The following is a 212,853-nucleotide window of genomic DNA, read 5'->3' on the forward strand; positions in this document are numbered from 1 at the left end:
TGGGCGGGGCCCTTCGCCTCAGTCTAAAAGGTTAAGTATTTAGTGTCACTTGGTTTGCCAAGTCTTAACACAAGCTAATCTAATTTCCTATATGGCGTTTATGATATATTTCTGGGGCTCTGACCCTTTACCTTTCAATTCCATGAACACTTACCGGGCCACGAATGTACTCCGTCTGTACACCCAAGATGGCGGCCTCTTTGTTCCTGCTGACGTCATTCGATGCGTCAGTCGCGCGTAAAGTTGTGTTGACAGAGGCGACCGCATTTGTCGCGGAACAGCCGCAGTCGGTTCTCTGGGTGCCGAATGGAGTAACCTCGCCGCGATAATTCAGCCAACGCCTTCCAAACAGAGCGGACGCGCTATTTAAACGTCCTCACAACGACATTATGGCTGAAGACCAGTCCTCACAATCCTGGTCAATCGACAAGGATGACTACGTTCTCAACGAGGTGATCGGTTAGTAGCCTAGCTTGCTAATGTTTGCCTGCTAGCCCGTGCCTGTTTAAACAGCGCGAAGCTAATTGCGCTAGCCGAGTAGTGCTGCGTGGACCTCGCACACAGGGCCAGTAACGACACGTTGTTTTATGGAGCCATGTTATAAAAATATGTCTAGGCTGCTTGCGAATAGACTAGCTAGAGTCTGACGAGGTGATTTCAGACAGTTTAATAGCAATTCACCATATGAAGCTAAACGGCTTGTTCACGTAGCCCGTCAGTATTTGAAGTCACGTCAGATGCAGGAGTGGGTGGTGCCCTCAAGTAGACGATCTTTCACCGACAACACTGGTGATTTTGACAAGTAACGTTAAATATATGTAATTCCAGGACAATATTGTCATCAAATTCAAAATTGCTACATCGTATTTGACAAAAAAATTACATACAATCACTGATATGTACAGACACAATTGAGCAATCGTATTTGATCGTTTACCTTTACAAATATAATAAGTCAGAGCAATGAATCTTAACAGTATTGTAGTTGTGTGTTTTTTTATTTATCCAAAGCTGCATTGCATCGTACTGAGAGGCGTTTCCAGCGACTTTTAAGGGGTGAAATGCCTCTCAGGTTGACGCAATCCAATTCTGCACCGCAGTCAAAAAAAGATACTATAAGCAACCCCACCGTGCGCCTCATTAAAAGCAGCATCATTATCTTTTTAATGGCATTTTTTAATTTTTTGCAGACATCACCCGTTATTTCTCCAATTGCACTCAGTGGTGTGGTCATTGAGTTCAAAGTGACGTCATCATGTGATTTGCATAATAGGCAATGACGCATTCAATTTAATACACAGTGGGTTAAAACAAAACAATACATTTCTGCTTTTGCTTCTTTTTATCTGTGTTAAAAAAACGACCAGACCAGAAAAAGTTTGTATATTTGTAGGGGGCATAACATCTAGAGGAGCCTTAATACGGTACGAGGTACATTATTTAAAAAAAAAAAACAACAAAAAAAACCTTAAACTATATTAGGAAAGCAGGAAGTGAACAAAGGTAACAGTTACTGATTGTAAAAGTACCAGATGGAGGGGTAGGATTTAATAAGCTTTGCTTCTTCCTACTCCTTTTGGACATGTGGAACTGTGAACTGATTATGTGATGCATTCAATTGTAATCTGATGCATGTTCAAATGAAATGAAACCATTACCATTAATTTCGGATCGGTATTGAATCGGTATTGGCTGATACGCGTGTGGGTTTGCCGATGATTCCACCGCATGATTTACAGACAGTCATCCGCTGGGCAGCTTTGTGTTGTCGGAGGACCGTGCAACACACGCAGTCGCGGTATCCTGCCCCCCCCCCCTCTCCCTGGTGAATCATAACAAGGGTGCGTTTTTAACTTTTAATTAGCTGCTAACATTCATTCATTCATTTGTTTTCTACCGCTTATCCTCACGAGGGTCGCGTGGGTTGCTGGAGCCTATCCCAGCTCTCTTCGGGTGAGAAGCGGGGTACACCCTGGACTGGTGGCCAGCCAATCACAGGGCACATATAGACAAACAACCATTCACACTCACATTCATACCTATGGACAATTTGGAGTCGTTAATTAACCTAGCATGTTTTTGGAATGTGGGAGGAAACCGGAGTACCCGGAGAAAACCCACGCATGCACAGGGAGAACATGCAAACTCCACATCGAGATGGCCGAGGGTGGAATTGAACCCTGGTCTCCTAGCTGTGAGGTCTGCATAGCCTCTAACAGTTAAACTTAATTTAACATACAATTACATACAATCACTGGTATGTACAGTATCGTATTTGATCGTTTACCTTTACCAATATAATAATACCAAGTCAGAGCAAAAAAAAAACCTTAAACTATATTAGGAAAGCAGGAAGTGAACAAATATAACCGTTACTGATTGTAAAAGTACCAGATGGAGGGGTAGGATTTAATAAGCCTTGCTTCTTCCGACTCCTTTTGGACATGTAGAACTGTGACCTGATTATGTGATGCATTCAATGGTAATCTGATGCATGTTCAAATGAAATAAAACCATTACCATTAATTGAAATATTGCCACCTGCTTTGAAATAGGTAAGTGCATGAGAATATTGTGGCGCTTTTACGGCAGATAACAATTTTTATTGGTGGATCCCTAGCCTTAATATTAGCTAAATATCGTGCTCCTGCTACGTCTTCTCATTGTTTTGGCTATTTGAGGTGCGTACATTTGTATACTTGCACCTATTGGACGGTCCCAGTGGGAAACACTGGACTAAAAACACAGCAACATCGATCTCATTACAATCTTGTACTATTGAACCCGAAACAATTATTGTTATATGCAACAGTGAGATAGACGGATGGCTTTGCTTCAAACCTTTTTATTATGTTTCCCCCAGGCAGTGGAGCCACGGCAGTGGTCCAAGCAGCCTACTGCAAGCCCAGAAAGGAGAAGGTGGCCATAAAACGCATCAACCTTGAAAAATGTCAAACCAGCATGGATGAGCTCCTGGTAAGAAGAAACCGAAGTGCGAGACCTTTTCGCATCTGCAGTGTGTGTGTCTGTTTGACCGCATGAAACGCATCTTCATCACGTTCTTCAGAAGGATGGTCTCACACATTTGATGTGTCACAACATCAGATAGCTCCATTAATCCAAAACATGAAATCTGCTTGTTTAGGAATTGATCTAATTGAATATACACAGTGTGAAATAGTATTTGAAATACGACAAAGCGTTTCGTGTAACGTTGCAGAAGGAGATCCAAGCCATGAGCCAGTGCCATCACCCTAACATCGTGTCCTACTACACCTCCTTTGTGGTCAAGGATGAACTGTGGCTGGTCATGAAGCTCCTCAGCGGCGGTGAGTACCCAAAATAAAACAGCACCTCCATGTCACCTCCGACTGGTTTGTCTGTGAACTGCAACTGCAACGGAAGTGCTTAAAGATGTCAGCCGGCTACGTGGTATATGATGTTGCAGTGGGCGTCCATTTTGATTGACGACTCTTAATACCACGCCGCAGCATCTCCACGTCGCCAGTTGATGCCACTGCACAGTCTGAAATACCGTAATTCAGTTTTAAATGAATTAACGGGACCGCATTAGTTACCATGAAACGTCCTAACACAAAAGTATTGGAACACTGCTGTTCAGCTGTGTCCTATTGCTTTGTTTATTGGCTGCATTTAGAGGTGAAAACAACATGAAAACTAGAGAACTGTCTATGGGTGATAAAACAAGCAATTGTGGATCTGGGACAAAATAGAAAATCAAATCACAAACAACTCATAGCCGCTAAATCCACTCGGAATGTCCCGAAGAAGAAAGAAACCACTGGAAGCTAACATATGCCAAACAGGTCGACCAAGGAAAACAAGTTGATGACAGAAACGGAGATATACGTGTTAAGAAGTTAGCTATATATGAAGGACCTTGGTGATATAGGTGAAATGCTCCTTAAATTATTATATTATATTCATATTGTTTATTCTCAAAAAATTTCAACTCCTTCTAATTCCATTATGACTTTTTTCTCTTAATAATTTGCAATTTGCTAAGAAATAAAATCTCACCTTTTGTGATATAAATTTAAAAAAGCATCTTATCATGTTATTATTATTTCAACTTTCTACTTGAATAATCTTCATACATTCTCATTTCAGAGTATTATGTCTCCAGTCCCATAATATTTTGACTTTATTTCCATAATATGATGACTTTTTCACCCAGTTAGTTTTCCAAACATTTCTAACCTAAAAAATTTTTTTTTTCTTTAATATTTCAACTCTGTGCTACTGAAATGACATTTTCTCATCCTCATAATATCACGTTATTTAAAAAAAAAAATAGAAATATTTAACATTTAAAATTTTGAAAAAAAATTGCTCATTAGATAACAACAATATTTTATTTGTAAAATTTTTGCTTTATTTATTAATTTTCCAACACTTTCAACTTTCTTATCGTAAATTTCCTTCTCGTAATGATAACTCTATTCCTAAAATATTTTGACTTTATTGTTGTAATATTCTTTAACTTTTTCCACTCCCTAACTTTATTTATTGTTTTGTTTGGACACAAACACACGGTAATACAGAACAACTAATAACTACGGCACACATATTTAGAGTAGTTATTGAGGAAGTAATGAGCAACTAATAAAGAATTCATGAGAAAAAAACAAGACTAAGGCACATATGTTTAGAATAGTTACTGCTGGGGAACTAATGAACTACTGGGGAACTAACAAAGGTACTGATCTGCTTTCATCCCTTTGCCAAAAGGTGGTTGTCACAAGATCAGCATATCTTGTGACAACCACCCCCTCACTCTCTTGTCTTTTTCTTTCTCAGGTTCGGTCTTGGACATCATCAAACACATCATCTCGCGCGGCGAGCACAAGACCGGTGTATTGGACGAGGCTTGCATCGCCACCATATTGAAGGAAGTATTAGAGGGGCTGGAGTACCTTCACAAAAACGGACAAATTCATCGGTGAGACGTCAGTATGGTTATCGCCTCACACGTGTCATTACAGTATTCTTTCCTCTATACGTGACCGTGCTGGTTGAACTGGACCTCAGTCCGTAAATCATTAATAAATGAAGATAAATAATTGAGAAGGCTTGTTTCAAACAAGACTTGTCGTTTTTTGCTCTCCAGCTCACGTGAATCAGCACACCTTTTTCTGAATAATTCTCCTCTTCACTCACAGTGATCTAAAGGCTGGAAATATCCTTCTTGGGGATGACGGCTCAGTTCAAATTGCTGGTACGGTGTTTGAACTTTCTCCCTGCACTGGGAAATCATGGTGTTTCACTCGTATAATAATACAGTAATCCCTCGTTTATCACGGTCACCGTAATTTACTTTTCCTTGTAAACTTTGAAGCCTGCGGCTCTTTCTTTGACAGGAGCCAATCATGAGCTAAAAGTGAACACGCAATGAGTTTTGTTCATTCAAGGTCATTAATCAATATCACACTCTTAACTCATTGTGTCATCTTACAAAAATACTAAAATCACCACACAGCAACTTAACACTCAAAAGGTAGCTGAGAAATATGTGATACAAGTACCAAAATAAGAAAACAACTATTTTTGTTAAAAGTCAACTCACAATGAGTTTGTCCACTCAAGGTCATTAATCAATATAACACTCTTAACTCATCGTGTCATCTTACAAAAACACTAAAATCACCACACAGCAACTTAACACTCAAAGGGTAGCTGAGAAATATATGAGTTCAAAATAAAACAACTATTTTTGCTAAAAGTGAACTCACAAGGAGTTTGTCCACTCAAGGTCATTAATCAATATAACACTCTTAATTAATTGTGTCATCTTACAAAAACACTAAAATCACCACACAGCAACTTAACACTCAAAAAGTAGCTGAGAAATATGTGATACAAGTACCAATATGAGTTCAAGATAAGAAAACAACTCTTTTTGCTAAAAGTGAACTCACAATGAGTTTGTCCGCTCAAGGTCATTAATGAATATAACACTCTTAACTCATTGTGTCATCTTACAAAAATAGTAAAATCACCACACAGCAACTTAACACTCAAAAGGTAGCTGAGAAATATGTGATACAAGTACCAATATGAGTTCAAGATAAGAAAACAGCTATTTTTGCTAAAAGTGAACTCACAAGGAGTTTGTCCACTCAAGGTCATTAATCAATGTAACACTCTTAACTCATCGTGTCATCTTACAAAACACTAAAATCACCACACAGCAACTTAACACTCAAAAAGTAGCTGAGAAATATGTGATACGAGTACCAATATGAGTTCAAGATAAGAAAACAACTATTTTTGCTAAAAGTGAACTCACAATGACTTTGTCCGCTCAAGGTCATTAATCAATATAACACTCTTAACTCATTGTGTCATCTTACAAAAATACTAAAATCACCACACAGCAACTCAACACTCAAAAGGTAGCTGAGAAATATGTGATAGAAGTACCAATATGAGTTCAAAATAAGAAAACAACTATTTTTGCTAAAAGTGAACTCACAATTATTTTGTCCACTCAAGGTCATTACTCAGTATAACACTCTTAACTTACCGTGTCATCTTGCAAAAACACTAAAATCAACACACAGCAACTTAACACTCAAAAGGTAGCTGAGAAATATGTGATACAAGTACCAATATGAGTTCAAGATAAGAAAACAACTATTTTTGCTAAAAGTGAACTCACAATGAGTTTGTCCGCTCAAGGTCATTAATCAATATAACACTCTTAATTTGCCGTGTCATCTTACAAAACACTAAAATCACCACACAGCAACTTAACACTCAAAAGGTAGCTGAGAAATATGTGATACAAGTACCAATATGAGTTCAAAATAAGAAAACTACTTTTGCTAAAAGTGAACTCACAATGAGTTTGTCCGCTCAAGGTCATTAATCAATATAACACTCTTAATTTGCCGTGTCATCTTACAAAACACTAAAATCACCACACAGCAACTTAACACTCAAAAGGTAGCTGAGAAATATGTGATACAAGTACCAATATGAGTTCAAAATAAGAAAACTACTTTTGCTAAAAGTGAACTCACAATGAGTTTGTCCACTCAAGGTCATTAATCAATATAACCCTCTTAACTCATCGTGTCATCTTGCAAAAACACTAAAATCAACACACAGCAACTTAACACTCAAAAGGTAGCTGAGAAATATGTGATACAAGTACCAATATGAGTTCAAAATAAGAACTATTTTTGCAATAATGAATTTTGTCCAAGCAAAGAATTTCATTGGTTATGGCTGGCTGGGAGGCTGAAATGATGTCAGCCTCCTTTGGCACACTCTGGTGGACAGAGGCAGCATTGCCATAACCAATGCAATACTGTGCTTTTATTTTAAATTTGTATTAGTACTAGTGTTGCTTAGCTACGTTTTGGTTGTTAAGTTGCTGTGTGATGATTTTATTGTTCTTTGTAACAAGACACTGTAATTTCCAAGGGCTTGACAAGCTCATTGTGACTTTATTCATAGCTTATGATTGGTTCCTATCAAATAAAAATCCACCGGTCCTCACAGAGTTGTGTGTGTCACAATGTGCCATTTTATGACGTGATAATAATGAAATAATAATAATAATCAAAACCTGTAATAATTGCTGCTGACTGCTATCAAGTCTATTAGTGACACCTAGATAAAATAAATAAAAGCTTTTTATAATTTATAATTTCATTAATCAATATAACACTCTTAACTCATTGTGTCATCTTACAAAAATACTAAAATCACCACACAGCAACTTGACACTCAAAAAGTAGCTGAGAAATATGTGATACAAGTACCAATATGAGTTCAAGATAAGAAAACAACTATTTTTGCTAAAAGTGAACTCACAATGAGTTTGTCCGCTCAAGGTCATTAATCAATATAACACTCTTAACTCATTGTGTCATCTTACAAAAATACTAAAATCACCACACAGCAACTTAACACTCAAAAGGTAGCTGAGAAATATGTGATAGAAGTACCAATATGAGTTCAAAATAAGAAAACAACTATTTTTGCTAAAAGTGAACTCACAATGAGTTTGTCCACTCAAGGTCATTAATCAATATAACACTCTTAACTCACCCTGTCATCTTACAAAAACACTAAAATCACCACACAGCAACTTAACACTCAAAAGGTAGCTGAGAAATATGTGATACAAGTACCAATATGAGTTCAAGATAAGAAAACAACTATTTTTGCTAAAAGTGAACTCACAAGGAGTTTGTCCACTCAAGGTCATTAATCAATATAACACTCTTAACTCATCGTGTCATCTTACAAAAACACTAAAATCACCACACAGCAACTTAACACTCAAAAAGTAGCTGAGAAATATGTGGAAAATATCCAAAAATAAATAAAAGCTTTTTATAATTTATAATTTTTTTTATAATTTATTTATTCATTCATTTTCGAAAATCAGCAATCTAGTGAGGGCGCCATGTCGGAACCGCGAAGTGACGAGGGACGACTGTATCAACTTTCAATTAAAGCATGAAATGGAAACTGTTTTTACTTACCCCCCCCCCCCACTCGTGACCCCTAGATTTTGGCGTGAGTGCCTTTCTAGCGGCAGGTGGGGATATGACACGGAACAAAGTTCGGAAGACGTTTGTTGGGACGCCGTGCTGGATGGCTCCTGAGGTCATGGAGCAGGTAGGTGACATATTTAACCAACAATATCCTCTTTTTGTTTTTTTTTTAAATCCACCTTGGGTGCAACTTTTGTTTCTTTCCACAGGTCCGTGGTTATGACTTTAAAGCTGACATTTGGAGTTTTGGCATCACTGCCATTGAGCTCGCTACCGGAGCCGCACCGTATCACAAATATCCACCTATGAAGGTAACCGTGTATATGTTTGTCGTTTTTTAATTAAGGCTGTGGACGCCTGCTCTGATGATTGGTCCAGTTTGGGGGCTTCAAACCTCGCAAGATGAGATAGCATACCTGTACTTTCAAGACTCTCGCTGCATCCTGAGGTTGCATTTTTTTTTTTTTTGTAATTTTGCATCAGTCCTTAGAAAAGAGAGTGTTCATGTCTCATAAGGATTGTGGGTGATTCCTTTAACCCTCCTCTTAAGGTGTTAGGGTCGGCACCGACCCGTTTTACATTTTAATGCATAAAAAGAATCACATAATATTTGTTTAATTCATCAAGGCTTTTTGACTTTGTCAGGAAACTCTATTTCAACAAAATAAAACCAAAAAAAATATTTTTACTACATTTTAAAATGGTCTGGTTGAAATTATGACAACTGTATTGTTAGGGTCTGTTATAATAATATGACTATAAAGCAATATTTTGAGCCAAAACTGAAATCATAAGTGTACAATTAGCCAACACAATGACAACCAGCTCCTCTTCTCATCATGTATACTTCAGGGAATTCAGATTTTCTGGTTTTCCAGTATACCAGCAGAAAAACAAGGTGCAGACATGTGAGGGGAATTCACTCATTTGATTGGCTGATTTCACATTTACAATTTGGATCATGGAAAGAATGGCAAGAAGTACAGTGAACCAAGATCTGGACCTGTTCTGCTTTTTGATTTCGGTTTATACTAAAGTTCTGTTGCTTGACATTAATATATATGGGTCAAAATTCACCCCAACACCATAGATGTTTCTTTAGTGATTAATACTAAAATGAAAAAATAAATAAAACTAATTGATTTAAGAGATTAAGAGACTATTAATGATTCTTTTGAGGTTCATTTTACCATTTTTAGAAATTGAAATGGAGGAGTATAGTGACAAAAAAAAGGCCTACATGCCCACACCAAAAGCACATACAAGGAAAGCGATGAAAATAGAACAAACACGATAAGAAAAATCAATAACTCATTGAGATAAAATTCACACAATTATTAAATAATAACAAATTCACACATTTAGAAAATAAATAATAAAGTGCATTTTTTTAAAACTCCGTTACATTAACCCTTAGATGCATTAGTGGGTCAAAAATGACCCGGTCAGGTTGTTTTCTTGAAATATCTTCGTAATGAAAAATTGTTATCATTTCATATTTTTGATATCATGTCATTCACATTTTTAGCTTACCTTTTATATATTTTAAGAAATTTTTGTTTGTTAACTTTTTCTACCTTTTCTTGACATTAATATATATGGGTCAAAATTCACCCCAACACCATAGATGTTTCTTTAGTGATTAATACTAAAATGAGAAAATAAATTAATTGATTTAAGAGATATGTTCTATAGCTCTCAGTAATAGCCAGGTAACAAAATAATTAAATTTATTAATATGATTATTTTGAGGTTAATTTTACCATTTTTAGAAATTGAAATGGAGGAGTATAGTGACTAAAAAAGGCCTACATTCCCACAACAAAAGTATTAAAATCAACATTTTCATGGATGAGGAAGCCTAAGAAGGTAAAAAATTTGATGGTAACTTATTGTTTTTAGTGTATTTTATAGCTGATTTAATACATGGGTCAAAACCGACTTGTTAACATAAGAGATGATACCAGAAATGTAACACAATGTATTGTGTTTAGCATACAACACACGTGTATGCAGCCCAGTCAAAGCTGATACCAGAGACGATGTTTCTAGGTGCTGATGCTGACTCTGCAGAACGACCCTCCCTGTCTGGAGACGGGCATCACGGACAAGGAGATGGTGAAGAAGTATGGCAAGTCCTTCAGGAAGATGATCACACTGTGTTTACAAAAGGACCCAGAAAAAAGGTATGTTCCTTAAATTTATATCAGTGCCTTCCATTTGCTTTTATTCCATTTAATTCCTCTTTATTTGTTCCCATTTAGGCCAACTGCAGCCGAGTTACTGAAGCACAAATTCTTCACAAAAGCTAAGGCAAGCCTCCAGTGTTTTAAAGTACACTTTACATTTTTTTTTTTAATATCTAAAACACTGGTTCCCTCTCTAACAGAACAATGAGCACCTGCAGGAGAGGCTTTTACACAAAGGCCCATCAATATCGGAGCGTTCAAAGAAGGTTTGCCAACCTTGAATTACCTACCCGTCATGTACTGAAGAACTGAAGATTAACCAGGAATTATTTATTTATTTTTTTTCTCTCCCGCTTTTACTTTGAAGGTGAGACGCGTGCCAGGGTCCAGCGGCCGCCTCCACAAGACGGAGGATGGCGGTTGGGAGTGGAGTGACGATGAGCTGGATGAGGAGAGCGAGGAAGGCAAAGCTGCTGTGGCGGCTCTGCGGGTGAGATGTCCCAACAAAAAATGTATTGCGCATTTATTTATTATGTATTATGCCAAATTTAAAACAGGAACAACATCAAATTAAAAGCACAAAATGAATACACACCCAATATCCACAGAACAAATTTACAAATATCAGCATATGAGGTGAAAGAGAATGGCCCATATTTTCAAAATTTGTATCTTTTCAAACAGGAGTAAATAAAATATGAATTAGCAATACCTTGCTTTTCCTCCGACGACTTTATAGGGGACCTATTATGCTCATTTTCAGCCCTTTGTATTGAGTTCTGGACTCCTGTAGAGCAGCCACACATAATAACATGCACAGAAAGCTTTCTAGATCTTCTAGAGTGTGAACCTATTCCAGCAGTAGTTCTTTGGATTCGGATTGGAACGGTCTCATTCAATCATTTTGTACCGCTTTTCTCACGAGGGTCACGGGGTGGGTGCTGGAGCCTATCCCAGCTGTCTTTGGGCGAGTGGCGGTGTACACCCTGGACTGGTGGCCAGCCAATCACAGGGCACATATAGACAAACAACCATTCACACTCACATTCATACCTATGGACAATTTGGAGTCGCTAATTAACCTAGCATGTTTTTGGAATGTGGGAGGAAACCGGAGTACCCGGAGAAAACCCACGCATGCACGGGGAGAACATGCAAACTCCACACAGAGATGGCCGAGGGTGGAATTGAACTTGGGTCTCCTAGCTGTGAGTTCTGCGCGCTAACCACTTGACCGCCGTGGCCCCCCCAGAAGGGTCTGTTTTAATTTATTTATTCCACCCACAACCCACCTGCCTCCGGGCACGCCCACACCGCTGTGACGAGTCACACTCACTTGTACCAGGGCACGCCCATATAAGGAAGTCCAGCTCACTGTGACTTCTTTCAGGGATCACGACCAAACTAACAACATTTGTAAGTCAGAAAAGTGGGAAAAAGCATCATAATTCCTCTTTTAAAACTAAAAGCACAGTTTTATTTCTTTTAAAAAAGAACAAAAAGTGAAGTGAAGTGAAGAAAGTGAAGAGTGGTTAGCGCGCAGACCTCACAGCTAGGAGACCAGGGTTCAATTCCACCCTCGGCCATCTCTGTGTGGAGTTTACATGTTCTCCCCGTGCATGCGTGGGTTTTCTCCGGGTACTCCGGTTTCCTCCCACATTCCAAAAACATGCTAGGTTAATTAGCGACTCCAAATTGTCCATAGGTATGAATGTGAGTGTGAATGGTTGTTTGTCTATATGTGCCCTGTGATTGGCTGGCCACCAGTCCAGGGTGTACCCCGCCTCTCGCCCTCAGAAGACAGCTGGGATAGGCTCCAGCACCCCCTGCAACCCTTGTGAGGAAAAGCGGTAGAAAATGAATGAATGAATAAGACCGTTTTGGAAATCCAAAGAACTACTGCTGGAATAGGTTCAGACTCTAGAAGATATAGAAAGCTTTCTGTGCAGGTTATTATGTGTAACTGCTCTACAGGTGTCCACAACTCAATACAGTCGTCGGAGGAAAAGCAAGGTACTGCTAATTCATATTTTAGTTACTCTGTTTGAAAAGATATGAATTTTGAAAATATGGGCCACAGTGCAAAAAGGCACAATATGATGAAAAAAAAACTAAATATTGATACTAATAATTAATATTACTAATAATTTGGCTTTAAATATATGTAAATGTTTTTTTGGAATAGAAAATATACATAATAAAGTGTAAGTCCGGATACCCGTTTTCTAATGTGTCTAGATGTGGGGTTCAATCTCCTGTTGTCTTGTTCATGTGATGTTTTTAATGTTTTGGAATACTGTTTTATGTGGGAATCTTTCAATTCCATCCATGGGGATCAATGTTGGCTTAATAAAAGACATGCATGGTTTTAATCCTGACGATCTGTCATGTCCATTCTGCAGTCGCCCAGAGTGAGGGATGGATCCCAGACAATGGAGGTGAGTCCCATGATAGTGGACACGACCCGCAGACTTTCATTAATTTCTTACAATGTCTTGATAAAGTGATCTGCATGAGCGTCTCGGCTGTTTGTCGTCCTCTTTTACCCCCCCCCCACCCGACCCATCTCATGTATCACCGCAAAACGCCTCAACTTACTTGAGTTTGTTTTCGCTTTAGATTTTCCAGCCACCAGATGGCTCCACTGGACACCTTCAGCCTCCTGCTACAGCCAATGAGAACTTTTCACCCGTGGGACAAAGCGGGGAATGCCCTCCACCTCAAGCTCCAGCTCCCGCTCCAGCACAGATGGTGAGCCCGTCACATCCACCCCCAACTCAGGTAAGAAACCCACATATGGAGTATGGACCTTTTTATATACGTTTAGTACTGTATACACTACGTGATAACTGTTGCAGGATCCCAATGTATCTGATGCCAGCGTTCCCATCAGCCTGGTCCTCCGGCTGAGGAATCCCAAGAAGGAACTCAATGACATTAGGTTTGAGTTCATGTCTGGCAGAGGTATGACGCATCATGGAAGTCGCTCCTTGCTAAAGCTTTCTGCTAATGCTTCTCCTTGTATGTCCTCAGACTCTGCAGACGGAGTGTCTCAGGAGTTAGTTTCAGCCGGTCTGGTTGATGGGAGAGACTTAGTCATTGGTAAGTCTAATCAGATGCATTATCAGATATTTCCGCATTTGTGTTGTGATCAGAGTTTTACATCGCAGTTCAAACATCACATTGAATCTCAGCTTGCATCAGGCTAAAAATAACCAATTAGCTAAAAATGTCATCCAGTACTTCTAAACAAGAGAGGAAAATATGATCTCAGGGAAGAAGTACATTGAAATAAAACACTTATATGCTAGGACTACGTTAAAAAGCCATAGCATTTCAGTATGTGGAATCAAACTATGGAATGGATTGAGTAAGACCCTCAAACAATGCACAACGATGAGCCAATTCAAGAAACAATACAAGCAGTTGATGTTTGCTAAATACAAGGATGAAGAGTCTTGAACCAGTCATGATGTGCTATACATATCACTATATTGACACTTACTATGGTACCCATTATGTCATTGGATGGTCATATCACCTTGTACTTCGGTACGTGACAAGAAAATAAAATAAAATTATTTTTTTTAAACTGAAACTACATTAGGAAAGCAGGAAGTGAACAAATGTAACAGTTACTGATTGTAAAAGTTAAATTAAATAAAAAAAAAACTATCTAGGAAAGCAGGAAGTGAACAAATGTAACAGTTACTGATTGTAAAAGTTTAATTAAATAAAAAAACCTATATCGGAAAGCAGGAAGTGAACAAATGTAACAGTTACTGATTGTAAAAGTTAAATTAAATTAAATAATTAAAAAAAACTATATCAAAAAGCAGGAAGTGAACAAATGTAACAGTTACTGATTGTAAAAGTACCAGATGGAGGGGTAGGATTTAATAAGCTTTGCTTCTTCCTACTCCTTTTGGACATGTGGAACTGTGAACTGATTATGGGATGCATTCAATTGTTATCTGATGCATGTTCAAATCAAATAAAACCATTACTAGCTTGGGCATCTTGGGCTTGGCGACTCGAAATGTTCCATAGGTATGAATGTGAGTGTGAATGGTGGTTTGTATAAGAATAAGCGGCATAGAAAATGATGAATGGATGGACTATATCTACTATGTTGGGTGATAAAAGTGACCCAACATATATATATTGTCTCCCCCTCACAGCAGTCCTTGTCCCCTGCACTCCCACCTCCATGAGTAGCTTGGAAAAGACTTAAAATCAGAATAGCCGCTGATATTAGTAATCACACGACTCGCCTTAACTCCTGATTTCTTCTTCATCTTCATTGTAGTTGCTGCCAATCTACAAAAGATTGTGGATGATCCTCACAATAACAAAAATGTCACTTTTAAGCTGGTAAGTCATGATTGAGTGTTTATGGGGGGGGGGTATGAATACATTTCTAATTTGAATGAAATATTTTCTCCAGAAAACAAAGTGATTGTCTAATTTGCATATTTGACCATGATGCAAAGAAAGAATGCCAATTTTCAATAACTCCCACTCACATGTTTGTGCGTGGACGTGTAAAACTGAGCTTTTTTGGTTTGCATCATTAAAAATATGATTAAACAGTTATTGACCACGGTAGACATGTGCACTAAAAACACTAATGATGTTTCGTGGGCTCCATGTAAGTGTGCAGCTATTTAAAATAATAATGATAATAATAATGATAAATTAGGTAAACATTATTGTACATGTGATGTATTGATAAACTATATTATAATCCTGTACAGAGTTGGATCAACAAGTTACACACACACACAAGGCAGGAAGTGGCAAATTTGATCAAATTTATTTGTGGCGATCCACATTGATTCGTGGCGGGCCACAAATAATTCCATGGGCAAAAAACACTCAGACTCCCATTTGTGGGAATATGAAGTCTCGTGGTTAGCGCGCAGACCTCACAGCTAGGAGACCAGGGTTCAATTCCACCCTCGGCCATGTTCTCCCCGTGCATGCGTGGGTTTTCTCCGGGTACTCCGGTTTCCTCCCACATTCCAAAAACATGCTAGGTTAATTAGCGACTCCAAATTGTCCATAGGTATGAATGTGATTGTGAATGGTTGTTTGTCTATATGTGCCCTGTGATTGGCTGGCCACCAGTGCAGGGTGTACCCCGCCTCTCGCCGAAAGACTGCTGGGATAGGCTCCAGCAACCCGGCGACCGAATTGGATCAACAAGTTACACACACAAGACAGGAAGCGGCAAATTTTATCAAATTTATTTGTGGCGATCCACATTGATTGGTGGCGGGCCACAAATAATTCCATGGAAACACTCAGACTCCATTTGTGGGAATATGAAGTATGCCTCTCCTCCAACCGACGTCTTATGCATTTGTTTCCCAGGCATCCGGTGATAAAAAAAATCAGAATTATGAGAAGTCAAAATTACGAGATAGGAAAGTGAATTATGAGATTAAAATGTAAAAATTATTAGATAAATAAGATAGAACATCAGAATTTAAAGATTAGAAGTTGTGATTATCAGATCGGAAAGTCAATTATGAGATTAAAATGTCAGAATTATGAGATAAAAAATAAAATAAGAAAAAAATTATTAGGTAAATAAGATAAAATCAGGTTTATGAAATAAAAAGTTGTGATTATGAGATCAGAAAGTCAATTATGAGATTAAAAAGTCCAAATTATGAGATAAAAAAAATCAGAATTACGAGATAGGAAAGTCAATTGTGAGATTAAAATGTCAGAATTATAAGATTAAAAAAAATCAGAATTATGACATTGGAAAGTCAATTATGACAAATCAAAATTATGAGATTAAAATGTCAGAAGAAAAAAGTCAAAATTATGAGATGAATAAAATAAAATATCAGAATTATGAGATTGGAACGTCAATTATGAGAAGTTACAAAATTATGTGATGGGAAACGTTAATTATGAGATAAAAATTTGAAATGAGGTACAGACTCATGCATTTTGTTTCACCAGGCATCCGGCGTGGAAGAGTCTGAAATTCCCGACGACATCAAACTCATCGGCTTCGCACAGCTCAGCATCAGCTAAGCGAAGAAGAGCGCGCAGCAAAAGACAGCATCCACTGGTAAACGCGCAGCTGCATTCTAGTAAATTCTACGACGACGACGCCGCTGCCGCCAAAGAGAGGGAGGACGAGACGTGAAGCTGGCAGGGAACGTGACACTTCAGCAGGATTGCCCCCCCCCCCCCCCCCCCCCCCGAGGACCACACACGGAGCAGAGGGAGTAGGAGGGGCGCAGTACATCACATGAACACACTTGAAATGTTTACAGTGCGCTTATTCACGGGAGAGGACATCAACTATATCAAGTCATTTTTCTTTTTTTTCCCGCCCCCCCCTTCTTTATTCATAAGTACAACCCAAACCGTCTCCTGCCAGTACTGGAAAATGATGCCTTCCCCCGCCAGTTTTTTTTTTTTTTTTCCCTAACACTGTGCCACAAGAGTCAAGACGAAGTCGTGCCACCTGAAAAAGGCACTTTATACAACACTGAATTTGACCAGTGAAAATAATGAAGCCTTAGTTAATACGCTTTTTTCCCTCTTCCTAATACTTATTATTGGCTGAAATACACGCATGCGTTTTTTTTTAACACCTCCTCTTAAAGAGAAAGGGAATAACACAATCAGTCAAAACACAACCAAAGAGAACCAGGCTCCGACCGCAGCACTAAAAACACGTATAAATCCTCCTCACTGGATCTACTCCGGCGTTACATTTAGTCGTTTCGACACTCAACTTTATCCGAAATGTTCAACTCGTCCGGCCTGATGTTCTTATCCTATGCAATATAGTTTTAACTGGATGTCACGCACTTATTCACGGCTGAATTCAATGTACTACTGTACCTCAACATTTCAAGCCGCAAAGGTAGCGCCGCCACATTGACGTCCGCACGTGAATGATTGACACTTTTTTTTTTTTTTTTGTGAAGTAGTAATATTGCATGTTTGTTTCATTCGCTTTAACTGTTTTCTTTTTTTGGGAAACCCGAATACAATTGAGGAGTGTTGATTCCTCGCCGGTTTGGTTTCTAAAGTGCTGAAAGGTGTGTGTATTCCCACGTCGGACATGTTTCACCAAAGTAAAAAAAAAACAAAAAAACCCAAATACAAAACCGATTTTCTACAAATTAGCCCAGTTTGATAGTGGACTCCACCTGCATATTCTAGTAATAGTGTGCAGTACATGGCTGCAGCCAGCAGGGGCCGCTGATTCTTCCAACTGCTACTGCTAGAGCAGCCACTACTTTATTATGCTCAATACAACACTGATTATATGATTTGATGGTATTTTATGAGTTGATATGCTCTGCTTAATGAATTGTAGAAAAAAGTCTTAATTTTACCAATTAATCCATGAAATTTGGGCTAATGCCCATTCAAACACAGCACACAAGGAATGAATGGTGGTGCTATTATAATTTTCTTCTCTGTAATTGAAGACACACATTACATATGTATGTGTACACGTGTGTGTGTGTGTGTGTGTTATATTTCGAAAGAGAAGACCCTTTGCTGTTCATATCAGCATGATATAGAAGCCCGTTTCAGCCACTGAAAGAAAAAATATCCCTTTGGTAAATCATAAGTCTAAATGACAAGATAAAGTCATAATAACGAGATTAAAATGTTATAATTTGGAGAATTTGGTCAATTTTTTATGAGATTAAAAGAGAAAATTTTGACTTATGAGAAAAGTCAAAATTACGAGATAGGAAAGTCAATTATGTTGACTTGACTAATGTTCTAAAAAAATAAAGTCAAACTTATATGAAAATAATAATAAAATAATATAAATAAAATAATAAAATGAAACATCCATATTATGAGATTGGAACGTCAATTATGAGAAGTCAAAATTACGAGATGGGAAAGTCAATTATGAGATTAAAATGTTATAAGAAAAAAATCTAAATTATTAGGTAAATAAGATAAAATCAGGTTTATGAGATAAAAAGTTGTGATTATGAGATCGGAAAGTCAATTATGAGATAAAAAAATCTGAATTATGAGAAGTCAAAATTACGAGATAGGAAAGTCAATTATGAGATTAAAATGTTATCAGAAAAAAGTCAAAATTATTAGATAAATAAGATAAAACATTAGAATTTAGAGATAAAAAGTTGTGATTATCAGATCGGAAAGTCAATTATGAGATTAAAATGTCAGAATTATGAGATAAAAAAAATCTGAATTATGAGATTGGAAAGTCAATTATGAGATGTCAAAATTACGAGATAGGAAAGTCAATTATGAGATTAAAAAGTCAAAATTATGAGATAAAAAAATCGGAATTATGAGGTTGGAAAGTCAATTACAAGATTAAAATGTTATAAGAAAAAAGTCAAAATTATGAGATAAATAAGATAAAACATCAGAATTTAGAGATAAAAAGTTGTGATTATAAGATCGGAAAGTCAATTATGAGATTAAAATGTCGGAATTATGAGAAGTCAAAATTACAAGATAGGAAAGTTAATTATGAAATTAAAATGTTATGAGAAAAAAAATCTAAATTATTAGGTAAATAAGATAAAATCAGGTTTATGAGATAAAAAGTTGTGATTATGAGATCGGAAAGTCAATTATGAGATAAAAAAAAATCTGAATTATGAGAAAAGTCAATTATGAGATAAAAAATTGTAATTATGAGAAAAGTCAAAATTACGAGATAGGAAAGTCAATTATGAGATTAAAATGTCAGAATTACGAGATTAAAAAAATTATGAGATTGGAAAGTCAATTATGAGAATTTACAGAATTTAGAGGTAAAAAGTTGTGATTATGAGAACGGAAAGTCAATCATGAGATTAAAAAGTCCAAATTATGAGATAAAAAAAATCAGAATTATGAGATTGGAAAGTCAATTATGAGAAGTCAAAATTACGAGATAGGAAAGTCAATTATGACATGAAAATGTTATAAGAAAAAAAGTCAAAATTATGAGATGAATAAAATAAAACCTCAGAATTATGACCTTGGAACGGCAATTATGAGAAGTTACAAATTATGTGATGGGAACGTTAATTATGAGATTAAAAAAAAAATTGAAATGAGATACAGTGTGCATGTGGCGCCTTGGTTACATGCCACTCTGCACGTATCCTCATTCCGATTTAGCGTTGGGATATTTTTGTTCTTTAAGTAGTAAAAACGGGCATGATATTTTCAGTCGCCCGTCATGTTGCAATATGGTTGGCCATATTTTTGTGTCCTTGCTGTCCAAACATCCAACCCCCCCCCCAGCCCCCTGCACTCTTTCAGGCCACTTCTCTCACTCAGCTTTCTGCTTGGTTTGTACGACGGCGTGAAAAAGGGCTGCCTTTGACGCTCCTCTCGAGTAAGCGGCCGCGTGAAGCCGTCGTAAAAATGTACGTTACAGGTATGTTGCAACGCCGAGCACCGTTGCATACATTTTACATGTGTAACAACGCCCGCTGCATTTTGACTGTTAAAAAACAAACACGTGTACATGCCCGCATAAAAGGACTAAATGATGATGATTATGAAAAACAGGATGATTGTTGACTCAGCTTGATCGGGGTCACGCCTTTGTCATTAGCTTCCAGTTATTTTGATTGGCACCTTATTGATATGTTGCACCTGTTTTTTTCCATGCAAATCTCTGCTGGTTGGCTTTCACTTTTGGCTAGGGTTCAGTTTTGGGTTGCGTTCAGGATTTTAGTTGGTTCAGAGGTACATGAGACCATGAGAAGTTATGTGTGTGTGTGAGACATCTTTTTTTGTTGTTCCCCCGACTACCTTTCTGCTTGTCATAATCATAATAAGGAAGTTAACGTCCAAAATTAAAAAAAAAAAATCTCCTTATTCAATTGTACACATGGGTAAATCCTAATTTGTGATTTCCCAACAAATTGTATCCATTGTTGTCGCCACTTGCGGAATGATTTTTGGTCGCTTGAATAAAGTCACAGTGGAGTTAAAGGAAAGGGGTTTTAATTTTGCATGTCTATGTCATTCATTCATTTTGTACCGCTTATCCTCACAGGGGGGGGTGCTGGAGCCTATCCCAGCTGTCTTCTGAGGGTGAGAGGCGGGGTACACCCTGGACTGGTGGCCAGCCAGCTAATCACAGGGCACATATAGACAAACAACCATTCACACTCACATTCATACCTATGGACAATTTGGAGGCGCTAATTAACCTAGCATGTTTTTGGAATGTGGGAGGAAACCCACGCAGGGTGAGAACATGTAAACTCCACACAGACATTCATGAGACGGGAATCGAACCCGGGTCTCCTTGCTGCAGCCCTGAATATGTTATATTCATTCATTCATTTTCTAACGCTTAACCTCACGACAGTCGCGGGGGTGCTGGAGCCTATTCCAGCTGTCTTCTGAGGGCGAGAGGCGGTGTACACCCTGGACTGGTGGCCAGCCAATCACAGGGCACATATAGACAAACAACCATTCACACTCACATTCATACCTATGGACAATTTGGAGTTGCTAATTAACCTAGCATGTTTTTGGAATGTGGGAGGAAACCGGAGTACCCGGAGAAAACCCACACATGCACGGGGAGAACATGCAAACTCCACACAGAGATGGCCGAGGGTAGAATTGAACGCGGGGTCTCCGAGCTGTGAGACCTCCGTGCTCTCCACTCAACCGTCGTGCATTTTTTTTTTTTTTAACACATATAGATTGCAAGGTCCGGTGATGTTGCCATATAGTGAAAAATGAAAGGATGCAAGGGCCACTTTAATATTTTTTCAAGAAGAAAAACTGCCTTTCAATTTTATGATGTAGGTGAAATGCTAGTAAAATAATTTTTTGTTTATTTTTTTAAATTCTGACTTTTTACCATTTGATTATGCCTTTTTTTTCTCTTAAAGGGGACCTATTGCGCTCATTATCGGCCTGTTGTATAGATTTGTTTACTCCTATAGAGCAGCTACACACAATAACCCACACAGAAAGCTTCCTAGAACTTCCAGAAACTGCACCTATTCCAGCTGTATTTCCTTGGATTTCCAAAAACGATCTGTTTTTAATTTATTCCACCCACGCCCCGCCTTTGACCACGCCCACTCCGCTTTTATTAGTTACTTTCCCAAATGCTCTGCCCGGAGTACTGCCGAAGCTCACGTTCTAATACCGTCGGTATAGGAGTTGATAATAAATTCTATGTTTGGAGAAGTACTACAAAAGTGTTTATGAGTTACTGGCAGCTTTATTTAGCTTCTATCTCTCCTGCCGAGGGGCTCATTAGGTGCGCTACACTTCATGGCAGCCATAGGCGCTCTAGCAGTCTCTCTACGCACAGCACACGTTTGAGTCCTGATTAGGATTATTGGAATATCAGCCTGTTAGATGCAATTTTCTTATTTCAACACCAACATGTTGATCTAACATTAACTGTGCCGAGTTAGTTAAAGGTCTTCGTGATCTTTTACTTTGCGGACTACTACGTCGTCTTCACGCATTGAAACATGAGTTTTGACAAGATCTTACACACCATTGGGGAATTTGGAATTTTCCAGAAGCTTATTCTTTTTGCGTTGACTTTTCCACATGCCGTTTTGATCAGTTCTATGTGTACTTTCCTTCTCATTGAAGCTGACCCCAAGCGACATTGCAACACAGACTGGATTCTAAAGTCTGCTCCAAACCTGACTTTAGACGAGCAGTTGAACCTGACTGTTCCTCTGAAGCGGGACGGTTCTTTCAGCAGGTGCCGCATGTTTGTACCAGTGGATTGGGACATCCAAACCATCCGGGAGAACGGACTCAATGAGACCACGGTGTGTCAGAACGGATGGGTGTACTTTGATAAAACGTACGAGTCCACCATTGTCACCGATGTAAGTGATTGTGAGTTAAATTGTCACTTTACGTCGCCATGCGTGCTTATTTCGTGTTGTGTCGCTTTGCAGTTTAATCTCGTCTGTGACCAGTCCAACATGCCGACGGTTGTGAAGACGATTTTCTTGGCTGGTATAGTCGCTGGTTCGATCATCTTTGGGCCTCTTATGGAATCGTAAGTAACTTCGTATAGGATATTAAAGCTGCAAGCAGCGTTGAATGGCCCCCCTAAAGAGGGCATTCAATTTCCTGTTTTTCTATTTTCTTTCTCAAAAGAAAAAAATAATTCTAAAGCCAAAAAAAATGTCACAATTTTACAAGAATAAATGTTTTTTAAAAAGTAATTTTAGTAATACGGAGTTGAAATATTAAAGTGTAATAAATAAAAAAAAATCAAAAGACGAATTTTCCAATAATTAATAATAATAATAACAATAATAATAATAATACATTTTATTTGTATAGCGCTTTTCAAAATACTCAGACACTTTACAGAAGAATGAAGTTGAATAAATCAAGTAAACAGAATAGAAGACACACCAAAATACAACATTCATTGGTTAATACACAGTTAAAACATGAGTAAAAGCGAGGGCGGGGCAAAGCAATTAATTACCCTTAGAATTATTGATTGTTTTGTTAAAATTGGCCACCATTTCATCAAAACAGTATGATATAGATTTGCATATATTAACAGCTCCAAATGAATCAAGATTAAAGATACCATTCTAGTCTAAAAAAACACTTTCAAAGCAGATTACTGCAGTTTCAGCTAATCAACATGCGTTATTTTATTTAATTTTTTAAATTAACTATGTCAGCAAATTTTAGTACTTGTGTTTGAATTTTGCTTTGTTCAATATTAAAATATTTTGTACTAATATTGACAAAGTAGTTTAACTTGTTGAACATTCATATTATCATTATAGGTGTTTCCTACCATGAAATAATGAGGGTAGTTTCAGTCTTCTTGTTACCTTTCCTTATAATACTGTTTAAAATGGCTTGTCTAATAGTTGACTGTAATATTCCTTTTTACACAGTCTTAAGATTGTGGTCAACTTATTTTTTTAAGTCTTATGTATAATGTTCTTTCTGCTTCTTTAGTCTGTTGAATAATGGGTTTTTCTGTATAATGTGTTATTCTTCTTACAAGCATTGTTAAGTCCTTTTGTCATCCATGGCTGATTGTTTTTTATTTTGCTTCTCATTACATTACTCTCCAGGGTACAGTTCTTATGGTACAGGTCTTGACTCTTGTCCTCTGAACGTAGTCTTTGTAGTCTCCATCGGTCTTTTCTTATAATGATGGTTATAAATAGTGAACACTGGTAGATGATCACTGATGTCATTAATTAGCAGGCCACTAGTGGGATTGTTATCATAATCATTGGTTAATATGTTGTCCATTGAGGTGGCACAGTGGTATGTTTTGGTAATCAAACTCTTCATTGTGTCTATAAAGTCATCAGTTTTGGACGCGATCCAAATCGGTTGAGAAATGAGAGACTTATGGAACTTTGAAAAACTCCCCATTCATTGTCAATGGGGGAAAATGTCCCGGAAAATGCGGATTTGTGCAAAAAATCTGGGCATTTTCAGATTTTTTTTTTAGGTGGCACCACTTTCTCAAATGAGCCGGACGTTTTCATATCAATAGTTAAAGTTGGTTGAAAACTGCGGAATTAGTTAGCTGTCAAAAAAGGGTGGAAAAATAATAATGATAATAATAAATATATGACCAGGGCGGCACAGCGGGTCGAGTGGTTAGCGCGCAGACCTCACAGCTAGGAGACCAGGGTTCAGTTCCACCCTCGGCCATCTCTGTGTGGAGTTTGCATGTTCTCCTCGTGCATGCGCGGGTTTTCTCCGGGTACTCCGGTTTCCTCCCACATTCCAAAAACATGCTAGGTTATTTGTCCATCGGTATGAATGTGAGTGTGAATGGTTGTTTGTCTATATGTGGTCTGTTTTAAAAAAAAACCCTCAAGCTCTTCATTGTATCTATAAAGTCATAATTTACCTTGTTCCCTATAAGCATCCTGTTTTGGACGCGATCCAAATCGGTTGAGAAATGAGAGACTTATGGAACTTTGAAAAACTCCCCATTCATTGTCAATGGGGGAAAATGTCCCGGAAAATGCGGAATTGTGCAAAAATCTGAGCATTTTTTTTATTTTTTTTTATAGGTGGCTCCACTTTCTCAAATGAGCCGGACGTTTTCATATCAATGGTTAAAGTCGGTTGAAAACTGCGGAATTAGTTAGCTGTCAAAAAAGGGTGGAAAAATAATAATGATAATAATAAATATATGACCAGGGCGGCACAGCGGGTCGAGTGGTTAGCGCGCAGACCTCACAGCTAGGAGACCAGGGTTCAGTTCCACCCTCGGCCATCTCTGTGTGGAGTTTGCATGTTCTCCTCGTGCATGCGCGGGTTTTCTCCGGGTACTCCGGTTTCTTCCCACATTCCAAAAACATGCTAGGTTATTTGTCCATCGGTATGAATGTGAGTGTGAATGGTTGTTTGTCTATATGTGGTCTGTTTTAAAAAAAAACCCTCAAGCTCTTCATTGTATCTATAAAGTCATAATTTACCTTGTTCCCTATAAGCATCCTGTTTTGGACGCGATCCAAATCGGTTGAGAAATGAGAGACTTATGGAACTTTGAAAAACTCCCCATTCATTGTCAATGGGGGAAAATGTCCCGGCGGTCGAGTGGTTAGCGCGCAGACCTCACAGACCTCCTTCTCTATGTGGAGTTTGCATGTTCTCCTCGTGCTTGCATGGGTTTCCTCCCACATTCCAAAAACATGCTAGGTTAATTAGCGACTCCAAATTGTCCATAGGTATGAATGTGAGTGTGAATGGTTGTTTGTCTATATGTGCCCTGTGATTGGCTGGCCACCAGTCCAGGGTGTACCCCGCCTCTCGCCCGAAGACAACTGGGATAGGCTCCAGCATGCCTGCTACCCTCGTGAAAATAAGCGGTATAGAAAATGGATGAATGTACAACACAAGTTCATTCATTCATTTTCTACCGCTTAGAGATGGCCGAGGGTCGAATTGAACTCGGGTCTTCTAGCTGTGAGGCCTGTGTGCTAACCCCATTTTCCACCGTGCAGCCCACAACTTGAGTTTTCAATGAAAAGTTTTGCTAAACCTTACTCCCGTTTTTCATTCATTGTTTCATTTTTTACCGCTTATCCTCAGGTAAGAGGCGGGGTACACCCTGGACTGGTGGCCAGCCAATCACAAGGGAGTATAGAACGGGAAGTAAGGTTTAGCAAAGGTTTAGCAAAGGTTTAGCAAAAATTTTCATTTAAAATGAAAGTTGTGGGCTACACGGTGACAAAAGTGGTTTCGGGCGCAGGCCTCACAGCTAGGAGACCCGAGTTCAATTCCACCCTCGGCCATCTCTGTGTTGAGGGTTTTCTCCGGTTGTACTCCGGTTTCCTCCCACATTCCAAAAACATGCTAGGTTAATTAGCGACTCCAAATTGTCCATAGGTATGAATGTGAGTGTGAATGGTTGTTTGTCTATATGTGCCCTGTGATTGGCTGGCCACCAGTCCAGGGTGTACCCTGCCTCTCGCCCGAAGGCAGCTGGGATAGGCTCCAGCACCCCTTGTGAGGATAAGCGTTAGAAAATGAATGAATGAATGCTTACCAGCAAGAGTAAGGAAGTTGGTGGGAGAACATAGAGTTGGAGATATGTCCAATATATGTTCTTGGTATTGTACTGATGTGTTCAGGTCACGATGAGGTTAGACAGGAGCGTCAGACTCTGTGTCTCCCAAAACGCCCGGAGGTGTTACATTCATGTTTGACCGCGTTTGTGGCTCACCGCCATTGTCAACACGCTGCTGTTTATGCTAGTTTATGTGTGACTGTGGTTGATAATTCTCATTCTTTCTTCCATTTGCACTTGTGAACTTATCAAACGATATCAAACCACATGAATAAACAAATGTACCACTTAAAAGAAGTATTTACGACTATAAAATCAATGAAATAGTCACATGACACAATCGAGTGTCACTCACTGACATTGTAGTTTGCCCACTAACAACTTTAAATCAAATCAACTTTATTTGTAGAACACTTTTCCTGCAAAGACATGCAACACAAAGTGCTTTACAGAATTAAAAACAATTACCACAATTAAAAGGAAAAACAATTACTACAATTACGGGCGGACCCCCACATCAAAGGGAGGAACCCCCAGCCGGCCGGGTCGAAGGGACCCAAGGACGGCACCCCCTCAGCAAACCCGACACAGCCCCCAGTGTGGAGGACCCTCACCTGAGGAAATACTGGAGTTAAAAGCTAAAGACTAAGAGCATAAAATACGACTAAAAAGATAAAAACGTAAGAAAAGTAAAAAAATATTAGTTAAAAGCCTGATTAAAAAGGTGTGTCTTTAATCTTTTTTTTTTAAAATATCAACAGTCTCGCATTACATCCTAATGTAACTACTCTACTATTCTACTCCACTCACACTATTTTATCACATCACTCAAATCTTAGCTATAATCACAGTAAAACCGATGGAAGCTAGCTTGTTAGGTCCGATGCCTTCAACTCCAAATGTCATTCATTCATTCATTTTCTACCGCTTTTTCCTCACAAGGGTCGCGGGGGTGCTGGAGCTGCAGTTACACATAATAACCTGCACAGAAAGCTTTCTATAGCTTCTAGAGCAGGGGTGGGCAAACTTTTTGACTCGCGGGCCGCATTGATATGACAAAATTTACGGGGGAGGGGGGGGGGGCAGACTATATATTTTACACGTAACAGTCCACCTGGTATTATTGTATCTGTAAAATTGTCATGCAATCTGCTATTATTATTTATTATTTTATATTCATATTTAAATATTTTGAAAATAATAAAATATTATAATAATTACAATAAAATGTAAATAATAATTATTATATTATTATTATGTAAAATATGTAAAATTCCCTTTTTTCAGGAGCACTTTGTAAACAACAGACCATGTCAAAAAACGAAATTGATAAAACCATCAAAAGGTTGGCTCAGGCCATGATGCCAGGTTGCATGTTGAGTTTAAATGAAATACTTTGGAAAGATTGAGCGGGCCGTATTCAAACACTTGGCGGGCCGGATGTGGCCCCCGGGCCATAATTTGCCCACCCCTGTTCTAGAGTCTGAACCTATTCCAGCAGTAGTTCTTTGGATTTCCAAAACGGTCTCATTCATTCATTCATTCATTTTCTACCGCTTTTCCTCACGAGAGTCGCAGGGGGTGCTGGAGCCTATCCCAGCTGTCTTCGGGCGAGAGGCGGGGTACACCCTGGACTGGTGGCCAGCCAATCACAGTGCACATATAGACAAACAACCATTCACACTCACATTCATACCTATGGACAATTTGGAGTCGCTAATTAACCTAGCATGTTTTTGGAATGTGGGAGGACACCGGAGTACCCGGAGAAAACCCACGCATGCACGGGGAGAACATGCAAACTCCACACAGAGATGGCCGAGGGTGGAATTGAACTCGGGTCTCCTAGTTGTGAGGTCTAGGTGGCAAATGTGTAAATGTGCAAATATACAAGTGTACAGTGACAGTTATGATGTCATCACTACCAACAGCACTAAATTCATCACATAGCAACTTAACACCCAAAAGGTGTACCTGATACAAACCTGATACCAGACTAGTGGCTAGCCAATCACAGGGCACATATAGACAAACAACCATTCACACTCACATTCATACCTATGGACAATTTGGAGTCGCTAATTAACCTAGCATGTTTTTGGAATGTGGGAGGAAACCGGAGTACCCGGAGAAAACCCACGCATGCACGGAGAGAACATGCAAACTCCACACAGAGATGGCCGAGGGTGGAATTGAACCCTGGTCTCCTAGCTGTGAGGTCTGCGCGCTAATCACTCGACCACCGTGCCGCCCATTATTCATTTTGTATGTTAAAACATATTGGTAACACTTTACAATAAGGCACACAACATTACAGTACTTTAGTTCTTGAGCAACTACTCATTAGTTCTGCAATGGTTTCTCAGTAACTACTCTAAACGTATGTGCATTTGTCATTAGTTCCTCATCAGATGATTAATTCCTTAATAATTACTTGAAATGTACTGTATGTTCCTTAGTTACCTCGTCATTAGTAACTACTGTAAACTGATGGGCCTTAGTCATTAGGTCTTCATTACATCACTCAAATCTTAGCTATAATCACTGTAAAAATCACTGCTCGTTATGTCTGGTGCCTTCAACCCCAAATGTCATTTTTGCGAATTTTACCATAATTATGCATAATATAATTACAAACAATACGTAACATCTAAGAAACGTTGACGATTAAAATGTGATTAATCGTGCAGCCCTTTCATTTGAGTGTCACTTTTAGATTCGGTCGTCTGAGAACCACACAGGTATCCGCAGTCCTTCTCATCATATGCAGCTTTGTGTCCGGTGCGTCGCCGAATCTCTCCACCTACATCGTGACACAGTTCCTTCTGGGAGCGACCGTAGCGGGTTTCCGAACAAACTCCACTCTATTAGGTTTGTCTTTGAACAAATGCGGGGTTGTCCTGTTCTTAAAATACATGACACTAATTTTATCTTGCTGTCTTTTTAGCCACAGAGTGGTTGCAGGTCACCAAAAGGTCTTTTGCTTCCTGTTTTTGCCAAATGTTTGTTGCACTGGGACAATGTGGGATGGCTGCACTGGTCTATGTTCTTCCTACCTGGAGACTAACGCAATATGTCTTGGGAGCAGCTTATTGTCTCATCACTCTCTACATGTGGTAACGAAAAAAAAATAAATAAATCACTGCATTTCCTCTTTGTCGATCAACTTTAACTTTTTCTTTTTAAATTAAAGGTGGATCCCTGAATCTGCAAGGTGGTTGGTGAGTCAAGGTCGAATTGAGGAAGCAAAGAGACTGATCAAAAAAGTTGCGGCAATAAATAAACTGGAAATCTCTGAGAATATGCTGGACTGCATGGTAAGCTTTGATAACACAACAAAATGGTCTTTATACCAGAGATAAATACGTTGTTTTTCTGTCTGAATTATATAGTTAAAGGATCATGAAAAAAAGGAAATTGAAAAAGGAGCAATGAAAATAGTTTTTACCACACCAGTGCTGCTGAAACATTTGTTGATCATCTCGTTTGTCTGGTAAGTAAAGTATATTTATATACTATTATATATCACATTCATGCATTTTTTTGGTTTTGTTTTATATTGAAGTCCGGGGTAATTCCTAAGCTAGCTGTAAGACTCGGTCTGTCTTGAGGCCTGCTCTAAGTTTTACAAGCCCAAAACACCTTGGGTGGCTGGAAGAGAACTGTACCAGACAAGTATATATAGTTTATTGATTAAGGAATAAAAGCCAAACCTACATGGTCCTGTGTGGAAAAAGTGATTCCCCCCTCTGTTGCCCGCAACCAGAAAGAAAGTAATTCCGATCTATCAGTCTGGAAAATGTTATAAAGCCATTTCTAAAGCTTTGGGACACCAGGAAACCCCAGTGAGAACATGGAAAAGTGGTAAACCTTCCCAGGAGTGCCAAAATCACCCCAAAAGTGCAGCAACGACTCGGGAAGTCACAAGTCACAAAAGACCCCACAACATCCAAAGAACAGCCCTCGCTTGCCCCTGTTAAGATCAGCGTTCATAACTCCCCCATAAGAAAGACACTGGGCAAAAAAAGGGCCTGCTTGGCAGAGTTCAAAGACCAAAACCAGTACTAAACACGTCTTGATGATCCCCAAGACCTTTGGCAAAAAGTTTTCCCCATTATATGTGTCGTAAAAGAAATGCCACATTTCAGAAAAAGAACATCAAAGCAACAGTAAAATATGGTGGAGGTAGTGTGATGGTCTGGGCCTATTTTGCTGCTTCAGGATCTGGAAGACTGGAACCAAAAAAATCCTGAAAGAGAATGTCCGGTCATCTGTTGGTGACCTCACTTGGGCCCTGTTAAGGTCAGTGTTCAAAGACACTGGGCAAAAAAGGGCCTGCTTGGCAGAGTTCAAAGACCAAAACCACTACTAAACTTGTCTCAGTTTTGCCAGAAAACATCTTGATGATCCCCAAGACCTTTGGGAAAATACTCTGTGGTCTGACCAAGACAAAAGTTTTCCCCATTTTATCTGGCGTAAAAGGAACGCCACATTTCAGAAAAAGAACATCATAGCAACAGTAAAACATGGTGGCGGTAGTGTGATGGTCTGGGCCTGTTTTGCTGTTTCAGCATCTAGAGCTTTGGGACACCAGGAAACCACAGTGAGAACATGGAAAAGTAGTAAACCTTCCCAGGAGTGGCCAGCCAACCAAAATCACCCCAAAAGTGTAGCAACGACTCATGCAGGAAGTCACAAAAGGACCCCACAACATCCAAAGAACTACAGCCCTCACTTGCCCATGTTAAGATCAGTGTTCAAAGACACTGGGGAAAAAAGGGGTCTGCTTGGCAGAGTTCAAAGACCAAAACCAGTACTAAACATCTTGATGATCTCCAAGACCTTTGGGAAAATACTCTGTGGTCTGACCAAGACAAAAGTTTTGTATCTTGCGTAAAAGGAACGCCACATTTCAGGAAAAAGAACATCATAGCAACAGTAAAATATGGTGGAGGTAGTGTGATGTTTTGCTGCTTCAGGATCTGGAAGACTGGAACCAAAAAAAAAAATACTCAAATAGAATGTCCAGCCATCTTTTGGTGACCTCTCTGATCTTTGGAGATGATTGGGTCCTGCTGGCTTCATTGGGCCATGATATTCAGATCTCACTGGATCCATTTGCAGTTGAGTGTTAAGTGGTCCGTGATGCGAATCGGCACCTCCAAGTCCGAATCCATGGTTCCTGCTCAGTTTCGGTCATGGTAAAAAAGGTTGAAAGGTCTCAATTCTCAACCAATCGATCTGTGTTCCTACCATCACCTATTGTCATGATCTTCAGGTAGTGACTGAAAGTAGGACACCATCCTGATGTTCAGGGTATATCTAACCCATAGGAGGACTCGGTGAAGACCCAAACTCCATTGGGCAAAATTCGTTGGACAAAGGAGCTGGTTAGGGTCAAGCCATCTGGACTTAGGCTCCTGCCCTCATGACAAGCAGGAACGAAGATAAGATGGACTTTTATTCCCTGCCTCCTCACCTCCACCCCGGTCCCTAAAAACCTCCACTGGCTTCCAGTCCCCCAAAGTATCCATTTCAAAGTCCTTCTCATCACCTACAAAGTTCTCACAACCTGAAACCTCCATACCTCACAGACCTCCTTCATCCACACAATCCCCCTAGTCCACTTCGCTTCTCAGACTCAAACCTCAAACCTGGGGGAGACAGAGCTGTGCCCCACCCGATTTTAGCTCTGAATGAATGTTTGGATATTGTATTTTAAGTTATTATTATTATTATTTTTCATTCATTTGTTTTTCCCTTGTAGGTTTTCAGTGGATATAGGGTACTTCTGTCTCATTTTCAACGTGGGTGGGTACGGCATGAACATATTCCTGAATCAATTCCTGTTTGGTGTCTCGGAAATTCCCGCACACCTCCTCTGCATCTGGGTTTTGGAATTTATGGGGAGAAAATTGTCCCTGGTTTTAACCCTTTTAGCAGGTGGGGTTTTTTGCCTCATAACACTGGCTTTCTCACAAGGTGACATCCTCTTTTTTTGAACTCATTTTTTTTTTTGCTTTGTGTTGTTAATTGACTCTTAATTAATTTTTACAATGTACTCTCATTCCAGACAATGCTGTGGTTGTTACAGCTCTTGTAACCACAGGGAAGTTCTTCTTGACCTGGGCTAGTTCCGTGTGTATGGTCTACTCTCAGGAACTGTTCCCCACCACAGTCAGGTCAGCAATTAGAGCATCTCATTTGACTTTGGGACAGGGGCATGGTGTCCCTGTTATCATAATTAATCATTCATTCAAGGGGTTACACTATACGTCATAGTTTTTAATTCTTCATTTAACCAAGACAAGGAAAAAAACTTGTAATGGTAATGGTTTTATTTCATTTGAACATGCATCAGATTACAATTGAATGCATCCCATAATCAGTTCACAGTTCCACATGTCCAAAAGGAGTAGGAAGAAGCAAAGCTTATTAAATCCTACCCCTCCATCTGGTACTTTTACAATCAGTAACTGTTACATTTGTTCACTTCCTGCTTTCCATAATACAGTTTAAGGTTTTTGTTTGTTTGTTTTTTTTAAAATAATGCACGGAGGAGGAATAAATAGATGAAAATGGCCGAGTACAATAACACATGAAGCATTCACACAATTATACATTTTTTATACATTTGTTCACTTCCTGCTTTCCTAATATAGTTTAAGTATTTTATTTACTTTACTTTACTTTACTTTACTTTACTTTACTTTACTTTACTTTACTTTACTTTACTTTACTTTACTTTACTTTACTTTACTTTACTTTACTTTACTTTACTTTACTTTATCAGTTCACAGTTTCACATGTCCAAAAGGAGTAGGAAGAAGCAACGTTTATTAAATCATACCCCTCCATCTGGTACTTTTACAATCAGTAACTGTTACGTTTGTTCACTTCCTGCTTTCCTAATATAGTTCAAGTATTTTCAATTACTTTACTTTACTTTACTTTACTTTACTTTACTTTACTTTACTTTACTTTACTTTACTTTACTTTACTTTACTTTACTTTACTTTACTTTACTTTACTTTACTTTACTTTACTTTACTTTACTTTACTTTACTTTACTTTACTTTAAGCTTATTAAATCCTACCCCTCCATCTGGTACTTTTACAATCAGTAACTGTTACATTTGTTCACTTCCTGCTTTCCTTATATAGTTTCAGTTAAAAAAAAAATTTTATTTAATTTTATTTAATTTAAATTTTTAAGTAGGAGGTGATATGAGCATCCAATGACATAATGGGTACCATAGTAAGTGTCCATATAGTGATATGTATAGCACATCATGACTGGTTCAAGACTCTTCATCCTTGTATTTAGCAAACATCAACTGCTTGTATTGTTTCTTGAATTGGCTCATCGTTGTGCATTGTTTGAGGGTCTTACTCAATCCATTCCATAGTTTGATTCCACATACTGAAATGCTATGGCTATGGCTTATCCTTACTGACCTTTTTTTGCAGTACATTTAGCGAGTGAAGATTGCTTTTATAGTTATTAGCCCATATTTCCACACAATAAGTAAGATATGGTAGAACCAGAGAGCAATAAAGAGTGATTTTCTGATTGAGAACAAATTTTGCTTTGTTCAATACTGAAATATTTCTGGCCACCTTATGTTGTATATTTGTAATATGAGGTTTCCAGCTCATATTTTCATCTATTTTCATCTTACATTTCACCTCAGGCAAACAGCTGTCGGTTTGGTGTCTCTTGCTATGAGAGCAGGCGCTCTGCTCGCTCCGCCAATAAACTTGTTGGCCGTTCATCACTGGTCCATACCCATCGTTGTCTTCAGCACCCTTGCGGTGATTAGCGGCGTTTTGGTTTTCTTCCTTCCTGAAACCAGAAGCAAAGAACTGCCTGATTCTACCAGTGAGGTCAATGGCAACAGGTAATATAACTGTAATTCTACTTCCTGTTTAGCAACCACAATTCCCAGACTATTTTATATTCAATTTGGAATTTTGAACACCACAAAGGATTGTTGAAGAGACTGTGACGTTATGTCTTTACAGAAACATGATCAACACCAAAAACAGGAAGTAACTCCAGACAGCCTGAACTCAATGGCAGAAAATTCACCAAACCTGGTCTCGGTCTTGGAATTACAATCCCTCGTTTATTACGTTTCATTGGTGCCACACCTGACCGGGATAAGTGAATTAACGCCATTTAGGATTTTTGTAATTAGACCATAGAAGACTTGTTTAAGACCATCTAAATGTGTATTTTAGCATAGCATAAAACACCTCTAAAATCAGATACTCTTATTCCCCAATATAGTCGACTTAATAATATAAATATAAACATTAATAAGATGTATTAAACATACAGTCAATAAGAACTTACAGTACATAGACTCGTATTTTGAATATTTAGAATACTACTGCAGTAGCTAGCTGCTAGCTAGCTGTTAAAATGCTTAATTTGGGCCAAGAAAACATACAATTTGTTTACAGATATGTATGTTTTGACTAATAATAGGTAGTATTCTACCACAAAACTGTACAGGATAGATTCATATTGTATAAGTACAAGTTTTAACATGTTAACATAAATAGCATAATATTATAAAATACAGTGGAACCTTGATTAGCGTCAATTTCTTCCGCTTCCGGTTGCCATTTTGTAGCTTAGCAAGCTAGCTTTCTGTATTGTGCCCTAATCGGAAACAAAGCTACATTTGCGTACATTTGCAACGTTGACTGAAAAACATGCTAACCGAGGTTCCACCGTAAATGGTAAATGTCATCATTTAGTAGTATAATAATGTCATGTTTGTTGTTCTGCTTTTGTTTTACACACCTGAGTTCCCGGTTCTGAGTGGAGCCACAATACACACCCTGAGCCACTTAAGTTAATCCCCACAGCTGATGCTAGGCTCACATACCAGCTGCCAAGTCCACGGCTTGGACTTCCTTTTTGGATGTCGTGGTAACACTTTACAACAAGGTACACAAAATTACAGTAGTTAATGAGGAACGAACCTACCTGACCCTAACCACTACTCATTAGTTCCTCATTAGTACTTCAGCAGTTCCTCGGTAACTACTCTAAATGCCTTAGTCATTAGTTCCTCATAGGTCCTCAATAGCTACTCCAAATGTATATGTTTTAGTTCATCAGGAACTACTATACTCATTAGTTCCTCCTTACTTCCTCATTAACATCTCAATAACCACTCTAAATATATGCGCCCTAGTCATAAGTTCGTTAGTTCTTCATTATTTTCTCAGCAAATACTCTAAATTTATATGTGCTTAGTCCTTAGTTAATTATTAGTTCCTCAATAACTACTCTAAAAATATATTACCTTAGTCATTAGTTCCGCAATAACTACTCTAAATATATGTGCCTTAATCATTAGTTCATCAATAACTAGTATACATTTATGTGTCTTAGTCATTAGTTCATTAGTTCTTCATTAGTTCCTCAGGAACTACTCTAAATGCATGTGCCTTAGTCAATAGTTTGTTATTAGTTCCTCAATAACTACTCTAAAAATATGTGCCTTAATCATTAGTTCCTCAATAGCTACTCTACATTTATGTGCCTTAGTCATTAGTTCATTAGTTCTTCATTAGTTCCTTAGTAACTACTCTAAATGTATATGCCTTAGTCATTAGTTCCTTATTAGTTCCTCAATAACTACTCTAAAAATATGTGCCTTAATCATTAGTTCCTGATCAGCTACTCTGCATTTATGCGCCTTAGTCTTTAGTTTGTTCGTTTTTCATTAGTTCCTCAGTAACTACTCTAAATGTATGACTTTGTCATTAGTTCCTTATTAGTTCCTCAATAACTACTCTAAAAATATGTGCCTAAATCATTAGTTCCTGATCAGCTACTCTGCATTTATGCGCCTTAGTCATTAGTTTGTTAGTTTTTCATTAGTTCCTCAGTAACTACTCTAAATGTATGTGACTTAGTCATTAGTGCCATATTAGTTCCTCAATAACTACTCTAAAAATATGTGCCTTAATCATTAGTTCCTCAATAGCTACTCTACATTTATGTGCCTTAGTCATTAGTTCATTAGTTATTCATTAGTTCCTCAGTAACTACTCTAAATGTATGTGCCTTAGTCCATTAGTCCCTTATTACTTTTTCAATAACTACTCTAAAAATACGCGCCTTAATCATTAGTTCCTGATTAGACACTCTACATTTATGCGCCTTAGTCATTAGTTCATTAGTTTTTCATTAGTTCCTCAGTAACTACTCTAAATGTATGTGCCTTAGTCATTAGTCCCTTATTATTTCTTCAATAACTACTCTAAAAATATGTGCCTTAATTATTAGTTCCTGATTAGCCACTCTACATTTATGCGCCTTAGTCATTAGTTCATTAGTTTTTCATTAGTTCCTCAGTAACTACTCTAAATGTATGTGCCTTAGTTCCTTATTAGTTCCTCAATAACTACTCTAAAATATGCGTCTTAGTCATTAGTTTCTCAATAACTACTCTAAAAATATGTGCTTTAGTCATTAGTCCCTTATTAGTTCCTCAGTAACTACTCTAAAAATATGTGCCTTAATCATTAGTTCCTCAATAACTACTGTAGTTTCTCATTAGCGCCTCCGTAATTGTGAATTGATCCGCCTTAGTCATTATAGTTCTTCATGAGTTGTTAGTTCCTCAATAACTACTCTAAATGTATGTGCCTTAATCATTAGGTCCTCATTAATTCCTCAGTAACTACTCTAAATGTATGTGCCTTAGACATTAGTTCCTCATGAATTCCTCAGTAACTACTCTAAATGTATGTGCCTTAGTCATTAGGTCCTCATTAATTCCTCAGTGACTACTCTAAATGTATGTGCCTTAGATCTACAGTAAGTACTGTAGTTCTTCATTAGTTCCTCAGTGACTACTGCGTTTTTGTGTAACTTATTAAGTGAGACCAATGCTGCTAGGCTTTTGCTAATGGCTTAGCTCAGGACCTTTTCTTTCCACCTGTGAACTTATTTGTAGAACACACTTTTGTTGGTCAAATAAACAAAATGTAAACATTGCCTACTCTATCTGGGTCCACCTTTCACACAAGACTTGATTATATTTATACTACATATTGTAATATAACACATTTATGTTCAATGATAAAATACTTTATCCTCCATCTGTCCATCCTTCGTCTTCTACTTATCCGAGATCAGGTCACGGGGGCAGAACCCCAATCTGGTCTGCTCTCAATTTACCAGTCGATCTACGTTTGGCAAGTTCGATACCACTTAAATTGAAGTACCTCAAATTGTAGTATTTACTCCATTTCTTGTCTTCAATACTTCCAGTCATATATGTGTATATTAGTTTTTGTTTTTGTCAGTTCTCAGCTTTTATGTGTTTACAGTACATATCAATGAGGAACTAATCTGCCAAGGCCTTCAGAATCAGGGGTGCTGGCCCTGTCATATATACACTATTATACATTTTTTAAAACTACTTTTTAAGCCGCAAGTCTTAATTCAAGTCTCAGCTTTACAGGTACCGGTGTCGTACGGTCACTGGTGGAACACAGCATGGTCTCCATCTGCTGGTGGGATAAGGTAAGTTGTACTGGAACTCATTAATTACAGTACATATGATCACTTTGGTGTAATACTTTGATTTGATTGTTTTATTTCCGATGTGTACTATGGTACTATTTTCCTTGTACTATGGTTTGCATGATTATTTTGTTGTCATTATATTCCATGATTGAAGTATATTTTCTCTACAGCAGAGGTTTAGCCTGGGATCAGTGATTTGTGATACCATTGATTCAGTTTAGTAAATTCTAGTATCTGTCATGATTAATGCGTGAGGCTACTGCGTGATTGGCTGCGAGTGTGACTGTGAGTGACGGGGAGGAAAAGCTCCGCAGCTGACAGAAGAGAGTCGCCAAACACAACGCTAAGACGGTGGGTTCGGTAAAGTCTCCGGATCAGTTCAGAACTACGGAATTAAAGACTTGGAAAATGTTCAGTTGGAGGTTTATACTTCAAGATCACTGATTCGCTCACTCCACTTTCAATCAAAAAGTTATCCCGCCCCAGACAGATCATCCAATCATCTCGCAGATGACACACAGAAGTACATATTTCATCACTTTTTTCAGACTGCTTTTTTTCTTGTAGTCTTAGACTAATCGCCACCGTTATAGCGCTGCAGGAAAGAGGGTATTTAGTCGATAATAAACGGTTTTCCATGTCATAATTGCATAAATATTAAATTTATACATAATGAAGTCTACTTCAATTAAATTTGGGTGTGGACCTAATTAACCAGGATAATAGTGGGATTACTGTATTGGAGTAAGTAAACAACAAAAAAAAATAAATTCATTTATCCTCACAAGAGTCGCAGGGGGTGCTGGAGCCTATCCCAGCTGTCTTCAGGTGAGAGGCAGGGTACACCCTGGACTGGTGGCCAGCCAGCCAATCACAGGGCACATATAGACAAACAACCATTCACACTCACATTCATACCTATGGACAATTTGGAGTCGCTAATTAACCTAGCATGTTTTTGGAATGTGGGAGGAAACCGGAGTACCCGGAGAAAACCCATGCATGCACAGGGAGAACATGCAAACTCCACACAGAGATGGCTGTGGAATTGAATCCTGGTGTCCTAGCTGTGAGGTCTGCGCGCTAACCACTCGACCACCGTGCCGCCCGCTGAAGTACTAATGAGGGACTAATGAGTGGTGGTTGGGGTTCAGCATGTTTTTGGAATGTGGGAGGAAACCGGAGTACCCGGAGATTCCACACAGGGATGACCGAGTGTGGAATCGAACTCGGGTCTCGCTAACCACTCGCCCACCGTGCTGCCCGCTGAAGTACTAATGAGGGACTAATGAGTGGTGGTTGGCGTCCAGCATGTTTTTGGAATGTGGGAGGAAACCGGAGTACCCGGAGATTCCACACAGGGATGACCGAGTGTGGAATTGAACTCTGGTCTCGCTAACCACTCAACCACCGTGCCGCCCACTGAAGTACTAATGAGGGACTAATGAGTGGTGGTTTGTGTCCAGCATGTTTTTGGAATGTGGGAGGAAACCGGAGTACCCGGAGATTCCACACAGGGATGACCGAGTGTGGAATCGAACTCGGGTCTCGCTAACCACTCGTCCACCGTGCCGCCCGCTGAAGTACTAATGAGGGACTAATGAGTGGTGGTTGGTGTCCAGCATGTTTTTGGAATGTGGGAGGAAACCGGAGTACCCGGAGATTCCACACAGGGATGACCGAGTGTGGAATCGAACTCGGGTCTCGCTAACCACTCAACCACCGTGCCGCCCGCTGAAGTACTAATGAGGGACTAATGAGTGGTGGTTTGTGTCCAGCATGTTTTTGGAATGTGGGAGGAAACCGGAGTACCCGGAGATTCCACACAGGGATGGCCGAGTGTGGAATCGAACTCGGGTCTCGCTAACCACTCGTCCACCGTGCTGCCCGCTGAAGTACTAATGAGGGACTAATGAGTGGTGGTTGGTGTCCAGCATGTTTTTGGAATGTGGGAGGAAACCGGAGTACCCGGAGATTCCACACAGGGATGACCGAGTGTGGAATCGAACTCGGGTCTCGCTAACCACTCGGTCACCGTGCCGCCCGCTGAAGTACTAATGAGGGACTAATGAGTGGTGGTTGGGGTCCAGCATGTTTTTGGAATGTGGGAGGAAACCGGAGTACCCAGAGATTCCACACAGGGATGACCGAGTGTGGAATCGAACTCGGGTCTCGCTAACCACTCAACCACCGCTGAAGTACTAATGAGGGACTAATGAGTGGTGGTTTGTGTCCAGCAAGTTTTTGGAATGTGGGAGGAAACCGGAGTACCCGGAGATTCCACACAGGGATGACCGAGTGTGGAATCGAACTCGGGTCTCGCTAACCACTCGTCCACCGTGCCGCCCGCTGAAGTACTAATGAGGGACTAATGAGTGGTGGTTTGTGTCCAGCATGTTTTTGGAATGTGGGAGGAAACCGGAGTACCCGGAGATTCCACACAGGGATGACCGAGTGTGGAATCGAACTCGGGTCTCGCTAACCACCGTGCAGCCGGACTAAAAAAAATATGAAAAAATATTATGACCTCTCATGGACAACTTGACATGCAACAGTCCCCTAATGAAATTGTCCAATGCCGGACAATGAAAACCGGGACTTTTTCGTCACTTTTTATAAACAGGACATGTCCTGGGAAAACAGGACGTTTGGTCACCCCATATGTGTGTATTTCAAATAATGAATTCATAGACGGCGCCTTGATGGTGTCATCAAATATTTCTGCCATGAGGTATGCAAACCACGCCTAAGACAAATATGGGAATCGGCCCCTGAACTGGTTCTTTACTATTTTCTTATGTAAACACAGGAAGTCGTTAGCATTGAAGATGCATGCATGTTAGCTTCAAAACGGCGATCAAAGACTTTAACCCACACATTGAAAAAAATGAATTTTGGAAAAATTCTACAGACCGTTGGAGAATATGGAATTTTCCAGAAACTTATTCTCAGTGGATTAACTATTCCGAATATAGTCATGGGTACTTCTATGTGTAGTTTTCTTTTCATACAGTCGGATCCAGAACGACGTTGTAACACAGACTGGATTCTCAAGGTCGCTCCCAACTTGACGTCGGATGAGCAGTTGAACCTGACTATTCCTCTGGAGCGGAACGGTTCCTTCAGCCGGTGCCGCATGTTTGTCCCGGTGGACTGGGACATCGGTACCATTAAGGAGAATGGACTCAATGAGACCACGGTGTGCCAGAATGGTTGGAAGTACTACGACACCATGTACGAGTCCACCATTGTTACCGACGTGAGTGACTGGATGCTAATTTTGCTATCAGATGCTTTGTTTTCAGACATTTTAATTCTGAGTGTTGCTTTGTAGTTTGATCTGGTCTGTGACAGGTCCAATATCCTGACGGTGGTCAAGACCGTTTTCATGGCTGGTATACTTGTTGGTTCTTTCGTCTTTGGACCGATTGTTGAATCGTAAGTAACTGGCTGGATCTTATAAAGTATAAAATTAGTGAGTTTTTTTTTTTTTTACACCTGATGTTTTGACTAAAACTTTATTCAAACCCTTTGTCACACTGAAATCTTTCAGATCATCAAACAAATGTAAATATTAGTCAATGACAACACAATTCAACACAAAATGCAATTTTTAATTAAAGTTTTTATTATTAAGAGAGGCTGCACGGTGGTCGAGTGGTTAGCGCGCAGGCTTCACAGCTAGGAGACCCGAGTTCAATTCCACTCTCGGCCCTCTCTATGTGGAGTTTGCATGTTTTCCTGGTGCATGAATGGGTTTTCGCCGGTTTAATTGACTCCAAATTGTCCATAGGTATGAATGTGAGTGTGAATGGTTGTTTGTCTATATGTGCCCTGTGATTGGCTGGCCACCAGTACAGAATGTACCCCCGCCTCTCGCCTGAAGACAGCTTGGATAGACTCCAGAACCCCCGTGACCCTTGTGAGGATAAGCGGTAGAAATTGAATGAATGAGTGAATGAATGAATGAGGCTGCACGGTGGTCGAGTGGTTAGCGCGCAGGCTTCACAGCTAGGAGACCCGAGTTCAATTCCACTCTCGGCCCTCTCTATGTGGAGTTTGCATGTTTTCCTCGTGCATGCGTGGGTTTTCTACGGTTTCCTCCCACATTCCAAAAACATGCTAGGTTAATTAGCGACTCCAAATTGTCCATAGGTATGAATGTGAGTGTGAATGGTTGTTTGTCTATATGTGCCCTGTGATTGGCTGGCCACCAGTCCAGGGTGTACCCCGCCTCTCGCCTGAAGACAGCTGGGATAGGTTCCAGCACCCCCGCGACCCTCGTGAGAAAAAGCGGTAGAAATTGAATGAATGAGTGAATGAATGAATGAGGCTGCACGGCGGACGAGTGGCTAGCGCACAGCCTGGAGACCCGAGTTCAATTGCACTCTCGGCCCTCTCTATGTGGAGTTTGCATGTTTTCCTCGTGCATGCGTGGGTTTTCTACGGTTTCCTCCCACATTCCAAAAACATGCTAGGTTAATTAGCGACTCCAAATTGTCCATAGGTATGAATGTGAGTGTGAATGGTTGTTTGTCTATATGTGCCCTGTGATTGGCTGGCCACCAGTCCAGGGTGTACCCCGCCTCTCGCCTGAAGACAGCTGGGATAGGTTCCAGCACCCCCGCGACCCTCGTGAGAAAAAGCGGTAGAAATTGAATGAATGAGTGAATGAATGAATGAGGCTGCACGGCGGACGAGTGGCTAGCGCACAGCCTGGAGACCCGAGTTCAATTGCACTCTCGGCCCTCTCTATGTGGAGTTTGCATGTTTTCCTCGTGCATGTGTGGGTTTTCTCCGGGTACTCCGGTTTCCTCCCACATTCCAAAAACATGCTAGGTTAATTAGCGACTCCAAATTGTCCATAGGTATGAATGTGAGTGTGAATGGTTGTTTGTCTATATGTGCCCTGTGATTGGCTGGCCACCAGTCCAGGGTGTACCCCATCTCTCGCTTGAAGACAGCTGGGATAGGCTCCAGCACCCCTCCGAACCTTGTGAGAAAAAGCGGTAGAAATTGAATGAATGAATGAGACTGCACAGCGGACGAGTGGCTAGCGCACAGCCTGGAGACCCGAGTTCAATTGCACTCTCGGCCCTCTCTATGTGGAGTTTGCATGTTCTCCCCGTGCATGCGTGGGTTTTCTCCGGGTACTCCGGTTTCTTCCCACATTCCAAAGACATGCTAGGTTAATTAGCGACTCCAAATTGTTTTTATGAGCATGTGAACACTAACTGGATCATTTTAGATTTGGTCGTCTGAGAACAACGCAGATCCCTGTTTTGATCCTGATGGGGTCCACCCTCTTGGTTGCTGCGGCTCCAAATATCTACGTCTACATTGTGGCACAGTTCCTGCTCGGAGCTGCTCGTGCAGCTTATAGAATTAACGCCACATTGTTAGGTATGACATCATGACAGGTAACCTCTTACTTCACCTATGAATAAATGGTAATGGTAATGGTTTAATTTCATTTGAACATGCATCAGATTACAATTGAATGCATCACATAATCAGTTCACAGTTCCACATGTCCAAAAGGAGTAGGAAGAAGCAAAGCTTATTAAATCCTACCCCTCCATCTGGTACTTTTACAATCAGTAACTGTTACATTTGTTCACTTCCTGCTTTCCCAACTTATTTTATTTAATTGTAATTTTAATTGTAATTGAAATTAAAATTTTAATTGAAGTTGTAATTGAAATGTAAATTGTAATTATAATTTAATTGTATTTGCAACTGCAACTTTAATTGTAAATGGAATTGGAATTGAAATTGAATTTTTTATTATTTTTTTTATAAATTAATTTTAATTTTAATTGTAATTTTAATTTCAACTGCAACTTTAATTGGAATTGTAACTGTAATTTCAATTGTAATTGTAATTGCAACTGCAACTTTAATTGTAATAGTAACTGTAACTGTAACTCTAATTGTAACTAATTGTAACTGTAATTGTAATTGTAATTTTTATTTATTTTTATGTATTTTTTATTTTTTTAATTTTTTAAAATTTTATTATTGAAAATTAAAACATAAAAAAACATCAAATAAAACATTTTTTTTTATTTATTTCAAAAAATATATTTTATTTAATTTTTTTTAATTTTTTGTCACAATCAGTAACTGTTACATTTGTTCACTTCCTGCTTTCGTAAGTTATTTTATTTTGTTATTTAAAATTAAAACATTGAAAAAAACATAAAATAAAACATTTGATTTATTCATTTAAAAAAAAAAAATTTATTTATTTTTTTTTGTCACTTATCGAAGTACGAGGTGATATGAAAACCTTATTCTATGAGTGTAAAAAAAAAATATGTCTTTCCAGCTACAGAGTGGATTGGGGTCACCAAAAGATCTTTTGCCTCCTGTTTGTGCCAAATGTTTGCCGCGCTGGGACAATGTGTCATGGCCGGACTGGTCTACGTCGTTCGTAACTGGAGAATAGCACACTATGCCATCGGAGCGGCGTATTCTCCTCTTGTCCTCTACATGTGGTACCTAATCTCCGATAATCTGTACAATACATTCTTACTTTTCATTTACTTTTAATTACTTTTTAATAAAAGGTGGATTCCTGAATCCGCAAGGTGGTTGTTGACTCAAGGAAGAATTGAGGAAGCAAAGATATTGATCCGGAAAGTCGCATTAATAAATAAACAGGAAGTCCCAGAGGAAACGCTGGACAGAATGGTATGCTTTGCTAAAGAATACGCAATTTTTTATTCTTTTTATACAGCAATTTAATTATTTGTATTTTATTTTTGTAACTTTGAATTACAGTTACGGGATCATGAGGAAAAAGACATTGAAAAAGGATCAATGAAAATTATTTTTACTATAAAAAGCCTGTTGAAATATTTATTAATTATATGTTTTGTCTGGTAAGTATCAATAATATTCTATAATTTTTCATTTTTAGGTGCTTTCATTTATGTTTTGTGCTATTCTCCTTTATAGGTCTTCAGCGTTGATCAGCTACTTCTGTCTTAATCTCAATGTGGATAAATATGGATTAAGCATCTTTCTGGTTCAATGCCTGTTTGGATTCTCGGAAATACCCGCACATCTTCTCTGCATCTGGTTTTTGGAATTATTAGGAAGGAAACCATCCTTGATTATAACCCCCATGACAGGCGGGTTTTTTTGTCTCTTAACCTTGGCTTTTTCTCAAGGTGACTCCATCATCTTTCATGTAAATGCTACTTTAGCTTGAATATGTGACACATATGTGTAATAATTTTTTTTTTAATTCATCTTGAACTCTCATTCCAGACAACCCTGTTGCCATTACAGCTCTTCTAACCACAGGGAAGTTCTTCTTGACCTGGGCTACGTCAGCATGTATGGTCTACGCTCAGGAGCTGTTTCCCACTTCAATCAGGTAAGCAAGATGCACTGCTTATCTTATTCAAAGTCACTGGGAAGCTGGAGCCTATTCCACCGACATTTGGGCACGATGACTGGATGGTATACTTCTGATTATTTCATATTTTAGAGTTTATATTAGAATTTATATTTTGCACTGTTGGAACTGAAGGAGAGGAGAGAGCCCAGACCTCTGCCAAGTGCCATAGTTCCCCCCATATTGGGATTTACTAGCAATAATAGCAATAATAACATGTTAGCATTAGCATGCTAACACATAGCATTATAGTGCTGTTTATATATATATATGTCTAGCTATGAAAATGCTAAGAATGCTACAATGCCAATGTTAGCATGCTAGCATTGCTAACATGTTAGCATTAGCATGCTAACACATAACATAATAGTGTTGTTTATATTTATATATATGTGTCTAGCTATGAAAATGCCAAGAATGCTACTATGCCAATGTTAGCATGCTAGCATTGCTAACATGCTCATGTTAGCATGCTAACACCTGGCATAATAGTGTTGTTTATATATATATATATATATGTGTCTAGCTATGAAAATGCCAAGAATGCTACTATGCCAATGTTAGCATGCTAGCATTGCTAACATGCTCATGTTAGCATGCTAACACCTGGCATAATAGTGCTAAGTGATAGTTTTTCTGAAAATTAAAATAGCAAAAAGGGCTAGGATGCTAACGTTGTGGAATGCTAATGCTAATCTAGCAATGCACAGGGAAGAGAAATGTGGAAGAAGTTAAACTCTTTTAGATCTTTTTTAGATTTTGCTTTCGGAAAAATGGGAATGAAAAAAAAATTGGGAATTCTTGGTATGTGAAAATTGACATACTAAATGTCCTGAATTAGTTGAATACTTTGATGATGGAACGGTCTGAGTTTTTTCTAGAACACAGCACAATTGTGCTGTAGCTAATAGCATATAAATATCCTGACTTTGTTGAATAAGTTGATGTCGGAATGAGGAAAATTCATTGCTGGAGCCTATCCCAGCTGTCTTCAGGTGAGAGACTGGTGGCCAGCCAATCACAGGGCACATATAGACAAACAACCATTCACACTCACATTCATACCTATGGACAATTTGGAGTCGCTAATTAACCTAGCATGTTTTTTTTGGAATGTGGAAGGAAACCCCGGAGTACCCGGAGAAAACCCACGCATGCACGAGGAGAACACACAAGGGGTGGAATTGAACTCGGGTCTCCTAGCTGTGAGGCCTGTGTGCTAACCACTCATCCACCGTACAGCCTAAGTAATAGCAGTTTTACGGAACATTGTGAATTTTTGGGGGGAAAATTTTGATTTTTTTTTCTGTATAGGTTCCCTGAACGGTTGGTGATCAGATTTTAGTGAGACTTTTGCATAAAACAAAAAATGTTATCTGAAAAATAGCTAGCCTGAACGTGTGGCTAGTAGCAGGTAATTTGTTTTAGGGAAAGGGGTGAATTTTGGATCACCCCAAAAATTTCATGATTTCTTCCACATCCCATTTCCAACAATCCCTGAAAATTTTATACAATTCCATTCCGAACTATTTTTGTCGGCAAAAACATAACCTCCACTTTTCACTGTGCTGTGCATTTTATTTATATTTTAAGGGGTGTGTTCGGGTTTTTAGTCTTGAAACCTGCATTAAAATTTGCATTAAAATTTTATTTTAATGCAATAAATTGCTGACTCAATTTTTTGCCTCTTTTCCATTTCTTCTTTTTGCATTTCGAAGCTCTGATCAGGAGTTATTATTATTATTATTATTATTATTATTATTATTATTATTATTATTATTATTATTATTATTATTAGCAGCCCAGAAACCTGTCAATCAAGATTGGGTCAACATTTTAATTCCAGTGTCCTGCACGTCCAAGTACTACACTCTTCTCTCTTCTCAGGCAAAGAGCCTTTGGCTTGGCGGCCATGTTTTCTCGAGCAACTTGTCTCCTCTGTCCGTCAATCAACACGTTGGCTTTTTATCACTGGCAGTTACCCACCATCGTCTTCAGCACACTTGCCGTAGTCAGTGGATTTTTGGTTTTCTTCCTTCCTGAAACCCGAGGCAAAGAACTGCCTGATTCTGCCACTGATGTCGAGGGCAACGAGTAAGCCATGTTTTGTAGATCATTGTTTATCTGTGGAAACCAGTAACAGTAGAAGCGCAACCGGGACTGTTGTGATACCAAAACTGTTCGATATGACCTTTGAGCTGAGCTTCTAATGGTTCTAATGTAAAACTATAACCCGAAAGTCTGGACTAAGTAAGACAATTCTAAGTAAGACATAGTGGTGTGTCGGTCATGAACGAACGGATCATAAAAAAATAGTTCTTTTGTGTAAACGGAATGAACAAGTTCACCGACCCTAAAATACCCGTTCAGTCCGTTCAGTTGCAAAATGTCCAAGTCCAGTCAGCTTGATCGAGTCTCGGTCTTTCTGATTCGTAACGCCTGACCGGGGAGCTGAGACGCTCAGATCCAGAGGGCTGTCATAGACCGAGACCGAGAGGTTGACAGACACTATCAGTGACCTTGTTCGTTCCGTTCACATAAAAGAACTAGTTCCTTTGACCCGTTCGTTCATGACTGACACACCACTAGTCATCACATGTTGTTACGCTGTTGAGTCGGAACGAACCTGAACATGAGTGAACGGACTGACCGGGTCTATGCACAGGGGGTGATCACAGGCTAACGACCAATTGACCGAAATGAACGGATCTTTTTACCGAATGAACCGGAATGAACGGTTATGCACACCACTACTAAGACTTCTTCAAAGTTTGTGAGAGTTACCCCAAAAATGTCAAGTGGTAGACCCGCCCCAGTCGACTAGTACCGAGTGCAGTCCAATAACCATCAAACAGCATCTGTGAGAGAAGGGTTCTAAGACTAAAAAATGACCAAAGTCCTTCAGAAGGTTTTGGCCAAAGAGCAGAGATCCACGTTCTGGATCCTGTTGGTTCTGTAAGGTGTACCAGTCCACAAAGTCTGGACTAAGTAAGACAATTCTAAGTAAGACATAGTGGTGTGTCGGTCATGAACGAACGGATCATAAAAAACTAGTTCTTTTGTGTAAACGGAATGAACAAGTTCACCGCCCCTAAAATACCCGTTCAGTCCGTTCAGTTGCAAATGCTTTTCTTTGGATTGGCCGGAGAGTCAGTTAACTGACTGAAAGACCAAGTCCAGTCAGCTAGACCGAGTCTCGGTCTTTCTGGTCTCGGTCTTTCTGATTCGTAGCGCCTGACCGGGGAGCTGAGACACTCGGATCCGGAGGGCTGTCATAGACCGAGACCGAGAGATTGACCGACACTATCGGTGACCTCGTTTGTTCCGTTCACAAAAAAAGAAATAGTTCCTTTGACCCGTTCGTTCATGACCGACACACCACTAGTCATCACATGTTGTTGCGCTGTTGAGTCGCAACGAACGTGAACGGACTGCCCGGGTCTATGCACAGGGGGAGATCACAGGCTAACGACCAATTGACTGAAATGAACGGATCTTTTTACTGAATGAACCGTTTTTGCCCACCACTACTAAGACTTATTCAAAGTTTGTGAGGGTTACCACCTCACGTTTTTGACTAGTACCGAGTGCAGTCCAATAACCATCAAACAGCGTCTGCGAGAGAAGGGTTCTAAGACGAAAAAATGACCAAAGTCCTTAAGAAGGTTTTGGCCAAAGAGCAGAGATCCACGTTCTGGATCCTGTTGGTTCTGTAAGGTGTACCGGAATGAACAAGGTCACCGCCCCTAAAATACCCGATTGACCGACACTATCGGTGACCTCGTTCGTTCCGTTCACAAAAAAAGAACTAGTTCCTTTGACCCGTTCGTTCATGACCGACACACCACTAGTCATCACTGTTGCGCTGTTGAGTCGGAACGAACGTGAACGGACTGACCCGGTCTATGCGGTCCCTATGGGAGATCACAAGCTAACGACCAATTGACTGAAATGAACGGATCTTTTTACTGAATGAACCGGAATGAACGGTATTGCCCACCACTACTAAGACTAAACTTCTTTTGTTTGTGAGAGTTACCACAAAAATGTCAAGTGGTAGACCCGCCCCAGAGTCGGAAGATCCGATCTGCTGATTGTCGTGACACGGGACCATCCTCGGTCCGTATAAAGTTTTTGACTAGTACCGAGTGCAGTCCAATAACCATCAAACAGCATCTGCGAGAGAAGGGTTCTAAGACGAAAAAATGACCAAAGTCCTTAAGAAGGTTTTGGCGAAAGAGCCGAGATCCACGTTCTGGATCCTGTTGGTTCTGTAAGGTGTACCAGTCCACCAGGTTGGGATGTTTTCCCCTGGTTTCCAGTCATACTTAACTACTCGAACCTTCAGTGTATCTACTAATAACATCCACTCCAACCCAGCTGACTTGACATGCGGTGTTCCACAAGGCTGTGTCCGGGAGCCACTCCTGTTCCTGTTAGTATATCCTCTTGGTCACATAAATACCGCAATTCAAATTATGTTCATTTGAAAATTCTTGAACCAACCCTACAAAATTTTTTTACAGCTGGAATAGGTGCAGATTCTGGAAGATCTAGGAAGTTTTCTGTATGGGTTATTGTGTGTAGCTTGGATATTCCGGCAAACATAAACACAGATTTTAAGTACCATGAACATGGCAGTGATGTTAGCATTAGCTTGAGCGTTAGCTTGTTGGTTACATTGTTGACTTAACCTCATTAAATAGAAATACACACATGTGACACACTCATTAGCATAAAGTATTTATATGAAGGAACAAATACATCAAATCTGTTAAATATGTTTTTTTTTGTTTGTTTACAGAAATATGATTAACCCAGAACCAGGAAGTGACTCCGGATCGACTGAACAGGCCGGCATAAAATCAACCAAATTTTAGTATGAATTTGACCGTATACAGGGTGTATTTGTGTGTACCATGTACTACATCGTTGAATATATTATTTCATTTTCATCTTCTGTACTTCCAGGAACTCATGATCATGTATGTTTAATGGGTTCTGCTGGTTATCTACAACAGGGCTCCCCAACACCTGGTCAGTAAAGTTACTGTAATGGTTCACACAAGTGTCAGAAAAACAGCCTTTTATTGCAGGTTTCCCTAATCAAAACACAGATTACTGTTGCTTAAATACTCTTATTATGCCAACTTTATTGGGTAATAAGAGTCTTATTTCAAATCTAGAGGGCTCCAATAATGTTAAAAACAGCATATGTAGACATTTCTATGCTATGCTAACTATGGAAATATTTCCAATATTTATATAGTGCACTTTACATTACAGAAATCTCAAAGTGCTACAAAGAAAGCATAAAACCTACAGTGAAGCAATAAAACAACACAACAAAAGGCATAAAAATAAAATAAATAATAAAAAAAAATTATTTAAAAAAAATATATATATACGTATATATTTTTTAAAAAGGCTAAGGAAAGTCCTTAGAATAAAATTCACGTATCACAGTTGGGTCTGGAACCAATTAACTGTGATAAACGAGGGATTATTGTCATGAACCAAATGCACTCTAGGCTAGCGACCCGAAGGATGAAGAATTCATTGAAGATCGGGAGCTCGGTGAAACTGCTTTACCAGTAACTTGGGTGTTGTGTTCATTTCGTCTATTCAGCCTCTCAGGTATGTTCGTTCCAGTATGTTATGCTATGACTGACTGACAGCGACTTATAGTGTGGGAAAAAATACAGTACAATAAAATATTGTACATTTTTTTATTTTACACATATTTTGCTGTGATAATTACTGTATGACAATATTGTGGATTTTGGTATTACTTAGTTATAATCTTGTTCATAATATTTATAATTGTTTTATAATAAATAAAAATAATTAATTAATTAAATTAATTACTAATAATTAATAATTTATTAAATTAATTAATAATTATTATTAAATAATTAAATTAATTAATAATTATTATTAAATTAATTAATAATAATTATTAATTAAATTAATAATTAAATAGAAGTATTTAAATTGCTATTTTGTTCCACTTGCATGCCACAAAATTACATACTAAAAATTTAAATGTATTGTTTTTGGATAAAATGTGTATGTATTCCCTTTTAAAGTACCGGTTCGGACAGTACTGATTTGGTACTAGTATCAGATTATCTGTAAACGGTACCGAACCTTCGGTAGGCAAATGAGGGCGGGACTCTGGGTGACCAAACCTGTTTCTTGGAACAGTCGGATTCCCCTCAAGCCACGGTTTTGGGTTCTGGAACCGGAGGAGGACCATAAGGTGGTGACTCTGTAGTTCTACTTGATGGACTAGACCAAGACCGAGAAGTTCTCTACTGAGACTGGTGTCCCTGCAAACCAGGACGATAAAAGGAAGTAAATGGATGGCTTGATGGATACATGGAATTCAACTGATTTTTCTGGGAATTCTGTTGATTGATGGCTCGATTATTTTATAGTCTGACATTAGCTATGAGAAATTGAACTACTCAACTCATTTGGGCGGCATTATTCCGAAATCTTCAATTCTTCAACTACAAACCAAACACCGCTAAAAGGACTAAGATCTTAACATGCTCATTAAAAAAAATAAATTGTATCATAATGTGCAACAGCGATATGTAAAAGTGTTAATTCTGATCCAAATGATGTGCAAAGGTTGTGTTCAAGTGACATCTGGTTACTGACTCAAGTACAACGGTTAAACATTGTTTGCCTGAGCTTGAGAACACAGGTTTCCCACGTTGTCTCCTACATTCAAATATGGCTTTTGGAGACGTTCTAAAGACCATCGGAGAATTTGGAATTTTTCAAAAGCTTATTCTTTTTGGGTTAACTTTTCCGAATGTAATACTGCCTTTGTCTTTTTGTAGTTTTCTTTTCATACAGTCGGATCCAGAACGACGTTGTAACACAGACTGGATTCTCAAGGTCGCTCCCAACTTGACGTCGGATGAGCAGTTGAACCTGACTGTTCCTCAAGAGCAGAACGGTTCCTACAGCCGGTGCTTCATGTTTGTCCCGGTGGACTGGGACATAGGAACGATTCTGGAGAATGGACTCAATGAGACCACGGTGTGCCAGAATGGTTGGAAGTACTACGACACCATGTACGAGTCCACCATTGTTACTGATGTAAGTGTTGACTCATGTTCTTACATATTCAACCAAAAGGGGGTATTTGTTCAAAATCCTGTTCTTTCTGGTTGTAGTTTGATCTTGTCTGTGACAGATCCAACTTGCTTGATGTCGTGCAGACGACCTTCATGGGGGGAATTCTCTTTGGTTCCGTCATTTTTGGTCCCATCGCTGAATCGTAAGTAACTTAACCAACACCACATGGACAAAGATTCAATAGCAGTGGTGGGGAAAACTGTTCATTTCAGTGAACCGGATCATTTCGGTTCATTCAGTAAAAAGATCCGTTCATTTCGGTCATTTTCCAATATTTGTGGAGTTTATATAGTTTATATTTTAACACTTTTAGAGCCCACTAAACCTGAAATAACACCCCTATAGTCACCTTTACACTCGTATTACCCAATAAAGTAGACATTCATTCATTCATTCATTTTCTACCGCTTTTCCTCACGAGGGTCGCGGGGGTGCTGGAGCCTATCCCAGCTGTTATTGGGCGTGAGGCAGGGTACACCCTGGACTGGTGGCCAGCCAATCACAGGGCACATATAGACAAACAACCATTCACACTCACATTCATACCTATGGACAATTTGGAGTCGCTAATTAACCTAGCATGTTTTTGGAATGTGGGAGGAAACCGGAGTACCCGGAGAAAACCCACGCATGCACGGGGAGAACATGCAAACTCCACACAGAGATGGCCGAGGGTGGAATTGAACCCTGGTCTCCTAGCTGTGAGGTCTAGGTGGCAAATGTGTAAATGTGCAAATATACAAGTGTACAGTGACAGTTATGATGTCGTCACTACCAACAGCACTAAATTCATCACATAGCAACTTAACACCCAAAAGGTGTACCTGATACAAACCTGATACCAGACTGGTGGCCAGCCAATCACAGGACACATATAGACAAACAACCATTCACACTCACATTCATACCTATGGACAATTTGGAGTCGCTAATTAACCTAGCATGTTTTTGGAATGTGGGAGGAAACCGGAGTACCCGGAGAAAACCCACGCATGCACGGGGAGAACATGCAAACTCCACACAGAGATGGCCGAGGGTGGAATTGAACTCGGGTCTCCTAGTTGTGAGGTCTAGGTGGCAAATATGTAAATGTGCAAATATACAAGTGTACATTGACAGTTATGATGTCGTCACTACCAACAGCACTAAATTCATCACATAGCAACTTAACACCCAAAAGGTGTACCTGATACAAACCTGATACCAGACTGGTGGCCAGCCAATCACAGGGCACATATAGACAAACAACCATTCACACTCACATTCATACCTATGGACAATTTGGAGTCGCTAATTAACCTAGCATGTTTTTGGAATGTGGGAAGAAACCGGAGTACCCGGAGAAAACCCACACATGCACGGGGAGAACATGCAAACTCCACACAGAGATGGCCGAGGGTGGAATTGAACCCTGGTTTCCTAGCTGTGAGGTCTGCGTGCTAACCACTAGACCGCCGTGCCGCCCTAAAGTAGACATAATCCCAAAAAAAAAAAAAAGATAATGGCTCTCACTGTGGTTGGTTGGAGTCCCAAAGCTTTAGAAATGACTTTATGATCTTTTTCAGACTAATTTCAGACTTTCTTTCCACACAGCCATGTAAATTTTGTTTTTTTTTTCTCTACTAATAATAAAAAAATGTTATGAAGCTATAATCCTCCAAATTTGTGTGTCAATTCCAGATGTGGTCGTCAGAAATCGACGCAGATTCCAGCCGTGCTCCTGTTAATATTCACCGTTGTGGGTGGCGCCTCTCCGAATTTCTACCTCTACGTTGTGGCACAGTTCCTGGCTGGAGCGGCTCTTGCGGGTTATAGAATTAACTCCACTGTATTAGGTATGCTTTTGAACAATTTTGATGAATAATAATAAATAATAATAAAAATAATATTTTAATAGCGACGGAGTGGATAGGAATTACCAAACGGTCCTTTGCTTCCTGTTTGAGCCAACTGTTTGCCGCACTCGGACAATGTGTCATAGCCGGACTGATTTATGTGATTCGGAATTGGAGGCTTGCGCAATATGTGGCGGCGGCAATGCAGTCCGTTGTTGTCGTCTACATCTGGTATGTTTTTTTTTTTTTTAAATATCTGCTTAATTAATTTATTTTGGTAGCAGATTAATTTTGTCTTGATATGATTAAAGGTGGATTCCTGAATCTGCGCGGTGGTTGTTGGGTCGAGGAAGGCATCAGGAAGCAAAGAGGTTGATAAGGAAAGTTGCATTAATAAATAAACAGGAAGTCTCAGAGAATACACTAGATTGTTTGGTAAGTTTTTATATTTTTGAAAAGATTAAAATGATATATTTTGGCTTTCATGGTAATATTCCATAATTCTTGTTTTTATGACACTTTCTCAGGGATATGAGGAAGGTGAAAAAATCCAATCTGGGGCAATGGCAATTTTTGCCTCAACAATTTTACAGAAATATTTGATAATCATGTGTTTTGCCTGGTAAGTAAAATCCCATTAAAAATAATAAAAAATAAAAAAATAAAAATAATTTTCTCTATCAAATTTATATACTATAGTCGTCCCTTGCCATCTTGCGGTTAAAATTTTGCGGCTTCACTCTTATGTTTTTTCCAAAATATATAACTCATTAAATCAATAAAAATAATATTCATATCTGATAAATATTGTATATATTTTTTATCTGTTAAGCTTCATTCTCATCATTTTTTTCCGAAATATATGACCCAATAAATCAATTAAAATTATATTTATATCTGATAAATATTGTATATATTTTTCATATCCGTTAATCTTCACTCTTATCATTTTTTTCCAAAACATATAACCCAATAAATCAATAAAAATAATATTTATATCTGATAAATATTGTATATATTTTTTATCTGTCAAGCTTCACTCTTATCATTTTTTTCCAAAATATATGACCCAATAAATCAATAAAAATAATCTTTATATATGATAAATATTGTATATATTTTTTATCTATCAAGCTTCACTCTTATAATTTTTTCCAAAATATATGACCCAATAAAAATAATATTTATATCTGATAAATATTGTATATATTTTTTTTATCCATCAAGCTTCACTCTTATCATTTTTTCCCAAAATATATGACCCAATTAATCAATAAAAATAATATTTATATCTGATAAATATTGTATATATTTTTTTATCCGTCAAGCTTCACTCTTATCATTTTTTTTCCAAAATATATGACCCAATAAATCAATTAAAATTATATTTATATCTGATAAATAATGTATATATTTTTCATATCCGTTAATCTTCACTCTTATCATTTTTTTCCAAAATATATAACCCAATAAATCAATAAAAATAATATTTATATCTGATAAATATTGTATATATTTTTTATCTATCAAGCTTCACTCTTATCATTTTTTCCCAAAATATATGACCCAATTAATCAATAAAAATAATATTTATATCTGATAAATATTGTATATATTTTTTATCCGTCAATCTTCACTCTTATCATTTTTTTTCCAAAATATATGACCCAATAAATCAATAAAACTAATATTTATATCTGATAAATATTGTATATATTTTTTATTCGTCAAGCTTCACTCTTATTGTTTTTTTCCAAAATATATGACCCAATAAAAATAAATGTAATATTGTATCATGTTTGATTCCTAGGTTTTCCCTCAATTTAGGCTACTTCTCACTTATTTTTAACGTGGGTAAGTTTGGCTTGAACATCTTCCTGGTTCAATTCATCTTCGGAGTCACAGAAATACCCGCACATCTTCTCTGCATCTGGCTTTTGGAATTATTGGGGAGAAAGATTTCCCTGATTTTAACACTTCTGGCTGGCGGGGTTGTTTGCCTTTTAACACTGGCTTTCTCACAAGGTGACTTTTTTTTAAATATAGTAAATAAACATACATGATATTAGACACATATAGATCTGTAATTGAATGTATATGATCTCTCATTCCAGATAATGCTCTTGTTATTGTGACCTTGGTAACCATAGGGAAGTTCTTGCTGAACGGAGCTGGTTCCGTATGTATGGTCTACTCTCAGGAACTGTTTCCCACTTCGGTCAGGTACGCAATGGTGTGCAGTGTAAAAAAACACTGCATTGACTACCACATGAATGAGGGTTCAATTCCCGCTCTCCCCAGGCAAACAGCTGTCGGTCTGGGCTCCATTTCTATGAGAGGAGCCGGCTTGCTCGCGCCACTGGTCAACATGTTGGCCGTTTACAACTGGTTCTTACCCATCATCGTGTTCAGCAGCCTTGTGGTGTTTAGTGGAGCTCTGGTTTTCTTCCTTCCTGAAACCAGGAGCATAGAACTGCCAGATTCCACAAGTGATATTCAGGGCAAAAGGTAAGTCATGCTAAGGTCGTTCTATAGTGTCCCTACATCATGCCATGTATATTAAGTATTTGCACTGAGACATGGGTAGCTAAAATGCTAACATGCTAACAGTCAGTGTGTAAGGCATTGGATAGGGCTTGTTGCCCCGTGTGATGAATGGCAATGATTTATTGTTTATTATATGTTTATTTGCTACTTAATGGCGGGTCGTACGGTATCCAGAGATTAAGGATAGGACTTTAGAGGCAGCAAAAAGTCTCATAAAATATTTCCATAATTACACCCAACGTGTTGCTTTAAACGGCTGATTTATATTTGTTGTCTTTCCAGAAATATGATCAGCACCAAAACAGAAAGTGACTCCAAGCAAAATGAACACAACAGCAGAAAAGCAACCAAACTTTAGTTTATGTGGTTTGTCTCCAGCAGGGGTGTCCAAACTTTGTCCAAGCTAATTAAAAAAAAAAAAAACAACAACTTTATTTTGTTGGGTTTCTCCGAATATTATGACAATAATTACAAAAGAAATTTTTTATTTCATATTTCAACTGCATGCTAATAAAGTAGTTATTTTTCCTCCTAAAATTAGGAATCTATTCTTGTGAAATGACTGATTTTTTTTGCCCATTTCTGTTATTGTTGTTATTTATTGAATTTTCTTCTTTATTCCCAGTCATATTATATATTTTTTCCCCTGAACTCCTTTTCCAAAAGTTAAAACTTTATTTTGTTTTGATTGTTATCAATGAAATTTTATTTTGATTGTTAGTATTATTATCATAATACTACCACATAAAAAATAACATAAAAAAATTACCTAAAGTGATGTTATTTTCCACATAATATTCTGAATTTATTCTTGTAAAGTTGTGATTTTTTTTTGTCATTAGAATTTCTCTAAAAAGTTTGATTTTTTTTAGGGTTTTTTCCCCCATGTCTGGTGTTTTTGTTGTTTTTTTCCCCCCCATCTTTTTCAACTTTATTTTGTTTTGATTGTTTCTCATAATACTACCACATAAAAAACATAGAAAATTAACTAAAGTGATGCTATTTTCCACACAATATTATGAATTGATTCTTGTAAAATTGCAACTTTTTTTTTCATTAGAATTTCTCTCAAAATTTGGATTTTTTTAATTTATTTATTTTTTCCATTTCTGGTGTTTTTGTTGTTTTTTCTCTCCCATCTATTTCAACTTTATTTTGCTTTTATTGTTTCTCATAATACTACCACATAAAAAAATTTAATAAAGTGATGTTATTTTCCGCACAATATTATGAATTTATTCTTGTAAAATTGTGATTTTTTTAAAATTAGAATTTCTCTCAAAATTTGGATTTTTTTAAAGTTTTTTTTTTCCATTTCTGGTGTTTTTGTTGTTTTTTCCCTCCCATCTATTTCAACTTTATTTTGCTTTTATTGTTTCTCATAATACTACCACATAAAAAAATTAAATAAAGTGATGTTATTTTCCGCACAATATTATGAATTTATTCTTGTAAAATTGTGATATTTTTTTTGTCATTAGAATTTCTCTAAAAAGTTAGATTTTTTTTAGGGTTTTTTCCCCCATGTCTGGTGTTTTTGTTGTTTTTTTCCACCCCATCTTTTTCAACTTTATTTTGTTTTGATTGTTTTTCATAATACTACCACATAAAAAAACATACAAAATTAACTAAAGTGATGCTATTTTCCACACAATATTATGAATTGATTCTTGTAAAATTGCAACTTTTTTTTTCATTAGAATTTCTCTCAAAATTTGGATTTTTTTATTTATTTATTTTTTCCATTTCTGGTGTTTTTGTTGTTTTTTTCCCTCCCATCTATTTCAACTTTATTTTGCTTTTATTGTTTCTCATAATACTACCACATAAAAAAATTAAATAAAGTGATGTTATTTTCCGCACAATATTATGAATTTATTCTTGTAAAATTGTGATTTTTTTTAAATTAGAATTTCTCTCAAAATTTGGATTTTTTAAAAGTTTTTTTTTCCATTTCTGCTGTTTTTGTTTTTTTCCCCATCTATTTCAACTTTATTTTGTTTTTATTGTTTCTCATAATACTACCACCTAAAAAATAACATAAAAAAATTAACTAAAGTGATGTTATTTTGCACAATATTCAGAATTTATTCTTGTAAAATTGCGCCTTTTTTAAATTAGAATTTCTCTCAAAATTTAGATGTTTTTCTTGTTTTTTTCAATTTCTGCTGATTTAATTGTTTTTTCCCCATCTTCTTGCACATTTTCTTCTTGTAATATTATGACTTTATTCCCATCATATTGTCACTTTTTTCCCCATAATATTATAACTTTTTATTACTTCTTATTATTATTTCTTGTAATATTACCACTTTAAAAAATAACAGAAATATTTTTTTCATGTTACTGAAATTATATTATATTTCCTCACAATATAGCGATATACTTCTTACAAAATTCAGACTTTTTCTTGTTAGGTTGCAACTTTTTTCCCTGAATATTTTGACTTTATTCTTGCAAATTACTGCTGATATTTAAATTTTTTCCTTTATTGTAGTTTTAGAATGGACTGCAAATGACCCCTTGGGCCGCAATTTGGATACCACTGTATACTTGTATTCCATTTAAGAATGTTGGCATGTTCCTTAGAGAACCCGTACAGTAAAGGTGACTGTAATGTAATCATTGACTTCATGTACAGAATTTTGACTTTGGACATCCCGTTGTCGAACATTCAGCATTTGTTTTATTGCTTCTCTTTCATTTTCTAGAGAGTTAAACGACACGGGCGAGGATGATAAGCCAGGTTGCAATAAAATATAGTGAAAGCGTAACAACGCTGTATATGATGTAACCCTTATGTCATAATACGCCGTACTACTGGAATAAGTAGCATGAGCGTGTTTTTACATATAGCTCATAATGGAGGTTGCAATGCAAAGTAGTACACTCGAATGAAGTGTTACTACACATTTGAAGGTACAATAGTATTGATACAGTACAGTAACCATAATTCATGAAGTAATGCTGTCTCATCTTTCTTGTCCCGTACAGTTAAGGTTTAATTATTAACCCATGTGGTTTAAAAGTCATCATTTGGACCCGAGTCGGCTCTAAAACCATGGCGGATTTTGGACAGATCCTGAGGAACGTCGGGGAATTTGGAACATTCCAGAAACTCCTCATCTGTGCACTTTCTTTCCCGAATCTTATTTTATCTTTTGAATTTGCGTGCATATTTTTCATCGAGTCAGATCCAGAACGACATTGCAACACGGACTGGATCCTGAAGGCTGACGCCAACCTGAGCGTACAGGAGCAGTTGAACCTGACCGTTCCTCTGGAGCCGGATGGGTCCTACAGCAGGTGTCGGATGTTTGCTCCGGTGGACTGGGATGTGGACGCCATCAGGGAGCACGGACTCAATGAGACCAGCGTGTGTGACAATGGTTGGGTGTACTACAGTTCACTTTATACAGCCACCATCGTCACGGATGTAAGTACTGCATGATCTGACACGGGGGTGTCCAAAGCTTTATGGATGTTTAGGAAAGCCACACATGGAGATATGGAGATATGGAGATAATATTTCACCAGATAAACACCTCTCAGCTTTGTGATATTGGTGAAAAACCTTCAGTCTTTTTTCCTCATTTTTGCGATTTAAAAAAATATATTTTACCTTAAATTTTCTTTTCATATTATTATGATTTAAAATTTAAATTTCCATTACATGTTTTCCTCAATTTTCCGAAATTAAATTCATTTTGTTTTATTGTCATTATATTAGTACTTCATTTTTTATTTCCATTTGTTTCCATATTTTTATGATTTTAAATTTATTTTCATTATACGTTTTCCAAAATTAAATTCATTTTGTTTTATTGTCATTATATCAGTACTTAATTTTTTTTATTTCCATTTATTTCCATATTTTTATGATTTTAAATTTATTTCCATTATACGTTTTCCTCAATTTTCCAAAATTAAATTAATTTGTTTTATTGTGATTATATTAGTACTTATTTTTTTATTTTCATATTTTTGTGATTTTAAATTTATTTCCATTATATGTTTTCCTCAATTTTCTGAAATTAAATTCATTTTGTTTTATTGTCATTATATTAGTACTTAATTTTTATTTCCATTTATTTCCATATTTCTATGATTTTAAATTTATTTCCATTATACGTTTTCCTCAATTTTCCAAAATTAAATTCATCAATCATTTTGTTTTATTGTTTTATTTATATTATTACTTATTATTACTACTATTACTATTACTACTATTATTACTTATTATTACAATTTTTTTTTATTTAATATTTCAACTCTATGTTCCAAAAATAATCATAATATTATAATAATATTGGAATATTAAAAAGACAAATTGTGACTTTCTTTCTTATTAAATTACAGCGTTTTTGTTTTTGGATTTTGACTTTATTCTTGTAAAACTACTACTGTTTTTTCACTGGCCATGAGTTCTCCATTAGTTCCTCAGTAACTACTCTAAATGTATGTGTCGGCGTCATTACTTCCTCAGTAACTATTCTAAACGTGTGCCTTAGTTCCTTAGTAACTACTCTACTAGTTCCATATTAGTTCTTCATCCATTCCTTAATAACTACTCTAAATAAACGAGCCTTAGTCATTAGTTCCTCAGTAACCACTCTAAATATATGGCCCTTAGAAATCAGTTGACCAGTAACTGCTCTAAACACATACCTTAGTTCATTAGTAACCACTCTACTCATTAGTTCTATATTAGTTCTTTATCCATACCTTAGTAACTACTCTAAATGAATGCCTTAGTTATTAGTTCATCAGCAACCACTCTAAATGCATGTTCCTTAGTCCTTAGTTGACCAGTAACTCTAAACGTGTACCTTAGTTCCTTAGTAACTACTCTACTCATTAGTCCTTTATTACGTATTCATTAGTTCCTCAGTAACTACTCTAAATGTATGTGTCGGCGTCATTACTTCCTCAGTAACTATTCTAAACGTGTGCCTTAGTTCCTTAGTAACTACTCTACTAGTTCCATATTAGTTCTTCATCCATTCCTTAATAACTACTCTAAATAAACGAGCCTTAGTCATTAGTTCCTCAGTAACCACTCTAAATATATGGCCCTTAGAAATCAGTTGACCAGTAACTGCTCTAAACACATACCTTAGTTCATTAGTAACCACTCTACTCATTAGTTCTATATTAGTTCTTTATCCATACCTTAGTAACTACTCTAAATGAATGCCTTAGTTATTAGTTCATCAGCAACCACTCTAAATGCATGTTCCTTAGTCCTTAGTTGACCAGTAACTCTAAACGTGTACCTTAGTTCCTTAGTAACTACTCTACTCATTAGTCCTTTATTACGTATTCATTAGTTCCTCAGTAACTACTCTAAATGTATGTGTCGGCGTCATTACTTCCTCAGTAACTATTCTAAACGTGTGCCTTAGTTCCTTAGTAACTACTCTACTAGTTCCATTTTAGTTCTTCATCCATTCCTTAATAACTACTCTAAATAAACGAGCCTTAGTCATTAATTCCTCAGTAACCACTCTAAATATATGGCCCTTAGAATCAGTTGACCAGTAACTGCTCTAAACACATACCTTAGTTCATTAGTAACCACTCTACTCATTAGTTCTATATTAGTTCTTTATCCATACCTTAGTAACTACTCTAAATGAATACCTTAGTTATTAGTTCATCAGCAACCACTCTAAATGCATGTTCCTTAGTCCTTAGTTGACCAGTAACTCTAAACGTGTACCTTAGTTCCTTAGTAACTACTCTACTCATTAGTCGTTTATTACATATTCATTAGTTCCTCAGTAACTACTCTAAATGTATGTGCCTCAGCCATTAGTTCCTCAGTATATATTCTAAACATGTGCCTCAGCAACTAGTCTACTCTTTAGTTCCATATTAGTTCTTCATTAGTTCTAGTCATTAGTTCTTCATTACTTTAGTTCTTAAGTGACTACTCTAAATGTGTACCTAGTTCCTTAGTAACTACTTCACTAATTAGTTCCTCAGTAACTACTCTAATTGTATATGCCTTAGTTTCTTAGTAACTACTTTACTCATTAGTTCCTCATTACTTCTTAATTAGTTCCTCAGTAACTACTCTAACTGTATATGCCTTAGTTCATTAGTAACTACTTTACTCATTAGTTCCTCATTACTTCTTAATTAGTTCCTCAGTAACTACTCTAACTGTATATGCCTTAGTTCCTTAGTAACTACTTTACTCATTAGTTCCTCATTACTTCTTAATTAGTTCCTCAGTAACTACTCTAACTGTATATGCCTTAGTTCATTAGTAACTACTTTACTCATTAGTTCCTCATTACTTCTTAATTAGTTCCTCAGTAACTACTCTAACTGTATATGCCTTAGTTCCTTAGTAACTACTTTACTCATTAGTTCCTCATTACTTCTTATTTAGTTCCTCAGTAACTACTCTAACTGTATCTGCCTTAGTTCCTTAGTAACTACTTTACTCATTAGTTCCTCATTACTTCTTATTTAGTTCCTCAGTAACTACTCTAACTGTATCTGCCTTAGTTCCTTAGTAACTACTTTACTCATTAGTTCCTCATTACTTCTTAATTAGTTCCTCAATAACTACTCTAACTGTATATGCCTTAGTTCCTTAGTAACTACTTTACTCATTAGTTCCTCATTACTTCTTAATTAGTTCCTCAATAACTACTCTAACTGTATCTGCCTTAGTTCCTTAGTAACTACTTTACTCATTAGTTCCTCATTACTTCTTAATTAGTTCCTCAATAACTACTCTAACTGTATATGCCTTAGTTCCTTAGTAACTACTTTACTCATTATTTCCTCATTACGTCTTAATTTTTTTTCCTGTAATATTTCAAGTTTATACAGCATTATAATTTTTTTGAACGTAATTCTCGTCAGATTCCAACTTTGATATTTAGATTTTATTCTTGTAAAATTATTATTTTCATTTTTGCTGTAGTTGTTTTCTTGTAGTAGTTAATTATGGTTTTAGAACGTGCCGCGGGCCCCATTGGTCCCTGGGCCGCACTTTGGACACCTCTGATCCAACACATTTACCCAAAATGTTTTTTTTTTTTTTTCCAATTCCCATTTTGTTGTCGTCGTAGTTTGATCTCGTATGTGATCGAGCTCCTTTGCTGCAAGTGGCACAAACGGTAATGATGTCGGGCATTTTGCTTGGTTGTCTCTTCTTCGGACCGTTCGCTGAATCGTAAGTGATGAGCGTTTTCGTACTGCATTCTCTGGCCGCTACACACATGAAAATAATCAACACTAATCAAAACTTTTTTTTTTATGTGTTTCATACGACACATCCTAATCTGTGGTGTTTTTGGTGCCTTCAGGTTTGGTCGTAAACGAGCAGTTCAAATTCCACTGTCCATCATCCTCATCTTTACCATCACCAGCGCGTTGGTCCCCAACTTCCTGTTGTATCTGCTCTCGCAGTTTTTGATGGGCCTTGGCTATGGAGGATTTCGGCTCAACGGCATTATATTGGGTAAAGTACTGCATTATCTTATTGATAGTACACGTTATTTTTATAAAGATGCTCCATTACTGCTGAATGTGGGAGTAAAATGATACAGTATTATGCTGGATGGACCAAAATTAAAATGCAAAAGTAAAATGCTGATGTAACTGTGAGGAAAATCTGAAAATCTAAAATTTTCTTTTCATATCATTATGATTTTAACTTCAAAATATTTTAAATTTATTTCCATTATGAGTTAATTTAATTTTAATCAACTTAATTTTCCAAAATTAAATTCATTTTGTTTAATTGACATTATATTATTACTTAATTTTAAAAAATCTAATATTTCAACTCTATGTTACTAAAATATAATAATATTATAATATCGGAATATTAAAAACAAAAATTGTGACTTTCTTTCTTGTGTGCCTTAGTTCCTTGGTAACTACTCTACTCAGTTCCATATTAGTTATTCACCCATTCCTTCATAACTACTCTAAACATGTACCTTAGTTCATTAGTAACTAGTCTACTCATTACTTCCATATTAGTTTTTCATCCACATCTTAGTAACTACTCTAAATAAATTAACCTTAGTCATTAGTTCCTGAGTAACCACTCTAAATACATGGTCCTTAGCAATTAGTTGACCAGTAACTACTTTAAACATGTACCTTTGTTCATTAGTAACTACTCTACTCATTACTCCCATATTAGTTCTTGATCCGTACCTTAGTAACTACTCTAAATGAATGAGCCTTAGTCATTAGTTCATCAGCAACCACTTTAAATGCATGTCCCCTAGTCATTAGTTGACCAGTTTCTTAGTAACTACTCTACTCATTAGTCCCTTATTACGTATTCATTAGTTCCTCAGTAACTACTCTAAATGTATGTGCCTTAGTCATTAGTTCCTCAGTAACTATTCTAAATGTGTGCCTTAGTTCCTTTGTAACTAGTAACTCAGTAGTTCCATATTACTTATTCACCCATTCCTTAATAACTACTCAAAATAAATGAGCCTTAGTCATTAGTTCCTCAGTAACCACTCTAAATACATGGTCCTTAGCAATTAGTTGACCAGTAACTACTCTAAACATGTACCTTTGTTCATTAGTAACTACTCTACTCATTACTTCCATATTAGTTCTTCATCCATACCTTAGTAACTACTCTAAATGAATGAACCTTAGTCATAAGTTCATCAGCAACCACTTTAAATGCATGTTCCCTAGTCATTAGTTGACCAGTAACTACTCTAAATGTGTACCTTAGTTTCTTAGTGTTGTGGAAAAAATTTACCTTACTAAAAGAGAATGCCTGAAATAAAGACAGAGTTGCGCAGTTTATTTCTTTTGCAAAAGAGGTCAGACAGAAACATACATCATGCGTGGCAGTCTGTAGGTGTCTGACAAAGAGTGGTCTCTTGGCGGGAACTTTTATAGTCCATAGCATGCAAATGAATTACATTACAAGAGAAAAGAGATATTCTTGTCACTCCCCCGATGCCATCCTCATGTATGGGGGTTAGCCTTCACACCCATTCTTCTGGCACGGTTTGTCACACCCATGCGAGAGAACCTCCTAGGGTCAACCATTTGGTGGGACATCCTGATGTCCCCTTGTCCCATGAAGGTAGAGCTTTGATCAAAGAATGACACTGCCCCTAACCCCAGGTTACAGATAGCCTCCTGCTGTGCCACCATCCTTGAAGGAACAGCAGGATGTGCTCGGATGCAAATGTTGAAGCTCTACAAAAGGCCGTAAAGTAATTCACACAATGTGTAACCTATGTTATACCTGTGAAATATAAAATTTTCCATCACATTAGTAACTACTCTACTCATTAGTCCCTTATTACGTATTCATTAGTTCCTCAGTAACTACTCCAAATGTATGTGCCTTAGTCATTAGTTCCTCAGTAACTATTCTAAACTTGTGCCTTAGCAACTACTCTACTCTTTAGTTCCATATCAGTTCTTCATTAGTTCCTCGGTAACTACTCTAAATGAATGAGCTTTAGTCATTAGTTCCTCATTAATTCTTCTTTAGTTATTAAGGAAGTACTCTAAATGAATGTGCCTTAGTCAGTAGTTCATCAGTAACTACTCTAAATGTGTACCTAGTTCCTTAGTAACTACTTTACTCATTAGTCCCTCATAACTTCTTAATTAGTTCCTCGGTAACTACTCCAAATGAATGTGCCTTAGTCATCGGTTCATCAGTAACTACTCTAAATGTGTACCTAGTTCCTTAGTAACTACTTTACTCATTAGTTCCTCATTACTTCTTAATGAGTTCCTCAGTAACTACTCCAAATGAATGTGCCTTAGTCATCGGTTCATCAGTAACTACTCTAAATGTGTACCTTAGTTTCTTAGTAACTACTCTACTCATTAGTCGCTTATTATGCATTCATTGGGTCCTCAGTAACTACTATAAATGAATGTGCCTTAGTCATCGGTTCATCAGTAACTACTCTAAATGTGTACCTTAGTTTCTTAGTAACTACTCTACTCATTAGTCGCTTATTATGCATTCATTGGGTCCTCAGTAACTACACTAAATGTATGTGCCTTAGCAACTACTCTACTCTTTAGTTCCATATTAGTTCTTCATTAGTTCCTCGGTAACTACTCTAAATGAATGAGCTTTAGTCATTAGTTCCTCATTAATTCTTCTTTAGTTCTTAAGCAAGTACTCTAATTGAATGTGCCTTAGTCATTAGTTCATCAGTAACTACTCTAAATGTGTACCTAGTTCCTTAGTAACTACTTTACTCATTAGTTCCTCATTACTTCTTAATGAGTTCCTCAGTAACTACTCCAAATGAATGTGCCTTAGTCATCGGTTCATCAGTAACTACTCTAAATGTGTACCTAGTTCCTTAGTAACTACTTTACTCATTAGTCCCTCATAACTTCTTAATTAGTTCCTCAGTAACTACTCCAAATGAATGTGCCTTAGTCATCGGTTCATCAGTAACTACTCTAAATGTGTACCTTAGTTTCTTAGTAACTACTCTACTCATTAGTCGCTTATTATGCATTCATTGGGTCCTCAGTAACTACTCTAAATGTATGTGCCTTAGCAACTACTCTACTCTTTAGTTCCATATTAGTTCTTCATTAGTTCCTCGGTAACTACTCTAAATGAATGAGCTTTAGTCATTAGTTCCTCATTAATTCTTCTTTAGTTCTTAAGGAAGTACTCTAAATGAATGTGCCTTAGTCAGTAGTTCATCAGTAACTACTCTAAATGTGTACCTAGTTCCTTAGTAACTACTTTACTCATTAGTCCCTCATAACTTCTTAATGAGTTCCTCAGTAACTACTCCAAATGAATGTGCCTTAGTCATCGGTTCATCAGTAACTACTCTAAATGTGTACCTAGTTCCTTAGTAACTTGAGTCAAACATTATTTATTGCATTGATTCTCATATTACGATTTTTTTTCTGTAATATTTCAAGTTTATACAGCGTTATCATTTTTTAAACTTAATTCTCGTCAAATTACTTATTTTTACAACTTATTACTACTTATTTTTTCATCTTTGCTGTTGTTGTTTTCTTGCTATAGTTAAGTATGTTTTTTTAATTGGTCATTTTAGTCAAAAACTGTGAGGAAAATCTGAAATCTGATTGGTTAAAAACAAAACACTGCTACTAATGTTTACACCACATTTTTGATTTTTGAACTTTTTTTTTGTTTCTTTGTTCTGGTAGCCACCGAGTGGATCGGTGTATCCAAAAGGTCGTGGGGCGCATGCATCACTCAACTATGTGGCGCAATCGGACAGGCCATCCTTGCTGGTGTGATCTTCCTTGTCCGAGACTGGAGACTCGCACAACTTGTCACAGCAGCCCCACTAGCAGTCATTTTCATTTATATATGGTAATCCCAAACAATGTACAGTATATCATATATATCATATATATAATATACCATCATGTTCATCATGAATTCAGGTTCCTTCCGGAGTCGGCCAGGTGGCTTTTGGACAGAGGGAGGACAGAAGAAGCCAAAATGTTGCTGGTGAAGGTGGCAGCTGTCAATAAACGCACTTTTACCGACACTCACCTGGAAAAGGTATCAATGCCATGGCTGTGTTGTTGAGTTATTGTCCGAAGTAACATTTAACTTTCCTTTTTTGACAGGTATTATGGATATTTATAAATAGTATTTATTCATAATCGTAACTTCAAATAACAGTGAATTGTGCAAATTACCATTTATGCTAATTTGTGCTACTTAAAAATGGTACAGAATGTGCACAATGAATTTAACTACAGTGGGACCTCAGTTAGCATCCGCCCCGGTTAGCATTATTTTTGGTTAACATTCATAATGTATGTAATGTAAAACATTTACAGTCATTTTGAGCAATTGTCCAAAGTAACATTTAACTTTATTTTTTAGATAGCTATTATGGATATTTCTAAATAGTATTTATTCATAATGCCTGTTTTCAATATTGGCTACAAATGACTTTCTAATAACGACTTTTGATTGGCCAATATTTTGGCTCAACATTGGCTCAACTGTGAATTGTGCAAATTACCATTTATGCTAATTTGTGCTACTTAAAAATGGTACAGAATGTGCACAATGAATTTAACTACAGTGGGACCTCAGTTAGCAATCGCCCCGGTTAGCATGTTTTTGGTTAACATTCATAATGTGTGTAATGTAAAACATTTACAGTCATTTTGAGCAATTGTCCAAAGTAACATTTAACTTTATTTTTTAGATAGCTATTATGGATATTTCTAAATAGTATTTATTCATAATGCCTGTTTTCAATATTGGCAACACATGACTTTCTAATGACGACTTTTGATTGGCCAACATTTTGGCTCAACATTGGCTCAACTGTGAATTGTGCAAATTACCATTTATGCTAATTTATGCTACTTAAAAATGGTACAGAATGTGCACAATGAATTTAAATACAGTGGGACCTCAGTTAGCATCCGCCCCGGTTAGCATTATTTTTGGTTAACATTCATAATGTATGTAATGTAAAACATTTACAGTCATTTTGAGCAATTGTCCGAAGTAACATTTAACTTTCCTTTTTAGGTAGGTATTATGGATATTTCTAAATAGTATTTATTCATAATGCCTGTTTTCAATATTGGCTACAAATGACTTTCTAATAACGACTTTTGATTGGCCAATATTTGTGCATTTTACCTTTTTGTTTCTTAAACTTAAAATAACTGTGAATTGTGCAAATTACCATTTATGCTAATTTGTGCTACTTAAAAATGGTACAGAATGTGCACAATGAATTTAAATACAGTGGGACCTCAGTTAGCATCCGCCCCGGTTAGCATTATTTTTGGTTAACATTCATAATGTATGTAATGTAAAACATTTACAGCAAAATGTTGCCTCATTTTGAATACAATATCTTATATCTTTTTTCAAAAGACATCCCTCTCTGTAACGGCCATTTTTGATTATTTTGACTAGACCGCACAGAATATTGTTTTCTTGCGATATATAAACATGGTACCAACCAAAGGAAAGATTAGACTCTCAGATTTCATCACAAAGAAGTTTGTTTCTACCTTTTTCTTTTTTTTCTTTAGTAATCAGTAGTAGTACATAGGTAAGTTTCAGTTCCTAACTAAAAAAAATGAGAAAATTGGATTTTTGTGAAAAAATACATTTCAAGCAGAAATTTTACTTTGACACAAAACTACAGCACAAAAAATTGTTGTTTTACTCGAAAATATAAATTTATTTACAAATATAACATAATGAACTAACAAAATTGGGATATCGGTTTTCTTCAAAAAAGCCAATATCTGACATCCCCAGTAAAAATATTTGGAAGTGAGCCGAGAAAGCGTTTTTTTGTTTTTTTTTACTGACGTCACTGCAACCCGGACTTCCTTATATGAGCATGCCCAGTTGAGTAATAGCTACCAGGATTTTTTTTTTTTTTTTTTTTAGCAAAGCTAATTTTGTTAAGCTTCGGCAAGCATCAGGCAGAAGTGGTTTGAGTTTCTGATTCCCAGCCACGAAAACCAAAAATATGCTCATCTGTCAACTGAACTTCACATGGTCTGTTTTGTGAACATGGGCCAATACGAGCTGGCCTATGCGCTGAACAGTTGCTGAAGTCCGACGCCTTTCCATAATTCGTGCTCAAGAGTCAGAAAAGCAAGCTGTAAGTCGCAATTTATCAGTTTCTGTGTTTATTGTGTGTTTATAACTGTGTTTATTTTGTGTAAGTAATCAAACAAAAGGGTTTCGGCAGCTCTCTGGAAGTCCCCGGGAGCGCTTGAGAGTATGACTCAGGGTAGAGTAAATTCCACAGCCTTAAAACATGTTTTGTGTTTACATTTTTGGCTTTATGGAACAGATTGACAGTATTTGCTTTGATTTTGTTAGCATTTGTTACGGTTAGCCTTTAAAATTTTGGAGCATTTGTGTTGCAGATTGTGGTGAAAGAAGCAGAGAAAAAGATTGGCGTTTCAATACTTATCCGGTCATCTGTGCTTAGGAAGTATTTCTTTAGCGTAATATTTGCATGGTAAGTCACTGATCTAATGAAGTATTTAAGGTTTGTGTTTCATTTGTGTTTTTTTATTTTGTATTTTTTTTTTCAGGTTCTCATTGAATGTTGCATACTACTGCATTTCATTCAACGTGGGGAATTTTGGCTTGGATGTATTCCTGACACAGCTCTTGTTTGGTGTGACTGAGATGCCTGCTCACATACTTTGTATGTGGCTGTTGGAAGCATTGGGGAGAAGAATATCGTTCATCTCAACACTTCTGGCTGGGGGGTGCTTGTGTATCTTGATGCTTGTTTTTATTCAAGGTAAGGCAGTACCTTTAAAACGTTATTGGATGGTTTAGACCTAAATGTTATATTTATAATATCGGAAAAAGATGGGTTTTATGGTTTTATTTCATTTGAGCATCAGATTACAATTGAACGCATCACATAATCAGTTCACAGTTCCACATGTCCAAAAGGAGTAGGAAGAAGCAAAGCTTATTAAATCCTACCCCTCCATCTGGTACTTTTACAATCAGTAACTGTTACATTTGTTCACTTCCTGCTTTTCTAATATAGTTATTTTTTTATTTGTTATTTTTCGTTATTATTATTTTTTTATCATGTGCCAAAGTACGAGGTGTATGACCATACAATGACAATACATACAATGTAATACAATGACCATACAATGACCCTCCATCTGGTACTTTTACAATCAGTAACTGTTATATTTGTTCACTTCCTGCTTTCCTAATATAGTTTAAGTTTTTCTTTGTAAAAAAAATTAAAAAAATATGTAAAAAAAATGTAAAAAATGTAAAAAAAAATGTAAAAAAAAAACCAAAAAAAATGTAAAAAATGAAAAAAAAATGTTAAAAAATGTGAAAAAATAATTGTAAAAAAATTTAATGACATTTTTTACAAATGTAAAACATTGTAAAAAGTTGTATAAAATGTAAAAAAAGTAAAAAAAATCTAAAAAATTGTAAAGATTTGTAAAGAATATGTAAAAGACATCATAAACATTTGTAAAAAAAATGTACACATTTGTAAAAATTGCAAAATTTGTACAATTTGTAAAGTTTTTAAAAATTGTTATTTTTTTTATTTATTTATTTATTTATTTTTTGGTCTCGTACCGAAGTACGAGGTGATATGAGCATCCAATGACATAATGGGTACCATAGTAAGTGTCAATATAGTGATATATATAGCACATCATGACTGGTTCAAGACTCTTCATCCTTGTATTTAGCAAACATCAACTGCTTGTATTGTTTCTTGAATTGGCTCATCGTTGTGCATTGTTTGAGGGTCTTACTCAATCCATTCCATAGTTTGATTCCACATACTGAAATGCTATGGCTTTTTAACGTAGTCCTAGCATATAAGTGTTTCAAATTATTGCTGACATTTACAGCAAAATGCTGACATGATCAAGAAAACACACAATTTAAGGAAGCAAGACATTCAACCCATGCTTTCATGCTTTCCAATTTCTCAGTTTCACTGAAATTCACTTATTACAGTCAGGTCTGTAACGTTCTGGGATTAGGTTTTGTTTGATTCCGTTTGATTCTGTTCAAGGTAATCCTGTTGCTTTAACTGTGCTGGCAACATCAGGACGTTTCATTGTTAACTCGGCTGCAACCGTATGTAACGTTTATGTCCAGGAGTTATTCCCAACATCTTGTCGGTAAGACCATTCCCATGAACACTTCATCAATAAGGAGCCATCGATCAATATATTGGAAAATGCTCTGAAAGAACATTGACTCTACATTTCAGACAAACCGCCTCTGGTTTAGGCTCCATCGCAAGTCGGGCTGGTGGTCTGATCGCGCCGTTGATCAACATGTTGGCTTTGTACCATTGGTCCATACCCATCGTAATCTTCAGCGGCCTCACTCTCATCAGTGGGGGTTTGAGCTTCCTTCTTCCTGAGACGCAAGGGATTGAACTCCCAGATTCAACCGATGAGGCTGAGAGGAACAGGTACTGTAAAAATAATAAAAATTATACTTCAAAGTATACTGTAAATTTCTCAGGACGTTGATTTTTCGATGGTAACTGCACTTTTCAGGTTATTCCAGTTGCGATTAATTCAATTCAAGAATAAAATGACTTTGATGATCGGGAAGGACGGACAGAAGTCTATTTACTTTGTTGTCTTAGTATTTGAGTTAGGCTAACAGACATGTATTGAGATTGGACTGAATTTACGGCTTACGAATTTACGTAATGTGAAGCTAATCGTGTTTTTTTAATGTTCTTTTCTTGCAGAAATAAGAAAACAACCAAAGAAGAATGGGAATCAAATGTACACATCAAATCAAGTAAACTGTAGTGCCTACTCCAACGTCTGCGGTTTTTAAAACAGTCCAAACAGTTTTTAGATACACTGCCTGGCCAAAAAACTGAATTACAGTAAACCTCGGATATATCGGATTCAATTTTTCCCACTGGTTTTGTCCGATATAAGCGAAATCCGTTATATGCGTATACCGGAAAATGTGCGTTTTACATGTATATCGGATTTATATCCGGTATTTGCGTAAATCGGATTTTATCCGTTATAAAAAGGCAACAATGTTTCCAATGTACCTGGACTGGGCAATGAAAAGAGACGTAAGGTAATGAGAATTTAACTTTATTGGACTCTGAGCATAACAAATTGTTAATTAAGCTAGGCCCTGTTACGCCCGTCAGGCCTACGTTATTTCCAATAGTGAGGTTAAGATCTCATTCACTGCTGTGCTAGTATTATTGACGTCACTCACTTTTATATTTGTCCTAAATCTGCAGCCAGGAGAAAGACACGATGCGGCCATCCGATTATATGCGAGGGGAATTGGAACGGGACTGGAGATTTTGTCCGAAATAGGCGAAATCCGTTATAAAAAATCCGATATATGCAATGAATTTTTATTGGAAATGCATTACAGAAAAATTGGTTCTTTTTTATCTGTCCGTTGTAAGCGAATTTCCGATATATCCGAGTCCGATATATCTGAGATTTACTGTATTTCAGAATCATAATGGCCTTAACTCATCACTTATTCAGAGGTACAATTGCAAAACCTCAAAAAAAACACAAAAATAAGCACACTTTACAATATAAGAACTCAAAGACTCAAAGCCAGCGACAGCAATTGCAGCCATATTTTGGCGTGTGATAGAGCAGTGATTTTCAACAACTGTGCCGCGGCACACGAGTGTGCCGTGAGAAATCGTCAGGTGTGCCGTGAGGAATTAGTCAATATCACTTTTTTTTTTATTAATATGTATTAATAATTTTCTGCAAATATTATGTCATTGTCACGTGTCATTGGTGTAAAGACTGGCAGAGCAATGTAATATTCGTCCGTTCCTGTAATAGACTTAGTGATGCACGTGAGAGGTAGTGGTGACATGTTGTAACATTGTTGGTTAAATTAATATGCGGATCAAAAGGATCTGCTGTGGCGAGTCCGTAATCAGGAAAAAACTGAAAGAAGCAAATAATGTTGGTTATTGGTGTGCCGCAAAATTTTTCCAACGTAAAAAACGTGCCGTGGCTCAAAAAAAGTTGGAAAAACACTGTGCTAGAGTACCTGTCCTAGCCGAGGGGGATAAAGCAGCAAAGATGTGGGATCGGGAATGTCTGTGAAGCAAATGTGTGAGTATCCTTGGATACGTCATGAACGGAGATACCTGTTCAAACAATGAACAGGTATCTCCGTAAAGAGGGGTGAATATTCCAGATCGTTTTACCTGGAATAGTTGAATCACAACGACCTAAGCCCAGGCGGATACCATGGAAGGGGGGCCAAAATGCAGATTAGATTACAGTAAAGTCTCGTTATATTGATATTCTCGGTAGTTGGAAAAAATACCGATATAACCGGACTATCCATATATCCGATCCTGCGCCGAACTGCATTAAAAGTGGGCGGATCTTTGATATGGCATGTAATTTTCTCCTTGAGTTCATGGATTGCGTATCTAGCATGCTTTTGTACTACAATACAGTTTGTACTACAGTAAATAAAAATAAACTTACGCTGTAGTGATTACCGGTTACCGGGACATAATTCACCCCGGAACATAATTCACCCCGGAACTATCGATAGGGAAGGTGTTGCCACCCGGAGGGGTAGGCGCGAGGGACGGGTGTTTTCCGCTGTGTGTGCTGCACTCTGGTGGTGGAAGTGTGAAAAATAAAGTTGACTGGAAGCAGTCGTTCGCCGTGTTCTTTTTTGGTATTGAAATCCTTAAGCAAAGATTGATTTAAGCTGCTTTTGTATCGATATAAGCAGACCAAATTGGCTGGCGGGAGATGAAAAGGGCATCATAGTAACCGGATTATCATAATAACCGGGTATCGTACTAACGGAGCTAATTATATCATAAAAGACTAGAAATTTGCCCGGAAATGAAAATAGTATCGTAATAAGTAGTAATTCGTTTTAACCGATATCGATATAACGAGACTTTACTGTATTTGGATTAGCAACTACTCAGCTACTTGGTACTTGAACTGCTGTCTCCGTCTTCTGAATTTTGTGATACACCGGGAATCGAATAGGTAGATGTTTTCCATGTCCTCAACAGAAAGAATCGCCAGACGCATGACACTCCACTCCACTTCCCCCCAACACGTTCCTTCGAACCAGAGCTTCTCGTTGAGATGATTTTTCCAATTGCATGGAAAATCCAGTGGATTAAGTCCATGATTTAGATTTGGAGAGCAATGCCGTATCTAGGCTGTAGAAAGTCCTGGTGTACATACTATGTATATACTGACTGGCAATTGGAACTTTGAGGAACCGGGATCACTACATCGGGTTGCAACACCTACCGGACCGTTTTTCCGTGCTAGTCATACAGCACGGGAAATACCTAGCAGGAACAAAACCCGGATCAGCAGTATTGACTGTTGTCAATGTATTGTTTGACAGGTACCATTTTCTTTTGTTACGTTTTTTTGTTTTGAAATTATTCTTGAACCTGTAAGACAATATCCTAAACAAATGATTCACGTTCGGTAAATCCAGTTCAGGGATTCAAAATAAAAATTATGTCGAAAAATATGGTCTCAAAGATTCTATGCTTCATTCATTCATTCATTCATTTTCTACCGCTTATCCCGACGAGGATCGCAAGGGGTGCTGGAGCCTATCCCAGCTGTCTTTGAAGGAGAGGCGGAGTACACCCTGGACTGGTGGCCAGCCAATCACAGAGCACATATAGACAAACAACCATTCACACTCACATTCATACCTATGGACAATTTGGAGTCGCTAATTAACCTAGCATGTTTTTTTTTTGCAATGTGGGAGGAAACCGGAGTACCCGGAGAAAACCCACGCATGCACGGGGAGAACATGGAAACTCCACACAGAGGGTGGAATTGAACTTGGGTGTTCTAGCTGTGAGGCCTGCACGCTAATCACTCATTCCAGTTGTAAACATTCATTTTCTACCGCTTATCCTCACTAAGGTTTCGGGTATGCTGGAGCCTATCCCAGCTGTCTTCGGGCGAGAGGCGGGGTACACCCTGGACTGGTGGCCAGCCAATCACAGGGCACATTTAGACAAACAACCATTCACACTCACATTCATACCTATGGACAATTTGGAGTCGCTAATTAACCTAGCATGTTTTTTTGGAATGTGGGAGGAAACCGGAGTACCCGGAGAAAACCCACGCATGCACAGGGGTGGAATTGAACTCAGGTCTCCTAGCTGTGAGGCCTGTGTGCTAACCACTCGACCGCCGTGTAGCCCAAGTAATAGCAGTTTTACGGAAAAGTGTGAATTTTTGGGGGGAAATTTTTGGGGTTTTTTTTCTGTATAGGTTCCCCGAATGTGTTGAACGGTTGGTGATCAGATTTTCGTGAGACTTTTGCATAAAACAAAAAATAGCTAGCCTGAACGTGTGGCAGTCGTATCAGGTAATTGTTTTTTGGGAAAGGGGTGAATTTTGGATCACCCCCAAAATTTGGCCGAGGGTGGGATTGAACTTGTGTCTCCTAGCTGTGAGGTCTGCACGCTAACCACTCGACCACCGTGCAGCCGATTCTATGCTTCATTGGGAAAAAAAAGCATTAAATTGTTGGAAAAATCAGATCATTGTCTGTTTTTTGTGAAAGTACAGTTTGTATCCTGTCATTTTTCAACATTTCGAGTAAAGAGGTTTGACACCAGCATTTTAAATCACAACTTAAGCCTTTTATTTGTGAAGCGGATACAATGAAACAATACTTTTAACTTCACTAACAGTAGCAACCGGTTCTCAGTTACATCCATTTTGACCAGCGGATCATTACATCATCATTTTGTACAGTAACCACCAGTTGCCATCTGGCACCATCATTTTTTTTTTTTTTTTGCTTAATTGACATAAACAGTTCCATGCAGGAATAGGCTTAAAATGTATTCATCATAAACATAGATTAGCATATATTGACTCAGTTTCAGTCTGTTTACTCTCCATCAATCACAACATCAATTTAAACAATAAATAACACATATTTCAGCTTTACTTTCCTTCATAAATTCATAATATATCAGTGTGTTGTGACACAATCTTTATTTTGTAATGGAAAGCATGTGCAAAACAAATAAATCATATTATACCATAATGGTATTGAGCAAAAAGTGAAAAGATCAACAATCATTCTATATTTTGAAATAAACTGTAATTTAACACAATAAAAAAACAATAACATTTACCAGTATTTGTCACATTACTCGTATACTAATTATATTACTTTTTTTATAGGCTTTGTTCTGTCCCTCAAATTACGTTTTTTTATCCGAGCAAATCATCCATCCAGTTGCTCTGTGCTGCTTGTTCTGTATTGTTGTTGTCCGATTCTTTCAGACAGTCCAAAGTTGAGGATGTATTTCCTGACTCAGCATTTGGCAGCAACTCTGTTGCGAAGATGTCAAGAGAGAAAAGATCTCCCTGATCTGAAGAAGCTACCGTGGATGTTGCCGCTGAACCAATTGACCCATTCAGTGGATTAGCACTAAGAACATCTACGCTAGATGACATTTCAGTCAATGCAAAGATATCATCAGGGTTGGATGTCTGGTTTGTGTGTAATAAAGTACTATTTGGGCTGAATATGTCAAAATCCGTCGGGCTATTTGTAGTCAGCAGGTCTTGATTAAAAACCTGGTTGACACACTCCGGGGCAATGAGTTGGTCAGTTAAGCCGAGCTCGTCATTTTCAAGAAGGCTAAAATTTTCAGTAGCAACTGAAATCATCAAATCTACGGCGTTATCCCCAAAAAGCTCCTGAGAAACAAACTGGTTGGTGGTGGTATCTTGCAGAGGCTCTTGGTTGAGATCAATAATTGTGTTGGGGTCAATATTTCTTTCTATTGTCTTAGCTGCATCATCTGACTCATCTTTATTGGTAAGAATGATGGACGGATCAACAAAGACCTCGAAAATGTCACTTTTCATAACTGTCAGTTGATCAGTTGACTCTTGAGAGCCCTGAACGTCAGTCGAAGGAAAGTCTTCACTGTCGACTAATGCTAGGATGGTAGCCTCATTGTTCTTATCATCCGTTTGATCTGTTAGAACAGGTTCTGTGAGGCTATCACTGATAGATTTGCTGTTCTTATCATCCGTTGGAACCATTTGAAGAGGTTTTATTTGGCTGTCACTGCTGTAGTTGCTGTTCTTATCATCCGTTTGATCTGTTTGAAAAGGTTCTGTGAGGCTATCACTGATAGATTTACTGTTCTTATCATCCGTTTGACCTGTTCGAACAGGTTCTGTTAGGCTATCACTGGTGTAGTTGCTGTTCTTATCATTAGTTTGATCTGTTTGAAGAGGTTCTGTTAGGTGATCACTGATAGATTTGCTGTTCTTATCATCCGTTTGATCTGTTAGAACAGGTTCTTTTAGGCTATCACTGCTGTAGTTGCTGTTCTCTTCCGTTTGATCTGTTTGAAGAGGTTCTGTTAGGCTATCACTGATAGATTTGCTGTTCTTATCATCCGTTTGATCCTTTTGAACAGATTCTGTTCGGCGATCACTGATAGATTTACTGTTCTTATCATCCGTTTTATCTGTTAGAACAGGTTCTGTGAGGCTATAACTGATAGATTTGCTGTTCTTATCATCCGTTGGAACCATTTGAAGAGGTTTTATTTGGCTGTCACTGCTGTAGTTGCTGTTCTTATCATCCGTTTGATCTGTTTGAAAAGGTTCTGTGAGGCTATCACTGATAGATTTACTGTTCTTATCATCCGTTTGACCTGTTAGAACAGGTTCTGTTAGGCTATCACTGGTGTAGTTGCTGTTCTTATCATTAGTTTGATCTGTTTGAAGAGGTTCTGTTTGGCTGTCACTGATAGATTTGCTGTTCTTATCATCCGTTTGATCTGTTCCAACAGGTTCTGTTAGGCTATCACTGGTGTAGTTGCTGTTCTTATCATCTGTTTGATCTGTTCGAACAGGTTCTGTTTGGCTGTCACTGATAGATTTGCTGTTCTTATCATCTGTTTGATCCTTTTGAACAGGTTCTGTTAGGCTATCACTGGTGTAGTTGCTGTTCTTATCATCCGTTTGATCAGTTCGAACAGGTTTTGTGAGGCGATCACTGATGGATTTGCTGTTCTTATCATCCGTTTGATCTGTTTGAACAGGTTCTGTTCGGCTATCACTGATAGATTTGCTGTTCTTATCATCCGTTTGATCTGTTCGAACAGGTTCTGTTAGGCTATCACTGGTGTAGTTGCTGTTCTTATCATTAGTTTGATCTGTTCGAACAGGTTCTGTTAGGCTATCACTGATGGTTTTGCTGTTCTTATCATCCGTTTGATCTGTTCCAACAGGTTCTGTTAGGCTATCATTGCTGTAGTTGCTGTTCTTATCAGTCGATTGATCTGTTCGAACAGGTTTTGTTCGGCTATCACTGATAGATTTGCTGTTCTTATGATCTGTTTGATCCTTTTGAACAGGTTCTGTTGGGCTATCACTGGTGTTGTTGCTGTTTTCATCATCAGTTTTATCTGTTCTAACAGGTTCTGTGAGGCTATCACTGATAGAGTTGCTGTTCTTATCATCTATTTGACCTGTTCGAACAGGTTTTATTCGGCTATCACTGATAACCTCACTCTTCTTATCATCCTTTTGATCAGTTTGCACAGGTTCTAGTAGGCTACGACCGGTATCCTTGCTGTTCTTGTCATCAGTTTTATCTGCTTGGACGGGTTCTATTGTGTTTGGGTTAGAAGAAATTGTCCGGTTTTGAATGTCATCCAGAGGTTTGACTTGAGTGGCAGCACCCTCATGAACCTTCTCTCTATTTGTTTTGTCATCGGCATTTATTTTGTGGGATACCTGTTTTGTGGCGTCTTCGTTCTTCTGAAAGAGTCTTGCCAGGAGTCCTCCGACAGGCTTCTCATCAACTTTCCTGAATTTTTTTGCTTCAATTTTGTTAGTTTTCTCCGTGACGTTCACTGGGAATAGCTTTGACAAAGGACTCTTTTGTTTGGACCAAGATCCCAGTCTGACTTTGGATTTTTCAGTCTGTTTTGCATAACCCACAAGAACTTGTTTACTGCTGGTCTGGTCTTTTTGTTGTAGTGAGTTTATCTTATCAGCCCTACTTGTGTTGCTATCGGAGGTCTCATCAGTTCTGGTCGGAGGATGTGTACTTTCTAACTTGATGTCCAGTTTGTCATCAGTTGGTAGGATTTCTTGAATTTTCTCCATTTCATCTCCAGACTGTGTCGTGCTTAAATGTCTTCTGGGTTCTTGTTCTGGGTGCGTTTTTTGATCTGAGTCGTTTTGTTCACATTCACCATTTGGATTATTGAATGTATTATCTTCACGTTTCTGCATTTGGCTCAGTGAAGATACCACCCCAGTGGGATCCGGTTCTGTTGCACCTGAGGTCCGTTGAGGAGGCTTTACATCAACAATTGGTGCAAAATGGACGGACTTTCTTGTTTTTGTAGAACTAGCATTTTGTTTCTCAGGAGATTTATCATTGTTTGTTTTCACAACTGTTGTCTGAGTTTGTTGTCTAACTTTTGAGGATATGTTGACTTGGAAATGTTTGGATTTTGTAGGAGAACTCGTGGGTTTTGGGTTCTCTTCTGCATTATGGGGTTTTGTCGGCGCTTTATCCCTGATTTCTGAGACCATAGCATGCGGAAACTGTTTATCTATTAGGTTCAAACCTGGTGGATTTACAGACTGGAGTGACTTCTTTTTCTCCGGTGGCCATTTCACTTTCAGTTTTCCCCTGACGTCGGCATTACCGCCATGCTTCATTTCAGCCGGACGCGACTTTGTGACGTACACTTCAGTGGACGACTCTTTGGGGACTGCGGGAATGTTTAAACTGCTTTTTGTCAATTTAGATGTGGTCGTAGAATCGGGTTCATCTGTTCCTTTATCTTTCCTAAGCCAACGGTCTTTATGCTGCTTGTGCCCAAATCCCTCATCGTAATTTCCTTTTCTTTTGAAAAGCTGCTGGTAGTGAGACATGCAGTAGAACTCGCCATAAAGAGAGGAGTAGTTGTGAATGCTGCAATAAAAAAGTAGTGTTTTTGAATCATAACAAACGTTTTTTTGATCGGCACTTGTTTGAATCAATAGAAACGGTCTCCAAATTTGATTGATTGGTTGATTTGAATCATTGTAAACATCTCACCTGAGCTTCTTCTGACAGTGTTTACAGCAGAAACACTTGCTGTGCAGGGTAAGTTTATTGGCCACCATTTTTTCCATTGGATACACCGGCGTCATACAGGCTGAACACATTTCCTTGACCGGTGACAAAAACTATAACAATAGAGACAAATAAATGTAACAAACAGCAACAAACTGAAAATGTTTTGTATTTATTTCTTAAATTGTTTATTTTCTCTGATTATATAGGATATGATATTGGGTAATTGTACAGTGACCATATGGTTATTTAAGGTTTGATAATGTTCAAAAGAAGTTTTCTGCACACTTTGTTGGTTTATCAGTTTATTCAGGTAACGTTTCGGTCCGTTTGACCATCAGACATAATAAATTTTTATATAAAATATTATATAAAATATACTTTATTATTATATAAATTATTATAAATTATTATAATTATTACATATTTTTATATATTATTATTATTATATATATTATTAAAATATTTTTAAAAAATATTTAGACAGATTTAAACAGATTTTCTATGCCATAACTATGAAAATCCGAATGATAGGAAAACCCAGGACACGTTCGAGAGACCATGTCTCTCCGCAGGACAACTCGGAATCTGCCAGAAGGAGTCGGATGTAGCATGGGTGAGGGATACCCAACCTCGGATAAGCGAAAGAAGATGTTTGGAGCCCAGTAACACACCACATAGTTCAGGTAAGAATTTAATTTAATTTAATTTAATTTAATTTAATTTAATTTAATTTAATTTAATTTAATTTAATTTAATTTAATTTAATTTAATTTAATTTAATTTAATTTAATTTAATTTAATTTAATTTAATTTAATTTAATTTAATTTAATCAGTAATCCGAGTTGTTTTTAATGTTATGGGATTTATCGGAATGATGTCATAATCCCTCACATGGACCCCTTATTATTAATATTCACTGTCAAGTTCATCAACAAACTTATGTGTGTGTTGATACCCATCCATTCTGTGAAAATCATAGAACACAAGAAGAACGTATTTTTTTTCTTAAACTGTAATTTATTGAACAATTTACACAACACTTTACAGCTATTTTGTTTACATTTTATATAATAGAGTACAGTATAAAATTTCTAAGACAAATGTTTCTTGAGTAAAAACGTAACATTTCCATCACTACATGAGTTGAGATTTTAGAGTGAAAAAAAATGGATAAAACAAATGCAAAATGTGAGTTTTTAAAGGAAAACATTTCGGACATTTTCCTCAATCCTGGAAACACATATTCCGCCTATAAATCCTGCTGAAAAAACTCGAAAAAAACACTCAAACTATGTTACTAGCACTGTGACATCTTGCCACACCACATAGGCTAACTAATAGCCGGCTAGCAAGTTGTGTGTCGGTCATGAACGAACGGGTCAAAAGAACTAGTTTTACTTTTTTGTGAACCGAATGAACAAGGCCACCGCCCCTAAAACACCCGTTCAGTTTGTTCAGTTTGTTCAGCTGCAAATGCTGTTTTTTTTGATTGGCTGGAGAGTCAGTTCATTGTTCCTTTTGCAGGGCGGGACTATCTGTGTGCTTGCCTGTCTCATTCTATCGTCGCACCGAGGCCGAGTCTTTCTGACTTGGGGAGCTGAGACGCTCAGATCCAGAAAACTGTCATAATACTTCAGATTTCAAGGTACGTCATCACGTGTTGTTGCGATGTTGAGTTGGAACGAATGTGAACATCAGTGAACGGACTGACTCAAAACGACTGACCGGGTCTATGCACAGAGGGAGATCACAGGCTAACGACCAATTGACTGAAATGACCGAAATGAACAGATCTTTTAACTGAATGTGAACGGACTGACTCAAAACGACTGACCGGGTCTATGCACAGAGAGAGATCACAGGCTAACGACCAATTGACTGAAATGAACGAAATGAACGAAATGACCGAAATGAACAGATCTTTTAACTGAATGTGAACGGACTGACTCGAAATGGCTGACCGAGTCTATGCACAGGGGGAGATCACAGGCTAACGACCAATTGACTGAAATGACCGAAATGAACAGATCTTTTAACTGAATGAACCGGAATGATCCGGTTCACTGAAATGAATGGTTTTGCCCCCCACTGACTCGAACGAACTGACTCGAAATGGCTGACCAGGTCTATTCACAGGGGTAGATCACAGGATAACGACCAATTGACTGAAATGACCGAAATGAACGAAATGAACAGATCTTTTAACTGAATGAACCGGAATGATTCGGTTCACTGAAATGAATGGTTTTGCCCACCACTAGCCGGAACGAATGTGAACATGAGTGAACGGACTGACTCGAAACGACTGACCGGGTCTATGCACAGGGGGAGATCACAGGCTAACGACCAATTGACTGAAATGACTGAAATGAACAAAATGAACGAAATTAATGGATCTTTTTACTGAATTAACCGGAATGATCCGGTTCACTGAAATGAATGGTTTTGCCCCCCGCTGACTCGAACGAACTGACTCAAAACGGCTGACCAGGTCTATTCACAGGGGTAGATCACAGGCTAACGACTGAAATGACCGAAATGACCGAAATGAACGAAATGAACGAAATGAACGAAATGAACGAAATGAACGAAATGAACGAAATGAACGAAATGAACGAAATGAACGAAATGAACGGATCTTTTAACTGAATGAACCAGACTGATCCGGATCACTGAAATGAACGGTTTTGCCCCCCACTAGCCTGCAGCACATCACAACCGAAGGTAACGCTACATTTTACATTTGCTTCTGTGTGTTTATTTTTTGAGTTTGGAAATGTGTCCAATGCTAATGTAATGCTAATGCTAATGCTAAAAAAGGACCAAAATACTATTGTTACAAGACTATTGTTGTCATGAATGCACCTGTTCCATGGTTATAGTTGAGGGTTTTGGCGGTTGTTTTAACAGCAGTCTTTGTAGGCGGCATAGCTGTGTCTCGCACTTTTTATCTGTTTTTATATCTATAGAATGAATATGTTATCCTTCAAAGACTACCATTGAGATGGGTTTGTTCAGTGTTGTTTGTTGGGCGGTTGGCTAAACGTTACAAACATCTCTTTCTGACGCAGCTTCTCATCCTCTGGTTGGAAAGTAGATCTTTGTGGTAATGGAGATGTCGTGACTTCGTATCTGCTTGGGTTCCCGACCACCTCGAACAGAGCGGCTGTTTGACCGTCAGACCGCGTGGTGACAAACGTAGACTTCACGGAGGACACAAAACTGTTTCCAAAGCCGTCTGTTTCTTCGTAGGTTTCACTGACGGTCTTTGTACCAACGATTCCTGCAGGTTCCTTGGGAAGTTTTTGAACCTCGAGCACGCTGACATTGCGTTTTGGTGGGATGTTGGAAGACGTTTGGGTCGGATCATCTTCAGAGCTTTGAACTTTGTCTTCCAGGGTTGGTTTAAATGTGGACATGGTGGGTTTGTGTTGTTCAGAAGGTCTTCTGGCAGCGGAATGAATGGAGATAAACGAAGGGGACGACTGGGAGGAGGACTGTCCAAAGAGCTTGGGTGCTTCTTTTTTTGGAGGACTGGGTCGATTTATTCGTTCGTTGCTTTGACCCGATTTAACCTTGGTTGTCCCAATGCTGATTTTCCTAAGCTTGTTTCCAGGTTGAACATCCGATTTCAAGGATTCGTCAAAAAGTCCCGACAACCCTGCAATGTCTGCCTCGGATTTTAGATTAGAAACCGAATAAAGAGCCTTTTTGATGGCTTCCTCGATGTCAAGGAGCTTCGCTAAAGTCTGTTCCTTCAGATTCAATATCTCCTTACTTGCCTTTTCCAAATCTTCAAACGCGGTTTCAACAGAAGAAACGCTCTCCAGATCATCATCATCCTGTGTCTCGACTTCTACTTTCTTCTGTACTTTTTTTGGATCTTCACCCGGTGACACCATCCAAGCCGGGACGGTATTGTAAAAAGTCTTCAGTGAGCTCATGTCCACGTTACTGCTTTCGGTTTCTATCTCTTGGACCTGAGATAAAATTCCCTTGAGTTCTTCTCGTTTCCTCATGTTTTCGAAGATTTCCATAGCGGCCTTCACATTCCCGTTTATGATCTCGTCCTTGTGCACGGAAAGCCTCTGTCGTCGCTCGTCTTCGGTCTCTTTTACTTTCTTCTCCCTTAAAACGACTTTATTTTTTGTTTGGATTTGACATAGACCAGCTGGATTATTATCGATGTCGCTGAGCGGATCGACACCAGTTGACGATTTTGTTTTGGAGTTTTGAGGGGTGGTTGTGTTCGGGGTCGGTTCCTTTGGATCTTTAAGGATTTTCTTTGAGGGTAAGAAATTGGCGTTTATATTCAAGGTCTCAGGGCCCGTTCTGTTGAAGTTCTTCAAAGCATCCTTCAAGCTCTTGTTCATTTCATGCTTGGCATTGTCTTCATGATCCTTTATGGACTTTTGGATCTCCTCTGATGCGTTGATTTTTTGGATGACATTTCTTTCCATGTTTGGTTCGGTAGGGTTGGACTTTGTTATTTGGGAAACCAAACATCTGGTCTCCTGAATGAATCCATTACTGGGATGTTTCTTTGCGTTTTGATAAGTCAGATGATCTCCAATCGTAGGTTCGGTGGTGTTTGACTTTGTTATTTGGGAATCCGAACATCTGGTCTCCTCAATGAAACCATTACTGGGATGTTTCTTTGCGTTTTGATAAGTCAGATAATCTCCAATCGTAGGTTCGGTGGTGTTTGACTTTGTTATTTGGGAATCCGAACATCTGGTCTCCTCAATGAAACCATTACTGGGATGTTTCTTTGCGTTTTGATAAGTCAGATGATCTCCAATCGTAGGTTCGGTGGTGTTTGACTTTGTTATTTGGGAATCCGAACATCTGGTCTCCTGAATGAAACCATTACTGGGATGTTTCTTTGCGTTTTGATAAGTCAGATGATCTCCAATCGTAGGTTTGGTCCAATGCGGCTTTGGTGGCAACGCTGGCTTTTGTCGCGGTGGCGTAACGGTTCCAACTTCAGAACTGGCTTGGTTTTCTACCGAATGGTGATGTGTCGTGACGGATGGTTTCTCTTGACAGGTTACTGAAATTGAAGGAGACAACGTTGTGTCAGATGGAGGCAAAGGTACCACAACACTCCTCTCTGAACAACCTGACTTCCTGTACAGCATTGCGGATTTAAAGTCACCCATGGAGATGTTTACTCTAGACTTCTCAAGCGATCGCAGCGCTAGGTGAATGTTAGCTCCTATAATGTCTTCTTTATCTGGGAGCTTCTGCTCCGTTGCTGCACTTTGCAGAGATCTAATCGCAGCTTTTATATCTCCTTTAATAACATCTTCTGGATCATCATGTGTTGATGTCACACCATTGAATTCGTAGCTTAATAAAGGCTTATTATTACTGACTATAACTGCATCGCAATGGGATACAGTTCCCGGTTTGCAGGCATCTAAGGGAACATTTTCCAAACTTTTCACTGCATCACTGACCTTCAGATAAGTCTTGACTTGTCGGCTTCCGGAGGGAGATGATTGCGTAACCGCTGATGAGCTTCCTTCCTGTGCCGGGACTTCTAAATTGTATATTTTCCCAGGAACGACGACATCCCGTTCCAGGTTCATGCTTTGCTGTTTAGCGTGTTCCAAGGACTTTTTAGCTGCTTTTATATCTCCACATATGATGGTCTCTTTTTGGAATTCTTGGAGTTCTTCAGTTTCGGGATATTTACTAGATAAGTCCATATCGTAAATAGTTCCAGGTGTGATGACTTCCCGGTCGGTGTGCATGCTCTGTTGCTTTGCACGTTCTAAGGATTGCATCGTTGCTTTAACGTCACCGGCGACAATTTCCTCTTTTTCCATAAGGAATGCCGGTTTTACCGCAAGTTGTTGCTTCGCTGTTGAAACATCACCGGGAATGATTTCATTCCTCGGAATAGAGTTTTCAACAACAAAGGCGCACTCTGATGAAAAGACTTTCTTGGTGTTCTTCACATCGCCCGGAAGAACATCGGAAATAGTTCGTTCTACCAAGTCTCGTTGCTGGGAAAGACTTTTCTTCGCTTCCCTGATATCGCCTTGAAGGATTGTAGTTTGCTCCTTGGAAAACTTCACTTCATCTTCATCTTCCGGTACCTCAGAATGGAGACTTCTCAGGAAGTTGAGATCTCCTTTCTCGATACAACTTTTATATAAGTTCACGTTCCCTTTCTCGGTTTCGTTGATTCGACATGACGCGGATGATTTTTGACCGTGGGCGATGGCGAACAAATTTCCGATCGCCGACTTCACGTCTCCTTTTTCAATAGCAGGATTTTTCGTTTTAGTTTCGTTGTGGTTAATAAGCGAATAAACAAACATCTGTGCTTGTCCTCCAGAAGTCTCTTGCATAAGGATTCCGTTCTTGAAGTTCTTATCTTCGTCGATGATCTTAACGATGTTTTGTATCATTTGATCTCGTTCCAGAGTAATCGCTGTAGATGAATCGTAAATCGGAAGTTCAACTCCAGTGGAGTTTAGTTGACCTTTTTCCGTTTCTCTGAGAAGATTAACTTCTGGGTTGGTTGGTTTTAGTAAGAGTTGTAGAATAATGTTCCTGAGGTTGCCTTCAACGACTTCTTCCTTCTGGATTTGGACTTCGTTTGTGCTTCCGAGATGGAATTTTGCCATGGTAACGTTTCCGCTTTCATTTGCTTCAATTATGATTCCACCTGAGTGAATTATTTGTAATTCGTTTAAGTATACCAACGTGTCGGTGATGCTACTCGATGTGATTTTGTCCAGTGGAGTTGTTTCGAAGAGCCAGGTTGTGCACTTCACATCAGTTTTTGGTATCTTCTCATCCGTACCTCGGAATGAGGTTTCTTCATGTTGCTTGATTTGGTCCAAAGGTTGGGATTCAAACAACCAAGTACAACGTTTTACATCTCCTTTCTGGCTGTCTTCTCTGCAGACCGTTTTGACCAGACTTTGGTCTTCAGGTTCTCCTCTGAGACTGTCGATGGTTTGATTCTCAAAAAGCCAAGTGGAGGTCCTGACATCACCACGCTGAACGTCTGTGACGCTGACCATCCTTACGAACTTGTTAGAGTCCTCGGATTCGAACCTTTTTTTATTGAGCTGCACATTACCGCTCCCGAAGTCTTCAATGACTTTGACCGAAGGTTCTTCTCGGCAGGTAAGAGAGTCCAGAGGTTGGGTTTCAAACTTCCATCTGGCTGATTTAACATCTCCCTTCTCGACATCCTCTTGAGTGACGGCTCTGATCACGTAAACTTCGTTCTCCGCCTTGATGGCCTCAAGTGGTTTGGTCTCAAACATCCATCGGGCTCCTCGAACATCACCGCTTAAAATCTCCTCCTTTTTTACAGTCGTCACTTCATGGAATTGTCCTTCTTTGTCCCGAATGGCATACAGCGGCAGGGACTCGAACATCATGGTGCTGGACTTGACATCAATATCGCTGATTGGTTCTTCCACATAAACTGATTTCTGTTCAAGTGGTTTCTGGTGGATTTGGTCCAGTGATGAAGTTTCAAATATAAACTTTTTGTTCTTCACATCTCCAATCACGTCTTCGGAAATTTTTTGTTTATTCGCATCATCGTCGTCGTCGTCGTCCTTGTTGATCGTGCTCACGGAACAGTTCTCGAACAACCATGTGAATTTGTGTACCGATCCCTTACGGATGGTATCGTCATGATTCCGTTCATCGCATGACATCTCTGATCCGATTTCATCCAGGGACTGGGATTCAAAAAGTTCTTTGACTCTTGAGACATCTCCTGATTGGACGTTAACTTGACTGACACATCTTAGGTCCTGGTCTGAATGTGGGTCATTCGGAAGTCTGTCCAGGGTCTCGGTTTCAATCAGATGTTTGGCTGTTTGAAGTCCGGTCTCAGGTTTGATGCAGAGTCTTAGATTGTAGTCCTCACCTTCTCCGATGTGGTCTAACGGTTGGGATTCAAAAAGCCACGTCATGGACTTGACTTTTGGGTTGTCCACAGTTTCCGTGTCTTTAACTCGATCTGATTTGTCGTACAAAACGTCCATCGGTTGCGTCTCGAAAAGCCATTTGCATGTTTTGACGTTGCCTTTACAAGGTTCGACTCCAAGGGAATCGCTCGGTTCCGCGTGGTTGAACTTGGAATGAATCCCGTCGATTGTCTGCGTTTCGAAAATCCACTTTGCTAACTTGACGTCACCGGTTGTGTCTTCCTGTCTGGTGATGCCTTTGATGACCTCGACGTTTTCTTTTCCGTCCGTGAACTCATTTAAAGGCTTGGTTTCGAACATCCATTTGTAGTTCTGCACTTTTCCGTGGATTAATTCCTCACGGTTGACTGTTGTTACCTTGTGGAAATTTCCACGGCTGTCTTTTAAGGCGTACAACGGAACATCTTCCGATGTGAGTTTTTCTTTCTCGAAGTTCTCATCAAAATGAGAAATCTTACTCAGAGGGATTGTTTCAAAAAGATGTTTGAATCCTCGAACGTCACCCTTTTCGATGTCTTGTTCTTTTCCGTAGACGCTGTTTCCAACGCCGCCGCAGTTCTCGAAGATGATCTTCTTGTCTTGGACCGTTCCCGTTTCATCCGCTGAAACGGTCACTTTCTTCAAACAACCGACTCGGTAGCTATCATTCAGAGTCTCCATCGGTTGAGTTTCGAACAACCACAACGAGGTCTTCACGTCTCCTCCGATGATGTTTTCTTTCTCCAAATGTTTTTCCTCCGAGTTTCCTCTTAGCGTTTCCAACGGTTGCATCTCGAAGAGCTTTGTCTTGTTGGGAACGTCAACCTCAAATTGGTCCACTGCAACTTCTCGGATGTCGTCAAAGGACTGAGTTTCAAACATCCATCTTTTTCCGTCTGTTGGACCTCGGCGGTTTTCCTCCAGAGATATTCCTCGAATTATTTTCACTCCATCGGTTCCGTTTTTAATCGGGTCCAATTGCTGGGTTTCAAATAACCAACGTGCGGAGCTGGTGTTCCCGTTTTTGATCTCCTCCCTACAGATGGATTTAACGGAATGGATGTTGCCGTTTTTGTCTCTGATGGCACATCGAGGTTCTTCTGCCTGGAAGAGTTTCACAGTTTTCTGAACGTCTCCTTTTTGTTCCTGGAGCTCGGACCTCAGTTTTAGAAAGTTATGGTCTTCAATTGAGTTACAGCGTCCAAGGTCGCTTAGAGGTTTCGTTTCAAAAAGCAACCGAGTCCCGCTAACATCTCCTGGCTGGATCGCGTCTTTCAACACGGCTTCGACTAGCTCGTTATCGTCTTTTTTATTAAGAGAATCCAAGGGTTGGGTTTCAAACAACCAGGTAGATGTTCTCACGTCCCCTCTCACAGACGTCTGACGTTCCGCGTATGTCTGCTGTCTGCTCGCATTGTACTCAAACATGGAGGACGTTCCTTTGACGTTTCCACCGCTTACGTCCTCCTCGTGTAGCAGCTTCTTAGTTTCATGAGGATCTCCGATACTATCCAGGTTCCAGTTCTCAAAGATCCACCTCATTGACTGCACTTCGCCCTGGTTTGCTACGTCGTCTGATGCTTCTGTGTCGTTCAGCTGCACCGCTTTCATGATCTCGTCATCGACAGCATCTCCAAGTTCTCCAAGGATGTTCGGGTGGATGTGTTTGAAGAGACGTTTCAGTTCAGTCTTCTGCCGTTGTTGGTAGTATGTGGAGAAGGTTTCTTTAGGTGGAGGCATAGGGAGGTTATTGGGACCTTCATCATCAAGGGGCCTGGCTGGTCCGGGAGGGGGAGGAGGGGGTGGGAGAGGTAGGTCGTCTTCATCGTGAGATGATTTCGAAACTGTGACTTTCCTGGCTGTGTCAGCCATCTTTAAATTCAAAAAACAAAACAAAACACAGAACATGCAACAATGTCAGTCATCAGTCAGTAGAACCAAAATCAGACGACATGCATGTGATTAGTTGGCATGCATTTAGTATGTAAAGTCGTACGTTACCTTGTTTTTATGCTCACTTGATGTTTTTCACTGCAAAGCATCCTCCGTCACACCAAGGTTAAGAAAAACACTACACACAGCTGTTAGTGGAACATGGGGGTTCTTCCTTGGAATGTCGTTGGGAATGAATAACGAATACTGCCCTCGCCTAACATACCATATCTCGCAAAAGTGGACACATTGCAGATCTTCTCAAAGGACAATACTACAGAAATGTATGTTCACTTTTATTGTAATGGTTTAATTTCATTTGAACATGCATCAGATGACAATTGAATGCATCACATAATCAGTTCACAGTTCCACATGTCCAAAAGGAGTAGGAAGAAGCAAAGCTTATTAAATCCTACCCCTCCATCTGGTACTTTTACAATCAGTAACTGTTACATTTGTTCACTTCCTGCTTTCCTAATATAGTTTAAGTATTTTATTTTATAAAATTTGCTTTGCTTTTATATATTTACTTTACTTTACTTTACTTTACTTTACTTTACTTTACTTTACTTTACTTTACTTTACTTTACTTTACTTTACTTTACTTTACTTTACTTTACTTTACTTTACTTTACTTTACTTTACTTTACTTTACTTTACTTTACTTTCAGTAACTGTTACATTTGTTCACTTCCTGCTTTCCTAATATAGTTTTAGTATTTTATTTTATTTTATTTTATGTTATTTTGTTTTGTTTTGTTTTATTTTATTTTATTTTATTTTATTTTATTTTATTTTATTTTATTTTATTTTATTTTATTTTATTTTATTTTATTTTATTTTATTTTATTTTATTTTATTTTATTTTATTTATTCTTTTTTTACTTTACTTTACTTTACTTTACTTTACTTTACTTTACTTTACTTTACTTTACTTTACTTTACTTTACTTTACTTTACTTTACTTTACTTTACTTTACTTTACTTTACTTTATGTCCAAAAGGAGTAGGAAGAAGCAAATCTTATTAAATCCTACCCCTCCATCTGGTACTTTTACAATCAGTAACTGTTACATTTGTTCACTTCCTGTTTTCCAAATATAGTTTGTGTTTTAATTAATGTTATTTAGTTTTATTTAGTTTTATTTAGTTTTATTTAGTTTTATTTACTTTACTTTACTTTACTTTACTTTACTTTACTTTACTTTACTTTACTTTACTTTACTTTACTTTACTTTACTTTACTTTACTTTACTTTACTTTACTTTACTTTACTTTACTTTACTTTACTTTACTTTACTTTACTTTACTTTACTTTACTTTACTTTACTTTTACCACATGTCCAAAAGGAGTAGGAAGAAGCAAAGCTTATTAAATCCTACCCCTCCATCTGGTACTTTTACAATCAGTAACTGTTACATTTGTTCACTTCCTGCTTTCCTAATATAGTTTAAGTATTGACAACATAGCAAGACGTGCGCCATTTACATGCAAACCAAGGTATAATTTTTTTTAGTTTTTTTTTTACTTCTATTGATTTACTTTCGGTCAGCGTCCAACCGCAATATTCTGATAAAACTGCATAGTTTAAGCATTGGCGTATTGGAGTGCTAATAACGTGACGTCGGGGCAAGCAAAGAGACAGTTACACTGCACACATTCAAAAGCAAACAGAGATTGTTAATAATAATAATAATAATAATAAAAAAACACATTACCTTATTGCTTTTAGTCCTCGTAAGTGAAGTGCCAGTCACACCCTGTTCAACGACAGAAGGATAATAGCCGCTTATTTCCTATTGAAGCCCCAGGACCCAAAGTGTGTTGAGGAATGAGAGGCATTCCAGGAACTTACTGGTTGCGTCCAACCTCCAATGGACTCGATGGACGCTGCCCTTGACAGATAGAGAGCTGACCTTTCTCTAACAGAGGAGGCCGTCACTTGTGTTGTTGATAGGACAGCCCGCTTGCTCGGTGATGTATGATATTTGGCATCTGTAGAAACACAAAGATGCTTTTTTTAAAAAATGCAGTTCACACTCACAGACAGGTGGTCCAAAATAAACAAAGCAGGGCCGTCCAAACCTTGGCCCGCATCGTGAAAAATGACCAAATGCGACTTTGCAATGGTGATATGTTCTAAAGCAACACAAGAGGTTAAATATATTTTAAGAAAAAAACAGCATCTCAGCTTTGCATTATGGGTGAAAAAGACTTTTTTTTTTAAACATTTGAACTTTCTTCTTGTAAATCTTGTGACTTTATTCCTGTCAAATTGCAGCAGCATTTTTTTCCCCAACTATTTCAAATTATGATTTAATTCCCATAATATTATTTGTATAATAATAATAATAAAATAAATAAATACAAATAAATTAAAAAAATAAAAAATAATAATAATAAATAAAAAAATAATAATTTGTATAATATATAATATTATTATTTTAAACTTTTCCCCAACCTAACTTTCCCAAAAAATACAACTGTATTTGGTTTACTTTCGTCATAATATTATAATATGTAATAATTAAAAATAAACATAAAAAATTATATAATATTAATACTATGGCTTTAAAACATGCAACTAAAATTCTCGTTTATTTTCGTAGAATTGCGATTTTTGTCATTAAAACTGGCTATTTTTCTCTTCATATTTTGACTTTATTCTTGCAGAATTACAGCAGCATTTTTTTCATTTTCCAACTATTTCAAATTACGATTTAATTCCCGTAATATTATAACTTTTCCCCAACCTAACTTTCTCAAAAAATACAACTGTATTTGGTTTACTTTCATCATAATATTATAATATGTAATAAATAAAAATAAATATAAAAAATCATATCATATTAATAAATATTATGACTTTAAAACATGCAACCAAAATTAAGTTTATTCTCGTAGAATTGCGATTTTTGTCATTAAAACTGGCTTTTTTTTCTCTTCATATTTTGACTTTATTCTTGCAGAATTACAGCTGTTTTTTTGTTCATTTCTGCTGTTGTTTTATTTATGTATTTATTTAATTTTCCAACGATTTTTTTCCTCTTGATATTGTGGCTTCCTTCCCATAATATTTTGACTTTATTTTCATAATATTCTAACTTCCCCCCCAAGCTAGTTTTCCCAAAATGGTTTGTTTCTCATAATTTTTTTTTTTATATTTCAAAGATAAGCTACTAAAGTGACATTATTTTTCCTCCAATTACAAGTTTATCTTTGTAAATTTGTGAGTTTTTGTTGTTAAAATATGACTTTTCCCCTCAATATTATGACCTTATTTTATTATGCTATTTATTTTATTTTCGTTTTTTTCCAACTGAGTGGTGATTTTATTCCCATAATATTTTAACATTACAATTTTTTCCGTAACCTACTTTTCCAAAAAAAAGTTTGCTTCTCAAAATTTTACGGCTTAAAAAAAATAATTTTTTGCTTTTAACATTTCAACTTTATGCTACTAGAATTTTTTTTTCTCAAAATATTACTGTAAAATTACAAAGTTTTCTTATTGGATTGAAATATATTTTTCATTGTAAAATTGCTGTTAATTTTTCAGTTTTTGCTATTGTTTTTTTTTTTAGCTTTACTTCACATTGTTCACCTGAGCTCCCTGCCATGAAAGAATGCAACACTCGCGTGGATTGGCTATTCATATTCATATTCAGATGCAAAGTGGACACAATACGCCGGGTCAACAACAGCTTTTGCTGTGATTTACAGCCTTTGCAGCTGTAAGTCACATTGGAACACACCTCCCCTTTTCACACAGTAAGCCCTGACAGGACAATAGCTGGCGCCGCTCACTAGGCCGGACTTAAAACATTTTCATAGATGGGTGAGCAGACAGAATGAGGCACGGAGCGGAGCTGAGAGGTCAACTTCGTCTCTTATTACACTTTTACACCACGGGTGTCCAAAGTGAAGCCCTGGGGCCTAAAAATATAATTAAAATATATATGTAAATAATGTAAAAAATTAAATAACATTTAACCAGAACACTTAAAAAAAACAACATCAACAGCCAAGGAAAAATCAGAACGAATTTTCCAAAAATAGAGTAAAAATATTCAGACAAAAAAGTTATGTTTTTAAAGTGGCAGTTTTATGAGAAAAATAGGTTGCCAAAAAGTCATAGTTTAATAGTAAAGTCCAAATATTATGGGTATAAATGGTATAAAAACATATTTATCACAAATTAAAAAAAAATAAATAAAAGATTAAATGGAAAAAAAACTATAGCGTCAAAATATTATGAGGAGCACCAAGTTTCTATTCAAGAAAAAAATGAACTTTTGAGAAATCAACAAAACATAACTAGCTTGTCATTTTGGAAAATTAAGTTGTGGAAAAAAGATATAATATTATGGGTATATTGTCAAAATATTCTGATATTACAAAAAGAAAATTTGCAAACATTATTGAAGAAGAAAAAGCAGCAGAAATAGAAAAAACAAGAAGTTGTAATTTTACAAAAATTGGTAATATGGAAAATGGAATGGTAAATGGAAAAATAATTTTTAAAAATTGATTTTTAAGCTGTAATATCGGAAACAAAACTAAATAATACAATTATTTAATAAAATTAGGTTGGGGAAAAATCTATGGTAATTAAGTCAAAATATTATGGGAATTCTGAAAAGAAAATTTACAAAGTTTTACAAATATTTAAAATTAATTAATGGAAAAAATGGCGGAAAAGCTGTAATTTTGTGGAAATAAAGTCAAAATATTAAAAGAAAAAACTAGCATTAAAACGAGAAAAAATAAAATGTTTTTTTTACCAGAATAAACTAATGTAATTTGAGTAGCATAGAGTTAAAATATTAAAGAAAAATTTGGTTGTTTTTTTTGGCGAGAATAAAGTCAAAATACTATGGAAATGAAGTCATAATATATTTTTTAAAATCACAAATATTTAAGAAGAAAATTGAAATATTTGTAAAATTTACAAAAAAGAGAAAAAAAGGAGTGAAGTTGATACAAATAAAAGGCTTTCATCACAGCCACAAATGACAGACATAAACAAACGATAAACAAACGTTTCTCGAAAAAGACATAAAATAAACAGCCTTGTGAACGATCCACACATTCTCAGGCCTTTCCTTCGGACATCTCTTGGATCAGCTCTAATTCTCAAGGAATGAGGAAGCGCTATTAACGGCGCAGTAACGTGAGGGCGTTGCAGCCCGCAAACAGCTGTACAAATGACGGTGAAATGCGCTTGGTATTTACTCCTTTGCCGTCGCCACCGCGTCCTTCCCTAGCATCAGCTGTCGGTGATTGTTTCCACATTCGCAGACTGTAATGAAAACCGCCTGGGACCCAACCCTAAAAGAGAATGGGTTACACCAGACACCTGAAGTAACCTTTTGCATGACTTGTTTTTATACTTGTTGATTGACATTTACTGTATCTATTCAATTATTAATGTGTGTTTATAGTAACATGCTAATCTTAGCATGCAACATATAGCATAATAGTGTTCATGTATACGTCTCCCTATGAAAATTTAAAAAATGCTACTATGCTAATGTTAACATGCTAGCAAAGTGCAAAGTGTTTATATCATTGTCTACCTATGAAAATGGCTATAAATGCTACTATGCTAATGATGGCATACTAGCAAAAGTAACATGCTCATCTTAGCATGCCAACACCTAGCATAATAGTGTTTATGTATGCGTCTACCTATGAAAATAATAAAAATGCTACTATGCTAATGTTAACATGCTAACAATGGTAGCATGCTGACACCGAACATGATAGTGCAAAGTGTTTATATCATACCTATTGTTTATACCTATGGAAATGATTATAAATGCTACTATGCTAATGATAGCATACTAGTATAAGAAACATGCTAATCTTAGCATGCCAACACCAAGCATAATAGTGTTTATGTATGCGTCTACCTATGAAAATAAGAAAAATGCTACTATGCTAATGTTAACATGCTAGCAATATTAGCATGCTCACACCTAGCATGATAGTGCAAAGTGTTTATATCATACCTATTGTTTATACCTATGAAAATGGCTATAAATGCTACTATGCTAATGATAGCATACTAGTATAAGAAACATGCTAATCTTAGCATGCCAACACCAAGCATAATAGTGTTTATGTATGCGTCTACCTGTGAAAATAAGAAAAATGCTACTATGCTAATGTTAACATGCTAGCAATATTAGCATGCTCACACCTAGCATGATAGTGCAAAGTGTTTATATCATACCTATTGTTTATACCTATGAAAATGGCTATAAATGCTACTATGCTAATGATAGCATACTAGTATAAGAAACATGCTAATCTTAGCATGCCAACACCAAGCATAATAGTGTTTATGTATGCGTCTACCTATGAAAATAAGAAAAATGCTACTATGCTAATGTTAACATGCTAGCAATATTAGCATGCTCACACCTAGCATGATAGTGCAAAGTGTTTATATCATACCTATTGTTTATACCTATGAAAATGGCTATAAATGCTACTATGCTAATGATAGCATACTAGAAAAGTAACATGCTAATCTTAGCATGCCAACACCAGGCATCATAGTGTTTATGTATACGTCTCCCTATGAAAATAAAAAAATGCTACTATGTCAATGTTAACATGCTAGCATGCATGTTCATACCTAGCTACTATAGTAATAATAGCATACTAGAAAAAGTAACATGCTAATCTTAGCATGCCATCACCTAGCATAGTAGGATTTATGTATACATCTACCTATGAAAATGGCTATAAATGCAACTATCCTAATGATAGCATACTAGCAAAAATGATATGCTAATCTTAACATGCTAACACCTAGCATAATAGTGCTTTTATATGTGTGTACCTATAAAAATGGCTAAAAATGCTGCTATGCTAATGTTAACATGATAGCAATGCTAACATTCTGATGTTAGCATGTCAACACATAGAATAATAGTGTTGATATACTATACGAAGCACACCCAGCATGATAGTAGTGTTTTATATGTATTTTCATATATATATAAAGAATATAAAAACATATTCATCACAAATTAAAAATTAAAATGAATTTTAAAATTAATTAAATTATTAAAAATAAATAAAAGGATACATGGAAAAAAATTATAGTGTCAAAATATTATGAGGAGAAATGTCATTTTAGCAGCACCAAGTTTCTATTCAAGAAAAAAAAATCCTAGAAATCAACAAAACAAAACTAAGTAGTAATTTTGGAAAATTGAGTTGTGGAAAAAATATATAATATTATGATATTGCAAAAAGAAAATTTACAAACATTATTGAAGAAGAAAAAGCAGCAGAAATAGAAAAACAAAAAGAAGTTATAATTTTTTACAAAAATTGGTAATATTATGAAGAAAAATAATGTCATTCTGTTACCATAAAGTTGAAATACTTTTTTTTTATTTTTTATACTAAATTTATTTGAGTAAGACGTTTAAATATTTGAAAAAAAAATAATAGCAAAAATGGGGAAAAAGCTGTAATTTTATGGGAATAAAGTCAAAATATTAAAAGAGAAAAGTGGCATTAAAACAAGAAAAAATAAATAAACAAAACTAATGTAATTTAGAAACCAAAGAAGTTGTAATTTTACAAAAAATGGTAATATTATGAGGAAAAATAATTCTGTTACCATAGAGTTGAAATACTTTTTGAATGAAAAAAAAAACATCTTAATAATGCCAATATCATACAGTCACACTGAACTCGGTTATAATAAATACTAAAAAATACTCACAAAAGTTCTACCCGGCGGTGGTTCTCTGTTGGAATTTGTTCCCCTGGAGGCCTCAGTGATAACGCCTGCCTCCTCTCTGTCTTTCATTCACTCCACTCTGACGATCGCCACTCCACTGGCCGAGGCCCGTGACAGCTGATTTTTATCAGAGCGACCCCCCACCCTCACCCCCACTCCCACCCCTCTGTGTTAGACGGGCTATTTTGGGAGGGTGGCTGGCGGCTGCTATTCGACTGAGTCAATCACCTCCGTTAGTCACTAAACGATGGGGGGGGGGGGGCACCCCTCCTCCGGTTCCCATTCCCATTGATACTTTGTCATCCTCTATAACGGTCAGTATGCGTGTGGCAGGAAATGCTTACATAGATGAAAATTCTTCGTCAAAATTTGAAGTCCGATTGGAAAAAGTGCAAGAATTAAAGGAGAACTGCATCATTCAAAATCCTTATATAAAACATAAACATATTTATTTCCCTTTATTGTGCATTATAACACGAGAAAATTAGTTAATATCAGCTAGCTTACAATGCTGTCATTGGGTTGCACCTTTTTATTATTTTTTAATGTATTTTGATGATTTTAAACACTACCCAAACTTGGCGTCCACTGTCTGGAACAGGGGTGGGCAAACTTTTGGACTCACGGGTGTCCAAAGTGAAGCCCGGGGGCCTAAAAATATAATAAATATATATGGATATGTAAATAATGTAAAAATTAAATAACATTTAACCAGAAAACTAAAAAAAAAACAACAACAACAGCCAAGAAAAAATCAGAACTAATTTTTCAAAAATAGTGAAAATATTCAGAGAAAAAAGTTAATAAGACATATTTTTTTCTACGTGACAATTTTCTGAGAAACAAATGAAGCCATTTTTTTTTTTAGAAAAGTAGGTTGCCAAAAAAGTTAGACTTTAACAGTAAAGTCCAAATATTATGGGTATAAAGGGTATAAAAAATATTCATCACAAATTAAAAATTAAAATTAATTTAAAAATTAATAAAATTATTAAAAATAAATAAAAAGATAAATTAAAAAAAACTATAGCGTTAAAATATTATGAGGAGAAATAACGTCATTTTAGCAGCACCAACTTTCTATTCAAGAAAAAAAATACAATTTTGAGAAATCAACAAAACAAAACTAGGTTGTCATTTTGGAAAATTAAGTTGTGGAAAAAATATATAATATTATGGGTATATCGTATAACTTTTGGACTCACAGGCCGCGTTGAGTTAGCAAAATTGTCCGGTGGGCCAGAATATAGTATATCTAACACAAACAAACACACACAATTTTATGTTTAGAATTCTAATATTCTGCATTTAATTATTTGTCTAATTTTATCTGTAAAAGTGTCATACTATCAACTATATGTTTGCATGTCCCTTTTTTCACTTTTAACATTAAACTATGAAATTTAATTTTACTTCTTTTTTTTTACTTTTATTTTTTCATATTGCCAGCTTGTATGTTAAAAGTTAATATACTTTGAAAGCAACTGTCGGCCCGAATTCCAACACTTGGTGGTCCGCATGTGGCCCCCAGGCCATAGTTTGCCCAACCTTCCCTTGCTATCCATCCCAAAATGTTCTCAATTGTATTTAGATCAAGGGATAGTCCTTTGATTCGTGAAGCATTGACCTGTTGAAAAAGCCTTTCCTGACCAGTGAGGGACTGCCATTTGACGCCCCTGCACAATCTGAAGCTCCATTGTTCCGTTGAAGGATCAGGATGTTTGATGTTCTGCAAATTCCCAAGGAGCAATTTGGGGCTTGTCTTGATGGACAGCCAAGTGAATCATCTGATTCCGGAACAGTGACATTTTTTTTGGAGTCTACCACTTCCACAACACTCAGGATCTTTGAAGTGAATGTCTTACTGTGTCTAATCAGCAATCGCGATTCGCGAGAGGCTTTGCTTATGCGACTCAACAATCTCACCGCTTTTTTTTGTCTTTGCCTCAAGATCCGACAGTACAAAATATCAATTATTTTGTGTATTTTACGGATTTTGTTATCATCCATTGTTAAGTCTTGCTAGCTCAAAGCTAACAATACAGTGTCAAAGCAACATGAGTTCAATGATATCAACTCCAAAACCGGCAGCGCCTATCTTAAGCGTGTGTGCCGTACGCATAGTTATGCATTTACGCCGATACATCCTGGTCTTTTTTTAGTCGGGCCAAGGGCAACACAACACTACTCTGAACCAATGGTGACATGCTTTTTTGGAGGCTTTGAGGTGGATTTGTTCAATATAGAAACATGTGATGCATTGGTGTCAGAGGACAGATCGTGATGACGTCTGATGAGGGTGATGACAAATTTGTGTAACCGTACACCACAACTCACCGTATGAGTATCTGGACAGTCTGTTTGACGACGCAGGGAGTCCATTCGAGGTCCTTCCCCCTTCCACCTGGGTCACTCTCTGTCATTGGAAGGAATAGTAGCATGACTTATCTTGGATTTTGTACAACATGAGCCTATCTCAGCTGTCTTCAAGCGAGAGGCAGGGTACACCCTGGACTGGTGGCCAGCCAATCACAGGGCACATATAGACAAACAACCATTCACACTCACATTCATACCTATGAACAATTTGGAGTCGTTAATTAACCTAGCATGTTTTTGGAATGTGGGAGGAAACCGGAGTACCCGGAGAAAACCCACGCATGCACAGGGAGAACATGCAAACTCCACACAGAGATGGCCGAGGGGGGAATTGAACTTGGGTCTCCTAGCTGTGTGGCCTGCGCACTAACCACTCATCCCACCACTAAATTAATCGAAACGTAATTTTGGCTAGGTTAATTGGCGACATGTAAAATAATATAATATAATATAAAAATATAATGGGCTGCACGGTGGTCGTGTGGTTAGCGCGCAGACCTCACAGCTAGGAGACTAGGGTTCAATTCCACCATCGGCCATCTCTGTGTGGAGTTTGCATGTTCTCCCCGTGCATGCGTGGGTTTTCTCCGGGTACTCCGGTTTCCTCCCACATTCCAAAAACATGCTAGGTTAATTAGCGACTCCAAATTGTCCATAGGTATGAATGTGAGTGTGAATGGTTGTTTGTCTATATGTGCCCTGTGATTGGCTGGCCACCAGTCCAGGGTGTACCCCGCCTCTAGTCTGAAGACAGCTGGGATAGGCTCCAGCACCCATGTGACCCTCGTGAGGATAAGCGGTAGAAAATGAATGAATTAATTAAAATATAATATCATAATTATTTTATTTTATTTTATTTTATTTTATTTTATTTTATTTTATTTTATTTTATTTTATTTTATTTTATTTTATTTTATTTTATTTTATTTTATTTTTGGAGTACAACTTTTTTTCTCCTAATATTTTGAATTTATTTTTGCAAAACTACTGCTGATTTTGCAATAGTAAATATTGTAATAATACTATAAGAAATATCTGACCTCCAACAAGTACTAAGTCCAGTTTTACTTGGGGATGAAATACTTATTTCACTCAATAAAGCACAACTGAATGTATAACGTTTATTTCATTTTTTGTTGATCATATTTTGTGATTATTTTAGCAATGAATAGAACTGACACTACCTGAGACCTGGTGTCATGACTTCTGACGTCCTGCAGAGGGCAGTCTCTTCCTCTCTTTCCATTGCTTGTAGATCCTGATGATGAGCTGAGGAGGGCGCTGCTGCTGCTGTTGATGTTCTGCTGCTTCCCCTTGGACTCGAACAGTGCACACAGAGTCCTGGTTGCTGAGATCTCCTTCTGAGGGAGGTAATCCATGGAGCGACTTCTTGACAGACTCAAGGTTCTTGAAATTTCTCTGCCTTCCGAGCCTCTCCATCCTTTTTCTGTAAATCTGTCTGATGTCTGAAAGAGAGGCCATTTTAGTTTTCACCACAGCGATATTAATAATGCATATTTAAATATGTTATACCTGGAATGTGTGCTCTTCTTTTTCCACACTCCTTAAGTCTCCACAGCTTTGGTAACTATTCAAAAATAATAATCACATTTATTCATTTTCATACCAACAAAAAACCTCTCAAACTATTTTGGGAACTTTGGGATCTTGCAGTGATTCTCAACTGGTGGCTCGGGACCCAAATGTGGGTTACAGATTGCAGAAAAGAATATAAAATGTATAACCCTGATGTCCATGAATGCACCTCGCATTCTTGTCTGTGCTTTTTGGTTTCTACGTGCTATGTTTATGGGCCACTTTGTCAGGCTTGATATGGTCTCCGACCAACACACAGCTGCAGATGTCTGCTGGAGAATATTTCATTTTCTACCGCTTATCCTCATGAGGGTTGCGGGCAGTGCTGGAGCCTATCCCAGCTGTCTTCGGGCGTGCCACAGGGCACATATCGGCAAACAACCATTCACACTCACCTATGGACAATTTGGAGTCGCTAATTAAACTAGCATGTTCTTGGAATGTGGGAGGAAACCGGAGTACCCGGAGAAAACCCACACATGCACCGGGAGAACATGCAAACTCCACACAGAAATGCCAGAGGGTGGGATTGAACTCAGGTCTAGCTGTGAGGTCTGTGCGCTAACCACTCGACTGCCGTGCAGCCAGACACAACATTCATTCATTCATTTTCTACCGCTTATCCTCACGAGGGTCGCGGGGGTGCTGGAGCCTATCCCAGCTGACTTTGAGATGGCCGTTGGTGGGATTGAACTCGGGTCTTCTAGCTGTGAGGTCTGCACGCTAACCACTCGTCTGCCGTGCAGCCAGATACAACATTCATTCATTCATTTTCTACCACTTATCCTCACGAGGGTAGCGGGGGGTGCTGGAGCCTATCCCAGCTGTCTTCCGACTAGAGGCGGGGTACACCCTGGACTGGTGGCCAGCCAATCACAGGGCACATATAGACAAACAACCATTCACACTCACATTCATACCTATGGATAATTTGGAGTCGCTAATTAACCTAGCATGTTTTTGGAATGTGGGAGGAAACCGGAGTACCTGGAGAAAACCCACGCATGCACGGGGAGAACATGCAAACTCCACACAGAGATGGCCGAGGGTGGAATTGAACTCAGGTCTCCTAGCTGTGAGGCCAGCATGCTAACCACTCAAATTCAGTTTGAAGTAAAACTTGATTTTTTTTGTTGACATAGTCTTGTTGTCAGTATTTCCTTGTCCTCCTAGTGTCACACGGTATGCTGGAACCTATCCCAGCTAACTTTCAGATGGCCGAGGGTGGGATTGAACTTGGGTTTCCTAGCTGTGAGACGTGCGTGCTAACCACTCGTCCACCGTGCAACAGGACAATGTCTCACCTACCGCACTGAACAGACCAAAATAATCATAGAAGATTCATGCATCCACAAAATCGTCAATTCTCTTCTGCCCTCCCACGGAAAGTTATGTGCTGCAGTGAAACGCGTCCAAGCGGAAACAGCAGTTGTCAAAACTGTCCCCCACTGGGGTGGCCAAAACCAGTTGAGCACCACTGATCGATCTACTTGATACCTACTGTTGCACCAGCTGAGACACAGATTTTCGGTCCCAGTGGGTGGGAGCTGGTAGGTTCCATGACCTTTCCTGAACCCACGAGAGGCTCCTCAGGGACTGGGTCCTCCTCAGGCTGACCGCTTCCATTACGTGAGCCTGAATGAAGATAATCATATGTCTGTGACAGTACTAAGTGGCAATGACAAACTACAGCAAGGGGGGTTCAAACTTTTTCAGTGAGTGGAAAAACTAAAGCAACACATGCTAAGAAGTTCTTGGAGTCGCTAATTAACCTAGCATGTTTTTGGAATGTGGGAGGAAACCGGAGTACCCGGAGAAAACCCACGCATGCACGGGGAGAACATGCAAACTCCACACAGAGATGGCCGAGGGTGGAATTGAACCCTGGTCTCCTTGCTGTGTGGTCTGTGCGCTAACCACTCATCCCACCAATAAATTAATCTAGGTTAATTATTATTATATTATATTATATTATATTACATTATATTATATTATATTATATTATATTATATTATATTATATTATATTATATTATATTATATTATATTATATTATATTATATTATATTATATTATATTATATTATATTATATTATATTATATTATATTATATATTAGTAATTTATTAATTCATTATTATGTATTATATTATATGTCATTTTCTTTTTGGAATATAACTTTTTTCTCTTAATATTTTGAATTGATTTTTGCAAAATTATTGCTGATTTTGCAATTGTAAATATTGTAATAATACTAGAAGAAATATCTGACCCCCACCAAGTACTAAGTCAAGTTTTACTTGGGGATGAAATACTTATTTCGCTCAATCAAGTATATTATATTATATTATATTATATTATATTATATTATATTATATTATATTATATTATATTATATTATATTATATTATATTATATTATATTATATTATATTATATTATATTATATTATATTATATTATATTATATTATATTATATTATATTATTTTACATGTCGCCAATTAACCTAGCCAAAATTACGTTTCGATTAATTTAGTGGTGGGATGAGTGGTTAGTGCGCAGGCCACACAGCTAGGAGACCCAAGTTCAATTCCCCCCTCGGCCATCTCTGTGTGGAGTTTGCATGTTCTCCCTGTGCATGCGTGGGTTTTTTCCGGGTACTCCGGTTTCCTCCCACATTCCAAAAACATGCTAGGTTAATTAGCGACTCCAAATTGTCCATAGGTATGAATGTGAGTGTGAATGGTTGTTTGTCTATATGTGCCCTGTGATTGGCTGGCCACCAGTCCAGGGTGTACCCCGCCTCTCGCCCCTGAAGACAGCTGGGATAGGCTCCAGCACTCCTTGTGAGGATAAGCGGTAGAAAATGAATGAATTATATTATATTATATTATATTATATTATATTATATTATATTATATTATATTATATTATATTATATTATATTATATTATATTATATTATATTATATTATATTATATTATATTATATTATATTATATTATATTATATTATATTATATTATATTATATTATATTATATTATATTATATATGATGTTCGTCTATATATGCCTTGTGATTGGCTGGCCACCACTCCAGGGTGTACCCTGCCTCTCGCCCAAAAACAGCTGGGATAGGCTCCAGCACCCCCCCCTTGCGACCCTCGTGAGGAAAAGCAGTAAACCCACGCATGCACGGGGAGAACATGCAAACTTCACACAGAGATAACCGAGAGTGGGATTGAACTCAGGTATCCTAGCTGTGAGGTCTGCGCGCTAACCACTCGTCCACCGTGCAACAAGACCACATCTCACCTACCGCACTGAACAGACCAAAAAAATCATTACTATGAACCGTGGCCTTCGGTTTCACCGTTTATTATCAATTATACTATACAACTACTATAAAACTGGCTTCACAGGTGGTATAACTACAATATCGGTATTTTTCTAAGTGAGCCCACTACTTTACACTTATCAATACTATGAATATTATGCAAATAATACTTCTACTATCTAAGCAAAGGTTAATGATTATGTACCAGGCTGTCACACTGAATGTCATATGACTTTGTTAATGTTTATAGTACCACAAAAATATACTTAAATATAATAAGTAAGGTATTATATTACAAGAAATAGAAATTACTGAATAAAAGAATAAGAAGCAGAATTTATATATTGAATATTTTCTTTTTAAACAGTAAAACTTTTGCACTGTAAAATGAAGGCAGTGATAAGTGGTTGCCAGATATTCGATGCCAAAGTGCAGCAAAGCATAATACACACATGGGAGATATTTTACTCATGTTATGCTATATATACTGTAAATAATAATAATAATAAAACACATACCAAAAGAGAAGACAAGACCACTTGTGCATGGGTGTCTCGAAGGCAGGCTTATGCTTCAAGAGCATCTCTCACAAGATAGACACGGTCTTATGTCCAAAGTCCTCCAAAACCTTGTGATTCCAGGTGTCCGGATATGACATCCGCCATCGTAACATCACCTAATAAATCTCTGCAACAGTCCCATAAAGTAAAAAAAAAAAAAAAAAAAAAAAAAAACACAAAGCCATGTTTTATTTCACAAAAGAGTACACACTTATGTGATTTTTTTTTATCCGTGTCTTCAGGAAACCAGAGACGTTCATGCAACATGGCAGCTGCTCCGGTTGGACATCAAGTGTTGAAATTCCTGGCAGGACTTGCTAACCGTCGTTCCGAACCGTTCCTAGCCTAAATGGATGTTAATGTGGGTTAAACTGCCGGTGCCGCTAGTTAATCTGTCACATGTCACGGGGTCAAGGAGGGCTGACGCTGCCATTGAATTTATGTTGTCGTTGTATTCATCTGTTGATGCAGACTAGAAATGTAGACGTTGCTGGATGGCAGGTGGGGCTACACTTGAAAGTCAGATGGGATAGGCTCCAGCATAACTCTACAGAGCGGCTCTACTTAAATGACATTGATTTTTTTTTAAACCTTTTATTCTCCTTAGAATAAGGCTTTTTTTTTTACTTTTGACTTTATTCTCATAAAATTTTTAATTTTTTTTTATTTTTGCTGTTGTTTTTTTCTTTAAAATGTCCATCAATTTCAGTTTTGTAAATTTTCTTCTCATTGTTATGACTTTATACCCATAATATTTTGACTTTATTTTCATAACACTATAATGTGGACCCAACTGAATTGCCAAAATTACTTTATTTGTTAATTCATTTATTTTTTTTATAATATTATGTCTTTCAAAAAAATTATATATTTAGTATTATATTAGTATATTATTATATAGTATATTTAGTTTGTTTTTTTATTTTACTTTTGACTTTATTCTCGTAAAATTTTTCATTTTTTTTTTAATTTTTACTGTTGTTTTTTTCTTTAAAAACGTCCATTTATTTCAGTTTTGTAAATTTTATTCTCGTAGTTATGACTTTATACCCATAATATTTGGACTTTATTTTCATAACACTATAATTTGGACCCAACCGAATTGCCAAAATTACTTTATTTGTTAGTTGTTGTTTTTTTTATAATATTATGACTTTCAAAAAATATTATATATTTAGTATTATATTAGTATATTATTATATAGTATATTTAGTTTGTCTTAATATTTTTTGCTTTATTTTTGTAAAATAATTTCTCATTTTTACATTGATTTGTTTAAGTTTTCTTGTAAAATGTTCTCATAAAACTATACTTTTAAATGTGAAAAGAGTTGCCAAGCAAAAGCCTCAAACCCTTCAAGATTTGCAGTGTAAAAATCATTCAAAATAAGAGAAATTGAGGCCATTTTTGAACTTGCCAAGAGTTTGCTAAGTGTTGCCAAGCAATAGTGATTGATTTTTTTTCCCATTTTTGTTGTTGTTTTTTTCTTTTAAATGTCCATCTATTTCAGTTTTGTAAATTTTCTTCTCATAGTTATGACTTTATACTCATAATATTTTGACTTTATTTTCATAACACTATAATTTGGACCCAACCGAATTGCCAAAAATTACTTTATTTTTTTAGTTTTTTTTGATATTATGACTTTCAAAAAATATTATATATTTAGTATTATATTAGTATATTATTATATAGTATATTTAGTTTATCTAAATATTTTTTGCTTTATTTGTGTAAAATAATTTCTAATTTTTACATTGATTTTTTGTTTTCTTGTAAACTTTTCTCATAAAACTATACTTTTAAATGTGAAAAGAGTTGCCAAGCAAAAGCCTCAAACCCTTCAAGATTTGCAGTGTAAAAAGCATTTCAAAATAAGAGAAATTGAGGTCATTTTTGCTCTACAGTTTCTTTATGGGCCCACGGAATGTTCAACAATATATAGTTTAACAACAAAAAAAGCAATAACAACGATAGAAAAAAATCTGCAGTAATTTTACAAAAATGCGGTAAAATATTAAGACAACTAGAAAATAAAATATAATATAATTTTAGTTGCAATATTAAAAAAAAGCATTTCTTGGAAAATTAGGTTTGTGGAAAAAGTTGTAGTATTACAAGATTAAAGTATAAATAGAATTAAAATTATGGGTATAAACCTAACCAATAGAAGAACATTTTGAATAGGAAAATGTAAGTATTTCAAATGGACAAAAAATAGAAATTTCATGAGAATAAAATCATAATATCATGAGGAGAAATAATGTCATTTTAGTAGCATACAATAGTTGAAATATTGAAGACAACAAATTTGCAGTATCAAAAACAGTTGTGGGAAAAGTTATAAAAAATGATGTTATAAAATAAAAATATTATGGAAATAATTTACAAAATTTACAAAGAATTTTTACAAATAATTTTCAGAAGAAAGTTGAAATATTTGGAACATTTATAAAACATGGGGGATCATTTTTCCCATCTATGACAAAGTTCCTGTGTAATTCTGAGCAGGAACCTCATCATTCCCAGAACCATGTTGACCTCTAGTGGAGAAAAGAGTGACTTGCTGTGGAGGACCAATCATTTTTGAAAACTTATATATAAAAACTATAAAACTTATAAATCTTATATGACATCCTCCCTACTGGGATTCTGTTCTGTGAGGAATTCACTTAAGAGGTCGTCCCTGGTGGGCATACGGTCCTTGGTGGGCATACGGTCCTTGGTCCTCAGAATGCTGGACTCTGGGGTGGAACCCTCCATGCATTTTATGGATCTTTCTTGTCTTGATATCAGTGGCTTGGATCTTTTCCAGTGGCCAGGGTCAAATCTTACCCTTTATACTGTATTGTATGTACTTACTGTAGATATTTTATACTACTATATTGTGTTTTGTCCCAAGCAGTTTTGGTTTGTGCTCTTTTTTTTGGTCGGCAGCAGGTTTCAAACTTCCAGTCTTCTCGACCCTGAGCTAAATCCTTACAGACTGAGCTGATTCTGTATTCTGTATGACAGAACCTTAGTCCCTGAACCTTGACCTCAGACAAAATCAAGTCAAAATATAGTCAACAAAGGATCCCAAACACATGATAGTATGTTTTTCCGTTTTGTCCGTGTTTGGTACCGTACAGGGGCTTGTCCTTACATGACATTCTCCCTACTGGGATTCTGTTACCTAAGGAATTCACTTAAGAGGTCGTCCCTGGTGGGCATACAGTCCTTGGTCCTCAGAATGCTGGACTCTGGGGTGGAACCTTCCATGCATTTTATGGATTTTCTTGGATCTTTTCCAGTGGCCAGGGTATTGTACCAGTAGAGTGTCCGATTACTGATATGTCCTGGATCTTATCCTTTATATACACTTAGATATTCGTCACATCGTGTTTTGTCCCAAGTAGTTTTGGTTTGTGCTCTTTTTTTTGGTCGGCAGCAGGTTTCAAACTTCCAGTCTTCTCGACCCTGAGCTAAATCCTTACAGACTGAGCTGATTCTGCATTCTGTATGGACAAACCTTAGTCCCTGAACCTTGACTTCAGACAAAATCAAGTCAAAATATAGTCAACAAAGGATCCATGGATCCATACTATTGGGATTCTGTTACCTAAGGAATTCACTTAAGAGGTCGTCCCTGGTGGGCATACGGTCCTTGGTCCTAAGAATGCTGGACTCTGGGGTGGAACCTTCCATGCATTTTATGGATCTTTTATAAATCTGGAATTTGTCCGTGTTTGGTGCCGTACAGGGACTTGTCCTTACATGACATCCTGCCTGCTGGAATTCTGTTCTGTAAGGAATCCAGTACCTGGTGGGCATACGGTCCTTGGTCCTCGGAATGCTGGACTCTGGGGTGGAACCCTCCATGCATTTCATGGATCTTTTATGAATCTGGAATTTGTCCGTGTTCTGTGCCGTACAGGGGCTTGTCCTTACATGACATCCTCCCTACTGGGATTCTGTTCTGTAAGGAATCCAGTCCCTGGTGGGTATACAGTCCTTGGTCCTCAGAATGCTGGACTCTGGGGTGGAACTCTACATGCATTTTATGGATCTTTTATGAATCTGGAATTTGTCCGTGTTCGGTGCCGTACAGGGGCTTGTCCTTACATGACATCCTCCCTACTGGAATTCTGTTCTGTAAGGAATCCAGTCCCTGGTCGGCATACGGTCCTTGGTCCTCAGAATGCTGGACTCTGGGGTGGAACTCTACATGCATTTCATGGATCTTTTATGAATCTGGAATTTGTTCCTGTTCGGTGCCGTACAGGGACTTGTCCTTACATGACATCCTCCCTACTGGAATTCTGTTCTGTAAGGAATCCAGTCCCTGGTGGTCATACAGTCCTTTGTCCTCAGAATGCTGGACTCTGGGGTGGAACCCTCCATGCATTTTATGGATCTTTTATGAATCTGGAATTTGTCCGTGTTCGGTGCCGTACAGGGACTTGTCCTTACATGACATCCTCCCTACTGGAATTCTGTTCTGTAAGGAATCCAGTCCCTGGTGGGCATACAGTCCTTTGTCCTCAGAATGCTGGACTCTGGGGTGGAACCCTCCATGCATTTTATGGATCTTTTATGAATCTGGAATTTGTCCGTGTTCGGTGCCGTACAGGGACTTGTCCTTACATGACATCCTCCCTACTGGAATTCTGTTCTGTAAGGAATCCAGTCCCTGGTGGGTATACAGTCCTTGGTCCTCAGAATGCTGGACTCTGGGGTGGAACCTTCCATGCATTTTATGGATCTTTTATGAATCTGGAATTTGTCCGTGTTCGGTGCCGTACAGGGACTTGTCCTTACATGACATCCTCCCTACTGGAATTCTGTTCTGTAAGGAATCCAGTCCCTGGTGGGCATACAGTCCTTTGTCCTCAGAATGCTGGACTCTGGGGTGGAACCTTCCATGCATTTTATGGATCTTTTATGAATCTGGAATTTGTCCGTGTTCTGTGCCGTACAGGGACTTGTCCTTACATGACATCCTCCCTACTGGGATTCTGTTCTGTAAGGAATCCAGTCCCTGGTGGGCATACAGTCCTTTGTCCTCAGAATGCTGGACTCTGGGGTGGAACCCTCCATGCATTTTATGGATCTTTTATGAATCTGGAATTTGTCCGTGTTTGGTGCCGTACAGGGACTTGTCCTTACATGACATCCTCCCTACTGGAATTCTGTTCTGTAAGGAATCCAGTCCCTGGTGGGCATACGGTCCTCTGGGGTGGAACCCTACATGCATTTTATGGATCTTTCTTGTCTTGATATCAATGGCTTGGATCTTTTCCGGTTGCCAGGGTCAAATCTTACCCTTTATACTGTATTGTATGTACTTACTGTAGATATTCTATACTACTATATTGTGTTTTGTCCCAAGTAGTTTTGGTTTGTGCTCTTTTTTTTTGGTCGGCAACAGGTTTCAAATTTCCAAACCTAAGGTGCCTGAGCCAAATCCTTACAAACTGTAAGGCCTATCCCAACTCCCTTAATCTTAACTTCTAATCTTAACTAAAATCAAGTCCAAATATATTCAAGAAAGTATCTCAGTAACATAGAGCAGGCCCCAACACGTGGGGCCACACATTCTGATCACATTGCAGGCACACGGTCCAGTATGACGCCGATTCAAGGTTACATGTTTGTTGAGCATAAAGAACCAGGTGATGTGATGATGCACGTGTTTTTTTGCCAGCTGCAGAGTAAGAACTGAGAGTATCTGGAGGCGCCGAGCCACAGAGCGGTCGATGCTGATGTGAACAGCTGAGCAGGTTAAGTCCTCCTTCCTGCTGCCTGCTCCGACTCACATGGAGGCGCATGTGACAGCCGAAAAAACACTGGGCTGAAAAATTCCGAGAACGGAGCGAGCTTCCACTGCTGAGCTGACACACACGCATACATTTACCAGTCTGGAATTGCGAACTTGGAATATGTGACACATTTTAACTACATTCTTTCAGTGAATACTCCAATGAGCTCGGAGTTAGATCAAGGTCAAAAGTGCTTCTTTTTTTAACAAAAAGTATTATTTTTTAAAATCGGGGTTAAACTTTCAACTTTTGGCCAAGTACCGATTATTCTCAAATGGCTATAATTGACCAATTTATCATCTGGGTGCTATCATCCGTTCCTAAGAAAAACACATGTATCAGTGAAAAATAAGTGTCAACATCCGATTACCCGATTGGCCGATTACCCATTATTCTATAATGGCAATAATCGGCCGATTAATCGATGGAGCCCTATGATTAATTTCTAAGAAAAACACATATAGTAATTACATTTTATCAGTGAAAAATAAGTGTGAACATTGGTGTCAAACATTCAACTTTTGGCCAAATTACCGATTATTCTGTAATAACTATAATCAGCCAATTAATCGGTTGGGTCCTATTATCTATTTTTACTTATTTTTGTTACCAGTCCTGTTCAAGTAATTGGCTTATCTCAAGTTATATTGACTGTATATTGATATATATTACTTAACACGAGCAAACAGAACAAATCAAATGTTCTGTGACCACAGCTGCTCTTTTTTTTTTTGTCTATCTGACAAAAAAAGTAAAAAAGCCACACAGCTGCTTTTTTGTTACACATGCAGCAACAGATAAGATCCCTTGTGTTGTAAACTGTGTCACCTACTTTTACAAAGTGCTGGGCTGTGTGGCTTGTTGTGAAAGAAAACCCATGTCAATATTTCCCTTTGACATAAGAAACAGTATGACATATTTTGAAAAAAGAAAAAAAAATTAAAAAATTAGCTTTGCATGTGGAATTATGAGGCTAAACCTGTCAGGAATATTTATATGAGTATTTATAAGCATTGACATCCACTATAATAAATGAATGTGACACATATCTTCATTCATTCATTCATTTTCTACCGCTTATCCTCACAAGGGTCGCGGGGGTGCTGGAGCCTATCCCAGCTGTCTTCGGGCGAGAGGCGGGGTACACCCTGGACTGGTGGCCAGCCAATCACAGGGCACATATAGACAAACAACCATTCACACTCACGTTCATACCTATGGACATAGGTATGATCGGGGAGAACATGCAAACTCCACACAGAGATGGCCAACGGTGGAATCGAACTTGGGTCTCCTAGCTGTGAGGCCTGCACGCTAACCACTTCAGTTTCAACATTCAGTTTGAAGTAAAATTTGATGTTTTTGTTGACATAGTCTTGTCAGTATTTCCTTGTCTCCTAGTGTCATGGAGTGTGCTGGAGCCTATCCCAGCTGACTTTGGGCGAGCTGCAGGGTACACACTGGACTGGTGGCCAGTCAATCACAGGGCACATATAGACAAACAACCATTCACACTCACATTCATACCTACGGACAATTTTGTTGTGTTGCTGCTGGATGTTCACGGAATCAGAGTTTAACCTAGCATGTTTTTCGAATGTGAATGCTGGTCACCAGCCAATCACAGGGCACATATAGACAAACAACCATTCACACTCACATTCACCAATTAACCTAGCATGTTTTTGGAATGTGGGAGGAAAGTACCCGGAGAAAACCCACGCATGCACGGGGAGAACATGCAAACTCCACACAAAGATGGGTGGAATTGAACCCTGGTCTCCTAGCTGTGAGGTCTGCGCGCTAACCACTCGATCGCCGTGCCACCCTGACACATATCTTAATATGTGCATATACAATTGGTTGCACATATATAAAATTATACATTTTCAAAAACAAAGCAATGTTTACACTCGGGAAAACCTCTGAGAAATAAAATAGTTATCAAAAGTCTATATGAATTAACACAGCTGCACGGTGGTTGAGTGGTTAGGGTACAGGCCACACAGCTAGGAGACTCGAGTTAGATTCCACCATCAAGCATCTCTGTGTCTCCCCGTGCATGTGTGGATTTTTTCCAGGTACTCCAGTTTCATGCTAGGTTAATTAGCGACTCCAAATTGTCCATAGGTATGAATGTGAGTGTGAATGGTTGTTTGTCTATATGTGCCCTGTGATTGGCTGGCCACCAGTCCAGGGTGTACCCCGCCTCTCGCCCGAAGACAGCTGGGATAGGCTCCAGCACCCCCGCAACCCTCGTGAAGATAAGCGGTAGAAAATGAACGAACGAACTTTGACATGGCAGCTGCACGGTTTCGAGCGGTTAGCACACAGGCCACGCAGCTAGGAGACTCAAGTTCGATTCCACCCTCGGGCATCTCTCTGTGTGGAGTGTGCATGTTCTCCCCGTGCATGTGTGGATTTTTTCCAGGTACTTCACTTTGGTTTTATGCTAGGTTAATTAGCGACTCCAAATTGTCCATAGGTATGAATGTGAGTGTGAATGGTTGTTTGTCTATATGTGCCCTGTGATTGGCTGGCGACCAGTTCAGGGTGTACCGCACCTCTCGCCCAAAGACAGCTGGGATAGGCTCCAGCACCCCCACCGTCCCTCGTGAGAATAAGCGGTAGAAAATGAACGAACGAACTTTAACATGGCAGCTGCATGGTGGATGAGTGATTAGTGTGCAGACCACGCAGCTAGGAGACCCGAGTTCGATTCCACCATCGGGCATCTCTGTGTGGAGTTTGCATGTTCTCCCCGTACATGTGTGGATTTTCTCCGGGTACTTCGGTTTAATGCTAGCTTAATTAGCGACTCCAAATTGTCCATAGGTATGAATGTGAGTGTGAATGGTTGTTTGTCTATATGTGCCCTGTGATTGGCTGGCGACCAGTCCAGGGTGTACCCGGCCTCTCGCCCAAAGACAGCTGGGATAGGCTCCAGCACCCCCCACAACTCTCATGAGGATAAGCGGTAGAAAATAAATGAACTTTAACATGCCTATAATCAGCCGATTAATCGGTCAGACCCTGTCATTGATCTCTAAGAAAAACATCACATTACCTTGTTTTTATCAGTGAAAAATAAGTGTTACCATCTGTGTCAGTTGGTCAACTTTTGGCCCAAAGTGCAAGTTTTTGAAAACAAGAGTGTTGTGTACATATCAATGTGCATACCTCTTCACTGTTCCGTCTGGGCGCCTCTGTGTCAAAGTCAAAACAACAATGGCAAAAGACAACATTCTTGTTTGGCTTTGACTTACACTTCTATGTTTACTCATGCCAGTGTGTCCACATTTTTCACCTAGCATATATTAGCTGCATTTTATGAGGGAAAACTAAGTGTCAACTTTTGGCCAATTACCGATTATTCTCTAATGCCTATATTTGGCTGATAATTCACTTCTATGAAAAATAGGCATGTTAAAGTACTTGGCATGTACTTAAAGTACTAGGTTTTGTTAAAGTACTTGTGTTTTAGTAGGGAAAACTAAGCGTTAACATCGGCATCAATCCGATAGCTTCTGTCTGATTATTCTCTAATGCCTATAATCGGCTGATTAGATTGGAGAATCTGCAGGGCCACAGTATACATTGAAGCATTTTAACAGAATATTATTAAGAAGTATGTAATTTCTCTCAAAACACATATATTACCGCGTTTTATTTGTGAAAAATAAAAATGTTAAAATCAGGGTTAAACTTTCAACTTTTGGCCAAGTACCGATTATTGTCAAATGGCTATAATGGACCAATTTATCGTCTGGGTGCTATCATCCGTTTCTAAGAAAAACATATGTATCAATGAAAAATAAGTGTCAACATCCGATTACCCGATTGGCCGATTACCCATTATTGTAGAATGGCAATAATCGGCCGATTAATCGATTGAGCCCTATAATTAATTTCGAAGAAAAACACATAACTGCATTTTATCAGTGAAAAATAAGTATGAACATTCAACTTTTGGCCAAGTACCGATTATTCTGTAATGGGCCAATTAATCGGTTGGGTCCTATCATGTATTTTTAAAAACAACACATGTATTACTTGGATTTTTATTTGTGAAAAATAAGTGTTAACATCAGCGTGTGAATGTTTGGCCGATTACTTTTTTTTTTTTTTTCATGACTATAATCGGTCAATTAATCGGTGCCGCCCCATCCTTCATTTCTAAGGAAAAAAATTGTACTACCTACATTTTATTTCTGAATAATAAGTGTTAACATCCGCATTGATCGGTCAATTTTTGGCCGATTACCCAGTATTCAATAATGGCTATAATTGGCGGATGTGTAAATATTTGGCTGATTACCCATTATTTTCTGATGACTATAATCAGTCGATTAATTGACGGGGCTCTATTATTAATTTCTAATAAAAACACATACATTACATGCATTTTATCAGTAAAAATAAGTGTTAACATCCGAGTTGATCGGGCATCTTTTGGCCAATTGCCTATTATTCTCTAATGCCTATATTTGGCTGATTACCCATTATTTTCTAATGACTATAATCAGTCGATTAATTGGTGGGGCTCTATCATTCATTTCTAATAAAAACACATACATTACATGCATTTTATCAGTAAAAATAAGTGTTAACATCCGTGTTAATCGGGCATCTTTTGGCCAATTGCCTATTATTCTCTAATGCCAATATTTGGCTGATTAATTGGTGGGGCCTTATCATTAATTTCTAAGAAAAACACCATTTTATCAGTGAAAAATAAGCGTTAACGTTTGTGTCGATCGGTCAACTTTTGTCCGATTGCCGATTGCTGATTATTCGATAATGACTATAAAAGGCCCTAATTTACACTGTACTGTTTTATTGTAAACAACTTATTTATTTATTTTTCATTTACTTTTTTAATTTACTTTTATTTATTTTTTATTTACTTTTTGTTTTTTTTTTACTTTGTTCATTTATTTATTTATTTTATTATTGAGTATTGATTAAGAAGTGCGTCATTTCTGTCCAAATATGCAAGCTTTTGAAAACAACAGCATTTTATGCATATTAATGTTCATACGTCTGGGTGTCTGTGTCTCACAGCCAAAACAAAAAGGTCACTTTTGTTTGACTTTTACTTGATACTGACACATTTCTATTTCTTCTAACACTTCCAGGGCCAAGAGACGAAGAGCGGCACATGAAAAAAAAAAAAAGCAATCAATCCCCCGACTGCAATTTCTGGGAAAGAAACTACATCAAGCTTTTCATGCCTGAAGCTTTGTCAGACTTCATCAGGATATTATCGCTGTATGTGGGCCATCAGCGACGGAGCCTGACTGCGAGTCTGAAATGGGGCCACAAGAGCGAGCAACAGCAACCTGAGAGGCCACCAGAATGTAGGTTAACTATAAATTACATAACACGCTGAACTGAAAGAACCCTCGCTGTCTGTGACAGGAAGAGCAGGTATGGCTGAAGATGAATGATAACCTTGAGGTGTTCATTTGACGCTTGAACGGAAATCAGGGTTGACTATAGCTGTCAATGACTCGTCGACTTCACTGTGTTGATGGCAGGCCGGAGTCGGCGGATACTGCAGATTTTGATATCGATCTGATACCAAGTAAGTACAGGATCACTATTGCAGATGCCTGTAGTGATACCATTCATTCATTCATTCATTTTCTACCGCTTATCCTCACAAGGGTCGCATGGGGGTGCTGGAGCCTATCCCAGCTGTCTTTGGGTGAGAGGCGGGGTACACCCTGGACTGGTGGCCAGCCAATCACAGGGCACATATAGACAAACAACCATTCACACTCACATTCATACCTATGGACAATTTGGAGTCGCCAATTAAGCTAGCATTAAACCGGAGTACCCGGAGAAAATCCACACATGTACGGGGAGAACATGAAAACTCCACACAGAGATGCCCGAGGGTGGAATCGAACTCGAGTCTCCTAGCTGCGTGGCCTGCGTGCTAACCACTTGTCCACTATGCAGCTGCCATGTAAAAGTTAGTTCATTTTCTACCGCTTATCCTCACGAGGGTCGCGGGGGGTGCTGGAGCCTATCCCAGCTGTCTTCGGGCGAGAGGCGGGGTACACCCTGGACTGGTGGCCAGCCAATCACAGGGCACATATAGACAAACAACCATTCACACTCACATTCATACCTATGGACAACTTGGAGTGGCCAGTTAACCTAGCATGTTTTTGGAATGTGGGAGGAAACCGGAGTACCCGGAGAAAACCCACACATACACGGGGAGAACATACAAACTCCACACAGAGATGGCCGAGGGTGGAATTGAACTCGGGTCTCCTAGTTGTGAGGTCTAGGTGGCAAATGTGTAAATGTGCAAATATACAAGTGTACAGTGACAGTTATGATGTTGTCACTACCAACAGCACTAAATTCATCACATAGCAACTTAACACCCAAAAGGTGTACCTGATACAAACCTGATACCAGACTGGTGGCCAGCCAATCACAGGGCACATATAGACAAACAACCATTCACACTCACATTCATACCTATGGACAATTTGGAGTCGCTAATTAACCTAGCATGTTTTTGGAATGTGGGAGGAAACCGGAGTACCCGGAAGAAAACCCACGCATGCACGGGGAGAACATGCAAACTCCACACAGAGATGCCCGAGGGTGGAATTGAACCCTCGTCTCCTAGCTGTGAGGTCTGTGCGCTAACCACTCGACCGCCGTGCCGCCATGTAGCGATACCAATACATTCTAATACATTAATTTTGACCCCAAATTTAATAATACACTGCCTTGCATGCACATGAAAACTATAAAAAAAACAAAATACGGCCTAGTCTATATGCTCCGTCAGTGAGTCCGTCAGAGTCCTCCACTCAAGCTAAAGTGGGTCAAGCATATAACACACACAGCCTTCTCTCGGCCAGCGCACTTGACCCAGCAGGTATTAGAGCTGTATTTTAGTGAGAATCATCAAATCAAAGTACCGCATCAACATGGAGTCAAAGCTCCAGCTCCAGGGTATTTTGTCTGCCTTTTCCATCTGTTAATCTGCCACGCACTCTGAGCAATGAGCTTCATTTTCCTCCCAGTCAGGGACAGCCTGTGTCGCCTGTGATTATCTTTAAAAGCAGGACGCTGGAATGTTTGTTCATCCAGTCTAGATTTGATCATCAATCTATAAGTTCTTTTCATTAAAAAGCATAAAATTCCAAAAATTGAACAACCTTATTGTGACAATATTATAAAGATATTTGACTGATAAGAAAACAATGGAGATTTACAAAAGGAAGTAAACTAGCCAAATGGGCTTCAAACAAATAATAAAACTAGAGTTCAGCATTTTTTCTTACATAGGGACATGAGTATGAATTATTTTTCAAAACATTATTACTGATACGAAATTAATGGAGATTTATATGAGGAAGTAAACTAGCCAGCCAAATTGGCTTGAAAAAAAAACCCTCCCATAAAACAACAAAAAATATGTAAAATAGCTGCTGTTTTGGGCATTTTCTTACTTAATTATTTTTCCAAAACATTGATAGTTGTAAGAAAATATTGGAGATTTACAAGAGTAAGTAAACTGGCCAAAATGTTTATGTAATATTTATTATACTTATGATTTAATAAGTTGTTAAGTTGTTGCTACTGATAAGAAAATAATGGAGAATTAGAAGCGTGAGTAAATTAGCTAAATGGGCTTGAAAGACACCAAAAATAAACAGTATTTTCATGAGTTTGTAATTTACCTGAATGGGTTTTTAAGAAACAAAGCAAAACATACATAAAAAAATATATATATAAATTATAAAAATTATAAATACAAATATAAATTATAAATGTATTTTATTTTATTATATTTTATTACATTTTATTACATTACATTACATTACATTACATTGCATTACATTACATTACATTACATTATATTATATTGATCTACATGTATATATATATATATATTTAATCATACTTTGTTTCTTATACATACATATGCTATACACATGCTGTGTGTGTATATATATATATATATATATATATATATATATTGTGAAGCACCATGAAGTGCGTGTGCAGCTGGAGGTTGAAAGTTTATTTAGCTCCCTGTTACGTCACTGTGCTGTGGCTGAGCACAACAGACTGGAATCGGAGAGCAACGGCGCTGACAAAAAAATGCAAGATAGATCGCACACTGACACGCTTTCTTTCGTTTGTCATACCATCCAAGTTATGGACTGCTTTGTCTCCTTATTTGCTACAGTTGGCTTTTTCGACGAACGGCTCTGGTAGCATTTAGCTAGGGTGTAAAATACTTCGTGTGTGACATGTATTAGCATGTCTATATGGCTGACTATGTTATAGTCACCAGGTTGTGTCATATTTTTGTTTTATTTTTTATCAAAGTACATTTTAAGGAGGGACAGCTAACCTGCTTGCTAGCTAGCTATCGCTTTGCTAGCCGGAAATGAACGGGGGTAGGTAGTTATCTCACTGCTGCATGTATAGTCTTTGGGAGGTGCCAGCAGAGTCCTGAGGCGTTCAAGCAGCTACTACAGTGTAACATTAGCTCCTCACTCACACACACACATACACATACACACGCTTACTGCAGACCCACAACTTCATCCACATCATTATGCTACTACGGGAGCCGTGGTGAGTAAATTACACGTGAACCGCGTTTTTTTGACACGCATTTCTATCTGTTTACTTTCTGACCTTTTCACCGTTATCGTTTCATTGGTGACGTCACTATGACTCCCTAGCCAGTCCCGTGCAGTTTGGGTTGTTGCACAGCTGTTGGACTATTTCAGAGCTCATCCGTACCCGAGACGGAATCGATCACTATGGTACGTTTGTGTAGCACTGCGAGCTAGAACAAGCGTTGTAATTGTAGCTGACAAGTCTCCGCAAAGGGGTGAAGAGGTCAGCGGCATAATGACTGTTATTATACCGTAGCAGGAAACGGACTCCTTTCAAGCGAAAAGTCATGGAGTTGCACAGTGGCTTAGCGTGCCTGCTGCTGGCGCCGCAGTTACCTTTTAATAAACAACTCGATCATTTTCCAAGTCCACATGAGCTTGCATGGGCTTAGACCTTCTAAATAAATGATGCACTCCCAGCAGAGAGCCACATGGAACATCTAGGTGAAGCCAGATGCAGCACTAAGTACACTGGATGGGGTGTTTAGGGAATAGGGACTGTATGTGCATATGTGTATTATTTTTTTCTTGAATATTTCAACAAAAATGCTACAAAATGACATTATTGTGTCCATAATGTTACCAGTTTATTCTTGGAAAATTGTGACGTATGTTCTTGTTTGAAGACATATTTTTTTCTGAATGTTTGGATTTAACGCTCATAAAATTGCAGCTATTTTTTTTGTCATTTTTGGTTTATTTTTTCCCACCTAGGTCCAGATTTGTTTTTAATATATTGAAATATTGACTTTATTCCTGTAATATTTTGACTTTATTCTCATGACGTTCTAACTTTATTATGTTTATTTATTTTATTTTTATTTATTTATATTTATTTTTACCAGTTTATTCTCGGAAAATTGTGACGTATGTTCTTGTTTGAAGACATATTTTTTTCTGAATATTTGGACTTTACTGTCATAAAATTACAGGGTTTTTTTATTTTTGGTTTGGTTTGGAAAATTTTGACGTATGTTCTAACGACACATTTTTTACTGAATGTTTGGACTTTACTTAAAATCATAAAATTGCAGCTATTTTTTTTTCATTTTTGGTTTATTTTTTTCCCGCCCAGGTCCAGTTTTATTTTTGTAATTTTCCCCCCCGAAATAATGACTTTATTCCTGTAATATTTTGACTTTATTCTCATGACGTTCCAACTTTACCCCTCCAATAATTACAGGTACAAATTTATTTAATGTTTTGTTCATTTCTCATTATTTTATTTTTTCTTGAATATTTCAACTCTTTGCTACAAAAATGGCATTATTGTGTCCATAATGTTACTGGTTTATTCTCGGAAAATTGTGACTTATGTTCTTGTTTGAAGACATATTTTTTTCTGAATGTTTGGATTTAACGCTCATAAAATTGCAGCTATTTTTTTGACATTTTTGGTTTATTTTTTCCCACCTAAGTCCAGCTTTATTTTTGTATTTTTATTTCCCAAAATAATGACTTTATTCCTGTAATATTTTGACTTTATTCATCGTGACGTTCTAACTTTACCCCTCCAATAATTACAGGTACAAATGTATTTATTGGTTTGTTTGTTTGTCATAATATTACAGCTTTTTATTCTTTAATATCTCAAATGCTAATTTTTTTTAAATTACATTATTCTCATAAAATTAAGACATTTTCAACTTTTTTTCTTTTAATATTTGGACTTCTACTTTTTAAATTTTTGCTTTTTTTTTAGTTTTCTAATTAAATTATATTTTTAGTATATTAAAAATCCTAACTTTTTCCACAGAAAGCCACATACTGAAAATCACTTTCATATTTTTATGAATTTAAAAAAATAGTGGAAAAGCTGACAAGAAAAACTTAAATATATATTTCAAAACAAACATTTGTTTTATTACTAGTATTACTAGTTAAGTTATTAGAATAAACATTTTCACTTTTTTAATTTTTTTTTTTTTTTTTTTGCATTTTTGTTATTTTACTGCAAATGGCCCTTGAGCCACACTTTGGACACCCGTTACCGAAACGGCACAGGATGAAAAACGCACACAAAATGCACACAAACCACTCAAAAACAAACTGCATGAAACTGCAAGTTCACTGAGCCATTATCACAAGGGTCGCAGGGGTTTGCTGGAGCCTATCCCAGCTGACTTTTGGTGAGAGGCGGGGTACACCCTGGACTGGTTGCCATCCAATCACAGGGAGAAGCATTATTAATGATATTATTAATAGCAAATAGCCTTGGGGCCGCACTTTGGACACTCCCGATCTAAACAGCGCCTCTTGTTTTAGTGCATATTTGTCGCCGGGTGCACAAACACACAGAGACACATCCTGAACGCTTGTGTTAACTTAGGACAGCGGAGGAAAGCAACCTGTCAGTGCAGATCAACCAGAAGCCTCGCCACTGTTTACCTGTAGCATTTTATAGCTGCCGGGAGGCTTGAAGGCTCGCTTTGAGCCGTACAGAAAAGCAATCATTTCAACGTTAGCTTGTTTTTAAACACCATTCCTACTATAAAAGCCAAGAATTGTAATGATTAACTTGGCTTGCTGTAAATGACTCAGCACATGTTTTGACACGGATCATGTTCCCCCTGGTGAAATTATGCTTTTTTTTTTTTTTTTTTTTTTTTTACATTCTTTAACTAGCAGAAACCATCCTTTATTTAATCTTGCCTGCCTTCACTCACGCCTTTCATCTAAAAGCACTGCTTGTGTAATAAAGTGTGACAGATATTTCAAGATTTTTCCAGTACGCTCCACTTTTCCTCGAAAAGCCCTCCTGATATGGCTTTTAACCCTCAGCGTTTGGATTCACCCCCCCCCCCCAAAAAAAAAAAAAAAAAAAATTGCCTCTTTAAGCCCTCCCCAGGCCTCACAGCGGTCACCAAAAACATGAGGAATCACTGGAATGTTAATTACCCTGCCGGGAGAAAGAAAAAGCTGTTAAATTTTTTTTCTGAACGGACTCAAGTCAAGCGCAAAAAAAAACAAAAAAACCCATAAATGTTAAGGATACGTGCTATCGATATGCAATTAGCTTAAACAAACTAGTTGCTGAAAACCGGCCTGGCCGCCACTGATGCAGCTTCTAACTCTTTCATGCGAAGCCTTAAGCATGTTATGTACATGCAGTATAAAGTACTATGCATTGCTGTAATAACCTTACGTCACTGTAATGCCATTCAGGTGATACAGTACTCCGTCAAGGCCTAACTGTTGGGTAAAAATAGTCAAAATATGTGTTTTTTCCTTGTTTATCCAGCTTAAGTCATTCAATCCCAGACGTTTTTATAAAAACATCCCTCTTATTTAGTACCGACCACTTTTGACTGATTTCATATATATCGTATTTTCTGGACTATAATTCGCTCCGGAGTATAAGTCGCACAAGTCCAAAAAATGCATAATTAAGTCGAAAAAAACATACATAAGTCGCATTTATTGCGGGTAATTTATTTTACAAACTACTTGAACAAAACAGACATTCCGTCATCTTGGAAGGCAAGTTCTAACACTAATAAAAGAATAGAAAACAGGCTAAATAAATGTAAGATATGCTAACACAATGGGCCGCACTGGAGTATAAGTAACCTTTTTTTGTGGGTAATTTATTTTACAAACTACTACTGTATTTTTTTTGGATCAAGTAGTTTGTATAAATCGCATTTTTTGCGGACAGTTTATTGTACAAACTGCCGTATTTTTTGGTCAAGTAGTTTGCATTTTTTGCGGACAATTTACTTTACAAACTACCGTATTTTTTGGTCAAGTAGTTTGTAAAATAAATTGTCCGCAAAAAATGCAAAACAATTAATTTTATAAAGTACCGTATTTTTTGGTCAAGTAGTTTGTAAAATAAATTGTCCGCAAAAAATGCAAAACAATTAATTTTATAAACTACCGTATTTTTTGGTCAAGTAGTTTGTAAAATAAATTGTCCACAAAAAATGCAAAACAATTAATTTTATAAACTGCCGTATTTTTTGGTCAAGTAGTTTGCATTTTTTGCGGACAATTTACTTTACAAACTACCGTATTTTTTGGTCAAGTAGTTTGTAAAATAAATTGTCCGCAAAAAATGCAAAACAATTAATTTTATAAACTGCCGTATTTTTTGGTCAAGTAGTTTGTAAAATAAATTGTCCGCAAAAAATGCAAAACAATTAATTTTATAAACTACCGTATTTTTTGGTCAAGTAGTTTGTAAAATAAATTGTCCGCAAAAAATGCAAAACAATTAATTTTATAAACTGCCGAATTTTTTGGTCAAGTAGTTTGTAAAATAAATAGTCCGCAAAAAATGCAAAACAATTAATTTTATAAACTACCGTATTTTTTGGTCAAGTAGTTTGTAAAATAAATTGTCTGCAAAAAATGCGACTTATACTATGAAAAAAGTATCTCCGGAGTATAAATGGCACAAGGCCAAAAATGCATAATTAGGTAGAAAAAAAACATACATAAGTCGCACTGGAGTATAAGTCGCATTTTTTTGCGGACAAACACATTTTACGCTCAAACCTCATAGCTAGGAGACCCGAGTTCAATTCCACCCTCAGCCAATTTTGTGCAGAGTTGCATGCGTGGAAAAACATGCTAATTGGCGACTCCAAATTGTCCATAGGTATGAATGTGAGTGTGAATGGTTGTTTGTCTATATGTGCCCTGTGATTGGCTGGCCACCAGTCCAGGGTGTACCCCGCCTCTCGCCCGAAGACAGCTGGGATAGGCTCCAGCACCCCCGTGACCCTCGTGAGGGTAAGCGGTAGAAAATGAATGAATGAATAATATTATACAGTTGGCTGCACAGTGAACGAGTGGTTAGTGTGTACATGCCTCGCAGCTAGGAGACCCCAGTTCAATTCCACCCTCTTTTTGTGGAGTTTGCATGTTCTCCCCGTGCATGCGTGGGTTTTCTCCGGGTACTCCGGTTTCCTCCCACATTCAAAAACATGCTAGGTTAATTAGCGACTCCAAATTGCCCATAGGTATGAATGTGAGTGTGAATGGTTGTTTGTCTATATGTGCCCTGTGATTGGCTGGCGACCAGTCCAGGGTGTACCCCGCCTCTCGCCCAAAGACAGCTGGGATAGGCTCCAGCAACCCTTGTGAGGATAAGTGGTAGAAAATGAATGAATGAATCGGAATCGGACGTTATCTCCCGATCAGGACTCAAATATATGGTTAGCTTGAATGCTAATGTTTGTAATAGCGGTAGAAAATGAATGAATGACCGAGAAAAAATCAGATATTAACCGATTTTATGCGTTTGTAACCCATGCACACGCCCAGGTCTACAACCATGGTCCACCGAATGATAGCGGAGGGCGCTCTAGCCATCGAGCAAAAAGCCCGATGTAAAGCATCATGTGTAATGTTTTATTGTTTTCATGCAGAGTAACGACAATGGCGGGTCTCCTGAAAAGGAAGTTTGCTGAGATAGAAGACAACTGCTCTTCCTCTTCTCTGTCGTCCTCTTCGCCCACGTCCTCCGAGTGGGAGTCGGACGGGGAGGGCGGTTCCTCAGACGCGTCGGATTTTACACCCCACAGCCCCCCGGCGCCGACCAGCTTACCCGGTGAGTCTCCGAGCCAACAACTTTTTCTTTCAAATAATGCAACCCCCCCCCCCCTGTTCTTATCTGTCCACTTCCTATTAATGTTTTTATTATCACGCCGCGGCAGCCTTATTATGACTTACTGATATGAAAATGCTAACCTCGGGGCTGTTGTGATAACGCTCACCTCGGGGGCCGTCTGTCCAGTTGTGCAGAAGATCATTTGCCTGAGCAATAGGATGCCGTGGAATCTATTTGAATATATATTTTTTTTTTTTATCGCATCGGCTTCACTTGATGCGTGCGTATTTCGACAAGTTTGAACATATTTTAGCGTGACGCTATGTGTTACCGTTTCAGGTTTTTTTTTTTTTTTTTTTAAAGCCGTCACGACTGAGTCATGATGTCAAAGAGAGGGGCTTTTTTTTTTTAGACATGCAGACACAGGCTGAGATCAGCTTAGTCAGCTGGCTTCGCTTGTTTACTGTCTGTTGGGGCAAGAATTCATCCTCGCTGATGTGCGAAGGTCAGACAGACTTTTTTTTTTTTTTTTCTTAAAGCAAACTGTGAAACTAAACAGTAAGCTGGCGCGTTACCTCCCTGCAAAAAAGATTCCCAACATGGTCGTTTTTTTCCCCCCTCCCACCTTCTTTTTCTCTCTGCTATTTTATTTGGTAACAACACAGCTTTTTGCAGGAATTTTTCAAAACATATGGTGTTCATTTACTAATAATAATAATTTACTTTAACTAATAATAATAATAATAATTCATTCATTTTCTACCGCTTTTCCTCACGAGGGTCACGGGGGTGCTGGAGCCTATCCCAGCTGTCTTCTGAGGGCGAGAGGCGGGCTACACCCTGGACTGGTTGCCAGCCAATCACAGGGCACATATAGACAAACAACCATTCACACTCACATTCATACCTATGGACAATTTGGAGTCGCCAATTAACCTAGCATGTTTTTGGAATGTGGGAGGAAACCGGAGTACCTGGAGAAAACCCGAGGAGAACATGCAAACTCCACACAGAAATGGCCGAGGGTGGAATTGAACCCTGGTCTCCTAGCTGTGAGGTCTGGGTGCTAACCACTCGATCACCGTGCAGCCCCCTAACAATCATTAATTCATTCATTCATTTTCTACCGCTTTTCCTCACGAGGGTCACGGGGGTGCTGGAGCCTATCCCAGCTGTGTTTTGAGGGCGAGAGGCGGGGTACACCCTGGACTGGTGACCAGCCAATCACAGGGCACATATAGACAAACAACCATTCACACTCACATTCATACCTATGGACAATTTGGAGTCGCTAATTAACCTAGCATGTTTTTGGAATGTGGGAGGAAACCGGAGTACCCGGAGAAAACCCACGCATGCACGGGGAGAACATGCAAACTCCACACAGAGATGGCCGAGGGTGGAATCGAACTTGGGTCTCCTAGCTGTGAGGCCTGTGTCTTAACCACTCCCACACCATGCAGCCCGCATCGGGACATCCCTACTCATAATATTCCAATAAAATTCTAACTTTGTCTGGTTACATTTTTTTCCCTTAATACATTGGCTTCATACTTTTTCCTTTTTTGTGGTAATTTTTTTTTTAGTTTTTTTTTGTTAAATATGATTTTTAGGGGGCTGCACGGTAAGCACACAGACCTCACAGCTAGGAGACTAGGGTTCAATTCCACCCTCGGCCATCTGTTTTCTCCGGGTACTCCGGTTTCCTCCCACATTCCAAAAACATGCTAGGTTAATTAGCGACTCCAAATTGTCCATAGGTATGAATGTGAGTGTGAATGGTTGTTTGTCTATATGTGCCCCACAACTATCGGCAACCAGTCCAGTGTGTACCCTGCAGCTCGCCCAAAGTTAGCTGGGATAGGCTCCAGCACACTCCGTGACACTAGGAGACAAGGAAATACTGACAAGATTACATCAAAAACATCAAGTTTTACTTCAAACTGAATTTGAGTGGTTAGTGTGCAGGCCTCACAGCTAGGAGACCTAAGTTCGATTCCACCCTCGGCCATCTTTGTGTGGAGTTTGCATGTTCTCCCCGTGCATGCGTGGGTTTTCTCCGGGTACTCCGGTTTCCTCCCACATTCCAAAAACATGCTAGGTTAATTAGCGACTCCAAATTGTCCATAGGTATGAATGTGAGTGTGAATGGTTGTTTGTCTATATGTGCCCTGTGATTGGCTGGCCACCAGTCCAGGGTGTACCCCGCCTCTCGCCCGAAGACAGCTGGGATAGGCTCCAGCAACCCCCGCGTCCCTCGTGAGGAAAAAGCGGTAGAAAATGAATGAATGAATGAATAAAACAACCATAAAAATGGCGGAAAAAAAGAGTAACACATGAAGGTCATATTAATAATACTATACTGACATATAATGTATATTTGTTCCGAACATCATCTGATGGACTATTGTTCAATCGTGAACCTTGAGGATTAATCAAAAATAACAGCTGTTCAGGCATCAATAACAAACTGAAAAGTCATTTTTAAAAACTCGCTTTCTCTCCTTCTTCTTCTTCTCAGCTGCCTCCATTGTGAAAAAGCCCAAGCTGGTAAAAAGGCAATGTCACGTGCGCTTCGACCAGGTGATGGTGTTCAGTTTCCCTCGCTGCCAGGGCTTCACCAGTGTTCCCAGCCATGGAGGTGCCACTCTGGGTATGACGCGGCGGCACAGCGCCATCTGCAGGTACACAGTAGCGGAGCATGAACTGGAGCGGCGGTGCAGGCAGAGGAGATTCGATGCGCTGAAACAGGAAGTGAGTGTTTAGTGTTTAGTTCACTTATGTGCATTGGCTTTGTTTATACTTAGATTTTTCTCTTTTATAGCTGATCAGCAGCGAGGAAGGCCAGCTTCTAAATGAAGACGTCCACATCAGCGACGCTGAGCTGGAGGATGGGGGTTCCCTACAGCCGTACTCCTCCAGGCAGCGGCATGCTCTGCTGCTGGCGGCTGGGGTGAAGCGCATCGACAGGGAGGAGAAGAAGCAGCTTCACGCTCTGCGTCTGTCCAGAGAAGCTTGCGGATGCGACTGCCAGGGCTTTTGTGAGCCCGAAACCTGCGCCTGCAGCTTGGCGGGTATAAAGTGCCAGGTAAGGATCAATCAATCAATCAATCTATCTATCTATCTATCTATCTATCTATCTATCTATCTATCTATCTATCTATCTATCTATCTATCTATCTATCTATCTATCTATCTATCTATCTATCTATCTATCTAGCTATCTAGCTATCTTAGCTATCTTAGCTATCTTAGCTATCTTAGCTAGCTATCATAGCGGCGCATGTACACACGCGATTGGAATATTCCTTTCCATGTATACCAGGGGTCTCAAACATGCGGCCCGCGGGCCAAATGTGGCCCGCAGGACACTAGTTTGAGGCCCCCCACCTTGATATGAAAGTTTAATGTTAGTGCGGCCTGCGCAAGTTTGATATGGATGCTGTATGGTATCATGTACCCCAGAAGAAAATGATTACGTTTGATTAATGTTCATGTTAAAGGTTAAATAACTGTTAATAGTTATCCTCACTATCCGTGTGGAAGTGGTAAGTTTTTGGCTATTTAAGTTGAAAGGAAATAACTTGAAGGCTACCGTTTTAGGTCGCTAGCTCTCTAGTTTGCGAGTTAGCATGTGTCTCAAGACCCTGCAGTTGCGCAATATGTTGTAAATAAAAAGAGTATAAATGTGACTATAGTCGTGTTTTGTCATGTCTACAGGGCTCTAATAATGTTTTGTTCATTTTAATCTGAAAAAAATAATTTGTCTACCCACCAACTATATGTGGTTTCTTATGTTTTTATTATTATTATTATTATATTTATTTATTACTGATTGATTTTCTTTATTCTTGATTTGTTTATTTATTTTTCATCTTATTTTGTGCAGAAAAATAAAAATTAAGATATTTGAGAACAGTGGAATTTTTTATCAGAGATTTTCTTGTAGAAAATTGAAACCAAAGCAAAGTTTATTAATTTTTCTGTTTTTAATAAATGCGTTTTTTGTTTTTTTTTTGGAAAACCTGATGCGGCCCAGTCTCGCCCAGACCCTAGTTCCAGTGGCCCCCAAGTAAATTGAGTTTGAGACCCCTGATGTATACCATTGCTTTCAGAAAGAGAAAAACTCCTCATGTCAACATGGCTAATGACTAATATTTAAATTATTCGATGATCCATGGTGAGACAATCCAGAGTTCCAACAGTCTTTAACATTGTCTCATCCTCCGACCCCTTCCAGGTGGACCGCTTCACCTTCCCATGTGGCTGCACGAAGGACAGCTGCGGAAACACCGAAGGACACGTGGAGTTTGACTCCAAGCGTGTGCACACACATTACATCCACACTGTCATGCGACTCGAATTAGAGCGACGACTCCAAGATGAAGCAATTAGCCGAGAGGACCGGTCAGGAATTTCTGAAGACCACGTCGGGTCTGAAGAGCCGATTGAGGCCCGTGCGGTGACGAAGTGCCCCTTCGGTTTCACCTTGGAAGAAGACGACCTCGCTCTTACTATTCCCACTAGCCCTTCGTTTATTTTGCGATCAGTGATGGAGGAGAACAGCTGCAGCAGCGACATGACCGAGTCCTCTTTTTCTTCCTCCGACTGCGACGGCGGGCGTCTTCAAACCGGTCATGAAGTAGCGCCTTGTACCCTTAGCATCTGTGACTCTGAAAATAATAACTACTCTATGTGTGACCAACTGAGACTCATGGCAGCGCCACTGACCCCGAACAGAAGCAGTTCCACAAACACGACTCCCGACAATGCGGGACCGCTTCCAGCAAACACTTTCACAGACAATCAAAACAAAACAGCAACGGATTATCTCGATGAAAATGCAAACCAAGCCAGGGACCCCTTTGAGGATGAGGATTCCCTGGAAGTTTTTCCAAACACCCCTTCCCCTACTCTGGACTATCCTTCCTCCAGGTATATGGACCCAAGCCTGTCCTCGGACTCAGACCTGGAGTTCTTTGACAGCGACTATCCACCCGGACCGCTGCATAGCTCGTTTAAAGAGCGCAGACACTCAGACAGCTTTCACCATCTTCAGCTGATTAGCTCTGTTTATTTGCCTCCGTGCGAGTCGAGCGCCTACCTCCTGGAGTCTCTGATCGGTCTGACTGAGTCAAGCCCAGAGCAGCCTTGTGATAATCAGCTTTTTTAGCAAAAAATATTTGTTTTTATATGAATAAGAAATAATTTTCGAGAATATTTAACAGAGAACTGCTTGTGATTTTGTGGTGTTCTGCTTTTTAAATCATATGTTTCAGAGAACTCACACTGTCTATTTCTAATCTACGCCATATTTTTATTTATGAACTTCTGTGCTAAGCTTTGATTTGTTATTTAATTTTCTCTTATTCCTTGGTCACAAAAATATTTGACACTCAATGGATGCTACTTGCCTCACAAACTATCAATTTATTATATATATATATTAATATTTTACTGTTGTGTCAGATTATAGGTTATTAATTATCATGGCTAGTAATATTTTTTGATGCCTTCAAATATATTTCTGTACTGTAATAATAAATTAAACATTTTTTTATTTATGAAGTGACAGCTTCGGGTGTGTTCAGTGAGTTTAAATTGCTTTCTAATCACAGATTATTTTTTACATATTTTTAATCCCCAGCAGCTACAGGTGCAGAGCCCCGGTTCATTAAATTCCATTGACATTGCCTTTAGTGAAGGGCCTTTATTTTACAAAAAAATACTAATACAAACAATTATATGACGTTATTAATCGTGTTTAAAAAATAATAAAAATATCAAATTCTACCACAAAAATATTTAAAAATAATTTCGTTTTACTGTATTTATCTTTAGTTCTATATACGTATTTAAACTCCAGGCAGCGCTTTCTTGATCGATCGGCGCACTGCTCGATTAGTCTTGTCTGCAGACAAGATGGCGGCGGACTGTCAGATGTGATCATTTATAAGTTCATAATTTTCTGCCTACATTTATGTTAAGAAGCTCCTGCTGAGATGGGTTTAACGCAGAGTTCGGATGTCTCCGAAGGCGGGACGTATGGATACCATGTCCATGGGGTAAGACCTGTTTTATTTTCATTATTCAATCTTCGGATTAGACATCAGAACGACGGCTTATCTATGCTAACAGCTAAGCTAAGTAGTCTGTCCAGACTCACCGGTCGAACATGTCGATGTGATACTTCTTAGGTGGTTTTTAATATACTGACGTTTAAGTTGTTAAAGTCAGGGGTTCATTTTGTAGCTACGGAAACAACGACAGTTTGATGTTGGAAGGTTCAATAGCTGTTCATGCTTATTTAGCTTTGTTTATTTAGCAAACTACAGTGTAGCGATACTTACTGTATACAGTCGTTTCTCGCCACCTAACGCTTCGAATTTTGCGGTTTCACGTTCGCGTTTTACTCGAAAACACGCACATTTCAGCAAATGTTGCTTTTTTTACCCAAATTAATCATTTTCTAGCATAAAAATGGCTAAATGAACTCAAATACAAATATAAGACAATCAGAAAGCATTCAAAAACACTGTGAATAAAATGTAGTGTTCTAAGATGGTCACTAGGTGTCAGTAATGTTACCATTATGTTCAGTGAGCATGAGGATTATTTATGTCTTATTTGGTCTACTATATTAGGTAATGGGAGTGTTATTTCTTGTCTCCAGGGCTCTAAAATCATATTTAGAAGATTGTAAACAGGTTTTATAGGCTTTAACTGGGAAATATTAAACTTAAAGACTCCCCACTGAGTGCATGCTTGAACACTTTTTATTTTTTTGACAGGTGCAACCAAATTCGCCTGCAGAAAAATGTGGACTGCAACCCTTCTTTGACTTCATTCTGTCGCTAGACCACAAACGACTTGTAAGTTTACTAACAGCAATATAACAGAATATGAACCCATGGCTATAGACGATGAGTTTGTCGTTGTCGTGTACCAGAATGAGGAAAATGATCAACTGAAGGAGCTCCTGAAAGCCAACATGGAGAAAGCGGTGTGCATGGAGGTGTTCAGCACCAAGAGCATGAAGGTTCGGGAGGTGGAGGTGGTGCCCAGCAATATGTGGGGAGGACAAGGCTTGCTGGGTGCGAGTGTTCGTTTCTGCAGCTTCCAAGGAGCCAATGAGAATGTCTGGCACGTGCTGGTGAGGATGAGAACATTACGGTTTCATCTTCTGTTTCTTTCAGTTTCAATATTAAGTTTATATCTGGCAGGATGTGGAAGCGAGCTCACCCGCTGCCCTCGCCGGCCTCCGTTCCCACACCGACTACATTGTTGGAGCGGATCAGGTGCTGCAAGATGTAAGAATTTCAGAAATCGTCATCACGCGAGATGATAATTAGTACTAAGATGTGTTGACCCAACTCGCAACTCATTTCCAGTCAGAAGACTTCTTCTCGCTGATTGAAACCCATGAAGGGAAGCAACTGAAACTGATGGTGTACAACACACTAATGGACGCCTGCAGGGAGGTGACAGTGACCCCGAATGGAGCTTGGGGAGGCGAGGGCAGGTATGGGGGTAACCTTCATTTCATGATGTCTCCAAGCAGGCCATATTTGTTTTTTTTCTTCTTGATAAGGACTAAATTATAACCATCTTTGTTTTGCCGTGACCCATTCTCACGTTTAGTTTAGGTTGCGGCATTGGGTATGGATACCTGCACCGAATCCCTGCACCTTCTGATGTGTCCGTGGCAACGCCCCCGGCCGTCGTCCCGCCTCCTCCTGAGGAAAAACCACCTCCAGAGCTGCCTAACCATGGATTCACAGAGGTACCTGATGCGTTTGCAACTGCAGATTCATCGACCTTCATGCTGACCTTGATTGATCCCGTTCTCACTGACACATCTTAAATTTAGTCCGCCGTAATCTTGACTATGAAGCTCTAATACAGGGGTCTCAAACTCAATTTACCTGGGGGCCGCATCAGGTTTCCCAAAAAAAAACGCATTTATTAAAAACAGAAAAATGAATAAACTTTGCTTTGGTTCCGATTTTCTACAAGAAAAGCTCTGATAAAACATTCCACTGTTCTCAAATATCTTAATTTTTATTTTTCTACACAAAATAAGATGAAAAATAAATAAACAAATCAAGAATAAAGAAAATCAATCAATCAGTAATAAATAAATATAATAATAATAATAAAAACTTAAGAAACCACATATAGTTGGTGGGTAGACAAATTATTTTTTTCAGATTAAAATGAACAAAGCATTATTAGAGCCCTGTAGACATGACAAAACACGACTATAGTCACATTTATACTCTTTTTATTTACAACATATTGCACAACTGCAGGGTCTTGAGACACATGCTAACTCGCAAACTAGAGAGCTAGCGACCTAAGTGGTAGCCTCCAAGTTATTTCCTTTAAACTTAAAAAGCCCAAAACGTACCACTTCCACACGGATAGGGAGGATAACTATTAACAGTTATTTAACCTTTAACATGAACATTAATCAAACGTAATAATTTTTTCTGGGTACATGATACCATACAGCATCCATATCAAACTTGTGCGGGCTGCACTAACATTAAACTTTCATATCAAGGCGGGGGCCTCAAATTAGTGTCCTGCAGGCCACGTGTTTGAGACCCCTGCTCTAATATATATGTATAAGAAATTCACGACTCCACCTGAGATCATTCTTTGGTTGTACCTTATGCTAACCGCAAGCCTGATTTTAGGCACCCTTGATGGCGCCATCAAACCAAAGCGAGGATGTCTTAGACTTAAGGCGGATCACCCTGCAGGACGCTTCCCCGCCTCCACCTATCCACAGTGTCACAGATTCTGGTGAGTTGAGAAGACATTTATCGTCAAGTGGGGGTGTTTGTTATCTAGACCAAGCTTTTCCCAGCAAGGGCCCACTAGCTAAGATGACAAGTTATACAGTCTATGTACAGTATTTCTAGGAAAAACTGTTAAATCTCCTCATAATAGTTAGTTTATTCGCATAATCTGAACTTTTTCCTTAACCAAATCTCAAGTTTTTGTTAGTTAATATTGCAACATTTTTCCTTGTGAGAAATACAACATTTTTTTTCTTATTATGTTGACTTCATGTTTACACTTAAAGCTGTTTTATTTTAATGTTCCCACCTATTTCAACTTTCTTCTTATCCATGTCCTTCTCTCAGCTATGACTGTATTCTCACAGTATTTCTACTTCATAGTCATAATATTTGTCCCCAACCTGAATTTCCAAAAATGACGCATTTGATTTTGTTTTCACAATATTCCGACTGTAAAACAAAAATATTAATATTAGCGATATATCAATAATACACATTTTGTCTTTAATAATTCCACTCTAAAATTATGTTATTCTTCCTCATAATATTATGAGTTTATTGTCATAAAATCGCACCATTTTTTATTTTGTGTGTATATGTGTGTGTGTATATATATATATATATATATATATATATATATATATATATATATGTGTGTGTATGTATATATATATATGTGTATGTGTGTGTATATATATATATATGTGTGTATATATATAGTCTAAAATATATATATTGTTTTTAATTTCATTTTTCAAATAGTTTGACTATATATTTTAGACTATTTATATATATATAAATAGTCTAAAATATATAAAAAGTCAAAACTGTATATCTATCTATATATATATATAGTCTAAAATATATAAAAAGTCCAAATATTTGAAAAATGAAATTAAAAACAAAAGAAAAATGGTGTGATTTTACATAATATAATATTTTATTATATATATATTTTATATACGTATATAAAATTTATTTTCTATATTTTTCAAATATTTTGACTTTTTATACATATATACATATATACATATATATATATACATATATATAGTCTAAAATATATAAAAAGTCTATATTTGAAAAATGAAATTAAAATATAATAAATATTATTATATTAATTAATTATATTATTATATTTAAAAAATATATATATGCTATGACTTTATTCCCATAATATTTTGAGTTTATTCTCATAATATTATTTATTTATTAAATTCAGTTGTTGTTTGGAGGTTGTTGCATTTAGAGGCGAAAACAACATGAAAAACTAGAGAGGTGTCTACAGGCGAATAGCGGAGTTCGACTGTGTGGGCTGATTTTCTCACTTGTTATCTTTTCCAGGCTTGTCTGACTCTGAAGCAGCCTTGACCAGCCCAGATCCCGCCGATCTGTCGGACAGGCTGGATGCGTCCGTATCGTCGATTGACATGAACGACACCTCCCTCGCGATAAACGACGAGCGAGACAACGAGATCTCTGGTATCGGTAAGTTAGGTCGCAGCTCGTCCCTGGTGGAAGGTTTAGAAATGTTCCATTGAACAATAGCGGTTCCAGGATTGACCCCTGGGGCATACCACATCATTTGGTCTAAGACACAGTTACTCATTCCAACAAAGATCCAGGCACTAAAAAGTCCAGGACAGGAAGTGCTTTGTTGGAATTAGTAACTGTGTCTCAGACCAAATGGTGTGGTGTGCCCCAGGGGTCAATCCTGAACCCACTATAGTGCAAACAATGCATGCAAATTGAGTTGGAGGAAGTCAGGTGGGATACATTGTGGTTATTTCCGAGACTCTTTGATTTCCTGTTCTGCAGAGGAGCTTGACGGATCCGAGCTGCAACCTTCCAAACAGACTGATCCCCAAGATCCGAGCCCTTCGGTGCCCATGGATCTCACCACCACGATGAGCCAGCTATCCGATTCAGGTCACCTCCATTCTGACTCTCTCTGCGAGTCCAGTTCTAGCCCGAGTCCACCTCTAGGTGCACCGTGTCCCTTTACAGACCCACCGGAGCCCTCCAGTCAAGAACCTCCCTCTTGTTCACATGCTACTGATGATCTTCCAGGTGAGCCACAGGTCGATGATTTGCCCTGTCAGGGATTTGAGGATTCTCATCCCAAAGATGAGACTCCCGCTCATTGCTGTGAGCATGAGGACAATGAAGACGAACCGCACGAGTCGGAATAAGACCGCATCAGGCCACCACGTGGACAGGGTGAAGGATCGAAAACTGAACCAGCTTCAAGTCGAAGGGTACTGGTTTTTCTTTTTTTTTTAATGTTAGACGATCAAGTTACTTCTAATTTATAAGCCATGAGGCCATTATGTGCTTCGATATATTGTCATCTAATGCAATAGGTAATGACACATGATTCTGAGACCCCAATTCTATTAGTCAGGGGTGTCCAAAGTGCAGCCCGGGGGCCATTTGGTGTCTTGAAAAAAAAAAAAAAAGATTATGAAAAGTATTATGAGGGAAAAAAAGCTATGATCTTATAAGAAAAAGTCGTAATTTTTTTAAATGATTTTCATAATGTTGCAATATAATGAGGAAAAATAACATCCTGATGATAGCATAAAGTTGAAATATCGATATCTACGTCCATGTGTGGCTTTAGAGGCTATGAAAGTGGCCCCTTGAACCCTCCCATTTTTCACTAATGTGGCTCTTGCCGCAAGTTTGGACACCCCTGGTGGACACTTTTATAGATGATATCTATAAATCTATATATCTATATATAGATGATATGATAGCACAGAAGCGTTCCAGTGGATCCCCGCACATATTCACCAGTCAGCATTCATCAATCATTTAATTATTTGTAATAATTTTTTTTCTCCAAAAATAAGCATTTATTTCCTGCAGAAAGTCGGTAATAACAATAAATAATATAATATAATAAATATGTCATATTAGAGGTAAAATGTGCAGAATGTCAGAAAGCCCACACTTGTCACACATTTATGCTTTCATCGATTATTTTTAATTTTTTCATCAAGTGCCGTAATGTCGCGCTTTATTCGTCGGTGCTTGAACGCACCGCAGCTCTGTACTTTGACTGGCTATATACTTTAAGTATAAGTGCGTCTGCTTACGCCTGGATTGTTTATGTAGCTTGTTAGCGGCACGTCACATGTTCCCAACTAACTGTTGCTTTTATTGCAAATGTTGATCCAAAATCAGATGAAAATATCAATGTAAGTCAATTACTTGTGGCTTTTGGCTGGTAGGCGTGGGGATCCACTGTAGTTTCTGTAGAAATACCGACATCATTTTTTTTTTTGTTTTTTTTTTCTCAGCCTATCCGTTAATGTAGAGCTCACTTATGTTGCCGCTTTTGTTTACAGCGTATTACCCAATTCTACTGCAATTTTACCATCTATGCAACATTAGACAATTGCAATTGAGACTTTTTCATGTGTAATTAGATAATATAGTTAAGGTGCTGTTTAGTAATTGTTTGTTTTTTAATGGGGGGGAGTATTTATCATTTTAAATAGCTTCTTTTAGTAAAAGGAAGTATTTTTGCAGATATTCTATCAATGAATTGTATGTTTTTCTAATGTGAGGAATGACTTTAATGGGATAACTGTCAAATGAGATGAGAATTTTGATAGTAAAACAACTGGAACACTAAAACGCCCTTGTTATTTCCAATTTACAATGGAGATCATCTTCAATTCATAGAACATCTTTGCATAATTTCTAGGGGTGTCACGAGAATTGGATCTGCAAAAAAGGAGACTTTAATGTTAATTTTAAAAAATGTACAATGAAAAAATATTAGTATACTAATATAATTTCTACGTTTACGCTCTTGTGCATTCTGTGTGTATGCTAGCAGCCCCGTCTCCACCCACTGCCAAACAAGATCACTCCATTCATATCATCGCTCTATGGAACAAACGCACAAAGATGCTCACAAATTAACTTATTCATTATTGTAACAATAGAAATTTAATCGAAATATTGTCGCATTTTAATATCACAAGATCTTGTGACACCCCTAATAATTTCCAGAAATGTGTCATTGTTAAACCATTCCAATTTATTTCTCCGGAAGCCTAAAATGTACATATTTCACATATTATTACAACAGTGGATTTTACAGTTTTGCGATTTTGTGATAATTGGGATACCCATCTTTTTTTTTTTTGTTTTGTTTTTTTTGGGGCCAACCATAGCTCACTTGGCTTGTTCACCATCACTTGTACAATAAAAATATGCCCTGCTTGGTGACACACCAAGACAGAAACATATATATATATATAAATATATTACTATTCACGTTTTATTATGCTTCTATGTAAATGAAATATACATTAGGAACATCCCTCACTTTGATAACATTGCTAATAATGACCCAAGCATAAAGCGAGATTTATATATATTTTTTTATAATTTCAAATTGCTAAGATGATTTAAACAACTACACACATTCTTAAGAGTAAAACTGCAAATTCAAGGTTGTAGTGAATACAACAAATGCCATTTGTGTCATCCATGTCAAGTTGCATCATCCATGAATGTGCCTCGAAGGAAAAATTGGAAAAATAACTGTTTGGTATTATTAACTGTACATCAAAACAAATGCAACCCCCCCCCCCCCCCAAAAAAGTCACTTAAATCAAAAAAAAAATGTTGTACATATATTTACAAGAAAACAGAACATTCAGTTGACTTTAACAGCACAGCTAGAAAGACAAAGAACAAGTGACGTGATGGCGTTCGGGCTTTGTCCTAAGAAGTTAGAAGGGTGGGGGTGTTGAAGTGAGGATGGGGCGAGGGAGGGGGGGGGGGTGTGTGTCGTCCTTGACAAGAGATAGGAGTGTTTTTGTAGAAGAACAAGAGCAGGTCTGGAATGTACGAGAACATTCTGCACACGCACTCACCCAAACGTGTACAGCAAGTTGATGATAAGAAACAAACATAGCAGTCAGATGTAAAAAAAAAAAAAAAAAAAAAAATTAATTAGAGTTAATTCTTCAAAATGTTAGAGAAGGAGGAGGGGGAAAAAAATCCATCTGACACGTCCTTGAAAATATCTTACTGGATTCTTGTTGACACTACAAGCATTGACCTTGAATGGAGGTCAGGGTTCTACATGTCAGAAGGGGTTGGCGATTGGCAAATGATTGACAAGAGTTCTTGCTTTCCCAAAAAAAAAAAAAAAAAAAAAAAATCTGAACTTTCACGTCGACTTCTGCCTATAGTGAAGCGTCAAGTCGCCGCCGCTCTTCCAGATAAAATGTTTAACTGTTCGCAGGTCCATGTTGGGATCCAGAACCTAGTGGTGACGTGACAGGAAGATAGGGTTCTTAGCACGAAGCGGAGGAGAGAGAGAGAGAGAGGAGACGGCGTACCTGGTCTTGACACATGAGCTCTATCTTCTCCTCGGCTAGCATGGCCATGTCCTCCTCCTTTTCCTGCTCTCCAGGCTTATCGTTGGCGGAGGAACTGGTGGTCTGAGACTCGTTGTCCAGGTTGATGATCTTCTCGTACACGTGCTCCATCACCTTTCTCACCTGGAGCATGTCGCTAGCTGAAAGACGGTCCCTGTGGAGCACAAAAAAAAAGTAAGCTTAAATGAGAAAAAAAGATGCTTTATGCAAAGAACTTTGGGGGTAAAACTCACTTTTTCAGCGTTTTTGCACCAGAGGATGAATGAGGCTGGAGGTAGAATGGGATTTTGTTGAACTTGGGCATATTTTTCTAGCCAAAAAGAAGGAAAGGTGATAAACGTGTAAGTAAAATCCTGTAAATTCACGCACATGCACTGTACATCGCCACAAATTACAATGAAAAGGCACCAAAATCACATTTAATTTGCTATCCTGAGGCAAGAACCGATTATCTTTGGTACTCAATTGTGTTGCCTGCTATTTAGACAAGAATGGCTGCGTGTTGGCTTATTTTTTTAGAGGCCGTACAAGCTGCACACATACTACTCTAAAGTACAGCCAAGTAATGTTTGGTCAGAGAATACATAGACATATAAACTGACATTATACTCACATCTACAGTTATATCAATGACCCACTGAGGAACAGTCTCATTCAGCAGCATAGACTCCGTCTCTCCGCCTGAGTCTCGACACAGCAACCTGCCGCAAAACCACACGGGACGTTAATGAAATACACTCAAACTATTCCACTTTCATACAGTATTGCATGTACGGGTTCTACTACGCCACAGCTGGGTATGTGCAGGATTTATAAGCCTCTGCTTTTTTCGGAAACTTTGAACCCTGCGTCTTATACAGTGGTGCGGCTAATTTATGGCTAACTTCTTATCTTGTGACATCTCCTTTAGTTCAGAACTAATAATTATTGTCTTTCTTTTTTTTTTGGCAAGAACCAATCAAGAAACCATTGGAAATCACAGGAGGTTATTATTATACGTAACAGTGTAACAATTAAACAGTCCACACTGAACATACAGTAACACGTAACATGTAACACTCAAAAAGGTATACCTGAGGAATATACAAACGTGCAAATGCGAGTTTGAAATGGAAGAAACTATCATGCATTTATTGAGGGTGCTGCAATGACGTCGGCCTCCCTCTGGTGAACAGAGCTTTGCTCTGTTTGGAGAACTTTTAAATGATTTTTTTTTTCCATTTTAAACTTGTATTCTGTCTTGTTTGTATATATTTTGTAGCTATACCTATTCGGTGTTAGGTTGCTGTTTGATGAGATTAGTGTTTTTTTTAATGGTACACACGGGGTGGCACGGCGGACTAGTGGTTAGCGCGCAGACCAGGGTTCAATTCCACCCATCTCTGTGTGGAGTTTGCATGTTCTCCCCGTGCATGCGTGGGTTTTCTCCGGGTACTCCGGTTTCCTCCCACATTCCAAAAACATGCTAGGTTAATTAGCGACTCCAAATTGTCCATAGGTATAAATGTGAGTGTGAATGGTTGTTTGTCTATATTGTGCCCTGTGATTGGCTGGCCACCAGTCCAGGGTGGTACCCCGCCTCACGCCTAAAGACAGCTGGGATAGGCTCCAGCACCCCCGCGACCCTCGTGAGGAAAAGCGGTAGAAAATGAATGAATGAATGAATGAATGTTCAAACCTCAGATACAACATACCTGAAAAGAGTTCTGCCGCCAGCTTCCCCGAAAATAACCGGCGTGTGTGGCGGCACCTGGAAGTATCCGTTGCCTTTCTGGACACGATTTTCCGGTTCTCCATTCACTGTATGAAGGTATTGGATTAAAAATGTTGACACGGTTCATTTCTTCTTCACAAGAATGCTCGTCACGACAGCAAAAAGTACTCTCAGGAGCATCTCCAGCACAATTTAGGAGAGGTCAATCAAACATTCACAATGACTAAGTCATAATTAATGACTCACCGTGGTTCACTTCGTTCTCTTCCTCATCCATGGGATTAATGCGAGTTCTGGGCCAGAACTCCAGCAGAGCCTGAAGCAGTAGTCCGCCCAGGTTTACTGCAAAAGACAGAGCATTGTATATTTTATATATATTGCAACTAATTTTACCGCAGCTCAAATAGCTTTGGGTCAGGTATCCTACATTTGGGGTCAGATCCATCGGAGCTTGAAAAACCTGCATCCTTTGCAGACACCCATGCAGCGAAGCAGTCGCTCTCGTCCAGCGTGATGGTGAGCATCTATTCAGAGAGACAACATCTTTTTAGATGATTATTTTTCCCTCGCAAAAAGGCTTCAATATATGGCTGAGTCAATATATGGATTTATAGCAGGGGTCACCAACCTTTTTGAGGCCGAGGGCTACTTTGTGAGCACGGATAAGTATGAAGGGCTACATGACTTGTTTGCGGTGAACTTCCAAAATGACAAAACTGCACGGATCACTTTTTAGTAAATCAGAACAAAAGGAATAGTAGTAGTAACACTATGTGAAGCGACTGCTCACATATCAATGTTAATTATTTTCCACAATAATGGTAACAAGAAACATTTATTTATGTGCTAACATATTTGAAAGTCAGAGGGAACACCTTTCTGTGATTTTTTTTTTCACCTGCCAAGTGAAAAAAAGTCCTTTGTTTGTCCAAAGCTGCCTTTAACAAACGGGCCTTTTCCCGTCCTTATTAATGCGCTGCCGGGTGGGTAGCTCGCATTGAAGCTTTCGTGACAAGTTTTGAAGTGTCTCTCCACATTTGTGCCGCTTTGGTATTGCAACAGTCGTCCCGCAAATAAGACGCATATATTTTTCTTCAAAATACGTAAAGAAAAATTCTTCCTCCCAATCACTGTGGAAAATGTAAGTCCTTTTTTCGCTTTTCTGACATGTTTTTGGGGGGGCTAAACTGCACGAGTAAGCTAACTCCTCATCACCCCTGCACTATATCGGAAAAGCGGTGAGCAGGACGTGTGCGCACACATGAACTTTGACTTGAGGTAAGAGTTTGTTATAAAATATATTTGTTTTAATTTTTTATGTTATAAGACGATTGAAAAAAATACACTAATGTAAGCAATTCTGATTCAAAATTAATTCATTCATTCATTCATTTTCTACCGCTTTTTCCTCACGAGGGTCGCGGGGGTGCTGGAGCCTATCCCAGCTGTCTTTGGGCGTGAGGCGGGTTACGCTCTGGACTGGTGGCCAGCCAATCACAGGGCACATATAGACAAACAACCATTCACACTCACATTCATACCTATGGACAATTTGGAGTCGCTAATTAACCTAGCATGTTTTTGGAATGTGGGAGGAAAGTGGAGTACCCGGAGAAAACCCACGCATGCATGGGGAGAACATGCAAATTCCACACAGAGATGGCCGAGCGTGGATTTGAACCCTGGTCTCCTAGCTGTGAGGTCTGCGTGCTAACCACTAGACCGCCGTGCCGCCCCGATTCAAAATTTAAAGCGCAAAATAACAATGATAATTTGTGACCAGTGCTATTTTTTTTAGAAGATGCCACGCGGGCGCCCCACAGCGTTGGTGACCCCTGATTTATAGCGTTAAAGGAGACATACACATAGATGTCTTAAAAACATTAACAACATTACGGCATTAACATTCACAGCAGCTAGTTTTGGAGGGCTTTCCCGTCTGGTGCAGTTGAGCCATTGCTCACTTTGCCGAGCAGCTTGGCGCATGTCATATGTCGGCAAACAATGTTTCAACCCAGAAATAAGACAATCTGTGCACTTTTATTTCTACACTGCAGGGGAATGAGGGAATTAGCAGCGGACAAGGTTCCCTCCAACCGTATGTGACAATCTGCCACATAAAAATGTCAATGCTAATACAAATTTAATGCTTTTTACACTGTCAGGTTGAGGACTCACCCCGGTTTTCAAATCCACCGAGAACCAATTTGGCACGTAAACCATCTTGAACCGCTTTTTAATCTCTTCGTCAAACTCCACTTTGCCCAGGTCTTCACCCTTGCAGGCCTGAAGATCACAAAAGGAAGTCAATTCAAAAGTTTCTGCCATGCATTCAACATTTTATTATTAACGTTATTTGTTTACCTTCAGGACGTCCCAGAAAGCCACGTTGTTGTTGGTATCTTTGGTGAGTATGTGTCTCTTGTCGTTTAAAATGTGGCACTGTATAATACTGGCACCGCCTGCAAAGGCCATGTAGAGTTTTCAGCCATAAATTGAGAAAAAAAGAACTTTAATTTGACAAACGTTTTTACCTTTAATAACTTGTTCTGGCTGTGTACATAGCGGCGTTAAAGGGGTGCTGCAGTCGTTGTCGTACTCCCCCGATGATCTGAAGTTATGCATTCCCTTTAGAGACTGGACAGAAATCAACATAAACAATCAAAACAAAGAGGGCGCGCCCTGCGTTGGAGGTGACTGGATACAGTATCACAAAAGGTGGTTTATCACATCCTTTTACACTGCGTTCTCCTGTCATTATGCTCACATCAGCGAGTGATCTCATAGGTGCGATATCACGCATGCTTACCCATTTATTAACAGATGACTTGGTGGTGGAGACCCAAATAGCAGGAGGTGGGTCAGCAGATCTGTCCAGTTCCATCTGTGCAGGGGGAGAGATACAGACAGAGACTGAATGGGAGTAGAAAGAAAGCGTGCATATATTTAAAAAAAAAAAATTCAGTGAGATGTTCAAAAGACTCTAAAAACAGTAATGCTTTTAAAAAAAACCACATGACATGATGCGCAGAATGCATTTCAGGTGTCTTACTTTCAATACCGGAGCCTTCTCCTCACAGATGAGGACACGGATGTCTGGGTTCCGTAGATCCGTGCAATATATCTTTTTGTCTCGCCCGCCAGAATAGACGTGCGTGAAAGCCTCGTTGACCTGCAGGGCCCAAACACCTTCGTCGTGCACGCGGTATGTGGCAATGCACCTCTGCTGACCGAGAGACCACAGACGGATCGTTCCGTCCGAACTGCCTGACAGGCACTGGTTAGGGAGAAGAACGGCACGGCACATTCATGGTAAATATAAACGAAAAAAATAACATTAGCCGTTGATGAACATCTGAACTCACCTGCGTTCCGTCACGATTCAAAAGCAGCGACTTGACGTTGTCCGTGTGGCCCTTTAGCTTCATTAGCTTTGCGCACGTTCGTGGATCCCACACTCTCAGCACCTGAACCAAAATAAGGGAGGAATAATCGAAAATGTTGTGTCAAAATGTAAAAAAGTAATTTGTGTCCATATAAAATATCAAAATACGTCTTGGAATGTAATTTACGAGCGGGGAAAATGTGCATTTTTGAAAAAGAGTTGCACTTTTCTAAATACAGTGGAACCTTGGTTAGCATCGAAAATTGACACCGCACTTTTGTTGTGTATCCTCTGGTTAGCGTACAATACAAATTGTCGCGTTACTAATACATTACGTGAGTTAGTAAATACAAAATAGGACGAGACAAACAAACTTTTAACTGTGTCACAAAACAATGCAGGTGCGTTTTGAAAAGTTTATTATATTATTGTCAGTATTTTGGGACATGAAATAAAACCATTAATGTTATGACAATAATAATAATAATAATAATAGGGTCACGATGCAATATTTTATATTTCAGTTTCAAATGCAATTCATACTGTTTAACATATGCAGCATTTCCAGAAATGCTGCCTTTTCAATGTGTTAAAGAGCAGAATTTCTTTTTGCGGGGACTTTCACACACAAATTTGTGCCGTTCAGTTTGTATTTACATTGCAAGTCGTGTCATGTTTTAATTTTTTTTTTCATCAATTTTAAATCACTAGGAGACCAGGGTTCAATTCCACCCTCGGCCATCTCTGTGTGGCGTTTGCATGTTCTCCCCGTGCATGTGTGGGTTTTCACATTCCAAAAACATGCTAGGTTAATTAGCAACTCCAAATTGTCCATAGGTATGAATGTGAGTGTGAATGGTTGTTTGTCTATATGTGCCCTGTGATTGGCTGGCGACCAGTCCAGGGTGTACCCCGCCTCTGGCCCAAAGACAGCTGGGATAGGCTCCAGCACCCCTGCGACCCTCGTGAGGAAAAAGCGGTAGAAAATGAATTTTAAATCAAAATGTCCTTGTTAGCATCCTATTAGCAAACAAACTATTCTGAGAACACACTTCACATTCTATACTTTGTATAGAGTCTCAACACCTCACCTTTTCCGTCGATCCAGACACAATGACTGTGCCCATCTGGTTCATTGCCAAGCTGTAGATCGAATCCTTGTTACCACTCAGTGACGATGCTGTCGCACACGGAATGTATTTAGTCGCGCTAACAGACAGAGAGAGGAAATTCACCAGTAAAAAGCGTGACTTACTCGTGACGGTGTTGTTGGAAGCGGTGAGCGCTGTCAGTGTGTTCACGTCCCAGAGAAATATCTGCCGGTCAAGCCCCGCCGAAGCGACGAGCTCCTTGTCCTTAGCGTAGGCTAAAGCTTTCACGTAATCTTTGTGCGTTCGTAACGTCGACATGCAGAACCCTTTGTGTGCATTCCATACTTTAACCGTCGTATCCGAGGAAGCAGATATTACTGGAGGAATAACCACAACAGAAATTTTGAACAATCTAGCAGGGCTGAAGTGAAAAACGTTCAAACTTACGTGTTTTCCCGTTGCAGCAAAGAACTATGTCATTGACCCAGTCTGTATGATGCTCCATTGAAGCAATATATGGGTCTTGCTGCAACAATAACGGGGACAAGTTTACGACATGAATGATGTCAGCATCCACAAGATTAGAGCATCCTCGACAAGCCTACTTTATGCTGGTAGACGCTCCATATCCGGATGATCGAGTCCCTTCCAGCGGTGAAGAGGCGGTTCAATGCGGGGTCCAACTGGAGAGCATTCACCCCATTTCTGTTGTACTTCTCCACCTCATCTCTAATGACGTACGACACCTAAAGTGGCCATTGAGATCAGGGTGTTAACTTGAAGACGTCTGATTTCCCTGCAACACCTTATTATTTTGTTTCAGCCGCCAACATTTTGCATAAAAAAACGCTAGTTATTTGTACGACATATAAAATGGCAAATAATTATTTTTCAAATTGATAACCCGTAGCACACTTTGACTTGATGCAACCATACTAGTAATAGATTAGACTCAACTTTATTGTTATTGCTCATGTCACAACAAAATCAGTTCAGTTAGCATCCAACCAGAAGTGCAAATTTATAAATTATTAGTAAATAAATGAAGAAATAGAATAGAGCTGTAAATGGACAGATATATAACAGGCTATGACTATGATACAGTGTGGATATATAGAGGGATATAAGTATATATATATGGATTTGACAAGATATAATAACAGTAATAAGCTGCACGGCGGTCTAGTGGTTAGCGCGCAGACCTCACAGCTAGGAGACCCGAGTTCAATTCCACCCTCGGAGTTTGCATGTTCTCCCCTTGCATGCGTGTGTTTTCTCCGGTTTCCTCCCACATTCCAAAAACATGCTAGGTTAATTGTCGACTCCAAATTGTCAATAGGTAATATGAATGTGAGTGTGAATGGTTGTTTGTCTATATGTGCCCTGTGATTGGCTGGCGACCAGTCCAAGGGACCCTCCGCGACCCTCGTGAGGAAAAGCGGTAGAAAATGAATGAATGAATGAATAATAATAACAGTAATATGTACAGTAGTGCAATGAAGTGACTGACTGACTACATATCGACTGACTGACAGGACATCAACCCAGCCTACGTCCGTTCTCCCAGCAATTAGACCGAGCCCATTAGCAATTGAAGCTAAACTGTTAAAGCCAAGCGAAACAGCTCACCCGACTCAGCGGTTAGCTGACAAAAGCTCGCGTTTATTCACCCGCACACTCGACACCCGCCTGGTAAACGCATGCGCGTGAAAAAACGGGCATTTATCGTTTTCGCGCCGACGTTAGCACAAATTGCTGAGTACTGTGCTAAGCTAGCCAAATTAGCCGGCTAGAGTGCGAACAGCAACGTTTCTCACTCACGTCCGTCCATTTGTACGCGGAGCACCCTATTTTAACTCACAACCGTGGTGTCACTGCTGACAAGTGCTCGGTAATAAAGCAACTATTACAATTCACCTGCACTTTTCTCCGCCCAGCTGCATTTTGCCTGTGATGCGTGGCCATCTTGCATGTTGACAGTCGATTCATGTGATGCTACATCCGGGACATACACATTAAAAAAAAAGAAAACACGGGCCGCTAAGAACTATGGGTAGTGTGTCCGGTGCATTATCACGCTATTGCATGGACAATGACATAATGACTTTATCTCGCATTTGACTCCTTTACTACAACGTATACAGTACATGTCACACAATACTACACAATTCTACAAACAAATTCTTCGATTTTGAGTTAAGGTAAGAAGCTAGCGCTGTAAACAATATGCGTGTTTAGTTTACAAAATTACTTCTCTTCAATGTAATACAGGGACAAATACGCAAAAATACATACAAAATATGGCTCGCAGTTCCAAAACATAAATGTGTTTACCTTAATAATTGCCTACCTCGAACATCACATTAGAAATCAAGCCACAATATTGGTTTTAAATGAATACTGAATACTTGATATCACTTTTAGGTTAATATTTTTGCTGCAGTTTTCAATACGGCCACTAGAGAGCGCTGTAAATCAGCACCAAGATCAACAGCCATGCAACAATACAGTATACTGCATAAATACAACAATAAAAACTTTTTATTCCTTTATGGTTGACTTTTACCTTTGCCATAGCAAGTCTCATTATAAAAACAACACAAAAATATCGACAAAATTATGACATTACAAATACATATATTGTATAATATGTAAAATTTTACTCGCTGAAAATGTCAAACTTTATCCAAACTTTAGTGCTGCATACTGAAAATCTAAGGATGTTTTTTTTAATATTGAAAAAGGCTTTCAAAAACTCTAAATATACAGTGGTGTCAAAAACTGTTGCCCCGTCACACTTACATATTTCATAACAATTTAAATATTAATGATTGATAACACAACTGAACAAAAAAAACATTTTTTAAATGAACATTTTCAATATTAAGAGAGTGACAAAATTCAAGCCGACATGGCCTTGTGTGAAAAAGTAATTTCCCCCCACCCCAGAAATAAAGTAATTTAGATCTTGAAAAGGTTATAAAGCCATTTCTAAAGCTTTGGGACTCCAGCAAACCACAATGAGAGCCATTGTCATTATAAAAACAACACAAAAATGTCGACAAAATTATGAAATTCTTTTCTTAGTCCATCTATCCAATTCTGATTCGACTATTGGTAATAAAATACGAGCAACAAAAAAATATATATTATGAACATAAACACAAAAGAGAACTGGAAAATATTTTTTTATGTCGATCCGATACTCGTTATCGCGTGATATCGGTATTTGGATGGACTGTCCACCCCAGAAATAAAGTAATTTAGATCTTGAAAAGGTTATAAAGCCATTTCTAAAGCTTTGGGACTCCAGCAAACCACAATGAGAGCCATTGTCATTATAAAAACAACACAAAAATTATGAAATGTTTCTCTTATTCCATCGATTCGATCCTGATTCGACCATCGGTAATAAAATATGAGCAACAAAATAACAAAAAAATATATATATTATGAACATAAACACAAAAGAGAACCGGAAAATATTTTTTAATGTCGATCCGATACTCGTTATCGCGTGATCGGTATTTGGATGGACGCTTTTGGTGATCACTGTGCTTTTAGTTTAGGGTTCACTTAACTACAAATATGATATTATTCCACGCAAAAGCGGGAATAGTTCACGGTTGAGCCAAGTTTGAGTGGACTTGACCGCTTCTCTAACGTATTTGTGCGTCCAATCGGACTTGAACCACGGGGCATATTGATGCGCTAATCCCCTGTGGGCACCACCTCCCCCTCCCCTCTCACCCTCTTGCTCAAGGGCAGCTGCTGAAAGACAGACTGGAAGTACAACCTCTGTGGAAAACAACAACACCTGCTTGCAAAACTGTGTCATGATACTCCCAGAAGAAGCACCCCCAAAAACCGGAAGACAACATGACAACTCGTGCGCCGCGGGCGTGGCCTGCTTCAATATGTCCATCATAAGGTGATTAGCGCACTGGCAAGTCTGGAAGTCACTTTTTTCACCGCCAAACTGTGGGATTCAACACGCACTCCGTGTCCTGTTTCTCTGGAGGTTTGCATCACCATGAAGCGGGAATAAGCCACCCCCCCGGGGGAAAAAAAAAAAAAAGAAGACATGGCTTTCCCACGGAGGATCTGGCAGCCACTTTTAATGAAAACACAAGAATTCAACTCTGGAAAAGATGCTTTAAATCTCGGAGTTTCATTGGTAAGTCACGTGATTTGAATATTTAACAATATGTTTGGGATAAAAAAAAATATACATTGTATAATTGATATTTTTGAAATGAATAATTTTATAAAAATGTTATTTTCTGACCTTTTAATTGCATCCTTATGAATAATACAATACAAGAACATGATGACACTCTTTTATAGTGTTGAAAAATATTCTTTTATATATATATTCTTTGCGTATATCTGCTGTAAAAAGTTAGTTTTTGTATAATTTATATTTTTGAAATGAATAATTTTATAAAAATGTTATTTTCTGACCTTTTAATTGCATCCTTTAGGAATAATACAATACAAGAACATGATGACACTCTTTTATAGTGTTGAAAAATATTCTTTTATATATATATTCTTTGCGTATATCTGCTGTAAAAAGTTAGTTTTTGTATAATTTATATTTTTGAAATGAATAATTTTATAAAAATGTTATTTTCTGACCTTTTAATTGCATCCTTTAGGAATAATACAATATAAGAACATGATGACACTCTTTTATAGTGTTGAAAAATATTATTTTATATATATATTCTTTGCATATATCTGCTGTAAAAGTTAGTTTTTGTATAATTTATATTTTAGAAAAATGAATAATTTTATAAAAATGTTATTTTCTGACCTTTTAATTGCATCCTTTATGAATAATACAATACAAGAACATGATGACACTATTTTATAGTGTTGAAAAATATTCTTACAGTACATATATATGTCGAACGGCCTTAATTTTAAATATGATCTGCTGTAAAAAGTTAGTTTGCTGTATAATTTATATTTTCGAAATGAATAATTTTATAAAAATGTTATTTTCGGACCTTTTAATTGTATCCTTTATGAATAATACAATACAAGAACATGATGACACTCTTTTATAGTGTTGAAAAATATTCTTACAGTACATATATATGTCAAACGGCCTTAATTTTAAATATGATTTGTGTATATCTGCTGTAAAAAGTTAGTTTTTGTTTAAAAAAAAAAATAAGTAGGTCATCCTTTGCTGTATGTAAGCTCTGAGAGGGCAATAAGGCTCAGTAGAGGATGTGTACACTTGACTTTCAGACGCTTTAATTCCATCTGTGGCTGTAACCAGCTCAGCTTTTCTCATAATCAATATTAATTATTATATTATTATATTAAATGTGCCCTGCGATTGGCTGGCAACCATTCCAGGGTATACCGCGCCTCTCGCTCAAGGTCAGTTAGAATGTGCCCCAGTATACACCCCGCGACCCAAGTGAGGATAAGTGGCATAGAAAACAGATGGATTATTATTATTACATATTTTTACGCACACATAGGAGTCACACAGTGCTTGACTTACAAATACATATATTGTATAATATGTGAAATTTTACTGGCTGAAAATGTCAAACTTTTTCCAAACTTCTAAAGAGAATCTAAGGATGATTATTTTTTTAATATTGAAAAAGGCTTTCAAAAAATATAAATATACAGTAGTGTCAATAAGTGTTGCCCCCTTTTTTTTTGAACGTCTGTCACACTTAAATATTACATGTCATATAAAAATGTAAATATTAGTGAATGATAACACAACTGAACAAAAAAAAACATTTTTTAAATAAAATTTTTTATTATTAAGAGAGAAAAAAAATCTATAAAGCGATTTCAAAAGCTTTGGGACTCCAGCAAACCACAATGAGAGCCATTGTTCGCAAATGGTGAAAACATAGAACATTGGTGAACCTACCAGGGGTGGCCGGTCAACCAAAATGACCCCAAGAGCGCAGGCACGACTCATCCAAGAGGTCACAAAAGACCCCACAACAACATACAAAGAACTGCAGGCCTCACTTGCCTCAGTTAAGGTCAGTGTTCATGACGATGGCTGAGTTCCAAGACCAAAACTATTGCTGAACACTAAGGCATTAAGGCTTGTTTACATTTTGCCGAGCGGTTAGCATGTTGGCCACACAGTCAGGAGATCGGGAAGACCTGGATTGAAATCTCAGCTTGGCATCGTGGGTTTTCTCCGGGTACTCCGGTTTCCTCCCACATTCCAAAAACATGCTAGGTTAATTAGCGACTCCAAATTGTCTATATGTCTATATTGTTTATGAGCCCTGCGATTGACTGGTGACCAGTCCAGGGTGTACCCCGCCATTTAGGCCAAAGTCACCTGGGATAGGCTCCAGCATTCTTTTGACCCTAATGAAGGTAGAAAACGATGGATGGATGGATATCTTGATGATCCCCAAGACCTTTGGGAAAATACTCTGTGGTCTGACGAGACAAAAGTTGTACTTCTTGGAAGGTGTGTGTCCCAATACATCTGGCATTTCAGAAAAAGAAGAGTAAAATATGGTGGTGGTAGTGTGATGGTTTGGGGCAGTTTTGCTGCTTCAGGACCTGGAAGACTTGCTGTGATAAATGGAAGCATGAATTCTGCTGAAGGCCATCTGTTGGTGACCTCAAGCTGAAACCAACTTGGGTTCTTCAGCAGGACAATGATCCAAAACACACCAGCAAGTCCACCTCTGAATGGCTGAAGAAAAACCAAATGAAGACTTTGGAGTGGCCTAGTCAAAGTCCTGACCTGAATCCTGTTGAGATGCTGTGGCATGACCTGAAAAGTAAAATATGGTGGAGGTAGTGTGATGGTCTGGGGCTGTTTTGCTGCTTCAGGACCTGGAAGACTTGCTGTGATAAATGGAAGCATGAATTCTGATAAAGGAGAATGTCCGGCCATCTGTTGGTGACCTCAAGCTGAAACCAACTCGGGTTCTTCAGCCGGACAATGATCCAAAACACACCAGCAAGTCCACCAAAAACCAAATGAAGACTTTGGAGTGGCCTAGTCCAAGTCCTGACCTGAATCCTATGACCTTGAAAAGGTACTTCATGCTGGAAAAGCCTCCAATGTTGCTGAATGACAACAATTCTGCAAAATTAATCCTCAGCACTATAAGAGACTCATTGCAAGTTATCCCAAACGCTTGATTGCAGTTGTTGCTGCTAAGGGTGGCCCAACCAGTTATTAGCTTTCGGGGGCAATCACTTTTTCATTTTTCATTTCATTTAAAAATTGCTTATTGTGTTCAGTTGTGTTGTCTTCGACTAATATTATTAGTAATTATTATTATGAGTAATATTTACTACTATAATAATAATAATAATATAATAATAATATGAAATAATAATGGCACCTCCAAATTGTCCATATGAGTGTGAATGGTTGTTTGTCTATATGTGCCCTGTGATTGGCTGGCCACCAGTCTAGGGTGTACCTGCCTCGGCCTCTCGCCTGAAGACAGCTGGGATAGGCTCCAGCACCCCCGCAACCCTCGTGAGGAAAAGCGGTAAAAAATGAATGAATGAATGATAATAATGATAAAAAATAATAATCATAATCATAATTATTATTTAAAATAATAATAATAATAATAATAATAATAATAATAATAATAATAATAATAATAATAATATTTTTAATTATTTATTATATTAGTTTGATTATCTGAAACATTCAAGTGTGACCAATCAGGGTGCAAACACTGTATTTGCCCCAAAAGCATATAATTTATTTTATTTTTTTACATATTTAATAATTCAGTCACATAGCATAGTGTGATGTGAGTCACGTTTTGCATCCAATTGTTGAAAAGCTTCCAAAAATATTTTTTTTTATAGCTTGCTGAACTATTTTCAGACGGCTAATGCAGTGCAAATTTAAATAGAGCGACTTTACGTAACTGTTAATACTTGGCAACGTATTTATTTGTTTATTTCTGGAGGTACCAGAAGCTGTACGGAAGGGAAACGGGACACATACCGTATCGGACGTCGTTCAATTTATGACCCCGGATGACCTCTGAATGTCAAAATACATGCACACATGTTATATAATTTTATATCATAATGATAATAATAATGACAATAATAATACATGATATCGTACCATCATCAAGTCAGTGTTACTTAACAACTTATAAAACATCTGTACAGCATATGCAAGCGACCGTGCGTGTCTTTGTCCTAGCAACTGTACTGTGAATCCAATTATGATAATTATTAGTAATGATGATGAGCATATCACAGCTGGCTGTTACTGGAATTTAATTTCATTCATGTTCCCCCCCCCCCCCCCCCCCTGCTGCTGCAACGTTTAATACTTGATTGCCCCCGCGTTTAAGCCGGGCATGCAATAGGAGTCGCCTATCCCTTGGCGACTTTTTAATGTCGATTAGTAACGTTTCAGCATTTTAGTATGTGGAATCAAACTAAATACAAGGATGAAGAGTCTTGAACCAGTCATGATGTGCTATACATCTCACTATTTATTAATAATAAATATAAATATAAAATAAAATTAAATTAAATTAAATTAAATTAAATTAAATTAAATTAAATTAAATTAAATTAAATTAAATTAAATTAAATTAAATTAAATTAAATTAAATTAAATTAAATTAAATTAAATTAAATTAAATTAGGTCTAGTGGTTAGCGCGCAGACCTCACAGCTAGGAGACCAGGGTTCAATTCCCACCCTCGGCCATCTCTGTGTGGAGTTTGCATGTTCTCCCCGTGCATGCGTGGGTTTTCTCCGGGTACTCCGGTTTCCTCCCACATTCCAAAAACATGCTAGGTTAATTGGCGACTCCAAATTGTCCATAGGTATGAATGTGAGTGTGAATGGTTGTTTGTCTATATGTGCCCTGTGATTGGCTGGCGACCAGTCCAGGGTGTACCCCACCTCTCGCCCGAAGACAGCTGGGATAGGCTCCAGCACCCCCGCGACCCTCGTGAGGAAAAAGCGGTAGAAAATGAATGAATGAATGAATGAATGAATTAAATTAAATTAAATTAAATTAAATTATTAATGAATGAATGAATGAATAAATTAAATTAAATTAAATTATTAATTCATTCATTTTCTACCGCTTTTTCCTCACGAGGGTCGCGGGGGTGCTGGAGCCTATCCCAGCTGTCTTCGGGCGAGAGGCGGGGTACACCCTGGACTGGTGGCCAGCCAATCACAGGGCACATATAGACAAACAACCATTCACACTCACATTCATACCTATGGACAATTTGGAGTCGCTAATTAACCTAGCATGTTTTTGGAATGTGGGAGGAAACCGGAGTACCCGGAGAAAACCCACGCATGCACGGGGAGAACATGTAAACTCCACACAGAGATGGCCGAGGGTGGAATCGAACCCTGGTCCTCCTTGCTGTGAGGTCTGTGCGCTAACCACTCGTCCGCCGTGCCGCCCTAAATTAAATTAAATTAAATTAAATTAAATTAAATTAAATTAAATTAAATTAAATTAAATTAAATTAAATTAAATTAAATTAAATTAAATTAAATTAAATTAATTAGTCGATTAGTAACGTTCTTCGCAAGGCTACCTTTTGTTACGTCACCACAGCAAACGTCACAAACCTTGAACCCCGGCTTTATGGTGTTTGGAACTTGACCTATTTATTGAGATTGAACATGTGATAGCGTTGGATTCGCCACATACGAGAGACACGCTGATCTGAGCTCAACCTGGGCCAAAATAAGCAGATCAAGTGAAAGCAGATAACTAGCGTCTGGCTAGACGTTTAAAAGGGATCAATGCATTTCAGGATAGAAGGAGATATACAATAGAAACAATAGTATTTGGAGAGCTTTTAGCGCTGTTGGAATCGAACTGGAGATGGAATACCGATCGTACCGATACAGATCACATGGATCCATTGTACATTTTACATACTCCTTATTTCTAAAATCACAAATAAGTAAGTATAAAGAAAACCTCATTGGGCCACTGTTTGTCAAAGTGTGTAAGGAAATTAATAGCACTCATTATTAAATGTAGGCTGAATTAAATTAAATTAAATTAAATTAAATTAAATTAAATTAAATTAAATTAAATTAAATTAAATTAAATTAAATTAAATTAAATTAAATTCAGAAATTAGGAATTCAAGAAACAATACAAGCAGTTGATGTTTGCTAAATACAAGGATGAAGAGTCTTGAACCAGTCATGATGTGCTATACATATCACTATATTGACACTTACTATGGTACCCATTATGTCATTGGATGCTCATATCACCTCCTACTTTGGTACATGACAAAACTAAAATAAAAAAAAAACTTTAAAAAACCTTGAACTATATTAGGAAAGCAGGAAGTGAACAAATGTAACAGTTACTGATTGTAAAAGTACCAGATGGAGATAATTGTATGGTCATTGTATGGTCATATCACCTCGTACTTCGGTACGTGATATTAAATTAAATTAAATTAAATTAAATTAAATTAAATTAAATTAAATTAAATTAAATTAAATTAAATTAAATTAAATTAAATTAAATTAAATTAAATTAAATTAAATTAAATTAAATTAAATTAAGAAAGCAGGAAGTGAACAAATGTAACAGTTACTGATTGTAAAAGTACCAGATGGAGGGGTAGGATTTAATAAGCTTTGCTTCTTCCTACTCCTTTTGGACATGTGGAACTGTGAACTGATTATGTGATGCATTCAATTGTAATGTGATGCATGTTCAAATGAAATAAAACCATTACTATTTTCCAATGTATTTCATATTTATTGGCCAGAGGTGGCGTATAAAGGGGAACAGTCAGGACAAGACCAAAGTCCCTTGACTGCTAACAGGCCCAAAAATGTATAATTGTGTGAATGCTCCATATGTTATTGTACTCGGCCATTTTCATCTATTTATTCCTCCTCTTTTCTTCCTACTGCATGCACACATATAGCTGTAAGTCAATTCTAGTACCGGAGAATCAGGATGAAAAGATGGCAGCCATGCTGTTACCAACGGGTCCTGATGGCTTGCGGCCGTTCACTCGTGAATCCTTGGCTGCCCTGGAGCAGCGGATTGCTGAGGAGCAGGCCAGGAATGCCAAGGATTGCAAGGAGGCTCAGAAGAACGTGGAGCCACCCAGACCTAGGCTCGACCTGGAGGCGGGCAAGCAGCTGCCACGCATCTTTGGTGACATCCCTTCGGAACTTATCGGGGTGCCACTGGAAGACATCGACCCGTTTTACTTCAAGAACCAGAGGGTGAGAGCTTATGTTTATGTTTATGTATTCCACTGTATATTTTTCCATGAAGTTATTGATTCCTGCGGAAAATGGGCTTTAGTAGATGTAAACCTTTAATGGGACGTGGTAGTCATTCTCAGGGTCTCTTTGTTTTGGCATGTGATGCGCTGCTGGATGGGAGGATTATCCACAGATGACAAAATATTGAAATAAATGCCACATCTGTTGGGGAAAGGGTTCAGGCTGCTTTGGAGTAGCCTCCATTATCTCGTTTTTCTCGGTCTTGGAAGTCTCTGAATTCCTCCTCTTTGCATCGTTTCAGTCAACATGGGCTTTTTGTTAACATAGTGTAAAGCAGGGGTGTCCAAACAGCGGCACCGGGAAGTCTTTTGTGGCTGGCGGCAAAATTTAAAAATGGAAATCTAGCAATAAAGTCAAAATATGAAGATGGAAAATTTGTAATTTATCAAGAAAAAGTCGGAATTTTACGAAAATAACTTAACATTATACGGAAAAAAATTCCATTCTCAAAGCATAAATTAAAGGTACATTTTTCTTTTCAATTAGGTTGGGGAAAAAGTTCTAAAAAATGAAGTCCAAATATTCTGGGAATAAAGTCACTATGAATAGAAAAAAAACAGGTGAAAGTTGAAATTGTTTTAAAATAAATTTGAACGTTTGACATTAAAAAAAACAGCCAAAATTGAAAAAAATAGCTGTCATTCTACATGAATAAAGTCAAAAAGTCACAATTTAATTTAAACTAAAAGTTAGAATATGACGAAAGGAAAAAAATGTAATTTTAGTCGCATAATATTGAAATATCAATAACAAATATATCTAGCAATAAAGTCAAAATATGAAGATGGAAAATTTGTAATCCATCAAGAAAAAGTGGTAATTTTACGAAAATAACTTAACATTATACGGAAAAAATTCCATTCTTGTAGCATGAATTAAAGGTACATTTTTCTTTTCAATTAGGTTGGGGAAAAACTTGAAAAGTTACAAAAATTATGTCCAAATATTATGGGAATAAAGTCACTATGACTAGAAAAAAACAGGTCAAAATTTAAATATTTTAAAAATAAATTTTAATGTTTGAAATAAAAATTAAAAAACAGCAAAAATTGAAAAAAATAGCTGTTATTCTACATGAATAAAGTCAAAATGTCACAATTTAATTTAAACTAAAAGTTACAATATGATGAGGGAAAAAATGTAATTTTAGCCGCATAATATTGAAATATCAATAACAAATATATCTAGCAATAAAGTCAAAATATAAAGATGAAAAATTAGTAATCTATCAAGAAAAAGTCGTAATTTTACGAAAATAATTTAACATTATATGGAAAAAAATTTCCATTCTCGTAGCATAAATGAAAAGTAAATTTTTCTGTTAAATTAGGTTGGGAAAAAGTTTTAATATTACAAGAATGAAGTCCAAATATTAAGGGAATAAAGTCACTATGACTAGAAAAAAAAAACAGGTGAAAGTTGAAATAGTTTTAAAATAAATTTGAACGTTTGAAATAAAAAAAAACAGCAAAAATTTAAAAAAATAGCTGTCATTCTACATGAATAAAGTCAAAAAGTCACAATTTAATTTAAACTAAAAGTTAGAATATGACGAGGGAAAAAAATGTAATTTTAGCCGCATAATATTGAAATATCAATAATAAAAATAATAAAAATGTTGTGTTGAAGCTGGAATTTTATTTAAAAAAACAAACATAATAAAGTTGGAATGTGACGAGGGAAAAAAAAGTAATTTTAGCCGCATAATATTGAAATATCGATAATAAAAATAATTAAAATTTTGTGTTGAAGCTGTAATTTTATTTAAAAAAAACAAATATAATGCTGATTTTTTTTGGAAAATTAGGTTGGGGAAAAAAAATCATATTACAGCAATAAAGTCACAATATCACAAAAAGAAAATGTATGAAGAGCATTCATGAAGAAAGTTGACATTTTCTGGAAAAAAATAAAAAAAATATATATTACTTCTAAGTATATTTACAAAATATCAAAGTTGCAAATTTTCCTTTTCCCCCGAATTTGGCCCTCAATGAGAAACTTTGTTGTCAATGTTTAATTTCTGCCTTTTAAAGAATGTGATTGAGTAATAATGACATCTCTCTGTTTGTTTTTTTCAGACTTTTATAGTACTTAACAAAGGAAAGGCCATCTTCAGATTCAGTGCCACATCTGCTCTTTACATTTTAACCCCGTTCCACTTCCTCAGATCTATTGCCATCAAAGTTTTAGTCCATTCATATCCTTTTTGAATTATGTCTGCACATATAATTCTTCTGTTTTCTGCCAGTTTAGTACGCATTACATTTAATAACGGTGTTTAATCTAATGTAAAACACAAAAATATGAACCTGGATAAGCCAATTCTTAATATTTACACATTTTCTGTGAATGTTACTGATGTTTTTTTTTTGTTTTTTTTTCAATATTTCTATTTTTGATACAGCTCTGTGTGATAGTCCTCTGGCATCACAAACCAAATCCCCCCCTGAGATCCCTCTTTTAATCTCAGATATGAAATAAGAGCAAACCTTTTACATCATATGACAGCTGTCTATTATTTATCAGGCAGGAAGTAATACTTCATGAAGGGGAAGCTTGTTTTTTTTTTTGCAATAAATTCCTGATTTAAATACCTTAGTAACTTTGATTCTGCAGTAGTAGAATAGCAGTGGGTCGATCCACTGGATCGCTGTTTTTTTTTGCTTGCTTATTGTTGAGTTTTTCCACCTCCAAATATGATAATACGTATACTGGACTACTCAAAATGTATCAAAGTCTCCTCAGCTAATATGGCTCGTTTAAGTAACAGTACTGAAAGTAACAGGAATGAGTTTTTATGTATATACAGTAAAGTCTCGTTATATCGATATTCTCGGGAGTCGGAAAAAATACAGATATAACCGGACTATCCATATATCCGATCCTGCGCCGAACTGCATTAAAAGTGGGCGGATCTTTGATATGGCATGTAATTTTCTCCTTGAGTTCATGGATTGCGTATCTAGCATGCTTTTGTACTACAATAAATTTTGTACTACAATAAATAAAAATAAACTTACGCTGTAGTGATTACCGGTTACCGGGACATAATTCACCCCGGAACTATCGATAGGGAAGGTGTTGCCACCCGGAGGGGTAGGCGCGAGGGACGGGTGTTTTCCGCTGTGTGTGCTGCACTCTGGTGGTGGAAGTGTGAAAAATAAAGTTGACTGGAAGCAGCCGTTCGCCGTGTTCTTTTTTGGTATTGAAATCCTTAAGCAAAGATTGATTTAAGCTGCTTTTGTATCGATATAAGCAGACCAAATTGGCTGGCGGGAGATGAAAAGGGCATCCTAGTAACCGGATTATCATAATAACCGGGTATCGTACTAACGGAGCTAATTATATCATAAAAGACTAGAAATGAAATGCCGGGAAATGAAAATAGTATCGTAATAAGTAGTAATTCGTTTTAACCGATATCGATATAACGAGACTTTACTGTATTTAGCAAATACATGGCGTTTATACCAATAACATGTTGATACCAATCACATATTATAGTGATTAAACCAAAAATTGTGTATGAAAAATCACCCAGTCCCCAGTCATACTTAAAATATCATCAAACGCACAGAAAAAAACGGTTGTTCTCGATGAAGAAATCACTTAAATAAGACCTGCCTGACAAAATGAAGTAGACCAAAAGATCCTCAAAATGCTGAGATCTTAACGACAAAGAAAGTAAATGAGATCTATCCATCTGGAAAAAGGTTATAAAAGTATTGTTGCGGCGTTGGTAGTAGCGAGTGTCGTCGTCATCCACGCCGCGGATGCTGATTCCCACAACTCCGCCAATTTTAGCGTGGCATTGTTAGCCATGTTCGCTGTAGCTCCAAACACTTCGGGACTACTGTCAGTGTCACCAGTGAAGCGTCGAAGAACTGGAGTCTGAGGCAGAGTGTCGAATTTTGGGGGAAAACTTTATTTTTTTTACAAACATTAACATTAACATTAACTCTTCGCTACGTGAGACCTGAAAACCGTCTCGCAACCACAACAGGAAGAAGAAAAAAAAAAAACAGTACCTTGCGCCTATCGATTGTTCCGGGGTGAATTATGTCCCGGTAACCTTACCACTACAGTATTTCTAAAACTTTGGGACTCCAGCTAACCATAGTGAGAGCCATTATCCACAAAAAAATGGTGAACAACACTAACAGTAACAGTAACAACAATAGTGAACCTTCCCAGGAGTGGCCGGCCAACCAAAATGACCCCCGAGAGCGAGACCACGACTCATCCAAGAGGTCACAAAAGACCCCACAACAACATCCAAAGAACTGAAGGCCTCACTTGCCTCAGTTAAGGTCAGTGTTTGTGACTCCATAATAAAAAAAAACGGCCTACATGGTAGAGTTCCAAGACCAGAACCAGAACCAAGACCAGAATCGTGAAACGGTCCCACAGTCTGCTGAGTTATGAAAAAATTTATTGTGAAAATTATATAAATCCCATAAGGGTTTGATGCTGTCAATGTAACTGACTTACTGCGAGCCTCATTTCATGTGTTCATGTCATGCATGGGTCATCCTAATTCATAATACATATATGAAATTATGAAGTTGATGTCTGCATGAATTCATATTTTGTTGTACACTTTCCTTGACGTTTTTCCACATTATTCAGCCTGTTCATAATGTTCACCATTCTGACCAACTGTTTCTTCATGGCGATGTCAGACCCGGCACCATGGACCAAGTACCTAGAGTAAGTACTTATTAAATATTACAACATTTTAGTGTCCTTCTGCAAAAAAAAAAACAACAAAATATTAAACTCAGCTACATGTCGTATGTTCTAACACGGAGCCTTCATATATCAAGAATCGAACGCTTGTAAGTATACGATGCATGCTACATTTGCTGTTACTTTTGCCATTTCCTTTTCCGAGCAACGCTTGGTGCAGTGGATGCGTGGCTGCTAGCATGTTTTGCATGCAGCATTGCGATAACAACATTGCATTATGGTATGCCAAAACTAGCTTGAACTAGTTTTGTTGAAACTATCTTTATCGTTCTAATACATAGGTGTCAAAACTGTGGCTCCGGGGGACCATTTTTGGCCCGTGGCTCATTTTTTCTTGGCCCCACGGCCAAGAAGGTTGTAAATAGAGCTTCAAAATAAGAAATAAGAGTGTGAGAAAAAACATGTGAACAAACATTAAAGTGAAATAACTATAACATAACTATAAAAGCAGGGCGGCACGGCGGTCTAGTGGTTAGCGCACGGACTTCACAGCTAGGAGACCTGGGTTCAATTCCACCCTCGACCATCTCTGTGTGGAGTTCGCATGTGCATGCCTAGCATTCCAAAAACATGCTAGGTTAATTAGCGACTCCAAATTGTCCATAGGTATGAATGTGAGTGTGAATGGTTGTTTGTCTATATGTGCCCTGTGATTGGCTGGCGACCGGTCCAGGGTCTACCCCGCCTCTCGTCCGAAGACAGCTGGGATAGGCTCCAGCACCCCCCGCGACCCTGGTGAGGAAAAGCGGTAGAAAATGAATGAATGAATGAATAACTATAAAAGCAATCTTCACTCACTAAATGTACTGCAAAAAAGGTCAGTAAGGATAATTCATAATGCCGCCTACAGAGAACATACTAACTCCTTATTTCTAAAATCACAAATACTTCAACTTGCTGATATAGTTCATCTTCAAACAGCTAAAATAATACATAAGGCTAAAAATAACCAATTAGCTAAAAAATGTCATCCAATACTTCTCTACAAGAGAGGAGAAATATGATCTCAGGGAAAAACTACATTTAAATAAAACACTTATATGCTAGGACTACGTTAAAAATCCATAGCATTTCAGTATGTGGAATCAAACTATGGAATGGATTGAGTAAGACCCTCAAACAATGCACAACGATGAGCCAATTCAAGAAACAATACAAGCAGTTGATGTTTGCTAAATACAAGGATGAAGAGTCTTGAACCAGTCATGATGTGCTATACATATCACTATATTGACACTTACTATGGTACCCATTATGTCATTGGATGGTCATATCACCTCGTACTTTGGTACACGACAAAAAAATTAAATTAAATTAAAATTTAATTTAATTTAATTTAATTTAATTTAATTTAATTTAATTTAATTTAATTTAATTTAATTTAATTTAATTTATATCATTAATTTTATATCATTTTATATAATTAATTTATATCATTAATTTATATCACACAAAAAATTTAATTTGGTGTTCTCATATTCGTCATAAATTAGTATGACTTTCTGTCAGTGTTCACTCAATTCACTCATCTTCTTTTCTATTTCCTGTTTCTATTTCCAGATACACGTTCACCGCCATTTACACTTTTGAGTCAGCAATCAAGATATTTGCACGAGGATTCTGTATAGTTCCCTTCACCTTCCTGAGGGACCCTTGGAACTGGCTGGACTTCAGCGTCATTCTCATGGCGTGAGTAACAATATCATTTTATGACGATACCGTTCCTTTCATTTCCGGCAGTGGCCTCAATTTTAATATATGACATGAATGTCCTGTGATGCAAGTTGGAAATTGGACCTATTGAAGGTACATTGTTTAATTTCTGTTTGGTAACATTTGAAGCTGCACACAGTGATCCAACTTTCATCTTTATTATTCTGATTACGGATTAACTAACTGAGCTGATATCTTTAACCAACAAAAAAAGTCAATTGTTTGATGAACATCCAGCAGCAACACAACATTTTGGCATGACTACTCATTCATTCATTTTCTACCGCTTATCCTCACAAGAGTCGCGGGGGGGGGGTGCTAGAGCCTATCCCAGCTGTCTTCGGGCGAGATGCGGGGTACACCCTGGACTGGTGGCCAGCCAATCACAGGGCACATATAGACAAACAACCATTCACACTCACATTCATACCTATGGACAATTTGGAGTCGCTAATTAACCTAGCATGTTTTTGGAATGTGGGAGGAAACCGGAGTACCCGGAGAAAACCCACGCATGCACGGGGAGAACATGCAAACTCCACACAGAGATGGACGAGGGTGGAATTGAACCCTGGTCTCCTAGCGCTAACCACTCGACCGCCATGCAGCCTTTGTTTTACTTTTCTTAAGCTGAGAAATGTCACCCAGATGATGTCATTTCCGGAGAGGGAGTTCGTCATGGGCGCCGCCCTGAACTATCAATGGAATTTTTGGGAATTTACTGTCCGTTTCCAAAACCGAACATATTTCCAAACAGTATATCATGTCAGGGACCATTTTAAGGAAATATATGAACCAGTTGTGCCAAATTTAAACTACTGTTTATATTCCACACATTAGAAAGTCAACTTTTTCTTTGCTTTTGTCATTAAATTGCAGATATCTAACAGAATTTGTCGACCTCGGGAACGTCTCCGCACTCAGAACCTTCAGAGTGCTCCGTGCCCTGAAAACCATCTCCGTTATTCCAGGTAAAACACGTCCTTTGACATTCCAGTCATGAAGACATCCATCCGACTATGCATATCTTGGTTCTTCTCATCCACGCAGGCCTGAAGACCATTGTCGGAGCTCTCATCCAGTCGGTGAAGAAACTCGCCGACGTGATGATCCTGACTGTGTTTTGTCTCAGCGTGTTCGCCCTCATCGGCCTGCAGCTTTTCATGGGGCTGCTGCGACAAAAGTGTGTTCGCAGCCTCACGCACTGCATCAACTCCTCCTATAGTCCTAATGCATCTTTCATATGCAACAACAGAACCTGGAGCTCCAGGGCCGATTTTCTCACTAGTGAAGGTGACTCAGTCGTGAAGTTGGGTGATCGGTTTCGGAAAGTTATGAAAATTAAATGTGTTCTTCTTCTTTTTTGTTTTTTTTGTAGATAATTTTTACAAAGTTGAAGGAGCAAAAGATGCCTTAATATGCGGATATGGCAGCGATGCAGGGTAAGTGAATGGCGCTATCTCTTATATAACGGTAAAAGGTCCTTTTCATGGCACGCATGTCATGTTTACGGTCCACAGCCTCGGACTAAATAGACTTTTCACAACGAGCACAAAGATGTACCATAATGTGGTTTCATACTGTATTTCACTCTCATGACATAATGTATAGAGGAGTAATGCGGCGGCGGCGGCGGCGGCGGTGGGATGTGCGGGGGGTGTTGTAGCGTGAGAGAGGCTGTACACAAGACGACATGCAGTGTGGATTATCACCATAGCGCCACTGGCACCCTGCACTGAGAGACGTGGAGTTGCCAGCTGGAGAGAGAGAGAGAGACAGAGAGAGAGAGAGAGAGAGAGGGGGGTCTTTGGAGATTTCATCATCTCAAAAGCTCCACGAAATGATGAGGTTGAATCAGAGTGGACTGGATCACTGGATCACCGGATTGATTGATATTCCCCCTGCTATTGATGTGTCGTAGTTTGATCTATGTATTTGAAAACAAATCAATATTAATCCCCAATAGGATAGATTATTAAGAAATTATAATTACAAAGGGGAAATTTATATGGGTCAATTGTTTAGTATATTTTTAATCAAACTAGTAGTCATGCCAATGTCGTGTTGCTGCTGGATGTTCATACTATCTGGTGCTGCAAGTACTTGGTTTTAGTATTCTTGGTTTAGTATATTTTTAATCAAAATAGTAGTCATGCCAATGTCGTGTTGCTGCTGGATGTTCACACTATCTGGTACTACAAGTACTTGGTTTTGGTATACTTGGTTTAGTATATTTTTAATCAAAATAGTAGTCATGCCATGTCGTGTTGCTGCTGGATGTTCATACTATCTGGTACTGCAAGTACTTGGTTTTGGTATACTTGGTTGAGTATATTTTTAATCAAAATAGTAGTTATACCATGTTGTGTTGCTGCTGGATGTTCACTCTATCTGGTACTGCAAATAATTGGTTTAGTATATTTTTAATCAAAATAGTAGTCATGCCATGTCGTATTGCTGCTGGATGTTCATACTATCTGGTACTGCAAGTACTTGGTTTAGTATATTTTTAATCAAAATAGTAGTCATGCCATGTCGTGTTGCTGCTGGATGTTCACACTATCTGGCCCTCCAAGTACTTGGTTTTGGTATACTTGGTTTAGTATATTTTTAATCAAAATAGTAGTCAGGCCATGTCGTGTTGCTCTTGGATGTTCACACTATCTGGTACTGCAAGTACTTGGTTTAGTATATTTTTAATACAAATAGTTGTTATACCATGTTGTGTTGCCGCTGGATGTTTACACTATCTGGTACTGCAAGTACCTGGTTTTGGTATACTTGATTTAGTATATTTTTTATCAAAATAGTAGTCATGCCATGTCGTGTTGCTGCTGGATGTTGACACTATCTGGTACTGCAAGTACTTGGTTTTGGTATACTTGGCTTAGCATATTTTTAATCAAAATAGTAGTCATGCCATGTTGTGTTGCTGCTGGATGTTAACACTGTCTGGTACTGCAAGTACTTGGTTTAGTATATTTTTAATCAAAATAGTAGTCATGCCATGTCGTGTTGCTGCTGGATGTTCATACTACCTGGTACTGCAAGTACTTGGTTTTGGTATACTTGGTTTAGTATATTTTTAATCAAAATAGTAGTCATGCCATGTCGTGTTGCTGCTGGATGTTCACACTATCTGGTGCTGCAAGTACGTGGTTGAGTAACAATTGGTTTGGTATATTTTTAATCAAAATAGTAGTCATCCCTTGTCGTGTTGCTGCTGGATGTTCATACTATCTGGTACTGCAAGTACTTGGTATAGTATATTTTTAATCAAAATAGTAGTCATGCCATGTCGTGTTGCTGCTGGATGTTCACACCATCTGGTACTGCAAGTACTTGGTTTAGTATACTTGGTTTAGTATATTTTTGATCAAAATAGGAGTCATGCCATGTTGTGTTGCTGCTGGATGTTAACACTGTCTGGTACTGCAAGTACTTGGTTTAGTATATTTTTAATCCAAATAGTAGTCATGCCATGTCGTGTTGCTGCTGGATGTTCACACCATCTGGTACTGCAAGTACTTGGTTTAGTATACTTGGTTTAGTATATTTTTAATCAAAATAGTAGTCATGCCATGTTGTGTTGCTGCTGGATGTTAACACTGTCTGGTACTGCAAGTACTTGGTTTAGTATATTTTTAATCAAAATAGTAGTCATGCCATGTCGTGTTGCTGCTGGATGTTCACACCATCTGGTACTGCAAGTACTTGGTTTAGTATACTTGGTTTAGTATATTTTTAGTCAAAATAGTAGTCATGCCATGTCGTGTTGCTGCTGGATGTTTATACTATCTGGTACTGCAAGTACTTTGTTTAGTATACTTGGTTAAGTATATGTTTCATGAAAATAGTAGTCATACCATGTTGTGTTGCTGCTGGATATTCACACTATCTGGTACTGCTAGTACTTGGTTTTGGTATACTTGGTTTAGTATATTTTTAATCAAAAAAGTAGTCATGCCATGTCATGTTGCTGCTGGATGTTCACACCATCTGGTACTGCAAGTACTTGGTTTAGTATACTTGGTTTAGTATATTTTTAATCAAAATAGGAGTCACGCCATGTTGTGTTGCTGCTGGATGTTAACACTGTCTGGTACTGCAAGTACTTGGTTTAGTATATTTTTAATCAAAATAGTAGTCATGCCATGTCGTGTTGCTGCTGGATGTTCACACCATCTGGTACTGCAAGTACTTGGTTTAGTATATTTTTAGTCAAAATAGTAGTCATGCCATGTCGTGTTGCTGCTGGATGTTTATACTATCTGGTACTGCAAGTACTTTGTTTAGTATACTTGGTTAGTATATTTTTCATGAAAATAGTAGTCATGCCATGTCGTGTTGCTGCTGGATGTTCATACTATCTGGTACTGCAAGTACTTGGTTTTGGTATACTTGGTTTAGTATATTTTTAATTTAAAAAAGGGGGAAATTTATATGGGTCAATTAATATGAACGTGTAGCGACATCATGCTTGCAGTGAAGGACTTTGTTTCCAGTGACAGGCACCGTGTGACACCGGCCAAATATTGCTACTCAGCCTACATACGGAATAATCCTATAAATCTGCAAATGCTTTTGAAATAAGCACAACAGGATGACTCTGCCCATGCCAGGCCCAGTTCAGGGGTTATAGTGAACTAAATACCCATCTGTGTCAATCTGAATGCCTGCCGCTTTAAGAAATGCCTTCTGTGACTGTCATGACTGGCGCTTGTGTCAATGATACGAGCAGATGAGATGAATGTGTCTAACAAATAATGAATAATGAATCGATATGTTAAGCATATTGTATGTCAGCTTTATACAGTTAGCAGTGTGTGGGGGTGGGGGGTCACAATACATACGATTGAACAATTCAGGTGCACTTGGGAATGTTTATTGTCACCCAATTATGATATAAATGTTATTATTAGTATAAAGTACACTTTATGTGGGCACACACCATTTTGAGCTGGTCTATTTGTATTAATTTTGCCAATCAAAGTGAGACTTCGCTGTCGGGATGAAGGCCGTGCATCTTAATATCCCCCCCCCCATTAAAAAACTGTCTCGCTGGAGCTGAAGTTTGTTTCATTGCGTTTTCGTTGCCACCACTTTCGGATAAATTCCGTGTTGTTGTCCGTGTAGATGTGCTCACCTTCCTCATATGGTTTGAAGTAGACATATTGCCACACTATTTTGCTGTGTGTATGCTAGCGGCCCCGCCTCCCCTATCAGATATAAAGAAACTGTATGATGGACAAGAGGGCTCGTTTCGTTCAAGCCATTGTCATGCCACAAGCATTGTGTTGCTGCTGGATGTTCACACTATCTGGTACTGCAAGTACTTGGTTTAGTATACTAGGTTTAGTATTTTTTTAATCAAAATAGTAATCATGCCATGTCGTGTTGCTGCTGGATGTTCACACTATCTGGTGCTGCAAGTACTTGGTTTAGTATACTTGGTTTAGTATATTTTTAATTAAAATAGTAGTCATGCCATGTCGTGTTGCTGCTGGATGTTCACACTATTTGGGACTGCAAGTACTTGGTTTAGTATACTTGGTTTAGTATATTTTTAATTAAAATAGTAGTCATGCCATGTCGTGTTGCTGCTGGACGTTCACACTCTCTGGTACTGCAAGTACTTGGTTTAGTATTCTTGGTTTAGTATATTCTTAGTCAAAATAGTAGTCATGCCATGTCGTGTTGCTGCTGGATGTTCATACTATCTGGCACTGCAAGTATTTGGTTTTGGTATACTTTGTTTAGTATATTATTAATCAAAATAGTAGTCATGCCATGTCGTGTTGCTGCTGGATGTTCACACTATTTGGTACTGCAAGTACTTGGTTTAGTATACTTGGTTTAGTATATATTTTATCAAAATAGTAGTCCTTCCATGGCGTGTTGCTGCTGGATGTTCACACTATCTGGTACTGCAAGTACTTGGTTTAGTATACTTGGTTTAGTATATTTTTAATCAAAATAGTAGTCATGCCATGTCGTGTTGCTGCTGGATGTTCATACTATGTGATACTGCAAGTACTTGTTTTTGGTATACTTGGTTTAGTATATATTTTATCAAAATAGTTGTCATGCCATGGCGTGTTGCTGCTGGATGTTCACACTATCTGGTACTGCAAGTACTTGGTTTAGTATTCTTGGTTTAGTATATTCTTAGTCAAAATAGTAGTCATGCCATGTCGTGTTGCTGCTGGATGTTCATACTATCTGGCACTGCAAGTATTTAGTTTTGGTATACTTTGTTTAGTATATTTTTAATCAAAATAGTAGTCATGCCATGTCGTGTTGCTGCTGGATGTTCACACTATTTGGTACTGCAAGTACTTGGTTTAGTATACTTGGTTTAGTATATATTTTATCAAAATAGTAGTCCTTCCATGGCGTGTTGCTGCTGGATGTTCACACTATCTGGTACTGCAAGTACTTGGTTTAGTATACTTGGTTTAGTATATTTTTAATCAAAATAGTAGTCATGCCATGTCATGTTGCTGCTGGATGTTCATACTATGTGATACTGCAAGTACTTGTTTTTGGTATACTTGGTTTAGTATATATTTTATCAAAATAGTTGTCATGCCATGGCGTGTTGCTGCTGGATGTTCACACTATCTGGCACTGCTAGTACTTGGTTTAGTATACTTGATTTAGTATATTTTCAATCAAAATAGTAGTAATGCCATGTCGTGTTGCTGCTGGATGTTCATACTATCTGGTACTGCAAGTACTTGGTTTTGGTATACTTGGTTTAGTATATTTTCAATCAAAATAGTAGTAATGCCATGTCGTGTTGCTGCTGGATGTTCATACTATCTGGTACTGCAAGTATTTGGTTTTGGTATACTTGGTTTAGTATATATTTTAGCAAAATAGTTGTCATGCCATGGCGTGTTGCTGCTGGATGTTCACACTATCTGGCACTGCTAGTACTTGGTTTAGTATACTTGGTTTAGTATATTTTCAATCAAAATAGTAGTAATGCCATGTCGTGTTGCTGCTGGATGTTCATACTATCTGGTACTGCAAGTACTTGGTTTTGGTATACTTGGTTTGGTATATTTTCAATCAAAATAGTAGTAATGCCATGTCGTGTTGCTGCTGGATGTTCATACTATCTGGTACTGCAAGTATTTGGTTTTGGTATACTTGGTTTAGTATATATTTTATCAAAATAGTAGTCATGCCATAGCGTGTTGCTGCTGGATGTTCACACTATCTGGTACTGCAAGTACTTGGTTTTGGTATACTTGGTTTAGTATATTTTTAATCAAAATAGTAGTCATGCCATGACGTGTTGCTGCTGGATGTTCATACTATCTGGTAGTGCAAGTACTTGGTTTTGGTAAACTTGGTTTAGTACATTTTTAATCAAAATAGTAGTCATGCCATGTTGTACTGAGCAGCCAGGACAAGATTGCCTCTGGATTTTTATGTGACTGTCAGGGGCTTTCAAATGTAGCCTTCCCACTCTATTAGGTCCTTGGTTAAAACCCTTTTAAAGTCAACTGCGAGCGTCTATAGATAACAATACAGCTGTTTGAATGAATTCTTACTTAAGCTAGAGGGTTAGCCAGCCTTGAATGTCATGTTTTTTTAATCTCCCTCCCTCACCTACACTCCAAAAAAGCACAGGGACTTAATCTCCTAAGAAGTCAAATCTGACTCAGTGACTTGTGTTCATTTCAGAGAGAAAAGCAGATACGCTTAAGGGCATTAAGGGGGAAATTGCATCATTTTAGGTCAGTAAGATCAGACCTATCCAGCTGTTTACCTACAAGTTAATGCTGCGCTCTTCTTCTTCTTCTTCTTCTTGTTTTTTGGTCCCGCCTTTTCCTGACATGCATATCACCTGCTGAAAAAAATAATAACTACACAACAAGGCTTTGTTTGTATTCATTTGAGTGACAGTGTACTGTACAATTTGAAGGAATCAGCCCGTCGACGGTTTTGATAGAACTTTCTGAGGCTGTGGCTGTGGAGACAGGCAAGATATTAAGCAGGTCAGGATGGAGGACGTAAAACATAGAGGATGCTTAATCTTTTGAGTGTATTCCAACAAGTAATCCCTGAGTAGATTTCCAAATTAAAGCTTTGGATAGGGTATGATGACACAAACACACGCAGACAAGCCTGCACAGACACCACTCAGCCCGGCCCACATGTGCACAGACACACACGTATATATTTGTCACTTCGGCGTCATGCTTATTGGGGTACTTGTGTTCTTTATTATTTCATTCAATGAGTTTGAAAAGGTACTGCAAGTACTTGGTTTTAGCATACCTGGTTCAGTATATTTTTAATCAAAATAGTTGTCATGCCATGTTGTGCTGCTGCTGGATGTTCACATTATCTGGTACTGCAAGTACTTTGTTTAGTATACTTGGTTAAGTATATTTTTATTCAAAATAGTAGTTATACCATGTTGTGTTGCTGCTGGATGTTCATACTATCTGGTACTGCAAGTACTTGGTTTTGGTATACTTGGTTTAGTATATTTTTATTCAAAATAGTAGTTATACCATGTCGTGTTGCTGCTGGATGTTCATACTATTTGGTACTGCATGTACTTGGTTTAGTATACTTGGTTTAGTATATTTTTAATCAAAATAGTAGTTATACCATGTTGTGTTGCTGCTGGATGTTCATACTATCTGGTACTGCAAGTACTTGGTTTTGGCATACTTGGTTTAGTATATTTTTATTCAAAATAGTAGTTATATCATGTTGTGTTGCTGCTGGATGTTCATACTATCTGGTACTACAAGTACTTGGTTTTGGTATACTTGGTTTTCGTATATTTTTATTCAAAATAGTAGTTATACCATGTCGTGTTGCTGCTGGATGTTCACACTATCTGGTACTGCAAGTACTTGGTTTAGTATATTTTTATTCAAAATAGTAGTTATATCATGTTGTGTTGCTGCTGGATGTTCACATTATCTGGTACTGCAAGTACTTTGTTTAGTATACTTGGTTAAGTATATTTTTATTCAAAATAGTAGTTATACCATGTTGTGTTGCTGCTGGATGTTCATACTACCTGGTACTGCAAGTACTTGGTTTTGGTATACTTGGTTTAGTATATTTTTATTCAAAATAGTAGTTATACCATGTCGTGTTGCTGCTGGATGTTCATACTATTTGGTACTGCATGTACTTGGTTTAGTATACTTGGTTTAGTATATTTTTCATCAAAATAGTAGTAATGTCATGTCGTGTTGCTGCTGGATGTTCACACTTTTTGGTAATGCTAGTACTTGGTTTTGGTATATTTGGTTTAGTATATTTTTAATCAAAATAGTAGTTATACCATGTTGTGTTGCTGCTGGATGTTCATACTATTTGGTACTGCATGTACTTGGTTTAGTATACTTGGTTTAGTATATTTTTCATCAAAATAGTAGTAATGTCATGTCGTGTTGCTGCTGGACGTTCACACTCTCTGGTACTGCAAGTACTTGGTTTAGTATACTTGGTTTAGTATATTTTTAATCAAAATAGTAGTCATGCCATGTTGAGTTGCTGCTGGATGTTCACACTATCTGGTACTGCAAGAAGTACTTTGTTTAGTATATTTTTAATCCAAATAGTAGTCATGCCATGTTGTGTTGCTGTTGGATGTTCACACTATCTGGTACTGCATGTACTTTGTTTAGTATACTTGGTTTAGTATACAGTGAAGAAAATAAGTATTTGAACACCCTGCTATTTTGCTATTTCTCCCACTTAGAAATCATGGAGGGGTCTGAAATTTTCATCGTAGGTGCATGTCCACTGTGAGAGAGATAAACTAAAAAGAAAAATCCAGAAATCACAATGCATGATTTTTTAACAATTTATTTGTGTGATACAGCTGCAAATAAGTATTTGAACACCTGAGAAAATGAATGTTAATATTTGGTACAGTAGCCTTTGTTTGCTATTACAGAGGTCAAACGTTTCCTGTAGTTTTTCACCAGGTTTGCACACACTGCAGGAGGGATCTTGGCCCACTCCTCCACACAGATCTTCTCTAGATCAGTCAGGTTTCTGGGCTGTCGCTGAGAAACACGGAGTTTGAGCTCCCTCCAAAGATTTTCGATTGGGTTCAGGTCTGGAGACTGGCTGGGCCATGCTAGAACCTTGATATGCTTCTTACGGAGCCACTCCTTGGTTTTCCTGGCTGTGTGCTTCGGGTCGTTGTCGTGTTGGAAGACCCAGCCACGACCCATCTTCAATGCTCTGACAGAGGGAAGGAGGTTGTTCCCCAAAATCTCACAATACACGGCCCCAGTCATCCTCTCTTTAATGCAGTGCACTCGTCCTGTCCCATGTGCAGAAAAACACCCCCAAAGCATGATGCTACCACCCCCATGCTTCACAGTAGGGATGGTGTTCTTCGGATTGTACTCTTCATTCTTCTTCCTCCAAACACGCTTATTGGAATTATGACCAAAAAGTTCTATTTTGGTCTCATCTGACCATAAAACTTTCTCCCATGACTCCTCTGTATCATCCAAATGGTCATATGCAAACTTAAGACGGGCCTTGACATGTGCTGGTTTAAGCAGGGGAACCTTTCGTGCCATGCATGATTTCACATCATGACGTCTTAGTGTATTACCTACAGTAACCTTGGAAACGGTGGTCCCAGCTCTTTTCAGGTCATTGACCAAGTCCTGTCGTGTAGTTCTGGGCTGATTCCTCACCTTTCTTAGAATCATTGAGACCCCACGAGGTGATATCTTGCATGGGGCTCCACTCCGATTGAGATTGACCGTCATGTTTAGCTTCTTCCATTTTCTAATGATAGCTCCAACAGTGGACCTTTTTTCACCAAGCTGCTTGGTAATTGCTCCGTAGCCCTTTCCAGCCTTGTGGAGGTGTACAATTTTGTCTCTGGTGTCTTTGGACAGCTCTTTGGTCTTCGCCATGTTACAAGTTAAAGTCTTACTGATTGTATGGGGTGGACAGGTGTCTTTATGCAGCTAACGACCTCAAACAGGTGCATCTGATTCAGGATGATACATGGAGTGCAGATGGACTTCTAATGGGCAGACTAACAGGTCTTTCAGGGTCAGAATTCTAGATGATACACAGGTGTTCAAATACTTATTTGCAGCTGTATCACACAAATAAATTGTTAAAAAATCATGCATTGTGATTTCTGGATTTTTCTTTTTAGTTTTTCTCTCTCACAGTGGACATGCACCTACGATGAAAATTTCAGACCCCTCCATGATTTCTAAGTGGGAGAAATAGCAAAATAGCAGGGTGTTCAAATACTTATTTTCTTCACTGTATTTGTAATCTATTTAAATCAAAATAGTAGTCATGCCATGTTGTGTTGCTGTTGGATGTTCACACTATTTGGTACTGTGAGTACTTGGTTTAGTATACTTGGTTTAGTATATTTTTTATCAAAATAGTAGTATTTGGTACTGTGAGTACTTGGTTTAGTATACTTGGTTTAGTATATTTTTTATCAAAATAGTAGTCATGCCATTGTGTTGCTGCTGGATGTTCACACTATTTGGTACTGTGAGTACTTGGTTTAGTATACTTGGTTTAGTATATTTTTTATCAAAATAGTAGTCATGCCATTGTGTTGCTGCTGGATGTTCACACTATCTGGTACTGCGGGTACTTGGTTTTGGTATATTTGGTTTAGTATATTTTTAATCAAAATAGTAGTAATGCCATGTTGTGTTGCTGCTGGATGTTCACACTATCTGGTACTGCAAGAAGTACTTTGTTTAGTATACTTGGTTTAGTATATTTTTTATCAAAATAGTAGTCATGCCATGTTGTGTTGCTGCTGGATGTTCACACTATCTTGTACTGCAAGTACTTTGTTTAGTATGATAAGTCATAGGTGAGAATTTGCTGTAAACAGGTAGGGATGCTAGATGCTGTTTGTGCAGCGGGAGATCAAATCCCATTGGATGTGTGCATTACACAGGTGTACACTGCAGCTAAATATATAGCATCTGTTTGGTCTCCGGGGTAGTTACTGTTGAACATCGGGTGTCTTTTAAGGCAGCATTTCACAGTAGTCAATGACAAATCACAAAATGAAGTTTTTAGATTAAACATTTTGTTATTAAGGCAGAAAAAAAAATCAAAATCTACATGGCGCTGTGTGAAAAACTGATTGCTCCCCCTGTTAAAATCTAACTTCATTGAAATCTGTCTGGAAAAGGTTATAAAGCCATTTATAAAGTTTTGGGACTCCAGCCAACCACAGTGAGAGCTATTATCCACATATGGGTGAAAACATCAAACAGTGATGAACATTCCAGAGGCCAAGCCAACTCATCCAAGAGGTCACAAAAGACCCCACAACAACAACCAAAGAACTCTTTCCTGTGTATTGATACCCTACGTTGTAAACCTTTTGTTGGGGAAGTGTGACTCAGTGCTGTTTTCTCACACGAGGTCAAAGGTTAGCTGAGTGGAAGAAAGAGGGCGGCCGTCTCGCGGAGCCTCCTCCGTCCTCATTGCTGGATATTAGTGAGCATCCCCTCGGGGCCCAGCTGGCCGCTTGCTGGGACGTCCAGCTGTTCCCCCACAGCGGCGTTCTCCGCCCAGCTGTTGAGCAGCCATTATGAAATTATTCTGCACTCAGATTGACATGACAGCCCGGCTTGTTCTCAGCTGCCAGACCTAAATATTTGCTGTAATGCCACCACCGCGTTGACAATGAAGATCAGAAATGGAGGCAGCAGGCTGAAAAAAAAAAAAAAAAATGTTTGAACCTCAATTTGATATCCATCTGGCTTGGCATATAATCTCTTTTGCCGCGGTTGCCGTTTAGTGCAGGCAGAGTGGGATGAATTTCAAGTGCCCTCTTCAGTTGAAATAATGGTGATGATAGCACTGATATGGACTTACCGACTCGCCTGCCGAGTCAAAGGCCAACCAGGCTGAATGTAGATACTGGGGGATGTTTTTAACCCTGTTACAGAGCAGCAAGCACGCTATCACAACCGTATCTGTCCCTTTAAATGCTTTTGACTGGATTTTGCGCTCTTTTTTTTTTTGTTTATTCAGCATATCAGCAGTAGAACATAGCTAAGTTTAAAAATATTAAATATGATGGTTCAGTTACTTATTCCTCCCCCTTTTGTCATTGTTTGCATACTATCCTCGTTAAAATATGAAAACCTACAAATGTTCGGGTAGTTTTAGTTAAAGCAGACACTGTTTTTTTTTCATCTGTGTGATTTTGACAGATCTGTCCCCTAAATGCTTTCGACTTTTGTTTTATTCAGCATATCAGCAGTAGAACATAGCTAAGTTTCAAGCAAAATATCAGTTCCTAACAAAAAGCACCAAATGTGCTCTCGTTTATTGGAGAGCTGTGTCATCAAAAAAAAGCTAAAAAGAAAATGGATGCTGCAACAAGACAATGATCCAAAACACAAAAGTAAATCAACTTCGGAATTGTTTCAAAAGAACAAATTACACGTTCTGGAGTGGTCAAGTCAAAGTCCAGACTCGAACCCCCATTGAGATGCTGCGGCATGACCTTTCATGCCAGACATCCCGGGGGGGAGGCACAAAATATTAAATATGATGGTTCAGTTACTTATTCCTCCCCCTTATGTCATTGTTTGCATGCTATTCTCGTTAAAATATGAAAACCTACAAATGTTCGGGTGGTTTTAGTTAAAGCAGACACTGTTTTTTTCATCTGTGTGATTTTGACAAAGATCAGATCTGTCCCCTAAATGCTTTCGACTGGATTTTGCGCTCTTTTTTTTTTTAATTCAGCATATCAGCAGTAGAACATAGCTAAGTTTCAAGCAAAATATCAGTTCCTAACAAAAAGCACCAAATGTGCTCTCGTTTATTGGAGAGCTGTGTCATCAAAAAAAAGCTAAAAAGAAAATGGATGCTGCAACAAGACAATGATCCAAAACACAAAAGTAAATCAACTTCGGAATTGTTTCAAAAGAACAAAATACACGTTCTGGAGTGGTCAAGTCAAAGTCCAGACTCGAACCCCCATTGAGATGCTGCGGCATGACCTTTCATGCCAGACATCCCGAGGGGGGGGGGGGGGGGGCACAAAATATTAAATATGATGGTTCAGTTACTTATTCCTCCCCCTTATGTCATTGTTTGCATGCTATCCTCGTTAAAACATGAAAACCTACAAATGTTCGGGTGGTTTTAGTTAAAGCAGACACTGTTTTTTTTCATCTGTGTGATTTTGACAAAGATCAGAATGCTTTTGACTGGATTTTGCGCTCTTTTTTTATTTTTTATTTATTTTTTTCTATTCAGCATGTCATTTTTTTTTTTTTTTTTTTTTACAAATCTGAGTACTCTATTTGTGCATTACAGGAAGTGTCCGGATGGTTTTGACTGCCTAAAGGTTGGAAGAAATCCAAACTACGGCTACACCAGCTTTGACACCTTCGGTTGGGCTTTTCTGGCCCTTTTCCGTCTCATGACCCAGGACTACTGGGAAAAACTGTTTCACCAGGTACAATTTCAACTTCCATTCACACATGAGAAAAAAAATGGCTGACTACCCTTACGAAAAGAGAATATATTTATCAATATATTACTTTAAATATATTGTATTATTCATTCATTCATTTTCTACCGCTTGTCCTCACGAGGGTCGCGGGGCGTGCTGGAGCCTATCCCAACAACCATTCACACTCACATTCATACCTTTGGACAATTTGGAGTCGCCAATTAACCTAGCATGTTTTTGGAATGTGGGAGGAAACCGGAGTACCCGGAGAAAACCCACGCATGCATGGGGAGAACATGCAAACTCCACACAGAGATGGCCGAGGGTGGAATTGAACCCTGGTCTCCTAGCTGTGAGGTCTGCGCGCTAACCACTAGACCTCCGTGCCGCCCATATTGTGTTATATTATAATATATTATTTTTCCATTATATTTTCCAATACATTATATATTATAAATACATGGAATAATATATTTTTGTACATATATATTATACAATCTATTATATATTCATGTAATATATGGCAATATATTGCACAATATAAAATGATTGCCGCTTTCAATATATTGAAATATATTAAATCCAAATATACGTATAATATATGAGTTTATATATCCCAAATTATATGCAATTTTATATATGTAAAAATATAGTCCTTTTTTGGTCTTGATCGCAAGATATTTTTTATATGTATCAATATATACACATATATGATCTATGCATATATTGCAATATATTGGAAAATATAAACATAAGATCCCGTATATGGAAATATATTTCCTAATACATTTCATCATATTTGCCAATATACTGCAATTTTTTTTTTCCATAAGGGCAGGCCCAGTTAGTACAGTTTAACACCTCTCGGTACTGGACATTTTTTGATGATTTTGACAGATTTTTGAAGGCACACAGACTGTTTTGTTCCAGGAAGATTAGACTTTTATCTTTCATTAAAAAAAAAATGTTTCTACCTTATTCCGTTCTTTAGTAATCAGCAGTAGAACATAACTAAGTTTCAAGCAAAATATCAGTATCAACTATCCTGGTGTTCATGCTGGTCATGGTCATTGGGAACTTGGTGGTGAGTGCATTCTAAAAATATTAAATATGATGGTTCAGTTACTTATTCCTCCCCCTTATGTCATTGTTTGCATGCTATCCTCGTTAAAATATGAAAACCTACAAATGTTCGGGTGGTTTTAGTTAAAGCAGACACTGTTTTTTTTCATCTGTGTGATTTTGACAAAGATCAGATCACATTTGATGGTGATTTTATGCAGAAATGTGAGAAATTCCAAAAGGTTCAGGTACTTTTTCATACCACCGTATAAATACACTACCGCTCAAAAGTTTGGATCACTTGCAAATTTGTTTTCCAAAGAAAAACACATTTTCATGCATTTCACAAACATGAGTTAAAATAAAACTTAAAACTTGCATATTACCAAGTGATTGTTAAGTTGCTGTGTGATGATTTTAGTGTTCTTAGTAAGATGAGTAATGATCTCCTGCCATTGCAAATTTCTTTGTTTTCCAAAGAAAAACACATTTTCATGCATTTCGCAAACAATTAAAATTACACCTGACAGCTGTACTTAAATAGTACCCGTCAAACATCGGTATTAGTATCAACAGTGAAGCGGATATTTCAGGATGCTGGACTTCATGGTAGGATTGCCAAGAAAAATCCATATCTAAAAAAAAAAAAAAAGTGATCCCAAATTTTTGAGTGGTTGTGTTTAGCTTTGGTAGCAAATGAGTTAAAATTAAGCTGTTATTTGTCATTTCAAATTTGGTACCATTGGTACTTGTCTATACGTATTACCAAGTGAGTGTTAAGTTACTGTGTGATGATTTTAGTGTTCTTAGTATGATGACATTGTGCGTCATATTGAGTAATGATCTCTCGCCATTTCCAGTGTGTTGACAAGCTCCTCATAAGTTCTCTTATATATATATATTTTTTTAATAATATATAGTATTTTCACATTGTAAAGTAATTGTAAAATGGATCAAAAAAACAATCAACCGACTTCCATTTGTGTCTTATGTCTTCAAGACACTGCGCTCAGCCGGAAAGACCTACATGGTGTTCTTTGTGCTGGTTATCTTCCTGGGCTCCTTCTACCTGGTCAATCTGATCCTGGCTGTCGTAGCCATGGCCTACGAGGAGCAGAATCAGGCCACCATCGCTGAAGCCTGGCAGAAGGAGAGAGAGTTCCAAATGGCCATGGAGCATCTCCGTCGAGAGCAAAGGGTATGGTCAGAGCGAAGCGGCGGACGATAAACAATCTATTAACTCCGTTCGTTGTTGTGTGAAGTTGGCAGCGAAGAGGCAAGCGCAAGAGACGGACTCCATCTTGTCCCCGGAGTTGTCTCCGTTCTGCGTGAAGACGGGAAGCATGAGGAGAAGCAGCACGAGGAGGAGACGATCTCACAGGGCGTTATCGGAAGAAACGGCGGAGGAAGCTGAAGACACGATTGACCCACTAGATGAGCTGAAGGTACGTCACACAGGGACTTTGTTGGGGCGACTTTTTTGCCGTTGCCATTTACTTCATATTAGATCACAATAGATGAAAATATGAGCTGGAAACCTCATATTACAAATATTATATATTACAGAAATATTTCAATATTGAACGAAGCAAAATTTGTTCTCAATCAGAAATCACTCAACACTCTTTATTGCTCTCTGGTTCTACCATATCTTACTTATTGTGTGGAAATATGGGCTAATAACTATAAAAGCAATCTTCACTCGCTAAATGTACTGCAAAAAAAGGTCAGTAAGGATAATTCATAATGCCGCCTGCAGAGAACATACTAAGTCCTTATTTCTAAAATCACAAATACTTCAACTTGCTGATATAGTTCATCTTCAAAACAGCTAAAATAATGCATAAGGCTAAAAATAACCAATTAGCTAAAAATGTCATCCAATACTTCTCTACAAGAGAGGAGAAATATGATCTCAGGGAAGAACTACATTTAAATAAAACACTTATATGCTAGGACTACGTTAAAAAGCCATAGCATTTCAGTATGTGGAATCAAACTATGGAATGGATTGAGTAAGACCCTCAAACAATGCACAACGATGAGCCAATTCAAGAAACAATACAAGCAGTTGATGTTTGCTAAATACAAGGATGAAGAGTCTTGAACCAGTCATGGAATTTAATTTAATTTAATTTAATTTAATTTAATTTAATTTAATTTAATTTAATTTAATTTAATTTAATTTAATTTAATTTAATTTAATTTAATTTAATTTAATTTAATTTAAAAAAAACTTAAACTATATTAGGAAAGCAGGAAGTGAACAAATGTAAGCTTTGCTTCTTCCTACTGTTTTAAATTAAAATTATTTTTTTTATTTTAAAATTTAAAAAAATTTTAAATTTCAAAAATTAAAAAAAATTAAACTTAAACTATATTAGGAAAGCAGGAAGTGAACAAATGTAAGCTTTGCTTCTTCCTACTGTTTTAAATTAAAATTAAAAAAAATGTGTTTATTTTAAAATAAAAAAAAAAATTACATTTCAAAAATTAAAAAAATTAAACTTAAACTATATTAGGAAAGCAGGAAGTGAACAAATGTAAGCTTTGCTTCTTCCTACTGTTTTAAATAAACAAAATTCAAAAATATTAAAAAAATGTTTAAATTTTAAATTTAAAAAATTCAAAAAATTTTTAAATTTAAACTTAAACTATCTTAAGAAAGCAGGAAGTGAACAAATGTAACAGTTACTGATTGTAAAAGTACCAGATGGAGGGTCATTGTATGGTCATTGTATTACATTGTATGTCATGTCATTGTATGGTCATATCACCTCGTACTTCGGTACATGACAAAAAATAAAAAAACAAACAAAAAAAATATTTATTAGGAAAGCAGGAAGTGAACAAATGTAACTGTTACTGATTGTAAAAGTACCAGATGGAGGGGTAGGATTTAATAAGCTTTGCTTCTTCCTACTCCTTTTGGACATGTGGAACTGTGAACTGATTATGTGATGCATTCAATTGTAATCTGATGCATGTTCAAATGAAATAAAACCCATTACCATATTTTCTGTGTTTATTCAAAGCTATCAGAGCTAACATGTCCTCTTTCTGTCTGTAGCCTCCGCTGTCCCCCCTGCCAGCCCACCCTCTGCTGGCCACGCTCTCCTCTCACCCGCTCAGCACCAGACGCGCCAGCCAGATCAGCATCTTCAGCGCATTTCGGGTACGCAACAACTCCGAGGCTGACTTCGGCGACGACGAGTACAGCATCCACGGGGACGCTTTCCGAAGCCGCGCCAGTTCAACTGCAACGCACTGGAAGAGGAGAACTGGAAGCGTGAGGAGCCATTGCTCGCAGGTCTTCACCCCCAGCTTGACGGTGAACGGACGGCTCAACGTTTCCCTCGACCACAATGGGGTGACTGCGGCGGGACCCCACACCCCGAGTTCCTTACCGGCCTACAGCATGGAAAGGATCAAGGAGGACGCAGTAAGCGTGAGTGTTCATAACGATTCTTCATTTATGCGGCAGCAACGTTTGAAGACTGTTGTATATGTCCACCCACCAGAAGCCCATCGGTGCAGAAGACAGTGTCCAAAAGGTTCTCCTTCAACCATCCCCAACCGTGACGGAGGGTCCTCCTGTGCACAGAAAAAGGGGACTCAGCTCTGTCAGCTTCTTCAGTGATGCCATGGACGGTTAGTCTTTAGAACTTTCGGTTCTTTGCAGTAAAGTAAAGTTCGGTTCTTTGCAGAGTTGGAAGAGTCGAGACAAAAGTGCCACCCCTGCTGGTACACGTTTGCCAAGAAGTACCTGATATGGGACTGCTGCTCCTGGTGGCTGAAACTGAAGGAATGGGTGAAACTGATGGTGATGGATCCTTTCTTGGACTTGGGTATCACCATATGCATCGTGCTGAACACCCTCTTCATGGCCCTGGAACACTACCCCATGACTGAGGAGTTCAACACCATGCTCTCAGTGGGGAATCTGGTGAGGACTTGAAAGATCAGTGAAAATGGGCGGTTTTCTCGTGAATGAGTTAAGCATGTGGTCTATGTACGGTTTTGCAGGTCTTCACCGGGATCTTCACTGCTGAGATGGTACTGAAGCTGGTCGCCATGGACCCTTACTACTACTTCCAACAGGGCTGGAATATTTTTGACGGGATCATTGTTTGCCTCAGTTTGATGGAGCTCGGTCTCTCCAACGTTGAGGGGCTTTCTGTTCTGCGCTCCTTCAGACTGGTAACTCTTGAAGAACATTTCTGACAACGATATCAAGCTACTGTATATTTCTAATATTGTTCTTGTCCCGGTTTCTCCACTTCAGTTACGCGTCTTCAAACTGGCAAAATCTTGGCCCACCCTCAACACTCTCATTAAAATCATTGGCAACTCAGTCGGGGCGCTGGGAAACCTGACGCTCGTGCTGGCCATCATCGTCTTCATCTTCGCCGTGGTGGGCATGCAGCTGTTTGGCAAGAACTACCAGGACTGTGTGTGCAAGATCTCTCATAACTGTCAGCTTCCTCGCTGGCACATGAAGGACTTCTTTCACTCCTTCCTGATTGTGTTCAGAGTGCTGTGTGGCGAATGGATTGAAACCATGTGGGATTGTATGGAAGTAGCCGGGCAACCTCTCTGTATCCTGGTGTTCATGCTGGTCATGGTCATTGGGAATTTGGTGGTGAGTACATTTGCTCTTACTTAGCTATTTTATTATCTTTATAATCGTATCTACATTCTTAAAGTGGTATTTTAATTGGAAGACTACACTGAACAATTGATCATTTCAAGACTCGACCGGTCTTTGCAACATACGCTAGCACCGATGCAAGACGCTAAGACGCCTAAGAAGGTAACCAAGACATGAGAAGCAAATTTGATGGTAACTTATTGTTTTTAGTGTATTTGGTATTTGGTATACTGGTTCCATTTTGGGGGTGATCCAAAATCCGGAACGCAAAATTCCCTTGATCTGAAGTGCTCTGAGCTACTTCCACATTTCTCACACTGACTCAGACTATTCCAAAGTAAAAATTCTCAACATTCGGGACATTTCGCCTGCCCATCATGCTGGGTGTTAGCATGCTAATGTTAGCATGTTGGCATTACTTGCATTTTTAGCTATTTTCATGGGTAGACACGTAAAAACAATCATGCTTAATGTTACCATGATAACTTTAGCATGTTAGCATTGCTAGCATGCTAACACAGCATTAGCATAGTAGTATTCTTATCCATTTTCATAGGTATAAAGGTATTTTAGGTATAGGTATTTTCACATAAAAAAGGCTTGACGCTATTATGTTGGGTGTTAGCATGCTAATGTTAGCCTGTTGGCATTACTTGCATTTTTAGCTATTTTCATGGGTGGACACGTAAAAACGATCATGCTTAATGTTACCATGATAACTTTAGCATGTTAGCATTGCTAGCATGCTAACACAGCATTAGCATAGTAGTATTCTTATCCATTTTCATAGGTATAAAGGTATTTTAGGTGTAGGTATTTTCACATAAAAAAGGCTTGACGCTATTATGTTATGTGTTAGCATGCTAATGTTAGCCTGTTGGCATTACTTGCATTTTTAGCTATTTTCACGGGTAGACACGTAAAAACGATCATGCTTAATGTTACCATGGTAACTTTAGCATGTTAGCATTGCTAGCATGCTAACACAGCATTAGCATAGTAGTATTCTTATCCATTTTCATAGGTATAAATGTATTTTAGGTATAGGTATTTTCACATAAAAAAGGCTTGACGCTATTATGTTGGGTGTTAGCATGCTAATGTTAGCCTGTTGGCATTACTTGCATTTTTAGCTATTTTCATGGGTGGACACGTAAAAACGATCATGCTTAATGTTACCATGATAACTTTAGCATGTTAGCATTGCTAGCATGCTAACACAGCATTAGCATAGTAGTATTCTTATCAATTTTCATAAGTATAAAGGTATTTTAGGTGTCGGTATTTTTACATATATAAAGGCTTGACGCTATTATGTTATGTGTTAGCATGCTAATGTTAGCCTGTTGGCATTACTTGCATTTTTAGCTATTTTCATGGGTGGACACGTAAAAACGATCATGCTTAATGTTACCATGATAACTTTAGCATGTTAGCATTGCTAGCATGCTAACACAGCATTAGCATAGTAGTATTCTTATCAATTTTCATAGGTATAAAGGTATTTTAGGTATAGGTATTTTCACATAAAAAAGGCTTGACGCTATTATGTTGGGTGTTAGCATGCTAATGTTAGCCTGTTGGCATTACTTGCATTTTTAGCTATTTTCATGGGTGGACACGTAAAAACGGTCATGCTTAATGTTACCATGATAACTTTAGCATGTTAGCATTGCTAGCATGCTAACACAGCATTAGCATAGTAGTATTCTTATCAATTTTCATAGGTATAAAGGTATTTTAGGTATAGGTATTTTCACATAAAAAAGGCTTGACGCTATTATGTTGGGTGTTAGCATGCTAATGTTAGCCTGTTGGCATTACTTGCATTTTTAGCTATTTTCATGGGTGGACACGTAAAAACGATCATGCTTAATGTTACCATGATAACTTTAGCATGTTAGCATTGCTAGCATGCTAACACAGCATTAGCATAGTAGTATTCTTATCCATTTTCATAGGTATAAAGGTATTTTAGGTATAGGTATTTTTACATATATAAAGGCTTGACGCTATTATGTTATGTGTTAGCATGCTAATGTTAGCCTGTTGGCATTACTTGCATTTTTAGCTATTTTCATGGGTGGACATGTAAAAACAATCATGCTTAATGTTACCATAATAACTTTAGCATGTTAGCATTGCTAGCATGCTAACACAGCATTAGCATAGTAGTATTCTTATCAATTTTCATAGGTGTAAATGTATTTTAGGTGTAGGTATTTTTACATATATAAAGGCTTGACGCTATTATGTTATGTGTTAGCATGCTAATGTTAGCCTGTTGGCATTACTTGCATTTTTAGCTATTTTCATGGGTAGACACGTAAAAATGATCATGCTTAATGTTACCATGATAACTTTGGCATGTTAGCATTGCTAGCATGCTAACACAGCATTAGCATAGTAGTATTGTTATCCATTTTCATAGGTATAAAGGTATTTTAGGTATAGGTATTTTCACATAAAAAAGGCTTGACGCTATTATGTTGGGTGTTAGCATGCTAATGTTAGCCTGTTGGCATTACTTGCATTTTTAGCTATTTTCATGGGTGGACATGTAAAAACGATCATGCTTAATGTTACCATGATAACTTTAGCATGTTAGCATTGCTAGCATGCTAACACAGCATTAGCATAGTAGTATTCTTATCAATTTTCATAGGTGTAAAGGTATTTTAGGTGTAGGTATTTTTACATATATAAAGGCTTGACGCTATTATGTTATGTGTTAGCATGCTAATGTTAGCCTGTTGGCATTACTTGCATTTTTAGCTATTTTCATGGGTAGACACGTAAAAATGATCATGCTTAATGTTACCATGATAACTTTGGCATGTTAGCATTGCTAGCATGCTAACACAGCATTAGCATAGTAGTATTGTTATCCATTTTCATAGGTATAAAGGTATTTTAGGTATAGGTATTTTCACATAAAAAAGGCTTGACGCTATTATGTTGGGTGTTAGCATGCTAATGTTAGCCTGTTGGCATTACTTGCATTTTTAGCTATTTTCATGGGTGGACATGTAAAAACGATCATGCTTAATGTTACCATGATAACTTTAGCATGTTAGCATTGCTAGCATGCTAACACAGCATTAGCATAGTAGTATTCTTATCCATTTTCATAGGTATAAAGGTATTTTAGGTATAGGTATTTTTACATATATAAAGGCTTGACGCTATTATGTTATGTGTTAGCATGCTAATGTTAGCCTGTTGGCATTACTTGCATTTTTAGCTATTTTCATGGGTGGACATGTAAAAACAATCATGCTTAATGTTACCATAATAACTTTAGCATGTTAGCATTGCTAGCATGCTAACACAGCATTAGCATAGTAGTATTCTTATCAATTTTCATAGGTGTAAAGGTATTTTAGGTGTAGGTATTTTTACATATATAAAGGCTTGACGCTATTATGTTATGTGTTAGCATGCTAATGTTAGCCTGTTGGCATTACTTGCATTTTTAGCTATTTTCATGGGTGGACATGTAAAAACGATCATGCTTAAGGTTACCATGATAACTTTAGCATGTTAGCATTGCTAGCATGCTAACACAGCATTAGCATAGTAGTATTATTATCCATTTTCATAGGTATAAAGGTATTTTAGGTATAGGTATTTTCACATATATAAAGGCTTGACGCTATTATGTTATGTGTTAGCATGCTAATGTTAACCTGTTGGCATTACTTGCATTTTTAGCTATTTTCATGGGTAGACACATAAAAACACTTGACACTCATGCTTAATGTTAGCATGATAACTTTAGCATGTTAGCTGATTTAATACATGGGTCAAAACCGACCCATTAACATAAAAGATGATACCAGAAATCTAACACAAGAGGAAGGTTAACAGTGAATGCAGAGTCATCAATATAAATCATCTGCATGTTATTTTATCATAGACATATTTCAGACCAGCGATCACTGTTTCGCAGATTAGCATTAGCAAAAACTTCAAAACAGACCACGTCTGGATGACAAATAAACCATCTGTTGTCTTCTCATAGTCATATAATGTACAGTGTAAGTATTATCCGCACATGTCACGCAAACAGTAGCCACAGCGGAGAGACAATGGGAGCGGTTTGACCTCAACCTCAACGTTTCATCCACTGACAATGAACTAAGTCCCATGGGTGGAATTGTGGCCTAAGTACTGAACAAAGGATCAGCCAGCCACATCCAGATTTTGCTGGTGAAAGAATCTGTACACTCTTGATCAAAATAGTAAAAGCAGTTGAAAATGCAAGGATCTAGATTTTGCACTGTTGGATCTTAAGGAGGTTTTAAGTAGACTTTTAAAATGCATGTTTTTGAAATGTGGGAGGAAACCGGAGTACCTGAAGGAAACCAGGGAGAACATGCAAACTCCAGAGAGGGTGGAATCGAACTCAGGTCTCCAAGCTGTGTGGCCTGCATGCTAACCACTAGTTCAGATGATATACGTACTGTTAAGAATAAATTCATACAATTTCGTGGAACAAATCGAAGTTATCAATGTTGTTGTGATAGAGGTTAGGCCAGCAGAGAAGGCTTTGCTGGCCCTGACTGCATATAAATAGTGCATTAACTTGTCCTTTCTGTCGACAAACAACCATTCACACTCACATTCATACCTATGGACAATTTGGAGTCGCCAATTAACCTAGCATGTTTTTGAAATGTGGGAGGAAACCGGAGTTAAATTTTTTTTTTAGGTTTTTGGGGTTTTTTGGGCCATGAAAACTAATACAAATAATTTGCAAAAGTCTACAGAGCCTGTAGTATTTTTTTGTTAATATTACATTTTTGTATAATTATTATTCATTTAGTTGACTTCACATTATTTTTTTGTAAAATTATGCATTATACAAGTCTAATTGGTTGGATTATAATAAACAGCACAGACTTGTGGTCCTGGTGTGGACCTGGTGGTGGATCGTACCATTACGTACCATTTCCTTGTTAGTGGAAAAGATGACTACAGTGTTCCTTGCACAGTGAACAGAAACTTCTGCACATGAATCGTGGGAAAGCTGTTTATCCAAGGGATTATCCATGGTGCTTAAGGGGCGATAAGGTCAAAGGGCATTCATCACTAATCAACTGCTCATGCTCCCCATCTCTGACTAGCTCAGTGGCTAAAGATGATCCGTGTGCACCGACTGTGCATGTCACATATGCACACAGGCACATGTACGAACATACAGCGCTGTGTGTGATTCCCGCTGCTGCTCTCTAAGCTTGTAGACAGATTACTTGGAAGTTGGATGCTTGGAAACTTGAGTTCAGAAGAGCTGAAAGCACCAGAAGTCATCTGTGTCGCAGCCTGATTTCAAAGCGGTTCTGAAGCACATCTTACAAGCACGTGCAAGGAAACTAACGCAATCTGTGCCGTCATGAGTCCGAGAAAATCGTTTGTCGTGTGACTTTTACGAACTACTTGGTGAATACACATTTAAACAGTGGTAGTGGAGAAACAAGATGGACTTAAAAATGAGCCTTGGGGTACACCACCACACTAGTATGATACTTCAGTCATTTGAGGTAATGTTTGTCTGAAATGTTATTTTAATTTTAAATTTAAATTTCATATTAAATTCAGTCATTTGAGGTACTGTTTGTCTGAAATGTTTTTTAATTTTAAATTTCAAATTAAATTCAGTCATTTGAGGTATTGTTTGTCTGAAATGTTAAAATTAAAATTAAAATTAAAATTAAAATTAAAATTAAAATTAAAATTAAAATTAAAATTAAAATTAAAATTAAAATTAAAATTAAAATTAAAATTAAAATTAAAATTAAAATTAAAATTAAAATTAAAATTTTTGTCATGTGACTTTTACTAACTACACAAATAAACGGTGATAGTGGAGAAACAACATGGACTTAAAAATGAGCCTTGGGGTACACCGCCACACCAATATCTTTCCAATCTGACCCACTTTGTGTTAAAAAAAACCAGGGGTGGGAGCGAGTCAGTGTTTTTAATCTCAAGACTAGTCTCAAGTCAAGAAAGGTTGAGTCAAGTCCCAAGTCACAGGCTTGACATTTTTGAGTGAATGATTAAATATTAAAATTAAAATTAAAATTAAAATTAAAATTAAAATTAAAATTAAAATTAAAATTAAAATTAAAATTAAAATTAAAATTAAAATTAAAATTAAAATTAAAATTAAAATTAAAATTAAAATTAAAATTAAAATTAAAATTAAAAATTAAAATTACAAAATTTTTGAAGTATCAATACTTTTGATACTTCAGTCATTTGAGGTAATGTTTGTCTGAAATGTTTTTTAAATTTAAATTAAAAATTAAAATTCAATTGAGTCATTTGAGGTAATGTTTGTCTGAAATGTTTTTTAAAATTAAAATTAAAACTAAAAATTTTTTGAAGTATCAATACTTTTGATACTTCAGTCATTTGAGGTAATGTTTGTCTGAAATATTTTACAAAATTAAAATTAAAATTAAAATTAAAATTAAAATTAAAATTAAAATTAAAATTAAAATTAAAATTAAAATTAAAATTAAAATTAAAATTAAAATTAAAATTAAAATTAAAATTTCAGACAAACATTACCTCAAATGACTGAAGTATCAAAAGTATTGATATTTTAATTAAAGTATCGATTTTTAGACCCTGAAGAGCTGGTATTGTATATTTCAGTATCAATCCGCAAATGACATAATAGTGATAATGTTAGTTGAATACTTTGAATTGGGACACATTTTACTCAACATATTCAAGTTTCAAGTATTTTCAAGTCATCAGACTAACATCAAAGTCAAGTCCAGGAGTCATTGGTGTTAAAAGTCGAGTTGCAAGTCTTGGATGATATTGTCAAAATTATGACTCTAGTCCAAGTTGCATGGTCCTCAATATTTTTAGGAGGACATTGCGGTCAAATATGATATATTTGTGCATGAGACAACTTAATATTCTGAGATATTTATGAAGCTTCAGATGCCATTGACGCCATTTTTGTGTGCCAACAGGTGTTGAATCTCTTCCTGGCCTTGCTGCTTAGCTCGTTCAGCTCTGACAACCTTTCCGCTCCAGATGAGGACGGCGATTTGAATAACATCCAGATCGCCATCGCTCGCATCCACTCTGGTGTCTCTTGGCTTAGCAGAGGCATCGTAGACCTTTTCAACCACACTTTGAAATGCAGGCAAAAGAAAACCAAAGAAACCTGTAAAGCCGTCAAGATGGTTGGCAATCATCTGGACAGTAATGGTGGAATTTATGGACGTTATGGAGAGAAGTACATGATACCGGAAGAGGACAGCTACATGACCAACCCAAACCTGACCGTTATTGTTCCCATTGCGCCCGGAGAGTCTGATGTGGAGTTTATAGAAGAGGAGGAGATTTCCGAGTCATCAGAGGATGAAGACAACAAAGTAAGTTTGTCATCTTTTGGAGAAGATCACAAATGTGAGACAATGAAGGGGGCCCTAGAGAGAGAGAGAGAGAGAGAGAGACAGAGAGTGGTTCTCGTTCCGGTTCTCGTTCATTCACTAAAAAGATCTGTTCATTTTGGTCAATTCGGCCTGTGATGTCCCCCAGTGCATAGACCCGGTCATCCGTGTTGAGTCAGTCCGTTCACTCATGTTCACGTTCGTTACGACTCAACTGTGCAACAACACGTGATGACATATCTCGAAATCTGAAGTATTACGATAGCCCTCCAGATCCGAGCATCTCAGCTCCCTGGTCCGGTGTTACGACCCCCCCCCCCGTAATGGACACTGTGACCGCTGCACTCCGCACTATGGATGGATGGATAGATAGATGGATAGATACTAGATAGATGGATAGATACTAGATGGATGGATAGATGGATAGATGGATAGATGGATGGATGGATGGATGGATGGATGGATAGATACTAGATAGATGGATAGATACTAGATAGATGGATAGATAGATGGATGGATGGATGGATGGATGGATGGATGGATAGATACTAGATAGATGGATAGATACTAGATGGATGGATGGATGGATGGATGGATGGATGGATGGATACTAGATAGATGGATGGATGGATGCTAGATGGATGGATGGATAGATACTAGATGGATGGATGGATGGATGGATACTAGATAGATGGATACTAGATGGATGGATGGATGGATACTAGATGGATGCATGGATACTAGATGGATGGATGGATGGATGGATGGATACTAGATGGATGGATGGATGGATGGATACTAGATGGATGGATGGATGGATACTAGATGGATGGATGGATGGATGGATACTAGATGGATGGATGGATACTAGATGGATGGATGGATACTAGATGGATGGATGGATGGATGATACTAGATGGATGATAGATAGATACTAGATGGATGGATACTAGATGATGGATGGAAAGATGGAAAGATGGATGGATGGATAGATGGATAGATACTGGATAGATGGATGGATGGATGGATAGATACTAGATGGATGGATAGATGGATAGACACTGGATAGATGGATGGATGGATGGATAGATACTAGATGGATGGATAGATGATAGATACTGGATGGATGAATGGATGGATGGATACTAGATGGATGGATGGATGGATACTAGATGATGGATGGAAAGATGGAAAGATGGATGGATGGATAGATGGATAGATACTGGATAGATGGATGGATGGATGGATAGATACTAGATGGGTGGATAGATGGATAGATACTGGATGGATGGATAGATGGATAGATACTGGATAGATGGATGGATGGATGGATAGATACTAGATGGATGGATAGATGGATAGATACTGGATGGATGGATGGATGGATGGATAGATACTGGATAGATGGATGGAAAGATGGATGGCTGGATAGATGGATAGATACTGGATAGATGGATGGATGATGGATAGATACTAGATGGATGGATAGATGGATAGATACTGGATGGATGGATGGATGGATGGATACTGGATGGATGGATGGATACTAGATGGATGGATAGATGGATACTAGATGGATGGATAGATGGATGGATACTAGATGGATGGATGGAAAGATGGATGGATGGATGGATGGATAGATGGATAGATACTGGATGGATGGATAGATAGATACTAGATGGATGGATGGATACTAGATGGATGGGTGGATACTAGATGGATGGATGGATAGATGGATAGACACTAGATAGATGAATGGATAGATAGATGCATAGATACTAGATAGATGGATGGATACTAGATGGATAGATACTTGATAGATGGATGATAGATAGATGCATAGATACTAGATAGATGGATGGATGGATGGATGGATGGATGGATAGATAGATAGATAGATGCATGGATGATGGATGGATAGATGGATAGATGGATAGATAGATAGATAGATGGATGGATAGATGGATAGATGAATAGATGGATAGATGGATAGATGGATAGATGGATAGATGAATAGATGGATAGATGGATAGATGGATAGATGGATAGATGGATAGATGAATAGATGGATAGATGGATAGATGGATAGATGGGTTGAACCCACAGTCTGCTGATTTTATGTAAACAAACTCCATAATGGACTGTCCCTAATCAGTAGAACTGCAAAGCCTGTTAAACCAAGCATGCTGTACATACATAAACTCTAATCACGTTATTCAAGCATTTTCATTGTCAGGGTTCGCTGCAGTGACTCGGTAGCATGAATGGCTTATTTTTTACGCTCAATGCCTTTCCTAGGAACTGAACCTGTGCCCTCTGCCATGAAAGGCATGAAGCATGTATTACTACACCAGCAGGGATTACTTTATTCTCGCTATTCAATATCATTGAGGAGTGAGATACAATGTGAGTTTGACGGATGAGACAAGGAGGGATGGGGAGGACGTAGCATGTGGCTGCTCTGGGAAACATAATCTGTTAATCTGTACAGCAGACAAGGTGAATTCTGATGGAGATTTTCCATGCTCTGCTGTATTTTTCTTCATTTTTGTCCGTTTTATGTCATTCATAATCATTTAAGGTTGTTCAGTAATTCAATCTAAACTTTCACAAAAGTACAATGACATTATTTTACTTCGCAAACTAACTTTTTTAATTTACTAACCAAGTCACAAAACACTGCAGGTGTGTTTTGATATGTTTGTTGTCCACAAAAATACAAAATAAGATGATATCAAGTTTTTTGGCTACCAAATAAACCACTGTTATATATGTTAATGATAATAATAAATAATATTCATTCATTCATTTTCGACCGCTTATCCTCACAAGGGTTGCTGGAGCCTATCCCAGCTGTCTCAATTCAGTATTAATAAGGGAATATTTTCATAATTAGATCATAGAAAACCTGTTTAGTACACTAAGGTTTTTACCATTATTAGAGCCCTCAAGAAGGGAAATAACACCCCTATAGTCACCTTTACACTCCATGCATTTTTTACCGCTTATCCTCAAGAGGGTCGTGGGGAGTGCTGGAGCCTATCCCAGCTGTCTCAATTCAGTATTAATAAGGGAATATTTTCATAATTAGATCATAGAAAACCTGTTTAGTACAGTATGGTTTTTACCATTATTAGAGCCCTCTCAAAAGGAAATAACACCCCTATAGTCACTTTTACACTCCATCCATTTTGTACCACTTATCCTCACAAGGGTCATGGGGGGTGCTGGAGCCTATCCCAGCTGTCTTCGAGCAAGAGGGGGGGTACACCTTGGACTGGTGGCCAGCCAATCACAGGGCACATATAGACAAACAACCATTCACACTCACATTCATACCTATGGACAATTTGGAGTCGCTAATTAACCTAGCATGTTTTTGGAATGTGGGAGGAAACCGGAGTACCAGAAGAAAACCGGGGAAAACATGCAAACTCCACACAGAGAGGGTGGAATCGAACTCGGGTCTCCGAACTGTGTGGCCTGCGCACTAACCACTCGTCCAGATGATAATATGTTAAGAATAAATTCATACAATTCCTGGAACAAATTGAAGTTGTCAATGTTAATTCACTGTATTATGGAAAGCAGGAAGTGAACAAATGTAACAGTTACTGATTGTAAAAGTACCAGATGGAGGGGTAGGATTTAATAAGCTTTGCTTCTTCCTACTCCTTTTGGACATGTGAAACTGTGAACTGATTATGTAAACTAAAGTAAACTAAAGTAAACTAAAGTAAACTAAAGTAAACTAAAATAAAATAAAATAAAATAAAATAAAATAAAATAAAATAAAATAAAATAAAATAAAATAAAATAAAATAAAATAAAATAGGAAAGCAGGAAGTGAACAAATGTAACAGTTACTGATTGTAAAAGTGCCAGATGGAGGGGTAGGATTTAATAAGCTTTGCTTCTTCCTACTCCTTTTTGGACATGTGGAACTGTGAACTGATTATGTGATGCATTCAATTGTAATCTGATGCATGTTCAAATGAAATAAAACCATTACCATTACCATTACCAATGTTCTGATAGAGGTTAGGCCAGCAGAGAAGGCTTTGCTGGCCCTGACTGCACATAAATAGCGCATTAACATGTCCTTTCTGTCGCTCAGGAGAAGATTAGCCTATCAGAAGGCAGCACGGTGGATCTGAGGAAGCCTGGCGAGGAGATGGACAATTTATCGGAGCTGGCTGAAGAGTGTATGGAGCCGGAGGAATGCTTCCCGGAATGTACGTATGCCGATTTTCGGTTGACTCGGACACATCAACTGCGTCAAAATCAATACTCCTTTGCTCTCAGTTTGCTTGCGGCATTGCCAGTGCTGTGACATAGACATCAGCCAAGGTCTAGGCCAGGCCTGGTGGAGATTGAGAAAGACCTGCTACCAGATTGTGGAACACAGCTGGTTTGAGACCTTCATCATATTCATGATCCTGCTCAGCAGCGGAGCTCTGGTACAGCGGTGGAATCTTTTGTTCTAGATTGTTCCATGTTCCATCTTAAATATGGTGGTGTAGCCTAGCTTGACCGTGACTAGGACATGGCTCTCTCTCTCTCCTGCAGGCATTCGAGGATATCTACATCGAGAAGAGAAAAGTCATCAAAGTCATGTTGGAGTATTCAGACAAAGTCTTCTCCTACATCTTTGTTCTGGAGATGTTCCTCAAATGGATCGCGTATGGATTCAAGAAGTATTTCACCAACTACTGGTGCTGGCTTGACTTTCTCATCGTGGATGTAAGTACGCAAAGAACGCTGTGTGTGACCTTCAAGTACATACTTTGCAGAGAACATTTTTTGCAGCGGATTACTAAAAACAGCAGAGCACTCTTCATACAGAATAGATAGGATCTGATTAGCATTTTTGAGGATCTTTGACTCAGAGGAGCACTTCTGTCATACTGAGAATATTTAGGATCTTTCACTCTGTTTTTGTTTTGCGGCCAATCTTCAAAAAAAACAGTAGAGCGCTCTGTCATGGTGAGGATCTTTGACAAGGTTTTTTGCTGCAGGCACTTAAAAACAGCAGAGTTCTCCTGTTATATATAGAGGATCTTTGACTAGTGTTTTATGTAGTGTGTCTTTATAAACAGCAAAGTGCTCCTTTCATATTGAGGATCTTTGACTCAGAGGAGCACCTCTGTCATACTGAGAATATTTGCAGTAGGTCCTTAAAAACCGCAGAGTACTCCTATGATATATAGAGGATCTTTGACTAGTGTTTTGTTTTTTTTTTTTGCTGTATGTCTTTAAAAACAGCAAAGTGCTCCTGTCATATTGAGGATCTTTCACTTTTTTGTGGTCAGTCTTCAAAGAACAGCAGAGCGCTTTGTCATGGAGAGGATCTTTGACGAGCTTTTTTGCTGCAGGTCCTTAAAAACAGCAGAGTACTCCTATTATGTATAGAGGATCTTTGACTAGTGTTTTTTTTGTGATTAGTCTTCAAATAACAGCAGAGCTCTCTGTCATGGTGAGGATCTTTGACAAGTTTTTTTTACTGCAGGTCCTTAAAAACAGCAGAGTTCTCCCGTTATATATAGAGGATCTTTGACTAGTGTTTTTTTTTTTTTTTGCAGTATATCTGCAAAAAACAGCATAGTGATCCTGTCATATTGAGGATCTTTTTCTCTGTTTTTTGGGGGGTCAGTCTTCAAAAAACACCAGAGTGCTCTGTCATGGTGAGGATCTTTGACAAGCTTTTTTGCTGCAGGTCCTTAAAAACAGCAGAGTACTCCTATTATGTATAGAGGATCTTTGACTAGTGTTTTTTTTTGTGATTAGTCTTCAAATAACAGCAGAGCACTCTGTCATGGTGAGGATCTTTGACAAGCTTTTTTTTACTGCAGGTCCTTAAAAACAGCAAAGTTCTCCCGTTATATATAGAGGATCTTTGACTAGTGTTTTTTTTTTTTTTGCAGTATATCTGCAAAAAACAGCATAGTGATCCTGTCATATTGAGGATCTTTTTCTCTGTTTTTTGGGGGGTCAGTCTTCAAAAAACACCAGAGTGCTCTGTCATGGTGAGGATCTTTGACAAGCTTTTTTTACTGCAGGTCTTTAAAAACAGCAGAGTTCTCCCGTTATATATAGAGGATCTTTGACTAGTGTTTTTTTTTGCGATCAGTCTTCAAAAAACAGCAGAGCGCTCTGTTATGGTGAGGATCTTTGACAAGCTTTTTTGCTGCAGGTCCTTAAAAACAGCAATACTCCTATAGAGGATCTTTGACTAGTGTTTTATGCAGTATGTCTTTATAAACAGCAAAGTGCTCCTGTCATATTGAGGATCTTTCACTCTGATTTTTTTTTGTGGTCAGTTTTCAAAAAACAGCAGAGCGCTTTGTCATGGTGAGGATCTTTGACAAGTTTTTTGCTGCAGGTCCTTAAAAACAGTGGAGTACTCTTATTATATATAGAGGATCTTTGACTAGTGTTTTTTTTTTTTTTTGCTGTATGTTTTTATAAACAGCATAGTGCTCCTGTCATATTGAGGATCTCTCACTCTGGGTTTTTTTGCGGTCAGTCTTCAAAAAACAGAGTGCTCTGTCATGGTGAGGATCTTTGACAAACTTTTTTGCTGCAGGTGCTTAAAAAAAGTTCTCCTGTTGTATACAGTAGAGGATCTTTGACTAGTGTTCTTTGATTTTTGCAGTATGTTCTTCAAACAGCAGAGTGCTTCTGTCATACAGAGGAGCTTTGACCAGTGTTTTTGCTGTAGGTCCTCAAAAACAGTCAAGCTCCTGCCATAGAGGATCTTTGGACTCAGGGCGAGCAGGGCGCTTGTGTTTTATTAAGGATCTTGGACTAGATTTTTTTGTAGTTTTTTTAAAAAACAGCAGAGCACTTGTCATATTGAGGATCTTTGACAAGTGTGTTTGTGCTAGGTCCTTAAAAACAGCAGGGACGAGCTTTTATACAGTATGTTCTTACAACAGCAGAGTGCTCCTGTCATATGGGGGATCTTGGACTCGTGGTTTTAGCGGTCGGTCTTTAAAATTGGAATATTGCTGCAGTAATTTGAGCCGTGGTCTCGGTGTGCAGCGTGGATTTTAACCCTCCTCTTATGTTAGGGTCGGCAACGACCCGTTTTACATTTTAATGCATAAAAAAAAAATCACATAACATTTGTTTATTGCATCAATGACTTTTGACTTTGTCTGGAAACTCTATTTCAACAAAATAAAACCAAATATATTATTTTTACTACATTTTAAAATGGTCTGGTTGAAATTATGACCACTGTATTGTTAGGGTCGGTTTTGACCCGGTTATAATAATATGACGATAAAGTTTATGGCAAACACTGAAGGGAAAAAGTTTTCAGTTATAAGTATTCAGTTGAAAAATATTTCAGTTTATAAGTTGAAAACAATAACTTTTTCTACATTAATATATATGGGTCAAAATTGACCCGAACACCATAGATGTTTCTTTAGTGATTAATACTAAAATGAGAACATAAATAAAACGAATTGATTTAAGAGATATGTTCTATATCCCTCAGTAATAGCCAGGTAACAAAATAACATTTCATTTATTAATATGATTTTTTTTAGGTTAATTTTACCATTTTTGGAAATTTTAAATGGACTATTCCAAAGTAAAAATTGTCAACATTCGGGACATTTTGCCTTCCCATCATGCTGCGTGTTAGCATGCTAATGTTAGCATGTTGGCATTACTTGCATTTTCAGCTATTTTCATGGGTAGACATGTAAAAACGATCATGCATAATGTTACCATGATAACTTTAGCATGTTAGCATTGCTAGCATGTTAACATAGCATTAGCATAGTAGTAGTCTTATCCATTTCCATAAGTATAAAGCTATTTTAGGTGTAGGTATAGGTATTTTCACATGTATAAAGGCTTGACACTATTATGCTATGTGTTTGCATGCTAATGTTAGCATTGGAAGCTACTTCCCCATTTCTCAACCAGTTCAGTCCATTCCAAAGTAAAAAATTCTCAACATTCAGGACTTTTAGCCTTCCTGGTGCATTGTGCATTGTACATGTTACCATGATAACTTTAGCATGTTAGCATTGCTAGCATGCTAAAGTTAGCATAGTAGTATTCTTATCCATTTTCATAGGTATAAAGGTATTTTAGGTATAGGTATTTTCACATATATAAAGGCTTGACGCTATTATGTTATGTGTTAGCATATGCTAATGTTAGCCTGTTGGCATTACTTGTATTTTTAGCTATTTTCACATATATAAAGGCTTGACATTATTATGCTATGTGTTAGCATGCTAATGTTAGCATTGCTAGCTACTTCCCCATTTCTCAACCAGTTCAGACCATTCCAAAGTAAAAATTTTCAACATTCGGGACATTTAGCCTTCCCGGTACATTGCACTATCATGCTAGGTGTTAGCATGCTAATGTTAGCCTGTTGGCATTACTTGTATTTTTAGCTATTTTCGCATATATAAAGGCTTGACATTATTATGCTATGTGTTAGCATGCTAATGTTAGCATTGCTAGCTACTTCCCCATTTCTCAACCAGTTCAGACCATTCCAAAGTAAAAATTTTCAACATTCGGGACATTTAGCCTTCCCGGTACATTGCACTATCATGCTAGGTGTTAGCATGCTAATGTTAGCCTGTTGGCATTACTTGTATTTTTAGCTATTTTCATGGGTAGACACATAAAAACACTTAACACTCATGCTTAATGTTAGCATGATAACTTTAGCATGTTAGCTGATTTAATACATGGGTCAAAACCGACCCGTTAACATAAGAGATGATACCAGAAAGCTAACACAAGAGGAAGGTTAAAAAGAAAGAAATGCAAGCAAGCATGTAGCCAACCAAATCGCCCGAGGCGTGCAGTGCAGCCCGTGGCCTGACTTGACCTCTGATTTCACCTGCTGTTACACAGATTGCTACAGACCGCTCTATTGTTAGGGTAAGTTGTAATTAGCAGGTCCCAGGTGAGTATGATGAGCTCTGGGAATGAAACCTGCATCCGCATCACAAATGTGTTTCTTTTTCACAATTTGTTGTGATATCAAAAGCCACTGTCTTGCAATCGTGTTCTTCCTGCGTAATGCAGGGGTCTCAAACTCAATTTACCTGGGGGCCACTGGAGCTAGGGTCTGGGCCGCATCAGGTTTTCAAAAAAAACAAAAACGCATTTATTAAAAACAGAAAAATATACAAACTTTTTCAGTGCTTTGGTTCCAATTTTCTACAATAAAAGCTCTGATAAAACATTCCACTGTTTTTTTCTGCACAAAATAAGATGAAAAATAAATAAACAAATCAAGAATAAAGAAAATCAATCAATCAGTAATAAATAAATATAATAATAATAATAATAAAAACTTAAGAAACCACATATAGTTGGTGGGTAGACAAATTATTTTTTTCAGACTATAATTAACAAAGCATTATTAGAGCCCTGTAGACATGACAAAACACGACTATAGTCACATTTATACTCTTTTTATTTACAACATATTGCGCAACTGCAGGGTCTTGAGACACATGCTAACTCGCAAACTAGAGACCTAGCCACCTAAACGGTAGCCTTCAAGTTATTTCCTTTAAACTTAAATAGCCAAAAACTTACCACTTCCACACGGATAGGGAGGATAACTATTAACAGTTATTTAACCTTTAACATGAACATTAATTAAATGTAATAATTTTTTTCTGGGTACATGATACCATACAGCATCCATATCATAACATTAAACTTTCATATCAAAGCGGGGGCCTCAAACTAGTGTCCTGCGCGCCACATTTGGCCCGCGGGCCGCATGTTTGAGACCCCTGGCGTAACGCCTCTTAATGACCATCGGAAGACACTTTAAAAGACTTTGGTTTTTATATCAAGAACAAATGCATTGCCATATACTTTAAGGTTTATCTACAGAAGATCAGTTCATATTATTAATCCTGGTAAATGTTATTAGTGTGGATATTGCACAACGGATGTGTTTGATCTGAATTTGCTGTGTAAAAAGTTGAAAATTTCCTTCAATTTTTTTTTATTATGTTGTTATTTTTGCAGTCAAAGACTTCCTTTGCGTTATTTAGCTAATAACTTGAAGTATCTTCTTTAGATATGTTGGCCTAACACATGTGTAAATAAGACTTTTATAAAGAAATTCACACTATTGGGACGGCTAAATTATTTTAAAGAACCGATTGGCTGGAATTTGTGACAAAATTTGGCTTATTTTTTTTTTCAAACCTTCTTTATAAAACTCACTCTATTTGATATATATACATATTTGATATGTATATATAGTTGAGTATGCATGCATGGACACATGGTGTACATGTGTGCAGACTTGTCTGTGTTTTGTCATGAGTGTGTGATTGGCATCCTTCCATTTTTTTTTCCATTGACAGGGTCATTCAACAGCGGAATGTCATTTTGTTTTGTCTGTTTTGGATGTAGAATAGAGTGGAAGTGTAAAAGTTCCAAAAGATTATAACCAACCAAATCAAATCTAAACTTTTTTTTTTCCTAACTGTGGAATGTCCCAATTCATATAGCAAATTTAATTTCTTGCTCTTGTTATGTTTTTGTTAGCAAAATTCCTTAATACCCGATATGTAGTCTTTGGCTGAGACCTCTAAGGAAATGGATACTTTTTTGTGCGTACAGCTCAACTTTGTGAACTTTAACCTCTTTCAATTTCCATTCTAGGTGTCCCTGATAAGCCTGGTGGCAAACTCTTTGGGATATTCCGACTTTGCTGCCATCAAGTCCCTGAGGACGCTCCGTGCTTTGCGGCCTCTCAGAGCGCTGTCCAGATTTGAGGGCATGCGGGTGAGAACGAAAACAAAAAATAGAATAATCATAAAATATGCTCGTTCTTCCTGCCGTTTATTAATGATAACCACCACCTTGCATTGTTGACATGATTTATCAACTTTGCTTAAATATGTTACTTCTATATTGTTCATAGTTACCTTGTTTTTAGCGCGGAGGTTATGTTTATCTGTCTGTGTTCAAAATAACTTAAGAACTTCTGAATGGATTTTAATGACATTTTCAGGATTTGTTGGAAATTGGTTATTTTGGGGGTGATCCAAAATCCGGAACGCAAAATTCCCCTGCTCTGAAGAGCTCCAAGCTACTTCCACATTTCTCAGACTGACTCAGACTATTCCAAAGTAAAAATTCTCAACATTCCGGACATTTCGCCTTTCCATCATGCTGAGTGTTAGCATGCTAATGTTAGCATGTTTGCATTACTTGTATTTTAAGCTATTTTCATGGGTAGACAAATAAAAACACTTAACATTTAACATGTTACCATGTTAACTTTAGCATATTAGCATTGCTAGCATGCTAACATAGCATTAGCATAGTAGTATTCTTATCCATTTTCTTGGGTATAAAGGTATTTTAGGTATGGTATTTTCACATATATAAAGGCTTGACACTATTATTCTGTGTGTTAGCATGCTAATGTTAGCATGTTGGCATTACTTGCATTTTTAGCTATTTTCATGGGTAGACACATAAAAACACTTAACACTCATGCTTAATGTTAGCATGATAACTTTAGCATGTTAGCATTGCTAGCATGCTAACATAGCATAGTAGTATTTTATCCATTTTCATAGGTATAAAGGCTTGACACTATTATGCGATGTGTTTGCATTCTTTTGTTAGCATTGCTAGCTACTTCCCCATTTCTCAACCCGTTCAGACCATTCCAAAGTAAAAATTTTCAACATTCGGGACATTTAGCCTTCCCGGTACATTGCACTATCATGCTTTGTGTTAGCATGCTAATGTTAGCATGTTGGCATTACTTGCATTTTTAGCTATTTTCATGGGTAGACACATAAAAACACTTAACACTCATGCTTAATGTTACCATGATAACTTTAGCATGTTAGCATTGATAGCATAGCATTAGCATAGTAGTATTTTTTATCCATTTTCATAGGTATAAAGGTATTTTAGATATGGGTGTTTTCACATATATAAAGGCTTGGCACTATTATGCTATGTGTTAGCATGCTAATATTAGCATTGCTAGCATTTCTCAACCAGTTCAGACCGTTCCAAAAATTCTTTCTTGAGGAACTCCCTGAACTTCGAACAATGGAACAATGTAAATAAACAACGACTTCCTGTATCAGTATCTTACTGTTTCCTCTGTGCCGCTCACCAGGTGGTCGTGAACGCTCTCATTGGAGCCATCCCCTCCATCATGAACGTGCTGCTGGTGTGTCTCATCTTCTGGCTCATCTTCAGCATCATGGGAGTCAACCTGTTTGCGGGCAAGTTCGGGAAGTGCGTGAACAGAACGGGCTTCATTCACAGTTTCTTGGTCGTCAACAACAAATCCGATTGCCTGGCCATGAATGACACCCAGTACTACTGGACAAAGGTGAAGGTCAACTTTGACAACGTGGGACTGGGCTACCTTTCCCTTCTTCAAGTGGTAGGCTTCTTCCGCTTCTGTAACGTTGCCATGTTGTGCCGTTTTATGGACATAAATCATAACGATGGTTTATTACAGGCTACGTTTAAAGGCTGGATGGAAATAATGCACGCAGCGGTTGATTCACGAGGAGTAAGTATGCAGACGACGTCATGAATACGTTGATGCAACCATTTCACTCGTTGCGTTTGTGGTTTTTCAGGTGGAGGAGCAACCCATCAGAGAAATCAACCTCTACATGTACCTTTACTTTGTTGTCTTCATCATATTCGGCTCCTTCTTCACGCTCAACCTCTTCATCGGCGTCATTATTGACAATTTCAATCAGCAGAAAAGAAAGATGAGTATAGTTTTGAAAATCCTTGTCACATATCACATAGTGTTTTATTCATTACTATGTCACCTGGTGGGCTGGTTTTAAATAAAGTTTTTTTTCGTTTTCAGTGGATAAGCCCTGAATGTTGCGACTTATACAGTGATGCTATAGCTAAAAGATCAGTGCCGATTCAGCAAGTAGTGAATTGGATGAGTGGATGGATGACACTAATATCACGTTTTGCAGTATAAAGTATCGATCATCTTTTGATCTGACAAATCTTAAGTAAGTTTGATCAAGTGTAGAATTACTACCAGAAATTACGGTAATTGACTGGTTCTGAAGTACAGCAGTTTTGGGACTTAGCCACATTGTACTGTATCAGTACAATGCTGTATGATAACATCAAAATAAACAAAAACAACACATAATGACAATTCATATTTAGAGGTACTAGTGTTTATTTGGGCGGTACGGTGGTCGAGTGGTTAGCGCGCAGACCTCACAGCGAGGAGACCTGGGTTCAATTCCACCCTCGGCCATCTCTGTGTGGAGTTTGCATGTTCTCCCTGTGCATCCGTGCACTCCTACATTCCAAAAACATGCTAGGTTAATTAGCGACTCCAAATTGTCCATAGGTATGAATGTGAGTGTGAATGGTTGTTTGTCTATATGCGCCCTGTGATTGGCTGGTCACCAGTCCAGGGTGTACCCTGCCTCTCGCCCAAAGACAGCTGGGATAGGCTCCAGCACCCCCCCCCCGACCCTTGTGAGGAAAAACGGTAGAAAATTAATTAATTAATGAATGATCTGACAAATCTTAAGTAAGTTTGATCAAGTGTAGAATTACTACCAGAAATTACGGTAATTGACTGGTTCTGAAGTACAGCAGTTCTGGGACTTAGCCACATTGTACTGCATCAGGATAGAGTATGAATATTCTGTATGATAACATCAAAATAAACCAAAACAACACATAATGACAATTCATATTCAGAGGTACTAGTATTTATTTGAATTATTTATTTGAAATGTTCGATGTTCTGAAATATAATGTCAGGTATTTCTGACTATACTTAGGTGGACAGGATATTTTCATGACTGAAGAACAGAAGAAATATTACAACGCCATGAAGAAGCTCGGAAGTAAAAAGCCCCAAAAGCCAATACCAAGACCTGCGGTAATTAGTTACAGTTTCTTTATTTGTGTGTGGGTTGATTTTTAACATTCCTTCTAGAGCAGAAAATTAATGGGTGAATAATTAATAATAAACAGTAATTTCATAAAGTCAAAATTTTAAGAGAAAAATATCTGATTCTAATGAGTAATCTTATGAAGGGAAAAAGCAATTTTCATAGCAGATAATTGGAATATTAAATAAAATAATAATGACATAATGTCATTATTATTATTGTTATAATAATATAACAACAATAATTATTATTATTATTATTTATTATATAAAATAATTATATAAATATAATTATATAATAATTATTATTATTTACTTCTTATTATTATAACTACACATAATAATAACAATACTACTACTACTACTAATAATAATAATTATTATTTATTATATAATATAATTATATAATAATTATTATTATATATATTATAATTATGATAATAGGGAGAAAAGGAATAAATTATTTCACATCACTAAAGAACTATTAGAATATCCACATAAATATATTTCTTACATTACGGCAATAGTTTACCTTCATGGCCATCTTTTTTTTATAGTGATTTTATTTTTTAGGACTTTTCCAATGTCAACGTCCTGGTTTAATAAATATTTGTTTCCTATTGTGGCCTATTCAAGAGGGAGGGGCTAAGGATACATGGCCACCTTTCCCGGCTTTGAGAAACAGGGAGTAGAGCGGCCTCTGCTGGCTGCCGCCATATTGCAGCATAACAAAGCATGACGTTCATTTTAATGCTGAACGAATAAACGTACAATCTAAAAAAAAAAAAAACAATCTCTGTTTCCCATTTTGTAATTTTTTTTCATTCCTGAAATATTTACATTTTAACATCAAAGCTGATTAGACTATAGAAGGAATATGGTTGTGACACTCTGCCAGTGTCAATAACAGCTTAGCATTGTTATGTCACCCTTAATGGGTACTTTATTTAGGTGTAAGGTTGACTATAGGGGTGTTATTTCATGTCTAGAGAGTTCTAATAATGTTGAAAAATGTACTTGGAAAATTTTATCTGATGTAACCACAAAAATATTCCATTTATGCGTCTCTGCCAGTGTCAATAACAGCTGAGCATTGTTATGTCACCCTTAATGGGTACTATCTTTGGGTGTAAAGTTGACTATAGGGGTGTTATTTCATGTCTAGAGAGCTCTAATCATGTTAAAAAAAATTACTCAGAAGGTCATTGAGAAGGTTTTCTCTGATGTAACCACAACAAAAATATTCCATTTATGCAACTTTACATTTATATTTGGGTGTAAAGTTGACTATAGGGGTGTTATTTCATGTCTAGAGGGCTCTAATAATGTTTAAAAATGTACTTAGAAGGTCATTGATAAGGTTTTCTCTGATGTAACCACAAAAATATTCCATTTATGCAACTTTACATTTATTTTTGGGTCTAAAGTTGACTATAGGGGTGTTATTTCATGTCTAGGGAGCTCTAATCATGTTGAAAAAAATGTACTTAGACTGTCATTGAGGAGGTTTTCTCTGATGTAACCACAAAAATATTCCATTTATACAACTTTACATTAATATTTGCGTGTAAAGTTGACTATAGGGGTGTTATTTCATGTCTAGAGGGCTCTAATCATGTTTTAAAAAATTACTTAGAAGGTCATTGAGAAGGTTTTCTCTGATGTAACCACAAAAATATTCCATTTATACAACTTTACATTTATATTTGCGTGTAAAGTTGACTATAGGGGTATTATTTCATGTCTAGAGGGCTCTAATCATGTTGAAAAATTTACTCAGAAAGTCATTGAGAAGGTTTTCTCTGATGTAACCACAAAAATATTCCATTTATGCAACTTTACATTTATATTTGGGTCTAAAGTTGGCTATAGGGGTGTTATTTCATGTCTAGAGGGCTCTAATAATGTTTGAAAAATGTACTCAGAAGGTCATTGAGAGGGTTTTCTCTGATGTAACCACAAAAATATTCCATTTATGCAAGTTTACATTTATATTTGGGTGTAAAGTTGACTATAGGGGTGTTATGTCATGTCTAGAGAGCTCTAATCATGTTGAAAAATGTACATAGAAGGTTTTATCTGATGTAACCACAAAAATATTCCATTTATGCAACTTTACATGTATATTTGGGTGTAAAGTTGACTATAGGGGTGTTATTTCATGTGTAGAGGGCTCTAATAATGTTTTCAAAATGTACTTAGAAGGTCATTGAGAAGGTTTTCTCTGATGTAATATTCCATTCATGCAACTTTACATATATATTTGGGTGTAAAGTTGACTATAGGGGTGTTATGTCATGTCTAGAGAGCTCTAATCATGTTAAAAAATGTACTTAGAAGGTCATTGAGAAGGTTTTCTCTGATCTAACCACAAAAATATTCAATTTATGCAACTTTACATTTATATTTGGGTGTAAATTTGACTATAGGGGTGTTATTTCAAGTCTAGAGAGCTCTAATCATGTTGAAAATGCGCTTAGAAGGTCATTGAGAAAGTTTTCTCTGATGTAACCACAAAAATATTTAATTTATGCAACTTTACATTTATATTTGGGTGTAAAGTTGACTATAGGGGTGTTATGTCATGTCTAGAGAGTTCTGATCATGTTTAAAAATTTACATAGAAGGTTTTCTCTGATGTAACCACAAAAATATTCCATTTATGCAACTTTACATTTATATTTGGGTGTAAAGTTGACTATAGGGGTGTTATTTCATGTCTAGAGAGCTCTAACCATGTTAAAAAATTTACTCAGAAGGTCATTGAGAAGGTTTTCTCTGATGTAACCACAAAAATATTCCATTTATGCAACTTTACATGTATATTTGGGTGTAAAGTTGACTATAGGGGTGTTATGTCATGTCTAGAGAGCTCTAACCATGTTAAAAAATGTACTTAGAAGGTCGTTGAGAAGGTTTTCTCTGATGTAACCACAAAAATATTCCATTTATGCAACTTTACATATATATTTGGGTGTAAAGTTGACTATAGGGGTGTTATTTCACGTATAGAGGGCTCTAATCATGTTGAAAATGTGCTTAGAAGGTCATTGAGAAGGTTTTCTCTGATCTAACCACTAAAATATTCCATTTTTGCATCTCTGCCGGTGTGAATAACAGCTAAACATCGCTATGTCTGCACCCTTAGAACATCCTCCAAGCCTTCTTCTTCGACCTGGTGTCAAAGCAAGCCTTCGACATCATCATCATGATGCTCATCATCGTCAACATGCTGACGATGATGGTGGAAACGGACGAGCAGTCGGAGCGCATGGAGTCCATCCTCAACAAGATCAACCTGGTCTTCATCGTCATCTTCACAACCGAATGCCTCATCAAGATCTTCGCCCTCCGCTGTTACTTCTTCACCGTGGCGTGGAACATCTTCGACTTTGTCGTGATCATACTCTCCATCGTTGGTAGGTTGGATATGATTTAAAAATTAAATTCAAAATGTGGATGTTGCATTTGAGATAAATGTGCTTGGCCCGATTCTCGTTACAGGGATCGTTCTCGCTGACATCATTGAGAAGTATTTCGTATCTCCAACGCTTTTCCGAGTTATCCGCCTGGCAAGGATAGGACGCGTGCTTCGACTTATACGTGCAGCCAAAGGAATACGGACTTTACTGTTTGCCTTAATGATGTCCATGCCAGCGCTCTTCAACATCGGACTCTTACTCTTCCTCGTCATGTTCATCTACGCCATCTTCGGCATGGCGAACTTCGCCTACGTGAAAAAACAAGACGGGATCGACGACATGTTTAATTTTGAGACCTTCGGGAATAGTATGATCTGCCTTTTCCAGATCAGTACCTCAGCAGGCTGGGATAACCTCCTGAGTCCGATCATGTCCAGTTCTCCGGATGAGTGTGACGGGAATTTTATCAATACCGGAACAAATACTCGAGGTAACTGTGGCAGCCCTTCGGTGGGAATCGCTTTTTTTGTTAGCTACATTATTATCTCCTTCCTCATCGTGGTCAACATGTACATAGCCATCATTTTGGAGAACTTCAGCGTCGCAACGGAGGAGAGTACGGATCCGCTGAGCGAGGATGACTTTGAGATGTTCTACGAAGTTTGGGAGAAGTTTGATTCCGAGGCGACGCAATTCATCGAGTTCTCCATGTTGTCAAACTTCGCTGACACGCTGTCGGAACCTCTTCGTATAGCCAAGCCCAATAAGATCAAACTGATCTCCATGGACCTCCCCATGGTCAGCGGAGATAGAATCCACTGCTTGGATATTTTGTTTGCCTTCACAAAACGCGTCCTGGGCGAGTCGGGCGAAATGGACGCGCTCAAGCAGCAAATGGAGGAGAAGTTCATGACCACGAATCCCTCCAAGATCTCCCACGAGCCCATCACGTCCACGCTGAGACACAAACTGGAGGAGGTGTCGGCTGTTATTATTCAGAGATGTTACAGGAGGCACCTCGTTCGCCGACAGATGAAACAGGCGTCTTACCTCTACAGGCAAATCAACTACGAGACTGTCGTGGATGTCGCCAACGCACCGGAGACGGAGGGGCTCATAGCGTCCATGATACAGCACTACGGACCTACGGGGGAGGAATTCCTGGAGACCACTGAGGAGACCACGCTTATGTCCTCACCACCTTCTTATGACAGTGTAACCAGGGCGGCCAATGACCTCTCTGAGTTCATTCGATTAATATCCAGAGATTCTGAACTCGGGGATCCTCATGATAAATATGAGGAAACCTTTCTTTGAGATTGCGTGGAAGCGTCTTTGTTTCTATTTATATGTTTCAATCAAGTCATGGTCAAAGAGAGCAGCGACCCGTACGGATGATGAGGGCTTCAAAATAAACACAATTCAAATGCTAATACAATACAATGCTAATATGCTAAGATTCTTGTTCAGAATTTTAAAACCAGTTGAAAAATTGCACTGTTTTATAATTGACAGCTAGGAGACCCGGGTTCGATTCCACCCTCTGCAATCTCTGTGTGGAGTTTTGTTTTCTCCGGGTACTCCGGTTTCCTCCCACATTCCAAAAACATGCTAGGTTAATTAGCGACCCCAAATTGTCCATAGGTATGAATGTGAGTGTGAATGGTTGTTTGTCTATATGTTCAAGGTGTACCCCGCCTCTCGCCCCAAGACAGCTGGGATAGGCTCCAGCACCCCCCCCCTGTGACCCTTGTGAGGAAAAGCGGTAGAAAATGAATGAATGAATGAATGATCTGACAAATCTTAAGTAAGTTTGATCAAGTGTAGAATTACACTTGATTGGCTGGCCACCAGTCCAGGGTGTACCCCGCCTCTCGCCCGAATACAGCTGGGATAGGCTCCAGCACCCCCGGTAGAAGCGGTAGAAAATGAATGAATGAATGAAAAATTGCAAGAATTTCTATTACATTGTTTTATAATTGACAGCTCGGAGACCCGAGTTCGATTCCACCCTCGGCCATCTCTGTGTGGAGTTTGCATGTTCTCCACGTGCATGCGTGGGTTTTCTCCGGGTACTCCGGTTTCATCCCACATTCCAAAAACATGCTAGGTTAATTAGCGACTCCAAATTGTCCATAGGTATGAATGTGAGTGTGAATGGTTGTTTGTCTATATGTTCAAGGTGTACCCCGCCTCTCGCCCCAAGACAGCTGGGATAGGCTCCAGCCCCCCCCCCCCCGTGACCCTTGTGAGGAAAAGCGGTAGAAAATGAATGAATGTATGATCTGACAAATCTTACGTAAGTTTGATCAAGTGTAGAATTACACTTGATTGGCTGGCCACCAGTCCAGGGTGTACCCCGCCTCTCGCCCGAAGACAGCTGGGATAGGCTCCAGCACCCCCGCGACCCTTGTGAGGAAAAGCGGTAGAAAATGAATGAATGAATGAAAAATTGCAAGAATTTCTATTGCATTGTTTTATAATTGACAGCTCGGAGACCCGAGTTCGATTCCACCCTCGGCCATCTCTGTGTGGAGTTTGCATGTTCTCCGCGTGCATGCGTGGGTTTTCTTCGACATTTCTCCCACATTCCAAAAACATGCTAGGTTAATTAGCGACTCCAAATTGTCCATAGGTATGAATGTGAGTGTGAATGGTTGTTTGTCTATATGTG

The 212,853-nt window shown here is 37.9% G+C and overlaps 10 protein-coding genes across 14 annotated transcripts; 8 read left to right on the forward strand and 2 right to left on the reverse strand.

Moving 5' to 3' along the window:
• Positions 1-220: 220 nt before the first annotated feature.
• LOC131125411 (serine/threonine-protein kinase OSR1-like) lies at positions 221-19,639 on the forward strand. The gene is made up of 17 exons (XM_078791385.1): positions 221-459; positions 2,864-2,976; positions 3,221-3,329; positions 4,822-4,963; positions 5,184-5,239; positions 8,549-8,658; positions 8,744-8,845; positions 10,587-10,720; positions 10,799-10,847; positions 10,924-10,989; positions 11,091-11,213; positions 13,126-13,161; positions 13,343-13,504; positions 13,582-13,687; positions 13,757-13,825; positions 15,033-15,097; positions 16,703-19,639. The coding sequence occupies exons 1-17, from the start codon at positions 390-392 to the stop codon at positions 16,775-16,777; spliced, it is 1,587 nt and encodes a 528-aa protein (XP_078647511.1). The 5' UTR covers positions 221-389; the 3' UTR covers positions 16,778-19,639.
• A 2,382-nt stretch (positions 19,640-22,021) lies between these two features.
• On the forward strand, positions 22,022-35,447 carry LOC131125410 (solute carrier family 22 member 13-like). Its single transcript, XM_078790978.1, has 9 exons — positions 22,022-22,584; positions 22,657-22,760; positions 28,993-29,147; positions 29,224-29,392; positions 29,470-29,593; positions 29,669-29,769; positions 32,044-32,258; positions 32,350-32,458; positions 33,971-35,447. Exons 1-9 carry the CDS (start codon positions 22,213-22,215, stop codon positions 34,179-34,181), a joined length of 1,560 nt encoding a protein of 519 aa, XP_078647104.1. The 5' UTR covers positions 22,022-22,212; the 3' UTR covers positions 34,182-35,447.
• A 4,954-nt stretch (positions 35,448-40,401) lies between these two features.
• Positions 40,402-50,641, forward strand: LOC131125993 (solute carrier family 22 member 13-like). Its single transcript, XM_058068100.2, has 10 exons — positions 40,402-41,095; positions 41,171-41,274; positions 43,085-43,239; positions 44,168-44,336; positions 44,409-44,532; positions 44,623-44,723; positions 44,800-45,014; positions 45,115-45,223; positions 47,132-47,338; positions 50,049-50,641. Exons 1-10 carry the CDS (start codon positions 40,673-40,675, stop codon positions 50,122-50,124), a joined length of 1,683 nt encoding a protein of 560 aa, XP_057924083.2. The 5' UTR covers positions 40,402-40,672; the 3' UTR covers positions 50,125-50,641.
• On the forward strand, positions 50,162-57,339 carry LOC131125752 (solute carrier family 22 member 13-like). 2 transcript variants are annotated; one of them, XM_078790979.1, is made up of 11 exons: positions 50,162-50,281; positions 52,099-52,360; positions 52,438-52,541; positions 54,080-54,234; positions 54,297-54,465; positions 54,546-54,669; positions 54,762-54,856; positions 56,045-56,259; positions 56,349-56,457; positions 56,536-56,742; positions 57,064-57,339. In XM_078790979.1, the coding sequence occupies exons 1-11, from the start codon at positions 50,232-50,234 to the stop codon at positions 57,137-57,139; spliced, it is 1,566 nt and encodes a 521-aa protein (XP_078647105.1). In that variant the 5' UTR covers positions 50,162-50,231; the 3' UTR covers positions 57,140-57,339. The 2 variants fall into 2 exon arrangements, with proteins under 2 accessions (XP_078647105.1, XP_057923573.2); XM_058067590.2 differs by lacking the exon at positions 50,162-50,281 and having other exon boundaries at positions 51,314-52,360.
• A 2,503-nt stretch (positions 57,340-59,842) lies between these two features.
• Positions 59,843-73,555, forward strand: LOC131126629 (solute carrier family 22 member 13-like). Its single transcript, XM_058069404.2, has 10 exons — positions 59,843-60,217; positions 63,873-63,976; positions 64,110-64,264; positions 67,966-68,134; positions 68,209-68,329; positions 70,693-70,787; positions 70,864-71,078; positions 72,348-72,456; positions 72,549-72,755; positions 73,044-73,555. The coding sequence occupies exons 1-10, from the start codon at positions 59,843-59,845 to the stop codon at positions 73,105-73,107; spliced, it is 1,614 nt and encodes a 537-aa protein (XP_057925387.2). The 3' UTR covers positions 73,108-73,555.
• Positions 73,556-86,361: 12,806 nt separating this feature from the next.
• On the reverse strand, positions 86,362-93,679 carry xirp1 (xin actin binding repeat containing 1). The gene is made up of 3 exons (XM_078791387.1): positions 93,193-93,679; positions 86,915-93,097; positions 86,362-86,505 (listed from the first exon to the last, which is right to left on the reverse strand). Exons 2-3 carry the CDS (start codon positions 91,307-91,309, stop codon positions 86,503-86,505), a joined length of 4,398 nt encoding a protein of 1,465 aa, XP_078647513.1. The 5' UTR covers positions 91,310-93,097; positions 93,193-93,679; the 3' UTR covers positions 86,362-86,502.
• A 24,423-nt stretch (positions 93,680-118,102) lies between these two features.
• On the forward strand, positions 118,103-132,579 carry LOC131125722 (cysteine/serine-rich nuclear protein 1-like). 3 transcript variants are annotated; one of them, XM_058067535.2, is made up of 5 exons: positions 118,103-118,362; positions 126,826-127,007; positions 129,529-129,761; positions 129,832-130,095; positions 131,248-132,579. In XM_058067535.2, exons 2-5 carry the CDS (start codon positions 126,836-126,838, stop codon positions 132,178-132,180), a joined length of 1,602 nt encoding a protein of 533 aa, XP_057923518.2. In that variant the 5' UTR covers positions 118,103-118,362; positions 126,826-126,835; the 3' UTR covers positions 132,181-132,579. The 3 variants fall into 3 exon arrangements, with proteins under 3 accessions (XP_057923518.2, XP_057923517.2, XP_057923519.2); XM_058067534.2 differs by lacking the exon at positions 118,103-118,362 and adding an exon at positions 121,046-121,403; XM_058067536.2 differs by lacking the exon at positions 118,103-118,362 and adding an exon at positions 121,440-121,597.
• A 329-nt stretch (positions 132,580-132,908) lies between these two features.
• Positions 132,909-140,429, forward strand: gorasp1a (golgi reassembly stacking protein 1a). Its single transcript, XM_058067538.2, has 9 exons — positions 132,909-133,072; positions 133,799-133,879; positions 133,957-134,160; positions 134,231-134,317; positions 134,399-134,529; positions 134,649-134,790; positions 135,710-135,818; positions 137,162-137,305; positions 137,636-140,429. The coding sequence occupies exons 1-9, from the start codon at positions 133,010-133,012 to the stop codon at positions 138,007-138,009; spliced, it is 1,335 nt and encodes a 444-aa protein (XP_057923521.2). The 5' UTR covers positions 132,909-133,009; the 3' UTR covers positions 138,010-140,429.
• A 21-nt stretch (positions 140,430-140,450) lies between these two features.
• Positions 140,451-149,465, reverse strand: LOC131125721 (WD repeat-containing protein 48). 2 transcript variants are annotated; one of them, XM_058067532.2, is made up of 18 exons: positions 149,333-149,464; positions 148,021-148,161; positions 147,863-147,941; positions 147,580-147,792; positions 147,416-147,504; positions 146,305-146,406; positions 145,992-146,216; positions 145,749-145,823; positions 145,474-145,576; positions 145,304-145,401; positions 145,118-145,225; positions 143,367-143,463; positions 143,186-143,281; positions 142,920-143,025; positions 141,839-141,926; positions 141,459-141,535; positions 141,187-141,379; positions 140,451-141,110 (listed from the first exon to the last, which is right to left on the reverse strand). In XM_058067532.2, the coding sequence occupies exons 1-18, from the start codon at positions 149,402-149,404 to the stop codon at positions 141,015-141,017; spliced, it is 2,058 nt and encodes a 685-aa protein (XP_057923515.1). In that variant the 5' UTR covers positions 149,405-149,464; the 3' UTR covers positions 140,451-141,014. The 2 variants fall into 2 exon arrangements, with proteins under 2 accessions (XP_057923515.1, XP_057923514.2); XM_058067531.2 differs by having other exon boundaries at positions 147,416-147,792; positions 149,333-149,465.
• Positions 149,466-151,165: 1,700 nt separating this feature from the next.
• Positions 151,166-212,577, forward strand: LOC131125718 (sodium channel protein type 2 subunit alpha-like). The gene is made up of 27 exons (XM_078791391.1): positions 151,166-151,592; positions 158,359-158,665; positions 160,810-160,927; positions 163,351-163,441; positions 165,041-165,169; positions 166,073-166,164; positions 166,244-166,486; positions 166,572-166,635; positions 179,540-179,681; positions 181,741-181,938; positions 182,003-182,185; positions 183,811-184,182; positions 184,262-184,391; positions 184,448-184,686; positions 184,767-184,940; positions 185,026-185,382; positions 192,387-192,794; positions 196,930-197,047; positions 197,118-197,272; positions 197,382-197,555; positions 203,493-203,615; positions 204,976-205,248; positions 205,327-205,380; positions 205,451-205,592; positions 206,645-206,745; positions 209,906-210,176; positions 210,262-212,577. The coding sequence occupies exons 2-27, from the start codon at positions 158,399-158,401 to the stop codon at positions 211,494-211,496; spliced, it is 5,853 nt and encodes a 1,950-aa protein (XP_078647517.1). The 5' UTR covers positions 151,166-151,592; positions 158,359-158,398; the 3' UTR covers positions 211,497-212,577.
• The last annotated feature ends 276 nt before the right edge of the window (positions 212,578-212,853 follow it).

Source organism: Doryrhamphus excisus, linkage group LG6 (assembly GCF_037039965.1).
Source record: "Doryrhamphus excisus strain RoL-2023G ecotype Guam linkage group LG6, RoL_Dexc_Guam_v1.1, whole genome shotgun sequence".
Taxonomy (NCBI): Eukaryota; Metazoa; Chordata; class Actinopteri; order Syngnathiformes; family Syngnathidae; genus Doryrhamphus; species Doryrhamphus excisus.

Excerpts from the sequence above, each read along its gene's own strand:
- LOC131125411 (XM_078791385.1), top strand. The coding sequence starts at position 390 with ATGGCTGAAGACCAGTCCTCACAATCCTGGTCAATCGACAAGGATGAC. Across the intron at positions 8,659-8,743 it reads CTCCTGAGGTCATGGAGCAG|GTCCGTGGTTATGACTTTAA; the intron begins GTAGGTGACATA and ends TTCTTTCCACAG. Across the intron at positions 13,162-13,342 it reads ATGGATCCCAGACAATGGAG|ATTTTCCAGCCACCAGATGG; the intron begins GTGAGTCCCATG and ends TTTTCGCTTTAG.
- LOC131125410 (XM_078790978.1), top strand. The coding sequence starts at position 22,213 with ATGAGTTTTGACAAGATCTTACACACCATTGGGGAATTTGGAATTTTC. Across the intron at positions 29,393-29,469 it reads CTCATCACTCTCTACATGTG|GTGGATCCCTGAATCTGCAA; the intron begins GTAACGAAAAAA and ends TTTAAATTAAAG. Across the intron at positions 32,459-33,970 it reads CTGTTCCCCACCACAGTCAG|GCAAACAGCTGTCGGTTTGG; the intron begins GTCAGCAATTAG and ends ATTTCACCTCAG.
- LOC131125993 (XM_058068100.2), top strand. The coding sequence starts at position 40,673 with ATGTTAGCTTCAAAACGGCGATCAAAGACTTTAACCCACACATTGAAA. Across the intron at positions 43,240-44,167 it reads AATTAACGCCACATTGTTAG|CTACAGAGTGGATTGGGGTC; the intron begins GTATGACATCAT and ends ATGTCTTTCCAG. Across the intron at positions 44,337-44,408 it reads CCTCTTGTCCTCTACATGTG|GTGGATTCCTGAATCCGCAA; the intron begins GTACCTAATCTC and ends TTTTAATAAAAG.
- LOC131125752 (XM_058067590.2), top strand. The coding sequence starts at position 51,989 with ATGGCTTTTGGAGACGTTCTAAAGACCATCGGAGAATTTGGAATTTTT. Across the intron at positions 54,235-54,296 it reads AATTAACTCCACTGTATTAG|CGACGGAGTGGATAGGAATT; the intron begins GTATGCTTTTGA and ends ATATTTTAATAG. Across the intron at positions 56,260-56,348 it reads AACACTGGCTTTCTCACAAG|ATAATGCTCTTGTTATTGTG; the intron begins GTGACTTTTTTT and ends CTCTCATTCCAG.
- LOC131126629 (XM_058069404.2), top strand. The coding sequence starts at position 59,843 with ATGGCGGATTTTGGACAGATCCTGAGGAACGTCGGGGAATTTGGAACA. Across the intron at positions 60,218-63,872 it reads CAGCCACCATCGTCACGGAT|TTTGATCTCGTATGTGATCG; the intron begins GTAAGTACTGCA and ends TTGTCGTCGTAG. Across the intron at positions 64,265-67,965 it reads GCTCAACGGCATTATATTGG|CCACCGAGTGGATCGGTGTA; the intron begins GTAAAGTACTGC and ends TTGTTCTGGTAG.
- xirp1 (XM_078791387.1), bottom strand. The coding sequence starts at position 91,309 with ATGTTCTGTGTTTTGTTTTGTTTTTTGAATTTAAAGATGGCTGACACA.
- LOC131125722 (XM_058067535.2), top strand. The coding sequence starts at position 126,836 with ATGGCGGGTCTCCTGAAAAGGAAGTTTGCTGAGATAGAAGACAACTGC. Across the intron at positions 129,762-129,831 it reads TCGATGCGCTGAAACAGGAA|CTGATCAGCAGCGAGGAAGG; the intron begins GTGAGTGTTTAG and ends TCTCTTTTATAG. Across the intron at positions 130,096-131,247 it reads TGGCGGGTATAAAGTGCCAG|GTGGACCGCTTCACCTTCCC; the intron begins GTAAGGATCAAT and ends GACCCCTTCCAG.
- gorasp1a (XM_058067538.2), top strand. The coding sequence starts at position 133,010 with ATGGGTTTAACGCAGAGTTCGGATGTCTCCGAAGGCGGGACGTATGGA. Across the intron at positions 133,073-133,798 it reads ATGGATACCATGTCCATGGG|GTGCAACCAAATTCGCCTGC; the intron begins GTAAGACCTGTT and ends TTTTTTTGACAG. Across the intron at positions 135,819-137,161 it reads CCACAGTGTCACAGATTCTG|GCTTGTCTGACTCTGAAGCA; the intron begins GTGAGTTGAGAA and ends TATCTTTTCCAG.
- LOC131125721 (XM_058067531.2), bottom strand. The coding sequence starts at position 149,404 with ATGAATCGACTGTCAACATGCAAGATGGCCACGCATCACAGGCAAAAT. Across the intron at positions 145,577-145,748 it reads AGTCATCTGTTAATAAATGG|TCTCTAAAGGGAATGCATAA; the intron begins GTAAGCATGCGT and ends ATTTCTGTCCAG. Across the intron at positions 143,282-143,366 it reads CGATGGATCTGACCCCAAAT|TAAACCTGGGCGGACTACTG; the intron begins GTAGGATACCTG and ends TGTCTTTTGCAG.
- LOC131125718 (XM_078791391.1), top strand. The coding sequence starts at position 158,399 with ATGGCAGCCATGCTGTTACCAACGGGTCCTGATGGCTTGCGGCCGTTC. Across the intron at positions 160,928-163,350 it reads CATCAAAGTTTTAGTCCATT|CATTATTCAGCCTGTTCATA; the intron begins CATATCCTTTTT and ends GACGTTTTTCCA. Across the intron at positions 185,383-192,386 it reads TGGTCATTGGGAATTTGGTG|GTGTTGAATCTCTTCCTGGC; the intron begins GTGAGTACATTT and ends GTGTGCCAACAG.